The sequence below is a fragment of the Lagenorhynchus albirostris genome, chromosome 16 (assembly GCF_949774975.1).
Source record: "Lagenorhynchus albirostris chromosome 16, mLagAlb1.1, whole genome shotgun sequence".
Lineage (NCBI taxonomy): Eukaryota > Metazoa > Chordata > Mammalia > Artiodactyla > Delphinidae > Lagenorhynchus > Lagenorhynchus albirostris.
This window is the reverse complement of record NC_083110.1, coordinates 66,313,530-66,600,239: the sequence shown is the minus strand read 5'-3', so window position 1 is coordinate 66,600,239 and position 286,710 is coordinate 66,313,530. Positions and strand designations below refer to the sequence as shown.

Here is a 286,710-nt window from a genome sequence, read left to right as displayed (position 1 = left end):
TCCCTTGGCCTCACGGGAGCCCACTTTAGACATGGGAGAATGATGAAGTATGGGAAGATGAGGGTGCCCCCTCTGCCTTTCCATCTTCAGGTTCATCTCATGGCTGGAGGAACACTTGGCTTTGCTTAGTTTCCAAGCTCACCTCCCACAGGAGCAGCTCCCTTCAGCGGCGAGCAGAGGATGGCAGGGTGGGTGTCAAGTCTCAGCCATTATAATGCTACTGGGCTCTTCCCTGGGTGCTGTCTTCTTTTACCAACCCGACGAAGAGCTTAGGGCCAGGAGAAGATGGTTTCCTCCAGGATCAAATGCTCAAGTACAGAAGAGTCTGGGTCATTCTAAAGCTCTAGCATCTAGGGGTGCATTCCTGTTCAATCCTACATGCATGAGGGACACCCCCAAGATCTGAGGGAATGATGGAAGGTTTTCACAGCCCCCAAGAATTCTGCGTCATGCAGCAGGCTGTAGTGACATTCTGACCAGGACTCAAATTCCTGCCCCACCTCCTCTTAGCTATGCAGCCCAGGCTGCTCTGTTTAACAGCCCAGAGGCACATTATTCATCTGTTATATGAGAACTACACCACCTACCTTACAGGAGGTAACGAGCCAATGAGGTCATGCACATCACATATCTTGTACAGACACCAGCATGGGATAGAAAGTCTGTTAAGAATTCTCTTCCCTGCTCCCTTCCAAATGGGAAGGGCTGTCAGCAGCAGCTGATGGATGGCCTTTCTAATCATATTGATACAGACATTTCTAAATGGAAGATGAAGGAGACCCACATCCTGGCTTTGGCTATAACCTTTAAAGCTTTTAAGTCTGTTTTATTTGCATTTAGTGAGATTAACAACTCTCTCTTCCAAGTCCATCTCCTGCCAACATTCAGAGCCCCTTCCATGTCTCCACCCCCTTTTCAATTGATTTTTTCTTTGCCTCCCACTCAAGTCAGCTGAGATTACTATTCAACCAAATGTTATTTCATGTTGTGAAAGAGCCTTAGGCTGAGAATAGACACACGGCCCACTGTCTTCTCCCCAACCAACCCTACCTCTGCTCTCCCATAAACATATAAGCTATGGAGCAGGTAGCATTATTGCAGCTTACCTTGTAAGAATACTCTCACTTCCGGGGTCCAGGAGACGCGGCCCTCACAGCTGGCTGTACTCGTTCAGCACCACATTCAGCCTCCTGAGTCCGGACGTTTCCTTTAGTGATGATGCCTTTCCTCAGCGCCCGAGTCGGGACCACACCTGAAGCCAATGAGAGTGGCTAACCAGCTCTCCTGGAACCTTTGAACCTGTTGCAATAGAAGTTCAAAGGTAGAAGTTACCTGTTCAAACACTTGTGGTAACCTCCGACAGTGAGAAGTGTAGGATTTGGCAAAAGTTTAAAACAGGAGACTGTTATGCAATGGGCTTTAGAGGAAGAAAAAAGAGAGAGAGAGAGAGAGTCGTCAGCTCAGAAAGCTAACGTTTAACAAGCAAAACATTGTATAAAGCCCATACCTCAGGGAAACCGGAGGGGTTAGACAGGGCTTTGCACCTGCTTTTTGGGCAGAATCCTTGAGATTGTGACAGGAAAAGGAAAAAAGTGCTCCTTGGGTTTAGCGGGGAGAGAAAAATGAGACACCACTCTAACTGCCTCTAGTTTTAAGGTTCAGATAAGCAGAGGCCTGCATTTTAGAGATGAGCCTTCTTCTAGAAGGGGCCAGTGACCCCTACAGAATCACAATGTCTCCAGACAATCAAATAAGGCAAATCACTCTAGAATCTAGACAGAAGGACAGGCATAGCCGGGTGGGATTTAGAATGCAGACTCATGGATACAGCCTACACCACCCACGGCTCAGCGAGCTCTGGAAGAAGCAGGATTGCTGTTGCCTCACGGTCCAGCCTATCCTCCTCTGTCTTTCCATTTTAAAGTCACTCGTCACCATTCTCGAGTCCAAAATCTTTAAGAATGCAAGGCATCATCCCCAAACAAAAACGCTGGCTGGAGATGCAAGCGGCTCTGGAGATCCCTTGTGATCTCTATTTTATAGGCGAGGCCAATAGGCCTTTTCAGGTGAAAGAAATCACTCAGAATCATGCAGTCAGTTAGTAGTCAAGGTAAGGCCTGACCCAGGCCCACAGACAACCACCGCAGTGCCTTTGCCCCCATATGGTGCTGCTTTGCTGCTAAGTGTTCATTTCACCGCTAGCAGACCTCAAATGCTTGAACGTGTTCCGAGCATCAGGCCTGCAGAAATTCATGGAAATGCTGCATTAGGTTTTTTCTCACTGTATTTGGTCGGGCGGCTAATATCAAAATCAGAAACTGATACCATTTCCTGCCGACTCTGTGTGGAGGAGTGGCTGCCTCACCGACAGAGAGGTCTTCTTTGCCCAGATTCTTATCCAGGTCGTAGGCGCATTGACTCTGTAAGCTCACTTCTTGCCATGGAGCCCTAGTCCTACCGTAGGACCAGAAAGAAAAGGCTTCTAAGAGGTGGCTAAAGAAGATACAGTTCAATGGGAACTGGGGGCTGAGGGCCCACTCGATCGGATTCATGCCAGCTTGTGTTAAGTAGCAACCCACTGAACACCTGCTGACGCCACACTAGCCGGAGAGCAAGGTGCTCCAAGCCAGTCGTTCCCAAACTCCAGTGAACCTGACAGTCTCCTGGAGAGCTTGTTATACTGATTGCTGGGCCCATGCTGTAGTTTCCGATTCAGTGGGCCTGGGTCAGGGCCTGAGAATCTGCATTTCTCGCAATTCCAGTTGATGTGGAGGCTGCTGGTTTGGGGACACTCTTAGACCCCCACTGCTCCAAGCAGCCACCCCGCCTTCCACGGGCTCAACTACTGAACTGTTCAAAGGAACTCTGCATGGGGTCGTTTTGGCTCTGGTGATCCTGCCGTTGGGAGGACAACTTAACACAGATTGGAACTCATGGTATGTTCTAGAAGAGAGGTGTTGCTCAAGTCCAGCGAGTGGCCAAGACCCAGGGAGGGTGCTTCGACAACAGCAGGAGTTATCGCCACTCACTCTTCTGCTTTAGGTAAGTGTAAGTCAGTGCTGACAGCATCCCAGCTGGACGACCCATGTGGGTATGAGTGTGGGTGTGGAGGGGGCATCACCTGATCTAATAACCTTCACTTTATTCTCAAGGGCACCTGAGACCCCAAAAGGTGCAGCAGCCGGCTAGGGTGAGGCATCAACTTAGTAGGAGAGGGAAGCCCAGAACCCAGGCCTCCATTGTCCTAGCAGGCCACACTGTCTCCTGATCAACCATGGTTTCCTATAACATCTCCCTTCAAAAAAACACATGTTTGATAAGGCTTTGCAACACCCTCTACTTCTCCCTCCCTTCCCACAGCCATATGCATTGAGAAATCAATAAAAAGCAAATTCCTTTCCTGTCCAGGCATCCCGTGTCCTCTAAAAAGTGCAAACCTTCATTGTTTTATGTCATTCACAGGTAAGGTGCCTGAGGTGAGGAGTCTGACCCAATAGCTGCAGTTCTGACACACATACTCTCTGCCCCGGTCGGGAGGTGGGGGGAGGTATTGGGGGGGAGCAGTATACACTCCTTCACTCCTTCCCCTTTCGTAGGGACAAGGGAACCACACATCTCATTTACAACAGTTCGAGAAGACCAGAAGCCAACATTCCAGAGTTTTGTAACACAGCCTGGAAACAGCCAAGATACCTCTCACCATAGGGCTGGCAGCTCTTTGGAAGCAGAAACCAGGTTTCCCCTATTTCCGAAAGCAGGGAAAGCCAGACCTTCTCAGTAGGCCAACTTTACATAGCACCACTGTGTATTTGTACAGCTCCTCCCAACTTATAAAACACCTCCAAACTAACTCTTAACAAACCTGCGAGGTGTAAGTGGGGACAACACCTTCAGCACCTTCAGTGGCTGCCGGAGCCAGGCTCCGTGACAAGGACTTTGTTTGGCCCTCACAGTAAATCTTCCAGGTAGTTATGATTTGTATGAGTGCAAAGATGGAGGCTCAGAGCAGGTACGTTACCTTCCTAAGAAGACGATGATGACGGTGAGGACAAGCATTTAAACAAAAATAATTTCAGGCTATTTTGCAAAGCCAGGTGATTCGCAGCTTGTTCCTGAAAAGGAGACCTTTATTCGGGAGCAGAATTGGTGGCAAGGCAGATTGTAGAGAAGGTTGGGAGGTGTGAATCAGTCAGGGAACCAAATATTATTCAAAGGTCTTTGGGGTGTTTCCAGATTCCAGACATCACTGAACCTTCATGAAGTCCCTCTAGAGGAAAGTGGCATTTCTCCTTTCAGTAAAACCTCTGCCCTCAGAATCCAGGTGATTCATCTTGTACCTCCGGCTCGTCTGCTGTAGCAGACTTCACTGGATTCAGACTGTGGACTAGCTACTCAACAACGCTCACTGTCGGCATTCCGAGGGAGGGCAGAGAAGGAAGCTGGAGATGAGAAGGGGCGGCACAAGGTGTGTGGAGTAGCTGGGACGGGTGGTGTCCGCTGGACACTTATTTAGGAAGGATCTGAGGCTGTTTTGACAGCTAATCCAAGTCTTTAGAAGTCAGGTGACATGACCCAAGAAGAAAGAGAAGCAGAGTCCTAGAGCTATAGGTTGAATCTATTCACGTTGATTCAGTAGTGATGAATCAGAATGCCATGTCCTTCCCTAGAGTCAGCTGTACAGCAGGGCAGAGGGTGTGATGGCGCAAAGGGGGCAAAATGAGAGCTGTGATGGACTGACCTTTAGCTTCCCACATGGCAGAGCTGACTTTGAAGTTTAGCCTTTCACTGAGATGTGAAAAGAAAGGGGCAAAGTTCCCTAAACTCTTAACAAGATGCCCTAACCGACCATTCCATACCCACCCTTTCCTTGGTTATCTGATGTTTCAAAAGGCTAATGGCGCTCAAAGTACACCTTACCGAGGAGCAATCTTAGGTTCCCAGGTCAGCTCCATTCTGAAGGCCTTCGAGATGATCGTGAATATTGTCGAGCACTTCCCATGTGGCCCCACTGCGCTGAGCTCTCTGCAATACCCCATTTAACCTCAGAGCAGCCCTATGAAGAAGTTATTGTCATTTTGCAGAAGAGGAAAGGCTGAGAGAGGTCAAGTTTACTTGCCCAAGGCACGTGGCTAACAGTTGGCAGAGTCTTTTTTGAGCTCAGGTCATCCTGAGTCCAGAGCCCAAGTACATGTCTATGATTAAGGATGACTCATCCCATGAACCGCATGCGATATATAAACCCCGTGTGTTTATATATTTCCCTTGGGAACTCTGATTGGTATCTCAAAGAGAATTAAGAGCCATTGCCCTGGAGGAAGGAGAGCCCAGTGCCAGCCACGGGAACCTGATGCCCAGGGTGGGACAACAGCTCCCTTTCCCCTCCTCAGAAGGGCTTCCCACCTGCCTGGACACCCTTCCTGATGCTGAGAGCCTTGCTTCCCGCAGTCGAAGGCGGGCTGTGGTGGGGGGGGGGGGTGGGCAGTGTACCGCATCTTTCAGCTGTGCGATCCCCAGCTCTTTCTGCTTTGTTGTCTGCTGTGCTGGGAGCGGCCACCGTGCTATTCTAGGCCCCCGTGTTAGCCACACGGCAGAAGCTGGCCCCACAGCCCAGTGTCTGCAGCAGCTTGTTTTGCTCAACTCGGGCCGCTGACAGTAACAGCCTGGGCACCTGAGCTCTTGAGGCCACTTGCTCATTCTTTGTGGGAAGGAAGTGTTACTTAAGCATGAGCACTTGACTGACAAGAATGGTGTTTGCACAGATTGCAATAAACAGCTTCCCTCAACCCCAGATACTCCCCCTGTGCCTCCCCTCCCCCAGATAACACTCATAGAGCAGATTGCCTTACAGGCTTGGATCTGACCTTCCCAACTGGCGAGCCATGGGACACTGGTGGGCCAAGACATACTGATGTCTCAGCCCTCACAGTGCTGGGTGTGCTCACGGCCAGCCCCACCTAGGGCATTCAGTGTGTCATATAAATACTATTATTCTCAGGGTCACGATGTCAACGAGGTTGCAACGCAGCGACACAGGCAACTTGCACCTTTATCAGCAAGAGCATCCCAAGAACATTTAAGAATCAGATAGAAAGGGTGAAGGTCCTCAGAGAGGCGGCAGCTCTAAATTCCCAGAACTTTCAACCCCATAGGAAACATCACTATTTCCCAGCTGGTTAGAAGCGTAGCTCAGAGCAAAGATTTAGACGTACGCTGTCCAATACTGTGACCAGTAGCTACGCGTAGCAACTGAGCACTTGAAATGAAGAAAGTCTGCACTAAGACGTGTTTAAGTACAAAACACATGCCAGGGCTTCCCTGGTGGCGCAGTGGTTGAGAGTCCGCCTGCCAATGCAGGGGACACAGGTTCGTGCCCCGGTCCGGGAAGATCCCACATGCCGCGGCGCGGCTGGGCCTGTGAGCCATGGCCGCTAAGCCTGCGCGTCTGGAGCCTGTGCTCCACAACGGGAGAGGCCACAACAGTGAGAGGCCCGCGTACTGCAAAACAAAACAAAACAAAAAACAGAAAAAAAGCACATGCCAAATTTTGGAGACTTAGTATGAAGAAAATAACATAACCTCTCAATTTTTAAAATATGGATTACATGTTGAAATGATAATATTTCAGATAAACTAGCTAAGTATTTCTACTTGTTTCTTTTAATCTTCAAATCTGTCTGCTGGGAATTTTAACATTACCCAAGTGGCTCACACTCTATTTTTCATGGACAACACTGATTTAGACCAAAGATCCTCTGTCTTAATGCCTATAGGCCACACGTGAAAGGTGGTGTTACCCAGTGTCAGCATGTTATAACTGCTCTGGGTGAACGTGAAAACAATGAGGTCTTTGACCTGTTCCTCCGGGTTCTGTAGGTTTACATACCTCCATTCAACAGAGGTCATGATCTTCTTGACGGAAGCAATAGTTCCTTATTATAGAACTGCTACTGTTCACTGACTTGTTCCGGGCCAGGCACTATGCTGTGTGAAAACTTGTCCCAGCCACAGCTTCAGTCTCATTCCAAATCCGTGCGCCCCACCCTTCTGCTACACTGCCTCTTACAGGGGAGTGTGGGAGAAATTTCAGACAGGAGCATCAATACTTTGGGGGTGCCATGCTCACACCTCCCCCCTTGCCAAGCCTTTAAGAACATCGTCCTCTGCTTTGCAGCCTTGGTTCCCTGGGCTCGCAACGTGGGGGAACATCACTGAGTGCCTGGCTAGGGAGCAATTTGGGAGCTTTTAACACGAGCAGAGCGGAAACGCCAGGAAGTGGGAGGGGTACTGGTCTCTGTAGACCAGAAGCTGAAAAGGGTGGAGGAGCCAGAGGGACATCCTGCCTGGCTTTATATAGCTACGCACCAGAGAGACGCCACCCAGATGACAAGCCTGGTGCTACCCAGGTCCCCTATTGGCTTGGATGGAGAAGCATGTCATTTTAATGGGTTGAAAGTGTATAAGCCCCAGAGGAAGATGCGTTAAGGCAAGGACACATTCTTTATTTGCTCAGTGTTTGGACACTGTGACAACAAAGGTGTTCTTGGAACACTTAAAATTTTATGGAAAGTCATTCCATCACTGCTAAATATTTAGTATCTTGATTACTGAGCAGACACCTGCCTCTCCTCCTTACTAGTTTCTAGGTTTTGCTCTTCATGCTAAGGCTAATTAGGGGTTGGGGACAGTAATCTGGGAGGCAGAATCAAAAAACACAGAATAAATCTTCAGATCGGAAATCTGACATTTAGGCTGGATCAATCTGCTAAACTTCCGATTAGATCTGTAGCCAGAAGAAAACTTGAAAGTATTGATTAGAAGCTCCAGGTTGTCAAAAGCAACTACTCAGACATCAAAAACCCATTCCTGGTAAAAATGGGCACGAGAAAGAGCAACACATTACAGGCCAGAGGAAGAGCCTATTTCAGTAGCACAGGACGAATAGCGAGAGTTTGAAGTACAGATGAGACAGGCAGCGTCCCCAGGAGGGAGGATTCTCCTCCCTCACATCAACCTTTTCAGAAACAATCAGCATGTCCTCATCAGAAAGCCAAGGCCGGCGCCCCATCCTCGGCTTTCTGGGAGTAGTCTGCGCACAGGTACCTAAAGGAGTGGCTTTTGGATTCAAGGAATTGCCTTTTGTTGCAGATCTAAGAAACACAATCTCCCCTTTACGCAAGTTCAACCTTTACTCCACTCTCCTACGGCTCTTTAGACATTACTTACCAGGAGATTCTTTTTACTTGACTGCATCACAACTATTGGCCAGTGCTGAGAACACGACAGGGAAGTTTGAAGTTCGTACCCCGGTAGGTAATAGCCACTTTTGACTTGCGCTTACTTGTAGGATGGCTGGTACAAGGTATGCTAGACCTTCAGGAAGGCTCCCTTTAGGAACCTGTAAGCAAGACCTGGAAAGAAACTGCGGCCATCACCGAGCATGGAGTATTTGGTTAGTTATGAATCCACCAGGGTCCTGGGGTTTTAGGGCAAGAAGCTGGTAAGGTCCGAAGTCTCAGCCCTCTGCCATTCCCTCAGCCCACTTCACAGATCAGAAAACGGAGGCTCAGATGCAGTCTTACAGACTCTGGAAGCCTGAGGGTGTTGCCTCTTCCCAGAACACACCGTGAGGTGGGAGAAAGTGTGAGGGCAGAAGTGATGGCTGCCTCTCCCTCGGTCTTTCCCTCCAGGTGGGAAACTCCAGCCTGACTTTATTGTATTCCGAGTGAGCCAAACACCTGTTTCTGTTTCACCTTCCGGAGAAGTTCCAACCCACATCATTTCAAACGTTTCCGTTTTCTCTAAACGTGATGAGGCCACAGATTTACAAATTGAAGGGAGGGAGGGGCAAATGGGAGGGGAGGAAGGACAGGTAGAAAAAAGCTAGTCCCATCACCCTGGATGCTAATCTCATCTGATTTTGTATGCTGAACAGCTGGCCCTATATCTGATTTATGGCCCAGCTGGTCAGCAGTGAGGAAACTATAAATTAGGAAAAGAGAATCCTCCCTCTGTAATAATCTTTTCAGGAAACAGAGATGGGATAACATATCTGGGAATCAAAATGCTAACATAGGGAGCCAAGCTCTGCATCTCTGGGGGCCAAGCACAGATTACTTTTGTTCCAAAGCATGGTGGGATAAAACAACATGGCCTCCCCCATCTACCACCACTGGTAACTGGCAGGCATAAGAATCTCCTAGAAGAGAGCAGGGCTGGAGAAGCAAAGTGGAGAACAGTGTGCCCCCTCCAGCAGCCACAGTCCCTACCAATCTCCCTGGTTTTAACCTCAGGCCTTGCCACTCCAGCCAATCAAGCACTTCGTACAAAGTGGGTGGGCCTGTTACCATGGCAATGGTTTCCAGACGATGATCGCCATTACCTAGACCACCTGCATCTCTGTCTCCCTCTCCCTCTGAGGGCAGTGGAGACATGGAAGGGGCTTAGTTCAGCAGAGAATAAGCCAAGTACATAGAAGTGTGAGACCAACGTGACGTGCTCCTGACCCAGGAATTCCGACAGCCTGAGTTTACCTCCCTGTGATTTCACTCTGCAAATACAAGTCTGTAGGGTTTATCTTCAATTGAAACGTTCACTTTTCTTCCTTATTGCAAAGACATGAAGATAAAAATATGAGAATTAAGCAGAGAAGAAAAAGCACCCAGAACTCCTATCGCCCAGAGTTTTTATTCGTTTGGTGTGTATAATATTTGTTATGCAACTTTATGTGCTTTGTAAAAACACAACAAAAAATGGAATACTATTCATGTCGTTTGAAAGTGTGCCTCCTCTCTTAATAATTGTGACTATTTTTCTAAGTCAGTAAGTGCACATTTAATATATCATTTTTAATGACTGCCCTCCTCAGTCACATGGATTCACTCCATGTTACTCATCTAGGCCCCTACTATTGAACATGGGGGTTGTGCCTAATTTTTGAAAAAAATTAGAGAGGGAAAAATAGAGAGTGAAAGTAACATGTCTTAGGTTACACCACTGATATGTGATGGAGTCAGAATTCCAGCCTAGGCCATCTGTCTACACTTGAGTGGTTCCCATGATTCTTATTTTACTAGTGGAGAGGGATCTGGGGGGTGGAGAGGGGGTTATGTGGCTTGCCAAGGACCATGGAGTTTGACAGTGGTGTCACTGGATCAATTACCAGGGTCCTGCTGGCTCCCTGTCCCAGCCTCCTTGCACAGATTTCTGCTTCTAGATGTGTTAGGACAGACTCTGGAAAGGGAAGTTTTCGGTTAATTAACAGCACTGAAGAGAAAGCAAGCTGTGGTCCTCAGGGAACTGCGCGCTATCATTTAAGCTCTGGGCACAAGTGGTCAGGAGGCTAAGCCTCTCAGGGTTCTGCAGTGATCCAGGTGTTAGACTCCATCCATGGCTCCCAGGACAGGTGCTGAGGCCCCACTCGGATCTGGGCCCTGTTTGGGGGTTGAATGCCGAGCTGGCCACCCAACCTTAGTTCTGATGCTCCTTGTCAGTGTCCTGGTGATGTGGCTTGAGGCTGCTAAACTCACTGCGGGGTTCCAGGCCCCCTGGAACATCTCCCATCCATTCAATGTGCAGAGGCTGGGTGCCGGACTCCAGGTTGCCATGGACAAGATCAACTCTGAGCTGGCAGACTTCGGAAATTTCAGCTGGGAGTTTACTTACACCAACTCAACCTGCAGCGCCAAGGAGTCTCTTGCTCTTTTCATCAACCAGGTCCAGAAAGAAGAAATTTCTGCCCTGTTTGGACCAGCATGCCCAGAAGCAGCAGAGGTAGAGTATACAGCCTTCTAAGAAACTCTGAGTTTCCATTGGAAAGGGTGGTCTTAAAGATGATGGTATAGACTTGAATAATCTCTGGACTTGGATGACATTATTATAAATAATAACTGTGTAAGTCTTGTGTACCATTTCTTTGAGATGTAATTAGACCATGCAATTAGAACAATGAATACTCTCTTTAAAGAAAGCCTCTCAAATCAATTGCTGTTAGTTCACTCACTTGATGTTGACTAACAAACTTGTTGATTGTTTGGCCTTGGTGCTGTCGGATATGGACTCGTCATTCACTCCAACATTGCCAGCCACGTGGCTCAGAAAAATGAAGAAGAAATTGAATGCCTGGCTTTAAATAGAAAAATAACATCTGTTTGTGTAGGTTTCCCTTTGGCATGTATAATAAATTATTCAGTGATGGGAAAGAAAGAGGGAAAGGATGAAGTATGACAGATTGCCATAAGCTAAGGCAAGAAAATGAGAGATGTGAATGATTTGTGTTTGTTTAGCTAATGAGATTAGCTTTGTTGATGTCCTTGGGTATCTTGTGCTCTGAGAGGTATAGATGCAAAGGCTGAATAGATGAGGCAGCACAGTTCTCACGTTCAAAAATACCGCAGAACTATCATTAGTGGGTGTTATAGAGTTAAGTTTACATTTGAATTTGAATCTTAGTGTCTCCTAGAATTCCCCATTTGACACATTCCCCATTTGATTCACAAAGCCTACCCATTCTTCAAAGTCAAGCTCAAATGCCACGGAGCCTTTCTTTATCTCTCTACCCTCATCGTTCACATCTCTAATTCCCAAATCAGAAGTAATTTCTTACTTCTCTAAGCTCCTCTAAATCTATTGTCTATAAATATTGAAAGGCATATTTAACTCTACAGCTTTTTTTACACGTCTTAACTCCTGTAATAGTTGATCACGAGATCTTTTTAAGAGGAAGGTCTCTGAAGTTCCCTGTAAATAGCAGGCTCCTAGTGGAAAACGAATAAGGAACAAATTAAGAAAAAGCGAGTAGTACCTATGAGTGTGCGCTAGCCTGCTCCACTATTTGCTAGTTTTGGAACTTATTAATACATTTCTGTGCCCCCATGTTTTCATCTCTAAGATGAGATGATAATACCTACCTGATAGAAAATGTAAGAATTGAGATAATATATGTAAGCTCTTAGTCGAGTGCTTGGCACATAGTAATCACTAAATAAATGCTGGCTATTGTTACTCTTGTGCTCTGAGGTTTTACATCCTTAAGTTGCATCCAAGACGTTATCATCAATATTCCAAAAGCGAGGGGAAGTATGACCCATAGACTCACCGAATCCAAAGTTTATGCAGATATTTTACAATGGGGCTGGAGTGTAGCAAAATTCAATTATGGAAAGACATCCCTTTGGTTACTTTCAAGGTTATTGGTTTGCTGGCTCCCCCATGTTTGACTTTGTTGGACAAACAGCAAAACTGGAGAACAACTTCTTGTATGACACCTGTGTGAAACTTGTGCCACGCATGCACAGAGTTGGTGATGTGCTCCAGAAAAGCCTCCAGTACCTGGGCTGGAAACACACTGGGATGTTTGGAGGTCACTCTGGGACTTCCTCCTGCGATGGAGTGGATGAGTTGTGGACGGTTGTAGGGAATGAACTCAAATCCCATTTCACCATCACCGCCAGCATGAAATACACCAACCACAATCCAGCCTTCCTTCGAGAGAATCTTAGAAGCCTGTCATTGATTTCCAGGGCTAAGTAGGAAAGAATCTTCTGTTGCTTATGTTTAGAGGGGCAAATAGAAAACAATGATTGAAAAAAAACCTAAGAATTTTTCATTTTTCTATGAGGGTAAAAAGCAGATGAAAACAGAGTATAAAATTAAGGATACATAAAAGCATTACCAACCAACAAAAACTTTTTTTTTTGTCTAGAGTGAAATCTTCGATGCTATAGTGTCATGATGTACAGAGTAATTTCTGGAAGCACCTGCTAGGTGGGCTGGGTCTTGGACTTGGATGTTCGTTCAGAGAATGGGCTCTGGAGACAGACATCCCTAGGTTTGAAACCCGCCTCTGACACTTTCTAGCTGTGTGTTCTTGAGCAAGTAGCTTAACCTCTCTGTGCCTCAGGTACCTTATCTGTAAAACAAAGACAATCATCTTACCTACCTCATAGAATGGTGAGGATTAAATAAGATCATGCCTGTAAAGTGCTGGACATAGTAACTGATCAACACGCCATAGTGAATATTGTTGTTGTGGTGCCTCTAAGCCTCTACTTTCTAGCAGGAATTAGTAGCGCACTCCTTTCTCTTCTTCCAATAAACCAGGCTCCTTCTGGCTTTGGGACTTTGGGACTTGGTATCCCTTGGCTTGGAGTTCCACTGCAATCCCACCTCATCCCACACAGTGTTCTTTCCATAGGTAGCTTGCTCTCATCCTTCCAGACTCAGCCCAGAGCCCATCCCATCTCCTGTGAGGGGCCTTTCCCAACTACTTGACATGGAGCGATTCCCCCTCCCCACATTAGTATCACAGCATTCTTTTCCCCTTTCATTCATCAGAATCTTGAACGATCTCTCTAATCTCTTCACTTGTATATTGTCTGTCTTAATGTCAGCTCCCTGAGAACAAGGACCTTCTCTTTTGCTCACTGTTGTATCCTATGCTTAGTGCATTGCCTGGCACCTAGCTCGAGCTCAGGTAAATAGACTAAAATTTATCTCATTCAAAAAATAAGTCACTAAGGACTTCCCTGGTGGCGCAGCAGTTAAGAACCCACCTGCCAATGCAGGGGACACAGGTTCAAGCCCTGGTCTGGGAAGACGCCACATGCCACGGAGCAACTAAGCCCATGCGCCACAACTACTGAGCCTGCGCTCTAGAGTCTGTGAGCCACAACTACTGAAGCCCGCGCGCCTAGAGCCCCTGCTCCACAACAAGAGAAGCCACCGCAATGAGAAGCCCGCGCACCACAACGAAGAGTAGCCCCCGCTCACCGCAACTAGAGAAAAGCCCCAGAGCAGCAACGAAGACCCAGCGCAGCCAAAATTAAATAAATAAATTTATTAAAAATAAATAAATAAATCACTAAAATAGATAACCAACAAGGACCAATTGTATAGCACAGGGAACTATACTCAGTATTTTTAACAACCTATAAGGGAAAAGAATCTGAAAAAGAATATATATATGTGTGTGTGTGTGTATATATATATATATATATATATGTATATCTATATCTGAATTACTTTGCTGTACACCTGAAACTAACACAACACTGTAACTCTATCATACCTCAATTAAAAATTCTGAAGCAAAAAAAAAAGCATGCTCCAATTTAAAAATAAATACATAACAATAAATCAGTATTTCATTTTTGTTCCCTCAAAAAGCATGCTGATGTGTTTGGATGGAAGAAAAATACCATGGCCTACTCCTTTTCCCCCCATCCCATCTCAGACAGCCTCAATGCTCCTGGTTCTAGGTCCTCCGTCAACGCAACCTACCTGATGATGAGTCACAAGCCAGATCTATTGCTCTGAGTCAGTTAAACGAAGAAACTAGAGCACGGAAGTGGTCTCAAACTTTTTCGATTTGTGCTTTGGGAGAGAGCTGCAGCGAAGACTTTAGTTCCGCAAGACGAAAGCTGCCAGTTTGTATGCTACCGGCATGGTTAAAGGAGGACACGCTCTGGGAACAGTTTAGACCTTCCTATTTCCTAAAGCATGCTCAAGAAAAGACAAAGTTCATGTCTCATTTCTAGTGGTTTTAGGCTAGACTTTAAAACGTGTGTATCTGTGTGTGTGTGTGTGTGTGTGTGTGTGTGTGTGTACACATGTGCAACTGGCTGACTGTCTTCTCTTACAGTTCTTATCTTAATCTGCAGCTCAGAAGATGCAAAACTTATCCTGCTGGCTGCAGAGAACCTGGGACTCCACACAGGAGACTTCATCTTTATCATTTTGCAGCAGCTGGAGGTGGGTGCTGATAAGAGTCAACGGCTCCCGCAGGAAGAGGTAACAAGCATGCAGCACTTGCTATGCACCAGATGCATTAGCTCACTGAACACTCAACCCTAGGAGGCAGCTACTCTTGTGTCCTCAACTTAAGATCAAGAGACTGAATTGAAAGAACCTACCCAGAGTTCGTTTGCACGGTTTCTGGGACGGGGACCCGGGCCTTGAACCACGTTGCTGGTTCTGGAGCCTGGTCCTCTGTAGTCTACATCAGCAAACACCAGCTGAGGAAAAACCATCATTCCTCCCGGGAGGCTGAGACCTCCCCAGAGGCTCTCAAACTCGGTGGCTCTCACTTTCTTTTCTTCCATGGCCACCTGTGTTTGAGCCCCAACAATGGCCTGGAGAAACCAACACTCTGGTCTAATGAGGCAATCTGTAGGTGGTTTGGTTCCTTTGGTAACGATAGGGATGGCTGACATGTACCACGTACCTCCCATGAGTACCGAGTTATACATTATACCTGCATCGGTGTGCTGGATTTTCCCAACAGCCCCGTGAGGTAGATAGAGAGTCCATGCGTGGTTTACATGCATCATTGCATTCAGTATTTCCAACAGCCTTATAAGGTACAGATTATTAGCGTTCCAACTCGCAGATGAAAAAATTGAGGCTTAGAGAAATAGGGTACCTTATCCAAGATCTTGGACCTCTTAAGCTGGTCTTTTGGACTCTGGGACTGAGTCCTTGACCCCAACAGCTCTGCCCTGTGGAGTGTGTACTGAGTGCCAGGCCCCACTGCGAGCGCTTGATAAACTAACACTCATTTCAGCTCACACCACCCTAAGGGGAGATACTTTCATTTTCCTCATTTTACAGATGAGAAAACCGAGGTCCTGAGAGGTGAAATAACTTAACCAAGGCCACACGACTAGTATGAGGGAGACCTAGTAGTCAAACCAGGTAGGCTGGCCTCAGTGTTTGTACGTTTAACCACCACACAACACCAACAGGCTTCTAAAATAAAGCCCCTTGTATTGATATTTAGCTATGGACACACTGTGTAATTTTTCCAGCAGTTTTCTCTTTCTAAAATGAGCTTGTTTTATATGATCATAAGAAGTTGAAATGGGGTGAAACGGAGTACAGGAAGATGCATAATAATGCTCCAGGTTTCTTTTATCTTTTTATCATTAAGTATTTCAGATTGCCAAAAGTGTCTCAGGTTTCGTTGGGCAGCCAGTTGGAATTCTAATCGTAAGCCAAGCTTTCCAGAACCTCCTCCTACCTTCCCTTTGCATTGCCATACACCCCCTTTCTCTTTACTTGTCCTCTCACCTCTGCCTGCAGACAGACGAGAAGGGGAGAGGATGCACCAGGTCTCAGGATCAGCGGGGAAGCCCTGCCAACCCCCTCGTCACGTTCTCCCCAAACCTTGATAATCAAATTCCAATTGGCTGGAAATGCAGACAGAATATAGGACTAAAAATAGACCACATGACATCCATGAAAGTGAATTCATGCTGCTTTAAAAAAAGAATAGCATAAATCCATTCCCTAAAAGTGTTCCCAATATAGGCTGAAGTTGGCAAAAGTCAAGTTGCAGAATACCATTATAGCATGATACTATTTATGTAAAATGCACATATGCTCACACACACCTCTGTACACATCTAGAACATTCGGATGCCTCTCAGAGGAGACAAGAGGGAGCCGTAGGGAAACTGGGGAAGATCTTACCGTCTTTCACATATATACACACAATGAGTGGGTGTTACTTTCATAATAATAATAATAATAATGTAGGTAATAATGATAATAACAAACGACTTAAGCCACAAGCAGAAATTTGAGAATCGACAGTTGTAAGTTTTTCAAGTTTTTGCTGCCCATTGTTAAAAGGTAAGCTTTCTGCATATTAGTTGCTCGATGCCCCAAGTAATCCTTTCTTATTTATTGATTGTTTTTTTGGCTTCCTTCCCACTGCTTTGAAGCTAACTAGAAAACATAAACTTTACATGGCAAGTCTTCCAGAGCCATTGTGTTTTCAAGGATTAGAATAAAAATTCACATTTGATGTTGGGGACTTCCCTGGTGGCACAGTGGTTAAGAATCTGCCTGCCATTGCTGGGGTCATGGGTTCGTTCCCTGGTCCAGGAAGATCCCACATGCCGTGGAATAACTAAGCCCAGGCGCCACAACTACTGAAGCCCACGGGCGTAGAGCCCGTGCTCCACAACAAGGGAAGCCACCGCAATGAGAAGCCCGTGCACAGCAACGAAGAGTAGCCCCCACTCATGGCAACTAGAGAAAGCCGGCACGCGGCAATGAAGACCCAACACAGCCAAAAATAAATAAATAAATAAAGTTGATGTTGACTATTGCTTAGGGTATTTCCTACAGAATGGCTACATTTATTTCATTATTTTTCAGGACAGTTTTTGGAAGGAGGTATTGACAAATCAGAAGGTGATGCACTTTCCCTTAGTCTACAAGTCAGTAATTCTCATAGCCCTCAGCTCCTCGCGAGAAGGCCCTGGAGATGAAGGCTTCCGAGAGCTGGTCCTCCGAAGGCTGTGGGGGCCGCCCTTCCATGGCCCCCTCCACATACTGGAGCAGGTCTGATGGGCGTCTTCCTACACAGGTCCCTCCTCCCTTCCTTGAGAATATCTGTGTTTGGCCGCTCCCCAGGCTCCTAACACAGACACAGACACACACACACACACGCACACGCACACACACACACACACACACACACTTCTTCATCTTCCACAGCCCCAAATAAACAGTGGCCCGATGAGATCTTGTGAAATCTGCACCCCAGGTCCACACGGAGGACAGAGGTTACTAGATGAGTGATCGGTTGGCCTTTGGAGTCGGAGTCCTGGGCTTCCATCCTAATTCTGCTATTTACTACCTACGGGGCTTTGAGATGAATTGTTTAACCTCCCTACACCTCAGTCTCTTCACCCAAAAATGGGACTGATAATGACATCTGCCTTCCAGACTGTGGTTTTGAGTATCTAATGACATAGTACATGGAAGTAGCAGAACAGATACCAGTGGGTGCTCAGACCATGACAGTCTCCTTTCCCAGCAGGATGCCACGACCAGGAACCAGAATGGAGTAGTCAGAGATGTGGAGCTAGGGCAGGTCAAGGCAAGCAGATGTTCTGAGAAGGCAGCCGGGAGAGAGCCTATCAGCCAGTGGTAGTTCCAGTATGTGTGGGATGATGGGGCAAAATGTCTGATTAACTAGACCAAGCTGAGCCTGAAGGCGATGAGAAGCTACTGATGACAAGGGTTCCATTAGGAATGAGGCAGCTGATTGTGGATCCCAACACACAAGGAAAGATGGTGGATCAATGAATATTTGGGGAGTCATCTAAGCGTCAGCTCTGTACCTGGTTCTATGGGGAGAACAGTGCCTAGCGCCTAGTAGGCACATGCATTTTTGTTGACTAAATGAAGTATTGAAGACCTACTATGTGCCAGTTAGTACAATAGATACTATACCTATTCTGCCTCATTTAACTATCCTTATACTCATCACAATAGTGGCTTTATCCGCATTTTATAAATGAATGAACCAAGATTCAGAGAGATTCAGAGAGGTTCTGAACGGAGAACGTGTGCTATGTTACACTGTTAAGAGGATGGAGAAAGCTTGCTTCTAACTGAGCCCGGACTGTGATGTAGCAGGCCATGGGCTTTTTTTTTTTTTTAATCTTTTTAGAAATTAATTAATTTTTATTGACGGAGAAATCAAGAGCTTCACAGACAAGTAAAAGCTAAGAGAGTTCAGTACCACCACGGGCCTTTTTCTACCCGGCCTTTGCTTCCCTCATCCAAGGTGAGCCGTTACCCTGCTTACTTTCACGATGCAGTCCTGCTGTATGCTGAGGCCGTGAAGGAGATGATAACGGCCAGAAGGGATTTCTGGGATGGGCGGCAGCTCGTCATCACTCTGAAAGGCTCCAATCAGACTGCTTTGCCGGGTAAGTGTCTTGACTGTGGTAGGTTTGCCGAACTCAGGCCAGCTGAGTCCGTGGGGCTTGGCGTTGTTGGGCGTGTGATTACAGAATTCCGCTTTCTCACGGAGATTCCGGCCTCTGGGAAGTGTTGTTGAGGTTAACGCTCCCAGCGGCCACCGTCTGCTCTTTCTGCTCTGTCCAGAAGGCTGCCCAGACCAGGTGGGGGGCCTCTGGGGTCTCTTCCCGCCCCTGAAAAGTCTCTCCCACAGCTCCTTTCAAACCGAACCCATCAAGAATAAAACTCAAGAGGGTGGGACCCTCCTCCTGGTATCACTCCCATGATCCTCCACAACCTGCATCCTCTCTGATGCGGTGCCTGTCTGAATCATGACCATCAGCCTCTGAGGATGGGGCCAATCCTATTTTACTTTCCTTGCAGGTGTGAGGATAGGCTTGGAAGTGAACTGTTTTGAAATCACCCTGGGAGCTGGCCAACGGCTGTCATCTTGGTCTACTCCAGCTTTTTATTTTGTGAGACAGAGATAATACATACTGCCATATCTAATAATAATAACCAGCATCTATTGAGGGCTTACCTTATATCAAGCTGGGTGCCAAGAGCTTCTGTGCACTATTTCATTTAATCCTCACACCACCGATGAGGTAGTGCTATTACTATCCATAATATACTACACAGGTGAGTAACCCCAGGGTAGAAAATTTACTTACTTGCCCGTGGTCATAAAGTTACGAGATGGTGGAGCCCGAATTCAAAATAAGGCCTGTTTTTATCTCCAGAGCTCATGTTCTTTACTGTTGTGTAACACCAAGGAGTAATTAAAATATTGGGTTGGCCAAAATGTGCCTTTGGTTTTTAAGTAAAAATAAATGACACATTTTTCATTTTCACCAAGAACTTTACTGAACAACGTATTCACTCTTTTGTTCCACTACCTTCTACCATTTTTCAGGCAACTTCATAGTTCCATCTTCCCAAAACTTTTAATCTTTTTCAGCAGAGAACTGTTCCAGGTGCTCTTACAGTCTTCCAGGGAATTGAAATTTTTACCATTAAGAGAATTTTGTAAAGACCGAAATAAATGGAAATCTGAAGGTGCAACGTCTGGTGAATACAGCGGATGAATCAGAACTTCCCAGGCAAGCTGTAACAGTTTTTGCCTGGTCATCAAATAAACAAGTGGTCTTGTGTTATCTTGATGGAAGATTATGTGTTTTCTGTTGACTAATTCTGGACGCTTTTCGTCGAGTGCCGCTTTCAGCTGGTCTAATTGGGAGTGGTACTTGTTGGAATTAATCGTTTGGTTTTCCAGAAGGAGCTCATAATAATGGACTCCCTTCCAATCCCACCATACACACAACATCACCTTCTTTGGATGAAGACCGGCCTTTGGTGTGATTGGTGGTGGTTTATTTCACTTGCCCCACGATCTCTTCCGTTCCACATTACTGTACAGTATCCACTTTTCATCGCCCATCACGATTTGTTTTAAAAACCGAACATTTTCTTTACGTTTAAGTAGAGAATTGCATGCAGAAATAAGGTCAAGAAGTTTTTTTCGCTTAACTTATGTGGAACCCAAACATCAAAGTGATTAACATAACCAAGCTGGTGCAAATGATTTTCAATGCTTGATTGGGATATTCCGAGTATGTTGGCTCTCTCCCACGTGGTATAACATTGACTTAACGTCTCGATTTGACCTCTATCAACTTCAGCTGGTGTACCCGACCGTGGACCATCGTCCAGAGAGAAAGCTCCATCACGAAACTTATTTTTTTTAAATAAATGTATTTATTTATTTATTTTGGACTGTGTTGGGTCTTGTTGCTGCACGCGGGCTTTCTCTAGTTGCGAAAGGCAGGGGCTACTCTTTGTTTCGGTGCACGGGCTTCTCATTGCGGTGGCTTCTCTTGTTGTGGAGCATGGGCTCTAGGCGTGCGGGCTTCAGTAGTTGTGGCTCATGGGCTCAGTAGTTTTGGCTCACAGGCTCTAGGGCGCAGGCTCAGTAGTTGTGGTGCGTGGGCTTAGTTGCTCCACAGCATGTGGGATCTTCCCGGACCAGGGATGGAATCCATGTCCCCTGCATTGGCAGGTGGATTCTTAACCACTGCACCACCAGGGAAGTCCCTCCAGCACTAAACTTTACAAACCACTTTTGACACGTTCGATCAGTCACAGCTCCTTCTCCATACACTGCACAAATCTTTTTTTTATGTTTCAGTTGCGTTTTTATCTTTCTTGAAATAATAAACCATAATATGCCAAAAATGTTGCTTTTTTTCCCCATCTTCAATATGCAAATGGCTACATAAAAATTCACCAATTTTGATGTCTTTTTCTAAATGAACGCTGATATGACAGCTGTCACATACAATCTAACAAAATTGTTTCGAATGAAGTTAAAGACAACTAAGTGCTACTAGAGTCATCTTACGGAAAAAAGCAAATGAACGTTTGGCTAATCCAGTATATGAAGTGCTTGGCTCATAGTATGTGCTCATTAAATGGCAGCTAGTTATCTTTTCTTTGGCTTATCATCATTCCCTTAATAAATGAAGACTTAAACTTCATCCTAAATTTTCAAAAGGACAGCCAAGTCCTGCTCTTTGGGGCATTCATAGATTCAGTTTACAATGACCCCATCCACACCTTTTCCAAGTGGAAATATTAACTTGCTTCCCTTTCTTCTTTTCTTCCTGACCCTGAAGCATTTGCTTTAAAAAAGGGGATGAAGTGGGAGGAGTCTGTCTTCCTGCTCTCAGTTTAATCCCCTCTGTCAGATCAATTTATTTCCTGGTTCAACCCTGGTTGTTGCATTTGCTACAGCCCTTTCCCTGTGCAGATCTTGGGAGGGAGCTGTGCTCAAGCCCCACATTCAGGATGCCAGCAACTGGGCACAGCAAGGCAGCGAGGGCTGTGGGAAGACCACGCACTTGGGGCCCAACAGACCTGTGTCTTCCTGGCTCTGGAAACTCCAAGGGGTCTGTGCCTCCAAGCCCTGCTTGCTTATTAGGAGTGGATGATGGTGCCTCCTCTGCGGGGTCAACCGGGACTAGATGTGTGAAATCACTACTGCCCTCAGCTCTGGGCACATAGCAGAAGCTTATGAATGTTAATGTTTTGTCCTGTCCCCAGTGGGAACAAATCATAAGTCCTAGATCAGACCTTGGGTCCTAGTTTGGGGTGTAGGACTGCTGTACTTTATTCCTCTGGGATCGCTGATGTGTCCTTTGTGTGGGGGGCAGGGCACATCCTAAGCAAGAACAAGGAATGCACCTGGGCCAGGTCTGAGCGCAATGCCTGAGCACGAACCAAAACCGGGAAGGAAGGGCCATGCTGAGAACAAAGCTTGCAAAACTTACAAAACTCGTGTCCCAGGTTCTGGCAGCGTGGAGAACATGGGGGGAGTAGGATGGTAGCGGCTGGGAGGAGGCAGTGTCCCCAGCCCCAGCCAACCGCTGCCATGTCATTCGGCCTCCATTGGTCATATCTGATTGTTTGGGAAGCATAAAGCTTGGGTTTTATGTGAAATTAGTTGGAAACTGCATAACTTTTTTTTTAATGCTGGATGGTCCTCCCCAGCATAGGCCTAACAGAACCAAGTGGCCCTTGAGTCCCACCAGGGCACCACCTCTGAACTATCTTCTTTTTTTCCCACTCTCCTTCTTGACTGCCTCTTAGATTCCCCGAAAGGGCAAATGACTCCTGGGTGGCTTTCAGCAGCTGCTGGGGAGGGCATTCCTCTGATAGGACTCGGCAGGCTGGCACTTTGAGCCCCAAGCTCCTTTACTGTGTGCAAGTGCCTCTCTCTCCAGGAATCACTGGCCCCGTGTTTGTGGACTCCCAGGGAGAAAGACGCATGGATTACTGGGTCTATGCCCTACAGAAATCCTCAGATGGGTCCCTCTTTCTTCCTTTTCTTCATTATGACAGCTATCAGGAAGTCATCAGGTATGGCAGGGCCTTTCCCAAGCTTAGCTCATGCTACAGGAAGAGGCCTGGGAGGAGAGGAAGGGCCGGTGGTTCTGCTAGGAGGCCGGCTGGGGATCCAGCTCCTATTATCAAGTTGTCTGCTGCTCTCTGAACTCATAAAGATCGACTTTGGGCCTTCGACGTGGTCTTGCCCTTGACTGTGGGTGTGGCTCAGCCACTTCAGGTTCCACTTATAACACGGCATCCCTACCTGCACCTCCATGTGGGCCTGGGCCTCCTCATATGCTCCAGCTGGGCAGGTCCCACAGCCCCAGTGTCTCAGGGAGAGGCCCTGGCCCTGGGCGATGATAGAGCACAGCGCCTCCTACAGGGTCAGGTTCACAGTCAGTGAAACCAACTCATGCAGACAGCCAGGGGTACACCAGGACCTGGATGCTGTCCTGGGCTCACAGTATCCAGAAATCCCTTGGGAAAAAAAAAATCTCTGTTTCTGTTCTCTCAGCTATAAACCAATGAGCAACTACATGAGAACATAAAACTTAATTCAATTTCTACTTGCCCCCCCCTGCCATCACCCACAATTCAGATTTGACTTGACACTTTTCTCTCCCCTACTCTTATGGAATTTTAATGTCCCTGAATGGGTTGGCCCAAGAAATAAAACAACCATGGCCAGCTAGTTCTCTGTATCGTAGGAACAGGCATTCTCCAGGCAGGGGTGACATCTTGGTCTGTAACGTGTCAAGATGCTCTATAATAAAATTTGTCTGTATCAAACACGGGAGAAAACTACAGTAACGTTGGAGAATCGACACTTCATCTTTTAAATCAGAAGTGACATGGTTTAAAACAAAAGATCGAGTCAGTTGTTCTACCGAGCAAAAAGATATTGCTCTCTCATGAATTATATTACCTGTAGGCTAGGTTTGAAGAATCTTGGTGAGGTGGGAAAACCGGATGGGTCAGCAGCTGTTTGAATGAAGAGACCAAGGCCTGCTTTTTGCAAATGGCATGTGTGTTTCAGTTGCCCCTGCGATACCTGAGGTAGAGACGAGTTGGCACTGACCTTTCATTGTCTTCTTTTTTTTTTAAGACCCGTGGGGAATTTCTCCACGGTTCCCTTCCCGAAGACAGACGTGGCTGTGGATTTGCCAATGAGCTCTGTGAAACTGAGCCTGCTTTTGCAGATCAGTGTGGCCACCTGGAGAAGGCAGCAGGAAAGGACTCTACAACAGGGCTTCTCAGCAGTGGCAACAGCATCGATGTTTAGGACGAGATCATCTTTCTGTGTAAGGGGCTGTCCTGTGCCTTGTAGCAGGCCTAGCAGCGTCCCTAGCTTCCACCCCACCCACTAGATGCCATCAGCACCCTTTAGCTCTAACAGCCCCAAACGTCTCCAGACATTGCCAGATATCCCCTGGAGAGGCAACGTCATGGCCTCCCCTGTTGAGAACCTCTGCCCTGGGGAAACCTGGCTCCTGAGATCTGAGTCTCAGGAATTCCATTTCTATGGAGGTAGAGTCTGGACAAGGGAGTGTTCCCTGGTGGTTAGGAGCTCAGGCCTGGAATGAGGTGGATCACAACTGAGAACAAGTGTAAGGAGAGCACACAGTAAATGTTGAATGAAAGGTGGTGATGGTCTTAGAAGTCATCCTTTTTTTCTCTACAAGGGACGTTTCTATATAAGGAGGAGGTGAGTGCAGTTGCCGTGGGAACCAGAGGGGTGTGGGAAGACCACGCACTTGGGGCCCAATAGGATTCCTGGAAAAGACAGGCCTGAGTGGACGCCTTGTGCCCTAACCTGGACCCGTGCCGGGGCGGCTTTTGAGCCATCTTGTTTGGCAGGGCCGGGATGCGCTCACTTGTGCTCTTAGGTGGGCCTGAGTAACGATATGCCCTCCAGGTGTGACTGCTGTGATTTTCACCGTAACCCTCCTGATTACCAACCTGGGAGCTGTCATCATAGATCTGATTTTAAGGACACAGAGGGAAAAACTGCAGAGGCAAAATAAAGGTCTTTGGTGGCAAATCAATTATGATGACATCCCCATTCTGTCCCAGAACAAGGTGAGGCCACGCCTGGCCCAGACACCCACCTTCCTGCTCACTGCTGGTGATGCGTGGAAGGGACCTGATCTAGGAGCTTGTGGGGGCGGAGGCTGACTCATTTATAAAGTGAGCTCTTAATAGAGAGTCTTAGGCCCTGAGTTCTGGTTCTAGAACTACCACTTTTTTGCTGGGAACCTAATTTCCCAGCCTCAGTTTCTGAATACTTAAAAACGATCAGATAGCTTCTGAAGTTCCCTTCAGCCCTGGTCCCTGGTGGGTAGAAGAACCCATACATCCTGTTCAAATATTAACGCTGTCTCCTGGGGAGCATTTAGTTATTTTCGAAACCGCATTAACTCCTTTAAACTACTGATAACTAAGACAATATAATTCATTTGCTCAACACACACGTGTTGCCTGTCTACTGCAGGCCAAGCAGAGTGCAAGGCACGCCACGGATGGATGCCTTCCGACGGAAGTAAGTGCTCTGGGAGGTGTCTACAAGCTGAGGCAGAAACCCCGCAGGTAGAGGGATTGAATGTCACAGCATCATGAAGGCTTCAGAGAAGAGGTGACATCTGGGGAGAGTGGGTTCGCTAGTGGTGACCAGGAGAGAAGTAACGCAGGGTATGCTGAGGGCTTCTCAGGGCTGTGAAGCTGGGCACACATTTAATAAGCATGACATTATTTGATAAGTATATAACAGTTACATAATTCCAGAAAATATAGCCATGACTATTTTTATACATATCTTAAGCTTGAAGTCTCTTTTCTTTCTTTCCTTTTTTGTTTTGCTTTTGTTGTTGATATAATCTTTGCAAGCATATATTGATTATTCTGGAATACTTACTGCCTTCCCAGAAAGGTTAGTGAGAATTGTTCTTTAGAGTAGAAAGATAGACTCAAGTTTCTATACTTTAATAAGAGCTCTTTGTTCCTGGGAGGGGGGATGGAGGGAGGGGGGTGAATTTTGCTTTCATCTCAAGTGATTAAAAACCCACAACTGGGGCTTCCCTGGTGGCGCAGTGGTTGAGAGTCCGCCTGCTGATGCAGGGGACACGGGTTCGTGCCCCGGTCCGGGAAGATCCCACATGCCGCGGAGCGGCTGGGCCTGTGAGCCATGGCCGCTGAGCCTGCGCGTCCAGAGCCTGTGCTCCGCAGCGGGAGAGGCCACAACAGTGAGAGGCCCCCGTAACGCAAAAAAAAAAAAAAAAAAAACAACCCACAACTGAAATAAATTTTACGTCAAAGATCAAGAATTTTAGAATTTCATATAGTGCTTGTTCAGGAATCCACGTTACTCATGATATCCAGAGAATAACAAGATATGCAGATCAACCACTGAATCAGAATTTATGTTTTTGAACAAATGTGTGAATCTTAAATATCTCAAAGCGAAAGAAAAGTGTTCTAGAATGTTGTTGCTTGTTAGAAAGCACTCAAGTTAGACCAAGGTATACAGGTTTGTTCTAAAGACATTTAGGTTCATTATAAAAGTAAGGAAAGCATGATGGGTCAACAATCAAACATTCTTCTCACGTTACGTGTATTTTGTTCCCGTTATATTGGCTTTATTTTCAAAATTGTAGTTTATAGTATGTTTCCTTTTATTGGTATCTTTGCATATACTATTCACTGAATAAGTGAATTACGACTTTCAAGAAAAAAAGGTGACTTGGCAGGTACCAAGTCAAGGAGGCTTCAACATGCTATGACCAGGAGACTGGGGTTCGTTTGTAAATTATTTTTCAAGTGTCCCAGGGGATTCTGGGGCTCACTGGTCTGGCCTTGGGTGAATGATGGAATGCGGTAGAGGTGGTGGGGAGGAATTCTGAGCCTCTTCTCTTCAACTACAGCAGCTCTGCTTTGAGCTACTGTTTTCTACATTAGGCTTCCGAGTAAGACTCTTCTAGAAAAACAGGGCTCCTCTGTTTAAAATATATTCTCTAGGTGCTGGGGAGGCACTGGGAGTGTTACACAGAGAGTTCACCTCCTTAGATGCTCATTGAGGAAAATGACTGTGTCATCAGGTCACACATCTAGTTAAGGGCCAAAGCCAGCGCTTGAATTTGGGCAGCCTGACCCCAGAGTCTTAACCACGACATTGTGATGTTGGCACAGACACGAGAGTGGTGCGGGTAGCAGTTCAGCACTCACATTTCGGGTTAGAGAAATCAGGGTTTGAGTCCTGACTCTCATTTACTAACTGCTATTAACCTTGGCGCTAATTTTCCTCATCTATAAAAGGCGTAGTCTCATCGGTACTTGGTCATCCTACTGAGAGCACCTGAATCGTGTCCTGTTTTGCAGCCATCCCAGAGAGGCACACCTGTGTCGAGAGGGAACAGCAGTAACTCATCTAGTGTGATGATTTCTGGGGACTTAAGCTCCTTTGTTGAGAACCAGCAGGGCAGAGAGCTGTTTTATGCCCCAGTAGGGCTTTACCGGGTAATTCTGAGGGCAGAGTGGCTGTATGCAGATGTTCAAATTCTGGCTGTACTACCTACAGATGTGTGACCTTGAACTAGTTCCCTAACCTCAGGGATCCCATCTGGAAATGGGCTAATCACCCCCCTGCCCCCCCACCCCGCCTTGCAAGGCTGTGCTGCCTGTTAAATGAGGTCTGCTGTGTTGAGCAGCTAGCTCGGCTCCTGGACACAGCACGGGGCCACCCGAGGGCTGAGCTGAGCAGGGAGGAGCTCGATGATCCCTTCTGTAGGTGGGTTTCTTGCCAGTCTTCCTGCCCCCCTTCCTAGCTCTTTCTGAGTGTAGCTTTTTCTGAATCAGCCTGGGTTAAGAACATTCCGCTTTGGGAGATCAGCTCGGTGCTTTGTGACCACCTGGAGGGGTGGGATAGTGAGGGTGGGAGGGAGGGAGATGCAAGAGGGAAGAGATATGGGAACATATGTATATGTATAACCGATTCACTTTGTTTTAAAGCAGAAACTAACACACCATTAAAGCAATTATACTCCAATAAAGATGAAAAAAAAAAAAAAAGAACATTCCGCTTTGTCTCCGGATCCAGGGAAACCATGTGGCCATCTGTGATGCTGGTGACCCAAGCGCGAGCCCGGGTCAGGAAGCCGTCTGTGCTGCAGGAAATCCGGCTGGTGAGGCCCCCAGCCCTGGGAGGAGGCAAAGCCTTGCTGCCCTCTGCCTTGCCTCTGCCAGCTCCCTGTTCCCACCTGGGGTGCGGGTGGCCTTCACCCCAAAGGACAATGGTGGGAAGCTGCTTCCCTTAACTTGGCCCATGACCCCCACCCGCCAAGAGCCCAGACTTTAGACCTCAGACGCTTATGGCTGACCCAGGCACCTGCATCCTGGGAGCTCTCCTAGCCTGTTTTTGCCTTTAATTCTTCCTGGCCTTAATTCTGCCTCTTCATTCTTTGTGTCTGTATCTGTCTCTCTCGAAGCTGGTCCTTGCAGGGGAGTCAGGCTCATGGGGTCCACTTCCTCAGTTAATCCCCGTGACTTTGGGGGACTTTGATCATGCCTCTCGTTTATTTGCTGGAGACAGACTGCCTGGATTTACCTCCCAGCTCTGCCACTACTAAGTTGTATGATCTGTAACACATTAATTTAGCTTTTGCGCATCAGTTTCCTCATCTGTAAAATGGGAGCAGTCATAGTTCTTATCTCACAGGGTCTTTGTGAAAAATTGCTGAAAGTGTGTAAAGCACACAACATTGTCCCTAGGGCAGAAGACACATTATAATCATAAGCTATTATTACTATTATCATTTTCAGATATATGAATTAAGGCATGAAAACTTTGTTCCCTTCTTTGGTATTTGCGCAGAATCACCCAACATCTGCATTGTCACCCAATATTGCAAAAGAGGAAGCCTTAAGGTAAGTAAAATAGTAAATCTTTTTTTTTTTTTTTTTTTTTTGCGGTACGCGGGCCTCTCCCTGTTGTGGCCTCTCCCGTTGCGGATCACAGGCTCCAGACGCGCAGGCTCAGCAGCCATGGCTCACGGGCCCAGCCGCTTTGCGGCATGTGGGATCTTCCCGGACCCGGGCACGAACCCGTGTCCCCTGTATCGGCAGGCGGACTCTCAACCACTGCGCCACCAGGGAAGCCCGGTAAATCTTACCTCAGGTTTGATTAGCGGCAGCTAATAAAGAAGCTTATAAGTGCTTTTGCCTCTTCATCCAAGAACAGCTCCTCTCTGGTTTAATTTCAAGACCTGAATTATCTTGCTGGGCTGCCCGCAGGGGATGAAATTAGCGCAGTTGTCAAGTGTCTGGTCTCTTTGTTCTGGGAAATAGTCTGAGCTTGGTTTCATCTCCTAAGATGTCATATCTACATCTGAAGTTTGTTCCTGGGCCCATCTTTCCCGTGGCATGTGACCACCAGCTTCATGTCAGGAACAAGGAAGTATCTGTAAAACTCAAGACTGCGTAACTTTCTCAATATTGAGACAGGTTGTGGTTTCTTCCAAGGAGAGTTCCGGTCACTAGATTTAGAGCCCTCTGCCTCAGGTTGTATCATTTCTGCTCAACACCATCCAAAGCATTAGAATCAAATCCACTGAACCCGCGAAGATCACTGTGCTTCTGGTTGAGTCACTGGTGATGTTCCAAGTAATTGTGTTTTCTAGGATGTTTTGAGAAACTCAGGCAATGAAATTGATTAGATATTCAAGCTCTCATTTGCATATGACAGAGTCAACACGAGTATCACATAAACCCGTGTAAAGAACAAATGCTATTAGTGTTTTTGAGGGGACCAAGCTAATGACCTGGGAATGGGTCCTGGTGGGGAAGTCACTCACTCTGACACATGGCAGCAGGACAAGGCTGGTTGTCATCTGTCAATCAACAGTCCGTCCATCAGTCAACATTCCCATCCATCAACTGACAGACTCCTATGGGCAAGACCCTGCCTGGGTGCTGTGAGGGATACATGGGTGAAATGTAAACTCTGCCCTCCTAGGTTTTAGGGCCAGTGACTCCTTGAATGACTGTGGTAAGTTACTTCCCCTCTAATGGTAACCGCAGATGCGGTGAGCTTAGAAGAGCAGCTGGATTTTAGCCCAGGCTGAGGAGAGCATCCTCAGAATGCTAGTCCGTACTGACATGGCCCACCCGACTCATTTCCCACGTGTGCAACAGTGATAATAATAGAGCTACCTTATATTTTGTTGTGAGAATAAAGTAAATTAATATACACAAAGTGCTAGAAAGTATCTGAGCCGAAATAAGTACCAAATATATTTTAGCTATTATTGTTGTTGTTATTATTATTACTCAGCCTCCACGTAGGTTTAATGGATGTCGAAGGAGTTTTCTTCCTCAAGAATTTGATTGCTCTTTGTGTGTAAGGAGCTGAGTCTTAACGGCCCTGTTAAGCTTTGACTTCCCAGGCCTCAGTGGGAAGCCAGTGTATTGTTACCAGGAGACGTAAACAAACAGAAACTTCTCTGGGACTGGTTTCTGACGACAGCCCTGGGCCACCACTCATTATTTCAGTAAAACTTTATTGAGTGTCTGTTAAGGGTTTGTCATACTCTGGGTACTTTCATATGAAGAGAAGGACTTGTTTCCATCTTTGAATGGCTTAAAGTTAAGCTAGAGAAAAAAAAAAAGTCATGAAGTGTACATAAGAAATTATTTAAGTGGCGGTGGAATGGTTATAAAATAGGAGGATGTGATTGGCATCCTCTCCTCCCCTGGGCTCCTCTCTCTTTCCCCTCACCCACTTTCCCTCCCTTCCCACCAAGCCCAGGGAAGTGCTCTAGTCTCTGGTGATCTGTCTCCCACCCAGTCAAAACAGTTGGCATCATTTATATTGGATGTAAAGAGAAAGCTAGTAAGTTCTCACCATGGTGTGAATGACTAGTAGATTTAGGCTTTTCAGTGGAGGCATTTTGCTTTCAAGAACTGACTCCATATATATGTGTTAGCAAATACCGTATGCTAAAACATATATATATATAATCTAAAAAAAAAAAAAAAAAGAATCGGTTCTGAAGAACCTAGGGGCAGAAATAAAGATGCAGATGTAGAGAATGGACTTGAGGACATGGGGAGGGGGAGGGTAAGCTGGGACGAAGTGAGAGTGGCATGGACATATATACACTACCAAACGTAAAATAGCTAGCTAGTGGGAAGCAGCCGCATAGCACAGGGAGATCAGCTCGGTGCTTTGTGACCACCTAGAGGGGTGGGATAGGGAGCGTGGGAGGGAGATGCAACAGGGAGGAGATATGGGGATATATGTATATGTATAGCTGATTCACTTTGTTATACAGCAGAAAGTAACACACCATTGTAAAGCAATTATACTTGAATAAAGAAAAAAAAAAGAATTGACTCGAAGGATTCTCTGGAGAAATGCTGGGGTGGGTGTGAATGACACTTTGAAGGGGAAAATCTCCCTGGTGGTCATCAGCTATTCTAGGTCACTGAATCTATCCTCCACTCCATGCCAGGACAGAGGACAGCTTGACACCTTGCTTTGGTAGGCTCGCTATCTCCTGAAATGGAGTGTACACGTTATGGGATCCTGTAAGGAAGCTGCAATGCCAACCTTCGCTGAAAGGGGACTAAGAGTAACAGAAGAGGGCTTTCCTGGTGGCGTAGTGGTTGAGAATCTGCCTGCTGACGCAGGGGACATGGGTTCGAGCCCTGGTCTGGGAAGATCCCACATGCCGCGGAGTGGCTGGGCCCGTGAGCCATGGCCGCTGAGCCTGTGCGTCTGGAGCCTGTGCTCCGCAGCAAGAGAGGCCGCGATAGTGAGAGGCCCGTGTACCGCAAAAAAACCCACCAAAAAACAAACAAACAAAAAACCAAAGAGATGTGTGCCATCTCTTGCAGAGGACTACATTCCTAGGATTCCAGCATCCCGAAACATGTTATTTTTGTCCTAATGGAAGGAGCTCCGCTAATATACCTGGATGTCAGGGGTGGTCAGCAGCGACCGGAATGTAGAACGTCTCATGCCAGGGGTGAGTCTGGCACTAGCAAGGGCAGGGACAGTCGTGTGTGTCAGGGAGACTTCTGTGGAATGGAAAGGTCTCCGTGAGGTCAGAGAGAACTCTGGCTTGGACACAGGTCTCCCCAGATTTCAAGACCAGACCTCTCAGCCTGTTGGAACCTCGCTGGAAACATTCCAGAGGGAGCCCCACCCAGGCCCTTCCTGTCTGATTAAGTGAGCTGTGTTTCCAAAATGTGATTCAACTTTATCACCTCAAAAAACAAATACGCAGATTGATAAGGGAACACGGCCTCCTGATTCTTTAGGGGGTGAGGTGGGCATGGTGTACCCACTGTCCTGAATGTTTCCTTATTGCTTTCTGTATTAGCCTGTACTTCTAATGCAATATTAGCTCAGGGTTCTTGCTAAAGCTGACAATGATTCAGCCTGTCGTCACTGCTGGAGGAAGAGGTGAGTCCCAGAGCTGGTGCCCAGGAGGCCTCTGGGTGCAATAGTCCGTTCAGGGGCCCTCCTCACATTCCTTCTTGTTGGGTACCGAGGGCCGATGACTTCTCGTAACCACACCGTGTGACTCAGCTGGACTTGTGGTTCATTTAACCTGGCAGTGGTGCCAGAAGAATAGGTATGCTTCTACCTACCCTCTTCCTCCCCCACCTTCCTCTTACAGTCACCCAGGGCACCAGAAACAGTAACACTAGTGGCTTAGAAGTGGCTGGGCTTCAAAGGCGACTGGACCTGGGTTTGTCTCCCATCTCTGTCCCCACTCCCTGGGAGCAGTTTAAAACCCTGAGTTCCTTCATTGTGAGAGATCCCCCACCCCCCGCCCTCATCTCCTTGCTAAATAAGAATCATCACTGCCTTGAGGACGGAGTTCCCTCAGCCAGCCTTCAGATTAAGCCCTCTTCCTCCATTCTGATCACTCACCTCCGCACGCAGGCTTGGTTTGTGTGAGGGGTAATCTGCAGCTTGTATAGGTTCTTATATCTGGGCCCTAGCATTGATATATTCTTTTTAAGCTCCCCAGGTGATTTTAATGTGCAGCCAGGGCTGGGAACAATTGACAAGGACAGGTGTTCTCAGACTAATAAGCACACGCATCTCCTGGGGATCGGGTTAAAATGCACAGACTGATCCAGTAGGTCTGGGCAGCGCCTGAGATTCTGTATTTCTGCCAAGCTCCCAGGTGCTGCTGCTGCTGCTGTTCCCTGGGACATGACTTTCAAGTAGCAGGCGTCTAAGGCAGACCCATTTCACGGATGGTGAAATCGAGGCCCCCAGGTGATTTGTTTGAAGAGACTGACTGGTGAAGTCTAGACTTGAACACGTCTTCTGACTCTAGAGTTTGTTCTGTTTGTTCTGTCCTCTTTATAAATAACAGTGCTTCATTACTGCATACAAATAATTGACGTAACCTCTTAAGAACACAGTGAATGACATGAGAATTTTTCAGCGTTCCTCATTTCATTGCCTCTCCCTGTGAAGTGCTCAAACAGGACCCTTAAGTGCATGTAATAAATATAATATTCTATTATTATAGAACCATTCTATGTAGATAGTAATAGAATATAATCCTCAATGTGTAGGTAATACAATAATGTTTTAATTGCATAGTGTTGTTTCTAGATTGTTGATATCCTTTATTATATTCATACAAATTTTTCATTATAATTTGTAGCCGTCTTTACTTTGTGTCAGGCACCACATCTGGTGGTTTGCAGGTATCATTACATTTAATCTCCACAGCCACCCCGAGAGGGATTATCGTCATCTCCATTTTGACAAGAAGAGTGAGGCTTACAGGGAAAAGTAACTTGCCCTCTACTGTGTGGTAGAGCTGGGATTTGAACCCAGGAGTCTGACCACGAGGCTACATTTATTTTAAGCTGACCTTGCGTTTGTGGCTCCACATGGAGGGGCCAGAAATAGTTTTCTCCTTTTTGGGTGTTCCTGCCCAGGGTGACCCCCTGGGCGAGGGGCTGTGTTAGTGGCTCTTGAACAAATGAACGTGAAGATGGGCATGTCTCCCGCCATGGGTCTGTTTCTGTCCATCTGCCGCTGTGTCTGTTTCTTCCAGCAGCGTCCGCTGGCGCCTGCTCTGATTCATTTGCTCATTTCCACTCTTCAGGGCTTGATGTTCCTCCACAGGAGCCCACTGGGATCCCTTGGCAACCTGAAGCCTTCCAGCTGCCTGGTGGACAGACGGATGCAGGTGAAGCTGTCAGGATTTGGGCTGAGGGAACTCAAATATGGCCGGACGTACAGACGATACAACGAGAGAACGACGGACCGCTCGGGTAAGCGTTGGCAGATCTTGCACCCACTAGCTGTCAGGAGAGGGGTAAAGGGCTCCTTATCCCACCTCTGCTTTCTGAGGCTCACGTGCACGGGTACCTGCAGGTGGGCCTCCCTCTGGGGCTGATGGTATGTGGTTATTCCAGCCACCCAAGGAGATGAGGAAAAAATAACGCCCACGAGTGGCACGAGTCCATGGTGGGGTGTCTGAGTTAGGAGACTAGTTCCCACCCTGGCTTAGCTGGGTGACCTGAAGTGAGTCACTGCCCTTCTCTTCAGTCCTCTGTGTCTCCTCGCGTCTTCATCCTGTGCTCTCAGCGGAGAAGGCGCGACCTGCCAGGCACCTTACAGATGATGAGCTCAGTAGTTCTCCAACCTCTCCGCGCTCCGGTATCACTTGAGAAGCTTTAAAAAATATGCAAGGGGCTGGGTCCCACCCCATGCCAACTGAATCAGAATTTATGAAGAAGGGGTCTGGGCATCTGTACTTTATTTATTTGTTTGTTTGTTTGTTTACTTATTTATTTGGCTACACTGGGTGTTAGTTGCAGCATGCGGACTCTCAGTTGAGGCATGCATGTGGGATCTAGTTGTGGTGTGCATGCGGGATCTAGTTCCCTGACCAGGGATCGAACCCGGGCCCCCTGCATTGGGGGCATGGAGTCTTAGCCACTGGACCACGAGGGAAGTCCTCGTATTGTTTTCTAAAAGCCTCTCAAGTGATTCTGATGGGCATCTCAAGATCAGACCCACCGCCCGGAGTCCAACCCTCCTTTACACGTGCGCGAATTGAGACTCTACGACTCTTCCTACTTGTCCAAGTTACTGAACATTCCTGAGTCTCACCTTGCACTGTCCTGGGCCCTGATGAGCCCAGTGCCCTCCACCTTGACTGCCTGTCTCTGAAGCAGCACACTCCCAGCAGCTTCACTGTGTGTACATGGGGAGGTTTCTATAATATGGGGGCAGGATGGTATCTTGCAGAGAAAGGCAAAAGGGGGAAATTTTGAAAACCTGCTAGCAGCCACTTCTATCTCCCCATCCCCCAATATATTTTCTTTTCATGATTATAACCTATAATGATATAAACCTATAAACCTCACTGCCAAAGAAATGTAGATTTATAAAATATACAGAATACATACATCTGTAGAGACAGAATGCAGATTGGTGGTTGGCAGGACATGGGAGGTGGGGGAAATGGGGATAAACTGCTTAACGGGCTCAAGGTTTTACTTTGGGGTGTTAGAAATGTTTTGGAACTAGGTAGAGGTGGTGGTTGTACAACATTGCTGGTGTACTAAAGGCCACTGGATTGTTCGCTTTCAAGTGGTTAGTTTTATGTTCTATAAATTGTTAAATCATTTTTTTACTGTAGGCAATATAGAAAGGGAAAAGGAAAAGGAAAGCCACCTGCGATTGCACCGTTGTGAGTTAACTGCTGTTAACATGTTAGGGCAGGATCATCCTGATTATTTCCTCCCTATTCACACACACGGACCCCCAAGTGTGTGAATATGGAGAAAGTCTAGAACCATCAGGGCTGACTTCTCAGGGGCTGGATGCTTTCACTGCTCCTGTGCTTCCCTGAGAAAAAAGGAGCGGCTTTTCCAGTTCCACCCAGCAGCTGACATCCTCGGCTTTGCAGAGCTCTGCTGGACGGCTCCCAGAGGTGCCCCTGTCGGGCACCCTGAAGGGAGACGTTTACAGCTTTGCCATCCTGATGAGGGAGCTGATCCACCACCAGGACCACGAACATTTTGATGATCTAAACCTGGCACCAGAGGGTAAAGCTGGGAGAGACTCCTTGGCCGGCTTTGGTCATTCGGGCTAGCTTTTAAGTGCTTGTTTTTATTGTTTTGTTAAATGTTTATTAATTTAGAATCTATTCCATTCTTTTATTTTTAACATTCATATTTTTTAAATAATTAGAAGACAAATTGCAGTTTGGTTACCAAAAAAAAAAAATCAAGAAACTCAGAACTATATAATTTATTCAAGAAGAGCAGCCCGAACAGTTCTGTTAGAAAATGAGTCAGATTGTGTCACTTCTCAACTCAAAATCCTCCCTTGACTTCCCATTTGGGGAGTGAAAACTAAGTCCTTACAATAGCCTGGAAGATCACTGGAGGCCTCTGATGGGGCCTCTATGACTTATATTAGTGTCCTAGGGCTGCCGTAACAAACAACCCCAAGCCTGCTGGCTTGAAACAACAGAAATTTATTCTCTCACAGTTCTAGAGGCTAGAAGTTCAAAATCAAGGTTCAGCAGGTCTGAGCTCCCTCTAGAAGCTCTAGGGAAGATCCATTCTTTGCCTCTTCCAAGGTGGCTGCCCCAGCGTCCCTGGGTTTGTGGCCATGTAGGTCTATGTAGAACCATCTTCACATTGCTGCCTTCTCTGTATAGATCTCTTCTGTATGTCTCCCATGAGGACACTTGTCCTTCGATTAGGACCCACCCAGATAACCCAAGAAGATCTCATGCTGTGGCCTCTCTCTGGGTATCTCTTACCTCATATTCGTATATGCAAATTTGCCTCATTCTTTCTTAAGGACTACAAAATTTGTCATTGTAAGGCTATGTCATATATTATCTATTGATAGACATTTTGACTGTTTTCCATTTTTTGCTGTTCCAAATTGCTGCAATGAGCAGTCTTGTATCTTTGTGGGCATGTGTGAATGTTCCTTCAGGATAGATTTCTGTTCATGAAATTGAAGAGGTAAATGTATTTTATTCACTTTTTTTTTTTTTTTTTTGCGATACGCGGGCCTCTCACTGTTGTGGCCTCTCCCGTTGCGGAGCACAGGCTCCGGACGCGCAGGCTCAGCGGCCATGGCTCACGGGCCCAGCGGCTCCGCGGCATGTGGGATCTTCCCGGACCGGGGCACGAACCCGTGTCCCCTGCATTGGCAGGCGGACTCTCAACCACTGCGCCACCAGGGAAGCCCAAGGTAAATGTATTTTAAACATATTTAAAATTTTTGATAAATGGTGTCCAATTTTCTACTTACAAAGGATATATTCAGGTTTGTTTTTTTTTGTTTTTTTGGCCAGGTTGTCTCTTAACACATTCCATGAGGGAATTAAGGGCAAAAGCAATGGGAGGTGAAGCAAAATTTGATCAAAATTGATAAGAAAATGTATAGCAGGTGGAACCCCCTGGCACTTTTAATTTCCGCTTTGGCTGCACATTGGAATTTCCTGGGAAACTTTAAAAACTGCTGAGGCCTGGATCTTAGACTCAGAGAATCTGATGTCACTCGTTTGGGGTATGACCTGGGCGTCCGGGTTTTTAAAGTTCCCCAGGTGATTCTAACATGCAGTTCAGGTGGGGAACCACTATCTTGGAGAGAGGATAGGGAAGTGTGTGTGTGTGTGTGTGTGTGTGTGTGTGTGTGTGTGTTTCTATGTAAACCCAGCCCACTCTTCTCTCTTGATTTTTTTCCCGTCATTTCTTTTTTATTGCCTTGCCTACCATTTCTAGCCCATCCCCAGGGGCCTATCCCAACTCTCATCTTTAGAGCATCACGCATTCCCTGGAGACTTTTTCAAGTCAGGAGGCTTTCTGAGTGTGCTAGTTGCTTTGAAAGCAGATTCTGATTCTAATCTGTGGCTAAATGAAGCAGACGTGAGACTCATCCTAAAAGGTTAATCTCAGATCCAGGGGCATCTGAATTTGGAACCCAGCAGCTAGACACATCTTCCCTCCACTGAACCCAGGCAGGAGCCCACCTACACTTGCTAAGCTCAGCTGCCGTGTGATTGTGCCAACGGGGGGTGGGGGTGGGTGGGGAAGGTGTGGGAACGCTGTGAACAATCTGTATATTTCCCCCTCATTGTAGTCCTCCGCTCACCAGGGTACATGAGAGCTGGTCACAGGGGACGATAGATACACAGGACCACAACCAGGAAAAGTACGACATGCACCTAATTTATGGAGAAACACACCCTTCCATTAACTTCCCATACACCCCTGCCAACAATCCTGGTACTGGAAACAGTACGTATTCTCTGCGCACGCTTGACCAATGGTTCTCAAACGTTTTAATGGGCATCAGAATCACCTGGAGGGCTTGTTCAAACAGGATTGCTGGGTCCCATCCTCAGGGTTCCTGACTCAGTAGGTCTGGGGTCAGGCCTGAGAATTTGCTTTTCTGTCAAGATCCCAGGTGATCCACAGTCTGCGGAGCACTGGCCTAGCGTGGCCCCTCGACCAGTAGGAGCAGATCGTCTGGGAACCTGTTAGAAAATCACGTTTCAGGCCTTACTGCAGACCTTCTGAACTGGAAACTGGGGGTGGGGGTGGAGTGAGGCATGGGCCCAGGGTCTGTGTCTAATTAGCTCCCCAGGTGATTCTGATGCCCACTAACGTTTGAGACCTGATTTCCCCTCTTCCTATACTGTCCCGGTAAGAAAGAGGTCACGATGTGAAATCTTCACCTAAGGACGGAGGTGTTTGCTCCACCACCTTGAATGGAGAAATATCTACATAAATTGTTTGGAATTTATTTCTACAGGTTTGTCTATTCTCTCCCATTTATTTATCCATTCAATTTCCTATTATATTTCATTTATGATATTTATATATAATTTATTATATAGTAATTTTATATTTTGAGTTATAATCTAATACTTCTTTATTTATTTTGTGGCTCAAATTGTTTTATCTTTGACCATTTCATTTCAGTTGGCTTCCGTGTACTTTGACATACACCCATGGCAGTGTTTTGTTTTGTGCTTCCTTAGTTTCTGGTGGTATAAGATGCTTTAGCCTCATCTTGTATTTTCCCTGCTCCAATACTAGAATCAGCTGCTTCTCTTTTTTTTTTTTTCCCCCTGGTACGTGGGCCTCTCACTGTTGTGGCCTCTCCCGTTGCGGAGCACAGGCTCTGGACGCGCAGGCTCAGCGGCCATGGCTCACGGGCCCAGCCGCTCGGCGGCATGTGGGATCTTCCCGCACTGGGGCATGAACCCGTGTCCCCTGCATCGGCAGGCGGACTCTCAGCCACTGCGCCATCAGGGAAGCCCCTCAGCTACTTCTCTTAAGAAGCCCTGGCTCCTGTATTGGAGAATGAACACCTGGACACTAGATGTGCTTGTTGCTACTGGGATGCTGTTGCTTCTAGCCCCTCTCATGGACAGAGCAAGATAATATGTGGGTGTATACTAACCCATATGTATACACACATTCATATCTCTATCTACCCATCTGTATCTGTATTAAGCTAAACATGGGTTCATAGTGACATCTCCAATGTCGTTATCACATGTTTCATTTACTTTAGTCTCTGCCCATCACTGATCCATAACCTCCCTTTCCAACAACGAGAATCCTGGTTCCCACCATCTGCCATCCACTTACTTATTTGTTCAATCCCAGTATTTGCGTACAGTCGTTTCAGAGTTCTTCATCTGTACCTCCCTGAGAGGCGATTCTACCAACTGGAGTGTAGTGGTTTTGAGTAGTTCCTTTTGACTTTAGTCTCACCGTCTCTAGTTGTTTCAGAAGTTACTTACGTCGGCACTTTACCCCCATCCCCTTCAATGAGATTAGGTCACACATTTGTAAAACAGATTCTTTTGTCACAGTCTGCATTCTGTCTTGCAGTTGTCCAATCTCCCAGCTGATATTTTTTTTAATTTGCATTCTTTAAGGTTCACTCTTTGTGCTGTAAAGTCCTATGGCTTTTGGCAAATGTGTAGTGTCATTGATCCACCAATGCAATATCGTGCAGAATAATTTTATGACCCTAAAAAAATCCCCTGTGCTTCCCCTGATCAACTTCTTCTCCTCCCCAAACTCCTGGCAGCCTCTGAGCTATTTTCTGTCTCCATAATTTTGCCTTTTCTAGAATGTCATATAAACAGAATCAGTCTGTAGCCTTTTCAGACTGGCTTCTTATACTTAGTAATACCTTTAAGATTCATTCATTTTGTTACACCACAGTGGTTTTTTTTTACCAAAACACAAATACATTGTTCTCAAAATATTATTTCCTCTACAAAACCTGGTTAAGCAGAATGTTTAATAAATGTCGGTAGAAGCCAATGAGGAAGTGAAAGAAAGTAGGTTTACAAAGTGGGACACAGAGGTGGGACATAGTAGTTAACATTTATTGTTTGTTAAAATAACTTTTATGTAACATTTTATATGGAATGCAAATTGCGTAAAGCACACTTTGCGGATTTCTAATACCAAATGCTTATACGCTCCTGAAATCACGTGGAGCTATGCTTCATTTCAAGAAAAGTTCTATTAGAAAAAAACTTAATCAAAAAAAAGATTAATTAGGGTGTGCTTATATGTTTTACATTAGAGTCCTCATTTTCCAGGAGGATTCCTAATATTTCTTGGAAAATATTCAGATTTCTCTGAAATTCTAATCTGTTCAGTTTACTTAAAAACTCAATTTACAAATTTAAAAACATGTCTGTTTAAAGTGAAGTGTCCTAAATGGCACAAAGCTCAGACATTCAGCTACTTAAACCCCAAATGGATTTCAGAAATCACCAGCCAACTCAAGGACCCCAGGGCGTCAGCGCCGCTTCGACCTTCCCTGTCAGAGAGAAGGGAAATGAAAAGATGGTGATCATGGTGAAGGCATGTTGGGGTGAATCTCCAGAGAAAAGGCCCACTTTCCCTTCCATCAGGAAAATGTTATGGGGGCTTCCCTGGTGGCACAGTGGTTGAGAGTCTGCCTGCCGATGCAGGGGACATGGGTTCGTGCCCCGGTCTGGGAGGATCCCACATGCCGCGGAGCGGCTGGGCCCGTGAGTCATGGCCGCTGAGCCTGCGCGTCCGGAGCCTGTGCTCCGCAACGGGAGAGGCCACAACAGTGAGAGGCCCGCGTACCGTAAAAAAAAAAAAAAAAAAAAAGTAAAACAAGAGCCTATAGGATCTAGAAACGCCCCTTACATCTGTCATCTGAAAAGAAAACATCTGGTGTTGCCGTCTGAAAAGAAAAGAATGACCCATCCTGAAATCTACATTTCTGCATGACCATGACGATTGACATGGAGCATGTCGGGAAGTGGGGGTGGTGGGGAGGGCAGTGAAGGCTACTGTTTGTTGAGTGCCCACTGGGTACCAGACACAGCGTTAGTACTCATTATCTCCCTGAATCTACAGAATGACCCTGTGAGGTAGGTATTATTATCCTCATTTCCCAGATGAAGAAACTGAGGCTCAGAGGGTGCCCCTCAAGCTCACAGGGCTGGTAAAGGACAGGCTCTGTCCTGCCAGGCGGCCTTTTGGCCATTGTCATTTCACTGCTGTCCATCGGCAACCCTTAAGTAGGAAACCTTAAGGGCGAGACATGTTGTCTTGGAATGTATACTTGGAAGTTGTTCTCCACTGTGGCCCTAAAGTTCTTGGAAAAAGACTTAAATCTCTGGGTTCTTTTAAAGCCGCGTGAATGTACTGAACAGTATGGTGAGCAAGCTGAGAGTGTACCCCAATCACCTGGAGGAGGGGGTGGAAGAAAGGACCAACTAGCTGATGGCCGAGAAGAGGAAAGTGGATCAACTTCTGTGTACAACGCTGCCCAGGTATTCCACAAAGTAGCAGGGGCCTTGACAAACTAGGAAGCAACACCATCGCTATTTAAGGAGACCTCACATGGAGAGACTCTTTCCTGTGTTCTTTTTCTAAGAGAATGTTAGTCTCTTCTAAAATGCGTCAAGCATTTTGTGTGTAATTTGGTACACCTTGTAAAGGGAGATAGAGGCAAGGCCCTGGAATCCACAGGAATTAGAGAATGCAGGTCTGTAAAAGATGGAATATAGGGGATGCAGCAAGAGGAAGCGACCACTAGATGGCGCTCTAGCTTCAGGAGTCCGATTAATTACTACCCTCAGCATATTCAGATTTTACGTCTGCCCAAATGCTTTGCACAGTACAATAGGCACCAATAACTTCAGATTCAAAACTTGCTTATTTTTGGCTCTGTTATCACCTGTGCACTCTCTAAACACTTAGAAGAGCATCTGCTGTTAAAATTCCAGCACCCTTCTTATGTGTCTTGACAAAGAAATGGGGTTGGGGATTTGAATGTGTCAGTGTGAGATTGATTGATAGAAGCAGAAATGTTAATTTGTGGATCGATGAATGTTTACATTTGCTTCCACATCTGCAGACTGAGTCGTTAAAATCAAATTCTATGACCAATTGGGGCAAATGAAATTCCCTCAGGGAGAAAATCTTTTTGAAAAGGGATTTATGTGAACTGCTTCTCACCCCTCCCTGAATTTATACCCACCAATTCAAATATCTCTTTAGAGAAAATGCAGGCAGAGAAATGGGTGTCAAAAGAATCCCTCTAGATGATGGATTTTTGTGACCCCAAAATCTAACCCACCGAAGAAAAAGACCTACCAGGGAGACTTTGTAGGGGGTCTATAGGAGACAAGATGAATGATACTGTTCAAAAACGATCCTATTCTCTGGTTTCAGCTTCATTGGAGAACAGCTCATAGCTGGAAGAGCCGTGGAACCAGAGCGTTTTCAGTCCATGACAATCTTTTTCTCTAACATTGTTGGATTCACAAAACTCTGTTCTCTCAGCTCCCCGCTGCAACTTGTGCAGCACCTTAAGGACCTGTACAGTTTATTCGATCACATCATTAAAACTTATGATGTGTATAAGGTGAGACACCTGGTTCCTGGGTTGTGGAGACACACATGACCCTTGTAGGCTGTCTCCGGGCATGAGTGAGGATTAATCCAGCCCTAGACCTCAGCCAGGAGGAAGGTTCTATTTCAGGCTGGCAGTCTATCTCAATTCATGGCAGAAACTCAATATTTGATTCCTGTTTGTTTTCTTGGAAAAGGGCTTGATTCATCACAGATGTAGGTGCTTGTCAAGAATCATCAGTTGTTCCCTCTGTTTCCTTCCATTATTTTATCTCACAGTAAACACATTTCTAAAACAGGCATTGACCTTCTTCTGGCTAATTCCTCCAGTTCCCTCCTGAATATATTTTTTCCACATTCAGAGAGGCTCACATTTACTCTCCTTTAAAGACTGTCTTTGGATCTGTCGTGAGTCTCACTTCTGTTACTGTGCCCGTAGCAATTCAGGTGAAGATAGACCCCCAAGCTTAGACTATCAGACTCACGGCTAAAGGTCAGACAGCAACCACCCGCCTAGTGCTACACTGGGGATGTATGAACAGGGTCACCTAGAGTGAAAAATGAATCTTGCAGGGGAGGAGAGCAACATAATAATTTGGCTTCATTCACTGGTGGTGATGATGAGGCCACTTTGTGTGCCTTCTGGCTGTTCAGATGGGGCCAGATCATGACTCCAAGGTGCCCATGTTCACACGCACCTGGTGGGCAGCCACTAGTTTACCAGCTCTGACCATGATTGCAGGGCTCTGCCTGTGGTCCTGGAATCAGGAAGACTTGGAACAGTGCAATCATGTCCCCTGGCAACACATCCTCAATGGTTATCCCCCCAAATTCCCCAAAGATGTTGCCTCTGGTCAAGAGCAGAAGGAAAGCTGGTACAGGTAATCACAAAGAGCAGATCACATTCACCCAACAAAAATGGAAGCTGCTCTGCTTAGACGAGCCTCCTCTGGGATTTCCTCTTACTGTTTTCTTCTTAGCTACGTTTTGCATGAACTAACGCTAAAATCAGTTTATATTGCTAAGGGATGTGCCCATGGTGGGGAGAGGTAGCCTAGAAGCAGTTAGACTTGTGTACTTGTTGGCTTTGGGTCATTTTAGGGTCACCAGGAAGCAGACGTGGTCTTATTGCCTGGCTAAGGCCTGAAATTCCACATTTTCCACATCATCTTTGGATTCTGCTGAAAAGCAAACGTATCTGGAAGGGGCTGTAACTTTATGCTTACACTTGTCATTTATTCTCTGTGGTGAATGAAGGATCTGAAAGATGATTTTATTAGGAGGATTGGGGAAAAAGAGGACAGATCAGGCAGGTACATACATTTATACATATTTTGTATAATATAAGCATATGTGTAATTGGATCTAAGAGCCCTTGTGTGGAGTGAAGACAGTTCAGCTTGGATAAGATGGATTGCACTCGATGGACCCGTGTGATCCTTCAAGATCTACTCCCATCAGTATATTGCTGCCTGTCTGACTGGTTTTGAACTAGGGTTGGGGAAATATAATCACCAGCACTCTCAGATTTCAGAGAAGAAAGCAGAGACTGTGGGGAAGAGGGTGAGGGAAGGAAGGCTTTGTAGGAGCCAGGACAAGAGTAGGAACTCGAGTAAATGCTGGGACTTGGATGGAATGGAGGTCAGGGAGTATGACCCTTCAAAGGCTGTGGCCTCAAACAGGATCAGTAATGAGGGGCCTTGTCTCTGACCCCACCATCACCCCCAGCCTCCCTCACGATGAACACAAGGCCACTTTCTTGCTTTATTTTCAGGTTGAAACCATTGGAGATGCATACATGGTGGCTAGCAGACTTCCCGTCCGGAATGGTACCCAACACGTGGACGAGATTGCCACGACGTCCTTGCACTTCCTCAGTGCCACCATCCACTTCCCGATAGGGCACATGCCTGAGGAGAAGGCTAAGCTCTGGACTGGCCTCCACACCGGTAGACAGCACTGAGGGCAGGTGGCCTTGTGGTCCAGACACAGCAGCAGGTAGTTCTAAATTCACATCCTAGGTCTGAGGCTTAATTTAGGAACCCTGAGAGCAAATGGTAGCATCTTCAGGGGAAAGAAAAGATTGAATTCTCTTTGCATGTGTATTTCTAGTTAATCAGATTGCTTGGTAACAAGGACAAACAAAGACTCCAAGGAGTTGAACCCAAATTAGGAGGAGCCCCCGAACCAGGACATTTATTTGGGCTGCTTTCCCTCCATGCCTCTGCATCAAATGCCCTTTGATATGTTCTGTTTTTGTCAAACTCATGGGCTTGTGACTTGTGCAGAAGTGACCTGTACTTGGTTTAATGCCATTCTGTTACTGTCTTGAAATGCTTGATAATTTTTGAGTGGAAGATCCCTTATTGTCATTTGAGACCGGGCCCTGCAAACGATGTAGCCAGACCTGCTCTTACTTACCCTCCACAGCTTAACTAAAATAAAACCTGACTCCTAACCAGGATGAATTACTCCCGTGTTTGTGCCACTGATGCTCTGTTTACATCTCCAGTGCATGAATAACACTGTCATTAATTTCTGTCTTAGTCAGTTTGGTTGTTATAACAAACTACCATAGACTGGGTGGCTTAAACAGCCCACATTTATGACAGTTCTGGGGGCTGGAAAGCCTAAGGTCAGGATTCTACCATGGGGGATTCTGGGGAAGCCCTCTTCCCAGCTTGCAGAGGGCTGCCCTCTGGCTTCGTCCTCACGGTGCAGGAAGAGAGAGAGCTCTCGTGTCTCTTTCTCTTCTTATAAGGGCACTGGTCCCATCATAAGAGCCTTCCCTCTCACGACCTCCTCTAAACCTAATTACCACCTAAAGGCCCCACCTCCTCATCACATTGAGGTTAGAGCTTCAGCATGTGAATTGGGGTGGGACACACAAACATTCAATCCATAACAGTTGATTATGTTGCTTTCCACCAAAAGTCTGTGGGTTCTGTAGTTTGCCTCATTGTAAACCCTGAGGTCTGTTTCCAGGCTTTGCCCCCAGAGGCTACTTCACGATTATTTATTGACTTGCTTTTGTTGACCTGATTTGCACTGTGGAGTCCCACACTTGGGAAATGCAGACTGGTCATGCGCCTCTGTCCTTCCCTTTGCAGGTCCCATGGTGGCTGGCGTGGTAGGAATCACCAGGCCCAGATACTGTCTGTTTGGAGACTCTGTGAACATGGCCTCCAGAATGGAAAGTAGCAGTTTGCGTGGGTATCGTTTACAGCACTTTGCAAACACACGATCGCTGTCCCTCCCGTCCCCTATCTTTAACCAGAGAGTATTTTTAGAAGACCCATTTGCATTTTGTCTACTCTTTTCCATCTGGAGGATAAGATCATTATCCAATTCAGACAACACTGGTCACAAGCTTTGAAGATGGGTTTTTGCACTGTGTTCTCAATGGAGCCATATAAACACACATGACATCTCCTTCCAAGACTTTCCATCCTAAACAGTCAGGTACGCATATAGTAAGATCATTTAAATAAGGAGCAGCAGTTGGCAGACTTTTTCTAAACAGGGCCAGACAGTAAATATTTTAGGCTTTGGGGGCTATAGTCTCTGCTGCAACTATGTAACTGCTGTTGTTGTGTGAAAGCAGCAATTTGCAACATGTAAAAATATTGGGTGTGTTTATGTTCCAATAAAACTTTATTTTGCAAACACAGGTGGTGGGCAGGATTTGGCTTGTAGGTAGTAATGTGCCAATCCTGCTGTATAGTTTTGGCGATGCCAAAGAAATCTATGGCCAGGAACTCCTGGGGACATCAAATTCTTTTGCATTACAATAATTTTATTGTATTGATTATTACTAGACACATATATGCCATTTATCAGCTGAGACATTTATCAGCTGGAAAAAATAATTACTCAGTGATTTAAGTTTTGAAAAGTTTAGGTTAACATTCTTTTGAATTTGTAAATCTTCCACAGTATATAAAAACACACAAGAAATCTTTTCCCCTCTGATTACTTTGTTGTCTAAGTTAATCAACTGAGTCTCAAATCCAGATTTAAACGTCTCTCTTAGCTTGTAAGTAAAGAGTTCAAGGACAAAATATGAAATTGGAAATGCTGATGTAGACTCCACACCTGACTTTAGCTGCAGTTCTGGTTACAAAGGACATTTTCAGTGGTACATCCCAGCTCTGGTACTGTCCCAGGGAGCCTGAGGACCCCAGCTGCCCTCATCCATCAGGAACACCAACTTGCATATGGACTCCATTTCGTCTTCTGTTTCTAAACCGAATGTGTTAAAGCTTGAGCAACACCCAGCAGCATCTGAGCAATGCCTGGATGGTTGGTGATACCAGTCCACGTGTCCTAGACATGAGAGAGGTTGTCTGTGATTTGTTTAGTGAGAGGTGCTAGCAGTCCAAGAACTTGAGCCATGTGTGTAGTGTTCCCTCCCCACAGCAGCCCTTGCCCCACTGACATCCATATGAAATTCACAACCAAGGTGATGACTAGGCTAAAACTTGTTTCTGGCAGCTCTCCGGATTCAGGTCTCTCAGAGTACTGCAGGCGCCCTGCTGGCGTTGGGAGGGTGTGATTTGCAGAAGAGAAAAAGAGAGGCACCATTCCAGTCAAGGTAAGACTGGACGAAATGCGTGCCCACCCCCCCACCCCATTTCGGTCCCTGAAGGAGATATTGAGGAACTTGATGGGATGAGTGAATCTCCATGCCGTGGTTCGTGGAGACCACTAAGGTCCATGTGGAGGATCTCATGACTGTGAGGTTATCTTCCTCCAAAGAGGACTGTACAATTCCCTTAAGTGGTCAAACATGGAATCTGTGACTTTGGCTCCAACCTAGACCAACCTCTTGTGTGATGCCTCCTTTCTCTTTGCTACACTGGTCTCCTGGCTTCTGCTTGAACACCCCAGTCTAGTCTCCCACAAAAGCAACAGCAAATATAAGCCCAGGAATTATAGTGTCCACATTCTTCTATTTCCCTTCTCATGAGTCTAAAGTGCCCAGGTGGAGGGGATGGAAGCCCATTGGTTTGGGGGCACTTGGACCTCATCTCTACACATTTAAATATCTCTTCCCTTTCTCTCTGCCTTCCTTTCCATCCTGGCTTCCTGTCCATCACTGAAATGTACCATGATACCTTCTCATCTTTCTGATAAGCATTGCCCTTTCTGGGGGTGGTGGTACTCCTCTTGAGATGTTCTCAGGAGCATCTTGGAGATGCTCACAGGGGGAGTGGTGAGCGGTTACTATGACATTGGGAGTTTGAGTGAGTGTCAGGGTCCAGGGAAAGAAGTGAAAGGGAGGAGGTACCTTCAATTCCACAGTTTGCTAAGTCTGGCATGATGTATTTCATCAACGGACTTCAGGTAAGAGGAAGATTTTTCTAGATGTCAGCAGTGTAGACCTAGCTTTGAATCCTGTCCCACTTGTTCCTAGCTGTCTCGTTTGGGGGCTTAGTTTTATCATCTGTAAAATGGGAATGGTGATAATACTGCCCTCAAAAGGTGGCTGTGAGGATTAGTTGTGAACCTGTATGTGAGGTGTTTCACTTGGTGCCCTACTCATAGTAAGAGCTCAAGAGATTTTATTATTATTTTAAAAAGATTTTCTTTGCAACAGACTTTAGCCTCCCCTGGCCCTCACCCCATAGACCATCGTTGACTGTCCATCTAGGCTTATTGGCCAAGTCCAAGGATACGATCACGATTTCATCTATGATGAAGCTTTTCCCTCACCAAGGCAGCTCCCGCCTGATTGCAGTTCTGGCTACGAACAACAGTTCTCAAGGGCGACCTGAGTTGTCTGCTGAGAGACCATACTTGACAGGCAACCTCTCCTGCTCTGTGATTCACTAGCTCTCCTTTGCTTCCCACAGGGCAAAGGAGAGCAAACAACCTTCTGGTTGAAGGGCAAAAGGCTTCACGATCCCACTCCCCGACTTTACTGAGGATGAAGCTAAAATCCCAGAGATCTTCTGAGGTGAGTATTTTCTTCAAAGTTGTTTGTGTGGTTCCAGGAAAGTCCATGGGGTGTCTTAAATATCCCCTTCAGGGATTGTAGTTCCGGGGTATTGAGTCAGTCTCCCAGTAGGGGGAGCCATCTAGCTGGCCTCCTCCGTCCACCCTGGAGTCCTGTGGCCTAGAGCAAAGGTGGAGTCAGATGAGCTGGATACAGTGAACTCATTTCCTGGGAAACCAGGGCTGCTGCTCCCAGACCAGCCAGCGAGCCTGCCTCCCCGCCAGAGGTTTCCAGCGCAATAGCTTGCGAATTTGCAGTGAGTCCAATTTCATTCTGGGAAAGGGGAAAGCTGGAGGACGAAGCCTAGGGCCAGGGACCTGCCTTTCTCTGCAAAGTGCCTCCTCCCTAACCTTTGTATTTATTATATTTATCAGCTAATCGGCCTGCAAGGACGTAGAGGCCCACAGCAGAAGGCATCTCAGGAATGTTTTCAGGGGCTAAAGCTCTTACTGAGGGGTGAATCACTGAAATCCAACAGGTTCAGGCCGTCCCAGGCAGGCAGAACCCCTGCAGTCAGTGGCTGGAAGGCCTGGCCCTGAGCTCTCACTTCCTGTGAGCACTGCAGCTTCCAAATGGATCATGTCCCATTCTCAATGTATTGCTTAATTTCTTTCTTATCCATCGGCAGGACTCTTCTTCTGCCCAGAGGTGGGCAGCTGAATTCTAGGAACTTCACAGACTCCATTTTCTATGACATGATTCCATTTTCATCTTATTTATTTATTTATTTATTTATTTATTTTTGGCTGCCTTGGGTCTTCGTTGCTGTGCACGGGCTTTCTCTAGTTGCAGCGAGCGGGGGCTACTCTTCATTGAGGTGCGCGGGCTTCTCATTGCGGTGGCTTCTCTTGTTGTGGAGTATGGGCTCTATGGTGTGCGGGCTTCAGTAGTTGTGGCTCACAGGCTCTAGAGCGCAGGCTCAGTAGTTGTGGCGCATGGGCTTAGTTCTCCGCGGCATGTGGGATCTTCCCAGACCAGGGCTCGAACCCGTGTCCCCTGCATTGGCAGGCGGATTCTTAACCACTGGACCACCAGGGAAGTCCCAAGGATTGAAAGCTTTTGACTGATCCTCGGAAGGAGGGAAGGTAGAGACATTTATATGAAGGGGACAGGGGAGTTACCTTAGCATGGAGACAGTGGGCCAAAAGTTATCTTCTCATGCCTCATATCTTCTTCCCTTGTTTAGGATCAGGGCTTCTGGGTGCTAAGCACTTTGTTCCATTATGAAAGGGAACAAAGCAACTTCTGCTATGGGGTCTCTTAGAGAGACTGGCCAGTTCCCACCGATCTATCCATCCATCCATCCATCCATCCATCCATCTTTATGAACATTTCATTAATTCAAAGAGCATTTATTGAGTCCTTACTCTGTGCCAGGTACCACACTGGGGGACACAAGAAAATGTGAAACTTTCTATGATCTTTAGTTCTCAGTTTAGCTGGAGAGAGGAAACATAGTAGTAATGCAACATATTGAGGACTCACAGAGGTATGTACAAAAGAGCAGAAGTAACTGAGAAATCCAATACTGTTACATTGAAAGAGAATTAGAAAATAACACACAGACGTAGGGATAGGGTGGGATATGACAATCAACTATCATTATCCCATCTTTGTATCTGTATGCAGTGTGTGTGTTTGTTCCCTTCCAGCCCTAGCCCACATGCTTACACAGTTATGTTCATATAATAAAAACTTTGTTACTTCTGCCTTTTTCATCAAACATTGTAACATAAACATCTGGCATCCAGTCACACACATGCACATAGAACATATATACACATGTGCCTACATTCACACACACACATGCACATATATACATACACATGTACACACCTATACATATATACATGCACATATACTGAGTATATACAGACATCAACCTCTCTATATCTATCTCTCTACAGCTATAGCTATAGCTGTCTCTATCAATTGGTAGAGATTTATGTGCCTGTGTATACTCAGTATATATGTGTGTGTATATGTCCATGTCTCTCTATATATTTTGTTTAAATTACTCAAGTTTAGAGAGAGAGAGAGAGAGAGAGAGAGAAGATGTCTTTAGGGTTCATAATTAGGAATTTTGATAAGAGCACTTTCCTAAAATCTATATTCAGGGTTTTTTTCTATGTCAACCAAGGATACCTAAGGAAGAAAGTACCCTTTCCTCCTCTAAATGTCTGTTTTATGTTTAGCACTAATGGGAGTTTGCAAGAGAGATTGTTTGGAGAGTGACTTTCTCTTCATTCCTTAGTAGAGAAGTTGTGAAACATGAAACATGCAACCAAACATCATGGGGCTGTTATCTTTGAGTTGAAGCACATGCCATTGCTGGTGACAGACGTGAGGGCCTTAGAGACAGGGATGACCACAAAAACTTTTCCCCCAGACATTAATCATGCAAAATGGCTCTGCCTCCTTGCCTAGAAACACAATACTGGAATTTCTGAAATGCAACTGCAGGATAAAATGATTGAAAGCCTGTGATATATATGTGAATTTAAGAAGCTCTAGTTGTAGAAACCAGTGGGAGGGTTGAAGATTCGGCTACCAACATGATATATTTCCACTGTAAGCTATAGTCATAGGTTATTTATTTTAAGGCATTTTATTTATTCCGTAGCACCACCAAGAGATACAAGATCATTAAACATTATGCTAAAACAAAGCAAAACTAGCACAACTTCGTTTTACTCTGACAGCCAAGGATTTATGATTATGGCTGTGAGTACGCTATTTAAGAGTTTTTGACTAGAACCAATGAAATATGTCTTCTGTCCTTCCTGACTACAAAAATTCTGAATATATAGGAAGAAGAGATCCCAAACTGGTTGGAGTACCAGCTTTGAGACCAGTTTCAGCTACGAGTCATTTTAATCGAGCCTCCAGAGGTTTGAGAAGCAGCTTAATTTCCGAGTTCATTAACATGGTTGTAAGAGAACCATCAAACTACAGATCCCAAAACTTCTCAAATACATTAAACACAGAGATACAAACTGGCGTGTTTTCCAATGATAAGCCCGCTAGTTGAGTCTCTACAAGACGAAGAACAGAATTTAAAGCTCAGGCTTTTCCTAGCGCATCTCAGCTTCTAGCCTCAAACCGGGGTCCTCAGTGCGTTTTCAGGGATCCTCCAATGCTCTACCAGGACCGCTTCTTTCCGTTTTTATTTGCTTGACCGTGTAAATCTTTACTCTCAACATGTTCTGGATCACTGGGGTGGCAGCACTCTCAGCATGAGAAACCACGTGATTTCACTGGCCATTTGTTTTCATTTTATTTGCATTTGTGTTTCTGAGTTTTTGTTGGTTCCATTCGAATGGTCGTAGGTTACTGAGACAAAAAAAGATATGGGCTTGAATGTTGAAGTAAAGGCTAAATGAGGTCAGACCATGCTCTACAAATGAAGATTTCTTAGCAGAGCAAATAGAAATAGTGAGAGCCTTGGGCATCACGAGTAGGATGGGGTTGCCAAGCTGAAGAGACTCTGTCGTGGCAGTCCCTCTGAAGCATGTTACAGGTAGCAGTTTCATTTAGGCAATGCCGCATTATCATGTTCAATGAATGCTAATGTGAGTTTTAGTCTTTTTGTAGCCTGAGTCCTATTCAATTTGTAATTTTCTTTCGATCTTAGACGTATATATCAGCTATAAAAATAAGGAGTGTATACGTATATACTGTTTATACATATTTAAGAAAACTTATAATAAAACACCAGTTGGGTTAGCACTCACTGGGGGCTCTCAAGAATCACTTTCCTTTATATTATTCAGGTTTGAGCAAACGAATGTTTTCTACTCTGATTCCCACATCATCATTTGAAATACTAGAACCGCCGCCTGGTGGCTCAGCTCTGGTCCTTAGATAGGAATTGCACAGCCTCAAAGACAAAGGCTCCTTCGGCAAAGTTGGTTGTTCCTGTGCATTCCGTCCTCAGTACTTTAAAGTCCTCAAAATGCTCAGCTGCACTTGGTTGGGTGTGCTAGTCTTTTAAAATTAGAATAGCTTTCAAAGGAGTCCACTGCAGTCTCGACTTGACTATGGGAAAAGGAGACTCCTCCGCCGGCTGCAGGGGAGGGACGGCAGAATCTAAGAGCCACAGGAAGTCACAAGAGGAAGTGGGGCACCGAAGAAAAACAATCGCTGAAATTCACAAAAATCACTGGAACACATATTTGGCAAAGCGCTGTTCTCTGCTTCCCAACAATACGGTCTTCTGTTTGTTCTTTTTGGCAGCACAATAAATGTGAGTTTGTCATTGACAGAGGAGATGGTCTTGGGTGGAGGAACTGCAGCTGCCTGCCTGGCTCTCCCTTATAACACAGCACAAATCCCCAGCATCACGATGAGGTGATAGAGAACATCTGTGGACCAGACAGGAAAGGAGACAAACAGTTCGACAAGGAGTAAGGAGAACGCAACAAAAGAGTCAACTCAACATAAATGAGTCAACTCAGAGACGTTCAGTAGGTTTCCATAAAACTCTGCACATTTTGTACATAGTTTTGTTCATCCTCTGGGGTTTCCATAGCTCACTTTCATCAGTACGAAGAACCCAACAGATAAGCCTAGGATAGGGACCTCTGCCAGATGGGAACCTGAACTTCGATAATACAGTGATGGTGCGTTTCACTGTAGACTCCAGGTGGTGCATCTTAGAGTCTCAAACCGTTGGCTTGCATGGTTTCCTGTAATTGTGAGAGCAAATCTTACATCTGTGAGTTTGTTTATAAATAGAACTGCCAGACCCATCTTCTCGCATCATTTGGTGAGACCTTGGGTCTTAGCTGAAGTGCTTCTTCCTCTAAGGTGCTTCCCGGACTGCTGTCTAAATCATTATTCGGCCCCACCCACCATACTTCATGCATATTAGGAAGGGCAGGAGCCTTGCCTGCCTTGTTCACTGCAGCAGTCATACCGCCTAGAAAAGTGCCTGGTACAGAGTCAGTAATCATGGCTGATCCTTACTGGTTGTTTGTTGCTTTCTGGGCATTGTTTCGTGCTCTTAGCTGTAATAGTTAATCCACACAACAACTTCTGTGTATGATATGGGCAATTATTAACCCAATTTCACAGAGGAAACTGGGGAATGCAGGAGTGGGGTCATGGCCCAAGGTCACTCAGTTCATGAGGGGCAGGGTCACAGAAGGGACTCAGAAATATTTGTTGAATGAACAGATCATTGAAAGTCATGTTTTCCGAACACAGAAACCCCAGAGGCACCACCTGGTGATGTCTTTGCTTAGACTTGGTAGGGGGGTGGGGAAACCAACTCTGCTTCATCCAGCTTGCCCCCAGCTCCTCCCTCCCTTCAGAGCTCAGGGGCTGGTTGGAGAGAGACCTCTCGACCTCTGATCCCCCTCCAACTCATTCAGGTAAAGGCTTTGCTGGGGCCAAAGGTAAGCCTCTTTTAAAACACACATCTGCCTGTTAAAAGCATTATCCAGAGCTGTCTCTTTTGCTTACCTGAGAAGCTATAGAGACCGCAGGATCCCCTGCCTGTAGTGAGTAAAGAAAGAATACAGAAGGTTTAAGAAAAGATCACAGAGGGAGAAGTCTCAGAGCTGCGTTCCTAAAACACAAACCTGACTGGATTCTCCCCTGATGAAACCAACCCGCTCCCATTGTCTTTAGCACAAAGTTTCTTGCAGGGTTGACAGAGGCTTCATCTCACACCATTTTCATCTCGGCTCTCTATGGCAGGGGTTGGTAAACTTTCTGCAAAGGGCGGGTGATGGTAAACTTATTCAGCTTCGCAGGCCACTCGGTCTCTATTGCAGCTACTTGACGCTGTCGAAAGTAGCTGGAGACAAGCCCTAAATGAACCAGTGTGGCTATGTTCCAACAAAACTTTCTGTATATACAATGAAGTTTGAATTTCATATAATTTTTGTGTGCTATGAAATATTGTTTCTTTTGATTTTTTTCAACCACATAAAAAGGGAAAACTGCCCTTAGCTTACAGGTCATACAAAATCAGGCAGCAGGGCTTCCCTGGTGGCGCAGTGGTTGAGAGTCCGCCTGCCCATGCAGGGGACACGGGCTCGTGCCCCAGTCTGGGAAGATCCCACATGCCGCAGAGCGGCTGGGCCCGTGAGCCATGGCCGCTAAGCCTGCGCATCCGGAGCCTGTGCTCTGTAACGGGAGAGGCCACAGCAGTGAGAGGCCCGCGTACCGCAAAAAAAAAAAATAAAAATCAGGCAGCAGATGGGGTTGGGCTCCTGACCAGAGTTGGGTGACCGTCCTCTAAAGCTCCCAGGCCTTGTCCCCCCTTGATGTCATGGCACTCTTGAGGTCAGACTTAAAGACGACTCGCAGAGGTCCTCCCTAAGCCTGACTACACTGAGCTGCCTACCCATCTATTCCCATAGACCCTACCTCTCCCACCCCCACTGACAGTAATTATCTCCCTTTCCCTTAGCATTTAGCATCTCCCTCCTTGCTGGATGGTACATTCTTGAGGATAGGGCCCGGGTGGATCTCCTTTATTTCTGAAACCCCAGGGCCCACCCAGCTCCTTTACTAGTTTTGTTGACGTGCCCTGGACGCCCCAGTACGTTTCATTTTCTATTATTATTATCACCTGCACACTGTGTGGAAGCTCAGCACTTCCTAGTCCCTGGGGGGCATTGGAATTGAGGCCACAGACCGAACTTTTCAGGGTAGTTAACAAACCTCCTTGATCGGGCGTGAGTTACCCACCCCCAAGGTGAGGAGACGCGTTGCAGGTAAAGGTTGTGTCTACAGGCACAACTGGTTTGGCAATTCAGTTAAAATGCTCAAACCGGCCGTGCCTGTGGACGCAGCCCAGCGTGAGGGCAACCATTTGGAAAACAGAGAAGCTTACTACGGAGGGAGAGCTCGACGACCAGGACGCCCCCAGTCTGGTCCCGGAGGAGGCGTTTTCGTTTGTCACAAGTCTGGAGACCCAGGAGAAGCCGAGGGGAGAGGTGGGATGAGAAAAAAACACAGGAGAGAAAAGAGATTTTTTTTAAGAAGTCACAAAGTTGACGGAGTCAAAATTCCCCAGGCCTCAGACATTAGTTCCCTTACTGTTTTTATAACCCAGAGCGATGTATTTCATTGCTTCTCCAACTTGAGAAAAGGAAGAAATCTTTCCGTCCTTAACTCTTCAAGCTGGAACAAATCCGCATTGCATGTGGGAGGAACTGACTCCGTTTCTTTTGATGAGAAGTAAGGCTTTTACCCATAGTTACTCTCATCACTGTGATTTGAGACGTGGATACCTGCAAACTGTGTTCTGGTTCATTTCGTTTTTTAAATGTAGTGCCAATAATAATCCTTTTATGAACAGTTAAATGTTTCTCTACTCCCTTCCCTTTCTCCGTTTGTGCTCGTAAGTGACCACTGTCTGGCTAAATGAATCAACAGAAATAGAGATTATCATCTTATTTCTGTTGGTTACTATAGGCAATGCGAGCAGGTACCCTCTTCAGAAACACTGTGTCCTTCCTCACTGAGGCCTCCGGTCCAAATAGACTGGAGGAGGTAACAGTTTGGAATTGAACACTTTTAGATCTTCAGAGCAGTGGTTCTCAAACATGCACGCCACTTGAAGAGCTTGTTAAAACACAGATTGCTGGGTCTGCCCAGAGTGTCTGAATCAGGTGGTCTGGGGCCAGGGGGTGGGGTGGGGTGCTGAGAATTTGCATCCCTAACGAGTTCCCAGGTGATGCTGAGGCAGTGTGGACCACACTTTGGAACCACTGCTCTGAGGACCAGGTTCACACCTGGTCACGATGGAAAATTTTCTTCCACCTGAATTCATTACGCATGTTGACTGATTCTGCAGCAACTTCTTGGTGGAGGAAGCGGAGGGGAAACCGACCCTCCTGCATGAGCTACTAAACATGTCTGGGAATCTGGGCCCTTCCTCTCACGTGGTCGGAACAGCTGTGACCTCACGTCGCGAATTCCTGCAACATCTCTCTTGTCCATCTTAAGTCTCCGAGACGGACGTTCAGGCTGGTAAGTCAAGAGCTAAAAATACCTACCTTCGACTTCCATTCAGAGCCTATTGCTACCAGCTGAATTTTGAATCTCCCTTGTCCTGTTAACTTTTTCAAAGCATCTCCATGTCTGTTGTTGCTTTCATTTTCCCTACCATTGCTCTCTGAAAAGAGAAGGGCCGCCATTACTCATCATCACTCTATCTTTAAAGATGAGAAAAGCAGGCTCTGGGGTTAAGTGACCTGGGCCAGACCATGTAGCTTGTTTGTGGCAGGGCAGACACGCCTGGAACGTCTGCCCCTACCCTCAGCAGCCTTTCCTCCAGTATGTCCTCACACATATCTACACTGGTCTGTTGACAATTTCCCAGGTAAAAATACAGCTTCTCAAATACCATCCCCTCACCCTCACAGCCTCAGGTAATATTCTCATTCCGGGAAGGGTGGCTCACCACTGGGCAGGAGAGCTTCTCACTGTCACAGATGAAAGTCTCACAGTGTAACCACACCTTGGACAATTTGGGGATGTTCTGGAACCGGAAAGCATTGAATTGGAAGGTTGCCCTGTGGTCTTTCCCGTTCTCATACACGCTGACTGTTTCATCCGTAGGGCAGCTGGAGTACACGCGGTCGGGGGAGGCAAGGGGGAGAGACAAGGTCATCTCATGAACTCTAGCAAGGGCGTCTGAGGCAAAGTCACGCACGGCCTCCCCTGGGCTGTTACACAGCACATTATCCTTCTGAAGCACTGTGGCAGCACCTCACTTATCCTCATTTCTTTGGGGTCAGTTGGAGGAGCTATGAGACGGCTGTGACCATCCCCATTCTACAGATATAGTATAGCAAGGGTGGAGCAACTTACGAGAAGCCACACATCTGGAAGTTACCACATCTCTGTCCCCAAGAAATGAAATCCCCCAGACAATGTCCTCTCCTCTGGAGGACTGGGATACGTACAGACTCCCCGCATATGTCCAAAATAAAGATGGTGGTGCTGGGAACGGCATTTCCCAAAGTGCTCTCACAGCCACCTAGGCCCAGGTCACACCCAACATATTGCTGTGTGTGTATTGTGAGGTTTTGCCACCGGGAATTTGAATTTACATTGTACTATTTAAGCACTATATCTATTCTATTATATAATTACCTTTGTAAAGCTATTTTTAATATGAGCACAGAAAAAAATGGCTGGAAGGATACCATTTAAATGTTAACACTGGCTATTATGGACAGCTTTTGTTTTCTTCTTTCACCTTTATGTTGTTTTTTTTTTTAATTCTCTATAATGAGAGTGTAATATTTGGGAAGTTTCAAAGTCCCAAATGTACAACTGCAGTAAAAGAAAAAATAATGACATAGATGGGCATTTGTCGAAACCAATTGTTCTCACCTGGGGGCCATTTTGCCCCCCAGGGGAAATTTGACATGTGGCTGTCATGACTGGGGGGGAGATACTCCTGACACCTAGAGGGTAGAAACCAGGGATGCTGCAGAATGCCCTACAGGGAACAGGACAGACCCCACAACAAAGAATGATCCAGCCCCCAAAAGTCAACAGTGTGGAGACTGGGAAAGCCTGGTTTAAGCCCAATACCTTTTCATTTACCAAGCTCATGTGGATTCCCTACTTAAGTGCCAGACATTCAGCCGGGTTGGGAACAGACACAGTGGTTCTCGGGAATGTACAGCGAGACCCACAGAGTGTGAGGGCCTGTACGCAGGTGACAAAGAGCTCCAGAACCTGTCCTCTTCGGAACAGAGGTCTATGGGTTCAAAAGCTAAAGACCAGGGGACAGCACCTCAGTGGAACCCGAAGTTCATGCCCCGCCTGGCGTGTTTCTCTGACTCTATCGTCCTTCCAACTCAACCCACACACTAGGGAGCAGTGCAGTCGCCCCAGGGAAACTTCATGGTGGACCCTCCCCCATCCCAGTCCATCAGAACCAGACATTAGGGGCCAAATCAGAGGTAGGACGGAGGGGCTGTTAACTCTGCGAGTGAGTGAAACGAGCCATGAAAACTGCACCTTACATCTGGACCAGGGCCAGAAGCTGGGATCTGTTTGTGGTGGCCTCTGAGTAGTGACAAGAGCTAGGGGCATTTTCTGAGCTGTGAAACAAGACTCTTGAAGGATCATTCGGTCATTAAACCCGAGATCCTTGTACGAACTCAAGACTAAGTCCTTAAAATAGCTCCTGGCTGCTGGGGTGTCCGGGTATGGTGTCAGACAGTGGGAACAATATAAAGCAGAGCTTTGCTGGCGGCAGGAAGGAGGCAAGTGACAGGCAGGCCTAGATGCCTTGGCACTGCTGTCTCTTGGCGCTGGCTGTGGCACCTGTCCCTCCGTGACAGGTATCTCGGGATTGTGGAATGCCCACGGGGAAGCTTTCACACCATCATCACTTCTCCACCTGAGATCAAAATTCCTATTCTAATCTCTCCAGGCTTTCTTGAAAACTGGGGTTTCCTTCCAAAGGGCCTGGTGTGAACCAAAACCATTTGGGAGGTTATGGGAGTGGCCTTTCTAATTCTCCCCTTTGACACTGGTCTTCCTGCAATTATCTCCAACCTCAAGGGGCCATTTCGGTTAGGCAGTATTTGCAACTAGGTCAGGGTGTCTTTAATTTGGCTGTGCTTAAATGCAGAGTCCCAGGGTTCACCTAGGGACCTTCTGATGTTGTAGGTTTACAACGTGTCTGCATGCGTAGCAGATACCCAAAGGAATTCCTGTGCACACTAGAGTTTGAGGACCACTTGTAGTGACTACCCCAAAGTCACAAGCATTCCCTTTTCTGCCATATGACACATCCACTAGGTGTGCAGGGGCACTAGAACTATCTGAGGAGATGATTCCATGGTGTGGCAGAAGGCTTTGCCCTTGTGTGGCTATAGGTTGAGAGAGGTTCCCAGTGCCTCTTGGTAATTTCAAGGTCCCTATAGGTCAGTAATTTATTTCAGAATCTCCCTGAGGTCATTTGATTTGCACCATCATCAACAGAGCCTAAATGAATCATTCAATGACAGATGTGAAATAAGGACCCAAACTAAGCTCCCATCTCTGCAGGAAGATGGGTTGCTTGCATGTGGGCCTTGCTGGCCTGTCCTACCCTGTGTTATCAAGAGATAACGCTGCCCAGATCATCCATCCCTTTACTAGCTTAGACTCTGGGTAAGTTTCTGAACTTATCTGTGCCTCAGTTTCCTCATGTATAAAATAGTGATTGTTATACTACCTACTCTATAGGAAGTTTAATGAAATTGAAATAAATTAGTATTTGCAAAGCACCTACCTAGAGTAATGCCTGGTATGTTGTAAGGGCTGTATAAGTGTTTGTTAAATAAAAATAGATAAAGATCCAAAGTGGCTTCACCTTTGTTATCTTATCATCTTTGTCCCTGGCGGCAGTGTTTACTCAGCCCTGATGGTTCCAGTGTAACTGGTCTGCTTTGGTTTGGGGAATGGCCTCTTCTGTGTTCACTGTTTGTGTGGATGACGCCTGAATCTCTAGTCTAACTCATCCTCATCCTTTTCCAAAGTTACAATTCTAAGTGCTTCTAGACAATTGTCATCTCAAGGTCAATATGTCATCCCTGAACTCAAGGAGAATCCAAACTCCCTTATCCAGAACCCCTCTTCCCTAGGAGCCTATGACAAACAACTTCTCATCTTCACAATTCACGGTGCAGCAGCATTCTTTGTCACATGTTCCTCAGACATTGTGCCCTGTCCTTCCCTCTGCCATATCCAATTGGATGCTAAATTTTTGTTGCTTCTCCCTCCCTTGGGTGATGTTGGATGACCTTCTTTCCACTCACTTAGCTACAGCCTTGATTCAGGTCTTATCACTTTCGGCTCTAGAGCTGCCGCAGCCTCTAATCTGGTCTTTCTACCTCCCATGTTCTGTTTCTAACCACCCTATGTGTGATTTCCAGAATCACATTTCTATACTATAACCCCATTACTTTAGTCCTCTACTCCAAATTTTAAGAACTCCCCGTTACCTATGAAATTATTAGTAAATAAAAACAATGATATTATTAAAATTGTTTGAATACCAGCTAGGTACTATGTACTAAGCTTTTTACATGGATATCTAAGTTAGTTCTCATCAGGGTTCTGATGTCAGATTGATTGGGTTTGACCCCAACCTGCCCACTTCCCCATAAACACACACATACACTAACTATGTGACATTACTTAAGCCCTCCTGTGTCTCAGTTTTCTCATCTGGAAAATGGGGATGATAGTAATAATACCTACCTGTTGTAAGACAAATGAGTTAGTATATGATAAAGCTCTCAGAACAGAACCTGGTACCTAGAAAGCACTATGTTAGTGATTCCTGGTATCCGTACTCAGTCTGGAAGCACAGAGGAAGTCACTGATGTGACCCCAACAGGCTCCGCCTCTTCCTTCCAAGCTGTCCCAAGCCAGAGCAGCCCTGGATCTACCGAGCCCCACCTCTCAGCCCTGTGGTCCCGAGAGCCGTACCTACCCCTTGCTGATCAGCTGCCACTGCAAGGGATACATGAAATCAGCCGAAGGTGTGGCCCAGCAGCTGTTCAAAACCACTTTAAACCTGGAAATGAAACAAAACTCATCACTGTGAGCTAGGGAGTTGTATGCCTAGAAACTTCGGGTGATTAAAACGCCTCTGGGCTGTTTTTGTTTGGTTTTTTTTTCTCTTCTTTGTATTTATAAATACAAACATTAAGAACACACACTTACCTAATGCTTAACCCTTTGGCTTCTACTCCTGCAAACAGATCTGAACCGATTTCGTATGTCTCCAGGGTAAAAGGCGCTTCCCTCTTAATGGTGAACTTGGCATTCTTTGGAAGGAAATTGACACCTGGCGTTATGATTTGTCAGACTGAGCAGTTGGGTCTGACAGGAGCAGATGAATCGGGACGGGAGCGGGGAGGAACAACCCAAAGGCACAGGCACATGAGACCACAGTGAGACCCGCCGGGACCAGAGAGGCTGTACCTCCTAGGATGCTGGTGCCACCGTAGAAGGGATGAGGACATCACATGTACGTCCAGGAGACTGCGCTACATAGAGACCCAAATCATAGACCGCCGTCCCCAGCGTAGCCAGAGGTGCTTCTCCTGGCCCCATCTCGCGGGAACCAAGAATTGGAATATTGGAATAATACCTCCACTTGCAGGGAAGCTTCCTGATTATGTTACATAGTGGAGCACAGAATCTGCACACTTAATTCAATTTCTGAAGCAAAACGCTTTTAAGGGTCAGTTTCTCCACTTCTCACCTGACAGTGAGACAATACTCAGTGTGATTTCCCCCTACTTTCTTTGTAACGTGAAAATTAGGGACCTATGTCCAGATAGCTTACCCTTTAGTACCCGGACAGTTTATTTTGGCAAATTCTGGGCTCTGCCTTTTAACGGGGGCATTAACCCAGGAAATCATACAGAGAAGAGAGTCACTAGGATGATAATGGACCATCAAGAATGGGACGATGTTTAGTTTGGGGAAGACAAGCTTGAGCTAGTTGAAGGACCATCAGTAACATGTAGTATCATTTCAGAGGACAGAACCAGGACCAGTGGGCCAGAGTTCGGAATGTCAGATTTCATGACATCAGATTTCACATGCTGACCTAACATGAGAAGGTCCAACTTGCCATTGCCCTTGGAAGAGGTGGGGTACCCATCCCTCAGCAGCCTTGCAGAAGGGTTTTGGGCATTGGGTGGAAGGTCAAGATTAATCACCTCTGAGGTTTGTTCTGACTCTGGAAGTCTATGATTTTGGTCTCTATTGCTTGCCTTCGTTCCATCCCAAGCTTTGGCATTTGTCTCTGTCTAACTAAAAGGAATAGTCAATACCATTTTGATTGAATAGAAGGCAACCTAATCCCACTCTGACATTGATGTTCAACCCTATAAAGGTAACAGTGCTGGTGCTAGGAGTTCTCAGTTTCCACTTTAAACAAGGTCAAAGCTTACAATTGTGAGAATGACAATTTCCTCGGGCATTTACTTTGCTGCCAGGCGCTGTGGAAAGGGTTTTATAAGGATTATTTCATTTAACCCTCATAACAAACCTCTCAGATAAGTGCTATTATTATCCCCACTTAACAAATGCATAGGTGGAGGCCCAGAGAGGTTAACTAACTTGTCCAAGGTCACACAACTAGTAAATGGTGGAAACTGGCTTCAAACCAGTGGTCTGATGTCAAGGCCTATTTTCTTAACCACAGTGCTAGGCTACTTCTACAACTTGACTACCTTCCTTTATTTCGGATTGGGAGTCAAAATAACTTTATCGAGAATACCAACCATGGACCGTTGGCAGAATTGAGTGGAAGCGGGTAGAGAGAGAAGAGAGGAAGCATGCTGGGTAGAACTGGTGGTTTTGCAGCCTGGCATTTAGAGCTCTCAGAATCCTAAGCAACTAGCAGAGCATTCATTCTATTGTGCCACGCAGGGCACAGCTCGGTCTCTGGTAATTTGATGGAAATATATGCAGCGAGCAGCTGTTGCTTCAGAGACACACAAGAATGCTCTCAAAGCAGAAGAAGGGAGGAGAAGAAAAATACCAACCTCATGGGTAAGGCACAGGAAACCGAGCCCATTGTGGGAATGTTAATCAGTACCAAAGTCTCGGTTATAACCTCAGAGGCCCCTCGTTGCCAAGGTTTGTTTGTCCTATAAGGGTCTTGGTGGGCCCTAGGGAAGGCCTTAGCCTCATTTCTACCAGTTCAAGGAAGCAGTCTGTCTAGCCATCTAGAGGATGGTCTGGGTGATGCTGAGGACATGCTTCCTAATTTTTGTTTTTTCTTAAAAAAGTTATAAGATTTGATATTTCTGTCTGAAACTTAGCTCCGCATAACTGATGGTGGATGATGACTTTTGACAATCGTGGTGCCTTTCCATTTCCAACTGTTGTAAAACCTTCATAGGGTCATATCTATAATTTTATCTGGTTAAAGCAACAATCATGTATTTCCAGACAGGGGCTCAGTAGTAAAGACAGCCTGTCATCAGGCTGTCCCCTGAGTCTGTTGTCAATGTGTGAAGCTTATTTTCCTCTCTGGATAACCTTCAGCAGTTACTACAGTGGTTTTGCCATCCTTTCTTCACCCTGGTGATCCACACTGTTTTTAACCCCCCTGATTATAGGTCAAGGGATTGTATGGAATTTCCTTTTCTCAGGACTTAACCACTAGTGGTGTGTAGCCTGGGGCCAATCTAGGTTTTGTGGGACCTTGAAGCTTATTTAGAGAGCCCTCTTTAATTAAAAGAATCAAAACTTTGAATACAAAATTAGACACAGGGCCTTGAAAAGGGCCTGTGGAAGTGAGGGGTCATGAAACTTAAGTAACTCCATTCCCTGCATAGTAAGTTTGCCTTGTAGACCAATGTTAGGGGACCTTGTTCCAGACTGGGTACTGCTCTGGACCACCTGTGGGATCTTGGACAGATCATTTCCTCGCTGGGTTTCAGATCCTCAGCTATAAAATGGACTAGGTTATTCTAGGATCCCTTCTAGCTCTCACCTTCTGAGTTCAGCAAGATTAATAGCTTCCAGGGAGCTGGTAAAGCAAGTTCAAAGAGTTCAAGGTCAGTGGAGTTCCAGGTAGTATAGTTGTTTCCTTTGCAAAATGAATGGGTTGTACATGGTGGCCTCTAGGGCTATCTTCCAGTTCTAATGTTGGAAGTAAAGGTTTCTATTCCTGCCTGCATTTTCCTTTAGCCAGCTGGGCCATTTCCTATATGCATGTCCCCTCACTGGAAGCTGCAGGTCTAAAAAACAGAGCACCCCATCTAAATAGGAGGGCAGCTGGGCTAATGGCCATTGCATATTTAGTTTCTCTGGAGAATTTTATTCTTAGTGCCTTTAGCTTTGATGTCAATGTAGGCAGCATGTCCAAATTAGACAAAGAGGAGGCCCACTAAGTAAAGGGCTTTGGAGACCAAAGAACTAAGCGGCAGCAGCCAACCCCAACCTCTCCCCTTAGCCCTGTCCCAGGTAGAAGCTCACTAGTCTGTGCCGATGTTTTAACAAGAGCTAGATCCTAAATATAAATCTCTGGAGGGGGTTGTGGTGGAAACTGATCTTGATTAAGAATTAGACCTTGGCTGTCTTTATTGCCTATTGACCTTTGATTTCTCTTATCTCAATTTTCTCATCTGTGAAATGGGAAGATTGCCCTTTTTCCTCTGTGGCACCTTTCCTTTCTTCCATCCAGTCTATGAATCTGAATGTCTGCTGCATCTAGTCTTTAAAGAGGCTTAAAGCTAGAACAAAGCTTACGTCTCAGTTCAAATTCAAGAATGGGGGTCTGCATACGGCTTAGAGGAGAACAAATGCTGAGGAAGCATCCCATCATCTCCTAGAAAGGCCCCAGGGTAGCAGTGGAGCCCTGGAGACCACTTACAGTGTAGAAGTTGAGAGACAATTGGCTTTCAAATGTGCCCATGCTCCCGTTCTTCACATGAACAGTGGCCACTCTGAAAAGGGGAGAGAATTTTGCATAAGGACTGAAACATGCCTGGTTGACAGGGACTGCAGAGCACACGCAAGGCGGCCCGCCCTCCGCTCTCTGAGCAGCTTACCTCTGGTCAAAGGCAGCCTGGTTCACCAAGTAGGTGGAGTGGTAGGAGCAGGAGAAAGAGTAGTTCACAGGCTGGTTCTTTACGATCACGGTGCTGTCATTGGAAACAATGTGGTTGTAGAAGTGGTAGATGGGGGGCTTGTACTGGAGAAAGAAAGAAGGCGGTTAGGGTGGCCCTGTACCCCCATGATGTGAATGAGGCCTCTTGGATAAATGACTGAAGATGGTTCAGAAAAAAGCCCAGGGCTTCCCTGGTGGCGCAGTGGTTGAGAGTCTGCCTGCCGATGCAGAGGACACGGGTTCATGCCCCGGTCCGGGAAGATCCCACATGCCGCGGAGCGGCTGGGCCCGTGAGCCATGGCCGCTGAGCCTGCGCGTCCGGAGCCTGTGCTCCGCAACGGGAGAGGCCACAACAGTGAGAGGCCCGCGTACCGCAAAAAAAAAAAAAAAAAGAAAAAAGAAAAATGCCCAATGGGGAGACATGAATGTCTGCCATTGATGTAGCACCCACTCTTGTTTGTAGGTGAGCTGATAATTTTTGTAAAGAGATCTTAAGTCTGTTCAAGATTGTTTATAATAATCTTATAATAATCTAAGTTGAATGTTGTACACTTAAAAAAAATCCATATACCCATTGGGCTTCTGACCGAAATGGACTGGCTCAGGAACCTCTATCTCCTAACATCAACTTTTAATTTACTTTCCCCTGTCCAAGTAATCTTATGTGACACCTTCACTACCTCCCATCTCTAGAACGTTACTGCCTGGTTCTTTGCTCTTTCCCTCTTCCAGTCATGAGCACTATTTCTGAGTTTCTTTCCTCTGACTTGTTGGACTTTAAAATCACCAAATATTAGAGTTAAAAGGGATCTTGAACGGTCACTTGAGAAGTGATCTGCCTAAGACTGCACATATGATTTCTAGTTCATTTTACCAGGATATTCAAAGACATGATGTTTTTGTTAATCATGCCCATGACTCTTCTCCCTAAATCCCTGAATCCTTGTGGGACCTTTAGGAAGAGGAGGTAGCCCCAGGAGCTGAGACCCGATAGATGTACCATCTCCTTCAGTCAAGGCCGTATGAGTTCTAGACGTCAGCCAGAGCGTCAGAAGACCTAGGCTCCCTTCATGACTATATCTCTACTGGTTCTGTGGCCCCGAACTAGCGGCTTTGCTGGGAGGTCTCAGATTTCTCCTCCATCCCATAAGGATACTCGGCGAGAGGATGTCTGTGGTTCATTTTAATTCTGATTACCTGTCCTGGGTACTTCACAAGACCCAATTACGGGTTGTGTTATACTTTGGTCACTCCTTTAAGATGCCTTCCATTATCTTTGTATTTTTTTGGCCACGCCGTGTGGCATGTGGGATCTTAGTTCCCCGACCAGGGATTGAACCCGTGTCCCCTGCAGTGGAAGCACAGAGACTTAACTGCTGGACCACCAGGGAAGTCTCTAAGATGCCTTCCACATGCACCCCTTTGTCCCCACTTCCAAGTCTCGGGCAGAGGATGGTTCACCCATCCAACTCAGGAAGGATGGCAGCCATGAACATGTGCTCGGAGCTCCACGTGAGGTGGAGGTGGGAAATGTACTTTGTTCTACTCACGGACGGTGGCTTAGCTGCTCAGGCAGTGAATTAGGAGAGTAAAATTTAAATCCAAAGAGTCGCCTAAACTAGACAGAAGAAAAGAATTTAAAGAACACTAATATCTCAGGAAATTTGGGAGTTGGGACTGACTCTTAAAAAGAAAGTGGTGAATTCTGAATCTTTTTAAGGGTGGACAGGAGATGTCTCATTCTTGGGCCCAGTTGCCTCCTCTTAGCAACTCCTCCACGTGTGGCCTGGTCTTACCTCGGACTGGGTTCCACAATAGGACTTGTTTTTAGGTGACAAATCTGGGATGACAAATAGGTAGTAACCTGCTTCGTGGACCCCATTGTAACATAGCCCGCCAAGCGCCAGCTGGTGCACTTCCCATCCATAGGGACACTCTGGGATTTTGGCGATGATTGTTTTCGGATAACAAAACACAAGAATGACATCTGGAAAGAGGAGAGACCTGGTCTGAAATCAGATCTGGTAACATCTACATATGGTGGGCTCCTGTTACAGCTGAGCATGCAAAGCAGTTAGTTAAAAATACTTTCCCCACTCTTCTTCATGAGCTGTGACGAAAGTTTTCCCCCAACTTCAGTCACTGAAGTTCCACTTTTACAGTTTTTGAAACCTCTGTGTAATATCTGCATTATTCTTAATATGTATTCAAAATTGGTCCACTTTTAAGCTTTAACTTATTTTAAGGAATGTATTTTTGAAACCAGATTCAATGTATTTTCATATTTATATTTCCAATATATATATATTTTTCCGATCCATTCAATCTGGTTTCATATATATATGAACATCCCATGTAATAAGCCTATAAAATTTAAAATGTCCATTTATGCGCAATGCCATGAAACAGTAATTTATGGCACAGGACAGAAAAGCAGTAGTCAAATAGAAAATGGGAAAAAAATGTGAAGATTTTATCTATTGGTTCATCTATTTAGCAGCCTCTAATTTTTAAAAAGCGTAACTTTACCCAATAGATTTGTACTTTCTGTGGGAAAAACCGGATGGGCGTTGGGGTGCTTAAGCGCTTCTACTTGGCTGCAGTATTGCATTTTCCTAACAATAGAAGCACAGGGCTAGGAACTCTGCGAAGGGAAGTGCCAGGAAAAGTTCCTTTCCAGGAAAATGGGCCACAGCACCAGAGCATACCTGCTTTATTTGGAGCGCAAGATCTCGCAGAGGCTTCTGCAAAGACAGCCAACAGGACGAAGGCCCTCATCACCATTGCTTTTGCCAGGTGGCCAAGTCAAGCTGGCCAAACGTTCACGGTCCTGACAGGGCCCGAGCCTCGATCATTCTAGGTCAGAAACACGAGCGAGAAATTAAAATCAAGGGTGAGAACAAAGCAGCACATACAGAGGAGATGGATCACGCGTCTCGTTTCTAACGGCTCTCCGTCTGCGTTGGGAGGCAAAACATGGGGCTCATACCACAGAGAGTGTCAATTTCACACGCGGCTGCTCGAGTTCCCGACTGTTTCATTCTCTCCGGCTGGAGGCTGCCTCTCAGATGCTCCCCAAATCTCTGTTCCCAGTCCTAGCTCGACTTTATATAAGCAGAGGGTGTAAAAGAAACCGGCGCCAGATAAACCACAATGAACATGCATTATCCACTGTGGGGGGGAAATAAAAGGCAACCTTGCACGATAATCCGATGGGAAGCTCAGTTACGGCCACTTGAGGCTAATTTCTTTTACTTCACAGAGTTGGAGAACCTTTTTTTTTTTTAACTGCTTTTTAAACCAGGGGTGGAATAAAAAGTTGAATTTTTTCCTCCTCGTACAAAAATAACTCTGATTGGAGACAAACCAATTTCTGCATGGTTACAGGTGACAGTTTTCTTTTTTTACATCTTGCTTTCTTTGGTTTATTTCTTGCTTTCTTATTTTTATATGCAGGCTATCTAAACTGAATTTAGGAAGACAAGTTCAGCAGTGGTACACTGGATACTAAACAAAAAAAATAGGCTGTGTTCATGCAAACATGTTAAAGATTTTTTTCTCTGATATCTTATAATAAGCTCCGAACTTCTAGAGTTTCATCTTGAAGTTCATCAGAACTTCATTCGGAAATACAACTTTTGATTGTAGACCCCCTAGGTTTCTAAAGTTTTGTTAGTCTCCCAGAGCGGTGATATTGGGAGAAGGAACTTAGAAAGGCAATCTTTCTTTAAAAAAATTTTTATTTGTTATGGAAGTATAGTTGATTTACAATGTTGTGTTAGTTTTCTGGAGTACAGCAAAATGATTCAGTTTTATGTATATATATATATATGTATATATATGTACATATATATGTATTCTTTTTCATATTATTTTCCATTATGGTTTATTATTGAATATAGTTCCCTGTGCCAGATGGTAGGATCTTGTTGTTTACCTATTTTATACGTAGTTGTGTGTATCTGTTAGTCCCAAACTCCTAATTTATGCCCTCTACACCCCCTTTTCCCTTCAGGAAGCACAAGTTTATTTTCTATGTCTGTGTGTCTGTTGCTGTTTTGTAAATAACTGGTATCATATTTCGGATTCCACATATAAGTGGTATCATATGGTATTTGTCTTTCTCAGAGAGGCAATCTTATGATTCAATTCTTAGTCACCAAACAAGATCCCACCAAAAACAGCAGATAAAATGCGGCTCCTGGGAAGTTTCCAAATATATTCCCTAGGAATTTTTAGTACCCAGAAATTTAAGAATGAAGAATAAGGGCTCCTTTTAGTTTTGTTTTTGAGAGGAAACGGACTCTTTTATCAACCAACTGAGAGCATTTGGTACAGAAGCCACTACATTACGCTTTTTGAGAGACATGTAAAAAGTGTAGAAAAATACCCTGCTTGTGGGAGTTTATAATGTAGCTGAGAAGGTAAATTGTACACAGTGACTCAGAGTTAGAATGCCATGTTAAGTCATTGTTCCACTACTGACCACGTTTTCTTAGTTTTAAGATACATGTCTCTCTCTCCAAGTGCATATAATTTAATGTCTCAGAAACGTTGGGATGTGTCTTATAAGCAATATGTATACATAGTATGGTAGTTTCCTTATATCCTCAAAACCTATTGTTAAATCAATGGCATGCCTTACAACGATGATATTTAAGAACTAAGGAAATAGCCATATGGCAAGCCACGAAAGATTTCTGTGACTCACTTTCCTTCTCTGTAAATGGAAGCCACAGCCCTGAACTCACCTCACGGGGTGGGAGAGCAATGATGTGAAGGCTCTTGTAAACTGTAAAGTGCTAGGTAAAGAAACAGATCACATGAAGAGACAACTAACAATTTCTGGCAACATGTATGTGTCCCTGAGTTGTGTTTCTTTTCCTCGGAAGTACCACGAAGTGCCCATTGTAGATTCATGCTACATGAGACATATCTATATTGTGTAACACACATGCAATGAATATATTTTATAGATAAAGACCAAATGGGCAGGAGAGGGGAAGAAGAGGAAACACATTCATTTTTTTAATGCTAGGATCAAGTTTAGTGTGACCTGGAAGTATCAGCACGTTTATACTGGTCTCCACAACTCATTAGAGGCATTACTTCCTGAGCAGAAAATGGCGCTTGCATCTCACAAGCATGCATAACTTCTGAGTTTCTCTTTCCTAGGGCTTAGCACTAACTCTGAGCTTCTTCCTCCGTCCATTTTTTTAAACATATATTAAGTCCCTACAGTATACCAGGGACAAGACCCTGGGAAGACACAGGCAAATCAGCAGAACTAGGAACTGGGTGGCTGGGTGCGGGATGCAGGGAAAAATAGAAATCTGTACCGGGAACGTAGGATGGGGGGAGGAGGGAAAAGGGAGAGTCGACATGCTTGACAGGGGAAGCAACAGGTAAGCCGAGTCACGGAGGCCTCATGCCCTAATTTCATAAGGATGGCCTCTCTGATTTGACACAAATGTTATGCATCACTGATAATTCAGCATTGGTCTTCCATGTACGTTAGGATACTTGTTTCTATTTCAAGAAGATTCTTTTCACCCATCTTCAAATACGTCCTTCTTTTCAGCCAGCCTTGGTCCAGGGGGGTCAATAGGATCATCTTGACCCTGACCTGGAAGGGCAGAGTTCACTCATGAAAAGGGTTGCAGGGGAACTAAAAGCCTTCCCTCTCTCTCAGTGGAAATGTCTGATGGATGCCTACAAGGTGCCGGGCAGATAGATACTGAAGTTGGCCTGGGAATCAAAAGCCCACCTCTATCCCTTACTAGCTTGTGTACACTTGGGCAAGTTACTTAGCTTCTGTGAGCCTTAATTTCCTCCTTTCCTGAAAGGATATGATCATATCTATGATATAATGTTACTAGGAGTATTAAATGAAGTGTAAATTGGTTTGCATAGAGTAGCTTATTTTCTTCTATAGGAGCAGGACTTCAGGGAAGTCTTTTGTTTTATACTCAGTTCTGCTTGGAAGATCCAAAGAGGGCAGCCTATTAGGCGGGGGTTGTCACTAGATAGTATACATTAATGTCATCAGTGCTGAATTACGTCATAGGTAATTAAAAGCAAACGTTCTGGAATTAGAGGTTGTGGCTCTGTCACATTTCCAATTGTGGGATCTTGGCAAGTCACCTGACCTTTCCAAGCCTTCAGTTTCCAAATCTGTATAATCAGGCTTCCCATCTCCTATGGCTGTTGCAAGGACCTGGCACACAGTAAGTGCTCAATAAAGGTTCCCTAGTTTATTGGTCTAAGGTTGGTACCCTCAGGCTGGGAGGACATGTTAATCATGTTCCCATTTGAACTCGGGGGTATTTTCTAATGGGAATATTTCTCTCTTTAGAAGCCCATCTTCACAAAGAGCAGGTGCTTTTGATTTCTAAAGAAGCCCCCCCCCCCATAATGATAAGATCTTGCCTACAATTTCTCTGATTGTTACCCAGCTAACAATCAGGTACATGATACTCCTTTCAAAGGCAAGTTGAATAAAGTTGGGGAAGCGGAGTCAACTTTTGTGACAGGCTAGTCTCTAGATGTGTAATTTGCATAAGAAACAGAATGGGACAAAATGTACTTGGGCCAAACAGTATTTGATACTTGCTCTGATAAAAGGTAGGAGGCTTCTATTATTTCCTTGGTAATTACCCACCACTTCACTGCCCCACCTCATCCCCTTTCTGCTTTTCACCACTCCTCTCCCTTCCTGAGATGGTGGGGTAGGAGGGGTGCCGCTGGGAGACGACCCAAAAGCGATGTCTCCCACTCAGGCCCGTGGCTACGTCTCCGTAAAACACAAACAAAACTGATGGGAAGATTTTTAAAACATCAGGATCTTGAAAGAGCCCGATAAATAGGGTTTTATGGCAAACTCATCTGAAAAATGAGTTTGTCTCTCGTTGCATCTTTCTTTTGTGAATTGCCAGGCGTTAGAAGGTACCAGTTCTCTTCGAACGTTTTGCACAGTTTGTGAAAGCTAGCCGAGATGCAAAAGGGTTGCCATTTGCAGAATTCCAATCAACGTTGTCATTCATAGCTCAGGAATCATTTAGGTGATGAATCATGATGATAGACAAACCAGTAAACTCTTCCTGAGGTAACAGATGGTAGTCTGAAAATAAAGCTATAAGCATGCATTAAAATTTAAAAGGCTGCTTTAGTAACTTATTTTTTACTTATTTTTTAAAGCGCACTGTTTCGAGTTCATTACACATTGGCTTTGTTAAATGGACTCCATTGTTTCCTTTAAGCCCTGAATCAAGCCTTCTACTTTGTGGGAGACCCTGTTTGCCAGTTTGCAGATGAGTGGGTGTTCCCTTGCAGGCTTCAATGGCCTACTCCTCCCAGCTCTCCGGAGAAAGTGATGTTCCCCTCATGGAAAATGCACTTCAGAAAGGAGAACTGAGAAGTGAGAAAAGACCCCTCTCCTAAGAGTGCATTTGAAATACAGAGCGAGAAGCTCCACCTCCCCCATCCCTCCGCAGACCCTGAGGCCACGAGTTCCCAGAGTGCCCCAGGCATACACACTGGCCTCTCCAGGCTTATCTGGCTAATCTCTGCACAGGGAATAAAGACTTGGCCTCTTTCTCTGAAGAGTAGGACCCATCAGCCCCTCCCTTTCCTGTCTTCTCCCCACCCTTCTCTCCTCCTCCAATCACAGGACTGAAGAATTAAAAATAGCTCCTACTCAGATCAAGGTTAGGAATCTCGCAGCTGGTCTAAAACATTCAAGGTGAATCATTTGTTCTGTTCTTAAAACTTCCCAGAGTATCGTCCACTTATTCTTTCATCCATTTACTCATCCATTCATTCACCAAATATGTAATGAGTGTCTGTAAGGTACCAGGTAGTTATCAAATACACATATATGAAAATATACATATCTCTATCTATCTATCTATCTATCTATCTGTCTATATCATCTACTTGGGGTAAATGTAAGGATATTGAGGCAGAACACAAATAGGCTTTAAAAATAAAGAATAATGGGACAGAGAAGAGGCATCTAATTTAGACAGCCTGGTCAAGGAAATCTCTTTGAAGAGACTGAAGATGGGACCTGAAGGGGGGTTTCCCTGGTGGCGCAGTGGTTGAGAGTCCGCCTGCCGGTGCAGGGGACACGGGTTCGTGCCCCGGTCCGGGAGGATCCCGCATGCCGCGGAGCAGCTAGGCCCGTGAGCCATGGCCGCTGGGCCTGCGCGTCCGGAGCCTGTGCTCCGCAACGGGAGAGGCCACAGCAGTGAGAGGCCTGCATACCGCAAAAAAAAAAAAAAAAAAGATGGGACCTGAAGGGTGAGGATCTGGGCTGGGCGCTGAAGGGATGTGTGCACGTGTATATGCACGCGCGCGCGCGTGTGTAGGGACAGAATATTCTAGGAAGGGGGCATGGCACTTAAGGAGGCTCTGATATAAGATGGAGATGATACAGTCCCCAATCATCACGTACTTTTTATTTTAAAGCTCTTTTCCCAGACACCCAAGCAAGTTTTCCTGTTTGACTCGAAGCGCATTTCCTCTTCCTTGGCCTTTCACATTATGAGCATTTCCATCCTTGGTGGATAATGCCATTCTGGGTTATAGATTTATAATTTTTGGTTATATATGGTTTATAATCTTTGGTTATAGATTTATAATTCAGATTAGAGTCATTGTCCCATGGATCTGTAGAAACGAAAACTAATTCACAGATTTGCTCTCTAGGACCCACGTGTGTCTCGGTGGACTGATTTTTCTTTCCAGGAACTTCAAGGGGAGCCATTCTCTTACCCAGTGAGCTTCGTCCTCATTCCCAGCCAAAGTCTAACCAAGCCCGATTTGTTTGTAATTATGACAGAGGTGGAGTGAGTTTCATTTTCCTTTATGTCTGTCATGGTTGAGTGTAGAGATACTGGCCCAGTCCAGTTCTCAGATAGCCAGAGATGGGTAGAGGGAAGAAGCAGCAGAAGAAAAGAACCTATATGATGATCTTGTGCGCTATTGCTAGACGACTGTGCAACTGTAACCACATGTCACTTTGTTCTCAAATGCCTACATGCTCTGTATGGATACCAGGTACATCAGATACGTGGCACAAGTACTACCACTTCCCCCTTCTGCATGCATGCCAGACAAGACCTCAGAAGCATTCTCAACACCATACCTCAAAGAGACTATTAATCAATTGGAATTAGCATATGAGTTGAAACCCATTTGTTATCTGTGGTATAAGCAACTGCATTGCTTCTAGGACAGAATTATACCCTCAGAGCTGATGCACTTCTCCTACATAGCATTTATCATAGTGTGACTTCACTTTTTTGAATGAAACCTCCTTTACTAGAATGAACGCTCCATCCAGGCAAGAGTCACAACTGGGTGTTCGCTTGGCATTAAATTCCTAGCTCCCAGCACAGTACCTAGCACATAGGTGATTTAGAAAGCATTTACTGAATGAAAGAATGACACAAAGTTGTCCTTTGGAAGAATCCAAAGGACTTTTCAAACTGCAAAGCACCTACCCTCAAACGCTAGCCTCTGTTGAAGGGTATTATTCTGGATTTCTATGCGAAGTCAATTAGATCATGGCTAGTTAGCATATAGAGACCTGATGAGACTCCTGAAGGCTTGAAAATGTGCATCTCTCATTTTCCTTCAGCCAGCTCTTTACGGTCAATACCAGTTCTCAGTACTTGTTCGGATTACAGCAGCACCTGCAGGCACCATTGTTTAAGTGTTTCTGAAGAGAAGGCCATTTCTACACTGCATCAGAGGGGTTTCTGTATAACAGTAGTGCATGTGCCTGCCAATGTTTCCCCTTTCCTCTAAGAACAAACAGCATCCTGAGATGGGAGAGGAAGTGTTTCAAAACCTTGCAGCTCCATTAGCACCCTCCTGCAAAATGCATGCTTGACAGTGTGATGAAGTGAGTTTTAAATGATCTCATGTACTAAATGCTGAGTAGTCCCGTTTTTTTCTGTTTTCTCTGACACTGCACATGTGGGTCCCATTTGTTTAATAAACTGGCAGAATGACGTATGACACGTTTAAGTCTAATTCATATCTCAATGAATATATTGTGCATTTCTGAACCTAGAGAATTTAAATGTCTGTGTTAAACATTTGGGGAAAGTTGAAGTAACTCGGGAAATTTCAAAGGTAGTTTCTACTATTCATATAAAATAGGCACTCCAACTAGTTTTAAAGACTAAAGGGCAGGGGAGTTCCCTGGTGGTCTGGTGGTTAGGACTCTGCACTTCCATTGCAGAGGGCACGGGTTCGATTCCCAGCTGGGGGACGAAAATCTTGCAAGCTGGGCAGTGTGGCCAAAAAAAAAAAAAGAAAAAGACTAAAAGGCAATAGTTTTGATGGAAGCAACTTGTAAATCATGGTAGAATTCCCATCATATCATCTATAATTCATTATTTGTAGAGGGAAATTAGAGCAATAAGTTTATGTTGCAAACTTTCTGTGTATGGTAATGATTAAAAAAGAAAACCCTCTCATTGGATTGATTGATCTTTTCATTAAAACAAAACCCTTTCGTTAGATTGCTCAGTCTTTTGATTTCTGAAATGAAGCTTTTTGCTTGTACAGCCAGAGGGAAATGGTAATGAAAATGGATTTATTGATCAATAGCTGCAGGGAGCAAAGCAAAAGGCTGGAGCAAGGTACACACATGCTTATAGTTTCATTGACAAGTGGTTTTCTTAAAGCCACAAACTCAGGGCTCTGATGGACCCAAGGGGAAGGGTATCAAAAATTCTGAAGCTGCATGTCCTTCCTTTCTCGGGTCAGAGCTCTGGGGATGGAAAGTGGAAGTTAGGTGATTTCAGAAGGTTGCAGGTGGCTGACATGGTAACCAGGGCCAGACCACACTGGACATCATTGGCAGCAGACATGAGCAATAGAGAAATATTGGGTAAGAGCTGAAGTGTTTACAGACTACGGGGGTAGATACTGGATTATGGGTAATTTTTTGTTGATTTTTTTAAAATGTTGGTGAATGAATGCAGACTCCATTATCCGGACAATTCATACCCAGTCTTCAAAGACAAACTGAACGCTACCTGCTACGTGAGGCTGTCTCAGATTTCCTAACTCCTGGGGACTTTGAACTTTTTGAACTTCTGTTCTCTGCATCACGTACATGGCTTCTAGTGTGTGCTGCTGTGTTTGTCTTGTCTTCTTGAAATGAGAACTTGTAGGTCTTTGTATTAAAACAACAAAATAAAGTCATAATGCTCATTTATTAAAGGATTATGATGTCAGGTTCTGTACAAGAATAGAAAGATAGATATAAAGCCCCAAATCTTAGTGGTTTAATACGATAGAAATTCATTTCTCACTCATGTGAAGTTTCCAGCAGTTATTCCCAGTTGGTTGGTAATCCTCCCATGATTATCCACAGAACTGGGCTTCTTGTGTCTCATAGCTCTGTTCTCTGAGTCCTCAGACGTCTCTGTATTGAGCCAACAGATGGAGAAAGAGTATGGAGGATCTCCAATGGGGAATCTGAAAAGGCCAGGCCTGGAAAGAGTACACATCATTTCTACTTACAGCTCATTGGCTAGAACTCAGTCATGTGGCAACATTTAACTTCAGCTCTCTGCCCAGGGAGAAGAGAAAATGGGTTTTGGTGAACAGATAGCAGTCAAATATATAGAGCTACCTTTGGGAAGAGTGTGTGTGTGTGTGTATACCTGTCTGCCTGCCTATCTATCTACCTACCTATTTTTCTATCATCTGTCGATCTATCTATCTAAGTGAATTTTATTATTCTCATTTTACAGGTAAGAAAACTGGAACCTGGGAAGATTAAGTCACTTGCTGGGGTAAGTGCAGGTGCTTGACTGCGACCCACGATTGTCTGGGTTTACAGCTACCATATTATATTTGCGTATTAACCTGATTTATTCTACTATGACATTGTTCTCTGTCTCCCCGTCACCATTCTTATTCGTGCCTCACAGCATCCTAACTTAACTGCTAGAATAGCCTCAGCTGTGTTCAGCTTGATGTCAGTCAACCAGGCAAATTATTGACAGATTGATCTCCTTAAAAGACAGCTCCAACCTTATCAATTCGTGACCTGAAATCTCTAATAAATGCTCAGTAAATATTTGTTAACTGACTCCATAATACAAAGCAAAGGCCTTGGACTGGGTTCAAGGCCCCCGATTAGAGAATTATCTGGAAGCAATCTGAGAGTGTGCACTGGGTCTTAGACTGTCCTAACACTCTAGGGGTAAGCCTTAGAGAAGGCTGTTTTCAGAAGCATTGATTCTGGGTTGTTAAAGAATAAGTTCTTTCCTGATCTCATTCTAGGAAGGGTTAAGTATCTTACTCCCCGAAAACCTTCAGGTTTAGCCACTTAGGCCTCTATCTTTGGCAGAGAGAGAGCAAGAGAAGAAATCACCTTTGGACAATGACACACCGTTCTTGAATCCACTCCTCTGTACATACTCCATGAATACCAGCCTTTTTACTGGTTGTGTGCAGGCAAAGAGTCACAGAAGGTTCCTGAGCCTGTGTAGGGGCTCTGCTTAATGAACCCAGTGATGTATCTGGAAGAACTAGTTGATGCACAACGGTGGCAGCAGATTTTCTATGAGGAAAGGATTTAAGGCAACAACGTAGTTGGTAAATGGGATGTTTCAGTGATTAAGGATATCTTACGTAAGACTGAAAAATCTCAGTTGTTCATATTGAAGATTAAAATGGTTGACGTGGATTATAAATACGCTGAGGTCCCCCAATCCTCTCTATTTTTTTGTACTAGTGTCCAGGAAATAGATGCGATGCTGAGATTCTCTGCCCCTCCTTCATCCCCTCCTCCCACCTCTGCTCCCTTTGGCAACATTGCAAGGTTATACCTGTCAATCCCAGTTGCATTAGAAGTGCCCATTGGCTGCCACCTCCTGGGCTCTGGCCCAGCAGAAGAACTGCAGACAGTGTGATGGTTTCTTTGATGGCAGCCGGACCGTGTGGGAAAAAAACATCAAACAAACAAACAGAAAAGGGTTTATTCTCCCTTTTTGATCCTCCACTGCTGAAATCTAAAGAGCAGACGCTGCAGAGATAACGGGAACAGGATTCAGTAGAAAGACTTTACACGTTTCAGAGTGGCCAGGCCTTCTGACCCAAAGCAGGCAAGCTTCAGGCCTCAGAGTGCAGGGTGGTGAGCTCTGGCCTTGTGGGGACAGAAGAACTTGCGGACCTGGGCTGGATGTTTCAGTGGCTATCAGACCTGGAAAGGGTTCTGGTGCCTAACTGGCCAGCACAGTCAATCTTCGCACAATGCTGCCGCATCTCCTTCCAGTACCCAGGCCACACAATCTGCCCACCCACTCCGCCGCTTGCTGAGCCCCTCTGTAGATTCCTGGTCAATCCCAGGAGAAGATATGATTGGTCAGCTAGTACCTTATTGGTGGAGCTCTTTTGCCAAGCCAGCTATCTCAGTGGTTGCAAACCAGCCTAGAGAGCGACGGATCCCTGATCCAATCAGCTGAGGTTAGACAGTCAGGTTCAAATTGGTTAAAGTATGGTGATCAGGCATAAGAGAATTTTGGCTTCCCTTTCCTTCGGAAGAGCTTTATAAATGGGAGGCACTCCGATCCGTTCAAACAGGCCCTTTAATGACTAGCTTCCTTATCTTCAAAGTAAACATGCTGTTGAAAGGGATTTTTCAAAGTTGAATGACAATGATAGTAAGCTACATGTAATAGGATTCCAGCTGATAGTTATGCCACATTTACGATGTTTAGCACTATTATAAACACTTTTCATGTGTTGACACATTTATTCTTTGCAACAGCCCTATGAGGTGGGTATGTACGGTTATCTCCAACGTACAAGGGAGGCTATTGAGACACAGAGAGGTTAAGAATCATGCCTACATCTCACAGCTAATAATGAAAGCCTACCTAGGACCCCATGTGTGGGGCTCTGGGGTCTGCATTAACTCAAGTGCTTATTAATTCCATTCAATTTATAAAATGAAAAGGAAAGTAAACAGTTCTGTAGGTCTTACAGATGTAGAGAACAAATGTATGGACGGACACCAAGGGGGGAAAGCTGGGGGGGCAGGGTGGGATGAACTGGGATATTGGGATTGACATACATACACTAATTTGTATAAAATAGATAACTAATAACGTGCTGTATAAATAAAATAAAAAGAAACTCAAAAAAAGTTCTATAGGTCTTATTAACAGATGTACTACTAATAATGATCATATCTGGCAGCTAATAAATATTTATTATATGAATAAAATAGGAAAAATGAACAAAACACATAGAAGCCTTGGAATGGCAATACCTAAGTATTCAAGTGGTTATTCATCTCTTTAATAATCTTATTATTGAGCACAGAGATCGAAGTCATCAGTTCTCAAAACTTTCGGTCAGGATTCCTTTATGCTCTTAAAAACTGCGGAAGGGCTTTGGTTTTGTGGGTTTTGTCCATTAGTATTTAAATATATTAGAAATTAAAGCTGAGAAATTTAAAAAATATTTTAAAATTTATTGAAACGTAACAATACGCACATTAAATGTTAGCATAAATAGTGTAGTTTTAAATGAAAAATAACTATATTTTCCAAAAGAAAACAATTTCCTAACAGTGCTGTTTCAGATTGTCACAAATCTCTTTAACATCTAGCTTCATAGAAGAAAACTGCATTCTCATATCTGCTTTTGCATCCAGTCTTTTGTGATACGTTGTTTTGCTTCATGTATAAGAAGAAAATCTGACTTCATACAGATTTATAGTTAGAAAAGAGAAGAGTGTTTTAATAGACTCTTTAGATAATTATGGATGTTCGTTTCTGATATAACACCAAAACTCAACAAATAGTAATTTCTTACAAGTTAGTAGCAACATGGAATCTGAAACCTATCAATGAAATTTTTGTACTCTGCAACACTAAATTCATTGGTCTATCTTACACTTTAATAGATCTTTTACCTTTGCGTGATTTATAACATTTTGCGTTGGTCTTTTAGAAAGTATTAGTTCATTGAGTTTTGCAGATTTTCTAAAGGTTGACATGTTCATGATAAGTATTTCAAATATCATATTTATTAAGATCACCAACATCTCTTTAGAAAATTCAGTGAGTATTGAGAAGCTGTTACAATCATGGTGGTGGAGAGTAGATTTTGGAAATTCTACTTTTCTAGCAGAAGTTCAGCTTTTATCATTGGCAACAAATACCATCAGTTATTTTCTTGTAGTGTCAAGCTCACTTAGTTTGTTTTAGAGAAAATATCTGCTAAGATCCAAGTCTGAATAACCACAGTTCGTCTGCTAATTGTTCATTCAAGTAAAAGTGCTCTTCCCTGACAAAGCGGCTAGTTTATCCCTTAGTTTAAACAACCTTCTGAGTGCTTTCCCTCAAGACAATCATTACACTTTGGTATGTAGCAGAAGGGCTTTATGCATGCTTCCCATTCTGTTACGTGCAATATTAATTTAATATTGAAAAGTTATGTACTCAAGGGTTGCGATTTACGTAAATTAATCATTTTTACTGCTTCATCAAGGATATTCTTTAGTGAAAATGGCTTTTTTCAAAGCTGGGAGTGACCTGCATTGACAATTACAAAGACTTTCAGTGCTACCGCCTTGATTCTTGCTGAGACACCAGCAGTTTTACCCACTATTGCTTTTGCACTATTAGTGCAAATGCCAGCTCAGTGAAAAACACAATTAATGCCTTAGTATTGTTACGAAAATGGTTTTCACCTCACTGACTCCCAGAAAGGGTCTTGGGAGTTCGAAAGGGCTTGGAAAACAAAAAAAAATCCCTTGCATCATCATTTCCTAAGCACTTTGAAGCTATCAGCTATTTGCTTTCACAATCACATCATTATTTCTTGTTGAATGCTTGTGTCTCCCACTGGAAGTGCTGGGAGGGCAGGGACCCGTCTCTGGATTATCTGCTGCTGAATTTCCACCATCTGGTGTCCAGAATTCAATGAACTGAATTTTTGTTAGATGATGACATAAAATGCAATGACTGCTGTCTGAGTGTCATCTGGACTGGGAGAAAGCATCCCAGCCTGGGTACCTGAGCGTGATGTCACTGTTTCAGTAGTGACGGGGAGGGGCCATGGTGGTAGGAAGGTGTGTGTGGTGGTTAGAGCCAGGGCACAAAAATGAGAGAGACCAGCTATGTGTCTGCAGATCAGTTTCTTAACCTCTCTTTCCCCCCACTTCCCTCATTTGGAAAAAGGCGGTAATCCCAACACCTGCCTCCAAGGAGTGTTGTAAGGAAGAAATGAGAGAAGGCAGATAAAGCACTGGGCACCCAGTAAGCGCTCAATAAATGGCAGTATTGCTATCATCTTATCACCATTTCTCCAAGTCCCTGTAGGAGGGCAGTTTCTCCGGCACATTCTTTTATGGGGTTCTGTTCCCTTCATTTAAAGGACATCTTTCTTCTGAGCCCTCGGGGCTTCTGCTGGAGAGACTCAGAGACTTCCCACGAATGTGGAGCTGAGGGCCCCTTTTTTCACACTGCCCACACCGTTGCCTTCAACAGTCTGGGGGCTTCAAGTCTCCAGGTACTTCTGGCCCCCAGCCCAGTCTTTCTGACACTAAGTTTGCTTTTAAATCTCATCCTAGGGGACCATTTGTCCACCACTTCTGTCTTGTCAGCCCCACATCTCCTTATTGGCTGGGAAATCGGGTCAAAGCAGAAGAAGAGGGAGGCTTAGAACTTACAGGAGAAATTTAGGCCAACCCCCTACAAACTTTCATCTGCAGGACTGGGACACCCGTGAGCTGTCTTTCTGGTTTCCTTCCCATTTGCTTTTATTGTCATCAGCTGTCTTTACAGAGCCAACTGATTTAGTGATCTTTGTGGTCACTGAATATTTCCCCAGCTGTGAGATATTTTATGGGAGAATGTAGTGCAATGATATATATATATATATATATATATATATATATATATTGAAAACAAAGGAGTAGCCCAGTAAGTTGAATTTGAGCAATCTGGACAGTTGCACGGTCAGGCCTGCAATTTTTTTTCAAGTATTGCAAATGCTGAATAGTTCTGTGGTTTCCGGCCCTGACCTTTGCACACTGTGACCTTCACTAGTTACCTCAGACTATTTGCATAGCGTTAGTTTTGGGTTTGAAACCAACTCTGTCCTCTTACAGTTGGATTAAGAAGCTGTGGAAATCTATCCTCTCCAGTGGACTTAAAAGATGGTTAAAACTGATAGGAAATCCATTTGCGGCTCTGTGCACACTCCGAGATAACCACCGCACAACGTGGTCTGCCCTTGGGCTTGGGAAGACTTAGATTTCTCCAACCCCCTCCCCGCTGCCAGTTTGGTTCTGCCCTGAACTCACTGTGCAACCTTGGGCAAATGGCTCCATTTCTCTGGTCGTTCATTTCCACCAAGCTCCTTACAAGGTTGTGATGAGGGACAGAGGAGAAGCATTCAAAAGTATTTAGAAAAGTTAGAATTTGTGTATCAAATTATATAATTACATATAAAGATTATGCAAAAAAATGTATGTGTATATATATATATATAACATCTCTTGCTACTAAGCAGAGAGACAGACAGGTAAGTGGAGGTTGTAAAAGCATTTTCAAAACTATAAGGTCACACACAAGTGCAAGATCACCACTTCTAACAGTGAAGCTGGCCTTGCGGCTGGTGGTGATTTTATCTTAAGGAAAGCCTAGACTGTTGTGCCCACTACGATTTACTGAATATGCTAGTGGAGATAAGGCTTGAGTGGTGACTCTGAGCTGGAACTTGCACGCTTGGGTGAGGTTAAGGTTAAGGTTAGGTTAGTTTAGGTTAAGACATGGCTCTTACCATCCTCTACCATCCTCTTCTTTCATGTTTCTTATCCTCATTCTCCCTCCCCTTTGGTTTCTTTTTTTTATTTGTTCTTTCTATAGAAGTAACACTTACTCTTTGCAGAATATCTAGAAAGATCATAAAATATTAAAGAAACAGAGAAAAATGCATAATTCCATCCCCTTGAGGCAACCCCTAGACTATTTGCTATTTTCTTCCTTTTGTTGTTGTTGTTACTGGTTTTTTGTTTGTTTGTTTGTTTTGTTTTTTGCGGTACGTGGGCCTCTCACTGTTGTGGCTTCTCCCGTTGCGGAGCACAGGCTCCGGACACGCAGGCTCAGCGGCCATGGCTCACGGGCCCAGCCGCTCCGTGGCATGTGGGAGCTTCCCAGACCGGGGCACGAACCCGTGTCCCCTGCATCGGCAGGTGGACTCTCAACTGCTGCGCCACCAGGGAAGCCCCGTTGTTACCGTTTTTAAACTATGCATTTTGAAAACATCATTGAGAGCCTACTGTGTATGAAATTTTGGTATCCCGCTCATCCTTATTTCTGACTCTACCATAGTAGAACCTTGATGATCTTTAGGGGTGGATCTCAGGACCTTCTTGAATCCCTATTTTGGTGATACTTGTATAGAGTATGATTTCCCCAATAAAACTTCTCTCTCTATTTCAGCAGCCGTTGACTATCTGTTCAGGGTTACTTTCTACTACTTTGCATGAACTAGTACACACGTGACAGCAACTGCATTGTACTGTGGCCTGTTGATGGGGCTCCACCACTAACTATGGAATCAGATCCCATGACCTAGTCCCCCCACTACTTGAAACTCCAATTCACATGACCAGAAAGAACAAATGACTCTATGTCTTGGACTTTCAGGATCACTTGTGAACAGTTTTAACCTCAGATATTCCACTGTGACTGTCAAGGGTGCCCTGATCCCCACGCCGTTGCGTAGGAGGGGCAGTTCAAGATTCTGTTTCTCATCTTCTCCCAGGTGGAGTTGGGAGAATTGGAGCCTTGGAGAATCACCTCACTTAGCCTCATTGCCATCCAGGGAGGGGGAACCCCCAGCACAAGTCATTATTTTCCAGCTGGTGAAAGGGGTTGAGGTGGGGTTAACAGCACCGTGACTGTAAACTACACACCTGAATCTCTCATCAGGGCCCAGTAGAGGTTCCTTATCAAATGGTCACTGGAAAAATGCAAATGGTGACCTCTCCCCTGTGCCCTTGAGCTTATCCTGAGTGGAATCAGAATTCTCTCCTCCCATCACTCGAGCGCATGACTTCACGCCAGGGCCTCCTTTTCTGAACACATTGAAACCATTATCCTCCTGGGTGATCCCTGTTTTTCTACATTTGTGATTTCGAGGGAGCCGATAGCGTCATCCCCCATTGTCTCAGGCCTTTTGGAGTCCATATTAAGTAACTCCTAGGTGGCCCTGTAGAGGCGGCTTACACATTGCAAGTGAGAGAATGACATGAAAGTGGCTTTAGGGAAAAAAGAGCAAAGTCAAATCAGCAAGTTTGAGCTTGGGTTTCAGGAGTCCCTGTATCACAGAAAGGACTGTGGCCTCCACTGCTTTCCTCTGATTACAGTCTACTGGTTTAATTGAAGGGAGGGAGGCAGTCTCATCCTTCAGAAAAAGAGATTCTAGGGATGGCCAGATTTTCTAAAATTTTTCCGCAGGAAAGTGTCAGTCACTCTCTTGCTCAAACATGGCTCCTTGTTAATTTCCAGGATCACATCAAATCTCCAGATATCAATATTTTGATCCCTCCATGACCGCCCTTAATTTATGCTTCTGATTTTATTTCCTTTTTCTCCATCCCTCTTACTAGATTACACAGTCCCACCACTGTGTGCCACTGACCAACACCTCCCAACTCTTGCTCAAGTGCTTCCACTCTGCTGGTAGTGGCTTCCCTATTTTCTTTTCAGGGTCACTTCCCACTGTTTACCTAATCTGTAACTGTTAACAAAAGAGCACTCCCTTAGATCAGAGGTTTTGAACACGCAGGCCGTTGGTTGATTCAACCGGCAGGTGACATGACTTGTTTGGCTCTCATAGGGCTTTATGAATTTGAGCCAACATTTTAAAACGAGATTTTACATAACAACCTACCTTTTAACTTAACTTGAAGAATGATACGCTTGCAATACCGTGCCCACGTTTGTGCACAGTGGTAGTTGTGGTTGCAGAGAAGATCCTGGCCCTGTTGACAGGTCACAGACTCCCCAGCTGTCACAGTCCCTGCCACTCACTGACAATCTGTACCTGTGCTTCCACTTGCTTCTGCTTCTCGCATTCATATTCCCTGTCTGGACTCTGTAGGCATTCGTATTTGCAATTCCTGCTTTAAATGAAACAATAATAATTTAAAAATAATTAAGACACACTCAGGAAGTCTTCTAAAGCACTACTCGACACAGGAACGTGCTGCCTAGAACATGACATTGCAGAGCTGGAGGGGATGTCTAGGTTGTGCTCTGGTGAAAGCCTAAATCTCCCCATTCTGGTTGAGGCCCATGAGCACATATGCGGGCAGACCGTGAGGGTGAGACGGGGAATGTGGAAACAGAGAGGACTCCAGGGTGGTGCCCAGTGTGGACAAGATTTGTGCAGCCTAGAAGGAGACCTAATGAAGGGCCCTAGGTTCCATGGTCTGTTGTAACAATGGAAAAGGTTGTACTTCAGTGAGGGAGGCACTGGACTTTCATTCAAAGTGACTGTTATACCATGTCCTGGGCAACAAGAAATCAAGATGATGACTGGAGGCTTTTCTTGGTCAAAAGACAAATGGAACTAAAAGGGAAGAAACTGGACAAGGTGTTCCCTTGTCCTTTTCAGCCCTCTTGGCAAAAGCAGAGATGGCAGATAAGCTTTATCTTTATGCCTGTGCCGACTGATTGGTACTGGCTGTCTAGGAAGCTGTGTTGAGAAAGATTCTCAGATTAGTGGGCTCAACATTTGGATAAAATGCTGTGATCGATTAGCGATGTCTACTAAGAGCATTGAATTGGAAGTAGCAAAATGCATTTCACACATTTGTATCCTTGGATGAATGAGTATTTTGTTGTCAGCAAAGCACTTCATGACCTCTATGGAGACAGAACATTTTGCTATAGAATGTGATGACAGTTACTCTGCATTTTTTGTACTTCTTTCTTTTTTTGTTTTTCCTTAGGATTCCAAAGTTTTTTTTTTTAAAAACATTTTTAAAATATTTATTTATTTATTTTGGCTGTGCTGGGTCTTAGTTGCGGCACGCGGGATCTTCATTGTGGCATGTGGGATCTTTAGTTGCGGCACACGGACTCTTAGTTGCAGCATGCATGTGGTATCTAGTTCCCCGACTGGGGCTTGAACCCGGGCCCCCTGCATGGGAGCGTGGAGTCTTACCCAAGGGACCACCAGGGAAGTCCCCCAAAGGTTTTTATTTGTTTTCTTTTGTTTTCTTTTTTTTTTTTTTGCGGTACGTGGGCCTCACACTGTTGTGGCCTCTCCCGTTGCGGAGCACAGGCTCTGGACGCGCAGGCTCAGCGGCCACGGCTCACGGGCCCAGCCGCTCCGCAGCACGTGGGATCTTCCTGGACCGGGGCACGAACCCATGTCCCCTGCATCGGCAGGCAGACTCTCAACCACTGCGCCACCAGGGAAGCCCATATTTATTTTCTTTTCAAGTGAAAATGCCATGTGTTTTGGCTGTGCTGAAAGGAACTAAAGAGAACTAACCCTTTTTTGACAACTCTTGGCCTGAGAGTTAAGGGGGAGGCCCCTGCTGGGGCTGGGGGCAGGGCTGACACAGGCGTTGGGAGCCCAGAGCTGTGGGCGAGGCTGCTTGTGTTCTGAGACCCTCCTTCCTTTTGCTCCTGCTCAAGCCAGGAGGTTTCTGGTTTTTATTTAAGGGAAGTCATTTCGTTGTTATACCTTGTATCCAACCACTGTTAGCCAATAGCTGTCCCCATTTTGGGGGTCTCACCCCTTCACCTCCCTCTGCTTCCTGCCCTCATCTTCATAAATGTTCAAACCCAGAGGCTCCAGGTCTTGACGTCTCAGGCAGCCATGGCCCAGAGTCCTGAACAGCGGGCCTCACTCGAAGGCTGGTACATTAGCCTGTGACTTGGATCGTGGGTGTGACAACCTTCAAGAGGCCTCAGGACACATCTTTTCAGGCATTCTCCTGGATGGCCTTTTCTGGTGGTTTTGTTCACAAGATGCCTTCAGAGAGCATCATGGGGTGTGGGGGAGAAGCAGGAAGGGACTAAGGGGCTGCTTACTGTGGATTCTCACCAGCACGCCTGGAGGAAGCGTTTTTTTGTTTTTTGTTTTGCGGTACGCGGGCCTCTCACTGTTGTGGCCTCTCCCGTTGCGGAGCACAGGCTCCGGATGCGCAGGCTCAGCGGCCATGGCTCACGGGCCCAGCCGCTCCGCGGCATGTGAGATCCTCCCGGACTGAGGCACAAACCCGTGTCCCCTGCATTGGCAGGCGGACTCTCAACCACTGCACCACCAGGGAAGCCCGGAAGCGGTTTTATGTATCAGAACCGTGGCGGCAACTTTCTCTCCCCACTTAGGGAGGTTTGGAGGGGATGTGGTGGAATAGATGGTAACACAGGCTTCCTTTGGAAGAGCCCCAGATAATTCTCATGGACGCCTTCTTAATTTCTCTCTTTGCGTCTGTTGGAGTCTAGAATTTCTCCCCAAGAGCCATTCCTTAAAAGTAACTCCAGGGCTTCCCTGGTGGCGCAGTGGTTGAGAATCTGCCTGCTAATGCAGGGGACATGGGTTCGAGCCCTGGTGTGGGAGGATCCCACATGCCACGGAGCAACTAGGCCCGTGAGCCACAACTACTGAGCCTGCGCGTCTGGAGACTGTGCTCCGTGACAGTGAGAAGCCCGCGCACCGCGATGAAGACTGGCCCCGCTCGCTCCAACTAGAGAAAGCCCTCGCACAGAAACGAAGACCCAACACAGCCAAAAATAAATAACTTTTTTTTTTAAATTTTATTTAACTCCAATACTCACTCTTTAAAAGACACTAAGGTCCATGGGGCAGATGTTCTTTTAAAATGCCTGGGATATGAGGTGAATACAACACTAGTCCAGGACTGGAGAGTCCTAGACTGAGTCTTGACTCTGCCCCCAGGTAATCTGAGTCCTCCCTTGGGTTTCAGTTCCCTCACCTGTGCGGTGGGAGAATGGAGTTCAGGCATCCTGACGCCACCTACCTTTCTCTCTGTGTAGAATTAATTCTAAACCCTCCCACTCAGGGCGACAGGGGAAATCCCTATGCACCCTCCTCTTCTCCCGCAGCCGTCAGCTTCCAGTACTTTCCACAGCTGAAAGTCAATGGGAATATCACAGGCAGCCTCTTGAAAGAGGAAAATGTCACAGAAAGTTGGCATGTCCCCCCCACCCCGCCCCGAATGGGTCGTGAATGTGAGTGTTTGGGGCAGGAGGCAGATGTTTGAAATAAAAGCCGGGGCTGTCGGAGCTGGAGAAGGGGTGAAGAGCAGGCTGTGTTAAGCACTGCAGGGCCCTAAGCCCTCAAAAGCTCATGTCACCCCCTGTCCTATTTGTAATTCAAATAGAAATACTAAACAGCAAAATAGGTATCAAGAATCTAACGTAGTTTTGAATTTTTAATGCTCTTTTGGAAATATAAAATAGCAAATTCTTTCAAAACTCTCTCCCAGGGTGGTGCGGTGATGGAGGATGCTTGTGCTTTGCCAAGGTCATTATCACAGTCCTGGCCTCCTCCACACCTGGTGCGGAGTCACCTCCCTTTCTTGGTCACCGCATCCATATCTGACCCTGAAACAAGTCACATCTCCCTGGTGTCTCCGTTTGCAAAACAAAGAGTTTGGAATAAAGTTTCTCTAAAAACACTTCATAGAGTCAACATTTGATCACTTCACAGATAAATCTGGTGCTTTGTTTTGTTTTTAAAAGTCTACCTATTGAGGAGTCTGCGCTAAAGCAAACATAAACAACAAAGCCCTGCAGTGTTTTTTTTTTTAACATCTTTATTGGAGTATAATTGCTTTACAATGATGTGTTAGTTTCTGCTGTATAACAAAGTGAATCAGTTATATATATACATATGTTCCCATATCTCTTCCCTCTTGCGTCTCCCTCCCACCCTCCCTATCCCACCCCTCTAGGTGGTCGCAAAGCACCGAGCTGACCTCCCTGTGCTATGCGGCTGCTTCCCACTAGCTATCTGTTTTACGTTTGGTAGTGTATATATGTCCACGCCACTCTCTCACTTCGTCCCAGCTTACCCTTCCGTCTCCCCGTGTCCTCAAGTCCATTCTCTACGTCTGTGTCTTTATTCCCCCTGCAGTGTTTTGCGTGGGAAGCAATCTGGTTTTCTGCAAGCCTATCCTATCTGCCTAGGGTTGGGGGGCTGAGGACCAGGAAGTGTGGTGAACAATAATACTTTTGGGTGTTTTTCTTTTTTCCTTGCAAATGGATCCACTTTGGGCTGGGGGAACGTGTGAGAACATAGGGAACATTCCATTCTGGTGTCACCTGGCTCCTGTCCCGCTACTATTAGAGGGATCTGGTAACAGTTAAAGCATTGTTCCAAGGGGCTTTGTGTCGCTTTCTTCTGCCTTTCAAAAAGCCCCCTTTTAACCTCCAAAAGTGGTGGGTTAAAGGGAGGGTCCTGAGGGAGAAGCTCACAGGCTTGGCCTGTTCCCTTGTCCCACTTTGGCCACCCCCCTCCCCTCTTTCTCAAGGCCAAAAGAGAGAAAGGTCTGCATTGGCTTCAAACAGAAAAGCTCTTTTCAGGGACGGGTGGGAGGGCAGGGTAGCTTCGGGGTAAGAGTGGCCGTTTTCCAACTTCTGAAACAGCCTCCTGTGTCAGAAGAAAACATGAGCAACTGGAAGGAAGGAAAATGCGATTTTTATCAGATTTGTGAAAGCAGTAGAGGGTGGAGGTGGCGTGGATGCAGGGCTGATGGAAAGGGTGAGCATTTCCTCTTGGCTGGTTTCAGAGCCTCCTCTACACGGGCTGCTTCCACATTTTCAGGGAGGTTGCGAGTGATTGAAAGATGCAGGGAAATTGTGAGTTGGTTCGGCAACTGGGGTGCTGTCCTCCGGGAAAGCCCCACTGGGTGCTGAGCCTGCCGCCTTCTCATCTCTTATGAATGTCACTTCCCTGAGGCACCATCTGGGTAGAGCCCTGGGGCCTCAAGGAAGGTGGTGCCCTCCCTGGGATGGTAAATTTCAGGGGTTTGAAAATATGAGAGAAGAGTCTCTTTCTCTTACTAGTTAGAAATAAAACCAAACCTTTTATTTTCTGAAAGCAGACTATGGCTGGATATTTCTGGAGACCCTTGAGAAGGCAGAATAATTACATGGAAAAATGCTCATAATTTAATGTTTAGTGAAAAAATAGGTTACAAAACATTAGGTATAGTATGATCCCAAATTTAGATTATATTAATACATAAACATATAGGTGTACGTGTGTGTGCATGTGTGTGTATGCGTATGTGCTAACAGTTATTATCTCTGGGAGAAGAAACTGTTATGGACTGAATGTTTGTGTCCTCCTAAAATTCATATGTTGAAATCCTAACCCCACCAATGTGATGGAATTAGGAGGTGGGCCCTTTGGGAGGTGATTGTGTCATGGGGGGTTAGCCCTCATAAATGAGATTAGTGCCCAGAGACCTCTCCCCCTTCCACCATGGGAGGACACAGCAAGATGGCCTTCTATGAACCAGGAAGTCGCCCATCACCTGATATCGAATCTGCTAGTGCCTTGACCTTCGACTTCCCAGGCTCCCGAACTGTTAGAAATAAGCTTCTGTCATTTATAACCCACCCAGTCTCTGGTATTCTGTTACAGCAGCCCAAACTGACTAAAACAGGGATTATGGGTGATGTTTACTTCCGGTTTGTGCTTTCCTGTACTTCCCCAATCTTATTCAATGAAATGAATCGCTCTCACAAGGTAAGCAGTGCCCAGAAATGTTAAGAATTTTGTCATCCTTTAGGCTTTGTGAGCTTTCTTTCCATGGGAGCATTTATAGGTTTTGAGTTTCCCTTCACACACCGTAAGAGTGATGGACCTATTCCCTATCTGCCTTCAACATTATAAGGGTACCCGCCTCAGTCCGTGGGATGTCCATGAAAGCCTTTCATCCTGGACACAAAATGCAAATGTTCCCCCAGGATCCTGCAGCCCTGCAACCCGGTGCCCGGGAGCCCTTAGTTTGTCAGCTGTCCCTGCCTTGCTTGCTTTTGGAGCTAATTCTTTTCAAGGTAAACTTGAATCGGCCCCCATCCTCACTCCCACTCTCCACACCTGCCACCAGCTTTATATTTTAACGAATTTATTTGTTTTGGGTAAGCTCTGACAGTCTGAGGCAGGCTTGGAGCTGACACAGATACACGACCACCTGAGATTTTAGGGAGATCATTCTGTCCTGTGTTTCTCAAATTTTCTCCCTTACAGTAGCGTATGGAAATGGATTATGTCTCCTTCCTGGTCTTAAACATCCATAAAAACTTTGTGATGCTGTAATATTTCTGTGTGTGTTTTAATAAAAGCTAAAATAAGGTTTTATATTGCCACTTTAAAAACTTGGCAGGGAAAATAAAAGTTAAAAAAATAAATGAGAATAAAACTGGTGTCTCGGGAAGGATGGGTTGCTTGCCCTGTGCCTTTGGGTGTCCCTAGCTCCTGCCATATTCCTGCAAGGATACTGGTCCCTCAATATGAGAAACAAGGGTTTGGAGCTACTAAATTCTACCTGTAGGGTGTAGAAGGCCTGGACAGGCCACTCCCTTCAGTGTTCCCTTTGCGGTTGTTAGAGAGATGAAGACAGACCTTTCCTATCCTTCAGAAAGAAATATCTGCAAAGAAGTTTCCCTTAACAATATTGGCCAATTTTTATATAGCAAATCTTTGATGCATTATTTTGCTGATGGGATTTCTGTCTCTTTTCTCCATTTTAGCAAGGATTCCCTCCCAAAGTAGTCGGGAGCCATGCTAGAGGCAGGAAGTGAGGGAGGCCAAAATAGGTCCTTCTGACATAGATGTAATTTAAACTTCTCACCCTGATGACCACGAAGCTGAGGTCCAGAGAGGGAAGTTAGGAGGAGACAGGCACTAAAATTCATTACCAGGGGCTGAGCACAGGACTACATAGTCCTTTCCACACCATGCCTTGTTAATCTTCACAACCCTGTGAGGAAGGGGTATCATCTCCACTTTTCAGATGAAAAAATGGAGGCTCAGAGAGGTCATTTAACTTCCTAAAGTCACGTAGACCATAAGCAGAGCTGAGACCTTCTCTCCAGCTGACTTGACTGGAAAGCCAGGGATGTCTCCACCCATGTTGTGGTTCTTTAGGTCTCCATGCTCACCATCTTCCTGGAGGTATGTCATAGGAGTTTGTAACATACGTTTATCAGAGTGCTCATGTCTGGAAACAGTTAACTTTTAAATTAAATTGGGAGGAAGTTCTGTCACTCATCTGCTCATATGCTTTCTTGGGTAGAAATGAAAGGAAGGACAGGAGTGGGTGAGGAATATAGGGGCATGGAGAGTTGCAGGTGTGTGGTGTCATGAAGAATGTTCTGGAACATGCTGTTAATACATGCAGAGTGTTTAGGAATTATTGTCATATTTTGCTTTCCTATGCGTTAAAAAAGACACACACCTGTTTTCCAGTGGGAAAGTCATCTGTCATTGGTCATGGCAGAATACAGGTTAAGAACTGTCACAAACAACCGTGCTTTGGGGGACTGACCTGAGACTACTCTGACTGATTAGTAACAACTTTAATCAGAATCCAGGTTTCCCATTTTCCAGTCCAAAACTTGTGTAACATTGCCAGTTTTAAGATTTGGCCTGTGAGTGTTGACTTACATGATACTTTAACTGAGAAGAAGAATTTGGCCCCCTCAGAGAACCCCAAAGGCTTTACCTAAGACCAGTGAAATAAACAGACCCAACCTTAAAGGTCTGCACTTTGCACAGGTTTCTTCCTTAAGCCATTAATCCACGTAGCAAATGGTTATTGAGGAAATGCTTGTTAAATACTATTTTTTTTTAAATTATTTATTTATTTATTTTTGGCTGCATTGGGTCTTCGTTGCCGTGCACGGGCTTTCTCTAGTTGCGGCAAGCAGGGGCTACTCTTCGTTGCAGTATGCGGGCTTCTCATTGCGGTGGCTTCTCTTGTTGCAGAGCACAGGCTCTAGGCACGCGGGCTTCAGTAGTTGTGGCGCACGGCTCAGTAGTTGTGGCTCACAGGCTTAGTTGCTCCACGGCGTGTGGGATCTTCCCGGACCAGGGCTCGAACCCGTGTGCCCTGCATTGGCAGGCGCATTCTTAACCACTGTGCAACCAGGGAAGCCCTCGTTAAATACTTTTCAGATGTATGACTGAACATCTACTGTGTACTTAGGGAGGGGGTCTTCACCCACTTTAGGGATCTGATGAAAGCTGTCCTTGTAGCAGACAAATGAACATCCTCAAAAATATTTACAGACATTTTTAGAGGGTTATTGGACCTGCTGAAGTCTGCGCATTGAGGTCATAGACCCCAGGTGAAGAGCCCCTGATCTAAGGGCTCAACCTTGAATCAGACAGTTTCTGTTCTCGAGTCGCTCGTAACCTGGGTAGTTACCGCTTAACCATGAATTTCTCAGCCCATTTCATTTCAGGATTGACAAGCACGATCTGGTAATGAAGTAAAATACGTTTCTCATTACAATTCTCACGGCACTGAGAGGAAAGCCATTCATGTTCAAGCTTTAAGAGAAAGGCTTCATGCCAAGTACCATGGGGGCACAAAGACATACCCCACACAGTCTCTGCCCCCGAGGAGTCCTTTATCTCCTAGGAAGTATGGACAGTGATACCGAAACATAGCAATTTCAAGGTCTGGTGAGTGGGACGGCTGATGAGCAGGGAGGGGGCCTGGTGGGCTCAGGTGAGAGGAGGGGAAGCTGAGGCCAAATCGCTGCAGTTCCTGTGATGGAGATACAGAGCAGGGTTCCAGGCAGGGTAAGAACTCAGATACTGTGGTTGTTAAATCTCACCCTAGAGCCCAACATCCAATATTACTGGAAATAACTGCAGAGTAGGGGTGGGTATCATGGAGCCGGGGGACCTGGGTAGGAATCCTGACTCTACCAGTCACTGCCTGGGCGTCCCCAGGCCAGTTCCTTAATGTCTCTGAGCCCCCATTTCCTCCTAATATTACTGAAAAAAATTAGAAATAAGACATAATACAGTATATATTGGCTGCCTCACAGGTTAAGGTGTGTTAGTTTTCACCCCCTAGTAAGTCAGGAGCCAGGGTGATGTTAGCTCCTCTGACGTGGCCCCTTATCAACTCCTCCAAGTGGTCATGTCTGCCCAACTTCCCAGGCAGCCACTCATTCCTTCCAACCCATTTCACCAGACAGCTTTGGGAAGGAGCAGGGCATCTGGAAACTGGAAGTGCAGTCCCAGTCCCCTGAGTCACCAGTTTGTGAGTAGCTACTTAACACCTGTTCCTCAGTTTCCTCATCTGTAAAATGGGGATATGATATGTGTCTCACAGAGCTGTGGTGAAGATTAAGTGAGAGACTACATGTTGCAAAAAATCAAGCCATTGTGAGTGATCCACAAAAATGCCTGTTGACACCACGATGATCTCACTGAGTCCAGGAGGAAGAGTAGGGACCAAGGCAAGGTCGCCTGGCTTGTCCTCTCTGAAGAGAAGATGGAAAAAGAGACCAGATGGAGCCTGGGGCTAATGATTTGGTGTATTCTCTTTCCTTGGGCTCATCAGAACAGAACTACAAGGGGCCTTGAAAGGGAGAGAATGCATGTTTGCCCAGAGCCTGCTCTATGCCGGGCACCGAGGGAGGTGCTTTGTATAAATGAGCTTATTTCATCCCGAGGTCAGCATGCTTATTGCATTTCAGAGATGATACAACTGAAGCTCAGGAGACCCTTTCAAGAAACTTGTAATCAGGATTGCCCTTGAGTGTAACAGAAGATGGTTTGTTTAGAGGGAAAAAATGGAGATCAGAGACAGGTCAAGTGGAAGAGGAGAGGAGATGCAATCCTGAATCTTTCTGGCATCCTCTTTGCAAAGACTTAGCATTTCACAGAATACTAACGTTTCAGAGCTAGAAAGGAGCATATGGAGATGATCTAGGTTAGATTCTCTTTTGTAAGGTGAGGTTCAGAACCTGTAGGGGACTTGCCCAAACTCATGGCTGCAGAGCAGAGGGGGCTAGACTATAATTTAACCCTCTGGGCCCTGAATCCAGCCTTGCTCCATTGCCCCATTATTCCATACTTCTGTGTGTGCCTGTGTGTCTGACTAGGAAAGGAAAAACCTGGAGAGAAAAATCTCTTTTGAGAGCATCACTCAAGTGAGAGGCTCAGGGATTCGCTGAAAACACATTAGACATTTCGGCATTGCTGAGATGATTGTCGGTAACACTTGACAGGTTGCTTTTATGTCCATAACTTGTCTTTCTGGGTCTTGTGTAAGCAGGGCAGGTTGGCTCTGGGACCTTTGGCATTCACATGAGCTAAGAATGCTTTACTACAACTACACTTTGCTACTTGAACGTTATTAGTTTTGAAAAATGCTGTCTGGTCTCAGACCTTGAGTTAAACTTGGAACTGATAGAGTAGTAAAATGCAGTATAGATACAGTGAGCTGTGGACGAGACACACTGATTATTCATTCAGCACGTGTTTATGGAGCACCTATACTTAGGCTTGCTAAGCTCTTCTGTAGACCTTCCTAATGGAGGGAGAGGATCATAAATGACTAAGTAAAATACATAATAGTGATAAGGAGAAGGTGACAGGAATTTCTGGAGATGGGGAGTTCAGAGTAGGCCTCACTGAGAAAGGGACATTTGAACAAAGACTTGCAGGAGGCCGGAGAATGAGCCACAGCAGTGACTGGGGAGGAGTTGTTTTGGCCAGAGGGAAGAAGAAGCACAAAGTTCTAGAGACAGGAGCCTTCCTGGGAGATGGAGAACTAACACAGAGGCCAGTGTGGCTGGATCAGTGCGTTAGGAAGAAGTCGTAGGACACGAGGTCAGCGTGGTTGGTACCGGGGCCAGAGCATGGCAGGGACTGAGGGCTGGACCAGAGTGACAGCAGCTCGGGGAGGAGAGATGGTGTGATACTGAATGTATTTTAAACATATCATCCAATGCGGTTTTAGTTAACAAATATGTGATGTGTGCTTTTAACATTCAAGGTAAATACAGCACAACTCTGAAGCGCTCACCATGAAGATGAAGCGATAAGAAAAGTAAAGAAATAGCTGCAATACGAGATTGTGTAAGACGAAGCCCCAAGGGGAACAAATCACTAGGGGAAATCGTTCTTGTTCCGGGTCAGGGTCAGGGACATAGGCTTTACTGAAATATGTGAAAGGCCTAGCCCAGGAGGCAGCCCTGTTCTTAGGATAAATATTAGTTAATTCACTTGGGCCTGAAGGTTGCTGCTTTGCCCTCATCTGCAGAAAGATGATAATAATGACTATTGTTCTTTGAATTTTCTTTTTTTCTCTTTTCCTTTCCTTTTTCTTTTTCTTTTTTAGCTTTAAACAACAGAACTTTATTGTCTCCCAGTTCTGGAGGCTAGAATTCTATAATCAAGATGTCAGCAGAGCCACGCTCCCTGTGACACCTGTAGGGGGATACGAGTTTGCTTCTTTCTGGCTTTTGGTGGTTTGCCAGAGGTCCTTGGCATTCCTTGGCTTGCAGTTGCCCCACTCAGATCTCTGCCTTTGTTGTCACATGGTGTTCTCCCTGTGTCTCTGTCTTCACGTGGCTGTCTTGCAATAGGACACCTGTCATATTGGATTAATAGCCCACCCTACTCGAGTAGGACCTCATCTTAACTAATTACATCTGCAACACCCCTATTTCCTAATAAGGTCTCATTTTAATGTACCAGAAATTGTTAGGACTTCAACATATCTTTGCCAGTGGTGGTGGTGGGGACACAACACACTTCTACCCATAACACCAGCCTCATTTGATTATATTTCCCGTCAGGGCTTTTTACAGTAAACTAGCTTTTTTTTGCTGTCGTTCATTAAGGTTTTATCAATTAGTCCTCACACTAATTCCTTGAGGTGGGCCATTATCATCTCTCTTTTGCAGATAGGAAACTTGCTGAAGATCACACAACTTGAAGGACTTGGAGGCAGCGTTTGAACCCAAGCAGCTGACTCCCAGGCCTGTCCACCCATGGGGTTACTGTGAAGAGAAAAGGAGTTTAGAATACACCGGGGAGTAGTGGCCTCAGACCGATGGTTTTTATGACAATAAAGTCATTAAACAAATACCAAGCACCTGCTGTATGGTGTATTATACCTGCTGTATTAAATACCTGCTGTATTAAATACCTGCTGTATTAAATACCTGCTGTATTTAATACCTGCTGTGTTAAACAAATACCAACACACTCTGTTGTGCTAGAAGACATGTGAGCCCAAGTAGGCTCAGTCAGAGTGGACCTCGCAGTCCATGGAAGACAGACATGAATCCCATAACCACACAAATGGATGTGGTTAAGTACAAACTGAGGTTGGTGCTCTGAAGAAAACTGACCCAGTTTTAAGAACATTGAACCAGGAACTGGCCAAGATTGAGGGAGAGGGATATCTCAAAATAATATGATAATTATTAGGAATGAGGGAGTGACTTGGGTGGGATTCAGTGTAAGTGTCTGATAAGTGATCAGATAAATAAGTAACCCAGTATTCTTTCCATACCATGGGCTGTGGCACAGCAGTGAATTGTGAAATGAATTTGGTGGCTGCAACTGGCATTTTAAAAATAAAATGAAATAGCATCAAACATCAGAGGCCTTGTCCACAGGAAGAGAGGTTGTGAAACTTTCAGTTATACAGTATATGTGTGTGTTGAGTGTGACCTGAGTCCTTATGTAAAATGTATTTCATAATGTGTTATCATCAAAGAAGTTAGAGAAACATTAGATGAGCTTTTGTGATCGGGTGGGGTCCTCAGTTTGAATCCCAGCCTTGCTTTACCTTCCCGGGGTCACTTTGGGCAGCTTATTTAATTTCTCCAAGCTGTCTCCTCTCCTGAAATGGAAGAGCATCTCTCCGATTAGTTGCAGGCAAAGAATGAGTCAATGCCTGGCGAGTGTCTAGAACAAGGCCCTCTCCCTTTCCACAGTGGCTTGGTCACGTTCAGAGGATGCTCACCTAGCTACGGCAGCCCCCCGCCCCCCACTCCCTCACACCTGTATCCCTTCTAGACAGTGAGCACCCAGGGCCCCTTGCACCACGAAGCAACCTCTTTTTGTGCCCCACGTCACAACTCCTTGCCCGGCCCCCCAGCTTTGGGCGGTGGTGGTGGAGTGTTCTTTGCCCACTGCCAGTGTCAGGGCTTTCTCTGTAGCTGAGGAAGCCTGCTCAGCCCACGTGTAGGTATAGCCTGGAGCTGGGGGCCCTTAGTGTCGCTGGAGAAACCCTCAACCAAGAGGAGAGTGGCTGACAGGTAAATGCCTCAGTCTCCAGTCCTTCAGACTCACATCCTATACCGTCCCTGGGGGGACTGGGCTCCGTTTCCCAAGGCGGTAACCAGCTCCATAATGTACCCTTAACTGACTTTCTCCCTGCTGGCCTCGCTTTCCTATGTCCCTCATCCTGCTTCCTGGGATCTTTTCCCAAGAAATTACCTGCTCCCAAGTGCTTCTTTCAGGCTTTACTTCCAGGGAACCATTTGAAGTCAGGCCAGCACCTAAATGGGCTCAGGTAACTTTTCTCAACAGCTCCCAGTTAAGGAAATTCCATCCAACCTGCTTGCTGGCTTTCCCTTCCCTGGACTAATGAAAACTCAAAAGGCGGGGACAAGGAAAACGCAGAGAATCCACACTATATGTTGATTTTTGGCAGCCTTCTCAGTTTGAGTTTGAGTTCGGGCCAGGTTGGTTCATGCCTGACATTCTTTCGCATTCTGGAGGACTCACAGCGAGAAGTACTAATGAATTGCATCATAACAAATACATGAAGATAATGACAGTTGTCATTTAGTGAGCAACTTGTTCCATGAATCTTAAATGTTCTATTTCAACTTCTATTAATTTTTATTAGAAATTTAAGTGTAATATTTAAATTTTAATTTCTTTTTAACAGCTTTCTTAAGATGTAATTCACATACCATACAATTCACCCATTTGAAGTGTACAATTCAATGGTTTTTAGTAAATTTACAGAGCTGTTCAGCTATCACCACAGTCAGTTTTAGAAGATTTTCATCATCACACAAAATAATCCCTTATCCATTAGCAATCCTTCCTTCCTTCTCCCAAACATCCCCGCCCCCCAACCCCTGGCAACCACTAATCTATTTTCTATCTCCATGGAATTGCCTATTCTGGACAATGCATAGAAACAGAATCATTTGTGGTCATTTGTGTTTGGCTTCTTTTACTCTGTATAATATTGTCAAGGTTCATCGAAGTTGTAGCGCGTATCAGTATTTGATTTCTTTTTATTACCAAATAACATTTTATTGTATGGACGTACCATGTATCTATTACTTTTTTTTTAATAGTCATAATCAACTTTTATTGATTTTACATAAACAGCTTAGAGAACGCCTTTGGAAACCATGTTTTCCCAACATATTTATGTTACAACACACGACATTTCTTTATGAAAGTATTTGTTAAATCTTTTTGCAGAGGGAGTGGGGAGAAATGAAGAAAGAGGAGGGGAAATAAGATTTCAAAACTAATCTTCAGTGATAGGCCTAACTATTTGGCAATTATTTTCTTTTATAGAAAATCACCGGATTGTAACTTTGAAACATACCAAAAGTGCAGTGCATCAATTTAATTAAAAAACCAGTGGTGTCTAATATATTCTTTGGGCATCAAATTTCCCTTTCTAAATATAATCAGGGTCATATAATTTTACACTTATTAAATAATGGTTGAAAACAATAACCATCAAAATCTTTAAATAATCCCAGATCTGGATTAAATCATGGTAGTATTAATATTTTCTAAAATTCCAATTTATTTGTTCATCAGTAAAATGTAACAGTTGACAATGTCTCCAGAGAATAAGTTTTTTATGTGTAGGAAGACAATAATCTTATAACACCTGCTATTAATCAGGTCACTGAGCTACTACTAATACATTATATCACGATTTATTTTCACACTGATTTTTCCACTTCAACAAAGTACAAGTAGTTGTTATCATACCAATTCTGAGTACTTAATCATTCCTGAAACAAGGAACCATCTTCATATTAGTACTTCTTTGTTATGGTGTTTAGTCTTGATATCATTAAGCACAATGAATTTTACTTAATGAATATGGATGAATTAAGGCAAAAGGACATAACCTAGTCCCCTCAATAGTTTATCCTCTACCTTTTAAAAAACTGTTGTTGAGGCTATACAAATTACAGATCTACTGGCTGGAAAGACACAACTTCTCCCTTAGACCAACATTCAGTATTTTGAGCACGAGGTTAAAGTCATGGTGTTCATGGCATATTCCCTTGTTCTACCATTATGGTCGTTCCTCGCCTGTACCCACAATACTGATTTTCAAATGATACTGTTCACTTGCTATGCGTCCTGGCTGTAGATTATTTTCCTTGTTTAAAAATATTTAATAATTGGGCAATAATCTACTCAGTCTTTGTAGACTCTCCATTGAATATTTTTTCATTTTTACAACCACTTACTGCATGGCTGTTGCACTTTTTTTCTGTCATCTTCTTCACATGATTAAGTGGTCTGTTCCCTTCAAAGGAGGAGGGATTTTTGAATGAGCCTCCAATTCTATCCCACAATGTGAAATACTGTCCATAGTTATAGTCAAAGAGTATGTGGTGGTCTGTGTGATGAGCTGAGCCATTAATAAATGGCCTGAAGATATGGGGAACACGAAACTCACCATCATGAATAGAAATTGTCCAGATATTGACCAAGACGTACAAACCTAAATGAACTACCTTGTGTAATGGGAAGATAAATGGGTATATGCAGTAAGGTAGACCCTGAAGGAAGCCATCCAGAGGATGAAAAGCATGACTTGCAAATGGAGTTGGGATCTTCCAGATATGATGAGGTTTGTGTAAGCGCTTAGATACAAGTCTATGATGAAGGCCTCTGTGAATCCAGTACATCAGCATGTCAGTGAAAAAGAGAAAGGACAGTACACAAGCAGTGAATCGAAGCCAGCCGTATGGAAACTCCTCTATGCCGTTGCGTAGTTTGCTATAACCTTTCACCTCTAGCAGGAGCACTGAGACCGTGGGGATGCTTATCCGTGGCATTGACTGGACAGAATGCATAATCTCTCGATAGACTTGGTTCTTTAAAAATTGTGGGTGTTGGGCTTCCCTGGTGGCTCAGTGGTTGAGAATCTCCCTGCCAATGCAGGGGACACGGGTTCGAGCCCTGTTCTGGGAAGATCCCACATGCCACGGAGCGACTAGGCCCGTGAGTCACAACTACTGAGCCTGCGCATCTGGAGCCTGTGCTCCGCACCAAGAGAGGCCGCGATAGTGAGAGGCCCGCGCACCGCGATGAAGAGTGGCCCCCACTCGCCGCAACTAGAGAAAGCCCTCGCACAGAAACGAAGATCCAACACAGCCAAAAATAAAGGAAAGAAAGGAAGGAAGGAAGGAAGGAAGGAAGGAAGGAAGGAAGGAAGGAAGGAAGGAAGGAAGGAAGGAAAGAAAGAAAGTTAAAAAAAGAAACAAAGGATATAAGCACCGAGTTTTGTTATAATCAGGAGACTGACAGCTTGTCGGAAGATGCTGTCCTCTGGCCATGTGGCTGAATATATGTACGGTGTAAAAAAATAATAATCTGTAGCCTTGAGTACAAGCTCCATCTTAGCCCCTAGAAAGGGTCCGCCACCCGCTGCTGATTCGGTTCCTGCGGGCCCCGGCTGCTCCAGCTACTCTCTATTACTTTTTGATTGTCTCTTTTCTTCACTGTAGTACTCCTAACACCTAGAACAGTGCCTGCCACAAAAACTGTTGGATAAATATATATGAGATATATGAATGAGTAATTGGTGAGAGATCTCACAGTAGGAATGAAACTTAGTCCAAAAACTAAGCTGTGAAAGAGGTGTACGTTTCTTTATTTTTCTATAACTAAGTTAAATTCCTATTTTGAGAACCATCCTGTGCAATTCAGGGTCTCCTAGCCTGAGAATACATCTGTCTCCAGGATCATCCCCTACCCACACTGGCATCTTCTGAGACAGCCTCATTCCCCAAGATTGCAGGTATAGGAGTCCATCAGGCAGGATGCAGCTAGCTTACCTCCTTTTCTAGCAGGGATTCTCCTTGAAACTTCCCTGCCTTCCAGTGTGCAGGGGTCGCTGCCAGGCAAGGCTGAGGGACAGCTGTGAGGCTGTCTGAGATCCTCTCTGCCTGGACACACAGCTGGTGGCTCCTTCTCTGGAGTCCTGCAACCTACCCAGGTGTTGCAGACTGACAGAGGACAATTGGATTGTCCCCAGTACTTGACTCTTGTTCTCATCCCCTGACTGCCCGCTTTTTTAGCTAGCTGTAGTGGGAAGAGCAGAGGCTTGATCCAATAGCCACAAGTTCAAATTCAGGTTCTTATCAACCTAGCTGTATGATCTTGGACAATTCCTTTCCCTCTCCTGAGCCTCACTTTCCTTACTGGTAGTGTTATGGGGGTGAACAGTATAATGCCTATGTCCCCCCAAAGTCTACTGGCCCTCTTGTCCCTATGTGTTGAGGCTGTTCTGACGTCAACGTAAACACAAAGCAGTTTTGTACTTTGGATGATCACCACCCTGCCTACTCCTATCCTCACCCCCACTTGCTCTACTCCAGCCTTCATGGTCGACTCGGCATTTCTCTAATGCTCCAAGCATGTTCCCATTCCAGGATCTTTGCGTTTTCTGTTTCTCTGCCTGGAATGCTCTTCTCCTAGACACCGGCAGGGCTAGCTCCCTCATTTCCCTTAGTTTTTGATGAAAACTCACTTCTTACAGGAAGACTTCCTGGCCTGCCTCAACACCACTCCTCTTCCCCCTCACATACCACCTGCCCAGTCTATCTCCTTCCTTGACCTAGGTTTGCCCCCAGCTTGTACCACTACCTGACATCTGCCATCCTTCTTCATCATGTGTCTTCCCCACCATAATGTCAGCTACAGGAGAACAGATTTTGATCAGTTGAGTTTGCTAGTGTAGCCCCAGCACCCAGAATCGTTTGCAAGATGTTGTGGGGCTTCCCTGGTGGCACAGTGGTTGAGAGTCCGCTTGCCGATGCAGGGGTCACGGGTTCGTGCCCCGGTCCGGGAGGATCCCACGTGCCACGGAGCGGCTGGGCCCGTGAACCATGGCCGCTGAGCCTGTGCGTCCGGAGCCTGTGCTCCGCAACGGGAGAGGCCACAACAGTGAGAGGCCTGCCTACCACAAAAAAAAAAAAAGATGTTGTGAAAATATTTGTTGAATCAATGAATGAACGATGTGGGGAACGGGGAAAGTCTATATTGTCTGGCTTGTCATATTCACTGTCTGCTTTCTGGGCTCAACCCCGGTGGGGGTTTCCCGGCCTCTGAGCAACCAGTTTCCTCCTCCCCTGCATCTTCCCACCCCCAGACCTTTAGATATCTCATCAGCTCCTCTGAATTTGCATGCCCCGCACGAGGAGGTCAGCCACAAACCGCCTACAGTTCCGGAAAAGGCAAACTTAAAAAAACTTTTTTTTTCTTCCTGTCTGCATAAAGTGCAGAGGCCTGCCCGAACATCAGTGCGATAGGAACAAGCGTGCAGCACGTGGCAGGCCCGTCCGCGGCAGGCGCCCAGATGCCTGCTGAGAGGAGCCATGACGAAAGCTGAGATTCAGAGGTGTTACCTCCGCTCACAGCTCCATCCTGGGAGTGAGGTACCGTTCAAATGTCATGTTTCGGAATCTGAACACACTCCACTCCACCTTCTTTTAGGTTTTAAAAGCTCATCAGGGAAGGGAGAAGTAGAATCTGAAGGAATTGGTATCTGCATAGATGTTGTAGATCCCTGCCCACCCATCTATCTCTACAGGGCAAACCCTGAGGGTTGTTTATAACGTGCAAGGGGGTCCAGTAGAGGTGTTGACACAACGCATAGAGGACGAGGGCTTTGTCGTTTTCTTCTACACTTGACACGGCTGCTTCAATGTGCTAAGGCAGGCAACAGCATAACTGAAGATGTTGGGTTTGTTTGGGGCCTGAGCAGCATGTGGTCTAATAAATTGGGACTGGTTTATTCTAACTCTCTACTCACCTCCAACTTGCTGTGTGACCTTGAATGACATTCCCAGCCTCTCTGAGCCTTAGGCTGATCCTCTGCAAGGATCATCCACTGGCAAATTACAATATCAAGTGGTTTTCAAAGGCGAGGCTACTGCTCGGTGCCTTTACAAGGAGATGCCTGAGACGTAAAAGCCTTTGTGTACAATTTGCCTGAGACCTAAAGCGGAAGTGAGAAACAGCTGAATACCTGGTGTGTCCAGTTCTCAGGAGAGATGTGAACATCTTCTGCAAAGCTTCAGGCACCGAAGGCTTCCCGTCGCTGTTTTACATCTGAATGCCCAGCTCAGGTGGATTTGCCAGTTTCCATTTCTCCCTTGTTGGTGGCAGGATCGGAGGACTCATGTGAGGAAGCCAGACTCCATCCTTGACCTTCTTCTCTACACACGTCTAGTCACCAGTTCGGAGCAATCCCCTGTCCTAAATGGCCTCCAAGCCACCCACTTGTCTCCATTCCCCTGGACACCACCCTGACCCAATTCTCCACCCCACCCGACGCCCTCCTGCAATAGCCCCCTATCCTGTGTCCTCCCTGGTTTGCAGAGCAGCTAGAGTGATGGTCGGAGCTAGACTAGGGTCACCGCCCGCCTCTACCGCTCCAGCTGCTTAAGCTCTTCAAAGCCTCTCCACCGCTCTCCTATAAAGTCCCAGTTCTTCCTATAACTCTCACCGCCTTCTGTGTTCATCTCTGCAGCCCTTCTGCCCACTGCACTTTATAACCCTGGCCACGTGGAATCACTTGCCCCCTTTCCCACATCTGTCCCTCACGTGTGCTGTGCTCCTGTTTGGAACCAGCATCCTTCCCATCTTCACTCGGGGAACTCCCACTTGACCCTTAGGCCTCTCGATTTGGGAGGCGCTTTCTCCCCGCAGTTTCCCTGATCTACTGTCTCTGGCTTAGGCTGAGATTTCTCCTCCTGTGCTAACTGATTGACTGGAGGCATCTGCCTGGAATGCTAGTCTGAGAAGGTTTTGGAGACCAAAGTGAGTGAGAAAGAGAGCTGTGAAAGTTTGAAGGCATTTGCAATGGAAGGAGGGGTGTGTGTGTGTGCAGTTAAGCCTTCACCACCTGATATGACCCTTCCCCTTGCCTATGTCTAGCTCCCTCCCCCACCCCCACCGCCATGAAATCCTCTGACTGCTTCTGCTGACACTGATCTCACCTTCTCCCAATGCCTTTGTGTAGAATCAAAGCCGCAGAGCTAGCCCTGAATTCTTCCATAATTGCGTTAGGCATCATTTCTGTCTCCTGAGGCTGGGTGCTCCTAGGAAATAAGAAACTTCTAATGGAGTCTTCTCTGTTCCCCATCCAGCAGGGCTGGAAAATAGCTGCTGACAGCTGAATGGCTGCTTGCAGCCCTTGCCTCTGGCTCCCCAGTACCCTGTCGATGGTCACGTGTCCTCTTCCCCACAGGCTCTAAGACCCCGAGCTCCCAGTGCTCTGATCTCATCTCCTGCTGTAGCCTGTCTGTGTCATGCTTGACCTTCTCACGGTTCCCCCACTTCCCACTGTTCAAGCTCATTTCAAATGTCACCTCCTGGAAGACCCTTTCCTGACTGTCCTGCTCCTTTATGACTCTCTAGAAAGTTACCCTGCTTTACGTTTTTTAGACCATGTGTCTTCTTTTGCTGTGTTTCCTTTTGTCTTATTGTCTGGCTCCCCCACCCCCATGCCCCCCAAGTATAAACTCCCACATTTTGTCTGTCTTGTTCTCACTGTATCCCCAGACCAGGCACTGTGGCTGAATGGATGGATGAGTGAGTGAATGAATGAATGAACGAATGAGCGAACGCCTGAGGAATGGGCTGTCTGTCATTGAGACTGATCCAGTAGGGGGGCATCTTTTACCAGACTGCTAAGTTCCCAGGCCTTTGGAATTACAGCATCTGGCTCTGCACATTCAAGAGAATTGTAGATGGCCTCTTGCTTTCTGGGAGAAAGCAGTGGAAAGAAAGAAAAGAGAAAGAGACAGAAGGAGAGAGAGAAGGAAATGGTTGCTGGATTTGAATGTGCACTGGGCCACCTGAAAGGCAAAGGAGGCTTCAGCCACTGTTCTGCTCCCCAGCTTCTCCCACTCCTGGAAAGAAAGGAGGCTGGGAAAGTGTCCCTTCCGGTGGCCATATTTGCTGAAAAACAATAAGCCACGTTTCACAGCTGATGCACCAGAAAGGAACAAATACCCCTCTGACGGGCTCTGAGCCTAGGACTTGAGAATCCCCTGAAGATGTTAAGGGAGTTTAATATTTCCCAGCCGAAAGTGCTTTTCGAGAAAGGAAACAGGGAGGGAGGGAAGCATTTTCCTGTATCCTTTTTGGTCTTAACAAACCAGGACTGTTCCTCCGGAGAACGCTTTGCTTTTTTTTCTGCAGTTTATTCTCAAAACCTGTTCAGTGATGCTCAAAGGCTGTCTTTCCTCCAGGACCAGGCAGAGAACTTATTAACCTGAGATAGCTGTTTGTTTCTAATATTTTTTACTGTGATAAGTTTGGAAAATACCAAAAAGCAGAATTCAAGGAAAATTTCAAAAAAAACAATCTATATTCCCAGCAGTCAGAGGCAAACCTCCAGGCTTTTGCTTCTCTCATATATGCTTATGAAATTTGGGAACATGTCATATATGCTGCTTTCTCATTTGACAATATGTCATAAACCATCATGAACATTCTTACTGAAGAGAAATTGTTTTTGCTTTCTTATTACAAAATAATACACTTTTGCTATAGAGAACTAAAAAAATAAAATGAAATGAACAAAAAAACCCAGATAGCACAGAGACATTGTAAAAATCTGTAATTTCACAATTCAGAGGTAATCACTATACAATATGTACCTAACTATTCTTTAAAAGCATATTCCTAATATATATAAAATATAATTATATCTAAAAGCTATTCTTAAAAGGATAAAAATTGAGCCATGTTGTACGTTCAGTGAGGTCAGGGAAATAGTCTCTCATAATATGACCATTTAAAATCAAGTACATTTCATATACAACATGATTATTATGTGATGCAATATGGCAGTAGCTCCAGTGAAACTTAAGTCACCTTCTCCCTTGCTTTTCTCTACTATGGAGCCTAAAAAGTGAAAAATACTCAGTTTCCCTTGTTGCTGAGGGTGGTCATGTTATTTATTCTGATCAATAGGACAAAGGCAGTTACCTGAGAAAGACTTCTCTTCCCCAATAAAAAGACAATAACTTAAGAAGAGAAGACTTTTTGCCATTTACACTACCATTTCTTTTTTTCTTTTTACACTACCATTTCTTTTTCCTTCTTGGAATGTCAACGTGATGCCTAGAATGCAGCAGCCATTTTGAAAATACGAGGACAAAATCCACAAGCAAAGGACAGTATAGCAGGAAAATAGTAGAAACTGTTGATGATTTTCATGATAACTTCTCTAGCTCTGAACTGGAGTGAGAAAAATATGCTCCATACTTGTTTAAACCACTATTTGTGAGTTTTACTGTTAACTATCTGTGATTGCTCTCCTAACTGATTTGAGATGTGTATAAAATCCAGCATTGTACAAGTCTGCCCTTTATCTCTCCATGCTCCATGCAAAATGACCAACTCTCATATTCGAACTTGGTGGGGCCATGTTCACAATAATATGCTTAATCCAGGAAGGTACCTATTTCAACTGTTCATTTCAGTGGGAGTTCATAACATCTGGCTATCTTCACTCAATTATTTTTATGTAGCTTTGTAATTTTTCTGTCTTCAAACTCCCTTCAGTGACCAACTTACCATCCCAAGTCAAGAGCTGAGCTGTATATTTCTGTGTACCAACCCATAGCACAGTGCTTTGTGAAAGGGAGGTACTCAATAAATGAGTGGTTTGATTGTCTGATTTTAATTCTCTGATTTCTTGGTTACAGAATGTGTAAGGATTGCTAAGACTATTGATTTAGACATCTTTACAGAATGCAGGAACACAAAACGATGCTTGTTTTTTAAAATGCTAAGCAGAGTGGTCAAAATGACCCTACTGTACTCTTTTGTTTAAGGAATATTTCCAGCTGCCCATCATCCATCATTTAATCATTGTTACCAGCAATATATCTCAGTCCAGTGGTAAGATTAACCTTTTGAATGAAAGGTTCTGTTTGAAAAGATCTGGAACTGATTGGTGAGGCAGCTATGGCACTGCTCTTGTCTTCTCCTGATAACAGATGGGAGGTGGTCAATTAGTTGAGCTATGCTCGGTCATATGGTCTCTTGTAATTGAGGGTCTGGTGTTCTTGCCTGTCTGAGCAGGCGGTGGGGTCAGCAGGGAGCCTCACGGCAAGGCAGACAAAGAGGGAAGAGGGTAGTGTGGTTGCCCAATAAGTCTTCAGGACAAATTGATCCGAGCTGTTTGTGGTTCCAAAAGTCACCATGTAGCTGTCCTTGGTGTGTCATTGGGCAATGGTTGGGGGTGGGGGTGGGAACCTTGACCTCTGCCTGTCCTCTTGCAGCAGAGGATGAGAGCCAACTGTTCAATGAGTATCTTCAGTTCATGTCTTGTTTGCCTGGCTCAATCCATCTTCTTCAGCCATGGGACCAGCACAAGAAGGAAGAAATCACTTGAGAGGTTAGTCTTGTTGGCTTCTCCCTGGTGGGAGGCCAGAGAGCTGAAAGCCAAGGCCACTTGGTGACTGTAGGAGCCGAAGGGGCTTTGGCCTCACAGCCCATTAGGTGAATCAATTGAGAAAGAGAAGAACAAGGACAGCCAATGGCTGGGATCCAGGAAGGCGAGGTGCCAGGGGAGGGTGAAGCAGGAGAGAGGCCTCAGGGCTTAGTTGGAAAGCACAGAACAGAGAAACAAATTCTGTTATGCTCCTTCATCCCCGAACTAATTGTCCTTCAGAAGTAAAAGTTCATGTTTAACGGACTCTCCTTAAAAGGAGTGTATTTCCCTAGACTTAGGGAAACACCCTAAGTCATTTTCTTATAGAGGCATCAGGAGAGGGTCCACAAGAAGTGAAGGAGGAAGATGCTGGCTGGGTTAGAAAGGATCATGGATGTCTGCACATAAAGGGATTTGGAGGTCATTTAGGCTTCCAACTGCCTTTTATGGAAACGCTCAAGGGAGGGAGAGTGGCGTGCCCAAGGTCATATGTGTTCAGGGTGCAACCTGGCTTTTTTATGCCGGGCCTGCTAATCCTTTTCCACGTATCTTCCAAGCCTTCTTTTATATTTCCAGTGGGAAACGGCTCCCCACTCCCCTTCAGCCTCTGGGTTCTAATTCCTGTGCTCTGCAAATCCCTTTTCCTTCCCCTCCCATCCTCTGCCCATTGATGACCTTCATTAATAAGGGAAAAGGAAATAAGTATAGAGCCCAGAGGTGGCTTGGTGCCTGGGGATTGGTGAGTGGTTATACAAGCAGAGCATTTACAGGGAAATGAACATTATCTAAGATTCAGTTTGCTGACCATGACTCCCCAGACAGGAGTGTCTCCATCTTGGGCCTAGAAATTTATTTCAACATAAGGAAGATCTTATTAGCCTCATTTAAGGAATAAAGAAAATAAGGCACCATGAAGGAAAACGCTTTGCTCAAGGTCACAATGGTTATATGTAACTGAATAGGGGGCCCTGATTAACTCTACTGTAGCTTGTGGCTTCAGCATAGAAGAGAACAGCTTAGTGCGGTGCAGAATTTATTCAATTTATTTACATTGCTTCCAATGTAAACTGGGAGATCAGTAGCATCTTTTTCATGTGTAAGGAAGTACAGAAGTCCCTGGGCGTTGGTGGAGCTCAGGCACTTTAATTGTTGGGGTCCTCGGAGAAACAGGTGCTAAAGGAGTAGATGTGGACGAGATTTATCGGGGGTGATGCTTCCGAAGGATAAAGGGAGAGTGAGCAGAAGTGTAGGCAGGCCTTGGACCAGGATGCAGGTCTGAATCCTGTGAAAGGAGAGAGGGAAGGGAGCATTGGGTAGGAAGAGCCTCAGACCACAGTGCAGCTCTGGAACGTCTCTGCTGGACTGATAGAGGAATGCCCCGGGGGGCAGGAAAGGACTGGCTCTAGGGCCCCGGTTGTGCCCAGCCACTAGCCAGCAGCAGCCTCGGGGAAGTGTGGCCTTGGTGGGAATGTGCAGTGGTCCAAAGGGGCGCACCTAGAGGCTGTCAGTCAACCATGCTCCTGCAGCAGGTTCTCTTGAAGGTGAAGCTGAGCTGTGCACCTCTGTGGCTGCCACAACGTGCAATGTTTGCCTGCACACCCTGTGTCAGGTTCCATGCTCGGCCTGGAGGCTACAGAGATCTGAGGAACATTGTTCCCATCCCTCAGGGAGCTCATGATCTAGCTGGGAAGACCAAACATGCACACCTGAGTGAGGGAATGTGTGTTAAATAATGGCAAAGGTAATAATAACAGGTGAGTGATGGAGCAGTTTGAAATTGTGGGGACCGATGTGTGCTGGTGGTTCAAAGAGGGATCCCTGGAGGAAAGCTTGGGATGTTCCCATTAGGCAATATGATAGGCGTGTGTGCCAGGTGTTCTGCATCATTTCAGCCTTCCCCATGCCCATGTGATGCCTCCATCCATTCGACATTCACCAAGTACCTACCGACCATGAGGCTCCATGTCAGGAACAGTAATCATGTGGGTCATCAACAAGCTTACAATATTGAAGGGCCTTGTAGTCTGATGAGTCATTTCAAAAAACAAACCTGTAGAAGTATGTGTGACTTTGTGTGGGGCTCCTAACAACGGAAGTCCTGCTTATATCCATGGTGAGGCACAACAATGGCAAAGCCATTCACTTCATTACCATATATCTGTTAAGCTCTGTAAAGCACGATGTGGTAGTAGGAAGTCTTTTCTTTCCATTCATCATAAAAATAAATAGAAAAAACATGAAAAAATAGAATAACAAATCATATAATAGACCATGAACACATACATCAACCAGCTTCAACAATTACCGGCTCACGGCAAATATTGTTTCACCTTTAGCCTCATCTAGCTCCACCATCTTGTATTATTTTGGAGCAAATCCCCAACTCACATAATTTCACTGGTGAATATTTTAGTATATGTCTCTGAAGAACAAGGATGCTGTTCTTCTTTTAAAACATATCCACAATACTAGTATCATGCATTTAAATTTCCTGAACCTCAATTTTCTTATCTGTCAAATGGGCATAATGATATCTATCCTGCAGGGCTGTTAGAGTTTTATATAGAGTGCTTAGTCTAGTAGCTAACCACAGTCATGTTCATATTATAATGTGTATGATCTTTGCTAGGCAATGTGGAGGAAAATAAAAGAACCCCAAAGCATGATTTCTGACCCCAGACTTTCCAGTCTAATTAGAAAAACTAAGAAACATATTAGTTGTGTGTGTTAGTTCTGCTTTCATAGGACACTTTGCACGGGAAATGATATTTAGTGAATTTGGTTTTCTGCCATGAAATGCAGGGACATTTTCATATGTTCAGGATCTATATCAAGGGAGAAATGCTTACTTAAATAATTAGTCTCGGTAACAAAGGACCAAACAGAATCCCAATTCTTGAATTGCCCAATTATTCTTCTTTTGAATAGAATTAAATTACATTACCTGAATTTTTTAACACTTAACACATATATTCTTTCTTTCTTACACAATCTACACATAACATCACACAAACATATAAAATCTGTCTTGCACACACACAGGTCTTGCATCTTTTTTTATACACTTTTGACTTGGTGGTGTGGTAGCTTTTATAATTTCCAATTACTGACCTTTTGAGTTGAATTTCGTCAGTCTTATCCGTTCATATTATTACTAATGGTCTTTATGTCTCAAGATCTGTATTAATTCCCTCAGAGTACTGGCCATTCATATAAAATTCCCTGGACGATTATTCAGCAGCAGGAAGTGTTTTCATTCTGGTAGCAAACACTATTTCATGCTAATCCCCTTGTGTCTCAGGGTTTGTACAAGTGCAAAGAAGAAAAGGCACTGAATTCAATAGCTTGGCCTTTCCTTTTATTTTCTGTCAGCAATTTTCAGTTGGTTTTTTCCTTGTAAGCCATTTGGAAAATGAGCAATTTTTATTTTCTGAATGATACCAAGCTCCAAATAATATAAATTACAGGGGTCAGTGCTTAGGAATCGTGATGAAAACTCAACAACAAAAAAACAAACACGCTGATTTTAAAATGGGCAAAGGGCTTGAATAGACATTTCTCCCAAGAAGATGTACAAATGGCCAATAAGCACATGAATGGATGCCCAGCATTGCTAATCGTTAGGACAATGCAAATCAAAACCACAATGAGATACCGTCTCTTACCCATCAGGATGGCTACTATGAAAAAAACCAAAACAAAACAGACAAACAAAAAAATCCCAGAAAATAACAAGTGTTTGGGAGAATGTAGAGAAATGGGAACCCTTGAACGCTGTTAGTGGGGATGTAAAATGGTACGGAAAACAGTATGGTAGTTCCTCAAAAAATTAAACACAGAATTATGACATGATCCAGCAATTCCACTTCTGGATATATTCCCAAAAGAACTGAAATCAGGGACTCAGTGAGATGTTGTACGCCCATGTGCATAGCAGCATTATTCACAACAGCCAAAAGATGGAAGCAATCCAAGTGTCCATGGATGGATGAATGTATAAACACAATGTGGTATATACATACAATATTGTACAGCCTTAAAAAGGAAGGAAATTCTGACACAGGCTACAACATGAATGCACCTTGAAGACATTAAAGCTAAGGGAAATAAGCCAGTTACAAAAGAACAAATACTGTATATAATTCCACTTACATGAGGTACCTAGAGTAGTCAAACTCACAGAGACAGAAAGTAGCACAATGGTTTCTAGGGCCTGGGAGGCGGGGAAACGAGGAGCTGTTGTTTAATGGGTACAGAGTTTGAATTTTGCAAGATGGAAAATGTTCTGTGGAGGGATGGTGGTGATGTTTGCACAATAATGTGAATGTACTTAATGCCACTGAACTGTACACTTAAAAATGATGATGATGATAAATGCTGGAGAGGGTATGGAGAAAAGGGAACCCTCCTGCACTGTTGGTGGGAATGTAAATTGATACAGCAACTATGGAGAACAGTATGGAGGTTCCTTAAAAAACTAAAAATAGAACTACCATATGACCCAGCAATCCCTCTACTGGGCATATACCCTGAGAAAACCATAATTCAAAAAGAGACATGTTCATTGCAGCACTATTTACAATAGCCAGGACGTGGAAGCAACCTAAATGTCCATTGACAGATGAATGGATAAAGAAGACGTGGCACATGTATACAATGGAATATTACTCAGCCATAAAAAGGAATGAAATTGAGTTATTTGTAGTGAGGTGGATGTCTGTCACACAGAGTGAAGTAAGTCAGAAAGAGAAAAACAAATACCGGATGCTAACACATACATATGGAATCTAGAAAAATAGTACTGATGAACCAAGTGGCAGGGTAGGAATAAAGACGCAGATGTAGAGAACAGACTTGAGGACACAGTGGGGGGAAGGGGAGGCTGGGACAAAGAGAGAGTAGCATTGACATATATACACTACCAAATGTAAAATAGATAGCTAGTGGGAAGCAGCCGCATAGCACAGGAAGATCAGCTCTGTGCTTTGTGACCACCTAGAGGGGTGGGATGGGGGGTTGGGAGGGAGATGCAAGAGGGAGGGGATATGGGGATGTATGTATACATATAGCTGATTCACTTTGTTATACAGCAGAAACTAACACAATATTGTAAAGCAATTATACTTCAACAAAGATGTAAAAAAACAAACAAAAAATCCCTCCCAAAAAACAAATAAACAAAAAAATGATGATGATGAAGGGAAAGGGGGAGGGGCAATATAAGGGTAGGAGATTAAGAGGTACAAACTATTATGTTTAAAATAAGCTATAAGGATATATTGTACAATGCAGGGAATATAGCCAATATTTTATAATAACTATAAATTGTGAATTATATATGGTATACCTATAACTTATGTAATATTGTGCATCAACTATATTTCAATAAAAAATTTTTAAATAGTAATAATGGTAAATGTTATGCTATATGTATTTTACCGTAATTAAAATTTTAAAAAATCTGTAGTAAAAATGAGTCATGATGATAATACTAATATAGACTTTAATATACCAGGAGCTGGTTTTTACTTTTGGGTTTTTTTTTTTTCTTTTTTTGGTTTTATTGGGTCTTAGTTGCAGCACTCGGGATCTTACTTGTGACATGCAGGCTCCTTAGTCGCGGCATGCATGCAGGATCTAGTTCCCAGACCAGGGATGGAACCCAGGCCTCCTGCATTGGGAGCATGGAGTCTTACTCACTGGACCACCAGGGAAGTCCCATCCAGGAGCTGTTTTTAGAACTTTACGTAAGTTAACTCATTTGATCCTCACAATGACCCTATGAGCACCATTATTATCTCCATTTTACAGATGAGAAAGCTAAGGCACAAAACAGTAGAGTGATGTGACCATGGTCACATAGCCTATAAGTGGCAGAGCTGCGATTTGAAGACAGGCCATCTGGCTCCAGAGTCTGTGGTTTCAGGGACCTAATCCCAGTACACAGACACCCTGAGCAGGCACTGAAAGTTTATATTCAAGGCAGGATTGCCTTGAATATTCAACGATCAACTGTTGAAATGAGAAGAGGCTAAGATCATAGTGCACACTCGCTTGTGTGAACAAAAAGCCTGGACCGACCACTACTAGATGGATCGTCTTGAGAAGCGGGGAGCCAGGGCTTGAAGCTCTGTGGGCCACAGAGTTGTCGGGCACCTCCAGGGGACACCAGGACTGAGAGGGTATATTGCCAACATTTATTGTGAGCTTGGCATGTGCCGCGCTCTGTTCTAAGAGTTTACATATCTTAACACAGCCAACGCTTACAGCAACACTACGGAGCACTTCTGTTTTAATGACGAGGAGATAGGGGAATTCTCTGGTGGTCCAGTGGTAAGGACTCTGCACTTTCACTGCTGTGGGCCCAGGTTCGATCCCTGGTTGGGAAACTAAGATTTCGCAAGCCGCGCCATGCAGACCAAAAATAAATAAACAAATAAAGATGAGTAGAAGGGTGGAGTGCTTAAGGGACCGGCCCAAGACCACACAGCTGATGGTGGTACAGAAATCAGGAGCGTCATATCCAAGCAAGATTGCTGGAGTTTTAATCCCTTTATGTGAAATGGAGTTGACGATTGCTGGCTCTGAAAGGTTTGTCACGATGAAAATAAATATGAGAGGACTTTGGAAAGCAGGTAGAACCATTCCAAAGTGGACCAGCATTTGCCTTTTGCTGGTTCTAGGTTTGGGCCATAATTCTCTGATCTCCTCTTGTTGAAAATTCTATTTTTGAGACTCTTAAGCCTGAGCGTCCCGTTCAGGGACACTTAGGAAAGCCCCCTTCCAGGACCAGGTCCTCAGAAGATGCCTGCAGTAGGGAAATAACCTTGGTCACAGGAGCCAAATTCTCTGCTCAGTAGCTGACACACAATCGATGCCATCAACCATCTCAGGACAGACAGCCTCAAGGAAGTTAAAAGCAACGGCACTTGTACCCTTCTCTGAAGGCAACAGAACACACGTACATAAAAGCAAGGAGGCTTACATGTGAATATATGTAAACAGATATGTATTCTCACAGATATGTAGGAGCACGAACCTAGATGCATACATGTTATATATGCACACATGCACACAAATGATTTTGGGAGTGCTAGAAAAATCACTGAAGGAAGAATGGGAATAAGTGGCAGCTTGTCAGAAACAGAAAAAAATGAATCTAAGAAGAAAGTGGTAACGTGAAATAACAGAAAGGTCATGGGCTTTGGAGTCAGATGATCTTAGCCTCAAGTTCCTGCTCTGCCACATATTAACTGTGTGACCTCAAGTGAGCTGGTTAACCTCTCTGAGTTCTACTCTTTCATCCCGTGAAATGGGTATAAGTATTCCTACCCTACAGGTTTTTGTGAAGAGAAAATGTGACAGGGAAGGCAACTGTCCGGGACCTGGTCACCTATCTGGTAGGTGCCAAAAAATATTGTATTTTTTTCCACTAAGATGAACGTACTGATAAGTGCTTGCCTCGTTCTGTATCCTGGTGCCCAATCCCTGGTGCTCTGATGCAGGAGGAGATCTAAAGAGAGCCTTTCATTTTCCAGAAGTGGATCTTATAGATGGCTCAGATCTTATAGATGGCCTAACCTTAGAGAGATTTTCTAACTGAATTTTTCTGACAGTGTTTTGCCTGCTGTGTACTGAATTCTACAAGTAACAGACCCAAGGAAACCCAATAAAGTTGGCATGGTCTTGGTGCAATGAATCAAGAGCCATGAGACGCCTGGCTGGTTCTAGACCTCTGGCATGCCCACACTCCTGCTGTTCACGCTGTGATCCCTACTCCCAGGTAAGAAGTACTTTGCCCTGGAATCTCCACCTGGGAGGTGAGCTGTGTCTGTTCCCATCTCCTGTGCTCACCTGGCCTGCTTGGCCTCATCTCCCCCCATGGAGATCTTTGTCCTCCTGCTTCTGGGAGGATCCCTCTCCCGTGGTACAGGACTGTGCTCTTTGGTTGGGTCTGGACAGGTGATAAGAAGCTGGATGGATTCTCTAGCTCTGTCTCTGGTTGATATCTTTCCTACACCATTCCACTCAGAACATCTGTTCATATTGTTTGTCAAGTGACCGTAAGGGTTTCGATGAAACATTCCTGGCCACGGGACAACCTGGGGACTTGGCCAGCCTTTCAGCTGGACTCTCCCCACGTTCTCTGTTTCTTTCCTCCTGCTCTTGTCTTCATAGCTGTCTCTGCATCTTCAGACTCGCATGTTCCCTTATCCCCTTCCACACCCCATGCTGTGGACGGCATCTTCTTCACCCAGGCCCACCCTCATCTGCAGTGCCCCCTCCAAAGCTACCCTTCCTTCCATCTGAACAGCCATGTTACTGCTCTTGGTTAGATGTTAGGAAGAAAGCAAGGTGATCTAGCCTGTGTTTGGGGATCACCTAGCTGCCTTTAAATCAGCAATGACTGGCTCACTAGCTCTGCGCCTTATAAGATATTTAATCTTTCTGAGCCTTAAGTACAAATTTTTAAAATTCAGACAGTAACAACTATTTGTTGGCCTAATTGCCACTTTCTCCATAAATAATGTCAAATCTCTTTTTCTTTCTTTCTTCTTCTTCTTTTTTTTCCCTTGGACTACGCTTCCTGGAAGCCAAGTCTGAGTATGTAAGAGAAGAATAAAGCCGTTTTGTGTGTGAAGAGCTGCAGTACAAAGAACGCAGAACTTAATTCTGGCTCAGTTCTTGGCTGGGTGACTTCTGGCCAGTCACCCAAACTTTCTTATTCTTTATGATCTTATCTTTAAAATGGCAATAAAAATAATACCTCCCTCATCCCTAGGCTTGAGGGGAGGATTACACGAGAGGGAATGTATGACCGTGCTTTATGTGCTGTGAAAATTTGTGCAAATATCACGCGCAGCTACTGTTGTGATATTCTCTCTTCTGGCTAGAGAGATGTCCTTCAAAAGCTACTTCTCTCACCTGCTTTGTTTCCTTCTTATTTCCCTGCTATGAGATTGTGAATTTGTGGATAAAAGGGAGTGGAGAATGTCCATAGCAGCATTATTTGTAACAGCAAAAAAGTGGAAACCATCCAAATGTCCATCAGTGGATGAATGGAAAAACAAATTGTTGTATATTCTTACACTGGAATATTATTCAGCAATAAAAAGCAATGAAGTGAACCTTGAAAACATTATGGCAAGTGAAAGAAGCCAGTCACAAAAGTCAAATAGTGTATGATTCCATTTATGTGAAATGTTCAGAATAGGCAAGTCGTGGGAGACAAAGTAGATTGGTGGTTGCCAAGAGCTGGCAGAGGTGGGAATGGAGGGCAGGGGATGCGGAATGACTGCTAATGAGAAGGAGTTTCTTTGTGGGGTGATGAAATGTTCTGGAATTCATTCTGTACAGCTGTGTGAATACACTAGCAATCACTGAGTGGTGTACTTTCAATGGGAGAATTGTATGGTATGGGAATTAATCTTCATGAGGCTGTTACATATTTTTTTAAAAGAAGTGGCGACACAACTCTGCTTTTCCTCTTTTATCCCCTGGTCTGATACCCGTAGGGAGTTCCCTTGGGGAAAGTTTGGCTACACTTGGCCCCCCGACTTGAGTCCATTTCCCGCGCGCCGTTGCTGGTTTCTCCCTTGTCCCCTTTGGACGGGACCAAATCCCCCGTGACAAAGCCCCCTTCACTGTCCTGCCTCCATGCACTGAGGACTCTAATAAAACTCCTGCCTCCTGTGCTGTAACATTGTTTCGTGAGGGTGGGGAACTCACCTTGGTGCTCCCCCAGTGAGAGACGCCACATAAATATTGTTGAGTGAATGGCTGATGGGGAGGTTGGGGTATGGGGAGGGGGAATGACTGCTAACAGGCGGGGGTGATGAAATGCCCTAAAATGGATTCTGCCGATGCTTAGTGCTATTCACCTAACAAAGCAGTTCTCCTTAAGTTCCTTTAGATATTGACCTCTAATATATCAATACCTCTTAAGGGCTTGTTTACACCCCTCAGGGCCCATAACAACCTCACAGGAAGTGGCAGAGTTCTCTCATTTAATCCTTGCAGCAACGAGGGAGGGGCTAAGAGCCGTGTTCAGGGCTGGAGAGATGGAGGGCCATTATTCACTCCCAGGCCTGCTAAGCTTCCAGAACCCACCCTCTTTATGATACCTCTGTGGCCTAATAGAGCACTGATAGCATTGGAAGGGGAGGGTGATTGGGAAGGCTGAAGAATAAAGAAAAGCTGGAAGTCACTGCTAATCAAGGACCCCTAGGAAATGCATGAGAAGCGTCTCCAACATGTGAGGGCGAGTCACTGGGGTCTCCACCACCTCTTCAGGGTCACAGTCAATGAGTTGCACAGCTGGTGTCAAATATGCTCACCCCTGCTGACCCAAGCCTGCTTCCCAGCAGCAGCAAGGGTCCTCTTGGTGATGTGGAAGCATCTGTGCAGGGAGCTGAGCACCACGTGATCGCTCAGGGTCCTCAGCTGCAGCCCCTGGGCCAGGTGCTTCCACTGACAACGAGGTTCCTGAGCTTGGGGCTTCACTTCCCAGTCAGAAAGTCCCGCCAGGCAAAGCCAAGAAGACACCAGTGGCAGCATCATTAAATTATAACAAGCCCTGAAACTCAGACTCAGCCCTGGGTCTGTTTGCCTTTGCGGGTCAGGAGGAAGCGTGTGATTGGCTGGCTGAGCTCGGCCTAGAAGGCCTTATCTCTGACTGGTTATTATTTGATTAAAGAGGGCTTCCTCCTCCTGTGGTGTTTCGAAACTGTGCTGGGAGAGTTGCTGCTGCCTGGGGACTTTTTCTGAGGTTACTACCGAGCACCCAAAGTCCTTCAGTCTTTGCCCATACAAACAAGCACCCCGAAGAGATTTTCATTCAGCCCCACACTCAGGCTGGGGCTGTTTTCTCCAGAGTCTCCATCAGTTTTGCTAATCAACTGGTTGGAAATAATTCCTCAAACAGCACAAAGTCAAGGATACAGGTATTAAAAAATTTTTTTTTTCTGGGGCTGTTGGTCTAATTTCTTAGGATGTCAAGACATTAGAAATGGGGGTGGGGAAAGGGCTGGGGCAGTAAAATGGAAAGCAGGAAAGGCAGAGAAAGTGGAGGAAGGAAGTGGAAGGAAAGAGAACTCAGAATCTTGGAATTCTACAGAACGGCAGAGCCAAGGAATGAGCTGTCTGCAGCTGGAGAGAGCTGTAAGCGCGATCGTGAGGTATCGTTCAGGTCTGCGTGTTTTGCCCCCATGAAATCCTTCCCCAGGTCTAGCTGCCCCCTTGGCCTCCTTGTCATCCTTCCTGCTGGCTCAGAACCCCAAAGTCCTGAGAGGGTTCTGCACACTTTATGAGAAATCCAGTTGCTTCAGCTTGAAACGTTGTCACATCTGATCCTCAAAGCCCTACTTGGTGGTACCAATCCTCGTGATGTTGGCATCAGAGAAGGAAGAGTGGGACCAAGCTCCTTGTTTAGGAGAATTTGTCTCCCACGTTGTCTGGGATCTGCACCTGATGTGACCTGTCCATTCTCATCCTCATTATAGTCCCACCTCGGTGGTGTTTCTTGAGCTTGCGGTGGGCAGACAGAGCTTGACGTCAAAGGACGTGCTTGCTACGGATGGAAGCTGGGCTCCTTGCAGTGCCAGCAGGGACTTAGTCACTTGGAACGAAGGTGAAAGGGAGATGACAGTATGGATTCCGTCCTCTCTAATTGTTAGGTTTAGCTGGTGCTTGAGGAGGGGAGGATATGATACAAAAAGAAGAAAAATGATTTTACTTTGGCATTAACTGGAAAAGAATACTTTTATGCTGAATGGCTATGCTTAAAACTGATTTTTCCCTATGCATTTTAGGTTAAGAGATAGCCATGCCAACTGCGTTTCCTTTCTCTAGTCTTGGTGGCTGTCTTAATCTCCAAATGTTTCCATCTGTGTTGTCTTAACTCTTGAGTGTTTGTATACGGATTGTCCCTGCTTTGTTAGCTGCGGCAGGACGCTATCAAGGCTTGGTCTCAAAACTGCTCCACAGGATGGAAGATCGTTCTTCTTGCTGACTGCTTCGTGGTTCCCAGGGAGTTTTCTCTACTGAGGTCCTATGGTATTTCTTGAGACTCTTCAGAGTAATTGGTCTGAGAAGTTCATCACAGTGAATCCTGCTTCCCCCTCATAATTTCAAGAGAAATATCAAGAGGTAGAGGAGAAGCCCAGGACACAGGGTTATGCTTCCTGGACCCTGATCGAGCACCAGGCTTGGTAAGACCGGGCACCTGCCCGGGGACACAGCTCTGAGCTGTCCTCTGTTCTAGAGCCATCCCTCTCCTGTTCCTCCTCTCTCCCAGATGTCTTGGGCATCTGGTTCTAGAACATCACAGCCCCCAAAAGCTAAGCCAAGGCCCGCAGGTTAAGGGAATCTCCCTAGTCTGCTAATCTTGGTTAGAAGAGTAGTGCAGCATGGGGGAAGGGTCATTCAGATCCATTGCTGGAGTTTGCTTTTTCAACTTGTTATTTAAATTGTCTAAGCCCCAAGTTCCTCATCTGTAAAATAGGTATAATACTTCTCTCATGGGGTTACTTTGCGAATAGAGATTCTGCTTTCATTAATAGCGGTGTGTGCCTACTGTGCTCGAGGTGTTGGGATATAGTGGAGAATAAGGCAGAGAAAGCTCCCTGCTCTCCTGGAGGTTACAGGTAAATGGAGTGGGAGGTGATAGGCAGTAAAAATATCACACAAATAAATAGGTCATCCCCATCTGTGATGAGAAAAAGAACCAAGGACCTGATCTGGATGGGGGTGGAAAGCTAGTCAAGAAAGCCCTCTTTGAAGAACTGAATGATTCCTAAGACTGAGTCGCTGCTCGCTGGTGTTTTATGATTCCTTGACCCACAGCAGGATAGAGCCATGTCAAACGGGAGCCTCCTGACTCCCTGTCCAGTGCTCTTCTACCCAGCGGCCTCCACTGCTGGAGAGAGGCTGGGCCCAAACTCAGGAGGGTAGGAGGAAGAATTGGCCGATTCTGTCTCCTAGAATCCCTTTTCTCCAGCACCTCCTTCCTACTCCCCAGCTGGAGCCCAGTATCCTCACTCCCCTGGGATCTTTTCTATCAGATGAAAATCCCTAACCCCTTCCCAGGGATGCTGGGGTGGGAGGGGCCAGATAAGAGGCTCTCTGTGTCTTTCTCCCCCAGGTTCCTACACGTCCATCCTGGATGACTAACCCCCCTGGGGCGGTCATCTCTGGTGGTGAAATTCCATGCACAAGCAGGCTGGGAGGAGAGCAGGGAGCTGAGGATTTGGGGGTGGGCCCACCATCTTCTCTGGCTGCCCATGAGTGTGCCCAAGGCTGCCCCCTCCCTCACCCCCTCAGCCTCCGAGGAGCACCGTGTTCCTTTCGCACTGTACACGGTGTCTATTGTGAGCCTTCTGGCAGGGGCTTCAGTGACGGCTCTTGTAAGGAGCTGGTTAGCATTTTTTCCAGACAAAGCCAGTTCTGGGAGGTGCTGGGGAGGCTAAACCTGCAGAGAGTGATGAAAGGAAATGGTCGGTCTCAGGCTCCTGAAAGAACAGCGTCAGCATCTTCAATTCTCTCCCACCTTCCCCGTGGGGGACCCTGTCCCCGTGACCCTCAGAGGCATATCAATTCTCCCTTCGTCTCCTCTTCCTTAGCTGGGGCCTCACTCTTTTGCCTTCAGCTGTCTGCTAGCCAGCCCCCACCTGTTGCTTGCTCGCCACAGTAAGGCTTAGTAGGACCTCCCAGGGTCATCAGTGTTTTAGCCAGTGATGGCTGAAGGGAGCAGTCATGGTGGGAAGACAGGCAGTAGGATTGATACCTCAAGGCACATAACTGTCTTCAGCTGAATTCAGGATTTAAAATCCTCTGTTTGGTGGGAGAGTCACAGAGGATTGGATGGTGAGAAAGGAACAGAGATGCCATGCCATAAATAATACGCTACACAAGACCATTTCCAACAAGACTTTTTTTTTGCGGTACGCGGGCCTCTCACTGCTGTGGCCTTTCCCGTTGCGGAGCACAGGCTCTGGACGCGCAGGCTCAGTGGCCATGGCTCACGGGCCCAGCCGCTCCGCGGCATGTGGGATCTTCCCGGACCGGGGCACGAACCCGTGTCCCCTGCATCGGCAGGTGGACTCTCAACCGCTGCGCCACCAGGGAAGCCCTCCAACAAGGCTTTGAATAGCGAGTAGTACCCCAAAGCAAATTCTCCCCAATAGGTCGTAAGAGGAAAATGGCAGGATATTTGCAATGGGAAACTCACTCTCACCGTTCAGTTCCCAGAACCCACAGCCTTGCTAATCCCACCAAGGTGGAGCTCAGTTCTCCACCTGCCGAGCTGCATTTCAGATGTTTACTGGGGCTCTGGTTGTCACACTGAGCTGGCTAATGAAAACGCTCCATCATCACCCCTGGGCTCCTGAGTCCTCTCCCCACCCCATCCTCCCCTTGCCTCAGCGCACCTGCTTGGTAAGCTTTGCATTAGGCCTCCACCCAGTGCCCGGTGGGGATGGCAGGATGTCTAGCTGAGGTTTGCTCTGTCTATTGTGCTTCCACATCCTGCCAAAAATCAGATTGGCTCAAGAAAAAAAAAAGACACCCAAAATGAGTCTTGAAAGAAAGCAACATCCAGTTCCCCGTGGGCTGGACTTTCTCTGCAGGGAAGGGGTACTTGTTGTGGAACTGAAGCCTGGTGTCTCCTGGTAACTGTGTCGGTGATGTTTTCTTTGAGTCAATTCCAGAAAGTGATTATGAGGAACGAGGGCCTGGGGAAAGTGAAAACCTCGGGACTGAGAACTCTCCTCAGACTTGGCAATGGGGAAACGGGAAGATCAGGCAGCAGGCAGGCAGGAGGCTGGCTGCCCCACACCCTCGGCCCTGCTTCTGTTCAGACAGCTGCTCAGACGCAGGCAGCAGAGCTGAGCCTTCGCTCAGCGGTCCCCTGGCACCTTCCTGGGGCAGCAACAGTCCGAGCTCCCATCAAGCTCCGCTTGGGGCGCATTTTAATTATCTTGTGGGCTGATGCTCAGGGTGAGCCTGCCAGGTAGGATGGAGGTGGAGCCCCTTCCACTACACTAGGCAGAAACTGCATGCGTGATTAGATAATAGAAAATGTGCCTTCTAATCCTCAGATCATGTGGGTCCTGGAAGCAGCACCGTGTGTCCCTTGTGCTTTGCCATTGCTCCTTCAAAGGCCCGCTTGCTATACCTCCACATCTAATTAGCTCTGTGACTCAGGGCAACAAGGTACAGACACTACTCTCAAGGAACTTAAAGCACAGTGGAAGAGACGGGTGATTAAACAAGCAACGTCCTGTAGCATTACAGCGTGGAGGGTGCCTCCACAGAGCGGTAGTTTATTCTCAGGGCAACACCTGTGCCCCCATTTCTATCCCTCCCCCGTCCCTATTCTTGGCCTGGGATATCTTCTCCATTCAAGCTGGGTCTCAAGTCTAATTCTTCTCCACACAACTCCAGTGGCTACTCACAGTATCCAGATTCCACACCGCAGAGAGGTGCTGGTCTATGAGGTTTTTCCAGTCTCTGGTGACATGAACTAAGGACAAAGTAGCACGTCTTTAAGATGGCTGTGGGTGTTCAATTTGAGAAACTTCCCCTTGTTCTGAGAGTCTGTCCATCCTGCTCGTTGGGTTGTTAAAACATTCTTTCTTTATTAAATGATGTTGTTTGTAGATTGTCAACTTCTGTTCAGTTTAATTTTAATATTATGACTGGGCAGAATAAAAAAGTGATAGCTCAAGGTCTGGGAATCATTGCCCTTCAAGCTGCTCCTCCCTGAAATTAGCACCCATGTCCAGACCCAAGCAGGAGCCCCTGGGGTGTCTTTCTTAGTATCTGATTTTCCAGTCTGCAGCAGAGTGGCAGAGCTGATATATTCAAATTCCACTCACTTCCCCAAGACACTTAGCTGCCTGTGGCAGCCAAATCGTTAAATAGACACTACTGTTTTCTTGGCATCCCAGGCTCCTGTATGTTTAATGCCTTGAATATCCGATTTCTGGGCCAAACTCATGAAAATCTAAAGGGGAATTATCTGTCTCAGAAAGCAGTTGCAATGGAAATAAAAGCCATTAGTACTCAGTGTAACCAGGATGTTTAATTTTTCATTGAAATTTCAAGATAAAAGTCCATCTTCAGAGTTGTGTTAACTGAGATCTCCAGCTTCCACTGAGAGGCAGCTTAGAGACTGCTGGAGAAGATGCCAGTGCCCTGGCTCAGGGTAGCCTTTTGGGGGCCCTCTGTCTACCTTCCTAGGTTAGGGGACTTCGGGGTCAAAGCATCTCCTCTGGTTAAGTGAAGTCCATATTGCATCTGGTTACCCTGTCATTCTAGGTGTGATCTAGGGCATTGGAAGTCCCCCATGAAGCTTGATGGATAGAAGAAAATGTCCCCCAGGCAAACCAAATCCCGATGACACAAGTGGTAAAGTCCAAATTCTTGGGCTGAAGTTGAGTGTTTGTGTTAAAAGTTGTTTAAAATGAGGGAATCATACTGGGCTTCGCTATTTAGCTGTAAGGAGGGTTTTGTTTTACCCGTTTTGCAATGTTGGCTTTGCTCTGTGAAGGCGGTTGCAGAGGAGACCCTCATGTTTGCACTGAGTACTTCTTGGGGTCAAGGATATAACTTATGTGTGATGTTAGTGGACACCTCTTCTCCTTCTGCCCATCTCTCCCCTGGGACCCAACACATCTCTTGGCACATAAGAGGCCAAAAAATTGTTGGTGGCGACAATGACATTGCAAAGGACTCATATGTTTTAGAGAGAATCAGTTTCTGGCAATATCTACTTGACCTCATATGACCACCCAATCGTTAATATTTTTATCTTGCCTATTTAATTATTAAAAGAAAATTCTTTCTTGGACTTGATCCTTGTGTTTGGTTTGCAACCCTAAGGAAAGGAGGGAGTGGGAGTGTGACGCTGGTGGCAGCAAAGGCCTCTAGGTGAGCACTCTGTGTTCTGAGTCTTGGTCTCCTAGTTCCAGAACCTCCCTTGGCTGCTTATTCAGGGGATGATCCAGACTGAAGAGCGACAGTCTTGGTCCTTTAGAACCTGTGGAATTGTGTTTGGTTTGCCTGAGCCATTATGCCAGCATGGTCTTTCCTTCCCACTGAACCCATCCCTCTCATGGCAGGCAGCCTTCTGGCTGGCTAGCCTTGAGGTCTGGCAAGAACCGTTGTAGAAGGCTCCAGGGGATGTCATCAACCAGTTGTTGATGTGTGAACCTGGGCAAGTCTCCTTATCTCTCTGGGTCATGGCTTCCTTGTGAAACATGCTGGATTAGATCAGAATTTCTTGACCTCAGCACATTGTGGGTCATAATTCTTTGTTGTGGTGCTGTCCTGTGCATCGTACAATGATTAACAGCATCCTGGCCTCTACCCACTGGATACCAGCGGCACTCCTCCCCTTTTGTGACAACAGAGCATTTCTCCAGACATTTCCAAATGTCCCCCGGGGAGCAAAATCACCCCCAGTTGAGAGCTGTTGGATCCGAGGATATCTGTTTTGAGAAACCACATTAGGAGCTGTTCGTTTATCCTATTTTATTGCGCTCCCACTATGCGTGGTGCAGTGTATTAGGTTTTACAGCCTAAATATTTTTTACAGATATTCTATTGAGAAAGTACCATCTACTTCATGAAAAGCTGAATTAGAGCAGGACGGTGTCTACACAGGCATTGAGGCAAAGCATGGAAAGAAGAGCTAGAATTCCTGTTTGGCTTCTCGCTGGTGTCATCTGTAAAACAGCAACGTTATACATTGTTGTGAGGACCTAATGCTCAGTGTATATAAAAGCGCATAGATCATAGTAGACACTCAGTAATTAAACTCATTCCCCCTTTCTCTCCCCCAACCCTGAGAGAATCAGATCTGCACAAACCAGTTACTTTGCCAGCCTTGCTCTGCTGTGTCTGGGAATCTAACCTTATCCCACCATGTGCCCACAACCTCCTCCCTGTCAAGCCAACACTGATATGTCATCTCAAAAACAAATCTTCAACTGTTTGTTTCGAGGGGAGCCCCAGATCTCTTGTACCACCAGATTGTTGAATTGGTCCATCCTTAAAGGGACTGCCTCTCCCTAGCAAAGAAAAAGATTCTCCGATAAGCAGAGATTTGTAGATGCCACTGTTTCATGTTGGCTTGAGCACAAAAATGACAATAAGGAATTGAGGCTGAGGGAACCCCCACTTTCTGGGTTATCAGCACTGCTCCTCCTGGGGCATGGATTGGGCTGTGGGTTTTATCATCTCTCCTGGGTTCTAAGTGTCTCAAGGGCAAAGACCATGCATTGAACATCCATGGCCGGTCCTACACTATCTCCTCCAGGCAAAACATCTTGGTATTTTGTAGCCTGACCCAGTGAAAACTATAATCGTATAGTAATAAAAAGGTAGGGCAGGGACTTCCCTGGTGGCACAGTGGTTAAGAATCCGCCTGCCAGGGCTTCCCTGGTGGCGCAGTGGTTGAGCGTCCGCCTGCCGATGCAGGGGACACGGGTTCGTGCCCTGGTCTGGGAAGATCCCACATGCCGCAGAGCGGCTGGGCCCGTGAGCCATGGCCGCTGAGCCTGCGCGTCCGGAGCCTGTGCTCCGCAACGGGAGAGGCCACAACAGTGAGAGGCCCGCGTATCGCAAAAAAAAAAAAAAAAAAAGAATACTCCTGCCAATGCAGGGAACCCGGGTTCGAGCCCTGGTCCATGGAGATCCCACATGCCGTGGAGCAACTAAGCCTGCGAGCCACAACTACTGAAGCCTGCGTGCCACAACTACTGAAGCCCGTGTGCCTAGAGCCTGTGGTCTGCAACAAGAGAAGCCACCACAATGAGAAGCCTGCACACTGCAACGAAGAGTAGCCCCTGCTGACCGCAACTAGAGAAATCCTGCATGCAGCAATGAAGACTCAACACAGCCAAAAATAAATAAATATTAAAAAAAAAATGTTAGGGCAAGGGAGTTTGTTTGTTTTTTGCGGTATGCAGGCCTCTCACTGTTGTGGCCTCTCCCGTTGCGGAGCACAGGCTCCAGACGCGCAGGCTCAGCGGCCATGGCTCACGGGCCCAGCCACTCCGTGGCATGTGGGATCTTCCCGGACTGGGGAACAAACCCGTGTCCCCTGCATAGGCAGGCAGACTCTCAACCACTGCGCCACCAGGGAAGCCCAGGGCAAGGGAGTTTGAATCTGCATTTTCCTCTCTGGTCAGACCCTGACCAGGGGCTACGGGGCTCATGAAGGCAGTGTAGTTCTCAGAAAAAAAAAAAAAAAGAAAAAAAGGTTCAGGCTCAAATCCCAGCTTTGCCACTTACTCTCTGATTGACCTTGGGAAATTTATGTCACCTCCCTGAACTTCAGCTGTCATATCTGTGAGTCTGCAATCACAAGGGTTCCTCCTCATGAGGAATTAAATATTAGAACACATGGAAAGCACATGGCACAATTCTGGTAAATACTAAATGTTCCATAGAAATCAATTTTTATTAATAATATAAATGATCTGAAATAGTGGCTATTAAAAACAATAAATATAGTAGATGTTAAACAGACAACAAAAAGATGGACTTCTGGGTGGGTGAAAAGGTATGAAATTGACTCATTGTGTTACTGATAGGAAAATAGGCTCAGAAAAAGGAAGCGAGTGGCAAGGGGTACCCAGGACATCATTGCTGGTTAAGGCAGAGCTGGGTCAGATGTTGCATCTCTAGATGCTGGTTCTACCATGCTGGGGCTGCCTTCCTGTGTTAGAGGGGAAAAAAATAACACTTGTTAAAGGTGGCAAGGCAGGCTTTACTTGGGACCACTGTGATAAATATAGGGACCACTGCAATGGGATTTTACAGTGGGGGTGAGAGATTGGGCTCAACTCCAAGTACAGCCTGGGCAAGTGAGGATTTACAGCTAAGGGGCAGGTTGGGGGTCAGTGGGTGGAAAATTACCAAGAAGAAACATCATGGGTGAGGGGGATTCTCGGTAAACTGACCCAACAGGATTCTTTGCTGTAGTCTCGGGTGTCAGATATCACCTGGGGGATGGCAGAGGATAAGGAACCCAATCAGATATCAAAGATGGGGGCGCTGGTGAAACTGACTTAGCAGCGTTCTTAGAAAAACTGGATTTTACAAGAAAGCACACACACGGGCCTCGGAAAAGCTTCAGGAGCCTAAGGTTTGAATGTTTGTCACTATTCAAACATTTAAAGGCCATGTTTAGAAAATTGCATACAGATTGAGGAAAATGCACCTCTTGGTTTAAGAGCCACGTGCTGTTTCTAGAGGGACACTTTCTTCAGGGTAAGAGAGAAATGAGTATTTTGTCTACAGTGTTTCTAATGCCCTAGGGCCGCCTGAGAGAAAAACAGGGCAGAGAGGAGGCCTTGCCCCCAAGGCTCCCGCATAGCCAAGCGCTATAGAAACCACCTCTGTCCCTACCTCCCATCTTCCCAAAGTTCAGCCCTTACCCTGCAGCCCAGGCTCAAGGGACTGGGGAGTTGGTCTTTCGCGTTAATGCTGATATTCAGTCTCGAGAGCCACTCTGATTAAACCCCTGGGCACCAATATGTTCACCTTCTCAATGAGGCTGCGGGAGATTTCTCTGGGCTGGCTCTGACCTGTGATTCATATCTTGTCTTTCACCTTTTGCCAACAAACTCATACCTTTGCTTGAGAAGAAAAGACTGAAGTTTTCAGGCTCAGTGGTTGAGAGAGGAAGCGTTTTAACCGTCACAGTGCCTTGGGATACTTTATCCTTCAATCTTGCCTATCTTGGGCCTGCTTGGGATGGAGGGTATGTGTGGTCTATTAGGGTGTTGGCAGGTGAAATCACGTATAATTACAATATGAATGGAAACTTGGTTCAAACAGAATACCGTATTTGCGTCAAACTCTCCTGTGGTCTCAGTGATGGTTATAAGTTAGTTGAGAAGGTGAAGTAGAGTCATAACTCTTACCAGAACTCCATCGCCTATTTTGCCTTTTTAAGCTTAGTTTATCCACCGGCTGTCTTTCTTATTTGAAGGGCACGCATTTTAATGCTTTTCTTTTACTTCCCTCCTCCTCTTTTGTTTAACCCCCTTCTAGCAAAGCACAGATAGAATGATGATTTAAAGGCGGGATCTGCAAATTATGGTCCCTGGGCCAAATCCTGCCCACGGCTTGTAAATAGAGTTGCTGGCACACTGCCAGGCCCCTTTGTGTATGTATAGTCGTGGTTGCTTTCTGCAACGGAGGTGAGGAGTTGCAACGGAGACCATATGGCTCATAAAGCCTTAAATATTTACTCTCTGGCCCTTTATGGAAAAAAGCGCGCTGACTCCTGATTTAGAGTGTAACGCGGGAGTTAAACATACCTCGGTTCAAATCAGGTCTTAGTTACTTGCTTGCTTTGACATTGGAAAAGCCACATAAACTCTCTGAAACCTAATCTGTACCGTGGGATAAGAAATACCTACCTTGGAGGGTTGCTGTGAGAATTCAGTGAGAGAGTATTTGCCGCCCTGTGCCTGGTACAGAGGAAAAGCTCAATAAATGTAGCTATTACGATGAGCATTCATTCCTTTACCCACCAAATGTATTTCTAGTGCTTTCTCTCTGCTAAGCCTGGGGGGCTGCAGCAGTGATCAAGACATAGACGATCCCCGCTCTCATGGAGCTCACAGTCTAATGGGGAAGACTGACGATATGAAGAAAATGAATCGATAGATTACTTTCAGACAGTGATAAGTGCTATAAATAAAATAGGACAGTATGAAGGAAAGTGCCAAAGCAGGGGACAGAAAGTTGCTAACTGAGCTCAGACTGAAACGTGAGAATGAGTCAGCCATGCAAATATCTAGAGAAGGAATGTTCCTGGCAGAGAGGACAATAAATACAGAAGCCCCGAGCCAGGGGTGAGCTTGGGATGGTCCAAGAACAAAGAGATGGCCTTGGGGACTGGAGCAAAGTGGAGGTTTTGGGGTAGGGGAGACGTAGAAGACAAGGCAACAGAGGTCAGCACAGGTAAGAGCATGTCACGCTCACAGATCCTGAGAAGATGCTTTCAGAGGCAGGGATGCAATCTAAGGTCATAATGGGGCAGAAATGTAACTGGGTCCTTGGCCTCATTCTATGACCTTTGTTGTAAATATATGATTCTTCCTCTTTGGTCTCTGGCGTTCATCACTGTCAGAAATAGGAGATGAGTAGGGGCTCTAGTGAGCCCTGGTCAAAGTGCCAAGCCCATCACGTGGTCCCAGCAGGACACATCCACCTCACCTGGGCTTTCTCCTTACAGCGCCCCTGACTCACCAAGAAACAAGTCTTCTGGCCAATGCCATTACCTCTTTGAAATCATTCCTTATCAGGAGACTTTAATGCTTCTCCAGGTGGAGCACTTAAGGTAAGAATCAGTTAATGTAATCTTAAAACCCCCTAATAAATTTCCCGCAACTTAAGACAACCAGATAATCATTTTGTCCCTAGGGTCACTCAAAATTCACAGCTCAATTCCCATAATTAGCATTTCTTTTGTATCTCAGTCATTGAACAGGGGGTGAAGAGCCCCAGTGATAATATTTTACCTGTTTGAGGTTTAAAAGAAAGCTCTGATACAATCAGGTAAACTGCCTCCGGAGTTGCCAATAGTTACAGCCATACAGTACGTTCCAGTTCCAAGCAGTGTGCATACTTGGCTCGCTTAAAGGTAAAAGGGTACATTTAGCTTATCAACTTTGATCCATTTGGGGTGACTCTCCCTCCCCCTCGTGTTCTCCTCTTCATTCTCCTCCGCTTTCATCACCTTTATCCTCACCAGAACCCCTTATTTATCAACCCCCTTGGCTAACAGTAGTTAATACTTCCTTTACAATGCGCAAGTATGTGTTTCTGTCTCATTTTGTTTCAGACATCCTTAAAAGAATAAGATCCAAAGGTGGCTCTCTTCCAAGCCATGCTTTCGAACACTGATTCTTAATCTGGGGTCCATGAATGATCATGGCGGGGGGCGGTTATGAGCCCCCTGAAATGGAATGCAAACTTTTACATGTCCTTTTTTTTTTAATCAGGAGGAAGTCTAGAGTTTCATTACACTCTCAAAGTGTTCCCTGATTCTAAAAAGTTAGGAAATACTGCTTTAAAGACTTTACTGACTCAATCTATAACATGGTTATCAAAGGAAAATTCTAGAAATTTTCTATCTGAAAAAGGAACATTTGTTGAGTTGGAGCTGGGCAAGCCTGTGATTCTCAAAGACCACATTTATCACTTATGACCTGTGAAAGCAAGGGGGATTGATGGTTGTTGGGTCAAATGCAGCCTTCCTTTTGGAGGACTACACATTCTCCTGGGGGTTCTTATCACGACTGCAAACATTATATAGTTCCCACTATGCACCAGGCACTGTCCTAGAGCCTTATATATTTTAACTCTTAATCCTCACATTAACCCTATAAAGTATGTACTATTATTAGACTTGTTTTGCAGATGAGGAAAATAGGGCACACACAGATTGAAACCATAGAATGAGCTTTATACTCAACATTCCAAGACCCTTCACAGGTCTGCATAATACATTTTGCCCAGCTGTAATTAATGGCTCAGAATAATTATTATTGTGGATGTGTCTGAATGGCAGCCATGTTGTAAAACCGTGAAGCACATGCCTGATTAATAACAGGATTCCTATTTGTGCCACCTTTGGTTTTGTGAATAAGAACAGATTGCATGTCACATGCAGAGGAGAGCCAGCTGACTACTATGCTTAATTTGAATTTGGCTAAGAGTCACTGTGGTTTATAAAGTGAGGTTATTGACCAAGTAGATAATTTTATTATTATAACTATTGTTTTTTTAACATCTTTATTGGAGTATAATTGCTTTACAATGGTGTGTTACTTTCTGCTTTATAACAAAGCGAATCAGCTATACATATACATATATCCCCATATCTCCTCCCTCTTGCATCTCCCTCCCACCCTCCCTATCCCACCCCTGTAGGTGGACACAAAGCACCAAGCTGATCTCCCTGTGCGATGCGGCTGCTTCCTACTAGCTATCTATTTTACGTTTGGTAGTGTATATATGTTCATGCCACTCTCTCACTTCATCCCAGCTTACCCTTCCCCCTCCCCATGTCCTCAAGTCCATTCTCTACATCTGCATCTTTATTTCTGTCCTGCCCCTAGGTTCTTCAGAACCATTTGTTTGTTTGTTGTTTTTTAGATTCCATATATATGTGTTAGCATACGTTGTTTTTCTCTTTCTGACTTACTTCACTCTGTATGACAGACTCTAGGTCCATCCACACAATTTGTTTTAAGAGTATTTTTTGGGGGGGCTGGCTGGGTAGGAGGCTTTATTCTTTTGGCAGATCCTCTCAGTCATTATAGATATTGCTGCACTGTTAATAAAAAATATGTGCTTCTCTGTAAAGCATAAAAAAAAAAAATCCAAGGATGAGATGGCTGAGGTCTCAGCTCAAGTATCTCCAAATACATTGTTGTCCATTCCCTGACCTTTCCGTGTGTTATAGCTGATTCACTTTGTTATAAAGCAGAAACTAACACACCATTGTAAAGCAATTATACTCCAATAAAGATGTTAAACCAAACAAACAAACAAAAAATCAAATTGTGACAGGCAATGAAAAGTGGATACTGTACAATAATGTGGAACGGAAGAGACTGTGGGGCAAGCAAAATGAACCACCACCAACCATACCAAAGGCTGGTCTTCATCCACAGATGGTGATGTTGTGTATATGGTGGGATTGGAAGGGAGTCCTCTATCATGAGCTCCTTCCGGAAAACCAAACGATTAATTCCAACAAGTACCACTCCCAATTAGACCAACTGAAAGTGGCACTCGATGAAAAGCATCCAGAATTAGTCAACAGAAAACGCACGATCTTCCATCAGGATAATGCAAGACCGCATTTTTCTTTGATGACCAGGCAAAAGCTGTTACAGCTTGCCTGGGAAGTTCTGATTCATCCGCCGTATTCACCAGACATTGTACCTTTGGATTTCCATTTATTTCAGTCTTTACCAGGTTCTCTTAATGGAATAAAATTCCATTCCCTGGAAGACTGTAAAAGGTACCTGGAACAGTTCTTTGCTCAAAAAAGATAAAAAATTTTGGGAAGGTGGAATTATGAAGTTGCCTGAAAAGTAGCAGAAGGTGGTGGAACAAAAGGGTGAATATGTTGTTCAATAAAGTTCTTGGTGAAAAGGAAAAATGTGTCTTTTATTTTTACTTAAAAACTGAAGGCACGTTTTGGACAGCCCAATATCATCAGCAGTTAGTGAGCAGGCGGCCTAGAAATTTAGACAGACTATTCTCTAAGAAAATCACTTACAAATAATCTATAGAAAAACCAACATTGTGGGTATTAAGGTCTGTGTGATCCCACCCGTAGCCTATACTGGTTACTAGGAATTCTACAATTCATGTATGTGGGCTAAATTTATAGATAGAGGTGAAGTAGGAACCCTGGACCAGAACAGAAAGCCTCTGGAAAAAGTAACCGTAAAGTAATTTGATGAAGGGGAAAATGTTTTGCCATCTCCTAAGCAGATTGGATATGCAACAGGAACAGGCGAGGTGTAAGTCATCCTAACTGAGTGAAGGGTCAGACTTAATCCCCTCCCAAGACAGCGGAAAACAAAGCGGGGCTGGGAGAGAGGATGGCACCCTGTGACCCTCAATTATGGAAAGCCTGTTTTCTAATATCTTACCTTCATGTTGGAGGTCATCCTTGTAATAAATTTCAAATATTTTTAGGAATAATATGATGATGACCGTCAGAGAATATTTGGTTAAAACCGCAGTCAGCTGCATCATGCTTATTCAGGTTTCACTTTATATCAGGCAACTTAGATCATTGGAAACTGGGTTGATAACACTCTTTACTTTGGAAAAATTTTCTTTTGGGAAATCTGTAAGTTAAAAGCCAGACACAGTTTTAAGGAGTATGTTTAGAATACCCAGGAGAATAATTTTCCAAAAGAAAATCTTAGAGCTTCTATGTCCCCAAAAGTAATGCAAGTAAATTTATTTTAAAGTATTCGAAAAATGAGCCTCAGCTGAACTTCAATTGATCTTCCTTTCAATTAGACTTAATAAGTAAGTTTCTAGCTTACTTTGAACTCATTAGAAAAAGAATAAACGCAGAGTAGTCCTGTTTCTCCTTGTCCCCTTCATGAAAATTTTTTTCTTTTTTTGACAAAGACTGATTCTGAGGGAAGAAAAATAAAAATTAGTCTGTCTCCAGCCATGTCTAGCTTTTCTCTCAAGTATTTTCAAATTCCTTCCTTCAAGTGTATTGGGCACTAGTGGGCTTTGCTTTGTTCGTTCTTTTTTTTTTTTTTTTTTTGCGGTACGCGGGCCTCTCACTGTTGTGGCCTCTCCCGCTACGGGGCACAGGCTCTGGACGCGCAGGCTCAGCGGCCATGGCTCACGAGCCCAGCCGCTCCGTGGTATGTGGGATCTTCCCGGACCGGGACACGAACCCGTGTCCCCCGCATTAGCAGGCGGACTCCCAACGACTGCGCCATCAGGGAAGCCCTGCCTTGTACTTAATTGTGGTGTTCATATCCATTGTGGACCACCTCCCACTGTGCTGCTGGTTACCACTGGAGAGTTGGGCCCCTCTTCTCCCTTGTATTATGTTCTTCCGCCTACTCTGGCTCAGGAAGTTGGGGTGGGAGAGGAATGGGAAATCTGCTTCCTATCTCCCTGTCAAGCTTGGATACATGCCTTCCCCAAGACCCATGAGTCCTGAGCCCCCAAAACTCTAGGTTCATATATGTCTCCTTGAATACTCCTGTTCCTAGAGCTACCCTTGTCCAGGACTCTTGACAGTTGTCATAGCCATTCACACCTTCCTTTGTTAGTAGGTAATTAACCATGTTGTATTTAGATATTTGACAAATAGATCTTAAGAATCTGTATTGTACAAGGTACTGTTAGGTGCTAGGAATACAAAGGAAAGGAATGGGAGAAATCAAGACGGACATTCAAGAGGGAGAGGCAGATCTTAAATGGCTAATTCTACAATTAATTAATATTCAATTATAATTGTGATAAGTCCCTTGGGGAAGAAGCATATGATATGGGGCCTGCCTTAGTCTGAGGGTCAAAAAGTTTTTCATGAGGAGGTGAGATCTGAGCTACGTTATGAAGCATGAGTTGGAGAGAAAAAAGGGTTGTGCTCTCTCTGTTGGCAGAGAAAGCAGTTTGTGCAATGGAAGAGTAAAGCCCGTTTTTCCTGGGGACTGAAAGAAAGAAAGGGTGACTGAAGTTGGAGAAAAAGAGGGCAAGTGGGAGGAGATGAGGGTGGTGAGATTAACAACGGTGTAATGTGCCAGGCACTGGCAGTTCTAAAAACTATAAGGAATAATTGAAAAGATTTTAATCAGTTGGAGTGGGGATCAGGCAGAGAAATGGGGGTGTTTGACATCGTCAGTGTTGTACTTGCAAATGTTCATCCTGGCTGATATGTGGGGTGTTTGGGAGGGTGGTGTATAGAAAGCAGACATGAGGAGTCCAGGTAGTAAGCTGCTGTGCCGCCCAGGGAAGATGGTGGTGGCCTGGAATAAGACAGTTCACGTAGAGAGGAAGATAAAAAGATGATGAGTTCAAAGCTATCTAGAAGGTAAAGTTGCCAGAAGTTAGTATTCGATTGGATGTGGGAAGCAGCTAAGAATGACTCCTAGGTTCCTGGTCTGCTAAGGACAGAGTGTGGAATGAGAGTGAAGGAGGGCTTTGAACCAGCGAAAGATGCCAAGAATGAACATTCAGGTAGGTAGAAGGAAATCCAGCAGGACATGGGGTTGTGAAAGCTGAGGAAAGGCTTACAGCCAGAGCTTGAACTTGCTCCACGAGCCATCAGTACGCAATAATCTGACATCAGGTTATACAGCAGTGGAAGAAAGGTCCCGGGTAAGTCTGGGCATGAAGAATCTAGCCTACATTAGGCTCCCTCTCCCAGAAGACAAGATGTTTTGTCTACAGTCAGCATCTCAGCTCCACAAACCATGTTGGATCATACGTTCCAAGAACCAACAGCGGTTTTCAGAGAAGTGGTCTTAAGCAATATTTAGGAAGAAAAGTTTTTCCTAAAAGACAACGTCTTTGGAGATGCAATTCTAGGCACAACAAGGACAAACTTTTGTGATGTCATCTAGGGTAGTCTGGCCTGTTAGAGGCTCCTGAATCCTTTCATTCCAGATTAGGGCCTTTGCTTTATCCAGCCCAACCAAAAGTTTCACTGAGGTTGTTCTGATAGTCATTAGGGTTGTTCATAAATGTTTAGTTACCTTGTTTTGGGCACATGGTGGGATTACACCACCTCTTGCTTCACTCTCTTGCTTTCTATGATGTTTTAGCTAATGAAATGGGAACAGAAGTGATGTGTGGATTAAGAGCCAGTGCACGGTTCCCTATACTCTCTGGTCCCAGCCCCAGCAATCAAGGAAGCAAGTGTCAAGGTGGAGCCTCCCTTAGTGACCTTATAAGCAGAGCCCCTGTAATAACCTGCAGTCTCCATGTAGCATAGGCAAATAAACTTTGTTGTCTCAAGACTCTGAGACATTTGTTACTGAATCATAACCTAGCCCATCCTGACTGATACAGAGACATTCTTCCCAGAACAAAGTAAACTTAATGGTTGATATGAGTTCCAAAGATTTTAGGATAAATTCTTCACTAGGATTCAAGCTCAAAGGAATAGGACCTCTCTTTTGTCTTCAGAGTCTATGCAAGAGGAGACTAACAACAATCATAATAATAGCTACTATCTAGTAAATCTCACCATCTGGCAGGCAATCTGCTAATTATCTGTATACATTATTCCATTTTACCTTAAAATAACCCAGTAAGTGAACATTAGCAAATCCACTTTTAAAATGAGAGAATTTTGGGGCTCAGAGAGGTTAAATAACTTTCTCAGGGTCACACAGCTGGTAGATGGCAGACCATGATTGGAACCCAGGTTGTCAGGCTCCAAAGCCCTGTCACAACTCTCGGACATTCTGCTGGAAGGACTCAGGGTTAGTCCACTTATGTCCCAACTAGCAGCAGCTCAGTTTTTAAGCCAACCACCTCTTAGTATCACTACCCTCAGCTCCTTCATGGAGTGGGGTTTAACATAAAGATAAGCTTTTCAGACCTGGGATCTGGTGGCCCAGTCCTAACTCCCAGGCTCTCACCTATGCTGGCTGAGTAATGCTATCAGTTACATGTTTGGGCTCTAGAATCAGATGGATCTGAATTCAAATCAGGGTTCTTCCACATACCAAATTCACCTAACCTCTCCCTGTGCCTCAGTTTTCCCATATGGAAAATCAGGGTAATAACAGTTCCTAGCTCATGGGGCTGCTGGGACGATGGGTACCTTATTTGCCTATTTGCTCTCAGATCCAATCCCCATCCTTCTCTGCTCTACTTTATGTCTGGGGAGGGGCTGGGTGGGTGGGTGAGGTAGCCCCCTGCAAATTCATTCCTTAGATTCCCCTGCAGTTTGCTTCAGCCAGTAGGAGGGCTGGCAGACGAGGCCAGAAAGAGGTAAAAGCCAGGGAGGGTATCCCCCTCTTTCTCAGGGGGCATCTCCAGCGGTGGCAGCTCTGTGATTTCGGCTCCCCCTAGGCAGCCCCTCTCTCCTTGGTCCCAGCTGTTGCCTAGGGGCTGCGTTAGCACCTGGCTTTGTCACTCCAGCCCTAGGGAGGGTAGTGATCTTCCATTGTTGCTAATCTCTAGGCTGCCTCACTATCCCCTTTTGTCCTTTCAGTTCTTCTAAGACCTTTCTAAGTAGAATTCTGTATTAAAGTCCACTAGCGGCTGTCTAGCACAGGCTGTTTTTCACACAGCACCATGCCTGATACAAAGGATTGCTTGAGATAATGCCTATGGAGTGCTAGAACAGTGCCTGGCACGTAGTAAGTGCCCAATAAGTGGTAGCTTACAAAATGTACTTACCTCTTGCCTAGGTTCTCTGAGGCCAGTTTGCAGCAGGTAGGCCCCTGCCCACATCATAGCTCCTGAATCAATGCCCATTTCTCCTCCTTCTGGGCTGTCCAGGTCCACAGACCTGGGTTTGTTTTGATGCATTCTTTTCTAATCTTTATAAGGTAAAGGGCATGTGGATTCCGCCACGACATGTATGACATGTCACCATTTTATTTCTCATTTTTCAAACTTCTTACTACGGCTTAAAAAGCCCTGCTCTATCTGGCCCCTTCTGTCTTCCCAACCCCTCCCTCTGCCACATCCCCTTCACTCCCTCCAGCCTGCACTGGCCTTTGTTCACTTCTGTCTGCCAAGCTCTGTCCTCCTTCAGGGCTTTGGCAGGTATAGTTCCCTCTTTTTGGAAAGCTCTTTCCTGGTCTCCTTTCATATCCTTCTCACACCCCAGCCTCAAGGTAGCTGCTCCTCCCTTAGAGAGGCCCTTCCCATCACCTTATCTAATGTTGGTCACCTCTGTTATTCTCTGTGACAGATGCTGTTGGATCTTCATTGCAGTTTCCAAAACTTGTCATGATTTTATTTGTTTGCTTGTTTATTACTCTCCCTACTGTCTCCCTCCCAACGTTCCATAGGCTGTTAGACCATTAATTCCATGAGGGCAGGATCTGTGTGTGACAGCCTCATCTGTGTAACCTCGGTGTCTGAAAAAGATGCTTGGCGCACAGCGGGCTCTCAGTCACTGCGTTATGCATGAATTGATGTTGAATTAATCTGTCTCCAAACTGCTCGTGTCAAGGGTCCCTAGAAGTCCAATGGTGATCAGTGTTGGGACTCCCCTCCTCTCCCTTTCCCTGGCACATGTGTTGTGAGCCAGAGGCCCTGGCTCTGTTCAGGCTGGCCCTCTTCACCACTGTTCCCTGCCTACACCCTGCACGGTGCGTGGAGTTCTGTTTTCCCAACGTGCTCAGCCACCGGGACCTTCACCGAGGCTCCCAAGACTCTCTATTCTCTCCATAGTGCTTCCACTTTCACCCTCCTTCTGAAGATCTGCCACCTCTAGGGCCTACATTGGAGCCATCTCCAATCAGATCCATGAGCGGAGTCCTCCATCCTGAGCCCCTTCTCAGCACCTGGGCCTTCCTGGCCTCTACTGCCTCAGATAACCTCTCCCTGTCACACAGTCCAGCTTGATTCCACAGAGGAAGCGAAGGCCCGTTCAGGTTTTGTCTCCTCTGGTGACCAAAGACAGTCAATAGTTTCTCATTTTTTGTCTTTCAGTAACAAAAAGGCTGCTAATGGCCATGACTTAGCCTCTTTCAACAGAACCTCAGGACTTAAACCACAGAGCCTGGCTACACTCCTGGGAGAAGGAAAAATAACTTTCCTTTTTAAGAATAAATTAACAGTTGTAAACAAAAGAAATTGACTTGGAAGCTAATTTCTTAATTACTGCTCTAGCAGTTACTGATTCAGCGCCCTGCTTCCAACTCTAGAGCTGGTGCCCTGCCCTGAGGCCCTGCTTGTGGCTGAAAGCCTGGAACCCTACCTAGTTCCCACTGGCCTTGCTTCCTGGGGTGGGTGCATCAGCTTCGTCATGCAGCCCACACGGTAGAAGATGCCAAGCCAGCTCTCCCAGAAGCATGACTGCCTCCTGCTTGGCTTATCTGAAGTTTTTGGCTTAACCTACTATGAAGCAGTTTTCAGTCAAATTGAAGTACCTGTTCTGTCACACACGTGGTAAAAGTGAGTCAGAGGGGATTCCATTCTCTTCTGGCCTAAGGTACGTTCTAAATGGCAGGCTCCCAGGTCACGTCCATTGCCATCCCCCAGCGTGATATACTGGCAGGGACTATTTCTCAATGCTCTTTTTCTCCCTTATGTTTGAGTTATTCTAGCAGCTGGAATCACTGTGCTTAAAAATTAAATATGAGTCAGGAATGCAATTTGTCTGTGAGTAACAGAAAAAAAAGATTTCAGTGGCTTAAAATCCAGAGGTGTGTGATTGGTAATGTGGGGTTTGGACATTAAATTACAGAGCAAATGGGGGAAAAAAGTGAAAAAGAAGCAGGGCCAGCTGTATCTGTTCCCTTTTACTAGGAAAGAAACACTTCTCCGGAAATCCTCAAGTTTGATTTTCTCTTAGGTGTCACTGCCCAGAACTGGGTCATAAGACCATCTTGGCTGCAGGGGACAGTTAGACTATTAGAGAACAAGATTATCATAATTAACTCAGATACTTTGATTCACTCTTTTCTCGGGGCTGGCAAGAGATCACTCCGAATAAAATCAGGCTTCTAATAGCCAGGACCCCACAAGGAATGGGTATTGGACAGACAGGTCTCATTGCCTGCCCCAAATCAACTGAGTTGTAGAAGCCACAGGCTACTGAACTTGAGGCTGATTTTTGAATCTTTTGGGACACAATTATCAAACAGTTGTGTGTAAGTCTCCTAGGCTATCTTATCCTATGCTGCCTGGCGGGCGGTAGGTGTTCTATACATATTTATTAAATAAATGAATGAAGAAAACAAATCTAGAGGAAAGTGGATGATGAGAACAGCATAGATTCAGTAAGAGTAAGTCAGGCCAAACTTTATATCCTTTAAAAGTTTTTGATGGAGTAACTGTTGTATTTGAGATCAGGGCATGTCATAGATATTTTGTCATTGGATTTCGGCAAGTCAGTTGACACTGTTCCTCATAACATTCTTGCAGAGAAAAAAAAGCACACGTCACAATTTGACGGATGTAGCTGAAGCAAAACTTAGTGAGAAGTTTATAGCACTAATATATTTGTATTAGAAAAGAAGACAGGTCTCAACTCAAATCACTGATCTCAGGGTGGTATTTCAAGGTGTTGAGTCCCAGCCTTTATAAGGTGTGTTTTCACCATCATTCAGTTCAGAGTACTTTCTAATTTTCATTCTGATTTATTTATTCTTTAAACGGTGGGGTGTTTATTCTGTTTGTTTTTGTTTTTTAGAAGCATGTTAGTTTCCAAATATTTGGGGATTTTCCAGATACCTCTAAGTTAATGATTTCTAATTTCCATTGTGGTCAGAGTATGTTTTATGTGATTTGACTCCTTATAAACCTATTGAGACTTGTTTTATGGCAGGTTTTACCAAGACATGTTCCGTATTCACTTGAAAAAATGATATTCTATCTATGCGTGTAGTGTTCTATAAATGTCAATTAGGCCAAGTTGGTTGACAGTATTGTACAAGCCTTGTATATCTTTACTGATTTTCTGCCTAATTGCTCAGTTATGGAAACAGAGGTGCTGAAATTACTGTTTATAATCATGGATTTTTCTATTTCTCCTTGAAAGTCTGTCCGTTTTTGATTCATATATTTGGAAGCTTTGTACTAGATGCATGAATATTTAGAATTGTTTCTTCCCCTTGATGGATTGACTCCTTTATCATTATGAAATGATCCTCTTTATTTCTGGTAATATTCTTTGTATTGAAATCTACTTTGTATGATATTAATATAACCACCCATATTTCTTCTGATTATCATTAGCATGGTACATTGTTTTTCAATCGTTTAACTTATTTGTCTTTATATTTAAAGTGATTTTTTTTTCTTTTTATAGATGGCATACAGTTGGTTCTTGCTTTTTTCTCCAGTCTGACAATCTTTGCCTTTTAACTGGGGTGATTACTTATATGCATGAATTTAAATCTACCATCTTGCTATGTGTTTTTTCTTTCTCAATCCATTTTCCTTTCCTTTCTCCTCATTTACTGCCTTCTTTTGGATTCGAGTGACTTTTTTTTTTTTTAATGATTCTGCTTTATTTTCTTCGTTGATGTATTAGCTACAACTCTTTGTTTTACTTTTACGGCAGTTGTTTTAAGAGTTGGAGTATACATCTTTACCTTCAAGTATATCACACGACGTTATGCTTAGTATAAGAATATTACAACAACAGATACTTCCCCCTTTCTGGATGTTGTGCTGTCATCATACATTTTATTTCTACATATATTATAACCCCCCCCAAATATTGTTTTTATTTTTGCATTAAGCTATTATCTTTTAAAAGAGTTTTAAAAGGGAAAAAATTATTTACCTACAGATTTATGATTTCTTGAGCTCTTCATTCCTTTATGTAGATTCAAATTTCCATCTGGCTGTATTTTCTACCTGAAGGAGTTTCTTTTAACATTGCTTGTAGTGTCTGCTGGTGGTGAATTCTTTCAGCTTTTGTGTGTCAGCTATGTCTTTATTTTGTCTTGTGTTTGAAATACATGTTTGGGGAAAGAATCCTAAACTGACAGTTTTCTTTCTGGGTACTTTAAAGATGCTGCTTCACTATCTTCTCATTTGCATATTCCTGATGAGAAGTCTCCTGACATTCTGATCTTTGTTCCTCTGCACTGTAATGTGTCTTTTTTCCTCTGTTTTTAAGATTTTTCACTTTATCACTGGTTGTAAGCAATTTAATTGAGATGTTCTTTGGTATAGTTTTCTTCTTGTTTCTACTTAGAGTTTGCTGAGCTTCTTGGATTTGTGAATTTATAGTTTTAATCAAATATGGGAAGTTTTCAGCCATAATTTTTTCAAATATGTATTTCTGATATTTCTCCTTTTCTTCAGGGATGCCAGTTGCATATATATTAAGCTCACTGATACTCTGTTCATTTCTAGTTTCAGTCTTTACTTTTTTCTATTTGTGTTTCATTTTGGATAGTTTCTATTGCAACATTTTCTGGTTCTTTTTTTTTTTTTTCCAGTAACGTCTAACTTGCTGTTCATCCTGTACAAGTGATGTATGCATGTGTGTGTGTTAAAAATCTCAGACAATGGTTTTATAATATCTAATGTTTGATTTGGGTCTTTTTTAAGTTTTCCACATCTCTACTTAACTCAATCTTTCCTCTACTTTCTTGGACTTACAGAATATAGTTGTAAGTATGTTTTAGTGTCCTTATTTACCAATTCTATCATCTCTGTCATTTCTGGGACTTTTTCAGTTAATTAATTTTTCTCTTCATTGTGGTTCATTCTTTCCTGCTTCCTTTTGCATCCCTGATGATTTTTTTTTTTTTTTTTTTTTTTTTTTTGCGGTATCTCTCACTGTTGTGGCCTCTCCTGTTGTGGAGCACAGGCTCCGGATGCGCAGGCTCAGCGGCCATGGCTCATGGGCCCAGCCGCTCTGCAGCATGTGGGATCTTCCCGGACCGGGGCACGAACCCATGTTCCCTGCATCGGCAGGCACTCTCAACCACTGCGCCACCAGGGAAGCCCATCCCTGATGATTTTTGATTGGAAGAGTAACATTGTGAATTTTACATTGTCGGGTGCTAGATATTTTTGATATCCTTTAAGTATTCTTGTACTTTGTTTTGGGATATTTTGTTCTTGTGAAGTTTGATCCTTTGGGGGCTGCCTTTTAAGATTTGTTAGGTAGGTCCAGAGAAGTTTTACTCTACGGTTAATTTTACCTCACTACTGAGGCAAGACTTTTTGAGTTGCGAATTATGGGATTTTCCAGGCCTTATTCCTGGTCCCATATGTTCACTGGTTATCTTTTCACTCTGCCTTGTGGGAAGAGGCACACCTCTCTGGTACTCTACTCCCAATTCCAGCTGTTTTGGCCTTCCTGGTCTCCCAGTTCTAGCTTCTCAATTCAGAAAGTCTACCTAGCTCTTCCTGGATTACCCCTGTCTGCGCTATAGCCTGGCAACTCTTTCTAGGCAGTAGGCTGAGGCAATCATAGTGCTTAACCTCATTCACCTCCTTTCCCTTATGGACCACAGTCCTGCACTGCTTGCTGTTTTATACATTTTGCTTTTAAAAAAAAATTTTTTTTTATTATTGTTGTCATCTTAGGAGAGTAAATTCAATCCTTCAGTCCTTGTTGCTCCACCTTGGCTGACTAGATTGGATCTGGATTACTATAAGTTATTGTGGTTCTGTTGATAAAAGACTGCCTAGGGTGTCACTTGCTTCCAAAACAGTTCTCATTTAGTAATCTGTGCACTGCAGTCCACATCTCCTCCAAGTACCGTAAACTCTTGTGCAGTGGGTGTTGCAGAAGAGTTGCCTACAAATGAAGTTTATATAAGAACCTAATTTTCCCCTCTGGCTTACACTTTAATTCCCGTGGTGCTCTACATCATTTCTCATTACTTTCTCTTTAACAGTGACTTCACATCCTGTGACTTTCCTGTATTTTCTCCCCTCCTTTTCTTTTTCTTTCTTTCTTTCTTTTTTTTTTAATGTCAGGGGTCAGTAATCTGTACACAAATTTCATGATATTTTGGGATGAGAATTCATCTTATTCTAGTCATCATAGGCCTTAAATACTTAGATGTGTGCTTAGAGCTAAGGTGTGTGAGGGGGCGTTGAATAAAGACAGGGTCCTTGACTTCAAGAAGCTCAAAATCTTTTTTTAAATGAATAACAATTCCTGCTGCTTTGAATTGTCTTGGGATGGATTTACAAACAGAAGTAGGAAGTGCCAGAGAAAGAACTCTTGTTTTACTTCTTGTTCCTTAGCTTCAACAAGTAGTTACTGTGTTTACTGTTATGTATTTACTATAACAAAGTATCATAGTGTTACCTAAGAAACAGGCACTGGGACTTCCCTGGCCGTCCAGTGGTTAAGGCTTTGCCTTCCAATGCAGGGGGTGTGGGTTGGATCCCTGGTGGGGGAGCTAAGATCCCATGTGCCTTGTGGCCCCAAACCCAAAATGTAAAACAGAAGCGATATTGTAACAAATTTAGTAAAGACTTAAATGACAGTGTGTTTATGGAGGGCTGGAGACATCAGGGAAGGCTTGGAGTCCTAGTTCAACACAGAACTTGTCAAATTTAGCTGAGAGAGGTGTGAGCACAGTTAGGAGTATGAGGGCCCAGGGCTTGACAAGGGACGATGGGAGAGGCTGAAGCAGGGGCTCTTGATGGAGAACAGTGGGAAAAGTAGAGGCCTCTCTGTGTAAGCCTTAGATGCCAGGCTCAGGCATTTGGACTGTGGGAGCTGTGGATGGTTTTTGATGGATGGACATGGGCAGAGATTGTTTGGAAGAGAGGGTTAGGGTTCATGTGTGCAGAGGAGATGAGGACTGGTGGCAGAGGCGTGACGGCGGGGATTATGCCTTAACGATCTTTGTACCGTCTGCTAGTGCATAGTTAATGCTTGTTGCTTAAGTGCATGTAAAAGGTTATCTTTTCCCTTCTAAATTGCTAATCTCTTGATAACCACTGGCCTTGTCAATGGTACGACAAATACTGTGAAAGAAACTCTTTGTGCCCCTTGTTAATTTGTTTCAAGGACCAAAGGCAGAGAAATTTGGACTCGGGCTCGTCCAAGCCTTATTTATTTCTCTTTTAATTCCTTATATTCTTTCTTCAGGAAAAGGCACTCAGCCACTGTTTGGAAAACTACACAACAGGGTCATTCCCAATCCCTACCTCTCTCATCCCAATAAATTCTGCAGTCTTACAAATCTCATAAAAAGACAGCCCACGTGCAGGCTCCCAGGACAGCCGGGCGGAGATACAAACTTCTAGAGGAACAGAGCTCACACAACGCAGATGCACCCACACTCACGTGACTCAGCGCCCAGGCAGAATCACTGCGCGTTTAGGCAGCACACGCCGTACCTGGCCACACAAACACACTTGCGGGCACACCTTCTACTCTCGGACCTATCCCCAGTGCACGAGGCCACGAGCCGCGCAGAGCCCCGGCCGCTGGGCCCTGGCGCCTAGCTCCAACCCTGGCCCTCCCGGAAGTGGCTGGCCCTCGGCTGCGCTCGTCACCCCAGGCGCCGATTGCGTCATCATGGCGCGACGTTGCAGCAGCGCCGGCGGAGGCTTGAAGTGCGGGCAGCTGCAGAGGAGAAGCCGGCGGAGCCGAGGGTGCGAGCGGCCAGGGCGGGAGCGGGCTGAGGGAGGCTGCTCGCGCCGGGAGCGCCGGGACAGGTGTGTGGTCGCCCTCTCACCGGGCCCGGCGCTACTCCAGCAAGCTGCCGGGCGGTCCGCTCCCCCCGGCCCTCTCCCTCGAGCTCCCGGGTTCCCCCTGAGAGATGGGCCCGGCTCGTGCCGGCGTGGGGGTCGGGCTTTTTCTCTCCCCGGGAGACCGGGCTGCGGCAGGTTTCCCCTGGGCGAGAGGGAAGTCCCTGTGGGCTCAGTCCCCCGCGCACCCGAAGGGCACGTGGAGTCATTGGCTTTGGCGTTGAGGCAGCAAGCGTGCTCTGGGAGCAGCTGGTGCTGGGGACAGTCCGTTGACAGATGACCACTGATTGAACTGAGCACTCACTGTGCGTCAGACACTGTGCCAGGCGTCTTAGGGGTATTATCCAGTCCTCCCAGCAACCCAGGAGGTAAGATTTATCATATCATGCCCATTTTCCAGATGGGGAAACCAAGGCATGGAAGTTAACCAACTCGTCCAAAGTCACACAGATGGTAAGCAGGGGGGATTCGAACTCTGATCTGTTTGGCTTCAGAGCTGGCCCTCCTGCCTCTGTCGCTTTTAAAACCCACAGTTGGCTCCCCTCAGCCCACAGCCTGGCGCCTCCAGGATTCTCTCTTTTTTTTTACGGGGGGGTGTACTTTTCAACCTTGGACAAACGTGGGGAGGGAGGGGTGAAGCGTGGACTTCCTATTGGCACAAGACTGTTTCCACCTCTCGTCCTGCCCTCATCACAGGGGCCAGACGAGTCTTCATTTTCCCAGGCAGCAGCTGGCTCTGCCGGTTGTAGTTACATTCTGCACCTGAAACTGATAGCTGAGTTTTATATTATAATACAGAAGAGCTTTCCTGCCAGGTGCATTGCTTTCTATTCCCTACCCTCGCCTATTATGGTAGATTGCTACTCACATAAAATTGTTAAGAATGTGTATAGTCATGCTGAGGATAACAGTTACCACTGTAAATCCACATGGGGATTGTAAAGAAATCGGCATCTGCCCTCCAAGGAACACTGTTAACTTGGACATGACCTTTCAGGGTTTTAAAGGACTAATTTAAGGCCAGGTGAGAAATAGTCAAATGCTAAAATAATTTGAGAATTATGTTAGAAAATTCTTATATTTTAAGTTAATATCTATTTTCTTTAGCAGTTCACTGTTAGTGAACGTTTTTCCTAGGGTAGGAAAAGGCTTATTGAAAAGATACGAAAACTTATAAATCAGATATTTTAGAACAGTGTACTTTTGTCTTAGAGCTGTGTAGATGTATTAAAATTGCAAACATCATTTCATTTAAGGCAGCACAGAAAATTCAGAGCTTAATTCAGTTGAAGTGGGAAACTTGAGAGGTGCTCTCATTACCGTTACCCATTTTACATTGCACAGTGTGTATGACGAAGAATTCCCAGCACATAATTTTTCAAAATTATCTGCTTGTGTGCATACATGTAACTTTAATTTAATAAATGCGTATCTTCATACTTCCAGGAACTATTCAGTTACACAGGTGAAATAATTATTTGTCACATACCTGAAATCAGCTGTTATTTACCCTCGTGAATTCATAGCTGTTTTGTTCATGAAGTCCAAAGATAACGAATGTTGTTTTTTGTTTTTTTTTAAAATCAGGATGGCCTGGATTCATATATACACATCAAAGTCCTTTTTTACACATTGACTAAACATGGGGAAGTCCTCCATAGTTCATTTGACATCCTATCATGGGGCAAAATAATATAGAAATCAGAATTTTGAGTTCTAGTATTTGCTCTCTGGATCCCTCATTAACTTATACGGTATACATTTTTTTATAGCGCATGATTTGGGAGTTACGCTTTGTGACATGGATGAATCTGCACTGACCCTTGGCATGATAGATGTTTCTTATTTGCCAAATTCATCTGAATACAGTATTGGTCGATGTAAGCATGCAAGCGAGGAATGGGTAAGTTTAAGATACAGGTTAAAAGCATTCAGCCTAAAGATGTTCATTTCAGTGTGTATGAAGGTGGAAACACTGGAAGCAACAGAAATTCAAATAGAGGTTAATAGCTACAGAAACTACCTCCAGCTGTTAGAAGATTTGTTTATGAAGTCTAATATTTAAAAATTCTTATGATATTATGTTATTGGGAAGAGAAAATTGAGTAGGAAATTTAAGTACAGTGATTATGTTAAAAAGCAATAGGAAAAAAAACCTATTAGTTGTTTTGGGTGGTGTAATTATAAAGAGATTTTTTTTTCTTTTCGTATCTGTTTTCCATGATTGCATTTCACAAGTGTGAATTTTGTAATGGAAGTAAACTTTATTTCAAAAATTGAAAATAGGAGATTTTAGTATGTATCTCAATCCAAAGGGCATGCTTTTTTTTTTTTTTGTATTGTTTTCCCTATGTCAATATAACATGGCATGTTTTAAATGTTTCCTGAGCACTATCTGCTTTAGATAAAAAATGATGTTGGAGTTTTGGGTGGTTTTTTGGTTTATTTTTGAGAATGTGATATCAGTGGGATTTGAGCAACTGATGAACTCAAAGTTAAGAGAAAATTATTTAAAACAGAAGAGCAGAGTTTGACCCTAATTGGATAGTATGGCTATAATTTAAATTCCAGACTTTAAACTCTCTTGTTAGGATAAAGGAATATTATATAAGTTTACCTTGTTTTTCATTTAAAGTAAAATATTTTAAACCGTATTATAACAACTTGTTTACTCTGGGTAAGGCTTTTGTCGTTCTTTTGTGGGAGTGTGTGATTTAAGAGGGAGTGAGGTGAATTGTTAGCATAGGGCTCCCGGAGTCTGACTTTATTCCTTCTGCTACTGTCAGAAGGCTATCTGACCTTTTATAACTTAGTTTTTAAACCTTTGAATGCTGCTTTGAGTGTTGCCAGCTATTGCTATTCTTAGGTGCTCAATTTTTGCTTATGTTCGCAGTGTTGGTCGTAGAGGGAGCACCTTGAATGAAAAATCACTCTGAGAAACACATGCCACCAAAAAGAAAATATGTCAGAAGTTTCTCTTCTATCTGAACTAGCTTAGAGATCAAGTGGACAAGTATAATTTTCTTGTTACTGACACACTATTTTTTCTTAATATTTATTAGGGTGAGTGTCGTTTCAGACCGACTGTCTTCAGATCTGCTACCTTGAAGTGGAAAGGAAGCCTAATGAGCCGGAAAAGGCCCTTTGTAGGAAGATGTTGTTATTCCTGTACTCCCCAGAGCTGGGTAAGAATGCTGCCTTTAATACCTTTGTTGACCTTTAATAAACAGAGTGAAATATGTGACACAGGTTTCCAACTTTGTGTGAATTTTATTATTGTGTAGTCTTAATGGACTTAATGCATTTTTAGAACTTAGGCCCATCTTTATAAACCAAATATTCCAAGTAAAGATGTTGACTCAGTTTTTCTTTCCATTCATTTATTCAGTGAATGTTGGTCTAATAGTTGATGCCAGGCTATATTTTGTTTTGTTTTTTCATTTTAATGTGACTTTAGAGGGAGAGTAGATCTTACTTTAAGATAACCCTTCCAAAGAGTTGGTGGGAACCTTCATGTAACTTCAAGATGTTGCAATTTAGCACTGAAAGTTAAAGTCCTAGCAAGATGGATGAGAGAGAGAGAGAGTGCGCGCGCCCGCGAGAGAGAGCTCACACATGAGCGTGGAGCAGGACAGAATAAGAAATTAAAGCAGTGGCTTTGCCCTTTTGCTAAGTGTCTGTTCCTGCGGTGGAGGGAGTGAGGGGTTTCGGTTGACTCTGTGATAGGGAAGGATGGTTACTAGAATGTTATGATGAAGATTTAGGAAGGAGTGTGCATGCGCTTGTTGTTCGTATTTGATGGAAAAAACAAGCCATACAAAATCTTCCACATTAGAGTGTAGTGTTTGGGAAGAGTCGATTGGATGAGAAGTATGCTTCTGAGGGCATTTTGCCAGAGGGATGAGTTAGCACAGGAATGTAGACTCTAATGTGGCTGTGTTCTAAGGCAGTAGACTTACCTTTTAAAACGTATAACTGGATGGTAAGCTCTCTCTGGGATGGGCCAGTTACCAGGACATGTAAGTGCCATTTATTAACCCTGCAATTTATAGAAGTTGCTTATAACCTGTGTGAACAGCTAACAGTGCTGTGAGAATTCTCCACTCAGGTTTGGCTTGGCAGAAAGTCTTGTATAAGGAATTTACTAATCTGAGAGAGATTTGTGTGATACCCAAGCAGTTTATGTTAAATATTCAGGTCTGCTCAAGAATATCTTGATAGAAATATTGTTCCTCTTAAATCACAAGTGCCTTGTTGCAAGATTATGGTGGAAGTGAAGGATCATGGACATTTTCTAGTCTAGGAGTAAGGCCAGTTCAGATTAATAGGCCAGTAGAAATAAAGATTTAAATAGATCATGTGGCTTTTCTTTTTAGATCTGGCATCTCATCTAATTCTAATTTTGAATGCTTAAAAGATCAAAACAATACCTTAACTCTAATGTGTTCTTCAGTCAGAAGAGAGTGTAAGAAATTATTTGGTGGTGGTGATGGTCTGGGGTGGGGATAGGTGAGTAGTATAACAGATAATTGATTTTTGCCTACGTATAGTACCTGATAGAGCTAAACTTGATCTTATATTCTTCCATGGCATGTTTTTCTAAAATAATTTTTGTTTGACAGTATTTTTGTAGTAATTTTTTGACATTTGCTACCCTTTCTATGAAATCCTATTTTCCTTTTCTCTAAGGAGATATCACTTAAGTATTTTGACATCTTTTATTGAGGGTACATTGTGCTTTCTCAGCATTTATTTGTGGAAAGTTTACCTTTTTGCCCCCATTGTTAAAGTTATGGCCTTTCTCTTTTTAGCAGAGCTATTTCTGGATTATCCTTCAAGATTACCTGTAAAGAGGGTGACCTTTAGCCATATGTTTTCTCATTAAGTAGACAGTCATTTTAGGGGAATAGAAAGACCACATTCTTTGAAGCAAGATCTGGGATTGAATCCTAAACTTCTGCAAGCCTCAGTTTTCCTATCTATAAAATGAGGATAATAATTCTTATGTGTCAGGATTATTGGGAGATTTAGTAATCTCACAATAACTACATGATACTTAGCATAGTATTTTTGTATTTTGAAAACACTGAAATCTCCAGTTTTCCTGTCAATGACTTAAGCTGTCTCTGGCTTTAACTCCTTTTGGTTGGGGATGGGGAGTAGGGCAGGAAAGTGAGAGACAGTAGTTCCTTTGAAAGCTGCTGATGATTAGTTTTGAGTTTGTGACCTTCTTAGAAGGCTAAAAAGTAGTTTTCAATAAAACACCATTTTTCTTCATCTCAGATTTTTGAAGCAATGCCTTACTTTATGCTTGAATTATAAAAGTCCTCAAGAACTAATAATGTGAGTCCTTCACCAGCAATCCAGTCATATATTTATGTCTAATTTTATTTTGTTTTATGTAGGATAAATTTTTCAACCCCAGTATCCCATCTTTGGGTTTGCGGAATGTTATTTATATCAATGAAACTCACACAAGGTAAAAAGACATTTCTTATACTTCTAATGCATGTCAAGAGAAAAATTCCATAATAACCAGTTAACACACTTTAAGATGGATCTCTTTATTTATCTTTTTTAGAGTTAATAAGATACTAACTTCTGACACAAAAGGCTTTATCTAAAAATTGGAACCTGAGAAGACCTATTGCTATTTCCTGCTGTAATTATATAATATTTTCATGAGCATGTATATATCACTTCTGGCTTTCTTTACCTTATTCAGATATTGATGCTGCAGCTGAAATGTGCCAAAATGTGACAGAGATATGTGTGAGGAGAGGTGTAGGTTTGAATGTCTTATGATCTATTATTATTTTATACCTCAAAGAAAGTGTAACTTTTTGAAATCTACCTATCTACAGAGATTTGGAAGATATTTTTCTCTATTGAACAGATGTTCTTTGATTTATTATTAGCTTAAGACTTTTCTTAGAATTCTTACTTCCAAATTCCAGGCATATGGGGATAGGCTGTTAGGCATCAGAGTGGGAGAAAAGAGGCTTTGTTCTAAGTGAATTTAGTCTAGGGGATGAGGAAAGAGGGGGAATGTCTGCGAGACAAGAGAGAAACGGCAGCCAAAAATGCTACCAGTCCTTATAATTCTAAGATTAAATGCCTGGAGTAGGTCAGTAGTAGGCTCAGGTGATGAGAAATACACAAAATTCCATTAAAAAACTGATCCAAGAAGTCAAATACTTAAATTTTAAGTCTTTCTGATTTTACTACTCATATTTTGATGATGATATTATAAGTGAGCATGATAATATTTGGGTATAAAGTTTTTTTTTAAATAGAACTAAAGGGATGTGTTTTTTCTAATTTCCATGCTACCCTTTCTTCTCTCTCTCTCTTGCTCTCAAGTTTAAAGGAAAGAGGAGAAATTTTTTTTTCCTTTGGTTGACATGATTAAGATCCTAAGCAAAAGAATCCCATTGAGTCTTTTCTTTATGTAAGTAGATATTTTACATACAAAACCGAGGAGTTCGTTTGTGATCCTCAGTTGGAGGCAGTTAAGAAAAAAAAGCATATGAGATACACATACACACACACACACACTTTTTAGCGTATGTTGTATTGACCAGGCAGTGTGGAACTATTCAGTGTAATAAGCTACCTGTGCAAGTGAGTTGGCTATTTAGCTCTTCTGTGTGTTGCATGAAGCATAGCCTAAACATTTTTACACACACACACACACACACACACACACTGCTTTCAGTCCATTGTGAAGGGATTTCATCAAGAGTTTGGACTTTGTACATTCCAGTAATAGTTTTGAAAATATTCACTGATAGAAGAGTTTAGAATTAAACACTTAACATATTGGGCTAAGTTTTCAGAGAAATGAGACACAGGAAAGGAGGAAGAAAAAGAATGTCAGGAAGGAGAGATGAAGGAACTTTTTTTTTTTTTTTTTTGGTGGTACACGGGCCTCTCACCACCGTGGCCTCTGCCGTTGCGGAGCACAGGCTCCAGACACGCAGGCTCAGCGGCCATGGCTCATGGGTCCAGCCGCTCCGTGGCATGTGGGATCTTCCGGGACCAGGGCACAAACCCGTGTCCCCTGCATCGGCAGGCGGACTCTCAACCACTGCGCCACAAGGGAAGCCCCCTCAAATTACTTTTCCTCAATTGAAGGCTTTTTGGATCTTTCCAGAATTACTTTATAATTGAAATCTTCTACTGTTTATATGCTTATCATTATGGAGGACATGATAATGAGGCATTATATAATCATTACAAATGGTTTCAAATCACCACATAATGGAAGCTTGTAGCATTCTTATTCTAGATCCCTGTCCTTAACCCCCGTCCAGATAACACATAGTCACTGTCCCTGATGGGAGTATGTCCTGTTCCCTAGGTATGCTGAATGTGCTTTCAAAAAAGCTACCCAAACAGTAAGAACTTCCGGCTTCATAAGCGCAGAGCACAAATATTCAGACCACTGTCTAGTTTCCTTGACTTCTCTCAACTGATCAACTTTGTCAATTCAATTTGACAGTCAGTGATCACCTTAGAAGAATTACTGTAATAACAACAAAAAAAGTAGCCCTTCATCGTAGGAAAAGACTCCCAAATTATTTTTTATGGCCCATAGCTATAGATATAAGCTATATAGCTTATATATAAAGCATTCAACATATTTGGTTTTTCAAATGGTATTAAAGTAAGATGCTTTTATTTCTTTTGTTTTTATATTTGGATTATTAGTTTGCAGAATAACACTATTCAAGCATTAATACATAAATTCCAAGTTTAAATTTTAGCTGAGAGTACATGAAGGAAATTAGAAATAAAACTGTCTGCATAGCATCCTGAACTACTTACTAAGGAGAATTTGCTACAGGAATAGATGAAATGAGGATTTGTTTTTACAGGAGGGGAACCTGTGTAGTTTAAGCAACTTGTTTTAGGTATTCCTAGAGTACTTCTCTGCTAAATCATTTTCACGTTGCAGGCATCGAGGATGGCTTGCAAGACGTCTTTCTTACGTGCTTTTCGTTCAAGAGCGAGATGTCCATAAAGGCATGTTTGCCACCAACGTGACTGAAAACATACTGAACAGCAGTAGGTAAGGGTGGGACGCTGCTGTAAAGGGGAAATGTAGGGATGGGCGGTGGGTGTGGGGAAGTAATTTCCTTTATCAACCTTTAGTTTCTCTGGGACTCTGTCTCAAGAGGTGTTTGTGTTTCCAAACGTTCAATGTTCAAGCTCCAGAAGAAAGCAAGGAAAGGCAAGAGAACAGATGGTTTTGGTGCCATGTGGGAATAGCAGTCTTGTTTCATGCATTAATAATTGAATGGGCTTCTAATAAATGAAAGGCGAGTTGGAGTTCAGATATGCACATATTTCCAGAGTTCTCTGTTAAGTGTTCTGTAATATGAATGTTTGGGACAATGCATTTCCTATTTTATAGCCAGAAGAGAAGCGAGTTTGATATTTCTGTCAAATAATTGTTAAGTACCTGGGCACAAATTCTTGTATTAGAAAGTCATTATTAGAAATTTTAAGAGAATGAGATAAGTGTCCTTGCCCTCAGAGGATCTTGCTTAAAAATGGAAGAGACTGACTTGAACTCAAAAGGATTGGGGAAATCATTATGAAGCTCAGCCATTAGCCTATGGGAGTTTGGGTGAAGGTTGGTTTCTATTCCACCTCATTGTTGTGGCCTGTGTTAGACACCTACCTGGATTTGGGAAGCTGGAGACCAGAGTGGATTGAAAGATGCTTAGAAATGCAAGCCCAGTGGTATGGTTGTTCAGGGCTGAACAGTAGTGGCACGTAGTAGGTACTTTTATATTTATTGAATAAATGAGTGAATAGTTGATAATGGAGATATAATAATTACATGAATTACTTGCGAAAACATTCCTGGCTGTATTGAAATAAATGCTATTCATGGAATAGAATTAGGGATGGTGCATAAGTGTCATGTGGAATTGATCTTTCTGTAGTAACGAATGATGGGGCTCTGTGGAGTTTTGCTGTACACTAGCCTAAAATCAGCAACACTGGGAGAAAAAAACAATTATTTGAAACTCCCTTGGATTATTATATATTCTGTTTTCTAGATAAAGCCCCTCAAGTATGTTTCATTCCATCCAGATATTTTGAGTAATAACTAGGATTTTAGAAGTGATTTAAGGAGGTTTAAACCTCATTCGTTCTTCCCTAAGTCATGTGGAAGATTTACAAGACTGGGTTAAATCTTCCCTTTTACCTTACTGCTTACTGGTCTGTGCTATTTAAATCTAGAGCTGTGCCTTTTTAAAATTACTGGTTTGATTTGGAAAATACTTGTAAATATTTATGTCCACCTTTGATCCCTCCTAGAGAGTTTTACAAATAGTTCCACTAATAAGCCACAATGTAAATGAATAATAAGTTTGGTATTCAAAAGAAAAATCACACATTACTTGGGCAAATGGGCTTGGGATACCTCTGAATTATATGCCTAAAGGGATAATCATCCTTTTCTTCCTTTCTGCCACAGTGTAACTGTGCCCCTCACAGCATAACTGGAACATTCGAATTCACATAGTTGCTACCCAGTGAATTTGAATTAAATTTTCAAATCTGCCTTCTAGCTTCCTCAGGAATTCATTGATTTAGGAAAATAATATCCTTAATATTTAATAGACAGCCAAGGAAAGCACTTCTAACTTGAGCTTATTCTCTTGTGTTATCACATAAAAGAGAAAGTATATTTTGTTTTGTGATTTGTTATCTGTAGTTTAGAAAATAATACAGAATGTAGCATAGAGCCAGTTACATTGTCTGTCTTTCCACTTTGAAATCAGAGTACAAGAGGCAATTGCCGAAGTGGCTGCTGAATTAAACCCTGATGGTTCTGCTCAGCAGCAATCAAAAGCTGTCAATAAAGTGAAAAAGAAAGCCAGAAAGATCCTTCAAGAAATGGTTGCCACTGTCTCACCGGCCCTGATCAGGTATAAAAAGCAAAGCAGAAAACTTTCAGCAAGAGTCATCCTGTTTTGAGCAGACAGGACTGAACCGTTGCACTTTCCTAGCACAATGCTCTTGGTCCAAAAGAGGTTTTATCATATTCTGATGTTAAAAACCAACTCCTCTTTTTATTCTTTTTTTTTTTGCGGTGCACGGGCCTCTCACTGTTGTGGCCTTTCCCATTGCGGAGCACAGGCTCCAGACGCGCAGGCTCAGCGGCCATGGCTCACGGGCCCAGCCGCTCCGCGGCATGTGGGATCCTCCCGGACCGGGGCACGAACCCGTGTCCCCTGCATCGGCAGGCGGACTCTCAACCACTGAGCCACCAGGGAAGCCCTTTTTATTCTTTAACTGTCATGAGAAATAGCACTTGGGAGGTTTCAAGGTGCATTAATCTCTGTCAGCTGTTACCAGCCATTGTAGTACTGCTGACATCTTCTAGACTAGTTGTGAGCTGGGTTTCACGTGCCCATGCCTTTTTGTTTTCTCTCAGTTTTATTGAGATATAACTGACATACAGCACTGTATAAATTGAAGGTGTACAGCATAATGATTTGACTTACATATGTCATGAAATGATTACCACAATGAGTTTACTGAACATTCATCATCTCATATAGATACAAAATCAAAGATATAGAATGAAATTTTTTTTTCTTGTGGTGAGAACTCTTAGGATTTACTCTTAACAGTTTTCATACATAACATACAGCAGTGTTAATTATATTTATTGTGTTGTATGTTACATCCCTAGCACTTATTTATCTTATAACTGGAAGTCTGTATCTTTTGACTACCTTCATCCAATTCCCCCTTCCCCCACCACCTCTGGTAACCACAAATCTGATCTCTTTTTTTGAGTTTGTTTGTTTTGGAAGTATAATTGATCTACAACACTATGTTAGTTCCTGTTATATGACATAGTGATTCAATATTTCTGTACATTTCAAAATGATCACCACTATAAGTTTAGTTATGATCTGTCAACATACGAAGATATTACATAGTTATGAACTGTGTTCCCCATGTTACATTTCATACTTGTGACTCATTTATTTTACAACTGAAGTTTGTACCTCTTAATCTCCCTCACCTATTTCTTACATTCCCAACTGCCTCTCCTCTAGCGACCACCTGTTTTTTTTCTATATCTATAACTGTTTTATTATGTTGTTTTGATTTTTAGATTCCATACTGTATAAGTGAAATCATACAGTATTTGTCTTTCTCTGTCTGACTTTTTTCACTTAGCATAATGTCCTCTAGGTCCATCCATGTTGTCACATATGGCAAAATTTCATTCTTTTTTTATGGCTGAGTAATATTCCATTGTGTGTTTTTGGGTATATGTGTGTACATACCACATCTTCTTTATCCATTCATCTGTTGATGGGCACTTAGGTTGCTTCCATATCTTAGCTATTATAAATAATGCTGCAGTGAACTTAGGGGTGCATATATGGCTTCTAATTAGTGTTTTCATTTTCTTCAGATAAATACCCAGGAGTGGAATTGTTGCATTATATGGTAGTTGTATTTTTAATTTTTTGAGGAATCTCCATATTCTTTTCCATAGTGGTTACCCTAATGTACATTCCCACCAACAATGTACAAGGGTTCCCTTTCCTCTACATTCTCCCCAACACTTGTTATTTGTTGTCTTTTTGATAATAGCTATTCTGAGATCATATCTCAGGGGTGAGATCATATCTCATTATGTTTTTTTTTTTTATACAGCAGGTTTTTGTAGTTATCCATTTTATACATACTAGTGTATACATGTCAATCCCAATCTCCCAATTCATCACACCACCACCCCACCCACCACTTTCCCCCCTTGGTGTCCATACGTTTGTTCTCTACATCTGTGTCTCAATTTCTGCCCTGCAGACCGGTTCATCTCTACCATTTTTCTAGGTTCCACATATATGCATTAATATACGATATTTGTTTTTCTCTTTCTGACTGACTTCACTCTGTATGACAGTCTCTAGATCCATCCACATCTCTACAAATTACCCAATTTCATTCCTTTTTATGGCTGAGTAACATTCCATTGTATATATGTACCATATCTTCTTTATCCATTCATCTGTCCATGGGCATTTAGGTTGCTTCCATTTCCTGGCTATTGTAAATAGTGCTGCAGTTAACATTGAGGTGCATGTGTCTTTTTGAATTATGGTTTTCTCTAGGTGTATGCCCTGTAATGGGATTGCTGGATCATACGGTAATTCTATTTTTAGTTCTTTAAAGAACCTCCATACTGTTCTCCATAGTGGCTGTATCAATTTACATTCCCACCAACAGTGCAGGAGGGTTCGCTTTTCTCAACACCCTCTCCAGCATTTGTTGTTTGTAGATTTTCTGATGATGGCCATTCTAACTGTTGTGAGGTGATACCTCATTGTAGTTTTGATTTGCATTTCTCTAATAGTTAGTGATGTTGACCAGCTTTTCATGTGCTGCTTGGCAATCTGTATGTTCTCTTTGGAGAACTGTCTGTTTAGCTCTTCTGCCCATTTTTGGATTGGGTTTTTCTTTTTTTTAATATTGAGCTGCATGAGCTGTTTATATATTTTGAATATTAGTCCTTTGTCCGTTGATTCCTTTGCAAATATTTTATCCCATTCTGAGGGTAGTCTTTTCATCTTGTTTGTAGTTTACTTTGCTTTGCAAAAGCTTTTAAGTTTCATTAGGTCCCATTTGTTCATTTTTGTTTTTATTTCCATTTCTCTAGGAGGTGGATCAAAAAAGATCTTCCTGTGGTTTATGTCATAGAGTGTTCTGCCTGTGTTTTCCTCTAAGAGTTTTATAGTGTCTGGTCTTACATTTAGGTCTCTAATCCATTTTGAGGTTATTTTTGTGTATGGTGTTAGGGAGTGTTCTACTTTCATTCTTTTACATGTAGCTGTCCAGTTTTCCCAGCACCACTTATTGAAGAGACTGTCTTTTCTCCATTGTATATCCTTGCCTCCTTTGTCATAGATTAGTTGACCATAGGTGTGTGGGTTTATCTCTGGGCTTTCTGTCCTGTTCTGTTGATCTATATTTCTGTTTTTGTGCCAGTACCATATTGTCTTGATTACTGTAGCTTTGTAGTGTAGTCTGAAGTCAGGGAGTCTGACTCCTCCAGCTCCACTTTTTTCCCTCAAGATTGCTTTGGCTATTCGGGGTCTTTTGTGTCTCCATACAAATTTTAAGATTTTTTGTTCTAGTTCTGTGAAAAAATGCCATTGGTAATTTGATAGGGATTGCATTGAATCTGTAGATTGCTTTGGGTAGTATAGTCATTTTCGCAATACTGGTTCTTCCAATCCAAGAACATGGTATATCTCTCCATCTGTTGGTATCATCTTTAATTTCTTTCATCAGTGTCTTATAGTTTTCTGCATACAGGTCTTTTGTCTCCCTAGGTAGGTTTATTCCTAGGTATTTTATTCTTTTTGTTGCAATGGTAAATGGGTGTGTTTCCTTAATTTCTCTTTCAGATTTTTTATCATTAGTGTATGGGAATACAAGAGATTTCTGTGCATTAATTTTGTATCCTGCAACTTTACCAAATTCATTGATTAGCTCTAGTAGTTTTCTGGTAGCATCTTTAGGATTCTCTATGTATAGTATCATGTCACCTGCACACAGTGACAGTTTTACTTCTTCTTTTCCAATTTGTATTTCTTTTTCTTCTCTGATTGCCGTGGCTAGAACTTCCAAAACTATGTTAAATAATAGTGGCAAGAGTGGACATCCTTGTCTTGTTCCTGATCTTAGAGGAAATGCTTTCAGTTTTTCCCCATCGAGAATGATGTTGGCAGTGGGTTTCTCATATATGGCCTTTATTATGTTGATGTAGGTTCCCTCTATGCCCATTTTCTGGAGAGTTTTTATCATAAATCGGTGTTGAATTTTGTCAAAAGCTTTTTCTGCATCTATTGAGATGATCATATGGTTTTTCTTCTTTAATTTGTTAATATGGTGTATCACATTGATTGATTTGCATATATTGAAGAATCCTTGCATCCCTGGGATAAATCCCACTTGATCATGGTGTATGAGCCTTTTAATGTGTTGTTGGATTCCGTTTACTAGTATTTTGTTGAGGATTTTTGCATCTATATTCATCAGTGATATTGGTCTGTAATTTTTTTTTTTTGTAGTATCTTTTTCTGGTTTTGGTATCAGGGTTATGGTGAATGAGTTTGGGAGTGTTCCTTCCTCTGCAATTTTTTGGAAGAGTTTGAGAAGGATGGGTGTTCGCTCTTCCCTAAATGTTTGATAGAATTTGTTAGAATTCACCTGTGAAGCCATCTGGTCCTGGACTTTTGTTTGTTGGAAGATTTTTAATCACAGTTTCAATTTCATTACTTGTGATTGGTCTGTTCATATTTTCTATTTCTTCCTGGTTCAGTCTTGGAAGTTTACACCTTTCTAAGAGTTTGTCCATTTCTTCCAGGTTGTCCATTTTATTGGCATAGAGTTGCTTGTAGTAATCTCTTAGGATACTTTGTACTTCTGTGATGTCTGTTGTAACTTCTCCTTTTTCATTTCTAATTTTATTGATTTGAGTCTTCTCCCTCTTTTTCTTGATGAGTCTGGCTAATGGTTTATCAATTTTGTTTATCTTCTCAAAGAACCAGCTTTTAGTTTTAATGATCTTTGCTATTGTCTTCTTTGCTTCTATTTCATTTATTTCTGCTCTTATCTTTATGATTTCTTTCCTTCTACTAACTTTGGGTTTTGTTCTTCTTTCTGTAGTTCCTTTAGGTGTAAGGTTAGGTTGTTTATTTGAGATGTTTGTTGTTTCTTGAGATAGGATTGTATTGCTATAAACTTCCCTCTTAGAGCTGCTTTTGCTGCATCCCATAGGTTTTGGATCGTTGTGTTTTCATTGTCCTTTGTCTCTAGGTATTTTTTGATTTCCTTAGTGATCTCTTGGTTATTTAGTAACGTATTGTTTAGCCTCCATGTGTTTGTGTTTTTTACGTTTTTTTCCCGGTAATAGATTTCTAATCTCATAGTGTTGTGGTCAGAAAAGATCCTTGATATGATTTCAGTTTTCTTAAGTTTACTGAGGCTTGATTTGTGACCCAAGATGTGATCTATCCTGTGCGCACTTGAGCAGAAAGTGTAATCTGCTGGTTTTGAATGGAATGTCCTATAAATATCAATTGAATCTACTTGGTCTATTGTGTCATTTAAAGCTTGTCTTTCTTAATTTTCTGTTTGGATGATCTGTCCATTGGTGTAAGTGAGGTGTTAAAGTCCCCCACTATTATTGTGTTACTGTGGATTTCATCTTTTATAGCTGTTAGCAGTTGCCTTATGTATTGAGGTGCTCCTATGTTGGGTGCATATATATTTATAATTGTTATATCTTCTTCTTGGATTGATCCCTTGATCATTATGTAGTGTCCTTCTTTGTCTCTTGTAACATTCTTTATTTTAAAGTCTATTTTATCTGATATGAGTATTGCTACTCCAGCTTTCTTTTGATTTACATTTGCATGGAATATCTTTTTCCATCCCCTCACTTTCAGTTTGTATGTGTCCCTAGGTCTGAAGTGGGTCTCTTGTAGACAGCATATATATGGGTCTTGTTTTTGTATCCATTCAGTGAGTCTGTGTCTTTTGGTTGGAGCATTTAATCCATTTATGTTTAAGGTAATCATTTATATGTATGTTCCTATTATCATTTTCTTAATTGTTTTGGGTTTGTTTTTGTAGGTCCTTTTCTTCTCTTATGTTTCCCAGTTAGAGAAGTTCCTTTAAGATTTGTTGTAGAGCCGGTTTGGTGGTGCTGAATTCTCTTAGCTTTCACTTGTCTGTAAAGCTTTTGATTTCTCCATCAGATCTGAATGAGATCCTTGCCAGGTAGATCTTGGCTGTAGATTTTCCCCTGGCATCACTTTAAATATGTCATGCCACTCCCTTCCGGCTTGTAGAGTTTCTGCTGAGAACTCAGCTGTTAACCTTATGGGAGTTGCCTTGTACATTATCTGTCGTTTTTCCCTTGCTGATTTCAATAATTTTTCTTTGTCTTTAATTTTTGCCAATTTGATTACTATGTGTCTCGGTGTGTTTCTCCTTCGTTTTATCCTGTATGGGACTCTCTGTGCTTCCTGGACTTGGGTGGCTATTTCCTTTCTCATGTTAGGGAGGTTTTCGACTATAATCTCTTCACATATTTTCTCGGGTCCTTTCTCTCTTCTCTTTCTGGGACCCCTATAATGCGAATACTGTTGCGTTTAATGTTGTCCCAGAGGTCTCTTAGGCTGTCTATATTTCTTTTCATTCTTCTTTCTTTATTCTGTTCTGCAGCAGTGAATTCCACCATTCTGTCTTCCAGGTCACTTATCCGTTCCTCTGCCTCAGTTATTCTGCTATTGATTCCTTCTAGTGTAGTTTTCATTTCAGTGATTGTATTGTTCAGCTCTGTTTGTTTGTACTTTAATTCTTCAAGGTCTTTGTTAAACATTTCTTGCATCTTCTCGATCTTTGCCTCCATTCTTTTTCCGAGGTCTTGGATCATCTTCACTATCATTATTCTGAATTCTGTTTCTGGAATGTCGCCTATTTCCACTTCATTTAGTTGCTTTTCCTGGGGTTTTATCTTGTGTCTTCATCTGGTACATAGCCCTCTGCCTTTTCATCTTGTCTATCTTTCTGTGAATGTGGTTTTTGTTCCACAGGCTGCAGGATTATAGTTCTTCTTGCTTCTGCTGTCTGCCGTCTGGTGGATGAGGCTATCTAAGAGGCTTGTGCAAGTTTCCTGATGGGAGGGACTGGTGGTGGGTAGAGCGGGCTGTTGCTCTGGTGGGCAGAGCTCAGTAAAACTTTAATCCACTTGTCTGCTGATGGGCGGGGCTGGGTTCCCTCCCTGTTGGTTGTTTGGCCTGAGGCGACCCAACACTGGAACCTACCTGGGCTCTTTGGTGGGGGTAATGGCGGACTCTTCCCAGAACTTCTGCTGCCAGTGTCCTTGTCCTCATTGGTGAGACACAGCCACCCCCTGCCTCTGCAGTAGACCCTCCAACACTAGCAGGTAGGTCTGGTTCAGTCTCCCATGGGGTCACTGTTCCTTCCCCTGCATCCTGATGTGCACACTACTTTGTGTGTGCCCTCCAAGAGTGGAGTCTCTGTTTCCCCCAGTCCTGTCAAAGTCCTGCAATCAAATCCCGCTAGCCTCCATGTCTGATTCTCTAGGAATTCCTCCTCCCATTGCCGGACTCCCAGGTAGGGAAACCTGACGTGGGGCTCAGAACCTTCACTCCAGTCGGTGGACTTCTGTGGTGTAAGTGTTCTCCAGTTTGTGAGTCACCCACCCAGCAGTCATGGGGTTTGATTTTATTGTGATTGCACCCCTCCTACCGTCTCATTGTGGCTTTTCCTTTGTCTTTGGATGTGGGGTATCTTTTTTGGTGAGCTCCAGTGTCTTCCTGTCGATGATCGTTCAGCAGTTAGTTGTGATTCCTGGGCTCTCGCAAGAGGGAGTGAGAGCATGTCCTTCTACTCTGTCATCTTGAACCAGTGCAATCATTGTGGTTTTGATTTGTGTTCCCACAATGATTTGTGATGTGGAGCATCTTTTCATGTGCCTGTTGGCCATCTGTATGTCTTCTTTGGAAAAAATGTCTATTCAGATCCTCTACGCATTTTTTTTTTTTTTTTTTTTTTTTTTGCTGTACAGGGGCCTCTCACTGTTGTGGCCTCTCCCATTGCCGAGCACAGGCTCTGGACGCGCAGGCTCAGCGGCCATGGCTCACGGGCCTAGCCGCTCCGCGGCATGTGGGATCTTCCCAGAGCGGGGCATGAACCCGTGTCCCCTGCATCAGCAGGCGGACTCTCAACCACTGCGCCACCAGGGAAGCCCCCTCTGCGCATTTTTTAATTGGATTGTTTGTTTTTTGATGTTGAGTTGTTTGAGTTTTTTGTATATTTAGGATATAAGCCCCTTATCAGATATATCCTTTTCAAACATCTTCTCCCATTCAGTAGGTGGCCTTTTTGTTTTGTTGATAGTTTCTTCAGTCTGAAAAAGCTTTTTAATTTGATTTAGTCCCATTTGTTTATTTTTGCTTTTGTTTCCCTTACCTGAGGAGACATATCCAAAAAAAATATTACTAAGACTGATGTCAAAGTGTATATTGCCCATGTTTTCTTCTAGAAGTTTTATGGTTTCAGGTCTTAGATTTAAGTCTTTAATCCATTTTGAATTTATTTTCATGCATGGTGTGAGAGAGTAGTCCAGTTTGAGTTTTTTGCATGTAGCTGTCCAGTTTTCTCAGCACCATTTATTATAGAGACTCTTTTCCCCATTGTGTATACTTGCCTCCATTGTCATAGATTAATTGCCCTTATAATGTGGGTTCCTTCTGGGTTCTCTATTCCGTTCCACTGATCCATGTGTCTGTTTTTGTGCCAGTACGTGCTATTTTGATTACTGTAGCTTTGTAAGATAATTTGCAATCAGGGAGCGTGATACCTCCACCTTTGTTCTTCTTAAGATTGTTTTGGCTATTTGGGGTCTTGTGTTTCCATACAAATTTTAGAATTATTTATTCTAGTTCTGTGAAAAATGCCATTGGTATTTTATAGGGATTACATTGAATCTGTAGATTACCTTGGGTATATGGTCATTTTAACGATATTAATTCTTCCAGTTCATGAACACAGTATATCCTTCCATCTGCTTGTGTCATCTTCAGTTTCTTTCATGAGTGTCTTACATTTTTCCAAGTACAGGTATTTTACTTGCTTATGTAGATTTATTCCTAGGTATTTTATTCTTTTTGATGCATTTATAAATGAAATTCTTTTCTTAATTTCCCTTCAGATAGTTCATTGTTAGTGTATAGAAATGCATCTGATTTCTGTATATTAATTTTGTATCTTGCAACTTTACCAGATTCATTGATAAGTTCTAGTAGTTTTTGATGACCTCTTTAGGATTTTCTAAGTATAGTATCATGTCATGTATATACAGTGACAGTTTCACTTTTTCATTTCCACTTTGGATTCTTTTTATTTCTTTTTCTTGTCTGTTTGCTGTGGTGAGGACTTTCAATTCTGTGTTTAATAAAAGTGGCAAGAAAGGGCATCCTTGACATGTTCCTGATCTTAGAGGAAATGCTTTTAGCTTTTCACCATTGAGTCTGGTGTTAGCTGTGGGTTTGTCATTTATGGCCTTTCTTATGTTTAGGTATGTTCCCTCTATATTCACTTTGTTGAGAGTTTTTATCATAAATGGATGTTGGATTTTGTCAAGAGCTTTTCCTGCATCTTTTGAGAGGATCATATGATTTTTATTCTTCAATTTGTTAATGTGATGTATCACATCGATTGATTTGTGGATATTGAACTATCTTTGCATCCTGGGATAAATTCCACTTGATCATGGTGCGTGATACTTTTAATGTACTGTATTGTTGAATTTGGTTTGCTAATATTTTGTTAAGGATTTTTGCATCTATGTTCAACAATGATACTGGCCTGTGATTTTCTTTTTTTGTGATGTCTTTGGTTTTGCTATCAGGGTGATGCTGGCCTCGTAAGATGAGCAGAATGCAGAAGTGTTCCCTCCTCTGCAATTTTTTGGAATGGTTTGAGAAGATATGTGTTAACTCTTCGCCAAATATTTGGTAGAGTTCACCTGTGAAGCCATCTGGTTCTGGACTTTGTTTGCTAGGAGTTTATTTTTTTATTACTGACTCAGTTTCATTACTGGTAATTGGTCTGTTCATATTTTCTATTTCTTTCTGCTTCAGTCTTGGGAGATTGTACATTTCTAGGAATTTGTCCATTTCTTCTAGGTTATCCGTTTTATTTGCATATAATTGTTTGTAGTAATCTTGTGTGAACCTTTGTATTTCTGTAGTATTGGCTGTAACTTCTCCTTTTCATTTCTGATTTTATCTATTCGGGCCCTCTCTCTCTCTTTTTCTTGATGAATCTGCACATGCCCGTGTCGTGGAGTGATTTGTATGCAGGAGAGGGATCACTACTCACCTAAATATTTGCTCGATCATTAGCTTCTGAAGTATAAAGTGTGCAATGAGAATGAAATGTAAGACTTTAGTACATAATAAATGGATGCTTCTGTAAGTAGCATGTGTAAGGTCAGTTATTTAAGTTCACAATTCAGATGTACACATACACACACATACATGCACACGTGCTCATAAAAAGTCAATTACAATCACTCACGTTGTAGGTTCAAAACTTTAGGTAGACAAATGTCAAATATATATGTTTATATATATAAATATATGTATATACATTAAAAAATTTTTTTAACTTCCTTTCAGACTGACCGGATGGGTGCTGCTAAAACTGTTCAACAGCTTCTTTTGGAATATTCAAATTCACAAGGGTCAACTTGAGATGGTTAAAGCTGCAACTGAGGCAAGAGCTATGTGAATCTGTCGTTCTGTATTCTCCACATTTGCAGAGTGATTTTGGAATTCTTTTTCAAATGTTTTCTTGTATACTGTTGTGCATTCCTACACATTTGCAAGATTTCCCCCCGTGTGAGATAACTACAGTAGTTATGTGTTTGTGGGAGATAAGTGGGGTAAAGGAGCACCTTCCAGCAATATGCAGGATTCCTTCTGTAAGTTATCTTGCAATAACTCTGAAAATCAGGTAGAACAAGCCTTATTTTATACATGAGGAAATAAAGGCACATGTAGATTAAGAAATTGTCCCAAGTCACAGCCAGTAAGTCACTTGCCCAGGATTTCAAACCAAACCAAGCTTGTGGCCAAAAACTATGTTCTTTTTATATGATTAGGGCTTCCTTTCAGAAGATATATAGTCAACTTGAACTCTTGATTGTTCTCCTCCTTCCCTGATTCTTTTCTGTTGGTGTAGTTGTTTTTAGCTAGATGATATTAAATTGAAAGAAGTTCTTATTACGGAAAAATGTTTTTAAAGAATGAGTCACTAAGTAGCTAGTGTTTGAATGACTTTAACCAAATGTGAAGTTGCAAACTGTAATTGAACTTTCCATCTGAATTTTAAATTTGGTGTTTTTCCTTTTGCTAGATGAATTTGCCACTTATATTTCTACCAGTTCATAGATCACATATTGACTATCTCCTGCTCACTTTCATTCTCTTCTGCCATAACATCAAAGCGCCATACATTGCTTCAGGCAATAATCTCAACATCCCCATCTTCAGGTAAGATCAGCTTATTTGGAAAGTTAAGGTATGAAGATTATATTTTGAATTTTTCTTTTTTTACTATGCCTTTTGATACATTTATTGTAATGAGGACATTAACTTTTTTATTTTTATTATAAAAGTAATGCATGCTTATTGCAGAAAATTTGGAAAGTACAAGAAAGCATTAAGACCATCATCATTTGAACTTATTTGCAAAGCAGAAATAGAGACACAGAGGTAGAGAACAGACGGGGGAAGGGGTGGGTGGGATGAATTGGGATGAATTGGGATTGACATATATACACTACTATGTATAAAATAGATAACTAATGAGAACTGACTGTATAGCACAGGGAACTCCACCCAGTGCTCTGTCGTGACCTAAATGGGAAGGAAGTACAAAGGGGATATATTTATACATGTGGCTGATTCACCCTGCTGTACAGCAGAAACTAACACAAGATTGTAAAGCAACCATACTCCAATAAAACAACAACAACAAAAGACTGTCATCATCTTTTCTGTGTTTTATATGGGATATTTGGTGAACTGTGAATAGCTAAACTTATCAGCAGTATTTATCAAACATATAAAAGGCAATTAGAAAGATAAGATAGCAAATTACTGTATCTGACTTGGCAGTGCACAGGTGCGGTCAGGGTGGTGGTAGGCAGGTGGTAATGGTATAAAGGTAAGAAAGAACCTTACCTGTTACTTTGACCTCGTAATTTAGTAGAGCTAGAAACATAATAATTACAGTATAACATAAAAGGTATGTTTTAGAGGTTTTCAGGGGAATGCAGTGCATTCCATTCAGAGGGAATAGTATGTGAAAAGACAGAGTGATTTAAAAGCATGATATGGTCATGAACCAGCAGGCAGTTCTTAGCCTCTAGGGTTAGAATGTAGGGTGCGTTAGCAGGGTTCAGAGGCTGGAGGTGGTGACTGCATAGGTGGTGAGAGTTAGGTCAAAACAATTTCTAAGCCAAGAGTTTAGAGTGTATCCCATACTTGAGAAATGATACGTTCAGATTCGCATTTTGAAAAGTCATTCTGGATTAGAGGGAGTTAGATCAATTCTGACTCTATTGCAGTAGTTCAGATAAAAGGTAATGAAGGCTTAAATAAAAGTATAACAGTGCTCTTGGAGAAGAGGTCACAGATTTGAAAAGTATTTAGTTTCATACTTCAAAGTACAAAGCATCTCTCAGGTCAGCTCTGTGAGTAGTAGAGAGCACGAGGAGGATGAATGTGGAGCGACTGGAAGGGAAGCAGGCTGTGCAGGTGGCGCTTCACAAGGGGGCAGTCACTGCTTGGCCTGCCATGAAACCTGATCCTCAGCCTCCCAGGACAAGGAGCTCCTTCCTAATCCCTTGGCTCAGAGTTCTGTAGCTACTCTGATGCATGTGGATGACTGAAGAGAAGCCATTCGTTCATGCAGTAAGCCAGTACTTACCCAAATGTGCTCTAGACAAGGGAGAACAAGATACATAGTCCTTACTTTCAAATAGCTCATAAAATAATGGGGAATGTAGGCAAACAGCTAGCTCTAATCCAGCGTGATATGACCCTACAGGGCAGACATGCTTTTCCAAGTATCAGAATATCTATGTTTTCTCTCATGGGTACCTCTTCCCAGTGTCAAGGAACCTGGAAAGTTGAATTAGAAAGTCATCAGAAACGTACTTAGGCGTGAAGAAGACTGTTCCAGCTGGGCTCTTAGAGAAGCCTTGCCCCATAATAGTTTGCCTCTTCTGTAATCAGAACAACTCATGTACTCATTCCCTCCAGGTTGGATTGGTTCTCCAGGTGGATCTCTGGGGAAGTACTTAATAAACATTGATCATTTCTCATAAGCCAACTTCCCTTTTCACCACCTCTATGCCAGTCATTGCTCAGCTTATCATTCCTTCAGACATGACAGACTCTCGATAACCTGGCCTGTTTATTTGCAGTGTTCTTTTGTTACATGCCAGTCTGTACATTCACAAACCACTTTTCAAGGGGGCTTATTTTTGTGGATGGTTCATCTCATTTATTAAGAATATTCTGCAGAGTTTTACTTTCAAAGAGTGACATTAAGTTCTGGATATATCTTACTGTGGCCTCCTTATGCTGACTGTAGAAGATTCCAAAACTATATATTAATATTTATATTAATATCACTCTGTTTGAACAGAATAGGAGGAGGCTCTGAGTTTGGAAAAGTTGACTTAAGTTTTGGAAAGTTTCAACCTCATATCAAAGTAATTCATCAGTGCTGTAGACAGAGAAGTGGGGTTGTGCGAATTGTTTTATTCTATGTATGTGTAAATGAAGCAAATTTTGGTTTCATGTTTTGGGAGGATGGTTGTGCTTGGTTCCAGTTTGATAAAGTTACTCTTGTCTTACTGGGATACTCTCTAAGAAATACTTACTTGAGAAGGTTTCCCCAAAGGAGCTTTTGTAACATCACATTTGTAACATCACATTACAACACATTGTAGTAAATGTGCCTTAGGAAAATTTTGGTATGTCTAAAGGTCAGTGTCTTAAGACCCTGGGCAGGGTTTTTAAATTTAGCAGTATTCTATAATCCTCTTAAAGTCTGTACCAGCACCTTTGCGGGATAATATATCATGTAAACTCCTTTTGGCTTAGAACAGATGTAACAGAGCTTCATTATACACAGTGATATTCTGAAGGCTAATGAATAATGTAAATGACTGAAACACGTCAATATATGGAAAATGGAAAAATGTCCACATTTTCACAATCAGCAACTCAAACAATACATGAGGTTTATATCCAAATGACACGTTTCGAATAACTTGGAATTTGAGTACTCTTTTTAAATTTTTCTTTTTAAAAAATTAATGCGTTCTTAAATTTATAGTACCCTGATCCATAAGCTTGGGGGCTTTTTCATACGACGGAGGCTAGATGAGACGCCAGATGGACGGAAAGATATTCTCTATAGAGCTTTGCTCCACGGGGTACGTGTGATCTCTAATTACTCTTAAAGTCGTTATGGTAGCTATCACAGTAGAAGAAAATGAGACTTGATTCAGACTTTTTATTTTTCGGTACGCAGGCCTCTCACTGTTGTGGCCTCTCCCGTTGCGGAGCACAGGCTCCGGATGCGCAGGCTCAACAGCCATGGCTCAAGGGCCCAGTAGCTCCGCGGCATGTGGGATCTTCCTGGACCGGGGCACAAACCCGTGTCCCCTGCATCGGCAGGCAGACTCTCAACCACTGCGCCGCCAGGGGAGCCCCTTGATTGAGATTGTTAAAAAACAGTTGTCTGAGTAATTATTTTCGTGATTATTGCTTGGATATGGGTTTGATGATTACTTTTTGTTATCACCAAAATATAACATTGGAGAAGCTCTTTTGATATTATCTGTGTGAGCAAAATATTTTGTCAGAAGTTATAGGTTTTGTTTGTTTGTTTGTTTTGTTTTTTTAGGTTTAACTTTGCTGAGCTTATTCTAAGTTGGGTGATCTTGAGTTCATGAGTTCATATTTTACTTTCTCCTTATATTCCAGCATATAGTTGAACTACTTCGACAGCAGCAGTTCTTGGAGATTTTTCTGGAAGGCACACGCTCTAGGAGTGGAAAAATCTCCTGTGCTCGGGCAGGACTTTTGTCAGTTGTAGTAGATACTCTGTCTACCAATACCATCCCAGACATCTTGATAATACCTGTTGGGATCTCCTACGATCGTATTATTGAGGGTCATTACAATGGTGAACAACTGGTAAGAGGACCACCTGCACAAAAGTCATCTTTGCTTTTCCAGTCTTTTGCTTTTAAATAAGTGCTTTTAGAATTAGTTGAGAATATTTTTGTTACTCTCTAATTTTATAACACTGTAGGAAACTTGGTAGGGTGGGCTTTCATCCCGTATGGCAGCCTGATTGGTAGTGATGATGTGGTAATTTCCTGCATTTGGAGGAAGTGGCATGATTAGATTAATCATGCCTTGGTCGTGGGGTCGGGAAGTGGAAGAATACTTGGTACTGAGTTGCCACCTCTGCCCTGTGGAGGGTATACATGGCTCGGTCTCCCCAGGGCTTATTGCTTATGTGTAGAGTTTAAGTTACACCTGAAGAACTGGTGGGATCATGTTGGCAGAGCAACTGCAAATTAATTTTGAGACTGCAGTAATTTTTTTAGTGAACTTTTTTACTGAAGTAAATAGTTACAGAAGAATGCACCCATCATACGCATGTAGCTTGAATTAGCACAAAATGAATACACCTACATAACCAGGACCCAGGTCAAGGACCCTAGAAACCTCCCTTATCCCTCTCTCATTGTTTTCCCCTCAAGGGTAACCACCTATCTTGACTTCTTACTGAATAGATTAGTTTGCCCATTTTTGAACATGATATAAAATGGAATAATGTAGCGTGTGGACTTTTTATCTCTGGTTTCCTTTGCACAAGCAACACCTGTTTGTTGTTACAGGTAGTTACAATTTGTTCATTGTCATAGTTGTACAGTATTGCAGTGTATGAATATACAATTTGTCTATTCTACTGCTGAAAAAGTTTGGTTTCCTGGTTTCAGCTGTGATCATTCTTGTACATTTCTCTTGATGACCATATGTATGCATTTTGTTGGGTATGTGCCTGGGAGTGGAATCAGTGGATCATAGAGTATGTGTACGTTCAGCTTTGTAGATGCTGCCAAACAGCTCTCCAGAATGGTTTTACCAACTTGCTGTTCCTCCCAGCAGTTTGCCAGTTCCAGAGGAGTTTAGTTTTGTTCTTATTTAGTGTGGAAGTCTTGGTCATGATACTTGTTTCAAGCTCATTGCCCCAAACATATCAGAAGCTCAAGGACTCCTAATAGTTGGAGGCTTTAGAAATAAAGTGATAGACCTGGATTATTATTATTATCTCTTGTGAGACCCCTCCTTGTGTTGCCTGTGTCAATTCTGAACATATGCTCCACTCACCCTGACTGCGTCTCATGACATCATATCTGAGTCCTGTGTCCCTTATACAGCTGACATTGTGCCTTATGTGTGTTAAATATTCAGCGAACACTTACTGAATGAATAATTGGCTCAAAGGCCACTCTGGGGCTGAATTTGGCATTTGGTTGCCTAATGTTACATACTTGGACCATCGTGATCATCAGACCACAATAAGGTGGCCTCTTCGACATCTTACTTTTATCTGAGAACTGCAGAACAGTTTTTCAGGCTGTTACATCATTTTTGTCCTTCAGTAGTTTGCAGTTCTATTTTTGTGAATGATGTAAACAATGCACTAAATGAAGTTGTGTTAAATGTTTCCTTTTTCAATGGCCAAATTACCTCCCCAGTGACGTGATTACATCTTTTAGCATCTTGGAGTGCTAAACATTTTCTGACAGGTCTCAGTCAATGAATACTTATTTTCCTTCATTCGTTATTGTCTTTTTCCAGACAGATCATCGGTTTCCATAAAAAAATTAATAAACTTTATTCTTTGGATAATGATGTTTGTGTATTTGTTAGCTTTATTTCTTACCATGCTATTCTTTCAAAATTGCAAATTAGGGAAAACCTAAGAAGAATGAGAGCCTCTGGAGCATAGCAAGAGGCGTTATCAGAATGTTACGAAAAAACTATGGATGTGTCAGAGTGGATTTTGCACAACCATTTTCCTTAAAGGTGAGTGTCTGTTGAAATGAAGCTGTGTCAGCCTTGGTGTAGCTCAGTGTCACAAGATCTGGGCTCTAGTCCGGCCTCTGATGCCTCCTCTCCCTGTGAGTTTGGGCCTCACTTTCTTCTCTCATAGAATGGGGACTCTGACAAGGATAGTGTTTCCTAAATTATTCCACCGAAATGTGCCTGTTGACAAAGGAGCCTAAATGTCTGTGTTTGGGAGATATCAGTCTCAAAATGTATTGCTATTTTTTTTAATTCATGAGAATTTTGCATGTTGCTTTATCTATATCAGTATTTTATACGATCTTTTTTTCTTTTTTTTTTTGTGGTACGCGGGCCTCTCACTGTTGTGGCCTCTCCCGTTGCGGAGCACAGGCTCCGGACGCGCAGGCTCAGCGGTCATGGCTCACGGGCCCAGCCGCTCCGCGGCATGTGGGATCTTCCCAGACCAGGGCACGAACCCGCGTCCCCTGCATCGGCAGGTGGACTCTCAACCACTGTGCCACCAGGGAAGCCCTATATGATGTTTTAAAATTGCCCTTAAGAGAAATTTTTCAAAACGTATCTCACAGCTGGGTAACATTGATACTCTAGGATGATGCCGTATTCTACTGAGTGGAGTCTAATACCTACATAGTCAGAGAAATAGTGCCATCCTCATGGAGAAGCCTGGGGCTGGTGGGTCCCTGAGGTCCTGCAGTTTTAAATTCTTAAGATTTTCAGATTGGTAAAGGAGAAGAGAAGGATAGGGACTTGGGAACCTAAAGATAAGGTGCAGAGATGTCCTGCTTCTCCTTCTGTTCCACGTTTCGGTTTTACTTTGAAAGAGTCAAACTGCTATGCTAGATGCATGCTTTCTGGCCTTAAGTGCGTTTGACTTTTAGGGACCTCATCATTTCTTATCACTTTTTGTTGTTGTTGTTGTTAATATTGCACAGCTTCTCTTGTTTATGATTTGCTTTTGAATTGAGGTTCTTTTGAGTATAACGTGACCTTCAGGTTGTCAGATTTCCTTTAGAAGGTATGGTTGATGACTTATCACTATTAGTAATACTGGGAATGCCAAATAATTTCATGAAGATATGAGAAAAGTTAAATTTTCCCCTTAATTTTTAAATGATTTTACTTAAGCATCATCCTGTTTTTTGGAGTTTCTGTTCTTAGATTTCATGCTTAACAACATTCTATGAGTTATTCTGCAGTTCTGAAGACAGTTTAGGATATAGAAAGTATTTCTCATGTTATGTTATACGGCTCATTTTATTAACATCTCCCTTTTTACTTTTTGAAGGTGAAATTATATTTTATATATGTTTATGAAAGTGAGACAGTGGGAGTAAATGATAATATTTTATTTTATTTTTCCAGGAATATTTAGAAAGCCAAAGTCAGAAACCTGTTTCTTCTCCACTTTCTCTGGAGCAAGCGTTGTTACCAGCTATACTTCCTTCAAGGTAAGGTTCATGGAAATTTTTTATACTGACCCGTCAAATATCTGTTATTTCTTCTATTGCATGGAAGAATTTGTTAACTTTATTAAGGGCATTCATGTTCTTGTTTTTACTTCCTCATTTGAGTAACTTTTCTCTTGGTCTGATAAAGGATCTTGAAACTATGTGTTTCCACATTAGTTTGAAGGTTTTTGATTACTTGCATCATAAAATCTTTTTGATTTTGTGAATCATGTAAGAGTTCTTATTTGATTTATATTTTTGAATGTTTGAAATGTTCTTTTTGGTAATAACTTAGGCTATGCATATTGCATGTTCATGCAACATATGAAAGAGTTTTTCTATGTGAATTTTCCAGAATTCAAATCGAATTGTCACTTAGAGAAATAGAATATTAAGCCCTTCCTTTAAAATATGTTCAAGTATTGAATTTTTGAAAATGTTTTAAATGAGGCATCTTGCTTTATGCATTCTTTCTGCCGGTGAGTTCTGGAAGTGATGTACCAACAGACTATTTAGTCATAATTAAGTAACACATTTTGGTCAGGAGAGTGTATTAAACTTAATAAGGTATATTATGGAGTAAAACAACGCATAGAAATAATCTATCTGTGGCTTAAATTTAGAATATGTAGAAATTTAAAGTGTCTAATACATTGTATCTTAAGCCCATGTAGTATGCTTTGTGAAAGAGTGGGGTTATAGAAGTCTAATTAAAAAAACAAAAACAAAACCTTTTTAGACCCAGTGATGCTGCTGCTGAAGGTACAGACACGTCCATTAACGAGTCCAGAAATGCAACAGATGAATCCTTCCGAAGAAGACTGATTGCAAATCTGGCTGAGCACATTCTCTTCAGTAAGTAGAATTCCAGTCTTTAATTCCATAATTCAGATACGGTGTGATGCGGTACGAACCATACAGGTTTTAGAATCTGCCAAAGTTAGATTCCACTTCTGGTTCTAGTACTAATACACAGGGGGTGATAGGAAAGTTATTAGAAAGAAAGTGGTGCTGAGAGGATTTGAGATAACCCAGTGAAACATCTCACACCGTGCCTGATAATTAGCAGGTACTCATGTGGTAGTTCTTAGGCATTTAAAAAATTGCCAAAATGATTTGTTGCTTCTTTTGCTTATGAATTAGTCTCTTTGAACTAACTTGTGGTACAGCATCTAGGCTTACAGTTGCCTGTCCCTTTCCCCTGTGACCCCGTGATCATTTTTATTTGGCAAATATTTTGCGGCTATTATGTGTACAATTTTGTTTTAGCTGTGGGGAATACACATTGAGTAATGGTTCTGTACTTAAAGACGTATGCTCTTAGTGGGATAGTTGTACACAAACAATGCAAATGGGCGCGGCTCAGAGTGGAGTGAGTTACCTGCAGAATTAGCTGTCCTGAAGTTCCGAATGGCAGCACGGTGTCATGTTGTAGAGGCTGCTCTAAGACTGCAGAGCAGCAGCAGCGCGGGGCCCTCGGGGTGCCACCCAGGCGTGCTCTCCTCGCCATCCCTGTGCCTCCTCCCCGTCAGGTCAGACTCTCAGCATTTCCTGCCGATACCAGTGTGGAGGCTTCCTCACCTCTCCCGCTCCTTTCACTCTAGCTGCCTCTACTCCTGCTTTACGCCGGGCCAGGGTAGTCTTTCTGGAGCACATTTGATTGTGTCTCTCCCTTGCTTAAATTCTGGATGCTAAAAATAATTCATCCTTAAATGTTGTAAAGTTGTAAAATAAAGGTAAAACTCACTACCCAAATAACCAGACGTGTTGCTGTCTAGTCTATAAAAATATTTTTTTACCGTTTTGTATTGTGCTATTTTCCATTTATAACACAAATAATTTAAAAATACCTTTTAAATATCCTTTTTAAAGGCCAAATATATATGGTACTCGGTACTTTTTTGTTTCTTAAACACTGGAGACAACATCAATTGTGAATGAAGTATTTATTCATGAATTCATTATCATCTTAGAAAACCCACAGATGGTATCTTATTTTAGATTATTCCATAGATGTTCTCATATTTGATTCGTATGATTAATAATTTTCTACAAATTTAGAATATTGAGTTATGGACTATAGTCATTCTCAAATGTATTTCTGTCCCCTTCCTTTCTACCTCTGACCTGCCTCTGGGCCAGGTTGAAAAGAGGAAATTAAAATGTACTGAGCACCCATTACTATGCGTCCTGTGCCAGGTCAGTCATCTCGTGCTTACACAGCCCAGTGAACCAGGTGGATGCGCATTGTACCAAAGGGAAGCTGAGGCTTGGGAATTTAAGACATTTCCCCCAAGTCATGAAATTAGTGTAGAAGTTAGGATTTGACCTCAGATTCCTGACTTCAACTACCTGTCCCCAGCCCCTTCCACCCCACCCCCCCGACTTTGTTGTAATGTGGTGGTGAATACCTGCAGGAGGAGTGAAGTAGAGTTGCAGGTGTAGTAGACTGAGGCCAGGAACAAGTCAAGAAACACTGAAGCAGGATATCCTGTAGAGCTCTTAGAACAGGCTCATGCTTTGGGTCTTGGTATTTCCATAAAGATGTCTCTTGGTCACTGAGTAACAAACTTCCATTGGTTTGGACTGAGAGTGGACCTGTCTTAGACTGAATTCTATTATGTGATGAATAATGATCTCTAGTGAGGTTCCATTGGCCCAGAACATGGTATAATGTTGTAACTTCCCTTTGGTAAATGGGTTATAGGAAATGTGGCAGAGGACTTTTATAATTTTAAATACTCCTGATTAAGATTTAGGTACTTTTAAAAAGTTTTAGCTATATTAAAAAAAAGTGCAACTAAAGATCTGTGTTTGCCTTCCAGCCGCTAGCAAGTCCTGTGCCATTATGTCAACACACATCGTGGCCTGCCTGCTCCTCTACAGACACAGGCAGGTATGTCTGCAGTGTCACCTGGAGTTCAATAGAAAGCATGAAAATGCTTTGTCAGCTCTTCAAATACTTGTCCACTGATAGATTTGGCCCCCTTCCAGCTAGTCCTGTGAGATAAACAGTAAAATAAGCTAAGGACTCTGCCGACAGGTGCTTACACCTGACGGAGGAAGAAATCTACATAAAAAAACCTCAGAGACTGTTTTATGTGACAGCAAGACATTCTTTGAGTAATACAGTTAATGGAAATAAGGCGTATCTCATGGGCATGCGGAAAGTATTCTGATAGCTAATGGTTTCCAAGCTGTTTGATTTGTATTTTGGACCTGCGCTCTGCCTTCCCACAATACACTTGTCTAAGCCCTGTGATGGGAAAGACTGTGTCTGTCTGTCTGTCTGTCTGTCTCTCTCACAGTCATGTTCTCAACACCAAACATAGTGCCGGTATATAGACACCAAATAAATATTTGTCAGATAAATATTTAGAATGAGGGAAATTCTTGCTAAAAAATAAGTACTTCTCACTTTCAGATGGTGGCTTCTCCCTTTTGTGATCTTACGTGCTCATATCACATGTTGTGGCTAGAGTAGTCTCTGGATGTGGAGTACCTTGACATTCCTGGGGACAGCTTTTTAACCAGTCTTCTGACTTTCTTTACACGGTGTTTTGGCTCTTTTTCTGTATGTGCCAACAGCGAGCTGCAGGAAAGCCAAGGCAAGAAAAAAAATCCTTGGAATGGTCTCTTCATCTTTTGGGAAGGAGTTTTTCTGTTCTCAAGAGACCACTTCTGTCTGTTTCTCTAGGGAATTGATCTCTCCACACTGGTGGAGGACTTCTTTGTGATGAAGGAGGAAGTCCTGGCTCGCGATTTTGACCTGGGTTTCTCAGGAAATTCAGAAGATGTAGTCATGCATGCCATACAGCTGCTGGGCAATTGCATCACAATCACACACACCAGCAGGAATGATGAATTTTTTATTACTCCCAGCACAACTGTCCCATCAGTCTTTGAACTCAACTTCTACAGCAATGGGCTGCTCCACGTCTTTATCATGGAGGCCATCATAGGTATGTCGGACCCTGAAATATTTTCGTGGCAAGTAAAATGGCCAAAAGCACATGGTGGTGTCTCCTTCAGTTTGGATGATAGCCCCTTGTTTGAGGGAATGTGTTGCTATAGTTTTAGTTTTCAAACAAAAGTGTCATCTGCTATATCACTGTTTATCGCTTATTCTTACATTTATTGTTCAACAAGTAGTAACTGGATTACTGTATGCATAGTAGTACACGTTTTACTAGGGAGGAGAGGTAGGATGTCTTGCTGTTCATGAGCTGAAAATCTAAGTGAGATGAGACATACATGACAGTGAAGTGAGTGGAGGCAACAGAGGAGACGGAGAGTGGACGGGATGGAAGCTTCTGAGGAAGGTTTGATAGGGTTGGGATCACATGGAATCACAAGAAGTAAATTCTGAAGGGATTTACTTAAATTTCTCCAGTGAATGCAGATAATTATCTTTGATGTATTAATAATCTGTTGAGGTGATCCAGCTAATCTGAGCCAGTTGAAGTTGTTCTTGGAGACCCAAGGCTGCCGGCCTCATTGAGCTTTTACTTCTCAGCCTGCAGCCTTTACGCAGTTCTGAAGAAGAGGGGCCCGGGAGCGCCTGTGTCTCCCAGCTTGATCAGCCAGGAACAGCTGGTGCGCAAGGCCGCCAGCCTGTGCTACCTGCTCTCCAACGAAGGCACCATCTCGCTCGTAAGTGAAGACTCTTTAGTGTTGCCTCTTCTCTTTTTCTTGAGCGTCTTTGTGAAATCATAAAATGCTTTCCTTTTAGAGAGCTTTTGGCCCATTATTGAAGCTTTATATCCTGCTCCTGGGTCTCAATGACCACCAAACCATTATGTCGTTACTATCTTGGTTTGCTATTGGGGTCAGTGCTCCAGCGAACCCTTCGCGTGCTGTGAGGTGTGATAGGACAGATGGCTCAGCGTTCTCTATCACTGCGATCCAGAGTTACTGAGCTCTTACTGTGCTTAAGCCACTGGGTCAGGGCTTTGTAAATAATTAACATGCCCACTCGTGGATGATAGAACCGTAGAAGATAAGAGTCAGAAACAGTCTTAAAACTCATCTGCTCAACCCCTTCTCCTTTACAAATGGGGAAAGCAAGGCCCAGCGGAACTAATGAGCATTTATATTATATTTAAATACTTCTAGACATTTATAATGAGGCATACATATTAAGCAGTAGAGAGATTTTTTCCTCAAAATCATCAACAAATAGAATTTATATTTTAAAGTCTGTTCTTTTCCACTTATATGAATGTGCCCTGGGACATTTATGAGCACAGGTATTGTGAGTACAGCTCTCCTCCACCGCGTTCTTTATATATGTTTGTGGTCCTGTTGGGGAATCTGTTTTGCATGAATCTTGTGGGCAGGGCGGGAGGGGACAGGGTAGATAAGGCTCTCAAGTTTGACCTTGTCTTTCACTTGGGTCTTTTTTGAGTTATTTGAATACATATTGTGTTTCCTCATCCACCACCTTTGTGTACAACATTTACTGTAAGATAGCTTTTGCAGAGAAATTGTCTTACAAAGGAAGAAACAGGTGTAGGGTCCTGACAAGCAGCCCTTCTAAGGCCTTGCTCCACTCGGGGAGACACAGCTCAGGAGCCCCCTCTGCAGGTGGTGCTGCATTGGGTGCTCTGCGAGTCAGGTTACAAGATCTCTTCTTTTGTCCACGACATGCACTCATCAAGAGGGCGGGCACCGGAACTCTTAGGGCTTGCCCAGTGGAGGGAGGCAGGTGATACTGTGGAAGTATCCAGCAGCTACCTTGTATGCTATTTTCTGTCTTTAAAAAAATAAGTGGAGGACAGTGACATTTACATTGAAATGCCTTTTCTTTTTAGCCCTGCCAGACGTTTTACCAAATTTGCCATGAAACAGTAGGCAGGTTTATCCAGTATGGCATTCTTACAGTGGCGGAGGTAAGAGCACATGCTTGCCTTTGTTTGCCTTTATTTAGTTTCTTGCTCTTCAGTATCTTTCCTACCAGCCACCTGAACCAATAATTCCACTCGATATATTGTCAAGTCCAGATGAGATGAAGAGAAAAATAAGAATGGGGAGAATAAATGTCCTTTGGGACTGCTTAATATTTTAGCTCCTTTTGTGTAATGGGTGTTGTGCAAGACATATCTTGACTAGATTCCCTGACATCCAGAAGTCTGCCTTCCAAGATCAGCTCTTCTGCATATCTGTGTGCTTGTAGCTTGCACATGTGCATTTTTCTTTTTTGAGATTTTGTTTTAATTTAGGCACCTTTAGTATAGAGGGTATGGCCTGAGAAAATAGGTGCCAATTTAGGAGAGGGAAGGGTATTTTATTTGATCTGTCTGGTAGCTTTCGCCCTCACTCTTTCTTTTTTCCCTCCCCTGCTGTCTTCCGAGTGATTTTGAGTTTGGAGAGGGCAGTGGATTGATGTTGTGAATGGCTAAACAGAGCAGAGTAGGGGAGGGAATGAGAGAGGACTGCTTTGTCTGGGGTCCAGCGGGCAGGTGTTTGCGTGCCTGTGCACGTTTATTTACTCTTGGTCATCTCCCTGACATAGCCAGATGATCAGGAGGATGTTAGTCCTGGTGTTGCTGAGCAGCAGTGGGACAAGAAGCTTCCTGAACCTTTGTCTTGGAGAAGTGATGAAGAAGATGAAGACAGCGATTTTGGTGAGGAGCAGCGAGATTGCTACCTGAAGGTACTTGGGTGAGGAGTTCTGGTGGACGTGACAGTGATGAGTTGAGGCTTATGTTCCACAAGTTGTAAGGTTCTTTTTTTTTTTTTTGCGGTACGTGGGCCTGTCACTGCTGTGGTCTCTCCCGTTGCGGAGCACAGGCTCCGGACGCGCAGGCTCAGTGGCCATGGCTCACAGGCCCAGCCACTCTGCGGCATGTGGGATCTTCCTGGACTGGGGCACGAACCCATGTCCCCTGCATTGGCAGGCGGACTCTGAACTACTGCGCCACCAGGGAAGCCCTATGAGGTTCTTATAAACTGGGACTCTGGTGACTAATTCACGTTCAGAGCACCCACAAACTATCTGGGGTGCTTTCTGCCTAGTTAGGATACTGAAACTGTTTGAATTGAATTAATACCTTAAATTGTTCAGTTTGGGTATAGATAAATGGAAAAAGAGACAAGAGTCTGAAAATTCGGCAAGATGAACGTCATAGGTGATACCTTTCATGACCCTCTCATCAGAATGCACAGGTGCACACCTGTTTACCCACACCTGCACTCACTCCTAAAGAGGCAGAGTGGTTTTGTTCAGTCATCACTGAAGCAAGGCAGGACCGTACCAGGTATGGGAGAGAATTAATATTCAGCTGCCACTGGCCTGGGTGCTCTTTTTGAGCCATGCTCAGTCTTGCCATCTCTCCCAGAATTTCCTACATCAAGCTCTTTACCTTCAATTAAGACAAATCCTATCACAGGAGAAAATTTGATTTTTAAAAGATTGTCCCTGCTTTAGAAAAAGCAATGTTGTCTAATTTGTAATTTTAGAAATTAGTAATAATGACCCTTCTCTTCTGAATACCCTAAGTGGATTACTCTCTTTGCAGTGGGATAATACCCCTAGTTTACACACACACACACACACACACACACACACACACACACACACACACACACACACACACACACACACACACACACACACACACACACACACACACACACGAGAGTCCAAATGACTTTTGGAGGTTTTCCATGTTGGCTATTATTAGTTTCGAGATGGGGCAGTGATCTTGCTTCCACACTCCAGAGAGGCTCGTCTGAACGTGCATGTTTTGGGAGAGGGGTGCAGTGAGAGCGCCTACTGCCCAAAGCACCCCGTCATCACCACCACCATTCCCCGCTGTGCCAGACTGTGGGCCCGAAGCCACGTGGGGATGGCAGGCAGTGAGGGGTGGGAGGGACTGAGATGGTCTCAGGGGTCTCGACATGTGGCCTTTTGGTGCACTTGAGTGACCGTCGAGCCAGGCTTCAAAGTCTGGAGGGTCCGGCCTCGGGAGCAGCTGTTTTCAGTGATGACAGTGTGGCATAATTTCTCAAGTATGACAATTTCTCCTAGGCAGCTGTTCAATGAGCGCAAACCTCAAGTACTTTGAATGTCAGTGGTTACAATAAAGAACGCATGTCAAAACCAGTAGTCATTTCCAGGGGCGATTCTGCGCACACGGAGCAGTAGGCCGCTTCTGTGTGGAGGCAGTGAGAGGCCGTCTTCTTGAGCCGCTGGTGCTCTGAGGAGGTTCCTTTGTCCCCCAGTGACTGGGTCTCCCGCCCCTCCCCTCCCAGGTGAGCCAGTCCAAGGAGCACCAGCAGTTCATCACCTTCCTGCAGAGGCTCCTTGGGCCTTTGCTGGAGGCCTACAGCTCTGCTGCCATCTTCATTCACAACTTCAGTGGTCCTGTTCCAGAGCCTGAGTATCTGCAGAAGCTGCACAAATACCTGATAACCAGGACAGAAAGGAGTGTTGCAGTGTATGGTATGTGGGACCCTGTTTTGGCTTCTCTTAAAAGCTACACATTTTTCGATTATAGGAATCTGGTCATCGTAGATAATTGGGAAAAAGAATGCAAAATTATCCTGACCTCTAACTCCATAGATTACTACTACTACCTGTTTGGGTGTGTTATATAAATTGAATGATACAGATAGATATTCTTATGTCTGGCTTTTTTCATTTAACTTTGTTAGTGAGATTCATACATGTCGTTGCATGTAGTTGTTTGTCTATTCTTGTTGCTTTGTAGTATTCCACTGTATAAGTATTTACCACATTTTATTTATTCACATCCATCATTGATGGATATTTGGGTGTTGCAGTTCAGAGCTACTCTGAATAGTGCTGCTGTGAACATGTTTGAATGTGCCTTTGGGTGAACACAGGGACTCATTTATGCTGGGCTGTGTAGGAGAATTGCCTAGTCACAGGGTGTGGTGGGTTCAGCTTTAGTGGGTACTGCCGAGCAGTTCTTAAGTGCTGAACCAGTTTGCACACCTAGTAGCAGTGGGTGTTTCATTTGCCCCCCATACTGGCCGGCACTTGATACTGTCTGCTACAGAAGAGGTGTGATTGGCGTGGGAGTAGCATTTTATACAGTTACGGTTTAGGACTGAAACTACTTTGAATCAATAATTTTTAGAGCCATGAGGGATCTAGAGATAATCTATCTAGAGATATCTAGTTATAGTTATTAGAGATATCTAGATCTCTCCTTCTATAGATAGATAGATAGATGTGTAGATATATCCCTAGATATATCTCTAGATCGCTATCTAGAGCTAGAATCACCTCACTTTATAGATGAGGACACTATTCCAGATCACATAGCTAGTTAAAGGGCAGCCTGGGTTTAGAATTCTTTTTTCTCAACCTCTAGACTTGTGCTCTTTCTGGTCCCACTGGTGTAGTAGTCATGTATGCATCACTGTGCAGTTTAAAAGAATTTCTACACGCTGTCTTGAGTCTTACAAAAGTCCTTCAAGATGGATGTTTTGGGTGTTTCTCTTTCCCTTCTTCTTCTCTCTCCTTCCCTGCCTCCCTCTCTTCTTCCCTCCCTGTTTCTCTCCTTATCCCTCTCTCCTCTTTTTTCCTTAAAAGATGACGAAGTAGCTTTAAAGAAACGGCAAATCCTTTGAGGCCTCACAGGTTACCAGTAGCGAAAGGGAGCTTGACCCAGTCCTGGGACTTGCTCTGACCCTCTCCCTAGCCTCCCGCGCTCTGACTGTGGGTATAGGGGTTTACTTTGTTGCTGGGCCTAAACGTTTGACAGGGGCTTTTTCTTTCTTCACAGCGGAGAGTGCCACCTATTGTCTTGTGAAGAATGCTGTGAAAATGTTTAAGGATATTGGGGTGAGCGTCCCCTGCTTATGGTATAAAAGAGTGTGTTCACGTCTGTCTGCTTTCCATTTAGATCTAGTCTATGTGAGACACCTTTGTGTTGGGCTGAAGCCTGGGAGAAGCAATTTCTGCTGGATTAATCATGCAGGCATTTCTGGGGGTTGGGAGAAGAAGGGGCACGTTGAAGGTGAGGTCCATCAGCACAGATTTATTTGAATGTTTCAGAATGTTCCTGGTTTTCATCTTCATTCCAAACGAAGGTGTCAGTGTGTTTCAAAATCCTCCTGCGGTTTTGGTGGGGTGTTAGTTATGCCGTGTGGTTTTCAGTTCTTTTCCTGGCTGCGCTGTGCGGCTTGCGGGACCTTAGCTCCCCAACCAGGGATTCGAACCCATGCCCCCTGCATTGGGAGTGTGGAGTCTTAACCACTGGACCGCCAGGGAAGTCCCTTCAGTTATTTTCTTGTGCTTTTACCAATATTTCTAGAAGTATCCTCATGTATCCCTTATCTTCACATATCATTTGGAACATGAGTTCCATGAAGGTACTAGTGATCATTGTAAGGGAATATTTGTGACTTTATTCCAACATAAATTTAAAAATACAGTACACTGGTTGAACTCCACCTCCAGAACCCCACACCTGCCCCCATAACCTCCCCACCCCACACTCGTACACGCTTACATGGACGTTTACTTAAAGCCCGCATACGGCTCTGCGTGCCTTACTGCATTTTCTGGTCTAGGACACAGAGCAGGGTTGGTGATAGAAATTCCCCCCCCCCCCGCCCCGACCCTTTTTGGTTTGTCTTTAATTTAATCTAAACTTTCTCTCTAGGTTTTCAAAGAGACCAAACAAAAGAGAGTGTCTGTTTTAGAACTCAGCAGCACTTTTCTACCTCAGTGCAACCGGCAAAAACTCCTAGAATATATTCTGAGTTTTGTGGTGCTGTAGGTAACTCCTGGCATATCTGGCCAGTGACGAGTGTGGGACGAGTCCCTCGTAGGCTCCTGCCTGTGGCTCGAGAGTGGAAGGTGCCATCGTGTGGTCGGGCCTGACCTGTCCTGATGTGACCTCCTGGAAGACAAGTGCCTTCTCCCCTCCATGATCTGTGATCATCGGACTCTGAGGTGACACAGCCGCCTACAGATCACACTTCGGGGGCCCTCAGCCTCCGTTCACAGTTCATAATCAGTAGATTACAAAATGAAATCGCAAACGATTATTTTGGAGTTTATTAAAGATTTACATTTTAAGTATAACTGTTAAGGACTAATTACTGTGATGGACACAAAAATGTAGTTGATTCTAGAACTGAATCTTGTATAGATAGTATACTTAACGCTGTCAGGTAATTTGTTGGCATATTTTCTGATTAATGGTTAATGCTTCCTTTAAAAATAATTGCGTCATCCATTCCCTGGATTTTTTTTGTTGGTTTTTGTTTTTTGGGTTTTATCCTTGTCAATCGTAGCTAAATTTTAAGTGGGAACACTTTTCATCTTAAAGTGCTTTACAAATGAATGGGCTAATGTACATCACACCCAGGTATCACTGTGCTGTCTGTTGCAGTCAGATGCAGAAAGTGTTTTAAGAGCTAAGTGAAGACACAGTATTAGTTTAGGTCAGGAATAGAGATAATGTGACCAAACAGCTAACACCAGGAAATAAATTTGGCTGGCGAAATTCAAGATAAACCTGGCCAGAAAACTGACTTTGAAAACGTTTGTTCATGTGAAAAAGTGCCATTGAGTTTTAAATGACCAGCAAGTATTTAGGAACAACTCCTATTTTACATCTATATACCTTCCCACCCCTCAGGTAGTACCTGCCTATCACAGGTACAGCTGTTTCTTAGAGAGAGCAACTGTACTAACTTATTAGCTTGGCCTGATAGCCTGTGTTAAAGTGCCCTGGCTTCAGGCTACTGACCCAGTCCTCTCATGCCATTCAGACAGGTCGTGCACTGCACGTCTTCTGGGTGGCTGGTACCCACTCACGTTGGGCAGAGTACAACCTGGACAGTATATGTGATAGCCCTGCGGACTGGCAAATGGTCGGAGGCATTTATAGGTTTTTTAGCTTTGAGGAAGAAAAAAACCATGGTTCTTTAAAAGCGTGTGTGGGTTATTTTCCTAAACCCCGATGCCACATAGTGGCAAATAATTAAGAAAAATTGTTCATAACATGTAGGTGCCTTTTTGTGAGCAGGGATCATAATCGTTAGCTAATTGTGGTAATTATAGTGATTTAAAAATCATGTGATATTAAACGTTTTCTAACAACTTACTGTTCCTTCTCTTCTCTCCATGGTATTATGAAATAGGAATTTTCCATGATGAGTATTGCAGGTAATCTTTGAATTTAATCGAAAAGTACTGAGAATAAGTTTGTGCTTTCATCAGCTTGGATTTTAAACACTAATAATATCTCATGAATATTCTTTGTGCGTTGCGAGAAGGAAAGGTACTAATTGGTATTTCACATTGTATGAAGCTTTTGAAACTCAGAGCAATAATGCCATGCTTTTGTGATTTTCTTCCACTCTTCTCAAATTCCTCATTTAAAATATATGTTTTCTTTATAGGCGTTCACGTACTATTAAGCAGTTGTCAGTGTTGCAGCGTCTCTGGTGTGAAGTGGGGTCTTCCCCGTGTAGCATTCCTTTTTCCTAAGTAGGATGGAGCTCTGTGTTTGGGGGAACAGCCAGGGAGGCTTATTTATCCCCTTGTGTGTTCCTTGTCTAGGCGAGCAAATATTTCACTAGTCTCTTTTACTCATCCACTAAATTATAGACCAAGGATTACTCAGACCCTTTAAGTCAAGGTTGGGACTGACCCCCCAGTGGATTCTGCTGCCCCGCCTGTGACTTCTGCTAAGAGCTACTGCTGCACCAGCCTAAGCAGGGAACAATGGCTTCTCTGGCTTTATTTTTCCCTTTCAGTTGGTTTGTTTTCTAGAAATCTATGCAGATGCTTTGGGGAATGCAATATATGATTTGCTAGCTCTCTTGCCACTTAACTCACTGTGAGAATAAATATGCATGCTTTCTGTAATTAACTGGTGCTTTGAAAACCTTTTTTAAGGAAGACAAATCTCAACCAAAGTTCTGCTCATCCAGACAAGCTCACCCTCGAGTTAATTTTAGCACAGCTCATTCTTGAGTGCCTCGTTACTGAACGAACATCCATCATCCCAGTAAGGCTTCCAGATAGCACTGTCTTGCTCGAAGATTTATTCTTGTTTTCCAAAAGCGAATGGCTTTCATGTAAGATTAAACAAACTAGGTGCTTGTAAATAATTTACTACAGTTTACTCTATTGCATTTCTATAAAACTGAAATGCATGTCCTCCAGGGGAAGACAAGCTGTGACTCAAGTTAAAAAGCAAACAAAAAGACCCAATAATAAGCAATGTGAAATTGCACTCTTTGAAAATGAGAAAATCCTAAGAAATTCAAAAGAGGAGAAGGAATTTTCACTCTCAAAATTTAAAGAAAAACAAAGGGAAAGAACTAGCATGAAGTGTGTAGAACTAGTAACAGTACTGTGAGTCTTCTCAGATCTATTCAGATCTATTAAGTCTCACAAAGCCACAAGAGTGAGTGGAGGAAACATCAGGGATTGCAATGAATATAAGATTGTGGAATTTCCAATCTGAAGGGGAAAAGCATTTCCCAAAGTTCTCCATGTATATGAGTGCTCTGTGAGATGTTCATAGGTGTTTTGTATATAGAAAAAGTGTTGCTGGTAAAATAAATTTGCACACGGACCCTCTTTCCTAGAAACTCACAGTGCACTTTAGTGCAGTAAGGGCTCAGGGCCTGCCAGTACCAAGCCTGTTTAACCCAGCATTTCCCAATCTGTGTGATCCCAGGGCCTTTTCCCCCTTTGGGACACCTATGGACCTCTCCTTAGGGTCATAGAAGACATTTTGGGAAACACTATGTTAGGTAGTTCTGTAAGGGGTCAAAACAAGAACTGCCATGTGGCACAGAGGCAGAATTTGCATGCATTTTGTATAATCAAATGTTGCATTTAATGGATGTATATTTCCTCCCCTGGAGACAATGAGCACAGAAAACTATAGTATAGGTGGTCAGAGCTCTTTTCTTGGATGAAAGACCAGCCCTTAATGTATCTGGGTTTTTCACTGAAAGTAGCAAAGTTAACACTAGGATTAATTGGGATAAAAAATTAAGATTCTCATTCAAACCTAGAAGAAAATATTGCACAATCGAATGCAGCTTTTTATCCACAAATAGTTCTAGTGTTTAGAAACGATAGGACTTACCACTGAGGTTTATAAGATTTAATTTGGATGTAAATCTGTTTTTTAAAACACATTTTAGGAACTTGAGACTTAGCATCTGGCATTTCAGTTTAATACAAACTAATGATTGAATTTGAAAGAGACTTTTGACTTTATTTCTAAACGTCTAACGTTCTGAAAAGCCTTGATGGAAGGTGTTAAGCTATTTGCCCATTGTACAGAGAAGTGTCAGATTGTTATAAAAAGATTTATTATAAAGTACCATGTGACGCTGTGGGTGAAACATTTGGAAACATTGATTGATTTTTATGCTTGTCAATATATTGTAAGAAGCACAGAAGTGTAGTTTTGTTTTAATAAACCAAAAAGTGAATATATTCTTGATGTCTTGCATTTGTAGTTAAAAGTTCCCTACATAATTCATTGTACAAACGGTTCTTGTTTGACTTCACATAGGCCTTTATTAAAATGCTTATAAGAAATAATCTTACATAAATTTGTGAACCTGCAGTGCGTGATTTTATTATTGACCCAGAGCTCTTCAAATTTGATCAGGCATTTGGGGATGTAGATATCTACAGCTTGGCTACTGCCCTTCTCAGTAAATATTCACATCACAGAGAGATTCTTTGGGTTTCTGTAAATATTCCTTTAAACGTGGTGCTTCTGATATATTTTAATATGTTTAAGTTTGTAAAAGCATGAACTGAAGTCTTAGGTTTTTCCCACTAGTTCATGATAGTTGCTCGAAATAGTTTCCTTTTTTTGACAAGTAAGACAAGTATTTTACTAGAGCACAGTTTTCTGTGGATGATTTGAAACTGCTCAAATGCAGTCTTCTCTCCAAAGTGTGCCCCCTGGAAAGGGTGTTAAACGGGTGCCTGGTGATGCCATCCATGCCCTTTGGGTGCATGACAGTGCGTGACAGGGCTGTGAACCTGATCAACACCCAGGATCATCCCATGTGTTCTGCTCCAGCTTCTCGATCTGAACTTTGTACTTTAGCGCCTTTGATTTCCTCTGGGATGCTGTTGCCACGACTGTGCCCTCACCCTTTGGTGTATTCGTTCTTTCCTTTGCATTAGCAACTTTCTTGCTCCTGCACTGTGGACTTAACCTTGCCTTCCGTTCATCAAGGCAAAATTCTAACTTTTACAACCACTCGTTTTTAAGTGGATATTAATTTTGAAATCTAGGCTTTTAATGTTTAGTCCTATATTCACTAATTGTAGTCCCAGTTATGTCCCTTTTAAACACCTTACAGTCTGTCTGGTACACACCTAACTAGCAAAATTCTAATGTACAAATAGGCATTTTCTGAATTGTCCACAGCATCTGTGATGTCCGTGCAACGGCCACTGCTTAGCCGTCTCTAGATGCCAGCATAGCTCCTGCATTGTGTGACTTGTACCACAAAGCTTGGCATCAGGATGCTTCTCAGCCCTCAATCTAGGAAAAGGAAGCCTCATCCAAGTTGTGTTCTGTGTGTGGATTTTATATAGCCTTTCAAATCTGTTGTTATTATTTTTAAGAAAAGGAATATAGCAGAGAGAGCATGGGGTTTGAGGAGCAAAAAACTTAAGATTGAGTCTGGCTCTCTTGTGCACATGCTGGAAGACATTGAGCTGGTCACCTCACCCCAGTGAACATACATGGGTGTCCTCTGTGTTGTATGGGGACAGCAGTGGATTTTTGAAGATGAAATAAGGTGGGATGAATGCAGAAGTGTTTTGTAAGCTTAAGAGTGTTACAACTGTGTGGTATTTGGTTTTCTCGATTTCCTACTTAGGAAAGAAAATGTAGCTCTGAAAGGGAAATTAGGAGTCACCTGGTATTTGGCGCCCAAGTTTTACAGAAGAGGACATCACCGGTGCTCGCACAGTAAGTGATGATAGAATCTAGAACAGAAGCAGCATCGTTGGACCCTCAATCCCACCCCACTTCAATCCCACTTCAATGACCACCAGCCAAATGGAAGGTGAACAAGAAAGCAAAATGATCAAGTCCCATCCAGTGACGTAGGGACCATCCTTGTGTTCGGTGTCGAACTTGGCAAATTATAGGTACATAAGGTTGTGAAACTGGAAGGAAGTTTATTGGCTCCAGCAAAACAATGTGCTTGACATGCTGGTACCGGGACTTCTTTGTGGGTACAGAGTTGGGCACTGCGCTAAGGACTTTCTATGCATCACCTCAGTCCTCCGGGGGTAGGTACAATACTATTAGCCCCATCTTACCACTGATGAAACAGGGCTGAAGCAGTTTGCTGAAGGCTTCTGCCAAGGCAGAGTGCAAATTTGCTCTCCATCGTGGTGACACACTTTTCTCTGGGTTTGCAAGTTCTGCCCTTGTCCTGGAACGACTGACAGGCACAGAGGAATAAGGCAGAAAGCAGTATGTCTCATCAGGACAGGCGGAAAAGGACGTAAGGATTCTTTCCCTTCACCTAATGTCCTCTTGAAAAGTCTGTTAAGGGTGTTAAGGGTGTCCTTGTACGATTCAGAGGGCAACCATGTCACTAAGGTGATGTATCCAGCTCGCAGGATTTCTCAGAAGCCCTCCTACACTGTGCCCTTTGCACAGAGTTAAGCAGAAGGAGAGCTTTGGAGGTTGAAGACGGCTAGAATTTGTCGCCACTAACTGTGGATTTGTCATAATGCAGAGCCCAAATTCAGCAATGATTAGCGTATGTGTTGGAGGGGATCACGGAGAGGAAGTGACCATTGGTTGACTGGAGAGTTGGACCCGGGCAGCAAGAGACTCCTCACCCCCTCCTCTGTCCTTGGAATGTACGTGCTGCTTACTATTCCCATGCTGACAGCCATCTCAAGGATGCAGCCTTGAGCGAGTAAGGTGTTGCCGAGACCAACTCGACTGAATACGTGATTGAACCCAGTTAAGGCCTCTATATAGACTTTTGAGATTCTAGCTGATGGGGGCAGAGATCTACCGTCTTGCACCGCCCAAGACAATCCTCGTAGGTAAGTTCCCTTGCTTATTAAACCTGCCACCTACCAATCTGGAACAGTCTGCCTCTTCCTCTGGTTCTCCTTGCCCTCTGTGGACAGGGGCCAGTTTGCAAACCAACAATGTAATAGTATTTTTATGAACGTGTGTGCCGGGCACCACGCTGATCATGAGGTAGGGGTCCTAAAGACCCTAAGAGGAAACTGAGTGTAAGCTATTTCTCACGGTCATCTTGCTGGCAGGCAGTGGGGCTGGTTTCCAAACTTGATCTTCAACACTGCATTTTACAAGGGTTCATTGGAGGCACTCAGCCTCCCCAGTGGGTCATGTCTGGAAGAGAGAACAAATAACACTGGAACAGAGTTTGGAGGTGGCGTTTACTTGGGAGGGGTTTTGAGCACAAGGCAGGCTTCGGCTGGGCTTGCTCTGAAGTCTTCCACTGTGTTCACTGAGTTGGAAAAGTCTCTGCCTCTTGTGCAGAAAGAAAAGGGGGCAGTTCCACCCTGGCTTCCCACACTGCAGGCTGCAGTCCTGGCCCCTCCACTTGGGGTCAGGAGATAGCCCTTCCCTCCAAGGCACTGCATAAATCACTTCTAAATCTGCAATCCTGAGACAGTAATGGTATCAACAGGGCCACAGTTTTATAATGCTTTAAAGGCTCTAAACTGCAAGTCATTTTTTTTTTTTACATCTTAATTGGGGTATAATTGCTTTACAATGGTGTGTTAGTTTCTGCTTTATAACAAAGTGAATCAGCTATACATATACATATGTTCCCATATCTCTTCCCTCTTGCGTCTCCCTCCCTCCCACCCTCCCTATCCCACCCCTCCAGGCGGTCACAAAGCACCCAGCTGATCTCCCTGTGCTATGCGGCTGCTTCCCACTAGCTATCTACCTTACGTTTGGTAGTGTATATATGTCCATGCCACTCTCTCGCTTTGTCACAGCTTACCCTTCCCCCTCCCCGTGTCCTCAAGTCCATTCTCTAGTAGGTCTGTGTCTTTATTCCTGTCTTACCCCTAGGTTCTTCATGACATTTTTTTTTCTTAAATTCCATATATAGGTGTTAGCATACGGTGTTTGTCTTTCTCTTTCTGACTTACTTCACTCTGTATGACAGACTCTAGGTCTATCCACCTCATTACAAATAGCTCAATTTTGTTTCTTTTTGTGGCTGAGTAATATTCCATTGTGTGTATGTGCCACATCTTCTTTATCCATTCATCCGATGATGGGCACTTAGGTTGTTTCCATCTCTGGGCTATTGTAAATAGAGCTGCAATGAACATTTTGGTACATGACTGTTTTTGAATCATGGTTTTCTCAGGGTATATGCCCAGTAGTGGGATTGCTGGGTCATATGGTAGTTCTATTTGTAGTTTTTTAAGGAACCTCCATACTGTTCTCCACAGTGGCTGTATCAATTTACATTCCCACCAACAGTGCAAGAGGGTTCCCTTTTCTCCACACCCTTTCCAGCATTTATTGTTTCTAGATTTTTTGATGATGGCCATTCTGACTGGTGTGAGATGATATTTCATTGTAGTTTTGATTTGCATTTCTCTAATGATTAATGATGTTGAGCATTCTTTCATGTGTTTGTTGGCAGTCTGTATATCTTCTTTGGAGAAATGTCTATTTAGGTCTTCTGCCCATTTTTGGATTGGGTCGTTGGTTTTTTTGTTATTGAACTTCATGAGCTGCTTATAAATTTTGGAGATTAATCCTTTGTCAGTTGCTTCATTTGCAAATATTTTCTCCCATTCTGAGGGTTGTCTTTTGGTCTTGTTTATGGTTTCCTTTGCTGTGCAAAAGCTTTGAAGTTTCATTAGGTCCCATTTGTTTATTTTTGGTTTTATTTCCATTCCTCTAGGAGGGGGGTCACAAAGGATCTTGCTGTGATTTATATCAGAGTGTTCTGCCTATGTTTTCCTCTAAGAGTTTGATAGTTTCTGGCCTTACATTTAGGTCTTTAATCCATTTTGAGCTTATTTTTGTGTATGGTGTTAGGAAATGATCTAATCTCATACTTTTACATGTACCTATCCAGTTTTCCCAGCACCACTTATTGAAGAGGCTGTCCTTTCTCCACTGTACATTCCTGCCTCATTTTTTTTTTCTTTACATAAAGTTTGCTTCCATCTCTGGATTGGGAATTTTTACAAAATCTCTTTTGTTGAAGTGTGGCAGCCTCATTCACTTTTCCCCATAGACGTTCCCTCCCAATAGTCGACTGAAATAACAGCCCACAACATGAGAGCTGTGAGTTTCAGTTTTATGTGGGACTTACTGAGGATTATAGCCCAGGAGACAGCCTCTCAGATAGCTCTGAGGAACTGCTCCAAAGAGGTGGGGAGACAGGTCAGCATGAGAGTGATTTTGGAGAAGGGGTAGGTGTAATCAGGCACACAGCTCCGCAGAAGGTTGTTGCTAGTCACGAGAAACAGGTATCTCAGTTAATGACTTTAGTGCTTGTATGAGAAGATGCAAGAAATTGGGTTCATAAAATTTTCTCCTGAAAACATCTAACTCTCTGAAGGCCTGTTCTGCCAGTTTTCCCAGAGCACAGAGTGCCTCATTCCTGATCTTCGCCCCAATCTCCTTTCAGGGTATCGGTATGTTAAAGGTCAGCAACAGCGGTGGCTAATGACTTAATTCTTGTAGAGCCAGATGGCGAATGACATTCTTTTCGTTGGCACAGTGCAGGCATAAAGCAGGCAGATTAATTTGGAAAGTATGTCTAAGTTGGGTGATAGAACACAGCCATTGTCTTTGATCAGGATGAAACTTAAGTTCATTGGCAACAACGTGCATTTAGGTCGTTCTTGATGAAAATTCATTGTGCTTCCCTAAGCTGCTGAAGCAAGAGGTAGGTTTGCATGGTGTATCCATGGTTCCTGCTTTAAGTCAATTTAATTAACAGTAGAGTCTTGTCAGTGCCCAGAAAATAACTTTACATAAATAAAGGTAAAATGCAGAGGTTGAAAGAGTAATTGTCCGAAAGGGCGTTTGAGTCTCAGGACGCTGCGAGGGGCCAGAAAGTTGCAGACACTGAATATGGGAGTCACTGCAGCAAAGCCCACCACACAAGCACACAAAGACAGACAGCACCAAGAATCAGATGAATTCCCAAAAAGCCGTTAGGAAATCAATTTTAAAAATTGCAAAATAATTTTAAAGGATTACATGCTTTGCTATTTAAAGTAACCCCGCTGGCAAGGTCTTTAGTTATAAGAAGTTCGTCAAGTCTGCAAATGAGAGTTAGTAACTGATTATATGACTTTGGGCAAACACTTGATTTCTCCTATTCGTAAGTTAGGGCAAAAAATAATGTCCCCACATCTAGCACGTCTATCACGGGAGTGTTGGGAAAACCACCTGAGCCAGTGGGTGATGCCTTGAAAGTGTAATTTATTCTCTAAACGTAAAGACTGGCTTCTGTTCTGGTGCTGGGTTTTCCTGAGGCAGAGTTCTTGCAGTGGATCCTGTAGGACCCTACCTGTGTGCCCGTGGCCACCACCGGGTCACCTGTGGACATTCCTGCACCTTTGTCTGCCTGGATCTCCCTGCTGAGGGCCGTCCCTGACTTGGGAGTACGTGGAGCCACCAGAGCCTGCTGGAAGTTGCTGGTGAGTCAATACCCCAGCAGTCATGGTCATCCAGTGGGGTTTGGGTTTGTGGAACTAGAAGATAAACAGCCCCTCATTGGAACAATTCAGAGGGTCCTCAGTGGGGTTAAGCTCCAGTTGGCCATAGCAGTGACCCACTCATTATTCCCTTTTCTTGGGGTGTACTCATTCCTTCTCCCCCTTCCATGTCTCCCTTTGCCTGTCCGTTACTGGTGCTTCCTGATATCAGCTCACACGTCAAGGACTGGCAGCCGAATCCTGTCTCAGGAGCTGTTTTCAGGGGAACCCAAACGGAGGCAGAGTCCTCACTACTTTTCATTGACTAGATGTTGAGCACAGTGATGTCAAGAGCTAGTGTTTCCAAAGTCCGTTAAGTTGGACTCACCCATGCGCTGTCGACACAGGATAAGTAGAGCCAGAGAGAACGTGGCATTTCTAATTCCCGGTTTGACGTCCATGTTTGAAGATGGTGATGAGTGGGTCTGTAAACGCTGTCCTGCCTCCTTTGCTGGTTGCCAGTGAGAAGGATCAACATGGTGGTTAGAGAGATTAGAATTCAGGGTGGTAAAGATTCGGGGAGTGTAACCAACATTGACAGAGTCTAAAGGTAGGCAGGGGAGAGGAGGCCATGTGTAAAGCAAGTGCTCACCTGGGAGCAGCGCACTGTCTCCTAGGGGACCCAGGACCTTACCCAAGAAAGGTTAGCTAATAATATTGTAGTCGGTCGAGGCAAAGACAGAACTTGCTGTGTGAGATCTGGGTGGTGACAGGGGGCACATGGCAGAGTCAGTCTTTAATTGGGCCTGGAAAGAAGGGCAAGAACCAGACAGTGGGAACACGAGTCCTTTCAAAACCTCACCTGATAATTAAGTTTGAGTAAACTTAATATTAAAGTTCATGCGCAAGACCTGTGTACATAGCCTTAATTCATCCTGCAGACTTGCCTAGTTTGGTAATTTCGAAATGTCAAACAAATGGAGTCAAAGTTCAAGATATCAGATTTCTCTAAAATTGTAGCAAAATTCTAGCTTGTGGTAAAACTCTTAGAAGATCTGGCAGCACTGGGTCTGTACTCCACATGGAACAATGGGTTAATAATGAATAGCGGTCATTTACATGGGGTATGCTTGTTATATTTCCGCCTCCTGGATTGGCTGCTGCACGGAGGTCAGGGGTCATTGAATCATTGGGCTCGTGCAGTTTATTTTATTTTTCCAAAGCAAAGAGCAGAGTCTCTAAATGCGCGTCTTTATTTAAAATGAAAAAAAGAAAGCCCTTTGAGTGTGAGGAGAATAAAGTAATGCGTATTGAGCATAAGCGAATTGCCAGTCGCTGCGCTAACAGCTTTACAGGCACGACTAGCTTCTCCCCATTTTACACGCCCGGACGTGGAGGCGCGGAAGTCTTGGGAAGCGCTTCAGGCATCTTAAGGGCATCTTAAGGGAATCATGGCCAACCTGCCGCTCAAACCCGTGTTCTTTCTATGGCACCCGGGAGTTTCCTTGACCTTGAGCTTCTTCCTGTTTGGATTTCATGATCTGGGTGTGATAAGTCCCCACTGTGACCACATTTGGGGGTGGGTTAGGGATGAGGGTGGTGGGAGGGAAAAGGAGGGTGATGCACTAAGATGTGGGGCTTTACGATTTCCCCATAATTTAAAGCCCGCCTCCCAGGACCCACACGTTTGCCTTGGGAGTTAAACGTGCCCAATCCAGGACAAAGAGGCCACAGCTGTTTGAGGAGGGGAATAGAGGGCTGGCGTTGAACGTGATGCGCGGGCCAATCGCAGGTGTGGGGCTTCTCGGGGGTGAAAAGGCGGCCATGACCGCGAAGTCACGGGCGAGTCCGTTTTCACGGCTTTCTTGGGGGTACAGAGCTCCGACCCGCCGACCAACTGGAGTTCTGAACAGGTAGGATCCCCGCGCAGTAGTCTGGGGGCTTCCGGGTTATCCCTGTGATGTGCCTGCGGTCGAAGCGTTTATAACTTTGGGATTCTGTGCCCAGAATCTGGCGAAGGCTCCCTGGGTTCGGATCCCAGTTCCGCGCTCACCAGCCCCACGACCTGGCGCCTGTTTCTTGATTAACCGTCTCCACTTAACTGGGTTTACGAGGTAGTAATGAATATTCACGAAGCATTTAATACCAAGCCTGGCACACACATAGTAAATGCTTTATAAATGTTAACCCTGTTAAAGGTCTCCCCTTTTCTGATGACTCAGAAAATTTTCCCTGGGAGCCCCTGCTTTCTCTACCTCCACCTGCCCTCTCGCTCCCTCAGCCAGCGTTCGCAGAATATTCGGGTAGACGCTGTGCAAGCCACCCGTGGTCCTGACCCTAGTGCTCTGTGCTTCCCCAGACTCCAGCCTTCCTGAGGTCGTGAAGTTTCAGAGGCGACTTTACTTGAATCTGGGACGCAGGGATGCAGGGTGTGGCCGCGCCACGCATTCCAGTTCCGTCCACGAGGTGGCGCTGGAACTTCATCTTGGGCTCCTAACCCGGGGCTGAAAGAAGGACGCCGCCGTCCGGACCCTGGGACTGGACTGTGTGCTTCCTGGGGGGTGGGCTTTAGGTGCTCCTTAGCAATGGGGCTTCTCACCGATTGCCGCAAATGAGACTCCGGGATGGATCCTCCAAGTGGAGGAAAGGGACAGGAAGAGACAGGAACGGGGACGGATGGGGTATAAGGGGCAGCAGCGGGCGTGGTTCCTGCAGCCCCAGCTCTCCGTCTGTGGCCTTGTCTCTGCCAGTTGCTCTGTGCTAGTCCAGGCTCTGGACACTTTGTCACTCTCTCCGGTCCCCTGCCCACCTCTGCCTTGCAGTTCATCTTCCATGCGCCTTTCTGCTCCTCTTTTAATACCCCTGGAGCTCTCCAAGACCACCTCTCCTTTCTTTACCCTCGCTATTCACTACAGTCAAACCCAACCCGTCCTTCCCCTCCTCCACACCTTTGCTTCTGAGTTTCTTTGTCACCACCTCTGCGTGTTCAAATCTTATTTTCCCCCCTTGGGTCACCTGGAAGTGATTGTTCCTTCTTCTGAACCCTCGATGCATCTCTCCTATGGCACTGGACCCTTTCATTCATTCATTCCAGTCCTCATGGAGCACCTCCTGTATGCAGCAAGGTACTGGGGATGCAGTGGTGAACAATACTGACATCTCCGCCCTCACGGAGCTCACATTCTCCTTGGAGAGATAGGTCTAAAAGGAGTAAACAGAGGTGTAAATAAAATGCAGATTGTAATGAGCGCAGTGAATGAAACCATTGGGGTGCTGTGGGAGAGTGTAATTGTGGGGTGTGGGCTCGGGGAGTCTCCTCTGAGCAAGTTGACATTTAAGCTGAGAGCCTTAAGGCTGAGAAAGAGCCGGTTTTGCAAAGGGGGCTTAGGGGTGGGTCGTTCCTGCAGAGGGAACAGCGTAAGCAGAGCCCTACTGGACCACAGAGAAGCTGGGAGAGGCTGGGCAGCCCCTGAGCCACGAGGCTGCCAGAGCAGGAAAGCCACTGGAGGGGAACTTCAAGGTTCAAGCCCTTTAAAGAGTATTGTTGTTGGTCTGTGTACATGACCTGGGGAAAGGGGAGGAAATGAAACCACAGGTGCAGGGAGAGAGGATGGCGTCTGGGACTGGTGGATTTGGGGACGCTCTGGAGATTGATGGGCAGGTGTGCCCTGTCACAAAGGCATGGGACCTAGGGTCAAGTGGAATACCAGCTCTGGTGGCCGGGGCTGGGGCCGGGGGCGGGGCGGGGCAGGGGTGGTCACTGCCTCCCAAGCACTGTGAGGGAGGGGCTCCGAGCACGTGCAGTCTGGGCAGCAGAGTGACATGACTGAGCAGCCAGCTCTAGGGAGGTGCAGGGGGCCACGACGCGGCAGGGACAGTGGATCTGACATTTGATGAATGGACTCAAAACTCCCTGAGGGCAGGAAGTGCGCTTGATTAATTGTTGCGACCATGAGAAGCATTTCCTGGGTGGCCTCCCTTTGGTAGAACAAGCAAAAAGATTTGATACTGTTGGAGACGCTGGTGTCAAGGGGACTGAAGCAGGGCCCCGTTTGCTGCCTGCCACCCACTGTCTTGGGAGCACTGAGGATGCCTGGTGTGACTACAGAGTGACGGGGCCAGGGCGGGCTTTTCTCCTTGGCTCTGTGCCTGGGACTCCAAGCCCTCTCGGCCCTCGCTGCTATTGCTTAAGCAGTGAGCTCCAATCCCTCTTCCTCCCCCTTCAGGGTCCACCTGCATACTTCTCTGAAAAGTGGGGTGCTGATGGTTTCAGGAGGGAGTCTGGCTTGCCTTGCCGAAGGGGAGAGTGGGTGCCTCCCATGCTTCCCAGAAATGCCTCCTGGATGCCTGAATCATATCGGAACTTCACTCCTAACAAAGACTTTGCCGGCTCTAAACTGACTTCACAGTCAGTCCTACAGTGTAAAGTTTGCACCGTCGTAAAATTGAGATCCACATAGCACGCTGGGAAGGGCCGTAGGGAGAAGGCACACTGTGTCTGGGACCAGTGGGAAGACAGGGAGACGCTGAGGTGGGGCAAGGGGAGTAATGCTGAGGCTGGAAAGCTGGTGTCCTGTACATCAGTTTTGCCCTGGGCCGGCACCTCTCTGGGAATCTTCACTTTCTTCCCGGGGTCAGGGAAGAAGGTCCAGGTGGAGCCCGGCCCCTCCATCCACTAGAGGGCGCCAGCACCCTGCAGCTGCTGGTGCAGCTTCAAAGGCCACTGATTGTGGGAGAGGTTTCGGGTGTCTCAGGGCCCTCAGAGATGCCATCGTGCCTGGAACTGCGACCTTGTATCCCCTGTGCCCTCTGTTCCTATCTGCTGCTCAGATGTGGCTGCCGTTTGCTTGGGCATCTCACAGATCAGCTCTGGCCACACCATTGCCAACATGAGCCCCGGGGAGTGGGGACCCCTGGCCGGTGCCTGGGGGCTTTGGGCTGCTGTGGCGAACCTCAGAGGGGCTCCCGGAGCTGGCCCCCGTGTGCGCAGTTGGGTCTGCCTGCCCAAGAGCCTGGGGGTGCCTGCGGCCTCCTCCCTGTGGGGTGACTCTCCTGGGAAAGAGACTCTGTCTTTGGAGTGTTCCTCTGCCCTTCAGGGCCTAGCTGGGTCCTGCCCTCCGTAGGAACTCATCACATCCACTGGCCCCGGGTGCCTACTGGGTGTTGGCTTCCGGCGAGCAGCTGCCTGGGAGACAGTGAGTGGGTGGGAAGGTGGTGGTCCTGCAGGATGGGGCTCAGAAGCAGCTGAAAGGCTGGGGTACCCAGTGAGGGGGGAGGGGTAGGGAAAACAGCAGGAAGAAGAGGAGGGGGGAGGGGGAGGGGGCGGAAGAGGGCAGTGAGCTGCTCTTGGAAGCCGGGCGAGCGTTCCGACCTCTAGGGGGGTCTCCATCCAGAGGAGGTTTGGCGCAGTGGCCACGCCAGCTGCTTCTGTTTAAGAATCTGGAAACCAACTCATGAAGCTGGCTTCCAGAGCCTTCTAACCTCCAGGCTGCTCTGGGCCAGGGAACCAAGCGGGATGTTATCCTTATTTTGCTCTGGCCTTCAACCATGGGGCCGAGCTCTCTGGAGGAGCCAGGGAGACGGACTGTCCTGGGCCACTGGGACCTGTGTGCCCCACGGGTTCCACAGAGGCCCTGAGGGCTGCAGGTGCGGGCGTCACGTCTGCAGAGGTGTCGGTTGGTGCGGTTCTCGTCGCCGGCATCTCTGAGCATCGCAGGCCGTGGGGCTGCACCGAGTTCTTGCATGGGTTTCCTGCTTTAATAGCGTGGGTTATAGGCGCGCTGGCCAGGCTGCAGTTTCTTCTCCCAGTGGGTACAGCTTCTGCTCTGCAGCCGGAGGACCCTGCTTATTTGCTGGTCTCCAGCAGCCCTTTCTCTGGTCTGAAAGTAATCCCTCTTGGGGCCAGTAGCGTAATGGGCTTGTGATGCTAATTTTAAAAATGGTTGGCAGATGATTTCCATCATAATGAGAGTCTTAGTGAAAGCAATTGTCCGGAGGCCGAGGACTCCTGCAGAGCCCTTGTGGAACACGAGGGGATCCGATGAAAGGGAGGACCGGCGGGTTGGAGATGGTGTGCTTCTGAAGGCGAGGATGATAGGGGGTCGCGTTATGAATGCAGGTTCCGGGAGGAAACAAGAGGCAGTGGGCAGTGGCCAGATTTACATCCATTCTGTAAGGCAGTGTGACTGTAAGTATGACTTTATAGATGAGGAGAGGCTCAGAGAGGTTGAGATTCTTGCCCAGGGCCATACAGCAAAGCAGAGAAAGAGCAAGGCTCGGAAGGCAGATTTCTGCATCCTGAAATGTTCACACACGCACACGAGTGGAGAGAGTAGCGAACAAGCCCCGCGCTCCCATCACTTACGTTCAACAACCGCCAACCCCAGGGCCGGTTCCATTTCATCTGTATCCTTTCTGCTCTCCCACCTGTGGATTATTTCAAAGCAGATCCCTGACATCGTATCGTTTCATCCATAAGTATTTCGGCAGGCAGCTCTAAAGGCTAACGATTCCCTTTTAAAACCGTAATCACAATGTCATGATCACACCTGATATCAGGTGTGTCATAATCACTCTAGTCAGCGTTCAGTTGCCTCAGTTTTTTCTAACTGGTGGTCAGGATCCAAGTAAGAGCCACGCATGGCAAGCAAAGTCTTTTCAGTTTCTTCTGAGCTGCAGTTTTTCTCTCCCTCTCTTTTCCCCTGCAGCGTACTTGTTTAAGCAATCTGGCCAGTTATTCTGTGGCTCCCCACACCTGGCTCTGCTGTTGGCATCTTTGAGGTCCTGTACAACCTGTTCCTCTGTCCTCTGTCCCCCATATTTCCTGTAATCTGGAACTTAGATCTGGAGGCTTGATCTGATTTAGGTTCAATTTTCGCAGCACCATCATTCTCAAATCATAAGATCGAAAGGCAGGCTGCTGAGCAGTGTGTGTGTGTGTGTGTGTGTGCGCGCGTGCGCGCGCATGTGTGCACGTGCCGGTACCCATGGGCTGTTATCTCCTCCCTTCGGCCACCTCCTAGAAGCCACTGCTCTCCCATGGCCACAGCCTCCTCTCAAGGCTACAAAACTGCTTCAAGGCTACTTGTCGAGGAACAAATACAAAGTGTTCCCTTTCTCAAAGCCGGTCCCCTGGGATGCTGCCTCAGAGAAGTCGTCTTCACTGGAGACAGAATTTATTTTGATGGCTGGGTACCGGTTTCCTCCTGCCGCCTCCTTCCGTTGCCCATATTTTGACTAAGGGTCTTTCCTGTCAGGGACCCTAGAAGATCTGAGAACCCAGCATCCTCTTCCCACCCCCTCCCCTTGTTCAGCCCCAGCTCTCTGCCGAAGCTGAGAAGTTAGACGCGAACCTCTGCTTCTACCCCGGAGGTCCTGTGGGCTGATGGGGCAGACTGACATGGAAACTGCAGCGACAGCCATCACCCAAACGCCCAGCCAGAGGTCCCTGGGGTTGCCCTGGAAACCGAGGAGGAGAGCTGGGGAGGGTCAGGAAGCACAGGTCTGCTCTCCTACGGGGTGAAAGCCACCATCCAGGCGGAAGACTGAGCCTGGAGCTGTCAGCTGCAGAGTGGAGAAAGAGGCCTTGTGCTCAGCTTCTAAGATGCCTGTCCTGGCATCTGAAATGCTTGCTCTGGGAGCCATCCATCAACGCAAGAGTATTTCCAAAGCACCTCTTCTGTGCTGGGGGAGAAAAGGGTCATCTCAACATGCCTATGGTCCGATGGCCAGCTGATGACCAAGAGTACAAAGAACAGGGAGGCATTCTTTTTTTTTTTTTTTTTTTTTTTTTTTGCGGTGCGCGGGCCTCTCACTGTTGTGGCCTCTCCCATTGCGGAGCACAGGCTCCGGACGCGCAGGCTCAGCGGCCATGGCTCACGGGCCCAGCCGCTCCGCGGCATGTGGGATCTTCCCGGACCGGGGCACGAACCCGCATCCCCTGCATTGGCAGGCGGACTCTCAACCACTGCACCACCAGGGAAGCCCCAGGGAGGCATTTTTGACCCCTCTTGTTTGTCCCTCACATCCAATCCATGGCTGTGTCAGCTCAACCTTTAAAACAGATTTTATTTTATTTTTTATTTTTTGTCCGTGCCGCACAGCTTGTGGTATCTTAGTTTCCCAACCAGGGATTGAACCCAGGCCCTCGGCAGTGAAAGTGTGGAGTCCTAACCACTGGACCAGGGAAGTCCCTTGAACAGACTTTAAATTGGTCCCCTTCTCTCCATCATCTCCCCACTGCTGCCCATCAACTCCTGCCTTCTCTCTTACTCACTTTAATCCATTCTTACACTGCAGCCAGCGTCATGTTTTTGCAACATAAATCCCATAATAATCCTCCTCCAGCTAAAATGCTGTAGAGGGTTGAATAGTGCCCCCCAAATTCATGTCTATCTGGAACCTCAAAATGTGACCTTACTTAGAAATAAGTTATTTGCAGATGTAATTAAAATGAGGTTACACTAGATTAAGGTGGGCCTTAAACCCAGTGACTGGTGTCCTTATGAGAAGACACAGAGAGAAGAAAGCCACGTGAAGGCAGAGGCGGGCCGCAGTGATGCATGGAAGCCAAGGAAGGCCAAGGATCGCCAGCAGGCAGGAGAGGCTGGGAGGACGCATGGAAGGACTCTTCCCTGGAGCCTTCAGGGTGTGCACGGCACCTGCCAACACCTTGATTTCAGATTTTACCTTCTGGAGCTGTGAGAGAATAAATTTTTATAGTTTTAAGCCATGCAGTTTGTTATGGCTGCCCTAGGAAACCAAACCCTTAATAAATGGTGTTCAAAATTATACCTAGAATAAAATCCAAAACCACGTCCCACGAGGCCCGGCAAGGCCTGGGCCCCTCTGTCCTGCCACCCAGGGCCTGTGCTCTTCTCACACCTCATGTTTCCCTGTCTCCCTGATATTCTGTTTTTAACTTCCATCATAGCACTTTTTACAAGTTGTCATTTTGAATAGACTGCGATGCTGTTTCCTTACCAGACTGTGGGCTCCTGGTGGGCACGTGTGTCCGCCTTGTTGGTCCTGGATTCCCAGCTCTTTATACTGTGTGTCTGGCACATCGTAGGTGCTTCATAAATATTTGCCGAATAAATGAGCCCAACACGTACAAGTGAAAGTATTCGTGGGATGAGGCTGTACGGAGGGTCAGATCAGGGTCAGTGGGACATGGAGAGGAGGAGAGGCCTGTGAGCTTGAGGGAGATCAGAAATGATTTCCAAATGATCCAGTCCACCGTCCCCAGGGAAGACACTGATGAAAGAGGGCCCGTGTCAGCTTTCTGTCTCATCGTAAACTCGGGGAGGCTCATCCCTACGTGCCAGGCCCTCTGCCAAATGGACAGAAGTTGGCGTTGCTTGCTGGCGAGGCATGGCCCGGTCTGAGGAGCAACGGCCTTTCAGCTCTCTGGGCTGTGATTTATGGGCCCCAGACAGAGGGCAGGTGATCATGATTTACACGAGCCTCAGACCATTTGGGCCAAGAGACTGGGCAATTACATCATCCGACAGAGGAGCTTTACGGCACAGGCAAGACACCGGGGCCTCGGGGAGCCTCTGCTCCATCTCCAAGTTTATAGATGGATCCACCGAGGACCCCAGAGGGCGCATGACTAGCCCGGCATCAAACGCAGGTGTCCTCTCTGGGGCAGCGCAGGACTGGAACCCAGGGCTCCCTAGGCTGGTCCTTCCTCCCCATGGCCTTTCCTTTTAAAACAACCCAGCAAAAACCAAGCAGAGAATCCCTCCTTAGGCTCTCTGGAGGGCTGGCATTTAAATCACTTGAACTGGCCCAGCTTTTACTTAAAGATAATAAAGGTAGGGCTTCCCTGGTGAAGCAGTGGTTGAGAGTCCGCCTGCCGATGCAGGGGATATGGGTTCGTGCCCCGGTCCGGGAAGATCCCACATGCTGCGGAGCGTCTGGGCCCGTGAGCCGTGGCCGCTGAGCCTGCGCGTCCGGAGCCTGTGCTCCGCAATGGGAGAGGCCACAACAGTGAGAGGCCCGCGTACCGCAAAAAAAAAAAAAAAAAAAAAAAAAAAGTAAAGGTACCAGTTCTGTTTTATTTAAAAGTTAAACTTTTTAAAACTTCTTAGCTTTTCCACCAACGTAGCCAGTGCTGACAGGTCACTCCTGTCCTTCTGCAGCCTCTGCTTCTGGCTTCGCTGCCCTTTTGATTCTTTGATGTCTGGGAACCTGAGATGGACGGGGGTGGAGGGAGCAGGGAGGCACAGGCCAGAGGAGGCCTGTGGTCTCGTTTCCTTGTCCTGGCAGCAGCCCACCTCATCCAAGTGGAGCCTAAAAACCCAGCTTTGTGCTGGGCACACACTTGGTGCTTAATTAAGATTGACTGAGGCCATGAACAGCCCTGAGTACTGGTAGCTGAGATGATCGTTTTGGTGACTACCCATCCGCTGCATCATCGTGGTCTCCCTCATTTATAGAAATGCAGCATCTCAGAGCTAAGAGGACCATGCAGTGCATCCCCACCTCCGCCACATCTGTCCATGTCAGAGACCTAGCAGTCATCGTTGAGTCTTTCCTTTCCTCCCTTCCACGTGCAACCCACCCACTGGCGCTGTGGCTTTATCTCTGCACTGCATCTCCAGTGCCCCTCTGCTCTCCATCACCAAGGCCCCACCATCATCTTGCTCCGAGAGAAGCCTTTTCACTGGTGCTTCCTGCTACCCGTGCCTCCCACACCTTCCATGTTTCACAGAGCAGCTTTAAAAGGGGCGATGCTTTTAGGAGGAAAGTCACTCAAATTATGTCAGTTCTTTGCTTAAAACTGTCCATGGCGTTTTTTGCACTTGGAATAAAATTCCCACTCCTTTCACAGCCCACAGATAGGGTCCCTGGCAATGCCTACAGCCTTGCAGCTCCTGACCAGCCTCGACCCGCTGTCTCGCTGCCAGGCCTCCCCTACTCTCACCCCGCCCCTGCCATGGGCTCCCCTGCCCGAGGCGCTCCCCTCAATTCCTGTGGCTGCTTTTCCTCAAGACCCTGCAGGTCTACCCTCTACCCCCCACGCACAGTACTCAGGGGTCACCAAACTCCGTGGGTCAAATCTGACGGCAGCCTGCTTTGGTAAATAATGCTTATTGGATCACGGCCCCGGCCGTTCCTTCACCTGTTGACTTTGGCTGCATTGGGGTTACAATAGCAGAGCCAAGTTGTTGCGACACAGACCATATGGACCACAAAACATAAAATATTTACCATCTGGTCCCTTCTAGGAAAAGTTTGCCGACTCCTGTTGTAGCTCAGCCTTTTATTTGCTTTCTTGATATCATTTTTCACATATAAGAATCAATGTATGGGCTTCCCTGGTGGCGCAGTGGGTAAGAATCTGCCTGCCAATGCAGGGGACACAGGTTCGATCCCTGGTCTGGGAAGATCCCACATGCCACAGAGCAACTAAGCCCGTGCGCCACAACCACTGAAGCCCATGAGCCTAGAGCCCGTGCACCGCAACGAAGAGTAGCCCCCACTCTCTGCAACTAGAGAAAACCCGCGCACAGCAACAAAGACCCAATGCAGCCAAAAATAAATAAACAAAATAAAATCTAAAATTTTTTTTAAAAAATTTTAAAAAAACCATTAAAAAAAAGAATCAATGTATATATTTTCATGTTTACTTTTATTTTTGATCTGTCTTCCCATAAAAATGTAAATTCCCAGAGCATAGAGGCCTTATAGGACATATTCACACCTGTATGTCTGAGCATGGGGTTGGGCATATAGGAAGAATTCAATTATTTGTTCACCAAAATAAAAAAAAAAATGATGACATGGCCCAGTAGTTTCCTAGGACTAATCGAGTAATTAATTACTGGTCAGATCAGTGTTCTTGGATTATCTTTAGCCTACTTACCCCAAACACACGGACATAAGCCCTGGAGGACAGATGAGCACCGACTGTGTGTTTATATCACTTCTTGCTCACGGTAGTTGCACCTGGACACAAGCTCTTCCATTTCTCTTCCAAACCTGTTGGCCTCCTGGATAATTTGGGGGAATAAATTGGCTACAACTTATTAAAAATGGATAAAACTTTTCCCTTGCCAGGAGTAGACAGGATGGAGGAGAGACAGGCTAGCTTCTGGAAGAAGGAGCCCTGAGCATCATGTTCTAGCCTTGACGCCGCAAACTTGTTACGAATGGCCTCCATTTTTTTGGACAGAGGTAGATTGTAAATGACAACTAACTAACTGTGAGAGCCTGTTCTCTCTGGGCCTTAGTGTCTTCATCTGGAAAATGATTTCCAAAGAGTATAGAATTACTGCTGAACACTTTCCTGGGGCTCTTGTTAAAGTCAGAGTCTCTGTGTGAGACCGGGTGATTCTGACTCACAGCTGGACCCACTGGATTAAAGGTGTCTGAATTCTCATATCTCATCTTTTCGATGCTAATTTCTGGTTCAGGTTCCTCCACACGCATGTGTTCTGTGTCTTTGGGCAATAGGCCTGATGTCTCTGAGACTATATCACCCTATGACAGGCTCACATTTTGAAAATATTAACTGTTATTTCCTTTTCCATCTTGGCCCTTCCATTCACTGGTGCGTCTTCTCCTTCCCCATATCCCTCCCTGTGACAGCAGTAAGGGGAAGGAAAAGGAACCCTCTTCCTGGCTTTCATGTTTCAATAGCCTAGACCCTTTGAGGACCAGAAAGGACTCATTTCAGAGGAAAAATATTTTGGAGGAAATAAGGCATATGGAAGGAAGACCCTCTCCATTTCTATCTCTGACCAGAAGAAGACTCCCAGGGCTGCAGGCAGAGAGGCGACTTGGAGGGGAGGCAGGGATGGTGTAGACATGGAGAGACCCCATGGGGCTTGGGGTGAGCCCTGGAGAAGCAACCATACAGATGTGTTTGTGGGAGCCGAGGGCAGAGGAGACGCCTGCCCGAGCCCGCAGGACCTCAGAGAAGAAACGGTTTCCTGAGGAGTTTTGATAAGCAATGTCCTGGTAGCTTCAGAGTATCCTCAACCTAAAATGAAAAAGGAGCAGTGGATGATTCTAGGGGGTCACGAGGCCAAGAGCAGCTTCAGGGGTAGGGGTGGAGATGACTCTGCAGTGTCCTGCATGGGCAGATGACGGCAACATCCAGGTGGCCTTTCTTCTCCCTCCCCCACCAAACCTCAGCGTTGCGTAGGCCTTCCTGAACCTTCTGTGCAATCTCAGGGAATAAGGAGGGTGGGCCTGAATCAGCTGAAGGTATTCCACCAGCCTGCTCAAACCAAAAGGAGTATTTTCACCTAGCTTGTGCAAATCTGGGCTTGAAGACAAGCGCCAAATGGGATGAAGTGAGGTATGGTGTTTTAAAGTGCTGAGAAAGTTGGTTTGGAGGAAAAATGCAGAGAGGGAGGGGGAGGGAGAGAGAGATTGAAAAATCAATCCCCAAGCTGACAGCAGCCCAGATGGTGGGCGCCAGATGGGAAAACGATGAGCTACAGAGCAGGTCCCGTTAGCGAGACTGATGGCAGCCATAAGAAACCACCCGCTGCTGGCCTGGCGGAAAATCTGGCACCGGAGCATGCGGCTCCGAGTAATCCGTCTCGGGAACCACTGAGCCATGAACTTGTTGAACGGGAGCCGCTGGAGACCTGCTCAGCTCACGCTCAGCTGACGCTCAGCTGCAGACGGTGGCAGAATCTCTGTCGCTGGAAGGCCAGATGGCGCGAGAGGCGGTGGTGGTCCCAGGGTCCCAATGCCGTGAGCGCACGCTGCGGCAGATGCCGGGGTTGACAGCTCCCGGGTCAGCCGACCTCACGTTGCCGGAGCTCCCGGAGCATTTGAGAGGCGCATCTGTTCGCTCTGGGGGTCCATTTTCTTCCTCCCTCTTCTTTTCCTCTGACCAGCCTCTGCCCTTTGGCTCTGATGGAGTCTGGTGCTTCTGCTTGCCTCCACCTGCGAGGACCAGGCTGGTCCTGATTAGGAACTGAGAGTGTTACAATGAAGAGAGATGGACGGTGGAGCATAGTGGGCGCCAGAGCTCTGGATCCCAGTCCCGGCTCACCCCTACCTGCGGGTCCATTAGCAAGTGACTAAACCACTTTAAGCCTCGGTTTCCTCCTCTGTCAAAAGGGGTCACCTACCTCATGGAGTGGATGCGAGTATTAAATGGGGTAATATAAACAGAGTGCTCAGTTCAGTACCTGGCACCTAGTCCCTAGCCCCTACTCAGGAAGTGTAACTTCAAGACACAACCAACCACACCCACGCACAACCCCGGACATAGCAACGGTCCCTGGAGCATCGGCACAACACCAAGTCCCCACAGCACAGGAGCCCCACACTTGGCTTTCCTGGTGGGACCATAACTCTTCCAGACCTCAACGATCTTGTCTTTATGCCTGTTTTTCCTGCTTCCGGAATGTGCTCTCTTTTCCTTCTCCGCAGGGCAGGCCTTGTGAGAGTCTCAGCTGCACGTGATGGTGGAAGCTGACTCTTCCCAGGCAGAATTGTATTAGAGATTTCCATTTCCTGAAACCCTGCCCATCAGATGCAGCCTGTTTCCAATTACTGTACCTACCAGTAATTAGATAAGAACAAACTGAAAAATGGCTTTCGTGGGAGCCACTGGCGCTGGATTGGCTTCGAATCTTTTAACCTCATTATTAATAATAAATGTTTTGGTGATGAACTTTTGACCACGCACTCATCAAACATCCTTCCTCATAAGTACGTTTCACTGGAGAGGCAGTGTGTGTGGCGGAAGGGGGCTGCCTAGGAAGTCGGAAGAGTGGAGTCCAGATCCTTCGTTATGCTTCAAAACTCAGTTCCTCTCTCTGTGCCTCAGTTTACTCATTTATAAAATGAGAGGGTTAGACCCTGTGACCTCTGGGATTTCTTTTACTGAGTTATTAAACTTGAACACTTGCAGGAAAAAAAAAAATTAAAGCACCAAGGTCTAGAATCATTAGCTCAGAGTGGCAGTGACCAATCAGAGCCCTTGATTTTTAGAATTACTTCTCTGGGAATGAACCTCTAGTGAGGGATGATGCTCAGGGAAGCTTTAGGAGGGAGAGGTTGAAAAGTGACTCCCTGTGTTGACATGACTTTTGTAAGAATTTTTTTGTGGGGGGTTTTTTGTTGTTGTTTTTTAATCCAAGGCTACTCTGGATTGGATGGAATCATGTCTTTCTAAGTATTTGTCTTTCTTGACTTTTGATTTTCATTGGAGTTGTCTGGGGAGTTTTCAAAATTTCTACGCCCAGGTCACACCTGGGAACAATCCCAGTGGAATCTCTGGGAGTGAGTTTCGGCATGGATAACTTTGTACAAATGGCCCGTGTGATTCCAACATGTGGGTGAGGTTGGGAATCACTGGGCCATGACAGTACATTCCAAACTTTCGTGAATCACTGGTGATCTTGCTGAAATGCAGATTCGGATTCAGTAGGCTGCAGTGGGACCTGGGAAGCTACATGTCTCGCAAGCTCCCAGGTGGTGCTGCTGGTTCTGGGACTACACATTGTGTAGCAAGACCTGGAAGTCTCAGCCGTCTGGCTCTGCCGTCAGAAGCTACACATCCATGAGAAACTCAGGCTGCAGACATCCATCCGGGAAACCTCTCTGCCTGCCCTCATCAGTAGAATGAGACTGCAAAGTGTGGGTGCCCTCGTCAGGCTGAAAACTAGACCCTTCTTCAAATGGATAGTCTAAATATTTGTTCATCATATTTCTTTTTTAGTAGGGTTGTCATTGGTGTTGGCAAGGATTTTTAAAAACTGTGTCTTGGGGCTTCCCTGGTGGCGCAGTGGTTGGGAGTCCACCTGCCGATGCAGGAGACACGGGTTCGTGCCCCGGTCCGGGAAGATCCCACGTGCCGCGGAGCGGCTGGGCCCGTGAGCCATGGCCGCTGGGCCTGCGCGTCCGGAGCCTGTGCTCCGCAACGGGAGAGGCCACGACAGTGAGAGGCCCACGTACTGCAAAAAAAAAAAATAACCCAAAACTGTGTCTTGAATGTTCCATCTGCCTCAAGGAGAGTGAGCACTCACAACTTTTAGAGCTGGACGGCATCCAGAGCTCCTTCTTCTGCTTTGTGACTCTCCCACCGTGCATCTCAGTAGGCAGCCCTGCAGCCATTCACGTGGGCTGACTCAGCCAGATGATATCCCGCCCCAGGGCAGCCTGGGAAGGGCCTTGGTCTTAGCTTGGAAAATTGGATGCTTCTGCTTAAGTTTTTGACTCGAGCAAGGAAGTGCCTCAGAGGCGCAAGAACAGTTAGAGTTGATTGAGGCAGCAGTGAGTATATCCGGATCCGGGGGTGGTGGTGACGACCATGGTGACCCATGCCCAGCACTGGTGGCAGTTGTTCTTAGCCAGTTCCTGCCTATGGTTTGACCAAGGCTGGGATTCTGACCTTCCAGGCTTGCTTTGTGAGCTACTCAGTACCCCTCCAATAAATGTATTTTTGGCCTGAATAGGCTTCATTTCTATTGGTGAAATCAAGATGCCCAGTTGGTACATAGGGCTGTTGCTAGATGAAACGGGATAATCCATGTAGAGCTTAGAGTTCCACCCAACGCATAGGAGGCAACCAATCAACGTTAGTTATGTTGATGAAGAAGAGGAAGGCGTGGGGGGTGGGGGGTGGGAGGAGGAGAGAATAAGAAGGATGCTGAGAGGGTCAACACTGAAGGGACTTGCTTCCGAGAGAGATCAAGAAGACCTGGCTCAGGACATGCCATAAAAGTTCAGACCTGAAAAATGAAAGGGAGCCAACCATGTGAAGAGCATTTGAAGGAGGCCACAGCCTGTGCACAGCCCTGAGGAGGTAATGAGACTCAGATAGTCCAGAAATCGTTGCAAGGTCAATGAGGTGGGGGTGTGGTGACTGAAGGGCCACGCATGAGTTGCAGCATGGAGTCGTGGGTTTTCTGAGTCATAGTAAGGAATTAGTATTGAACGTTTAATCCTCAGAGCATTGCCAAAGCGTAGCCAACCTCTGTCCCTCCTTCCAGCCGTGGATTCCCTCTGGTTGATATCTAAACCTGGCCTGCCCTAGCACTTGCCATGTTTGAGGTGGAGCCTCAGGAGAGGGGATGGGCAGCCCCTCTGCAAAATTAGGACATGTGTGAAGTTGGTCTTGGAGGTGGAGCGTCCACCTCCTTGGATGGGTTGCCCTTCATGCAGGCTTGAACGTTCACTGCATTCATCCCCCTGGCTGTGGAAGTCTTTCTTGGGAAGACAACTCTGTTAGTCGGTAGGGGATGGGTTGTGCCGTGGTAACCAATGCTGTCCAAATCTCAGTGACTTAACACAGCAGACGTGGGTCTAGCAGCTCTCCAGGGCAGCTGTCCTTCGTGCAGTAACTCAGTGATTCTGACTGCTTTGATCTTGCAGTGCAGAGGTGCTTCACCTCTTCGTGAAACTTCTGGGTCACTGGGGCAAGAGATGAGAGAGATGGAGGGTCAAACACCAGATCTGCAATGTTGGTCACCGCTCATTGCCCAGGACTGGTTATATAGCCTCACTTAAATGCAGGTGGGCTGGGAAACATAGGCGAGTGCCTGGAATGTTTAAGGAACATGATTATTTCTGCCACAGCCTCTAATCTAATCTAGTTGAGTTTCTTACCTAAGAGAAACCAGCATTAAAGGGCAGCACTTTCTGTTTGTTGCTACATCTTGATTAAACCCCCAAACCATATAAGATTAAAAATGATATTGTCTCCATTATAATATGAAGAAACACAGTCTTGGAGGGTGTATTACTGGGGACCCGTGGTTGCAAATGTTAAGAAACCAGTTTTAATTGGTGTAAGGCAAATAGAGAGGAATGTATTCACGTAAGTAGAAATTCTAAGGCTTCAGGCATAGCTGGATCTAGGGTCTTCGTGATGTCATCAGGACTCCATTTCACGGTCCTGGTTCTACTTTCTCTGTGTTGGTGGGCTTACTTGGTGTGACAGCCTCAGAAACTTCAGGTTTATGACTTCTCAGTTTCAAATATAGTAAAAAGAGAGATTTCCTTCTCAGAGGTCCCAACTCCAAATCCCAGGATTGAATCACCTTGGTCTAACTTGGGCCATAGGTCCTGCTGATTCGATCCATGTGGCTGAGAGGCTGGAATATGCTGACTGATCTCTCGGGCTACATGCCCACCTCTAGAGCTAGGGATGGCGTAGTTTGATACCTTCTACCTGAAGGAAAATGATGGTTCTATTACCTGGAGAAGAAGAAAGAGACAATGCATGGGCAAACCAAGAAATGAAGAAAGTAAGCAGTTGCTTCAGTACATTTCAATAATGTGCATACATTTTACAGCTCTTAAGTGACAGTGAGAGGTTTTGAACTAGATTCTACTTGACCCCAGAGCCCATGTTCTCCCAGTTGTGCTCTGAGCACTGGGTGAACACTTCTGCCATGTACCCTCCTGGCATCAAGTCAGCCTGGTGAAGCCAGGGTTCCTTCAGAGACAGGGAAATTCCTCTTCCAACAGCCCGTTCCACGTTGGCAGGGTGCTCCTGTGGAGTGAGACAGGCCTTCTTCCTCTGAAGGGGAGCCAAATATTCCCATCCATGAGGAGGACCACAGTGTAATCCTGGCTCCAGCCGTGGCATTCCAGGATGGCGTCCCCCTTTGAAGGAATTTGTGGCAGAGAATGTGGGGAGCAGAGGTCAAGGACGCGGGAATCCTTGAGGCCCTGAGGTTTATAGCAGGTCAGTACCTCCTTACTGTGCCAGGGGTAGGAGGCTCTGGGGCTCGCCCAGGGTCCAGACTGGGGGCAGGAAGGCTGCTCTAGGCCCGGAGGGGCAGACACAAATGGAGGTGGTCCCTTTAACACACACACTGACCACACACTGACCCCACTAATGTAGCCGACTTTGCTTCATGTGGCTTTGTCCGTGTTCATGGGGGCTGCATCTGCCCTCTTCCCAGATTACAGTCCCTTGAGGGCAGGGACTGTGATGTCTATTTCCAGTAGGCCGTATGGATCGCTTAGTAGAGATGCCATTTCTGAAAGTTCTTTGAGCAGATAGGCTTGAAGGAGGGAAAAAGTAGGTTTGCTGTCCATGTGCTGTCTTTACTAAGACTGTGTGTGTGTGTGTGTGTGTGTGTGTGTGTGTGTGTGTGTGTATCTTAGGTATATATGTGTATATGAGTGTGTGTATGTATGTCTGTGTCTCTGTGTGTATATATGTCTATTGTGTATATGTGTGCTTGTGTGTCTGTGTATTTGTGACTCTCAGTGTGTTCATATCTATGTGTATACATATGTATACATGTGTGTGTATATATGTGTGTATACATATGTGTCTCTGTGTGCATGTCTGTGTGTATATATATGTCTTTGTTGTGTGCATATGTGTGTGTTCGTGTGTGTGTGTGTGTGTGTGTGTGTGTGTGTGTATGTATGTGCAGAACATAAAGTTTTTCCCTGGATGGTGGTCTTGCTGAATAAAAAGCATGTGAAAGATGTTTGCCTTTTTATGTGATGATCCAAGGCTGACAATACTCTTGCTTTTCCTTTGCTAAAAGGGAGGAGAGAAAAACATGGCCAGTGATATTTTCCTGGTGGTTCACAGCTGATGGCCTCGTCAGCACCTCAGGCCCCACACTGTGTAGGAGCCACAGCTACTTTGCGATGGCAGAGGGAGGGGTCAAGGGCTTACCGTTTACTCTGGCTGGGAGCTCGGAGCCTGAAATCTCTTCTCTTGCTGCCTCCGCTTCCATTACTGAAAAACTCACATTATTCTCACCTTTCCAACTACCAGTCCCGTCACTTTCCACCTCCAGCCATGCAGCTTTTCCTCCTCCACTTCCGTTTTATATGATTTTGATTAAGATGGAGAAAAAAATAGGAAAAAAACCAAACAGTGACCCACTCTGGAATTTGACCAAGTATGGATTTTTTTTTCCCTTAATGATGCCAGTTTTCTTCTTTGAAAAGGAAGGGGCTGGACTGGTGATCTCACTGGTCCCTTCCGACTTTCAAGTCAGTTACAGCCCCTGCCCTGACTCACCTCCCCCAGCACATTCGGGAACCCGGTAGAGAGATGTGTCGGTACCTAAAGCAGCTTTCAGGGTTAATTCTCTGCAATCTTCCTGAATGAGTCAGGAAAACAGCGAGAGAGAAGCAGGATTGTGGGTCTGGGGGTGTCCACGAAGACTGGCATGGTGTGTGGCAGGAGTCCCATGAAACCCTGGTCCTCCTGACCCAGAGGGTCTAACGAGTAGGTCTGGGGTTCAGCTTCAAAATCTGCATTTCTAACCCATACTCCAAGCTAATTCTGGTGCAGGTAACCCACGAACCAAACTTCGAGAGATGTAGCCATAGACCAGAGTTACGTAACCTTGGTATCACTGACATTTGGGCTGATGATTCTTAGCTGTGGGGAGCTATCCTGTAGGGTGGTCAGCAGCATCCTTGGCCTCTACCCACTAGATGCCAGTGGAAACCTCCACCTCCCACTTGGTGCAATCAAAAATGTCCCCAGACGCTGTCAGTTGAGCCCCAGGGTGAGAACCAGTGCCATAGACGGTGCTTCTCCTTGAGACCTATAGGCACACATTTGGAGGTAACTGGACACTGAGAGCATCTGGACATCATGAGCACCAGGACCCACCAGGCTTCTTCATCAATTGGAGAGCATCCCACTAGCGAACGTCCCTCTAGCGTTTGCTCCAGGCTGAGCGCTGTGCTGAGTGCTTTGTGTCCATTATCGTTTTTGATCTTCCCAGCAACCTTATGGTGCTACTTCTATTATTATCTCTATTAAACGAGAAGAGTGTGTTAAATCTTATGTACAAATGGTTGACCTGGGATCTACACTCGGGCAATCTGACTCCAGAGGCCACCTTGTAAACCACTGTGCTGTGTATATATGCATGTCTCTCTACATTTCCTGAAAAATAGACTTCAGTCTTGCCCAAACACCAGGAAGATGTGATTTGAGGTGAAATCACATTATAATAAAAATTAAGGGATGCGTTTCTTTTTGTTTTTTTGTTTTTTTTTTTTTTTTGAGGGATGCCTTTTGAACTAAGCCTCGCTGACCGGGGACCAGGATACATCAGCCTGGGGAGCAGCATAGGGATAAAGCCCCACCCAGGGCACGTGACCAGCCACTTCTGTCCGTGTTCCTCCCTGCTTGAAAAGTTTTGGAGTGTCAGGGAGCAAAGAGAAGCAGTGGGGGAGGGGAGGGGACACGCAAGAGGACGTTGAGTGGGGTTTGGCACATCTGTCTTCTCCAGTGGGAGGTTTTAGGTAAAGTTCTTTGTAAATTTTTACAAATACCACCAGAAAAACCCAGTGGGATAATAGGGACTTTGGTTGGGTGGTGCTGTGAGGATTCCCACGGTGCCTGGCTTTATTCCCTACAGATTAGCAAGTAGGGAGAAAGTGACAGCATCATTTAGAATGGTTATTGCATCTGCTAATGAGCATATTGCTATAACAGTTAAAATCCTTCATGTCTGTGTGGACTGGAAATAAGAAAAGCAAGGAGAAGTGGACCGGGAGATGAGCGTGACCCCAGAGCCCTGGTGAGCTGGGAATGCCTCTGAGGTGTGCCAAACTGTGACCAGTGTGTCAAGTTTATTGTCCTGGAGCTGAAGATGCGTTTGAGTGGATGGTTGAGGAGCAGCAAGATGGTGAGTGGAGCAGATCCTTGCTGGGGGTGGGTCAGAGTACAGACTGTTACAGGACAGAGGAGGAGGCATCACGAAGGGCAAGAAAGTTGGCCTGTGTACTGGCGCGTGAAAGGGATTTGCCTTGTCCGTACATACGGAGAGTGTGGTCCAGGCACAAGCAGGTGTGTCGAAACAGCAGCCCTGGTGCTGAAGGGGGTCCGCATGGATAGGATAGTGATTGCTGAAAACAAACAAATTCTGAGTCCTGTGTCCATTGAGATCTTTGTTTGCAAGTGACTGAAACCCGATTTAAACTGATATAAGTAAAAAAAAAGAAAAGCAGAAAACAAACAAAACTGTCTATGTGCAGAGGGGGAGGGTCATTAATTCACTTAATGGAAAATTCCAGAGGTAATTCACTTCAGGCACAAGTGTATCGAGAAGCTCAAATGATGTCAGTAGTGCTTTGTGTCTCTTTGTCTTTTGGCATCGCTCTCTTCTGCCGGCCACGCCCATAAGCAGATTTTCCTGCACGATGGTCCCCAAGTGTACCTCACTTCAAGTCCAGTAGAAAGAGAAGTCTTCTCTTTGTCACTGGTTCCAGCTACGGTCCCTGATTGTAGTCTCATTGGCCAGTACTGGGCTCTGTGCTTTCCCCGAACTGGGGGTTTAGGTCAGGCCCACCCAAACCACGTGGCCAGAGGGGGAGAAACCTCATGGGCTTCTTTCTGATGGATTCAGATGGGCAACTTGATCTTTTCTGTTCCACGTTGAACAGTGACCTACAGCCACAAGCTTGCTGATCATATGGGCTTCACACAAACAATTCCTGTCCCTAAATTTCCCTTTCTGTTTTGAGCTTGGGCTAGCAATTTGATTTAGGATTAACTTAATCAAATTGCATTAGGATGCTAACTGGTGACTATTGATTTAAAAAAAAAAAAGTAAAATCCAGAGTTGGGTTTACTGATAAACACCACATGAAATCATAGAGATGAACATAAAACATCTTTCTTTTCCTCCTCCCTCCCTCCCTTCCTTCCTCCTCTGTCTCGGTCTTTCCTCTAATTTTTAACGTGTGAGCTTCTTAAAGGCAGGCCAGGTCTTTGTGTCTCTCCTAAGTCTTCCGACGCCCAACCCAGTGGCTCCGACAATTTCTTGTAACGCAAGCTGATTCACACAACCGTCAGGAACAGAAAAGCCTTGCCATCCTGCGGTGGGACCACCAGACAGCAGAGGGGAGGGGAGGTGGGCGCATGAACATTTAGTTTATTTAATGGTGGCCTTGACCACAGCTGTGGTGACAACTGGTTTCCAGTCCAAGAAGCTTCTGATTGAAAGGCTCAGTTCAGCCTCCGCACTTTGGGTTTTACGACCCAGGACTATCTTCTTATGATCCTATCTTTGGTCCAAATCCCCTTTAGGATCAAAACAAGGTCTTAAAGAGGACCTGTGCCAGCCCCACCTCCCAGACTCCAAGCCAGAGCTTTCCCCGAGGCCAGCCAGCAACACCACGTGCGGCTGCACCCAAGTTCTCAATTCTTTTGTTGGGTTCTGACCTTTGCCTCATTCACCGAGGACATGACTAGAGCAAAGGGTGTGGTGATGCTCAGTGTAGCCTCAGCTGGGGCCTCCCTGCTTGGTGGGGGCTGATGGGACTCTTGGTTCCCTTCTCTTTGGAGGCCCAAGAACATGAACACTTTCTTTCTTTCTTTCTTTCTTTTTTAACATCTTTATTGGGGTATAATTGCTTTACAATGGTGTGTTAGTTTCTGCTTTATAACAAAGTGAATCAGTTGTACATATACATATGTTCCCATATCTCTTCCCCCTTGCGTCTCCCTCCCTCCCACCCTCCCTATCCCACCCCTCCAGGCGGTCACAAAGCACCGAGCTGATCTCCCTGTGCTATGCGGCTGCTTCCCACTAGCCATCTATTTTATGTTTGGTAGTGTATATATGTCCATGCCTCTTTATCGCTTTGTCACCGTTTACCCTTCCCCCTCCCCATAACCTCAAGTCCATTCTCTAGTAAGTCTGTGTCTTTATTCCTGTCTTACCCCTAGTTTCTTCATGACATTTTTTTTTCTTAAATTCCATATATATATGTTAGCATACGGTATTTGTCTTTCTCTTTCTGACTTACTTCACTCTGTATGACAGACTCTAGGTCTATCCACCTCATTACAAATAGCTCAATTTCGTTTCTTTTTATGGCTGAGTAATATTCCATTGTATATATGTGCCACATCTTCTTTATCCATTCATCCGATGATGGGCACTTAGGTTGTTTCCATCTCCAGACTATTGTAAATAGAGCTGCAGTGAACATTTTGGTACATGACTCTTTTTGAATTATGGTTTTCTTAGGGTATATGCCCAGTAGTGGGATTGCTGGGTCATATGGTAGTTCTATTTGTAGTTTTTTAAGGAACCTCCATACTGTTCTCCATAGTGGCTGTATCAATTCACATTCCCACCAGCAGTGCAAGAGTGTTCCATTTTCTCCACACCCTCTCCAGCATTTATTGTTTCTAGATTTTTGATGATGGCCATTCTGACTGGTGTGAGATGATATCTCACTGTAGTTTTGATTTGCATTTCTCTAATGATTAATGATAGGAACATGAACACTTTTTACCCACAATTTATCTTCACTGCATATTCCCTCGTCTCCCCTGAAATCACTGATGGCACTCTTAGGTTCTAATGATATTATCAGGGTCTTATAGATCCCATGGCTTTATATGGTCCTTACATTCTCAGAAGACAGCTTTTCATTTTAATGTTGGGGGGCAGGAGGTCTAAATCCTATTCCAGAACTTTAGGCTTCAAAAAGCCATGGACATCATTAGTCATTAACAAAATGCAAATCAAAACCACAAAATCCCACTTCATCCTTACTAGGATGACCATAATAAAAAAGATGGACGTTAATAAGTGTTGGCAAGGAGGTGGAGAAAGTAGATCCCTCAAATACTTCTGGTGGGAATTTAAAATGGTGCAGTGATCTGGAAAATAGTCTTGCTGTTCCTCAAAAGGTTAAACATAGAATCACCATGTGGCCAAGGAATTCCACTCCTAGCTGTACATTAAAGAGAAATGAGGACATATCCATGCAAATACTTGTACATGAATGTTCATGGCAACTTTATTTATAGTAACCAAAAAGTGGAAACAATCCAAATGTCCATCAACTATGAATGGATAAACAAAATGTGGTTTATCCATGCAATGGAATATTATTTAGCAATAAAAAGGAATGAAGTACTGATATATGCTACAACAGGGATGAACCATAAAAACATCATGCTAGGGCTTCCCTGGTGGCGCAGTGGTCAAGAATCCTCCTGCCAATGCAGGGGACACGGGTTCAAGCCCTGGTCTGGGAAGATCCCACATGCCGCGGAGCAACTAAGCCCGCGTGCCACAACTACTGAGCCTGCGAGCCACCTACTGAAGCCCATGCGCCTAGAGCCCATGCTCCGCAAAAAGAGAAGCCACCGCAATGAGAAGTCCATGCAATGAAGAGTAGCCCCTCCTTGTTGCAACTAGAGAAAGCCTGCGCACAGCAACAAAGACCCGACACAGCCAAAAAAAAAAAAAAAAAAAACATGCTAACTGAAAGAAGCTAGTCACAAAAGACCACATATCACATAATTTCATTTCTATAAAATGTCCAGAATAGGCAAATCCACAGGAAAAAAGTAGATTAGTGGTTTCCAGCAGCTGGGGGAATGGGGAACGACTGCTTTATGTATGGTGTTTCTTTTGGGGGTGACGAAAAGGTTCTGAAATTAGATAGTGGTTATGGTTGTGCAACTCAGTGAATATACCAAAAAAGACCATGGAATTGCACACTTTAAAGGGGTGAATTGTATGGCGTGCAAATTGGATCTCAATAAAATGGATCTCTATCTATCTATCTATACATGTATCTATCTGTATATAGAGAGATGACGGTAGACATTAGCTGAGGAAAAAATTCAGTGTTGAAGTTACTTCATAAATAATAATGGTACAATGTCCTTTTGTTCTCCCCCCAAGCTAATCACTTCTGATCATGTGTTAGGTCTGTAATTCTTTATACTAATTTATAACAGTTCTTGTTATTGAACAGAAAGATTTAAAATCCTCAGTTTTAAGAACAAATATGTAATCTAGTTGCAGGACAGGAATAAAGAGGTAGACATAGAAAATGGACTTGAGGACATGGGGTGGGAGCGTGAAGCTGGGGCAAAGTGAGAGTAGCATCGACACATATACACTACCGAATGTAAAATAGTTGGCTGGTGGGAAGCAGCTGCATAGCACAGGGAGATCGGCTCGGTGCTCTGCGATGACCTAGAGGGGTGGGATAGGGAGGGTGGGAGGGAGGCTCAAGAGGGAGGGGATATGGGGACGTGTGTATGCACATGGCTGATTTGCTTTGTTGTGCAACAGAAACTAATGCAGTATTGTGAAGCAGTTATACTCCAATAAAGATCTATTAAAAAATTAGATAACTAATAAGGGCCTACTGTATAGCACAGGGAACTCAGTTCTCTGTAATGGCCTATAGGGAAAAGAACCTAAAAAAGAGTGGATATATGTAATGTATAACTGATTCACTTTGCTGTACGGCAGAAACTAACAACATTGTAAAGCAACTATACTCCAATAAAAATTTTTTAAATTAAAAAAAAAGAACAAATATGTAAATCTTAACTTTGATGGTGTCAGTCCATGAGGCTATGTTTGTTGTGGGAAAGGGACAGTGCCTTTTGATTATGAAGTATTAGGGAAGCATCTCACAGCTCAGAATGAAAGAGGATAAATAAAACTCTTAAAGGAAGTATCATTTCTCTCTCAAGAATCAACAGTATTATCATTTATAAGAGAAATTCCAAGTGTTTTATTATTCTCAGGCCTTGCCTAGTGTGATGACTTATGGGGACTCCTTTCTCCCCGGGCTCTGCTGTCTTGTTTTTAGTGTCAGGGTCAGACCTAGGGGCGGCACTTTGGAGGCTGGTGCAGGGGCACCAGAGGAAGCTTCTTTTCAACAGAGTCAGAGTCAATGTCCTTAGCTGACCAAGAGGACAATATTGGAGCCACAGTTGGCTGTAAGCAACTTGATGTCAGGGACCGGGGTCTCAGCCAACTGGGTATCCTTAGGACCCAGCACTGCCTCTGGCACATGGTAGGCATTTAATATTAGTTTCTTGAACGATAGATGTTAACTAGAAGGACACAATGGGTGACACAAACAGTCACAGACCCTGGCAGAAATAGTAAGGAAGACGTTAATCAAATAATCACATACAGATGCAATTACAAACTGTAAAGTGCTTTAAGAGAGAAATATGCGGGGGCATGTGGAGTTATTGATGACTGAATGGCCGCGTGAAATCCCCATAAACTTCACCTCTGGAACACTTTTGGTCCCTGTGAGGGGATGTGTTTAGACACAGGAGAAATTAGTTCACCTCACCTGTCACCAGGGTTCAGACGGTCAGGACTAATGTAGTGAAAGGAAGACTGCTGGTCCCAGCCTGCCTCCTTGTTGAAGGTGGGAAGGGCAAATGGATAGGGCCTCCTTGGGAACCATCTTTATTATGTGGAACATTGGTGTCCTGTATCACCAGGTAGGGCCCGAATGCAGCCAAGACGCAGGAGAGCAACTGGCCTCCAGTGAAGAGGAGACTCTGTTCTGCCCTCATGTGGTGAAAGTGGAGCATGCTTTCCTCCACCCCTGCCACTGCCTCTGAGGTTTTGGTGTTCTTTATGTATATGCCATGGACCATGGTCTGTACTGGCCCATTAGGGAGCCCATGGTGTCCTTTTCCATTGCTTATTACCTTTATTGTTTTGAGGTGTGCTTGTTGTAATGCGTTCTGACTCCATGTCCATCAGCCTACTGGATATGTCTCCGCTTAGCAGCTCCATAGAAACCTGGTATCTGAAATATCCACAGATGAGCTCATTACCTTGTGCTCCTCTGTCTCCCCAGCTGTGTCCTTTTCTATATAGTCTCTGACCTGGTAAATGGCATCACTCAGTTCCCTGGGCTGGAAATCTGAGTGGCTTCCACACTACCTCCCTCTCCCTATCTTCCCAGGGCTAATCAATCCCATTCCTATTCACCACACTCTATATATTTCATTGAATTTATCCTCTCTTTTCTATCCCCAGTGCTGCTATGTGAGTGATTTTACCCCACAACTAAGGCGATGGCTTCTTACCAGCTTTTTGCCTTCCCTCTGGTCTCCCCCTAACCCATCTTCACTGTGTCCCCAGGTCATTCTAAAATGCTCGTATGACCACATTAATGTTCCTGCTTAAAAGCCTTTGGTGGCCCCCAGTGCTTGTGGATCAAGTCCACACTCCTTAGCGTGGATTTAAGGTTCTGCACTGCCTGGCCCCGTGGATGTCTCCAGTGTATTGCTTGTCACCTCTCCAAACCTTGTCCTGAAACTCCCCTGAGGGCTAAGATGTTTGCACCTCTGTCTTGCTCACGCAGCCCACTGCGCGAGCTGCCTACCTGTGTTATACCCTCATCTTTTAGACTCAGCTCAAGAGTCACCTCCTCTATGAAGCCTTTCATGATTTCTTCTTTCAGACCCCCATCCAAGATGAGACTCACCACTTCCAATTTGCAGGATTATATTGCAGAGAAATCAAGAGCAGAGGGTTTGGGGGCAGAAAATCCCAGTCCACACTTTGGTACCATCATTTATTCTCTGTGTGACCCAGAGCAGCTTTACTGAACCTCTCTAGGCCTCCGTTTCTCCCTCTTTAAAATGTGGAGATCATGGTACCCTGCTCAGTTCTGGGTTAAATGAAATAATCCATGTAAAGTTCCTGGCACATGGGAAGCCCTCAGTAAATGTTTCCTATGATTTGAAGCCCCCAGATATTCTGAGCAAGTTCCCACCCTAGGAAGGTAATGCCTTCCCATGTCCTTATTTATATCTGTGAACCCATAGCTAGACCAGATCTGATGAAGACAGGTTGATGTTGTTTCCTTAGTTCCTAGAATGGTGCTGAGGAAAGAAGAGACTTTGAACAGTAGACTTTTAGTCACTTTAGTTTAAGGAGTAAGTGGAAATACAATTGTAAAAGAAGGTGGGAATAATTTCATAGCTTCCTGTTGTGTCTCAGTGTGTCTTAGGAAATCAGTTAGCTACAGTTCATCGATGGTATGTCTGACAGTGGACCTTGCACGTGGAGATCTGGGCCTCAGGACAAAGAGGAAGATGAAAACACAGCAAGTCCTGTGTGCTCCCTAATTCTCCATTCCTCAGCCTGACATGTCAGATGTAGCCTTGTTTTTTTCTGACATACAGGGGCATCTCTCAAATAATGAAACTGTATACTTACGAAGAACCAAACCTTTAAAAAATTAAGTTGCTTGGTCAAGAAATACATAGAGAGTATATGGGCTTGTTCTTTTATTAAAAGTTTATCACTTGATTTGCTGTTTGTCCGAGTAATTGTTCTTGTCCATGGCAAAAACTTTCCTAAATGTGAGGGACATTGGCCTCTTTGGTGGGAAATGGGGCTCCTTCCAGGAACATTACCAGTTATCTGCTTCATTTGGCTGTAAATAAAATGTAAACGAAACGACTCCACCATCTAGTCATTTTCTGATAGAGCTATACATTTAATCAAAAAAGACAAAATACTTGTCTGGAAATTATAGTGTGTGCCTTCTGTAAATGTCATCTGCAGCTTTAAGTTGAGAGGAATATGTATTACAAGGTAAAGCAAACAGTGCAAATGCACATCTTACAGAAAAAATCCATAATTAAATGGAGTTTTCCCGGTTAATGCTTTAAGTCACAGTTTGTCTTATAAATCCAAAACTCCTGTGTATCACTCACCATTAATCAACTGATTGACTGGGAAAAAAAACAAAATAAGCAATTCTTATGAAATACTTATGTTTTTTTCTTTCCTGGAGAAAATTCTATTTAGTTTGTGATATCATAATCTGTGATCCTGATAGCGATTTGACCCTTTCTAATTCTCAAGTGTGTGTTGTTGGAATAGGTAGTGAAATTTATATCACTAGAGGAGTTTGGCTTATAAATGGGTACAGATCACTGGATTACTAAAGGGTTTAAAGGGTCCCTGCTGTTTTATTTTACAAATAATTGGAATAAAAAGTAAGAACCGGCCTCTCTTTTGGTCAAAATATTCCAAATTTCTTAGTACCTCGGTTGCCTGGGTACTCTCCTTTGCTCTATTTCCCTTAATCTTAGATATCTGTTGTTGTAGAATCATAGAATGTTAGCTCAGTATAGTACTTCGAAGGCATCCCCAGTTGGAAGCTTCTGGAAAGATTCTCAGTCCATTTTGGTCTTCTGTGTTCAAAGCTGAAGGTACTTGGGCCTGACTTTGGCCCAAGAAGCCAAATGCCTTCTTTTCTTCTTTTCCTTTGCCCCTTTCCCCACCATCCTTATATAAGCTGCACCAAAGGAATTATTGGTCACCTTTCACTCATTTTGCCAGTTGCTGAGACCAGGAGTCACGGTCATGAACTCCACTGAGGCACGCGATAGTTCCCAGGTGTCTCTAATAATCAGTGCTCTGTGTGTGTGATCAACCGAAGCAAATGAATTATCTGCTGGTATAAAGCTGGCATCATGGAACTAGTTTTGTTTAATTGAGTTAGTTGTACTGTTTGGTCTAATAAGTTGTGTGAAAAACTTCCCATGTCTCTGCCTGCCTTTATTAGTTTAAAACTTCGGTCTATTTTACTGTTGGTGCTTAGAATAGGTTTTACTGTGATTTGCAATGATCTCTGTCAGGTCCACTGTGCTTTAGTCCCTACTTTGTACTGTAATGGGGTAAGTCAGTGGAAGACCACGCCCTTTGCTTGAGCATACCACATGAAAGTATCTCGTGTAACTTCATAAATTATTTGTAATTCCAGACAATGTTGAAACTTCAAACTTTAGAAACAAATTCCATCCCTACTCCCCTTGAAATTACTTAAAAACCTAACATCTCTCTGCATGACTGGAGAGTCTGCTGTTCGGTTCAACCTTTCTTTCTCCCTCTTTTACGGTTGCTTGCCTGCATCATGTAAACCTGCTTTCTGCCTCAGCATTTGCATCTTCTGAATACAGCAGATCCTTGACATTTGCAGATTTCCCAACTCATGGGATTAACTATATTCTAGAGGCCCTGATGTTGTTTGTAGTTTTGTAAAGACAAGAATTAGAATTGTATCCGCCATAGGCTGGTAAGCTAGAGCGAGGCCCTCTGCTAATAAGGACACCTTCCCGACCCCAAAACTTTGCATAGAATTGCTTCTCCATCCATGGAAGGTACTAGCTGCCTCTAGGTAACTTCATCTTTGTTCATCCTCAGGCATATATTAAAGGACTAAATGATGGATTACAGAGAAATATATGAATGTGGGGTTTGTGATAGTTTAGAACACTGTTTCTCAACCTTTTAAAAAATGACCGATGCCTGGGAAACACCCCTAGAAATTCTGATTCATTTGGTCTGGGGTGGGGCCTGAAGATGTGTATTTTTAAAGGGCTCCCCAGGGTTTTTGTCTTGTGTAAACAGGGTTAGGAACTGATGGACAAGGAGATACCTCAATCCTTCATAACCCCCAGCTCCAGTTTCAAAGGCTTGAATGATTGCCCATCGCTGTTAAGAGAAAGACCCACACTTTGAACCTTCCCTAAGCCAAAGCTTCTCATGATCTCGACTCTGCATCCCCTCCCCAGCCTCTTCTGATACCACCCTCATTTTCTCTGTCCTCCTTTCAGCCCCTTGTATGTACCACACTCCTTCCCCCAATGACCTTCGGATGCACTCTTCCCTTTGCCTGGAGCGCGCTTTTCATTTCTCTCGCTCCAGTGAACTCCTAGGCATCCCACACATCTTAGCCCGACCACCATTTTCTCAGGGAGGCTTCTCCTGACATCCCCCGTCCCCCGACACACACACACACACACACACACACACACACACACCCCTAGGTGAAATCCCACCATCACTCACTCTCACACTTCCTTATAGCACTTACAGTTGCAATTTCACACTGCTTTCAGTGATTTTTTGCCTAGTACCCATCTCCCCAACAACGCTGTCAGCTCCATGAGGACAGGAACCACGTCTTCTTTGCTCTGAACCCCTCTTCCCGCATGATGCTTGCTTAGAGTTGGAATTTCAGACAGACATTGAGTAAATGAACAAAAGGTTTGTGGTGACTATAACTGTCACATTGACTACTCCATCATCAGAATAAAGAAGGATTTTCATTCAGTTAGAACTAAAAGAAGTTTACTAATTGCTGATTAAATACAGTGCAGAACATCGTTCTAAGCCAGAGGTTCTCGCCCTGGGCATAACTAACATTTCGGGTTGGATAATTCTTTTGGGGGAGGGGGTGCTGTGATGTGCATCAGAGGAGTTTGAGGAGTATCCCTGACCTCTACCCACTGGAGAGCAGTAGAACCCCTGCCCCAAGTTATACCAAACTAAACCAAACCAGAATGTCTCCAGACACTGCCAAACGTCCCCTGGGGTCAAAAATCAACTTCGGCTTTTCTAGGTGACCTAGGGAGAGAGACCAGGATCAGAAGTTATAATGATGACCTATAGTGATGAGACTCCGTCACAATGATCTATCACTCTTTGAACCACTGGAAAGGAGGAACTTGGTCGTTGCCTAACTCATCATGGACTAATTCCTGGCGAAGAAAGACTTGAGAATGTTGAGTTCTGTGAGGAGGGCTTTCTTCTACGTGCCCCTGGAAATTCAGGATTTAAGATAAAAAAAAATAAGGGTGGTGGCAACTGAAAATGATGTGGTTTTGTGCGCCACCAGGGTCCTCATAATAAAGTCTGGGGGCAGTGGTAGGTGCATGGGGTGCCTCCCAGAGCCCTTCCACATCAGAGTCTCTGTTTTGTGTCTTTTTGGCAATGTCTGGTTCCCCAAAGGTTTTCTACCTCACTTGTTTCTAAGCCTGGCCAATCATCAAAATGCTAAGGAGAGCCTTCTAAAAGCAGACATGCCCAGCCCTCTCCTCTGGGAACTCTGATGAGTCAGGACAGGAATCTGAGCTTGTGAGGGGCTCTCTCAGTCAGTGATGGTGATGACCCTCTGCATTTGGGGACACTCACCTGAGCCACAGGTGAGTGCAGAGCCCTCAGCCAGTCCTTGGGCACCTAAGCCCGTTAACCTTGGGAAGTAATCAGGGGTTGAAGGGTCAGGGTGTAGGTGTGTGTGGCTATCTAAAGGCTGTGGGATGGGCCAGCAGGCTGTAAGAAGGGGAGGTGGTCTGTGCAAGCGGAAGCACATGCTGGCCTCAAGTAGAGAAGGAATGAGGAGAACGTTTAGATCAGGGACAATGCCTGTAGCACCAGAAAGTTCAAATCCTTTATTACCGAAATCCATTTGAACTCTTTTGGCTGCCAAGTGGGGTTCTCATTTTGAGTCTCTCTTTCTCAATGAAATAAATCTCCCGGTATTTTCTTAATATTTTTATTTGGGAGAAAGAGAAGGAAGATGTGAGAAAGATGATCTTGACATTTTGCTCCAGGCAAAATTTCCATCTACCTTGAAAATGAGAAAAAGTCTAGGAACCACTCACCAAATAACATCTCCACCTGGGCCTCTTGGGGCCATGAGGGTGAGTGCAGGGGTGTGTGCAGTGCTCTGGGCGTGTCCAGCTTTGCCCAGGAACTTCAATGTGGTCAAAGACAACGGGGGGCAGAGTAGGGACGAGAGCTCATGTTCTCAGTGAGCTACCAGCTTCAGGCAGTAAGATTTCCTCACATATTCCAAGCAGCACTTGTAGACTGTGTAACAAGTTCGGTTTGTAAGAATCTGTTTAAAAGGTGTCAACACACACGTCCAAAAAATTCTTGCAGGGAAAGAGTTAGTCATGTTTCCTATTGCAGACCATTTGGAGGGATGGAGTTTGGATTACAGGACATGAGTGCAATACAAATGTAATTGTTTGGAGGTAATTTGAAGAAACATGAAGTGTGCTTGTACTGGGAGTTCAAGGACATCAAACAGTCTTTACATGATGGAGTTTGGGGTAAAAGCTGTCTTGGAAATTACAGTCTGAGTCCTGAGCTGTCAGTCTAGGGACTGGGTTCTTCATTTGGGGTGAGCTCTCTGCTCTCACCAAGAGGAAAGCAGCTATTCGGAAACTCCTCCACCGTTCGCTGATTTCTCTTGCAGTTCTATGTAAATGGACCCTTGGTTTCCTAGCACTTAGTTTGACCACAGCACATAATCCTGTGGATGTGGCTTATGATATGGTTGGTCCTTGAGGTTTTTAGCAGTGGCAATGCTTAGTTGGGTAGAATTGAGATTGGCTTTAAAAAGATTTCTATATTTCCCCCTTCTGTTAATTCCAGTTTTTGGAATGGCTGACTAAGGTGCAAATTACTGCTTATAGAGGTGGCATTGAACATATGTTTGCATAATATCTAGGAAGTTTAACTTGGAAGGAGCATACGTGGGGAACTTAAAGCAGAGCTGTAGAATCTGGGTATCTGGGAGTGTGAACACTTACTGGATTATGCAGTGGGTAGAGTTCAGGGCCTGAATCCACACTGCCCAGATTCCAATCTAGTTCCATTACTTTTAGCCGTGGAAGATTAATAGGTTCCCCAAATCCATGCCCTTCGCAATGTGTCTTTGCTCCTCCCATTAAGGGACGGAGTCTATTTCCCTATTCTGTAAATCTGGGCTAGCCCTGTGACCTGCTCCAGTGGACAGAATGTAGGGAAAATGATACTGTGTCAATTCCAAGGCTACACCTTAGTTTAAGAGTCCTTACGTACTTGTACTTTCACGCAGAACACTGTTTCTGCCCTGTGCACTTGGGAACACTGTTTCTGCCCTGTGCACTTGCCAGAGCTAGCCTGCTAGAGCACGACAGACCATGTGGAGGATAACAGAGGCACCTCAGCCAACAGCCAGCCAACAGCCAGAAAAGAGATGCCTAGAAACAGGCAGAAACATCAACTTGCAGGTGACGGCAAAAGCAGAAGCATCATAGCCAAGAAAAAAAAAATGCATAATTGAGCCAAGCTTGAATTTTCAGGAAGTTTTGGGAATTTTTGTAATTCTGCAATAGCTAACTGACACATTAGTGAAGTCACCATGGGACATGTTGCTTCGTTTTTTGGTTCCTGTTCCCTTGACTGAAGAATGGATATAGAACTGTTACCTCAGCAATGCTTGAAGCTCTCAGCCCAGTGCCTTGTGCAGAATAAGTGGTAACAGGTGTCAGTCATTATTCACACGGAGGATTTACGGTCAGGCGCAGCCTGAGCTAGTTTTGGAATAGCTGTAGAGAGCTCCAGCCTCTGTGTCCCTCTGGGAGGGAGGGGAAACATGAATAGGTAGGTGGAGGTTTTTCAGGGCTTTTTCTACTGGTTCTAGGAAAATGGGAGGAGGGAGAGAGGCAGTTCTTATCTTTGGAGGGAAATCTGTACCAGTTCCTGGGGCCCGCGGGGTAGGGATGCACGTGTTCCGAGTCCGGGCTGTTTGCTCTCTGCAGCCCAGGCTCTGCTATCACTGAATCCACAGAATTTGAGCTTTGAGCATCAAGTAAAGCAATCATTTATTTTATGGAATTGGATGCTTCAGAATAAAGGAACACCAGATTGGTGTTTATTCCTATGTTAGTTAGCGGCAATATTGGTGAATCTCACTCTCTCAGGTTTCAGCAGACACAGACATAGAAAAAGATCTGCCCAGACACGACCAGAAAATTCCCCAGGCCCGGGAAGTGTGAGGGGTTGAATGGTGAAGGCACAGAGCAGCAAGGTGGGTGTCAGGCAGTGAAGGGCACCGGGGGACCCAAGGACACAGACATCTAGTGGCGAGCTGCCTCTGACCCCTCTTCCCAGGCCCCTGCTACCAGTCACGACTAATCTCCTTCTAATACGGAGCTCGGTTTTTCCTGTGCAAGAAAATATACCTCCAGAGATGAGCCCAGGTTACCTGCTTTATAGATTATTATTTTCCAGTTATGGAGGAGCCTGTTTGCACACTAGGCTCTGTGTTTGGTGCTTACAGGGACGACAGATATCGGAAGGATGTAGTTTCTATCCTCTGGAAGCTTAAATTCCTGACGTGGTCTGTCACTCTATGTCAGAATCACTTGAGAGCTTAAGAGAGCGATGTCTGGGTTCCACCACAGTCTGATAAACCAGAATCTCTGGGGTGGGGCAGGGAACTGGGGCACTGGTATGTTTCAAGTGTTCCCCAGCTTTTCCTAATGTGCAGCAGGGGTTGAGACTTGCTGACTTGAATGGCAGGCACTTTTCACATCTCAAATAATAAAAAGAGCAGAGTGCTTGCAGGGTTGGTTAATTTATGGCTCAATTATTTCAAGAACTCATGTTTTGTTCACATTTCTTCCCTGCTGTTTTTTTTGTGTGTGTGTGGTACACGGGCTTCTCACTGTTGTGGCCTCTCCCATTGCACAGCACAGGCTCTGGACGCGCAGACGCAGCAGCCATGGCTCACGGTCCCAGCCGCTCCACGGCATGTGGAATCTTCCCGGACCGGGGCACGAACCCGTGTCCCCTGCATCAGCAGGCGGACTCTCAACCACCACGCCACCAGGGAAACCCTTCTCTGCCGTTTTTACCCTGTTGGCTTTTGCCTCAGCTTCATGGTTGCAAGATGGCTGCAGTGGTGCCAAGCATCACTTCCTGATGAGTTGCATCTTGAAACATAACAGGGATGACTTCTCCACATAGATTTCTTTCTCAGAGTGAATAAAGCCTTTCCCAGAATTCCCCCAGGAGATTTCCCTTTTAACCCCTTGCCCAGAATAGGATCACATGTCCAAGCCTTAACCAACCTCTGGCAAGGCAAGTAAAACCATTGTTATCTGCTGGATCAATTCGTGGTTCACTCTCCTTGGGCTGGAGAGGCAGTCACTTATTCTGAGCCTGTGGCCAAGCAGAGAGTGAACCACGAACAATATTGGGACTTTGTCAGGAGGGAATGAGGGGGTAGGAATGGCTGGTGGATAGTATCTGGCAAGAGAGGGTAGGCTGTGCTGTGGTGACAAGTAAAACCCAGCATCCCTGTGGTTTAGCACAACCAGAGTTTCCTTTGGGCTTCCCTGGTGGTGCAGTGGTTGAGAGTCCGCCTGCCGATGCTGGGGACACGGGTTCGTGCCCCGGTCTGGGAAGATCCCACATGCCGCGGAGCGGCTGGGCCTGTGAGCCATGGCCGCTGAGCCTGCGCGTCCGGAGACTGTGCTCCGCAACGGGAGAGGCCCCAACAGTGAGAGGCCCGCGTACCGGAAAAAAAAAAAAAAAAGTTTCCTTCACAAGCACAAAGTCTGACTCAGGTTAGACAGAGTTCTCCATCTGGTGAATTGGTGCAAGGCTCCCATATTCCTCCATCTTGTGAGGCCCCCGTCTCACCACGTGGCCTCCGAGATTTCTGCAACAGGGGAGAGAGTGATATCAGAGGCATCGCTTTTAACTTCCAGCCCGGAAGTGACACACTTCACTTCTGCTCATTTTCCGTTGAATGGATCGAGTCAGTGGGTCCTGACCTAACTCTAAGGGTGTCTGGGAAGTGTGGGGGAACACGTGGAGAATTTCATGGGAACTAGCAGTCTTTTCCATAGCAGGCAACTAAATCAGAAATAGAGGCATAATTCAGAGGAAGAAGAGGGTGCTGGGTCCAAACATGCTTGTTGGTTGTGTGACCAGCTTTTGCTTCCAATCTCTTTGGACTCCCATCTTCTCTGCTTCTGGGATGGAATACCAGTTGCCACTTGCACTGGTGCGTTATGGAGATTTTTGTTTATATCTTTTTTAAAAAATGTTTATTGGAGTATAGTTGATTTACAAAGTTGTGTTAGTTTCTGCTGTACAGCAAAGTGAATCAGTTATACATATACATGTATCCACTCTTTTTTAGATTCCTTTCCCATATAGGTCACCGCAGAGCATTGAGTAGAGTTTCCTGTGCTCTACAGCAGGTCCTTATTAGTTATCTATTTTATATATAGTAGTGTGTATACGTCAATCCCAGTCTCCCAGTTTATCTGTCCCCCACTTCTCTTGGCCACTCCCTTAGGCAGATTTTCCTGCACATGGTCTTCAAGTGTGACTTGCTTCAAATCCAGTAGAAAGAGAATTCTTCTCTGGTAGCCATAAGATTGTTTTATCTTTAAAAAGCATTTGTAAAGAGCCTCTGAGCACCTCGGGGGCAGGAAACATGTAAATGTTTGGTGTCATTACCGCTGTTTGTTGGTACCAGAAGCTCCAGTCATTACTCAGCTGTGTGTCTGCATCCTGACATGGCAAAAAGTGATAATATTTACATTTAGAGAGAAAATGATGCCCTACAGCCTTGCTCAGCTTCCTCTTGCCTTGGTGCAGTAGCCCTAAAGACTCCTTTCTTAACGCAATGAGTCATTTTCCACTAAGTGCTTGAATTACTTTCAGAGAGCTGTTATACTGACTCATCTGCTTTTCCAAGAGAAGGTGGGTCATGTTTGTTCACAAATGCAAGTGTGTTTGTACAATTGTGGGGCTCTGAATTGAATGTTGGAGTTCCAAACCTTTTGATATAAACATCTTATCCTTCAGAGAGACTATAAGCTTTCCCAGAGCAAAAAAGTTCTGACTTATCCTTTCCATAGTACCTAGCAGGGTCCTGGGTTTACAACGGGAGCTCTGTAAATCCAATTTGATAGGGAATGGATGGCCTGTTTTATCTCTAGGGCTGGAATGTGCTCAATTCTTAGAAGATTTTTGGGTGATGTACAAAAAAGGTCAATTTTACTTTGTCAGTGTGGGTTATCTATTTCATGGTCTCTTCTAGGCAAAGTATTTATCTCAGAATGGAATCTTTCCCCTAGGCTGACCCTACGAAATAGCAGTTTACAGATGCCTAGAAAACACTAAGTACTTTAAAACAAGGTTGCATCATTTAGCTGAAGGTCATGAATCTGGTGAAAATCAACGTCAAAATGCAGCTAAGACACAGGAAGTAAGCAACAAAAGACCTTTGGAGCAGGTGGAAGGCATAAGAAAACTCTTGTGTTAAATTTCCTCATATCAGAATTCCTAGATTTTACTTACAGTTCAACGACCCCTGTTGAACCCAGAGTTCTGAGAGAAATGATCCTCTGGTCTCATTGAATGTTATAGCAACAGTCAGTACAGTTAAGGAAATTATGCTTTCCATGCAATGCAATGAAGTCATTTAGAATGATCATATAGCTCTATCTTGATTGACACAGAAGTATGCTCACTGTCATTGAGAAACAAGGCCGTTTACAGTTTATGCAGAGTTGTCCCTTGCTTAAAGAGACAGCGGGTGTGTGCTGGGCACTTACGACAGCAGTGGATTGGATAGAACTGGCTCTTGCCCTCATGGAGCTTACAGTCTGGTGGGAGAAAGGGAAGAATCAGTAGTAACTGCATTATGACAGGGTCAACAGTCCTGTGATTGGTGCTTTGAGAGTACAAGGCAGACCAACCACCCCGGCCCTGGGGAGTCAGGGAGGGCTTCCTGGAGGAAATTATATCCAATAATTATTATATTATATTGTGTTGCCATGTGCTTTGCTGTATTTTATTGCATGGTATCACATAATCAATGACATCATTAATAATTAATTATTGTCAGTAATAATGTCTAATCTAGCACCAGGGAAGGAGGTTGAAGGCAGGGGTTTGGAGGGATGAGAAAACTCTTTTGGACAAAGGGGTCTCCATGTAGGAAGGCTTGAGAGAGGCCTTGATTGGAGGAACTGAATAAAACTCAGCTTGGCTTGCAATTTAAAAAAACAGCACTGGCAGTTTTGGGTGTTGAAATTTCGAGTTTTATTTACTTTCTTCTTTAGGAATATCTATTTTTGAATATACATATAATGAACATATTTTATTGTCCAATGGGAAAAGTTCTATAAATTTATTTTTGCTTAAAAAAAAAGACAGTGTTTGCTGTCTAGAATATTTACTTCGGTGGCTTAGAGCTTTGGTTCTGAAAATGGCATGTAAATCTTACCAAAGTTCCATGAATTGAGCATAATAAGGAAATTGTGCAATTATCCAAGCCTTTATTTAGATTGCCAAGGGAAGATGATTCTCTGTATTGTGTGTTAATTTGGACTGGCCACAGGAATGCTCCATTTTACTCTCAAGAAGGACCCTGCAAAGGACCGATTGCATAGATTCACTCTGCCTTTTCCCTTTCATGAAAATACAAGCTCTGAATTGTTCTTCAAGGAGCTTTTTTTATCCCCTTGGTGGAAGCAGATGGGTTTTAGAAACTCATGGGAGGCCTCTGGATCCCAAACCCTTAAGGAAGAAATGTTGCTAAATATTCTTTTAATTTCTTCCTAACAGTGGGGACAACTCCAGTCCCTCAATCAGTAAAGCAGGCTGCTCATATCCTTCCCAAATAATGACAAGGGTGGGCAGTGGGATGAACTGAAGAATTGGAAGGAAAGTGCCTTTGTGTGTCCTGTAGCCTCACGAGGCATCTGTAGACTCATCCCAAAGAACCAGGCAAGAAGGAGAGTGTTATCTGGGGACTATTGTCTCTCCATGTCATGTGTGAGCACAACTCACTTGAATCAATTTTTCCTGCCTTCTTGCTCTGTGATATATTCTAGGATTCACTGAAAATGAGCAAATACAATATGGTGTGATTGAATGCTAAAATTGGGGAATAATAAGGGGAGACGAGAATATCCAAGAGGGAAACCAAGTCCAGACCAGTGGTGGTCATGGAAGGTGCTTGGGGGGCAGATGGTTAGGATGAGGCATGAAAATAAGGAAGAGTTAGTCAGGGAAAGGGGGATCCAGAAAGGCTGGTGGTGATTAGGCAGGATCTAGCATGTTCTACAAGACAGGGTGTGCGAAGCAGAAGATGAGTGAGATACACAGGGGCCAGCTCCCGAAGCACGCTTTATACTATGGTCATGAATTGAGATTTTTCCCAAGGCCAGTGGGGGACTGGGAAAGTCACAATCAGACTTGCATTTTAGAACGTCCATTCTTATTGCAGGAGGACAAGAAACTGGAGGAGACAGGGAGGCTGGTAACAGATCGGGAGAGTGAGGCGGTGACCCAGCCTTGGAGATGCAGGCTCAAGTCCTTCTAAGAAAAGAAAGAGTCAACCTTAATTTATTTGCTCCTTTCTCTTAAGGGATTGCAGTTAAACAGACCAGGTTTAAGAGTGAGTGGTTCAGAAAAATGTAGACAGGACTTTTTAAATTTTTGTTTGTTATATTTGTTTGTTTTATTTTTTAGATTCCACATACAAGTGAAATCATACAGTAATTGTTTTTCTTTGTCTGAATGATTTCACTAAGCATAATACCCTGCAGGTCCATCCATGTTGTGGCAAATGGCAAAATTTCATTCTTTTTCATGGCTGAGTAATATTCCATTGTATATATATATACCCCATCTTTTTATCCATTCATCTGCTCATGGACACTTAGCTTGTTTCCATATCTTGGCTATTGTAAATAATGTTGCTATGAACATTGGAATGCGTATATCTCTTCGAATTAGTGTTTTTGTTTTCTTCAGATAAATACCCAGGAGTAGAATTGCTGGATCATATGGTAGTTCTCTTTTTAATTTTTTAAGGAACCCATACTGTTTTCCATAGTGGCTGCATCAGTTTACATTTCTGCCAGAAGTGTACGAGGGTTCCTCAAGGTGCTTCTTTTAGATACCACAGGTTACCTGGTGGTGGCTGAGCAGCTCTAGGGCTGCGGCTGGTGGTGGATGCAAGAGAATTGTGACATTTATGTACAAAAAACTGGTACAAAACAGCTGCTGAGTTCCCATTACCCCTGCTCCTATAAGGCAGTGGTTCCTCTGGGGCTGTGGAGTGACTGCAGTGTCCTCTGGAATCCATTTATACCTCAAGCATTGCCTCTAGGCTGAGTAAATAAACGTTTACTATGCAGATGTGAATCTTCAAATTCACGTGATAAACACAATATGAATTCATTTCTAAGTGGGATGAATTCAGAGTAGTTTTCTATGTGGATTTTCGCCATCTAACAAAGCTACAAGGCAAATTATTATTAGGTGGGGCTCTGAGAAGTATTTTGTCATTAAAAATGTCCTCCTATTTAAAGGTTGAGAACCACTCAACCTTTTGGAGGGAAGCATGAAACGTAGCCTCAGACCCCACCTATCACCGGGCCCTGATTGATTACTGGGTACAGGTCTGGATACAACCCAAACAGGTGCTTTTAAGTGGACTTCCATGAAGAACCGCGACACGGGGTGGATTTAACTGAAGTCCTCATGTCTTCTTCCTTTGATTCCTCCTGCTTCTCCGTTTCTGATTTAGCACTGGCATCCCTTCTCCTTGCAAACTGCAGTCCTTACAGATCGCATGTGTGACCTCATCCAAACAGGACTTCAGCTTGGGCTGCAGACACCGGATGCAGTTTCACAGCATGCCCGTGAAATCTCCTGATTTGATTTGATGGTGATATTAACAACCATAACTAACATAAAAACACTGTGAATAACAAGAAGCTTGACATTTATGGAGCCTTTGAAAATGAGCCTTGCCAAGCCTGGCCAGTCCATTCTGCAGGGGCTGAACAAGCAGAGTAAGGGCAGGTGTCCATGTGCAGGGAAGCAAAACAGGTGGGGAGGAGGAAGCGGATACAGCCCTGTCTCGGAGCAAAACCGCAGGACTCCGCATTTTAAAATACAGGTGTCCAGGTCCCAGCTAGGCTGGACCCAATCAGAATCTTTGGAGTGGGGAGTGAGCCTCTGAACTCCTAGTGTAGTCGCCTTAATGGGCATGAGTGTCCCCAGAGGGCTTGTTCAAACACCGGAGGAGGGGCCCAGAGTATCTGATTCAGTAGGTCTGGGTGGCGCCTGAGAATATGCATTTCTAGAAAGTTCTTGGGTGGAGCTGTTGCTGCTGCTCTTCCGGAGACCACACTTTGAGATCCATTGCTCTAAGCTCTTAGGATACTGGTGCCAGATGCATGTGTGCCTCTAACCTTGTTCTGTGAGGGCCTCAAGTCTTTCCTTCCACCGTGCCTGGAAGAACTTTGAAGACAAATCAGATTAGTAGTATGTTTTCCTTGGACAGCCTTAGCTCCAGAAACAGTTTTAGAAAGTCACAAATGGTTTGGTCTACAGTCCTTCATTGCTTAGTGCGGGGCCATGACAAGATTGTCATAATTCTTTTCCTATGTGAGCTCCGCTGCATAAGTTTATCTTACAGTGCTTGTGTGGGCAAGTACAAACGTAGCTACAACACTGGGCGGGTGGTCACTTGACTGTGGGCATTTCTAAACTTTCAGCCCTCACCTGTGTGCCGGCTGGGTTTAAGGGATGGGGTTATGGGACTGTTGACTTAGTGTCAGAGCTGCCATGGTGCATATTGCTTAATATAGCTGGATGAGTCAGGCTGGGACCAGGCAAGACCACACCCCTGAGTGGGGACAGGCACTCGAGGCAGTATCTAGAAGAAATGTCAGTAAATAAGGGGTGGCTGGGATTACCCCGGTGGTCCAGTGGTTAAGAATCCACCTTCCAATGCAGGGGACGTGGGTTCGATCCCCGGTCAGGGAACTAAGATCCTACATGCCGCGGGGCAACTGAGCCCGCGCTCCCTAGAGCCATGAACCCCAACTAGAGAGAAGCCCACGCATCCCAACGAAGAGCCCGAGCGCTGCAACAGAAGATCCCGTGTGCCGCAACTAAGACCCGATGCAGCCAAATAAATCATACAGAGTGAAGTAAGTCAGAAAGAGAAAGACAAATACCGTAAGCTTACACATATATATGGAATTTAAGAAAAAAAAATGTCATGAAGAACCTAGGGGTAAGACAAGAATAAAGACAGACCTACTAGAGAATGGACTTGAGGATATGGGGAGGGGGAAGGGTAAGCTGTGACAAAGCAAGAGAGAGGCATGGACATATATACACTACCAAACGTAAGGTAGATAGCTAGTGGGAAGCAGCCGCATAGCACAGGGAGATCAGCTCGGTGCTTTGTGACCGCCTGGAGGGGTGGGATAGGGAGGGTGGGAGGGAGGAGACATCAGAGGGGGGAGATATGGGAACATAGGTATATGTATAGCTGATTCACTTTGTTATAAAGCAGAAACTAACACACCATTGTAAAGCAATGATACTCCAATAAAGATGTAAAAAAAATAAAAAATAAAAATAAATAAATATTAAAAAGAAATAAAAAGAGGTGGCGTCTCTGATGGTTAGCACCAAGCGGGCCATGCTGCAGTGTTGGAGTGGAGCAGGGAATGGGGAATTCAGGGGCAGGTGATGCTTGGAGACCTAGGCGGATGGTACCAGTAAGGGTATGAGTTCTCTGTGATTGGGCTGAGACGTCTATCAGGGTCTGAGAGAGGACAGATGAGAATAAGGTTGAGCTTCAGTGCTCTGGGGATGGAGGTCCAAGTCTGGAATTGAAGCATGGAGAAAGAGGCAAGCTTCTATGAATGAGGCACTGAGTTTTAGGAGCAAGACAGAGACCAGTTACTCAAATTGGGTTCAAAGTTAGGGCCAGGACACCCAGGAAGTGGGTAACTGTGATGCCGGAGTCGCCCAAGTGCCTCCTGCCTGAAAACAGGCTTGTGTCAAGAGAACAGGCAAGGTGGAGCCTTAAGACAGAGGCTAGCTGGCCTCTGCTCTGGAGAGAGGTATTTTATACAGGTTTGATCTCAGCAAGGTCTGATACATCGGGGTAAACCTGCCCACAGTGTGAACCTTATATGCATTTCTCTTACCTAAACATCAGTCGAGCTGCATTAAAATGGTTGCGTGAAACATCATGCCACTGCCTGAATATTCTTCAGTGGTTCATGCTAGAACCTGCTCGCCCAGGTGGCCAGTATGTACTTCCGATCTCGTGTCCTGCCATGAGGGAGACGTGCCCTGAGCAGAGGCAGTGGATTATAGTAGCTTCCTAGGGATCTTCACATAGAGATGGGCTTAGTAGGTTAGAGTAGCTACTCCGTTTCGTTTACATAAAAGATTTTCCCAAGTTTCTTCCTCTAGAAACAGACTTTGCCCTTCTGGCTAGAGGATGAGCCCGTGAGCGAGGCATGGCTAATTGTAATCAACAATGATACCTCTAAGGGGTGGGCAGGTAATCATTGCAAGATCAACCAGAGTCCTTCTCTGTGATTGAGATATGAACACAGAGAAGAAGTTTCTCTCCCCTTCTGCTGGGTTTGCTAGGTTGAATTTGCTGGCAGCCATGTTCCCAACGTATAGAAATGGCGACACGTAAGGCAATGCAGAAATGAACATGGATAAGAAAAAGATACAGGGCTTCCCTGGTGGCGCAGTGGTTGAGAGTCCGCCTGCCGATGCAGGGGACACGGGTTCGTGCCCCGGTCCGGGAAGATCCCACATGCCGCGGAGCGGCTGGACCCGTGAGCCATGGCTGCTGGGCCTGAGCGTCCGGAGCCTGTGCTCCGCAACGGGAGAGGCCACAACAGTGAGAGGCCCGCGTTCCGCAAAAAAAAAAAAAAAAAGCTACACACGCCCAGTACGTACCGAGTAGTGATGAACATCTGGCTCTGGTTCGTGCATCTTGTTCTTCAATTTTTTGAGCGGTTTTCCCGATGGTGAAGGCTAATAAATTCACCCTTATATTTGATTGAGTTTGATTAATAACAGATCCCTAATTAATACAGTGTGTGGATGAGGAATCTCAGAGGGTAGAGAAGGAGCCCAGAGGACTAAACGTGAAGATTAGTAAAAGCTGCCAGTGAGCTCTCCTGGAAGGGTGGACCAGTGAGAAGTCACCCCCTGGAGGATGCTGAATTGGAAACCTAGAGAACAGAATCCTGGCCCTGCTCTGTCCCTGGCTGGTTATATGAACTTCAATTTCTTTATCTTTAAAATGAGTGAGTTGAGGAACTAGATTTGATCAAGGTCCTTTCCAGGTCTAGCCAGTAGAGCTGCTTACCCTCCTTTTCTTTGAGGTATTGGGAGCGGTGCTTGCTCCCCTTTACATTATGAGCTGAAATCTGGGCTCCAGCCCTTCCTTTCCCTGCCTCTGCCTCTAACATCTGCCTTCTCCAGTTCCTCTTTACTCTGCTGCTGCCACTGCATTGAAAGAGCCCAGCTCTTGTCACGGTGAAACCCTGCAGTGATGCCCCATCAGCTTCAGAGAGTAGCTCCTGTGTCCTATCTTGACGTCGAAGGCTCTCCAGTTCTAGGCTCAGCAGCCCTCTTTCCAGTCTCATGGAATTACAAAGCTGCAGAGACTCTAGAAATCAGTTAGTCTAACTCCTTTACTCTGATGGAAAACTGAGACTCAGGTTGTGACTTCCACAAGCGCAGGACCGGCTCCACCATCACCCCATCCTTGGCATATGCCCCAAGCTGCCAGCTTCGGAGAGCTCACCTTCCCCTAGTGGGTCAAGTCCACTCATCTCTGGGCCTTTGCTCCCACCATCCCCTTGCCCAGCACACCCTCTTTTCACATTCAAGCTCTTGGAAATACTGTGGCTTCCCAAGGCTCATCTTCAGAACCACCTTCTGTGTCCCAGGCTCCCTCAGCCAGGATGAACTGCCCTCTCCTTGGTCCTCTCCTAGTGCTCTGTGCCACTCCAGGAATCTTTACTTCTTTTTTCTTTGGGTTTTAGGTTTGTTTCTTTTTCTTTAACACAGGGAACTTGCTTGAGAAAAGAGGTCTTGTGTCTGCCATGTCTGAAACCTTCTGTGTGTCCAGCACAGTGCACCCACTCAAGAAAGAATTGCTGGGTAGAATCCATAAGATTTTGTGATGGTAGTCATGAGAGGGTCCCTGTCAAAGTGCCCAGATCCTGATACCGAATGCATCTCCCACAGGAGGCCTCTCTGGAGCACAGGGTGGTTGGAATGAACTCTTGTAAGGATGCTAATAATTTTGGCTCATTTAGTCTTGTCCGGGGCAATAACATGTTTGAAACCCATCAAACCTTGGAAAGTACAGTGTGTTGAAATGAGGTGATTTAATTAGCCTTTACAGGCTAATGAAATACATCCTGGTGACACGTAGTTTTATCTTTTGGGGAGGCGGCTGGGAGAGGGTATGGAGTGGGGTGAGGGATGATTCGTGCCAGGAGCCTTAGATGCTTATAAGGTCATATCATACATTTCAGAACAGAGAACAGGGACAGCACTGCACATATTTTCACTGTGTCTTTTCCTCCACCTGAACTAGGACTGTGCTCTAAGCAGTTATACTTACCTTGAAATTAGGCCATAAGATAAGAGATTGCGGAAACCAGAGGCTCGATTTCCCTGAAATGTGGTGGGGCTGCACTCTTTGTGTTTGGGGCTTGCAGGGGGGAGGTGGGCTGGTGGGCGCAACAGGCGCATGCCTTGGCCACCAGGGCTATGCTGAGGGCTCCGTGACAGACCACCTACACTCCCAGTATGTCTAGACTTCTGCACTTCGAGCCTGGCCTTTTGAGCATGTCCTGTCACTGCAAAAGGGAACACGAGTGAGACAGACATTTTCCCGTCTACTGCATGCATCTTCATTACTATGATGAAAGCTGGGTGCCCCGGTGTGAGAGCACACGTTCACGCCCCTCCCATCCATCACCCTTGCCTCCTGCCACAAAGCCTACCCTACATCCTAATCCAGCTACCTGCTCCCCGGGGAATCGGTTTGCAGGGTATAGGGGACAATCTCTGCTTCTGCTTTCCACGTTGGGGCTCCCAAGGGTTGTCGTGTTGGAAGGTGAAGTGGAGACGGCCGAGAGAGACAAGCAGCGAGGTGAATTGAGATGAATTACTTCGTCTGGAGGTCAGCGCCCTGCGGTGGGGAGAGGAATGGAGAAGCAGGCGGCAGCCAGGCCAGAGGCCAGAGGCTATCAGCTCAGAAGCCCGGGCAGGTTATTTCTCACTTTCTAAAGCCAACGGCCAGGCTTTAAGATGTGATTGTTCCTGTTTTCCATCATTAAACAACGTACCGCAGAGAAATTTCCATTTAAAATAAAATTAGCCAGGGCATAAACCTATTTTGGTCCTGCCAATGCTCCCTGCTTAGTGATGGTCAAAGAAATTCCACAAGGTTCCTTTGAGGTTGGAAGGTTAGATGAGATGGAAAAAGAAATTTTTTATTTCCTTTTTCCAAACAAGTAGTTTGACTTTCTTAATTATTCTAGGTCTGCTTCGCTAAGGTACCTCCTCACCTGCTTTATCTCCTTTTATGACACAAACCTACTCCAAGTCTCTGCTCAGACGGGAACCCAGAAAACTGAAAGTGGTAAATAATTATGTGGGAGCCCAATCAGCCTCCAAAAATATGGGGTGTGTGTAATCTTGGCCTTGGGCATGAATGGGGCAGCAGGAGTGGTTTCTTTCCATAAAGGATGGAGGGAAAGGGTTTAGTTAGAGCAAGAGGGATTCACGTAAGACATTTGGAAGTCAAACTTACAAATCATCTTATTTTACAAAATACGTGTCCTAACAATCCAATTAGAAACTCAAGGAACTGCAGATTAGCTAATCCAATCTTTTCCATAAGATTTATACCAAAAAGAGGAAGTCTTGTGTCATACTTGTCTCCACCTCTGACCCTCATTCCAGAGGCAATGACAATTGGTACTTTACCGGTTACATGCCTCCCACAAAAACTTTCATATTTCTCAGTACCATGCATATATACTGTTATTTTTAATTTTTCAATGTCAGGTATTATCCATTGATTTCCTTGTATTGAAGATAATGATTTACTTTCTTATCATGACATTTTCTCTCTACTCTGCCTCTCAGTGGTTAAAATTTTTTGTTAATTCGACATCCAGTGTTTATGTTATTGTGAATATATGTAGTCCCAACTGAGAAGACGTACACACACCCACGTGTAAAGACTCCGTCATTCTGGAATCTCCCTCCTTCACCATTTCAGTGGTTCCCTTTGCCTGTTTTCCATACCGGAGCCCCCATTTCCCAGCTCCTCTGTTTCCCATTTGTTATTTATTTTTATTTTGTTGTCTGGGTGAGGATTGTTCTCCTGTAGCCTCCTGGGAAAGGGTGCATGGTCAATATACCTTTGAAAACATGTGTGACTGAAGATGTTATGCTGTCTTCACATTTGATCAGTGGTGTGACTTGGTATAGAATTCTGGGTAGTAAATCATTTCCTTCAGGATTTTAAAGACTTTTCCTTTTACCTTGTTATCCCCTTCATGGTCACCCTTGAGGAATGTGATTCCATTCTGATTCTCAGTCCTGTGACCGGCCTGCTTTTCGCCTTTGGAAGTGTGTAGTATCCACACTCTGTCCACAACGTTGTGAACCATCCTGATGATGGTCTTGGTGTGAGTCACTTTTTCTTTCTTTGAACCGTACTTGGTGGGCCTTTTAAATCTGGAACTCAAACCTCTGGTTCGGAAACGTTTCTTTAATTAATTTTTTGGTAATTTCCTCTGTTCCTGTCTTCCTGCTTTCTCTTTCTGGAATTCCTGTTAGTTGGTTTTCCTGGATCTATGCTAATTGTCTTATCTTTTCTCCTCCCCTCTTATTTCCCACCGTTTTTGGACTTACTGTGTGGGAGATTTCCTTAACCTCATTTTCCAGACCTTCATTGAATTTTTCACTTCTGCTATCATATTTTTAAATGTTCAATAAATTTTTCATATCTGCATGTTCCTTTTTAAAAGATACCATCAGACTTCCCTGGTGGCGCAGTGGTTCAGAGTCCGCCTGCCAGTGCAGGGGACACCGGTTCGTGCCCCGGTCCGGGAGGATCCCACATGCCGCGGAGCAGCTGGGCCCGTGAGCTGTGGCCGCTGGGCCTGCGCGTCTGGAGCCTGTGCTCCGCAACGGGAGAGGCCACAACAGGCAGAGGCCCGCGTACCACAAAAAAAAAAATAAATAAATAAAAGATAACATCCTGTTCTTCTTTCATGGTTGCCATATCTTTTCCTATCCCTCTGAGAATATTAACTACAGCTTCCGTTGGGTTTCTTTTTCCTCTGCTCCCTACATCCTCTACTTCCTCTGAGTTTCTTTTTCTGTTTATTATTTTGATTTCTACCTTTCCTAGTAGACACTTTTCTCAAATGTTTGAGGATCCTTGGCTCTCTGCTCAGCTTTTTTGGTTTTTAATTGGAGCAGATAAGAATGTTTGGAAGCTAGGTACAGTGGAGGGCTCCACCTTGGGTGACCAGGGAGCTCTGTTTCAATGGGAAACTTCCAACTGTTTCAGTATCCATAGGTCCTTGCTCTTGGGCTTTTGACTTTTCCCAGAGAAAAAGCTTCCAATTTTCTGTCTGCAGACTGTAAACCTGCCTGAGCCTGTGTAGAGTAAATTGGGAAACAGGAACCCGAGATTGTCACTATGTTCTTTTTTTTGGAGCTCTCTTCCTGGTTTTTTTTTTTTTTGGATTTTATTTTATTTATTCTTTTATACAGCAGGTTCTTATTAGTTATCCATTTTATACATATTAGTGTATATATGTCAATCCCACTCTCCCAATTCATCCCACCACCACCACCCCCGTCACTTCCCCCCCTTGGTGTCCATATGATTGTTCTCTGCATCTGTGTCTCAATTTCTGCCCTGAAAACCGGTTCATCTGTACCATTTTTCTAGGTTCCACATATGTGCATTAATATACGATATTCATTTTTCTCTTTCTGACTTACTTCACTCTGTATGACAGTCTCAAGATCCATCCACGTCTCTACAAATGACCCAATTTCGTTCCCTTTTATGGCTGAGTAATATTCCATCGTATATATGTACCACATCTTCTTTATCCATTCATCTGTCGGTGGGCCTTCAGGTTGCTTCCATGTTTGGGCTATTGTAAATAGTGCTGCAATGAACATTGGGGTGCATGTGTCTTTTTGAATTATGGTTTTCTCTGGGTATATGCCCAGTACTGGGATTGCTGGGTCATATGGTAGTTCTATTTTTAGTTTTTTTGTTTTTTTGTTTTGTTTTTTTTTTTGCGGTACGCAGGCCTCTCACTGTCATGGCCTCTCCCATTGCAGAGCACAGGCTCTGGACGCGCAGGCTCAGCAGCCATGGCTCACGGGCCTAGCCGCTCTGCGGCATGTGGGATCTTCCCGGACTGGGGCACAAACCCATGTCACCTGCATCAGCAGGCGGACTCTCAACCACTGTGCCACCAGGGAAGCCCTATTTTTAGTTTTTTAAGGAACCTCCTTACTGTTCTCCACAGTGGCTGTATCAATTTACATTCCCACCAACAGTGCAAGAGGGTTCCCTTTTCTCCACACCCTCTCCAGCATTTGTTGTTTGTAGATTTTCTGTTGATGGCCATTCTGACTGGTGTGAGGTGATACCTCATTGTAGTTTTGATTTGCATTTCTCTAATAATTAGTGATGTTGAGCAGCTTTTCATGCGCTTCTTGGCCATCTGTATGTCTTCTTTGGAGAAATGTCTATGTAGGTCTTCTACCCATTTTTGGATTGGGTTGTTTGTGTTTTTAATATTGAGCTGCATGAGCTGTTTATAAATTTTGGAGATTAATCCTTTGTCCATTGATTCGCTTGCAAATGTTTTCTCCCATTCTGAGGGTTGTCTTTTCGTCTTGTTTGTAGTTTCCTTTGCTGTGCAAAAGCTTTGCAGTTTCATTAGGTCCCATTTGTTTATTTTTGTTTTTATTTCCATTACTCTAGAAGGTGGATCAAAAAAGATCTTGCTGTGATTTATGTCAAAGAGCGTTCTTCCTATGTTTTCCTGTAAGAGTTTTATAGTGTCCGGTCTTACATTTAGGTCTCTAATCCATTTTGAGGTTATTTTTGTGTATGGTGTTAGGGAGTGTTCTAATTTCATTCTTTTACATGTAGCTGTCCAGTTCTTCCAGTACAACTTATTGAAAAGACTGTCTTTTTTCCATTGTATATCCTTGCCTCCTTTGTCATAGATTAGTTGACCATAGGTGTGTGGGTTTACCTCTGGGCTTTCTGTCCTGTTCCATTGATCTATATTTCTGTTTTTGTGCCAGTACCATACTGTCTTGATTACTGTAGCTTTGTAGTATAGTCTGAAGTCAGGGAGCCTGCTTCCTCCAGCTCTTTTTTTTCCCCTCCAGACTGCTTTGGCTATTCGGGGTCTTTTGTGTCTCCATACAGATTTTAAGATTTTTTGTTCTAGTTCTGTAAAAAAATGCCTTTGGTAATTTGATAGGGATTGCATTGAATCTGTAGATTGCTTTGGGTAGTAGAGTCATTTTTATAATATTGATTTTTCCAATCCAAGAACATGGTATATCTCTCTATCTGTTGGTATCATCTTTAGTTTCTTTCAGCAGTGTCTTACAGTTTTCTGCATACAGGTCTTTTGTCGCCCTAGGTAGGTTTATTCCTAGGTATTTTATTCTTTTTGTTGCAATAGTAAATGGGAGTGTTTCCTTAATTTCTCTTTCAGATTTTTCATCATTAGTATATAGGAATGCAAGAGATTTCTGTGCATTAATTTTGTATCCTGCAACTTTACCAAATTCATTGATTAACTCTACTAGTTTTCTGGTGGCATCCTTAGGATTCTCTATGTATAGTATCATGTTATCTGCAAAGAGTGACAGCTTTACTTCTTCTTTTCCTATTTGGATTCCTTTTATTTCTTTTTCTTCTTTGACTGCCATGGCTAGGACTTCCAAAACTGTGTTGAATAATAGTGGTGAGAATGGACATCCTTGTCTTGTTCCTGATCTTAGAGGAAATGCCTTCAGTTTTTCACCATTGAGAATGATGTTTGCTGTGGGTTTGTCATATATATGGCCTTTATTATGTTGAGGTAGGTTCCCTCTATGCCCACTTTCTGAAGCGTTTTTATCATAAATGGGTGTTGAATTTTGTCAAAAGCTTCTTCTGCATCTATTGAGATGATCATATGGTTTTTCTTCTTCAATTTGTTAATATGGTGTATCACATTGATTGATTTGCATATACTGAAGAATCCTTGCATCCCTGGGATAAATCCCACTTGATCATGGTGTATGATCCTTTCAATGTGTTTTTGGATTCTGTTTGTTAGCATTTTGCTGAGGATTTTTGCATCTATATTCATCAGTGATATTGGTCTGTAATTTTCTTTTTTTGTAGTATTTTTGTCTGGTTTTGGTATCAGGGTGATGGTGGCCTCGTAGAATGAGTTTGGGAGTGTTCCTTCCTCTGCAACTTTTTGGAAGAGTTTGAGAAGGATGGGTGTTGGCTCTTCTCTAAATGTTTGATAGAATTCACCCGTGAAGCCATCTGGTCCTGGGCTTTAGTTTGTTGGAAGATTTTAATCACAGTTTCAATTTCATTACTTGTGATTGGTCTTTTCATATTTTCTATTTCTTCCTGGTTCAGTCTTGGAAGGTTATACCTTCTAAGAATTTGTCCATTTCTTCCACATTGTCCATTTTGTTGGCATAGTGTTTCTTGCAGTAGTCTCTTAGCATGCTTTGTATTTCTGCAGTGTCTGTTGTAACTTCTCCTTTTTTATTTCTAATTTTATTGATTTGAGTCCTCTCCCTCTTTTTCTTGATGAGTCTGGCTAATGGTTTATCAATTTTGTTTATCTTCTCAAAGAACCAGCTTTTAGTTTTATTGATTTTTGCTATTTTCTTTGTTTCTATTTCATTTATTTCTGCTCTGATCTTTATGATTTCTTTCCTTCTACTAACTTTGGGTTTTGTTTGTTCTTCTTTCTCTAGTTCTCTTAGGTGTAAGGTTAGGTTGTTTATTTGAAATGTTTGTTGTTTCTTGAGGTAGGATTGTATTGCTATAAACTTCCTTCTTAGAACTGCTTTTGCTGCATCCCATAGGTTTTTGATCGTTGTGTTTGCATTGTCATTTGTCTCTAGGTATTTTTTGATTTCCTCTTTGATTTCTTCAGTGATCTCTTGGTTATTTAGTAAGGTATTGTTTAGCCTCCATGTGTTTCTGTTTTTTACGTTTTTTTCCCTATAATTGATTTCTAATTTCATAGTGTTGTGGTCAGAAAAGATGCTTGATATGATTTCAATTTTCTTAAATTTACTGAGGCTTGATTTGTGACCCAAGATGTGATCTGTCCTGGAGAATGTTGTGTGCGCACTTGAGAAGAAAGTGTAATCTGCTGTTTTTGGATGGATTGTCCTATAAATATCAGTTAAATCTATCTGGTCTATTGTGTCATTTAAAGCTTGTGTTTCCTTCTTAATTTTCTGTTTGGATGATCTGTCCATTGGTGTAAGTGAGATGTTACAGTCCCCCACTATTATTGTGTTACTGTCGATTTCCTCTTTTACAGCTGTTAGCAGGTGCTCCTATGTTGGGTGCATATATATTTATAATTGTTATATCTTCTTCTTGGATTGATCCCTTGATCATTATGTAGTGTCCTTCCTTGTCTCTTGTAACATTCTTTATTTTAAAGTCTATTTTATCTGATATGAGTATTGCTACTCCAGCTTTCTTTTGATTTCCATTTGCATGGAATATCTTTTTCCATCCCCTCACTTTCAGTCTGTATGTGTCCCTGGGTCTGAAGTGGGTCTCTTGTAGACAGCATATATGTGGGTCTTGTTTTTGTATCCATTCAGCAAGCCTTTGTCTTTTGGTTGGAGCATTTAATCCATTCACATTTAAGGTAATTATGGATATGTATGTTCCTATTACCATTTTCTTAATTGTTTTGAGTGTGTTTTTGTAGATCCTTTTCTTCTCTTATGTCTCCTGCCAAGAGAAGTTCCTTTAGCATTTGTTGTAAAGCTGATTTGGTGGTGCTAAATTCTCTTAGCTTTTGCTTGTCTGTAAAGATTTTGATTTCTCCATTGAATCTGAGTGAGATCCTTGCTGGGTAGAGTAATCTTGGTTGTAGGCTCTTCCCTTTCATCACTTTAAATATGTCATGCCACTCCCTTCTGGCTTGTAGAATTTCTGCTGAGAAATCAGCTGTTAACCTTATGGGAGTTCCCTTGTATGTTATTTGTCAATTTTCCCTTGCTGCTTTCAATAATTTTTCTTTAATTTTTGCCAATTTGATTACTATGTGTTTTGGGTTTCTCTCCTTGGGTTTATCCTGTATGGGACTCTCTGTGCTTCCTGGACTTGGGTGGCTATTTCCTTTCTCATGTTAGGGAAGTTTTCAACTATAATCCCTTCAAATATTTTCTCTCATCCTTTCTCTCTCTCTTCTCCTTCTGGGACCCCTATAATGTGAATGTTGTTGCATTTATCGTTGTCCCAGAGGTCTCTTAGTCTGTCTTCATTTCTTTTCATTCTTTTTTCTTTATTCTGTTCTGCAGCACTGAATTCCACCATTCTATCTTCCAGGTCACTTATCCATTCTTCTGCCTCGGTTATTCTGCTATTGATTCCTCGTAGTGTATTTTTCATTTCAGTTATTGTATTGTTCATCTCTGGTTTTTTTTCTTTAATTCTTCAAGGTCTTTGTTAAACATTTCTTGCATCTTCTCGATCTTTGCCTCCATTCTTTTTCTGAGGTCCTGGATCATCTTCACTATCTTTATTCTGAATTCTTTTTCTGGAAGGTTGCCTATCTCCACTTCATTTCATTGTTTTTCTGGGGTTTTATCTTGTTCCTTCATCTGGTACACAGCCCTCTACCTTTTCATCTTGCCTGTCTTTCTGTGAATGTGGTTTTTGTTCCACAGGCTGCAGGAATATCGTTCTTCTTGCTTCTGTTGTCTGCCCTCTGGTGGATTCTGTCACTATGTTTTTTGTGGACTTTTGCACAGGACCCCTGCTTTCAGCATTGTACTCTGAGCCACAGAGGTGCCTGGAGGCTCTGAGCTCAGAGTCCCTTTGGTTCTAACCATTGAACTCTGCAGTTTTCTGCTGGAGTAGAAGAGGGACATGTGCTTGCCAGCGTGGACTAGAGTGGGATGGAGATTTGTGAATCTAATTATTCCTTCGACCTTCAGCCTATCCAGCTCCATCCATGTCTTTGAGTTCAGAGGCACTTTGTGCCTCCAATAGCTGAAGCTTCCTGATAGTCTACAGAATAAACAGGCTTAATTTTTGGTCTCTCCCACTTCTCGCTTAGCTCTTAGGGTTTTTGTTTGTTTGTTTTTTGTTGCCCATAAGTTTATTAGGATAATTCCTTTTTCCTTTTATTAGTTTTGTTGCTGTCATCTTCTCTACCTTCTCTTTGCCTTATTGGGTTATTGAAAAAATTCGTTTACTGAAATGATAGAGAATTTTTCTTTAAGAAAGCAAAGGAAAATATGGTGTTTGATCTGTCATGTTTAACAGAAGGCTCCCCTCTTCATTTATAACTGAGAAAGCAGCCCCTGAGAGAGTAAAGCATTTGCCTAAGGTCATTTATACATTTAGAGGAAGAGTTCTCATTGCAAATCTTTCAACTTAATCCAAGTCTATTTAAATTTATCTCCTATGTTCCTGAGAAATTTTTCCTAAGTCATACAGAAACTGTGTGAGTCCTGTTTTAAAGGCATTAATGGCAGTATCACCAGCAGTGTCACCAACAAAACATTTCTTGATTTCATTTATTTAAAAAGCTTTTATCAGGCACCTCTGATGGGCCAATAAAATGACACATAGTCTAATATATGGACTCAAACAACAGTGAACACAAAAGAGATTGTGTTTTCCCTTGTAAAGGTTACTGTCTAGTAAGGAAGAAAGATGCCTATCAAATAATCACAGTCAGTGGAATTTCATGTGCTGGCTCTGTGACCACAGTCATGTTACTAAACCTGTCTAAGCTCAAGTTCATCGTCTGTGAAATGGTTTTACTAAGATGTGAGTATTAAATGAGATGATTCATGGAAGGGGCTTAACACAAGGACTGAGCCACTGTAAGTTCTTGATTAAGTTTAGCTATATTATTTTCATTATTCATAGCTACGAAAGAAAAGTGAATAGCATTAAGAGAGATTATAAAGGGTGCATGTGTGTGCACATGTGTGGGCATGTGTGTGTGTGCACACTTGTGGTAAGACTGTTCTAGTCTGGGAATCACCTACTATGTGTAGGACTCTACTAGTTGCTGAAGGCACTTAGTCAAATGTGTAAAAGAAACTTTGATATAGTATCTTCCCACAAAGAACAATTGCCGTTTGATTTATTGGTTGTGTAAATTGTGACTTATCATGGAACATGTTTATTTCTATTTGCATTTGGAAGTTGAGCCAGTACCTCTGATGACCACAAGAAATGACAGAATGTCAAAAGAGAGGTAGACCCACAAAATGAAATTTTATGGGTTAGAGCAATGTTGTTATTAGAAAAAAATATTGAGACTGCAGAAAGAGGAAAATGGAGGGGTTGCATGGAGATGTTGTGTGCAGTGTTTTCCATTAGTCAGACTTCTAGGTAAAATATTATAAACAGCTTTAGGGCAGGGGGAGAGGGGGCGTATCTGTTCAGTGGAAGAAAAGGAGCGATCTGATCTGATCTGAGTCCACCATAGTGAACAAAAGGAGGTTCTGGAGTAAGATCATGCGGGAGGAGGCCAACCAAGGATGTAAATAAAGAAAAAGGTCATAGAGGATCAGTCAGGATCTTGGGGGATTAAAGACTTTCTGGGCGCCAAGAGTGGGGTCAAAGGCATCATAGGAAGGGATGGGAGGGACAGAGGAGGGGTAAAGAAGCACTTCTGAGTTTTGTCTGCAGGTCATGGAACAATGAAGAATTTTGAATTTTTAGAAATGTTTCTGGTTTGTTAGGGAAAAATTTATGAGTATGTAAACATGGGAATATCTTTTCAATATAAAATGTAAACAAATAACGCTAGGCGTTAGCTGTCCTATCTTTGCATTTCCCTGGAAGGAGAAATAGGTAAGGCGATAAACCATCAGAAGGAACTTACTAGAAGAGGACCAACATGCGAGGCATCATCAGTTCCCTGCCCTCCCTCCCTCCCCCACCCTCCTCCTTACTGTGACCAGAATGTGGCCGAATGATTATTTTACATATGTTTTAACTGTGACAGTCGTGGCCACTCTGCTTAAACCACTTTCTGGGCCATACTTTTCCTTTTGCATAAACTTTGTCAAGGCTTCCATCGGTTAAAGTGTAGATTTCTTGGCAAATATAAGTGGGAAAACTTAAAAAGGAAAGCACGGGAATGCTTTGCACACAATTCGGGATAGTGGTTGCTTCTGGGGAGGGAGGGGAGAAAGGAGGGAAGGAGAGAGAGGAATGTGCTTTGGACCAGGAGTAGAGATGCCTGAGCTCCCTCCCTGGCAAGGCTTTACTCCTGGAGAATCTGTTTCCTACTTATTGTAGGAAATTCTCATTGGTGATGCTCCAGTGCCTGGGATGTGTCTGGGGCAAGGCTGTGAAGTCTCAGGTCCCAGTTTCCTCCTCTTCCAGGAACAAGGATGACCGTATACCAAGACCATGAGCTTTGAGTCACAGACTTTGGGGCTCAAATCCCAGCTGTGCTGATGTGGTTGTCATTTTGGACAATTAACCTCTGAGATCCTGATTTAACTCATTTGTATAATAGGCACAATAATACCCAGCCTGGAAGGGTGTTCTGAGAATTAGAGATAGGTGGTGCTCATTTGTGACTATGAGTAAGAATCATCATTAGTTCTGATATCTAACCTTGCTTGAGAAGGACTCACCATCGTGAAATAGCCAATTCCTGATAGGAATCAACATGATTTAGCTTACAGAGTTGCCCTTGTGAGAAGCAGCTCAGTTATAAATCACCATCTGCAATTTGGGGGATGTACTCATGTGAACTTTATTTGGTATATTTCCTTTCCACAGCAACTTAATACTTATAGCTTATATTTCTTGATGAATAGTGCTTTAACTGAATCTCAGTTATAGCTGTGAAATTTAGAGTGAATTCCATGTATAGGTGTAGCCTGTGTTCTAAAGCTAACTGTTCTCAACATGTCCTCCAAACTTGTGGGTTATCAGTCCAGCTGTTTTTCAGTTAATGCAATAACATATATAGATAGTAATCGAATTTTATTTCTCTGGATGAGATAGATTATAACAGTAACATCTGTATCCATCTGTGTCATCCTCAGGACCTGGAGAGTCCCTTAATGTCGGGGAATCCTATTTTATATATTTGTTTTAGATTCCCAGTGCCCAGATGGAGATGTCCTGACTTGAATGATTCAGTAATTTATTCAGCAAGTCATATTCAGGGATATTGAATGCGAGGTATGTGTGGGATGCTGAGATCTGGCCCTGAATAAGACAGATGTGGGCTTACAATCTCGAGAGAGATAGGCATTAAACAAACAATTGCACAAACAATTACTTTCTATTGATACACAGTGAGGGAAAGGACAGAGTTGCCGTGAAAACATAATATGGAGACCTGACAATGGCAGGGTATTTCTGGCCCAGGGTATCTGGAGGTTGGAAGTGTTGCCAGGTGAGCCTGACCACAGTGTGCCCTGCTCTGAGCTGGACTTACAGGGGCTCTTGTTACCTGCCGGGTCTAGAGACACTGAAGACCAGAGTTTCGGCTAATGTCCACACCCTTGATGAAGCTGCTCCCCACTTATGTAACGTGTTTTAAGTGGCTACTCTGTGCCTTGGGCTTTCACACGTGTTGCCTCATTTAGTCGTCCCAACAACCCAGTGTGTTTGGTGTGAGCCATACTTATACCTGAAGGTTCAGAAAAATTAGAGGATGTCTAGTTTCCCGCAATAATTGGCTGAGTCTGGGAAATATCTTGTCCCTTGATTCCAAGCAGTCTTATGTCTATAGTGGTTTTATTTAAAAACATTTTAATAACAAAAGCTTTTTCTCAAACAAAGGCCAGTCTATGAAGCTGTCAGAAGAGAGCTGCCCTGGTTGAACTGGGTGTGGTGGATCAGGTGACCACCTGCTAGTCTCCCCTTGCTCCCCCCCCCCCCCGGCTGTCTCTAAATTGCCTTGGAAGGACCTAAGCCTTGCGTGAGGCTTGGTTTTAAAACCATTACTCTAAACCATATTGCGCTTCTCAGCTCACAAACCCCTGCAGCTTAGTTACTATTGGACGAGCACAATTAAATACCAGCAGTTATCAGAGCCCTGTGATTGTAAGGGAGACCCCTCTAGCCCTAGTTAATAAGCGACTCTTACTAAATATTCATGAGCGTTAATATTAGCCAAGATTTTCTAATCTGGGTCTCATTTGGATTTTCACCTGTGATGTTTTATGTAAACAAGGAGCTGGAAATGGTGAGGGAGGAGGGTTTGCTTCCAGCAGGTGCACAGTATTTGTTGATTTGATTTCCTAGGTTAGCCCTGGAGGAGGAAATATTTGAATGCCCACAATGCAGACCGTGCTTCTCCCTCTGGGGCTAGCAAAGGTGTAGGCTACCTGGGCCGTGGCCTTGAAGCCTTCACAGTCCAATTGCAGACAGAACATGTGTGCTGAAACAATTAAACAACCTGATGAGTTGGCACGACATCAAGTGGTAGATCATGTATTGCAGCTTCTGGGGCTATGAGAGGTCAGGGAAGAAAGGGATTAATGAGAGGGAAATGGAGTAATGGAAGTTAACTCTGGAGCCAAGCGGACCTCTTGCTGGGTCTTGATAAATTGGTAGGAAATAGGAGTTAGAGAGAAAGGAAAGGGCGTTCAAGGCAGGGGTAGCTATGGAAGTAAAGGCATGAAGGCAGGAATCTACAGGGCTGTGCAGAGAACGAGGCAAGGGATTTGAGTGATTGGAGAACATGCTGGGAGTAGGGTAATGGGAAATGACATTGGGGGATCAGCTGGGGAATTAGTACAAAAGATACACCCCTTAATGCAGGACACACTGACGGGAACGCAAAAGAACAAAGGAAATCAGAGCTCTAGTTACTTGGCCCCAGCTCCTGTGAGTATTCATGGTGGATGGGGTAGGACCAGGGCGTATGAAGCCAGGCAGACGAGCTTGGTCCAGAGTTGCTTGGTCTTCTGGACAATCGGGAGTCATTATAGGCTTTTGCGAGAGGGAGTCATATCTTGGAAAGATTGTTCTTCCAGCATGTTTTTGAAAGATCAAAGTGATGCCGCCCAGCTTTTGCACACATTCCAAACTTAGTCTTCCGATGCTGCGGGCTCCCAGTGCTGATGCAACTTGGGGTTGGTTTTGTAAAAATTCTAGTTAGCGACTTCTAGTTAGTTTCAGTTCTAAATAAACTAAATGTTAATCAGTCCAAATGCTCTGATGAAAAATGATTTGGTGAACAAATACTGAAGTGCTAACAATGAAACACGAAGAGCCTCTCTTAGCTAAGCTATTAGATAACAATATCCCTAACAATATCCCTGCAGTGACGTTTTTGCAAACCCAGAAAGTACGTTTGATGGATCAGACTGCTAAGTCAGGCAAGTATCAAGACTGACCTCTGTAACAATGATGTCATTTGTATATTGATTTCTGTGAATCAAGAACTGAAGTATTGCCTCCTTCTACGAATTTATTTTATGACTTGCATGTTGGGTCTCCACAATTCAGAGGGAAGACAAGGCCAGGTGCCTCCGGTCAGAGTACAGTGAGGGGCTGGAAATTAGACAGTGATGTGGTACCTCAGAGTCACTGTGCTGAAATCATGATGATGATATATAGCATTTATCAAATGCCCAGCATTCAGTGAATGAAAACATTTTATATTATTCATTAAATCTTCAAAACACTCCATTCATGTATGTATTTTTGTTACCTCTAGTTTCTAGACGAAGCAGCCAGGGCTTGGAAATTAACAACTCACTAGTGCACAGATAGGAAGTGGTGAGAGTAGGAATATGAACCTACATCTGCCTGAGCAGAGTCTGGTCTTTCAACCACCTCTTTATCATGGATCTCCATGATGATGATGATGATGGAGGTTATAATTTCTGTGGCAGACAGTTTTAGTTGCTGCCCAATAATTAATTGGGCAGACTCCCTTGGGTCTACCTAAGGGAGATAAAATTATCACCTAAGGGTGATAAAATTCTGGCTAAGGAGCTGAAGCTTCTTGCTGATTTCTCAGTATAGGCTCAGATCCCTCCAGCAACTGCCTTACTCCTGTTCCTGTCTTGAATGTGGATGCAATGACTTGAGGTGTAACAGCCATTTCACAACCATGTGGGCAAAAACCAGGAATATAGACATGACTGGAGTCTTTGATGACTCTCTTGAACAGTGGCCTGCATATAGCCTAACTATTTATTATGTGATAAAAACAAATCTTTCACAATTTAATCCACTTCTATTACTTGTGGCTTAATGCATTCCTAACCAATAAAATTATGCCTTTATAGCTTTTCACATATGTCAGGGTTTTTTGATACTTACTGACATTTTGGGGCTGAATAATTCTTTGTGGTTGTGGCTGTTTGGTGCGTTGTAGGATGTTTAACAGCATCCCTGGCCTCTCCAACCACAGTTGTGACAACCAAAAATGTCGCCAGACATTGTCAGATGCCCCCCAGAGGGCAAAATAGCCCCAGTTGAGAACCATTGCCATACACCATCTTATTTGATCTTCGCCATGGTTTTGGAGGTAGGTAGAAATGTTTAATTGATTTAAAAGATGAAGAAACTAGATTCGAAGACATTCACTGATCTGCCAGAGTTACACATTAGTAAGTGGACTTGGAACCCAGGACTTCTGGCCCTGGATCAGTGTATTTTCCATTACAGTGATTGAGTTCCTTGTTTTGGTTAAGGCCACTGATCTAATTAGTTGAATGGACCTCTGCTTTAGATGCTGTCGGATTGTTGTAAAGAAGTACCGCAGCTGGATAAGGTAGAGTGTTCTGTGAACAGAAGATGATAAATGTAATCCCCCCCTCCCTGCCCCTGCCCTCGCTCCTTTGAACAGACATGTGTTTACTCAGTGTTTCAGAAGGTAATTCACAGGGCAGGGCTTCCTAAGTGTGCTGACGTCATTGTCCTGGCTGAAGCTGGATTGCCTTTTCTTATTTTCCACAAAGTACGGGCATAAGCAAGCAGATTCCCAAATTTTCTATGGCTTTTTCTATGCCCCAGGGATACCTTGTCCTCAGTCAACTGTTAGGAAGTTTTTTAAAAAGTTGAAAAGATTCCATTTGATTTGATTCTTTTTGCCCTCTCCTTCATTTACTATGACAGCAGTCTGAAGCAGTCACCAGCCACGTATGTACTCAGGCCTCTCTTTGAGTTAAATGCCCCATCTGGCTTCTCTAATGTTTCCAGATTTCTCCACTAGGATTGCCCACTGGAGTGTGATCTAAGTAGTCTCATCCTGAGTTCCAGTTCTGGGCCTGTAAGCAAAAGAACACAGGCTTTCTTAGCCGATTAATAACTGCCAAGAGAACTGTTCTTCAGTCAAAACATGGAGCGGGGAGTGCTTCTTAAAGGAAGAGGGAACAGTGCTTTATTGACCCACTTCAGCCTTGACCTTTGTCTCCTCCTCATTTTTTTTTAATGCTTTCAGACTAGAAGTCGATTTATTTTTAAGTAGATCTCTGTCTGGTGTCTTCAGAGAATCCCTGCGAAGTCTGCTAGACTTGCTAATAGCCACCAAGGCTGAATCGTGTTCTCTTACTTACTACCATCCTCTGTCAACATAGTCTGAGTTGATTTGGGGGGAGTTATTGGGTAGTGTATGAATAAACTGTGAAACATTCTTCTTGAAAAGTTGTTCGCCGTGCCATCTTGACACGAAGGTGGACAGATGAGCACTTGAGACGAGAACATTATAAGAAAGGGAAAAATTTGTTGGTGGCTTTGCCTCATTTTTCTTACTTATTTTTAAATTTATTTTTATTTTCCTATATTGTATGCTCTCTTAAATTCTTTTTCTGTGTTGAATAGGGCATCATAAAACTAATAGTAAATGTATGAAGCCAGTTTTGTGAAACATGAACCCATCACATCGATAGGGAATTACAAAATGATTGAAAGATACAGTTACAGATCTAGTTTAAACTGTTAGCAGACAGGTTAAATAGAGAAGATTAAAAAATGCAAAATGATGCATCGATAGGAATATGCTTTGTAATTGGAAGACCCTCCATTCCATGGCGTTTCAGTGTTTATATAGCAATGAAATCCATTCATTTATTGATTGAACAGATATTTATTTCATGCCTACTACACACTAGGCATGGTACTAGACATGGGTATTTCAGATTAAATTGAAAAATGAACTTCTATGAAGGAATTTAGTCTGATAGGAGAGTCAGATAAAAAATAACAAGTTATCTAGCAATGTAATATAAAAGCGTGTAGAGTGCAGTAGGAAAAGTAATGAAAAAGTGATATGGAAATGACAACCTCAACATTTGTATCGTGCTTTCCATCTTATAATATCTTTATTGTGAGGAACTCGGATTTTCTCTTCTCATGATTCTGCTGGAGGAGATTTCTGCTTCCCTCCAAATGCCAGGAAAATGCCGGAGGGGACATTTTCTCCACTCCCCACTCACTTTCCTGAAGGGAGAGTGAGTGTCAGGTTGACTGTAGAGAACATGATTTCTGTTGGATCACATTTTCCTTCAGAGTGTATAGTCTCTGCAGTGAAAAGGGAATAAAGGTCTATCTCGAATTTTCTTGGGTTCTGATATTGTTGGGGTCTGGGTTTTAGACGCGGGCTGATCTGGCCTTTGACATGTACTCAGAGTTTATTTGCAGAGTTGACTTTACCACAGGCAGATACCTAGCCTAAATTTGGGGAGGGATATTAGTAAGAACTTCCCATCTTGGCCTTGGGTCCAAGCAATATTTTCCAATGCTTCTTTACTACGGGACCCTCATTATCAGAGGATGGTTGACAGTGCTGATCCACTGATCTCCGTTTGCCTTTGGATATCTATCCCTACCCGTTAGAACTCAGAAGGCAGGAGAGATGCGTTACTAGCACCACTTAAATGCAATAATCTCACTTGATAATTATGACAACCTTATGAGAAGGGTGTAGTGGGGATTCTTTTTCTCATTTTGCCTGTGAATAAGTAGGCAGAGATTGAGGTTATATGGAATAATAGAATCCCAGCATCACAGATATGGGTTCAGTCTTGGTGCTGTTACCCGTGAGTGGGCTGACCTGGGAATAAGTTCCTAAATGGGATGAGCCGCAGTTTCCTCCTCTGGAAAACAGAAAGAGCATCATCACCGTTGCAGGTTGTGAAAAGTAGACAATGTGTATGTAGAACACTAAGCACAGTGCCTGATGCATAGCAGGTACTCAGTGAATATTTGACCTGAGTTGGAGTTGTGTTATGAAGCCAAAGCAGAGAGTTGGGGGATCCAGGAAAGCTGAGACCAAGAACTAACTGAAGGAGCCAATGGGAGGTCATCTGGAAAAATTCCAAAATGGAGAGCAGATATCTAGAGCAGCCTTACAGGGCTACCAGCATTCCCTAATGCAGGAATACTGATTTCATTTATAGATGCTAAAATAAGATGAGTATTACAAGTTTTAGACTATATTAAACTCATAGAGCAGCAGGTTCTTTCTCAGGGATTTTTGTGTGTGTGTGTGTGTGTGTGTGTAGGTTAGGGGGAGCCATTACTTGGGTGGTGAGCCATGTGGTACAGATACAATGTGCTCCAGGAGGGGAGGGACCAGCCTGTTTTTCTCTCCATGGGATCTCCAGTGCCTAGAACAGAGCTGTGCATATCTCATTGCTCAACAAGTATTTGGTGAACCGGTGAATAAATGAACTTAGAGATAAGAGAGTTCTGTGAACTTGAATCTATGGAGAAGATTTCTTATAAAAGGTAGCACTTGAGAAAGGCCTGGAAGAATGAGGAGACTTTGTAGGGAAAGGGGAAGTGGACACTTTGAAGTGGTTAACAACTTTAGAAAATATTTTTACTGTAAACTGAAGGGCTAGGAGAGAGCTGCTCATTCACATGGGTAATCTTATGCACTGTTAGGAATTACAACATGATGTATTCAGCTATAGTATTTGTGTCTCTTAGGAGGATGGTGGAGATAAATGGATTGGCTCTGCAATTTGTTGATTGGCCATAGAAAATCATGTTTTGCATTTTGGATTTTCTAGGTTGCTGGTGGCAATATATTTCTCCAAAGCATGATATTTAGAATAACTTCATCCCTCCTGGGGAAGGATGGTGCGTGCAAGTGGGCGGAAAATGGCAAAATAAATGACAAGCTGTGATGCATACAACCCCCTCTATAAATGCATCCGAGTCATAACCCAGCAGTCATGACACTCTCCATTAATTTAATGAAATTAACTTTTATCATACACCACTTTTTTTAACATCCTTATTGGAGTATAATTGCTTTACAATGGTGTATTTCTGCTTTATAACAAAGTGAATCAGTTATACATACACATATATCCCCATATCTCCTCCCTCTTGCGTCTCCCTTCCACCCTCCCTATCCCACCCCTCTGTGTGGTCACAAAGCACCGAGCTGATCTCCCTGTGCTATGCGGCTGCTTCCCACTAGCTATCTATTTTACATTTGGTAGTGTGTATATGTCCATACCACTCTCTCACTTCGTCCCAGCTTACCCTTCCCCCTTTCCTTGTCCTCAAGTCCATTCTCTATGTCTGCATCTTTATTCCTGTCCTGCCCCTAGGTTTTTCAGAACCTTTTTTTTTTTTTGATTCCATATATATGTGTTAGCATACGGTATTTGGTTTTCTCTTTCTGACTTACTTCACTCTGTATGACAGACTCTAGATCCATCCACCTCACTACAAATAACTCAATTTTGTTTCTTTTTATGGCTGAGTAATATTCCATTGTATCTATGTGCCACATCTTCTTTATCCATTCATCTGTTGTTGGACACTTAGGTTGCTTCCATGTCCTGGCTATTGTAAATAGAGCTGCAATGAACATTGTGGTACATGACTCTTTTTGAATTATGGTTTTCTCAGGGTATATGCCCAGTAGTGGGATTGCTGAGTTGTATGGTAGTTATAGTTCTATTTTTAGTTTTTTAAGGAACCTCCATACTGTTCTCCATAGTGGCTGCATCAATTTACATTCCCACCAACAGTGCAAGAGGGTTCCCTTTTCTCCATCCCCTCTCCAGCATTTACTGTTTGTAGATTTTTTGATGATGGCCATTCTGACGGGTCGTACACCACTTTCAATGCTATAAAATACAGTAAGAGACAAAACGAAGTAATGAGATAATGTTTTATGGAACCATGCAGCAGCAAGTTTCCTATCATTAGCAAGACAGAAGAATATATTAAAAACGGCATGGATAGAAAAAAACTCCGAAATAACAACCAGAGAAGAAGGAGCAGAAGCAGGATATGGCTTTCAAAGCTTCTTATCCTTTACTGTAAAAATAGCTCCATTTATTGGCAAAATTCAGAGTGAGCCTCGGGCGAGTGAGCTAGGGCTGAGCACTTGCCCTTTCTAGAGCAGTTAGTCCAAAGAAGATGTATTCATAACTTCTGGTTGCTCATTCAGGAGATAGCCTGGTAAACTGGAAAGATCATGTTATTTGGAGTCAGTCAAATCTGAGTTTAAATCCAATTCTACCGTTCAGTGGCTGCCTGCTTTGGCCTCTGTATATGACTCAGTTTTGTCATCCATAAAATGGGAGTGGCAACCAGTCTCACAGGATTACCATGGGAATTCGATTGGTAAATTGCTTTAGCATATACTGGTCAGCACGTAGTAGGTGCTCAACAAGTACTACTTTCATCTCTGCTTTTTTTAGTAATAATGATACCAGGTCAGGCTATCACATGATTTGGATCTTCCTTGCTGCAGTGTGTGTGTGTGTCTGTGTGTGTGTTTGTGTGTGTGTGTCTGTTGGGGGGGAGTAGTAGGAGTGGGGAGGGTTCATCAAATGATATACGTTGCCTATCCAGCACCTGTTATTCCCATGTTTTACGTTGGCAGAGCTCCAGTTTTGTTCCATCCTCCCCTAAGGGATGTGGACAAATTTGGATTGGTCTAAGCCAATAATAATGGTTCCATTCTCTTGACAATTATTGGTTTAAGGTTGGGCATTGGGACCCAATTCTGGTCAATGAGACGTAAGGGGAATTTCTCTGGGAGACTCCTGGGGAAATGTATTTGCTCTTCAAAAGAGATGTGTACAGAAGAACTGGTCTTTTTTCCTCTACTGAATATTATCATATCTACTCAAGATTTGTGGAACTGCAGCCACCATCTTGGACCAAGAGTGAAATTAGCCCCAAGTCTGTCTCCAGCAGAACCTGCTATAGAAAGAGACAAGAAATCTGGGTGTTGCATGATGGTGTTGTGTGCAAAGTTAGCCAACTCTGTGCTGGCTTACCACCAGACATTTATTATGGAGTTAATACATCCCTTTATTGTTTAGCAAGGCTCATTTGGGTTTTCTGTTATTTGTAGCTGAAGGCATCCTAACTGATACAAGTGACTGTCAGGTGGGGATCTAGACTTTGAACTTCAGTTTAATTTCTTTTTAAGTGTAGAGGAAGATCCTTATATTCTTCTCACTGGTGATATTTGAAGTGGAATAAAGAAATAAGTTTCCATGTCAACCTGTCCTAAGCCACTATTTGGGGAAATATTTTGAAGCCAGCACCTGTCCTTTTCCTACACAGAGAGACATACGACTGGGTCCAGTGGAACCATGACCTGTTCAGTCTAGAGAAGGAGGGAAGCTAAAAAAATAATTTGTGTAGTGCTCATTCTATATGCTATAAGTCATTCTATATTCTATACACTTCACATATATTTCAATCCCCACAATGATAGTTTAAAAGAACATAGGTTGTGTTATCATCATTTAAAGATGGGGAAATTGAGGATCAGAAAGGTTGAACAATTTGCCAAGATCTGTCCACTGTTAAGTGATAGAGCCAGCATCAAAATGCTAGAAGCCAGGTGCTATTTCCTAGATGAAGAGATGGAAGCCCAAAGATGTTACTTATATAAGCAAGTCAATTGCCAAGACTGGTTAGTCTAGATTCTAGGTTTCTTGATGTCTTGTCTTGAATTTCTTAAGTTACTGCCCCTCACCAAGATTCCCTGATGCCAACAATGAGTAGATTAGAAGAGTTTTGCCTACTGAGTTCAGTAATTCATTTAGTAAGTATTGCACATCCACTAAATACCCAGCGCTGTGCTAGGTATGCGGTGTACAGTGGTGGACAAAAGAGGTTGGTCTTTGCTGCTCACTTCCTTAGTTGGGACTGCACCTCTGCATGTGTCATAGGTGGGACTGAGACACTTGGTGAGTGGCCCGAGGAGGCAGGGGGTGCAGAGAAGACTTGGCAGGAAAACCGGGTCTCTGGGGCATGGGACCTGTGAAAAAACTCACCAGCAGGTAAGGGTTATGTCTTGGGACCTCAGAACATGCTTCCTCTGTTGAGAGTCAACCCTGTGTTTCAAGGCAGAGAGGGGCAGGGCAAGGACTGAGGGGTCTAAAAACTCTGGCTTCCAGGAGTAGTCTTCTGAGTGGGTCTGCTTTATCCTGACCCCTCCAGAAAGCCTTTAGACGTGGCCCTGGTGTTAATATAGTCTCGCATCTCAGTTGGTAGAATCCATCTGGAAGGTGCGACTGCTTTTCTTCCTTCATTGTGAATGTGCTTTGGTGTTGCTCAGCAAGCCGGACATCTCCAAGGTGAGCCTATAGGAAGACTGAGAAAGAAGCAGTGATGTGCTGGTGAACATTTAACAGCTGGACTGGCTCTCTGGGGCGAAAAAGTTCTGATTTGTTACAGTTGCTACTTTCTTTGTAAATGCTTCCACCATGGGTGATTTCAAGCTACCAATTTGATGTCAATCAATTCCCCAAATTTCTAAAAATGTAACGGTGGGCTGTTGGGAGCCATGGATGGCTGCAGCGTACCGTGGCTCTAGCGCAGCCCTGGAAAGAGACATCGTGGCCACCCATGAAGTTGTCAGCTCCCAAAGATACGTGGAGGGGAGAGTATGAGAGCTACAGGGGAGATCCAGGTGATGGACTCAGTATTAGCATAGATGCTCCCCCGTTACCTTGCCTCTAATTTCTCTACCTTTGGCATATAGGCCAGTTTATGGCCATTTCCACTTTTCCTATGTTCCCCTTTGCAGGTTTTTTCTTTTTTTCTCTTTTACCTCTGATTTAAAAATAAATATATTTTCAAAAGAGCTAGAACAAATATCTTGCTTTCTGTTTAAGCAGGAGTTATTTTTTTCAGCCTTGTTATTGACTTTTTCTTTCTATTATGCCCACAATGCATTAAGTTAGAAAGAAGAGGCTGGCTTTATTTTTCCTGCAAGGAAAAATGAACAACCTATGGGCTTTTCCTAAGAGCGCAAGCCCATGCCTTCTGAAATGCATTCAGAAGTGAAATGTAGGGCCCTGGGATCATGGGGCTGCCTGATGAGGGTCTCCTATTTCCAACAGACTCGAATTTCCAGGGCTGCTCCTTTCCTCAACGTGATTTAGAACTGTATTTGTTCAGCCTGTAAAGTAGAGCTGAGAATATTAAGGACCCGAGATATGAATCCTATTAATGAAAGAGCATTTAGAAATGAGAGCATTGCCATCTTTGCTATTACATCGTCTGTAGATTAGTCATAATGTTCTGAGGACCCTGTCTGATCAGAAGCTTATTTTAAATAGTAAATTTCCTGTGACTAAAGAGTGCAATTATTGGTTGCTGTCTTCAGACGACAGTTACAGGGCAGATTTAAAAAATGAACATTTTTTAAAAGAAATTAAATTGGCGGGAGACATATTCTGAAGATAGAATAAGGCAAAGAAAAAAATAATGGACTGACATAGAATGGGATTGGAAAATTAAAAAGCAAGTTAATTTGTCATTGTTGGGTAGAAAAGTCCCCAGTGGTGAGGTGATTACCTGGGCTGAACTTCAGAGGTTTGAAGGCCACGCGCTGGAGATCGGTGTCTCTTCTTTTTGTCTTGTCTTGAACAGACAGGAAACATTTATCGGAAATCAGAGCAGTGAAGGGGTTAGAAGCTGCCTCCTCACTTCACTGAAGGAGGAAATCTTTGCTAATAACTACATTTGCCTAAAAGATGTTGGCAAAGAACATCTTAGGAAGAAAGCAAGGACAAGCCGGTTTTTAGAATGAGTAGGAAGAGGGGCGGAGAGAGGACAGGTGAGAGCAAAGAAGACAGGTAGGGAAATAGTCATCTCCAGAACAAAGCAATGGGGGTAGCAGAGAGACTCCAGGTCAGGAGTCAGACATACCTGGATGGGAATCTTCTCCCTGCCACTGTGTGACTGTTGGCAGGTTTCCTAACCTCTCTGAGCTTCAATTTCCCCATCTGAACGATGTGACATGTAAACCAGGGTAGTGAGAATGAAAAGAAGAAGTGACAGAGCACATTGTACGCATTCAATACATGTTTTTGCCTTCTCAGGAGCTTGACTAATCTCTGAGCTAAAATCCAGTTATGATTATATGATTTCTGGGGAACAGCCGATTTTCATTGTATTTCCTGACAGTCTGATGGGATTCTATGGGTTAAGCCTGATGGCATTTGGGTGGACAAGAGGCTGCCCAGCCCTACCAGATTCCTGGTGCTGGTGTGGGGAGACCCACAGGCACCAGAACTCCTGCCTGGAGACAGCAGGTGGGCTGCAGGGAGTGAGGTTCAGGTTCACGATGAATTCTTGACTGATGACTGTCCTCAGCATCACTAGTGCCAATCTGCAAACGGTGGAAGGGGGAAGAGAAGGGCGTTTTGTGTTACTTTTGAAAGTAGAGTTATTATTCTATTATTTTTTCTACAACTGGGATTCTGACTCATCTCAGGGGGAAAAAGAAAAAACAACACAATACAGCAAACACAAAGAAGCCAAAAGAAGAAACTATAAAACACCCATGATTTTTCAACCCACGTTAAGACGGTGCGGTGCTTCTCAAACTTTTCATTTTTACTGAATGCATTTGTTCCCTTGGGAATGAGTTCCACTTCTTGTTATAAACTTGCATTTGTTTTTTTGAAGCATCGTGCTTTAACTTAAATTATTTAATGTCCCCCTCTCCCAGGTCCTTGAGTATAACTGACTGTTTGGGGTGACTCGGTGACCTCTTCTACCAGTAGATACACCTAAGCATGCCCTAGTTTGGGGTATTTTTTTCCAGGTCATTTTTTCATTTTCTGTGCTTATATACACTACAGTGCTGGCAGCTGTCTGCTCTAGATGTTAAAATCATGGGTACTTAAAGTTTTTAATATTTTGCTTCTCTATTTTTGCTTATATTTTAGGTAATGAACATATATTGCTTTTAAAACAAGCAGTTTGCTTTTATATACAGCTTTCAGAAAATATATTAAAACCAGCTTGCAATTGGGTACTGTCTACACTAGAAATCTAGTAAGGGCAGATATATGTATGTATGTGTGTATATGTGTGTGTGTATGTATATGTATACATACACACATATATATACACACGCATATACATACATACATACACACATATATATAGCTACATGGAGATTATATAGCTATATATGTAGTTGTATAAATGTATGCTCAAAAATCCCTAGTTATAAAATATGTATGTGCATGATTTTTATGGCAATAGATCATGAACATATTTTCATCTCATTTTATTGGTTGCATAGCAATCAATAGTATAGCTATAACATAGCTATACAATATATAATAGCAGTATATATAGAAATATATATACATAGTTATGCAATAGTACAACTATAACACAACTTAACCAAGCCTATATTGTTGAATATTTGGAATTTTCCCAATTTTTTTGTAGTGTTACAAATGATACTCTGTTGAATATCTTTGTATACATCCTTAATTATTTGCAGTGTTGCATTTTAAAAGTCAGGTAATAAGTTTACACTAATGGCAAACTGTGTTGGAAGTTTCGATATTATGAACAGTGGTTATGTTCCCAGGCTAGCCTAGAACAGTTAATTTAACAAGCAATATATCTAAACTAGATTTTTGGTGCTATTATACCTGTGTCTCTCCTTACCTCCAAATATGCTGAACTCCTAAATTCTGTTACCTGTGAACGTGATCTTATTTGGAAAACGGTCTGTACTGATGCAGTCAAGATAAAATGAGGTCATACTGCATTAAGGTGGGCCCTAGATCCACTGGTGTCTTTACAAGAGAACCAAGAAGGAGATTGAGCTCAGAGACAGAAGGAAGAAGCTCATGCGAAGACAGCGGCAGTTAGGTTGTCACAAGCCAAGGAATGCTGGGAGCCATGAGAAAGTGGAAGAGGCAAAGAAGGTTCTCACCTAGAGGCTTTGGAGGGAGCATGGCCATGCTGACATGTCAGTTTCAGGATTCTGGTCTCCAGAACAGTGAGAAGTGAGACAATAAAAAAAATTTTTTTTCACCTAGTTTGTGGTATTTTGTTATAGCAGCCCTAGGAAACTAATACATATACCTGACCACATTTTGGCACAGAATGAATCTTATAAAGGGAGGTTAGATCCCAGGTCTAGCTCACAGAAGTACTTAACATGTAATGTAGCACTATCCCACTTAACATGGGCTTCCCATAAGAAAGCCCAAAGTGTGCAATGGCAGGAGGAACGCCACCTTCCCAGGCCCCGCAGACAGACAGGGAAGGTGGAGATTTGGGCGGGGGGTGGAGGGGTGGAAGGGTGGTCCAAGATGGGAGAATCATATAATAAATAACTGAGTTAACATTTGATGAAGACTTATCATACTGGTGAACCAGACATGTTTCCAGTCCTGCATGGATTTACGGTTCAGTGGGAGGACATATAAGTGAACTGTTGAGAGTCCTCTTGGGACTGGTGAGGTGCGCTGGGGGGTCTGGCAGCAGACAGAAGATGGCAGGGTTGGGGAGCTTTGCTGAGATCAGCCCCTCAGGCAATACCAACCCCGTGGAGGTCCCTTGAAAGGAAGTGGGGATATGAGGAGGGGTAGGCAGAGGAGGGTACGGGTGGCAGTGTCTTTTAAATGGAGATGATTTAGAAAGTTAAGTGTTTGTAGTTTTAAAGGATTGTGTACACATGAGAGAGAAATCCTCTTAAGAAGAAAGTTAGTATATCTCTTTTGGATTCAGCTAATATTCTAGCTACTTCTGTATCATTTGTAGTGCTTGTTCCACCTTATTTCTTACTCGTTCCAGGCCAAGAAAGCCAATCTGTGACTTAAATTTGATTACCATAGATTTGTAGGCTTGGTAGGATGGTGCCCTTGAATCCATTTAATTGGCCTAATCCATTCCAGCAGAGTAATTGAGCACCAGCAAAAATGAATCCCAAGCTAATGGCCATGGCATGCTTTCTGATAGGAGGATTGATTTAATGAGGGGAATCGATGTTTTAGAGTCATCAGTTAATTTCCTTTTATGTCCCACATGTTAATTACCAGAGGAAACAATTTCATACCTAACTGAAAAGGATGAAACAAGATGTTGATTCTCATGTCAAATTACTTGGAACGAGAAAATCTGTGAAAGCCACAGATGGGCACTGCCCATGTGTGGTTTGACAGCAGTGACTTGAATACTTCCATTTAACACTAAGGCAGATGTTTATCTGCCTAATGTCTCAGAGAGTAGGATATTGATGTTCCAAGGCCAAGGGTAGGCCATATGATAGAGACATTTCCAAGGCAACAATGAGAATGGTTGTAAACCTTTTCTAGTAATTGTTCACAGCTGCTGTATTATATGGTTTACCCGAAATATTAGGTTCCTCAGACTTGATGACCTCCCTGCTTATTTTTATTACAAAGTTACTTAATTATATGTAAACATAAAACTCTGTATAAACTCTTTTATGGCTCCAAGGTAGCTTTAAAACCCCATCACATTAAACGATTGCATTTTATTTTATTTGAATTTTATTGAGTTTACAGTTTTATTTGTATTTAATATGTTGAGCCATGTTGTTTAGCAGAAACTAAATCATCACTCTCACATGAATTTGGTGCTTTTGTGTTCTCCCTGCCATTGCTACAGTGTTCCTTTGAACTCTTCACATTGTGTCACAAGCATTTTATTATCCATTTGTCAGTCTTTTTTTTTTCAATTTTTAACATTTGAATAGTATTTTGTGATGGCTACATGCATACTATTTCTTTTTCTTAATTTAAGTATAGTTGATTTACAATGTTGTGTTGGTTTCAGGTATATAGCACAGTGATTCAGGGTCATATATGTATATATATATTCTTTTTCAGATTCTTTTCCTTTATAGGTATTACAAAATATTGAGTATAGTTCCCTGTGCTATACAGTAGGTCCTATTGGTTGTCTGTTTTTTATATATAGAGTGCGTATGTTTTAATCCCATCCTCCTAATTTATCTCTCCCCCCCACTTCAGTAACCATTAAGTTTGTTTTCTGTGTTTCATACTATTTCTTGTATTTTGTGTTGCTTGTATATTAATAAGTGATGTTCAAACTCTAAATTAAAACCTACAAATTTCCATGAGGATCTATGAGAAACATCTCATCCATTTGGGATATTTCAGGTTCTTGAAGAAAGACGCAGTTGTGTTTGAAGTCAAGCCTACTAGAGGCTCTTAACCCTTCACAGTTGCCAGTGACCTTGGCTAGATATGGATTGGCTTAGAGAACTGCCCTTTTCCTAGCACGGCAGATGGCAGGGGCTGAGCATGAGAGAGCCAAGGTTGGAAAGGACGGAGTGTAGTGGGCTAGAAAGGAAGGATGTCTCATCATGCAATCTGAGTGCCCTTCCCCTCCGAGGGGTAAGTCATGCCATTACTATAACTAACTGTCCAGTGTGATGTAGCTATAAGGGACAGAAAGGTTTCTAGGTCAAGGTAAATCTGAGACAGCCTGGGTTTAAGTCCTACTTCCACAGTTCACAGCTGACTGACCTTGGACTCAGTTTTGAAAATACAGGCTAGACTGCTGGGACCAGAGGTCCCAAATTCAGTGACTTAAACAAGGTAGACATTGAAATTGTTTTTCACCTAACAGTCTGGGTGAGGGGTCCAGGACTGCTGCGGTGGCCTGACAACACTGGAGAACAAGCTCCTTCCATTTTGTTCCTTTGTCAACTCTGCCTTCATGTGCATGGTCACAGATGACAGCCGTTATGTTCACATTTCAGCCACAGGCAGAGGGAGAGAGGAGGAAAAGGGCATATGTCCTTTATTTTATTACCTAGAAGTCACACCCATCACTTCTGCTCACAGTCACCATCTAGAATCTACTCACGTGGTTGTGAGTACTGCAGTGGAGGCCATGTATCCAGCCAAACAAATATTCCCAGAGAAGAAGAAACAGAAGGTATTTGGCTGTGTGTGTTGGGTGGGGGATGGGGGATGGGAGGGCAACTAACAGTCTCTGCCTTAGCTCCCTAAATCCCAGTTCCCCATCTTTTTTCATTGGCGTATAGTTGACTTACAATATTATATTAGATTTAGGTGTACAACATAGCGTTTCAATATTTTTATAGATAATGCACCATGCAAAGTTATTATAGTATTTTTGGCTATATTCCCTGTGCTGTACATTACATCCCTGTGACTTATTTATTTTATGGCTGGTAGTGTGTACCTCGATCCCCTTTACCTATTTTGCTCATCTCCCCACCACCCTCCTCTCTGGCAACTACTAGTTTTCCCTCTGTATCTGTGAGTCTGTTTTATTATATTTGTCCGTATGTTAGTTTTTTAGATATCACATGTAGGTGAAAACATGCAGTATTTGTCTTTTTTGTCTGACTTATGTCACTTAGCATGATATCCTCCAGATCCATCCATGTTGTTGCAAGTGGCAAGATTTCATTCTTTGTTTATGGCTGATTTATATTCCATTGTGTGTGTGTGTGTGTGTGTGTGTGTCTATATATATACACACACGTATGCACACACACATATATACTCCGCATCTCCTTTATCCATTCGTCTCTTGATGGACACTTCAATTCTGAATGATAACCATCCCAGGTAGAGTATCCTTGGTTGTAGGTTTCTTCCTTTCGGAACTTTAAATATAATATGACATGCTATACCGCCAAAGTTTCTGCTGAAAAATCAGCTGATAGCCTTCCCTTGTGTTGACTCTGTTTTTCTCTTGCTGCTTTTAAAATTCTCTCTTTATCTTTAACTTTCAACATTTTAATTATGATATGTCTTGGTGTGGATCTCTTTGGGTTCATCTTGTCTGGTACTCTCTGTACTTACTGGAACTGGTTATGTTTCCTTTCCCAGGTTAAGGAATTTTTCAGCTATTATTTCACCACATACATTTTCTGCCCTTTTCTCTCTCTTCTCCTTCTAGGGCTCCTGTAATGCAAATGTTAGTATGCCTGATATTGTCCCAGAGATTCCTTAAACTATCCTCATTTTTTAAAAATTCCTTTTTCTTTTTGTTGTTCTGATTGGGTGATTTGCACTATTTTGTCTTCCAGGTCGCTTATGCATTCTTCTATATCACCTAATCTGCTGTTAATTTTTTCTAGTGTATTTTTCATTTCAGTTATTATTTCTTCAGTTGTGATTGGTTCTTTTTTATATTTTCTAATTCTTTGTTGAAATTCTCACTGTGTTTCTCTCTTCTCCTCAGTTTCATCAGCATTTTTACAACCATTTCGTTAAACTCTTTATCAGGTAAATTAATTATCTTCATTTCATTAAGGTTCTTTTACCCCTAGTGTTTAATCTTGTTGTTTCATTTGGAAAATATTCCTCTATATTCTCATTTTGTTTGGCTTTCTGTGTTTATCTCTATGAGTTAGGGGATAGAGTTACCTCTCTTGGTCTTGAAGGCGTGTCCCTGTGTAGGAGTGTCCCTATGCAAACTTCATGAGCCTGATGGCTTTGGCGGGGGTGCTGGAGCCAATGTGAGCATGGTCTGGGGCTCCTCTTGGGGCGTGCTTGGGCCTGCCAGCTTGGCAGGGTGGTTGGAGCTGGGTGTGGTATGGGCTGGGGCGCATGCTGCAGCAGCCTTCCCAGGCTGGCTAGAGTGCCAGGCACTTTTCAATCTGCTGCCTCTGCCCTGGAACCCAGAGTGGGTAAGTGTGTGTGTGCACCTTTTAAGAGTGGAGTCTTGGTTTCCTACAGCCCCCTGGCTCTCCTGGTCATAGTCCTGCTGGTTTTCAAAATCCCTTAAGGGGATCCATCTTCCTCATACCAGTCCCCATGGCTGGGGTGCCCAATGTGTGGCTCAAACCCCTTGCTCTTTAGGGAGGAGCTCTGAGTTTGTGACGTGCCCTTCCTCTTTTGGTCACCTACTGGAGGTGTGGGTCTGGGCTAGATCACTTTTCTTCCCCTCCTACCTGTCTTGATGTAGTTTCTTCTTTATATCCTTAACTGTAGAAGAACTCTTCTGTTAGTCTTTCCAGGTCATTCTCAGAGAGAGTTGTTGTATATGTAGTTGTGGTTTTGGTGTGTTTGTTTGGAGGAGGTGAACTCAGGGTCTTCCTACTCTGTCACCTTCCTAGTTTTCCCATCTTTCAAATAGGAGTAATGCTAGTCTACTAACAAGGTGGTGTTTGTGAGTATTAAACTGGAGTTTCCCCGGAGAGTTTTGGGTATAGCACCTGACTTACAGCAATGTAAGATGGGCTGTTGGCCACAAGCTTGGGCAGCATCACCCATGACAGCAATTTCCCATCACATCAAATAAAGTGCTATACATGTTCAAATTATGATGACAGCAACAGTGGTGAATGGCAGGGATGCTACTCCGGAGCCGTGCTGTACAGAATGCTTTCTGGTCAACCCTAAGTTGCCACAGGCAGCTCTGCAAAGTGGTGAGAGCATGGCTTCCAGAGCTAGACTGCCTGGGTTAAAAGGCTGGCCCTGCCCCTTAGAGATGTGCCATTGGGCAGGTTACTTCACTGCTCTATACCTCAGTGCCCTCATCTCTAAAATGAAGATGACAACAGCATCTGCTTCATAGGGTTTGTTATAATTAAATGGATTATTATTTGTGAAGTGCTTATAACAGCGTGGAGCACATAGAAATCGCTATATAAGTTAGTGTATATGAAATAAGTGAAACTACTGCAGATATGCTGTTTAGTCTGAATATTATGAACTTTCCCCTTTACTAGGTCCACCAAAAAGGAGGCTTATTCCTTACTTGCTTCCTAGAATGGAAACTCCATTAAGGGAGGGAATTGATCTGCCTCTGCTGGATGCCCAGGGCCTGGAAAAAAATATTTGGCCCTTTGTCGGAACTTAATGGATAACTGGATTCTGAAGAACCGGTGTTACCTACACGTGTCAAAACTGACCTGACATCTTAGTTTCTTATAGTGTCCTCTGGTACTAAGGAGATAATTTGCCAACAAAAGGAACAAGTCATGACCTTCAGGGAAAGTCCTAGATGCCAAACCTCTGGGTATGGAGCAGTGGAAAGAATACTGATGCTGGGGTGCAAAGCCCTCATTCAAGGCTTGGTTCTGTCTCTAATTACCTGTAGGACTTTCTGGGGGGCAGGGGAGTAGTATCAAAGCCTTAGTTTCTTCATCTGTAAAATGGGAATAATATTTACCTTATTGGGCATTTTGAGAAATACATGTGTCAGTACATTAAAAATATAGTGTGTATCTTATGTGCCTGGCATGGGGGGGAAGTATGATCCACAACATACAGTAACTTGGCCCATACGTTTTCTCCCTTGAAAGCAGAGAAAGATCTTAAGCTGGGCATCTTACACTGGGACATGTCATAATCTGTAACTTGTTTCCAATAAGAGGAAGACTGCGTTTTGTGATGTGAACTCATTTTGATTTTTAGGTCCAGCATTTGCTTCCAATTGAAATGTTTTTGTCCAACACAGGAAGATTTGTACACTTTTCTGAGAAGCCTGGCAGGCCCTTTCTGAAGTGATTGTAAATGTGATTTATTGTATATATCAAAGGATGAGGTAGCTGTGTCCTTCTTGTGCCAGGCAGGAGATTTGATTTTTTTTTTAACATCTTTATTGGAGTATAATTGCTTTACAATGGTGTGTTAGTTTCTGCTTTATAACAAAGTGAATCAGTTATACATACACATATATCCCCATATCTCCTCCCTCTTGCATCTCCCTCCCACCTTCCCCATCCCACCCCTCAAGGTGGTCACAAAGCACCAAGCTGATCTCCCTGTGCTATGTGGCTGCTTCCCACTAGCTATCTATTTTACATTTGGTGGTGTATACATGTCCATGCGACTCTCTCAATTCGTCCCAGCTTAACCTTCCCCCTACCCGTGTCCTCAAGTCCATTCTCTACGTCTGCATCTTTATTCCTGTCCTGCCCCTAGGTTCTTCAGAACCAATTTATTATTATTATTTTTAGATTCCATATATATGTGTTAGCATCCGGTATTTGTTTTTCTCTTTCTGACTTACTTCAACTCTGTATGACAGACTCTAGGTCCATCCCCCTCACTACAAATAACTCAATTTTGTTTCTTTTTATGGATGAGTAATATTCCACTGTATAAATGTGCCACATCTTCTTTATCCATTCATCTGTTGATGGGTACTTAGGTTGCTTCCGTGTCCTGGCTACTGTAAATTGAGCTGCAGTGAACATTGTGGTACATGACACTTTTTGAATTATGGTTTTCTCAGGGTATATGCCCAGTAGTGGGATTTCTGGGTTGTATAGTAGTTCTATTTTTAGTTTTTTAAGGAACCTCCATACTGTACTCCATAGTGGCTGTATCAATTTACATTCCCACCAACAGTGCAAGAGGGTTCCCTTTTCTCCACACCCTCTCCAGCATTTATTGTTTGTAGATTCTTTGATGATGGCCATTGTGACTGGTGTGAGGTGATACCTCATTGTAGTTTTGATTTGCATTTCTCTAATGATTAGTAATGTTGAGCATCCTTTCATATGTTTCTTGGCAATCTGTATATCTTCTTTGGAGAAATGTCTATTTAGGTCTTCTGCCCATTTTTGGATTGGGTTGTTTGTTTTTTTGATATTGATCTGCATTAGCTGCTTATAAATTTTGGAGATTAATCCTTTGTCAGTTGCTTCATTTGCAAATATTTTCTCCCATTCTGAGGGTTTTCTTTTCATCTTGTTTATGGTTTCCTTTGCTGTGCAAAAGCTTTGAAGTTTCATTAGGTCCCATTTGTTTATTTTTGTTTTTATTTCCATTTCTCTAGGAGGTGGGTGAAAAAGGATCTTGCTGTGATTTATGTCAGAGTGTTCTGCCTATGGTTTCCTCTAAGAGTTTTATGGTGTCTGGCCTTACATTTAGGTCTTTAATCCATTTTGAGTTTATTTTTGTGTATGGTGTTAGGGAGTGCTCTAATTTCATTCTTTTACATGTAGCTGTCCAGTTTTCCCAGCACCACTTATTGAAGAGGCTGTCTTTTCTCCACTGTATATTCTTGCCTCCTTTATCAAAGATAAGGTGACCATATGTACGTGGGTTTATCTCTGGGTTTGTATCCTGTTCTATTGATCTATATTCTCTGTTTTAGTGCCAGGACCATACCATCTTGATTACTGTAGCTTTGTAGTATAGTCTGAAGTCAGGGAGCCTGATTGCTCCAGCTCCGTTTTTCTTTCTCAAGATTGCTTTGGCTATTCGGGATCTTTTTTGTTTCCATACAAATTGTGAAATTTTTTGTTGTAGTTCTGTGAAAAATGCGAGTGGTAGTTTGATAGGGATTGCATTGAATCTGTAGATTGCTTTGGGTAGTATAGTCATTTTCACAATATTGATTCTTCCAATCCAAGAACATGGTATATCTCTCCATCTGTTTGCATCATCTTTAATTTCTTTCATCAGTGTCTTATAATTTTCTGCATACAGGTCTTTGTCTCCTTAGGTAGATTTATTCCTAGGTATTTTATTCTTTTTTGTTGCAATGGTAAATGGGAGTGTTTCCTTAATTTCTCTTTCAGATTTTTCATCATTAGTGTATAGGAATGCCAGAGATTTCTGTGCACTAATTTTGTATCCTGCAACTTTACCAAATTCATTGATTAGCTGTAGTGGTTTTCTGGTGGCATCTTTAGTATTCTCTATGTAAAGTATCATGTCATCTGCAAACAGTGACAATTTTACTTCTTCTTTTCCTATTTGGATTCCATTTATTTCTTTTTCTTCTCTGACTGCTGTGGCTAAAACTTCCAAAACTATGTTGAATAACAGTGGTGAGTGTGGGCAACCTTGTCTTGTTCCTGATCTTAGTGGAAATAGATTCAGTTTTTCACCATTGAGGACGATGTTGGCTGTGGGTTTGTCATATATGGCCTTTATTATGTTGAGGAAAGTTCCCTCTGTGCCTACTTTCTGGCGGATTTTTATCATAAATGGGAGTTGAATTTTGTTGGAAGCTTTCTCTGCATCTATTGAGATGACCATATGGTTTTTCTCCTTCATTTGTTAATATGGTGTATCACATTGATTGCGTTGTGTATATTGAAGAATCCTTGCATTCCTGGGATAAACCCCACTTGATCATGGTGTATGATCGTTTTAATGTGCTGTTGGATTGTTTGCTAGTATTTTGTTGGGGATTTTTGCATCTGTGTTCATCAGTGATATTGGCCTGTAGTTTTCTTTCTTTGTGACATCTTTGTCTGGTTTTGGGGTGATGGTGGCCTCGTAGAATGAGTTTGGGAGTGTCCCTCCCTCTGCTATATTTTGGAAGAGTTTGAGAAGGATAGGTGTTAGCTCTTCTCTAAATGTTTGATAGAATTCGCCTGTGAAGCCATCTGGTCCTGGCGGGTTTTTTGGGGAGATTTTTAATCACAGTCTCAGTTTCGGTGCTTGTGACTTGTTTGTTTATATTTTCTATTTCTTCCTGTTTCAGTCTCAGAAGGTTGTGCTTTTCTAAGAATTTGTCCATTTCTTCTAGGTTGTCCATTTTATTGGTGTATAGTTGCTTGTAGTAATCTCTCATGATCCTTTGTATTTCTGCAGTGTCAGTTGTTACTTCTCCTTTTTCATTTCTAATTCTGTTGATTTGAGCCTTCTTCCTTTTTTCTTGATGAGTCTGGCTAATGGTTTATCAATTTTGTTTATCTTCTGAAAGAACCAGGTTTTAGTTTTATTGATCTTTGCTATTGTTTTCTTTGTTTCTGTTTCTTTTATTTCTTCTCTGATCTTTATGATTTCTTTCCTTCTACTAACTTTGGGTTTTGCTTGTTCTTCTTTCTCTAGTTCTTTTAGGTGTAAGGTTAGTTTTTTAATTTGAGATGTTTGTTTTTTCTTGAGGTAGGATTGTATTGCTATACACTTCCCTCTTAGAACTGCTTTTGCTGCATCCCATAGCTTTTGGGTCGTCTTGTTTTCATTGTCATTTGTTTATAGGTATTTTTTGATTTCCTCTTTGGTTTCTTCAGTGATCTCTTGGCTACTTAGTAATGTATTGTTTAGCCTCCATGTGTTTGTATTTTTTACATATTTTTTCCTGTAATTGATATCTAGTTTCATAGCGTTGTGGTCAGAAAAATACTTGATATGATATCAATTTTCTTAAATTTACCAATGTTTGATTTGTGACCCAATATATGATCTATCCTGGAGAATGTTCCATGAGCACTTGGGAAGAATGTGTATTCTGTTGTTTTTGGATGGAATATTTATAAATATCAATTAAGCCCATCTTGTTTAATGTATCATTTAAAGCTTGTGTTTCCTTATTTATTTTCATTTTGGATGATCTGTCTACTGGTGAAAGTGGGGTGTTAAAGTCCCCTACTATGATTGTGTTAGTGTCGATTTCCCCTTTTATGGATGTTAGCATTTGCCTGATGTATTGAGGTGCTCCTATGTTGGGTGCATAAATGTTTAGAATTGTATCTTCTTCTTGGGTTGATACCTTGATCATTATGTAGTGTCTTTCTTTGTCTCTATTTGTAATAGTCTTTATTTTAAGGTCTTTTTTGCTTGATATGCGAATTGCTACTCCAGCTTTCTTTTGATTTCCATTTACATGGGATATCTTTTTCCATCCCCTCACTTTCAGTCTGTATGTGTCCCTAGGTCTGAAGTGGGTCTCTTGTAGAAAGCATATATACGGATCTTGTTTTTGTATCCATTCATCCAGTCTATATCTTTTGGTTGGAGCATTTAATCCATTTATATTTAAGGTAGTTATTGATGTGTATGTTCCTATTACCATTTTCTTAATTGGTTTGGGTTTGCTATTGTAGGTCTTTTCCTTCTCTTGTGTCTCCTGCCTAGAGAAGTTCCTTTAGCATTTGTTGTAAAGCTGGTTTGGTGTTGCTGAATTCTCTTAGCTTTTGCTTGTCTGTAAAGATTTTAATTTCTTTGTCGAATCTGAATGAGATCCTTGCTGGGTAGAGTAATCTTGTTGTAGGTTTTCCCCTTTCATCACTTAAATATGTCCTGCCACTCCCTTCTGGATTGCAGAGTTTCTGCTGAAAGATCAGCTGTTAACCTTATGGGGATTCTCTTGTATGTTATTTGTTGTTTTTCCCTTGCTGCTTTTAATATTTTTTATTTGTATTTAGTTTTTGGTAGTTTGATTAATATGTGTCTTGGCATGGTTTTCCTTGGATTTATCCTGTATGGGACTCTCTGAACTTCCTGGACTTGATTGACTATTTCCTTTCCCATATTAGGGAAGTTTTCAACTATAATCTCTTCAAATATTTTCTCAGTCCCTTTCTTTTTCTCTTCTTCTTCTGGAACCCCTGTAATTCGAATGTTGGTGCGTTTAATGTTGTCCCAGAGGTCTCTGAGATTGTCCTCAATTCTTTTCATTCTTTTTTCTTTATTCTGCTCTTCGGTAGTTATTTCCACTATTTTATCTTTCACGTTCTTATCCGTTCCTCTGCCTCAGTTTTTCTTCTATTGATTCCTTTTAGAGAATTTGAAATTTCTTTTATTGTGTTGTTCATCATTGTTTGTTTGCTCTTTAGTTCTTCTAGGTCCTTGTTAAACGTTTCTTGTATTTTCTCCATTCTATTTCCAGGATTTTGGATCATCTTGACTATCATTACTCTGAATTCTTTTTCAGATAGACTGCCTATTTCCTCTTCATTTGTTTGGTCTGGTGGGTTTTTTCCTTGCTCCTTCATCTGCTGAGTGTTTCTGTCTTCTCATTTTGCTTAACTTACTGTGTTTGGGGTCTCCTTTTCTCAGGCTGCAGTTTTGTAGTTCCCATTGTTTTTGGTGTCTGCCCCCAGTGGCTAAGGTTGGTTCAGTGGGTTATGTAGGCTTCCTGGTGGAGGGGACTGGTGCCTGTGTTCTGGTGGGTGAGGCTGGATCTTGTCTTCCTGGTGGGCAGGATCACGTCCGGTAGTGTGTTTTGGGGTGTCTGTGACTTTATTATGATTTTAGGCAGCCTCTCTGCTAATTCATGGGGCTGTGTTCCTGTCTTTCTAGTTGTTTGGCATAGGGTGTCCAGCACTGTAGCTTGCTGGTCGTTGAGTAGACCTGGGTCTTAGCGTTGAGATGGAGATCTCTGGGAGAGCTTTTGCCATTTGATATTACATGGAGCCGGGAGGTCTCTGGTGGACCAATATCTTGAACTTGGCTCCCCAACCTCAGAGGCATAGGCCTGACTTCTGGCCAGAGCACCAAGACCCTGTCAGCCACAGGGCTCAGAAGAAAAGTGAGAAAGAAAGAAAAAGAAAGGAAGGAAGGAAGGAAGGAAGGAAGGGAAAGAGAGAGCGAAGGAGGGAGGGAGGGAGGAAGGAAGAAAGAAAATGAAATTATTAAGATAAAAAATGTAAATAATTATTAACAATAAAAACTTAAAAAGTAATAAAGAAAAGAAAGAAAGAAAGAAGAGAGCAACCAAACCAAAAAACAAATCCAGCAACGATAACAAACACTAAAAACTATACTAAAAAAAAAAAAAGGACAGACAGAACCCTAGGACAAATAGTAAAAGCAAAGCTATATAGACAAAATCACACAAAGAAGCATACACATACACACTCACAAAAAGAGAAAATGGGAAAAAAAATACATATCTATATATTAAAAAAAGGAAGAGAGCAACCAAATCAATAAACAAATCTACCAGAGATAATGAACTCTAAATACTAAACTAAGATAAACATAAAACCAGAAACAGATTAGATGCACAAAGCAAACCCCAAGTCTACAGTTGCTCCCAAAGTCCACTGCCTCAATTTTGGGATGATTTGTTGTCTATTCAGGTATTCCAGAGATGCAGGCTACATCAAATTGATTGTGGAGATTTAATCTGCTGCTCCTGAGGCTGCTGGGAGAGGTTTCCCTTTCTCTTCTTTGTTCACTTAGCTCTTGGGGTTCATCTTTGGATTTGGCCCTGCCTCTGCATGTAGGTCACCTGAGGGCGTCTTTTGGGAAGTCTGAGGTCTTCTGCCAGCATTCAGTAGGTGTTCTGTAGGAGTTGTTCCACACGTAGATATATTTCTGATGTATTTGTGAGGAGGAAGGTGATCTCCGCGTCTTACTCCTCTGCCATCTTGAAGGTGTCTCAGGCCAATTTGATTTTAAACTCTGGAGGCAAATAAAGAAACAGTGGGAAACATGAAAAATCTGAGCCAACACAGAAATGAAAAAAGGCGGGTAGCAAAAGATGGAACACAGGGTATACAAGTGGGCTGAATTTTGCATCCTGACTTTCTACTAACAAGCTCAGATGGGACCCTCACGGGGTATTGTTTTGGTGAGATCTGCTTCACCTTTGGGACACAAAGCCAGAAGCTTTCCTTGATAACACACATAATAAAGAAATCTTGTTCATTACAAAGAGCAGAAGGAACAACAGAGACTTGGATGTTTTTTAAATGAATTCAGCAGAAATTATTCCAGGTGGGGTTTTTGAACAAGATGGAACAAAGAATGCCAAAGCTCTGTTTCTGCAGGCGTGGCGTCTTAGGTACAGAGAACTATCTTGTAAGGCATAGTTTGAGACTCATGACCTGATAGAATGCTGCTGGGTTAGGATCACTTCCAAGATAGGGGCCTTGTTCCTGATGCTGTTCTTCCCCAGATAAGCCTCTTTGGGGTCACCATTTGTCTGGAGTTGTTCCCTGTTTGCCAAGGGTCTACAAACCAATCTGAGCATTTAATCCATGCTAAGCAGAGGTGACTCTCTCATGCAAGTGACCTCTGGCCTTACCATCCAAATATAAGAGTGGCCCTCTGGAACTCTTACAGTGGAAATTCTTACGATGTCACTTCCAACTCAGTTGGAAAGGTATTTTTGTATTTGGGAAGGTTTGGGTGGGAAGGGGGATACTTGGGGGAAAGCACATTCTTGAACCATCTCTAAAAGTGCACTAGGCAGGCAGCTGATGGCTGCATTAGCAGCAGGAGAGCACTCTGCTGAAGAAACCATTGACTGTCATGGTGGAAATGAAGACATTGCACAGAAAAATCAAACTAAGAACAAAAATAAAGCTCCCTAAATTCGGGAGACAGGGAACGGGACATTCCACTGTTAGCTGAAACAGTGGGATCTGTTCAGACACTTCTGTTGAGATGTTGTGTCTTTCCAGGATTATGTAAAAAAATAGATATTCATTTGTTCATTTATTCATTCAAAAGGCATTTATTGAGTACCTTCCAGGTAGGAAGAACTATGCTAGGGCCTGGGATTTCGAAGATGTATCTTATTAATAGTTCCTGCTACTGGGAACTCTAGCTAGAGGGGAGACAGACATGCCAATGAACATTTGCCATAAAAGAGGGATATATGTACAAGAGAGAAGGAGTAAATTTTCTTGGGAAAATGGGAGGGGATTTTGCAAAAAGCCTCCCAGAGGAGGTAACTTCTACTTTCTGTCTGGGATTAGCATGATTGTGTCATCGTAACAAATTGATAGGAATACACACACACACACACACACACACACACACACACACCTTAATTCTACCTGTAAATACCAGAAGGTTGCAGGAGATAGCCGTCTCAGTTCTAGAATTCTCTTGGTATCCTATGTGCCTGGGGCAGGTACTAGGCACTTAGAAATGCTTCTAACAGTGATGAAAATGAGTCACTTAGATAGGGGGATTGATTTATTCTAAGAAAACAATGAAGACACTCTTCCTTCCTGTGGAAAGTTTGGAAGATGGGGAAGATGAGAGGAAAAGGATTCAAGAATGGAAACAGAAAATATTTAATAAGATTATAAAGGAAAGGAGGGAGGAGGAGCCTTTGTGGGTGTCAGGCTGTGTACGGTGGGTACATCTGGCAGACGACGATGTGGTAAAGGGATTCGACTCACAGATGCTTGGCTCAAGTGGTCATTTTGTGGGAATTGGTAGAGAGAGTGGAATGGAGATGCTAAGTTCTGGCAAAGGGGCAGGGATGGAGGGACCATGAGGAAACGAGGCTGGGAATTCACAGAAAGAAGACGGCGATGCCTTTTGGACTCTCACGATGAGGAAGTAGAGTTCAAGACAAGTTCAGCTCACTTGTTGAGGGACAAGAACCTGCAGCTGATATCTGGTTTATTCAAGTATTAGCTGTCTAGGAATCCAAGTCCTGAGGACTTATGGGGTCATCTGTCTTTTAATATTTAAAAACAAATTGAAAATAGGCTTGCACTCTCGCTCTTTGGAAGCCCCATTGCAATCTTAATATTCTCACGAATACATTTTCTTTATTACCTCTCTCTCCAATTTATTGCTGTCACCAAATAATTCTTGACCTTGACCTAGGTTCACCTCCTCTGACTTTTCTTTCAATTTTACCCCATATCCACCTGAATGTGCCACAAACCCTTTTAAAAATTTTCTCTAAAGCATCCCCAGCTCAAGACACCTGATGTAATAGACTTTTACCAAGGAGGAATCACAACACAGCCCAGACACACAACTTGAATCATTTATTAAACTTTTCTGGTCTATAAATCTCCCCTGGCCTTTCCCACAACCAGGGATGCCTCAGTGCCTGTCCCTTTTTCTTAGGCTCTAGTCTCCCTCCATTTTACTGGCCCTTCTTCCTTTTTTTGAGGACTAATTCATGTCTGTTAATTTCTAGCTGGACGCTATCTCCTTTCTTCTGGAATGTAAAATGAATTTTACTTTAGTCCACTGACCTACCTACTTTTTATCTCCTCCATCTTCCCTATCATGGCTAGAACCCATCTTTTCACAACCAGAATAGCTTTTCAAGATGTTTTTCTAAATAGCATTTTGCCACCAACTTTTAAAATAACATGTAAGGGATACAAACAGTGAGGATATAATGTACATCACAGGGAAATATAGGCATTATCTTGTAATAACTTTAAATGGAGTGTAATCTATAAAAAAATCGAATCACTATGCTGTACACCTGAAACTAATATATTGTAAATCAACTATACTTCAATAAAAAAGAATAAAACAAAATAACATGTCCCCACTTCATTAAAGCATTCTGATTTCTTAATTTAAGGAGGAAGAAGGGAAAGGATGAATATTTATTGAGGACTCATTAAAATCAGACCTCAGACTAATGCTTTTTGTGCATCATTTTATTTCATGCTCACAAAAGCCTGTGGGAGTGGGGTCCTCACCCCAGTTTACAGATGAGGACAGTGAAAGTCAGGAACGTAAGGATGCTCCAGCTCACATGGGCTGGTGAATGGCAGACCTTGAGTTCAAGCCAGAGTCTTTGGACTCCAGAACCCTTGCTCTTCCTTTCTTTCTTTCTTTTCTAAATTAGTTAATTAATTTTTATTTAGTTACCCTGGCAGAGATTTTTTTAAAAAATTTTTATTGGAGTATAGTTGATTTACAAAGTTGTGTTAAGAAACTAAATATAAAACTACCATATGATCCAGCAATCCGCTTCTGGGCATATATCTGGAGAAAAGCATAGTTCAAAAAGATACATGTACCCCAGTGTTCATTGGAGCGCTATTCACAATAGCCAAGACCTGGATGCAACCTAAATGTCCATTGATGGAGGAATGGATAAAGTAGTGTGGAACATATATATATAATGGAATATTACTCAGCCATAAAAAGAATGAAATAATGCCATTTGCAGCAACATGGATGGACCTAGAGATTGTCATACTGAATGAAGTAAGTCAGACAGAGAAAGACAAATATCATATGATATCACTTATATGTGGAATCTAAAAAAAATTGTACAAATGAACCTATTTATAAAACAGAAATAGAGTCACAGATGTAGAAAACAAACTTATGGTTACCAGAGGGGAAAGGGGAAAGGAGGGATTAATTGGGAGACTGGGACTGACATATACATGCTATTATATCTAAAGTAGATAATCAACAAGGACCTACTGTATAGCAGGGAACTCTACTCAGTACTCTGTAATGACCCATATGGGAAAAGAATCCAAAAAAGAGTGAATATATGTATATATATAACTGATTCACTTTACTGTACACCTGAAGCTAATAGAACCTGTGCTCTTTCCATCATCACCTTGCCTTTGAAGACAAGATGATCATGGAAACCTCATCTGTAGACACTTTCCTTCTTTGATGGTCTACTCTTATCCTTCAGGCTGGGCTTTGCACTTACTGCAGGGGCAGCTCTGGTTCTCCCTTTCCCCCTCCCCTCCTCTCCGCTTGTCCTCCAATGGTACTTGGTTCTGGGTTCTGTCAATTCCAACCCCAGCCTGGCTCCTGATTCTGTTTCCTGCTCTAATTCAGGTCCTAAGTCCTGTCCAGAGCATTCCTGGAGTAGTCCACACCTCCTCAGCCTCGGTGTCTCCCTCCATCCACCTATACTTCTGGCCCATAGACTTGCCCCAGCATGCTTTGATGGGCGTGCAGTTAAGAGCCTGAGCTAGGAGTCAGAGATGCAAGTCCAAACTGCAGCCTGGCCTCTAATCAGTTGTGTGATTTCAGGTAACTTAAATGACTTTCTTTTTCCTTCTTTCTTTCTTTCCTTCTTTCTTTTCTTTCTTTCTTTCTTTCTTTCTTTCTTTCTTTCTTTCTTTCTTTCTTTCTTTCTTTCTTTCTTTCTTTTCTTTCTCTCTCTCTCTCTCTCTCTCCTCTTTCTTTCTTTCTCTCTCTCTCCTCTCTTCTCTCTCTTTCTTTCTTTCTTCCTTCTTTAAAATGGGGACATGAGAACACCCAACTCAGAGGGTCGCTGTAAGGGTTCAATGATAAAATATAGCTAAAGAGACCAGCACAGGGACTGGTAAATAGGAAGAATCTGTAAATGGTAGCAATTGGTATGGTTATTGACATAGATATCTTGCTACCCCTCTCCCCCTCAAGTCCTTCATGGGCACCCATGACTTGCTAGCCCAGACTCCTTGGCCTGACATTCAAGTCCTCCACTGTCTATAATCTAGCTTGAGTCTACCTTTCTTGACTCATATGTTATGCTGCAAAAATGGTGGACCATACACCATCCCCTTAGTGCAGCCCCTGGTGTTTAACCTGGAATAGCCAACCTCTGTCTACCAAGAGAGAGTCTAGCCATGTTTCCAGGTCTTCCTCAATCATTTCCTCTGAAAACCCTTTTCTGACCCACTGGCCCCTGCCATGGGAAGTGAGCTGACCCTAGCCTCTATTATTTCAGCTCTTTGTGCATTTTAATAATACACATCTCTTGCTACTGTTGGGGAGGGAGAAATTTCTGCCTCTACCCTTCTTGAGTTCTTGTGGCTGGACTAATAATAAAATTGACACAAGACAGAGTAACAAGAGAAAAAGAAACAAATGTTAAT

General features: G+C 44.0%; 4 protein-coding genes across 18 annotated transcripts; 2 read left to right on the top strand and 2 right to left on the bottom strand.

Moving 5' to 3' along the window:
• Positions 1-10,386: 10,386 nt before the first annotated feature.
• Positions 10,387-52,982, top strand: LOC132506949 (guanylate cyclase 2G-like). Its single transcript, XM_060125773.1, is given in 28 exon segments — positions 10,387-10,770; positions 12,185-12,200; positions 12,203-12,518; positions 14,637-14,748; positions 17,161-17,346; positions 18,581-18,725; positions 22,539-22,674; positions 23,750-23,945; positions 24,057-24,171; positions 24,560-24,723; positions 27,016-27,153; positions 27,734-27,766; positions 27,768-27,818; positions 28,456-28,560; positions 29,313-29,405; positions 33,777-33,945; positions 35,536-35,730; positions 40,452-40,511; positions 40,514-40,622; positions 41,355-41,495; positions 42,400-42,592; positions 44,354-44,528; positions 45,690-45,788; positions 47,074-47,147; positions 47,150-47,173; positions 48,435-48,472; positions 48,474-48,538; positions 52,814-52,982. Coding segments are annotated over 27 exon segments (3,531 nt in total). The 3' UTR covers position 48,538; positions 52,814-52,982.
• TECTB (tectorin beta) lies at positions 52,892-68,299 on the bottom strand. The gene is made up of 11 exons (XM_060126144.1): positions 68,179-68,299; positions 67,898-68,045; positions 66,986-67,176; positions 65,131-65,273; positions 64,953-65,025; positions 61,277-61,380; positions 61,044-61,127; positions 57,000-57,162; positions 55,425-55,497; positions 54,044-54,076; positions 52,892-52,941 (listed from the first exon to the last, which is right to left on the bottom strand). The coding sequence occupies exons 2-11, from the start codon at positions 67,971-67,973 to the stop codon at positions 52,892-52,894; spliced, it is 990 nt and encodes a 329-aa protein (XP_059982127.1). The 5' UTR covers positions 67,974-68,045; positions 68,179-68,299.
• Positions 68,300-100,687: 32,388 nt separating this feature from the next.
• Positions 100,688-101,927, bottom strand: LOC132507331 (lathosterol oxidase-like). The gene is given in 2 exon segments (XM_060126579.1): positions 100,688-101,402; positions 101,720-101,927. Coding segments are annotated over 2 exon segments (897 nt in total). The 5' UTR covers positions 101,902-101,927.
• A 44,781-nt stretch (positions 101,928-146,708) lies between these two features.
• GPAM (glycerol-3-phosphate acyltransferase, mitochondrial) lies at positions 146,709-274,286 on the top strand. Of its 15 annotated transcripts, XR_009536026.1 has the most exons (23): positions 146,739-147,309; positions 148,629-148,759; positions 149,919-150,041; positions 152,262-152,335; positions 154,817-154,930; positions 156,660-156,806; positions 167,127-167,223; positions 167,866-168,002; positions 170,863-170,962; positions 171,516-171,728; positions 173,523-173,636; positions 175,002-175,087; positions 175,827-175,942; positions 177,913-177,983; positions 178,785-179,049; positions 179,604-179,740; positions 180,901-180,978; positions 181,602-181,742; positions 183,344-183,533; positions 184,846-184,904; positions 190,952-191,140; positions 191,984-192,143; positions 234,211-234,336. XR_009536026.1 is itself a non-coding variant. In XM_060125992.1 (21 exons), the coding sequence occupies exons 2-21, from the start codon at positions 147,273-147,275 to the stop codon at positions 185,106-185,108; spliced, it is 2,634 nt and encodes an 877-aa protein (XP_059981975.1). In that variant the 5' UTR covers positions 146,721-146,823; positions 147,257-147,272; the 3' UTR covers positions 185,109-185,691. The 15 variants fall into 15 exon arrangements, 10 of the variants coding, with proteins under 10 accessions (XP_059981977.1, XP_059981975.1, XP_059981981.1 ...); XR_009536025.1 differs by lacking the exon at positions 234,211-234,336 and adding an exon at positions 237,678-237,734 and having other exon boundaries at positions 190,952-192,143; XR_009536024.1 differs by having other exon boundaries at positions 190,952-192,143.
• The last annotated feature ends 12,424 nt before the right edge of the window (positions 274,287-286,710 follow it).

What these genes read in the sequence shown, in the direction of transcription:
- GPAM (XM_060125992.1), top strand. Translation starts at nt 147,273, where the DNA reads ATGGAAGTTAACCAACTCGTCCAAAGTCACACAGATG. An exon ending in GTCTCACCGGCCCTGATCAG is followed by an intron (nt 156,807 to 167,126) that starts GTATAAAAAGCA and finishes ACTTCCTTTCAG; the next exon opens with ACTGACCGGATGGGTGCTGC. An exon ending in ACGAAGGCACCATCTCGCTC is followed by an intron (nt 179,741 to 180,900) that starts GTAAGTGAAGAC and finishes TTTTCTTTTTAG; the next exon opens with CCCTGCCAGACGTTTTACCA.
- TECTB (XM_060126144.1), bottom strand. Translation starts at nt 67,973, where the DNA reads ATGGTGATGAGGGCCTTCGTCCTGTTGGCTGTCTTTGCAGAAGCCTCT. An exon ending in GCCAAAGGGTTAAGCATTAG is followed by an intron (nt 61,128 to 61,276) that starts GTAAGTGTGTGT and finishes TTTCATTTCCAG; the next exon opens with GTTTAAAGTGGTTTTGAACA. An exon ending in CGTCGAGCTCTCCCTCCGTA is followed by an intron (nt 54,077 to 55,424) that starts GTAAGCTTCTCT and finishes TACTCACTACAG; the next exon opens with GCAGGGGATCCTGCGGTCTC.